Source organism: Takifugu rubripes, chromosome 20 (assembly GCF_901000725.2).
Source record: "Takifugu rubripes chromosome 20, fTakRub1.2, whole genome shotgun sequence".
NCBI classification, from domain to species: domain Eukaryota; kingdom Metazoa; phylum Chordata; class Actinopteri; order Tetraodontiformes; family Tetraodontidae; genus Takifugu; species Takifugu rubripes.
Window position 1 is genome coordinate 7111713 of NC_042304.1, and position 225318 is coordinate 7337030.

At 47.8% G+C, this 225318-nt stretch overlaps 13 protein-coding genes and 2 long non-coding RNA genes across 31 annotated transcripts in view; 4 read left to right on the top strand and 11 right to left on the bottom strand.

Moving 5' to 3' along the window:
* The window catches only part of LOC115247339 (uncharacterized), an 11643-nt gene extending 7429 nt beyond the window's left edge, over window positions 1-4214 (bottom strand). The window contains exon 1 of the long non-coding RNA XR_003886407.1: window positions 4102-4214. This is a non-coding gene — a long non-coding RNA (uncharacterized lncRNA). The remainder of the gene's footprint in view (window positions 1-4101) is intronic.
* On the top strand, window positions 2958-17168 carry onecut3a (one cut homeobox 3a). Of its 2 annotated transcripts, none has more exons than XM_029828774.1 (2): window positions 2958-4576; window positions 15345-17168. In XM_029828774.1, exons 1-2 carry the CDS (start codon window positions 3538-3540, stop codon window positions 15683-15685), a joined length of 1380 nt encoding a protein of 459 aa, XP_029684634.1. In that variant the 5' UTR covers window positions 2958-3537; the 3' UTR covers window positions 15686-17168. The 2 variants fall into 2 exon arrangements, with proteins under 2 accessions (XP_029684634.1, XP_029684635.1); XM_029828775.1 differs by having other exon boundaries at window positions 2963-4576; window positions 15393-17168.
* Window positions 17169-22463: 5295 nt separating this feature from the next.
* Window positions 22464-34397, bottom strand: atp8b3 (ATPase phospholipid transporting 8B3). 2 transcript variants are annotated; one of them, XM_029828869.1, is made up of 28 exons: window positions 34204-34397; window positions 33948-33998; window positions 33613-33704; window positions 33380-33493; window positions 31910-32008; window positions 31244-31305; window positions 30422-30494; window positions 30202-30272; window positions 29579-29670; window positions 29212-29370; window positions 28221-28309; window positions 27959-28149; window positions 27672-27880; window positions 27459-27490; window positions 27166-27322; window positions 26808-26996; window positions 26547-26659; window positions 25753-25920; window positions 25367-25478; window positions 25173-25248; window positions 24970-25093; window positions 24690-24876; window positions 24374-24597; window positions 24194-24277; window positions 23900-24124; window positions 23442-23580; window positions 23164-23294; window positions 22464-22880 (listed from the first exon to the last, which is right to left on the bottom strand). In XM_029828869.1, the coding sequence occupies exons 2-28, from the start codon at window positions 33967-33969 to the stop codon at window positions 22668-22670; spliced, it is 3447 nt and encodes a 1148-aa protein (XP_029684729.1). In that variant the 5' UTR covers window positions 33970-33998; window positions 34204-34397; the 3' UTR covers window positions 22464-22667. The 2 variants fall into 2 exon arrangements, with proteins under 2 accessions (XP_029684729.1, XP_029684728.1); XM_029828868.1 differs by having other exon boundaries at window positions 24194-24597.
* Window positions 34398-38984: 4587 nt separating this feature from the next.
* Window positions 38985-40314, top strand: LOC115247289 (uncharacterized). 2 transcript variants are annotated; one of them, XM_029828501.1, is made up of 2 exons: window positions 38985-39039; window positions 39371-40314. In XM_029828501.1, the coding sequence occupies exon 2, from the start codon at window positions 39380-39382 to the stop codon at window positions 40283-40285; it is 906 nt and encodes a 301-aa protein (XP_029684361.1). In that variant the 5' UTR covers window positions 38985-39039; window positions 39371-39379; the 3' UTR covers window positions 40286-40314. The 2 variants fall into 2 exon arrangements, with proteins under 2 accessions (XP_029684361.1, XP_029684360.1); XM_029828500.1 differs by having other exon boundaries at window positions 39003-39063.
* A 103-nt stretch (window positions 40315-40417) lies between these two features.
* nfil3-4 (nuclear factor, interleukin 3 regulated, member 4) lies at window positions 40418-47451 on the top strand. Its single transcript, XM_011614649.2, has 2 exons — window positions 40418-41896; window positions 44465-47451. The coding sequence occupies exons 1-2, from the start codon at window positions 41779-41781 to the stop codon at window positions 45181-45183; spliced, it is 837 nt and encodes a 278-aa protein (XP_011612951.1). The 5' UTR covers window positions 40418-41778; the 3' UTR covers window positions 45184-47451.
* A 1797-nt stretch (window positions 47452-49248) lies between these two features.
* Window positions 49249-72029, bottom strand: lingo3a (leucine rich repeat and Ig domain containing 3a). 2 transcript variants are annotated; one of them, XM_029828595.1, is made up of 2 exons: window positions 69124-69341; window positions 49249-51631 (listed from the first exon to the last, which is right to left on the bottom strand). In XM_029828595.1, the coding sequence occupies exon 2, from the start codon at window positions 51568-51570 to the stop codon at window positions 49738-49740; it is 1833 nt and encodes a 610-aa protein (XP_029684455.1). In that variant the 5' UTR covers window positions 51571-51631; window positions 69124-69341; the 3' UTR covers window positions 49249-49737. The 2 variants fall into 2 exon arrangements, with proteins under 2 accessions (XP_029684455.1, XP_003974102.1); XM_003974053.3 differs by lacking the exon at window positions 69124-69341 and adding an exon at window positions 71404-72029 and having other exon boundaries at window positions 49251-51631.
* Window positions 72030-85971: 13942 nt separating this feature from the next.
* On the bottom strand, window positions 85972-87283 carry org (oogenesis-related gene). 2 transcript variants are annotated; one of them, XM_011614648.2, is made up of 6 exons: window positions 87110-87283; window positions 86967-87035; window positions 86692-86899; window positions 86362-86534; window positions 86143-86250; window positions 85972-86067 (listed from the first exon to the last, which is right to left on the bottom strand). In XM_011614648.2, exons 1-6 carry the CDS (start codon window positions 87164-87166, stop codon window positions 86056-86058), a joined length of 627 nt encoding a protein of 208 aa, XP_011612950.1. In that variant the 5' UTR covers window positions 87167-87283; the 3' UTR covers window positions 85972-86055. The 2 variants fall into 2 exon arrangements, with proteins under 2 accessions (XP_011612950.1, XP_003974045.1); XM_003973996.3 differs by having other exon boundaries at window positions 86964-87035.
* A 3235-nt stretch (window positions 87284-90518) lies between these two features.
* Window positions 90519-92292, bottom strand: LOC115247342 (uncharacterized). 2 transcript variants are annotated; one of them, XR_003886410.1, is made up of 3 exons: window positions 92162-92292; window positions 91985-92079; window positions 90519-91859 (listed from the first exon to the last, which is right to left on the bottom strand). It is a non-coding gene; the product is annotated as an uncharacterized lncRNA (long non-coding RNA). The 2 variants fall into 2 exon arrangements; XR_003886409.1 differs by having other exon boundaries at window positions 92143-92276.
* Window positions 91961-95079, top strand: peak3 (PEAK family member 3). The gene is made up of 4 exons (XM_003974052.3): window positions 91961-92095; window positions 92270-92427; window positions 92707-93182; window positions 93848-95079. The coding sequence occupies exons 1-4, from the start codon at window positions 92031-92033 to the stop codon at window positions 94814-94816; spliced, it is 1668 nt and encodes a 555-aa protein (XP_003974101.2). The 5' UTR covers window positions 91961-92030; the 3' UTR covers window positions 94817-95079.
* Window positions 94966-98243, bottom strand: oaz1a (ornithine decarboxylase antizyme 1a). The gene is given in 5 exon segments (NM_001308228.2): window positions 94966-95587; window positions 95671-95756; window positions 95843-96018; window positions 96145-96290; window positions 98008-98243. Coding segments are annotated over 5 exon segments (657 nt in total). The 5' UTR covers window positions 98127-98243; the 3' UTR covers window positions 94966-95456.
* A 2627-nt stretch (window positions 98244-100870) lies between these two features.
* amh (anti-Mullerian hormone) lies at window positions 100871-103717 on the bottom strand. 2 transcript variants are annotated; one of them, XM_029828783.1, is made up of 7 exons: window positions 102947-103717; window positions 102634-102867; window positions 102398-102567; window positions 102217-102319; window positions 102037-102136; window positions 101562-101962; window positions 100871-101335 (listed from the first exon to the last, which is right to left on the bottom strand). In XM_029828783.1, the coding sequence occupies exons 1-7, from the start codon at window positions 103023-103025 to the stop codon at window positions 100908-100910; spliced, it is 1515 nt and encodes a 504-aa protein (XP_029684643.1). In that variant the 5' UTR covers window positions 103026-103717; the 3' UTR covers window positions 100871-100907. The 2 variants fall into 2 exon arrangements, with proteins under 2 accessions (XP_029684643.1, XP_029684642.1); XM_029828782.1 differs by having other exon boundaries at window positions 102634-102870.
* A 2833-nt stretch (window positions 103718-106550) lies between these two features.
* Window positions 106551-121311, bottom strand: dot1l (DOT1-like histone H3K79 methyltransferase). Of its 5 annotated transcripts, XR_965370.2 has the most exons (30): window positions 120911-121311; window positions 117939-117982; window positions 117771-117845; window positions 117522-117585; window positions 117134-117362; window positions 116952-117046; window positions 116759-116821; window positions 116631-116686; window positions 116374-116453; window positions 115895-115963; window positions 115696-115802; window positions 115219-115260; window positions 115054-115149; window positions 114739-114961; window positions 114535-114648; window positions 114254-114345; window positions 114076-114177; window positions 113660-113797; window positions 113116-113241; window positions 112425-112861; window positions 112203-112299; window positions 111979-112125; window positions 111753-111795; window positions 111454-111660; window positions 111062-111369; window positions 110685-110884; window positions 110446-110519; window positions 109718-110368; window positions 108103-108921; window positions 106551-107254 (listed from the first exon to the last, which is right to left on the bottom strand). XR_965370.2 is itself a non-coding variant. In XM_029828781.1 (29 exons), exons 1-29 carry the CDS (start codon window positions 120989-120991, stop codon window positions 108272-108274), a joined length of 4707 nt encoding a protein of 1568 aa, XP_029684641.1. In that variant the 5' UTR covers window positions 120992-121311; the 3' UTR covers window positions 106551-108271. The 5 variants fall into 5 exon arrangements, 4 of the variants coding, with proteins under 4 accessions (XP_029684641.1, XP_029684639.1, XP_011612947.2 ...); XM_029828781.1 differs by having other exon boundaries at window positions 106551-108921; window positions 114739-114958; XM_029828779.1 differs by having other exon boundaries at window positions 106551-108921; window positions 111062-111366.
* A 2183-nt stretch (window positions 121312-123494) lies between these two features.
* Window positions 123495-139121, bottom strand: ell (elongation factor RNA polymerase II). Its single transcript, XM_003974049.3, has 12 exons — window positions 138825-139121; window positions 133491-133535; window positions 131726-131847; window positions 130753-130916; window positions 130324-130574; window positions 130099-130223; window positions 128708-128774; window positions 126890-127460; window positions 126467-126536; window positions 125972-126143; window positions 125828-125872; window positions 123495-125750 (listed from the first exon to the last, which is right to left on the bottom strand). Exons 1-12 carry the CDS (start codon window positions 138957-138959, stop codon window positions 125640-125642), a joined length of 1878 nt encoding a protein of 625 aa, XP_003974098.1. The 5' UTR covers window positions 138960-139121; the 3' UTR covers window positions 123495-125639.
* Window positions 139122-139566: 445 nt separating this feature from the next.
* Window positions 139567-145533, bottom strand: fkbp8 (FKBP prolyl isomerase 8). Its single transcript, XM_003974048.3, has 9 exons — window positions 145439-145533; window positions 144556-144807; window positions 144319-144488; window positions 144122-144210; window positions 143471-143691; window positions 143145-143317; window positions 142996-143073; window positions 140663-140794; window positions 139567-140578 (listed from the first exon to the last, which is right to left on the bottom strand). Exons 2-9 carry the CDS (start codon window positions 144782-144784, stop codon window positions 140468-140470), a joined length of 1203 nt encoding a protein of 400 aa, XP_003974097.1. The 5' UTR covers window positions 144785-144807; window positions 145439-145533; the 3' UTR covers window positions 139567-140467.
* A 957-nt stretch (window positions 145534-146490) lies between these two features.
* Window positions 146491-201234, bottom strand: ssbp4 (single stranded DNA binding protein 4). 6 transcript variants are annotated; one of them, XM_029828274.1, is made up of 18 exons: window positions 201050-201234; window positions 193185-193257; window positions 190515-190576; window positions 186127-186211; window positions 160948-161037; window positions 154464-154547; window positions 152990-153116; window positions 152837-152904; window positions 151882-151946; window positions 151750-151795; window positions 151637-151672; window positions 151445-151499; window positions 150413-150483; window positions 150231-150309; window positions 149665-149693; window positions 149466-149567; window positions 148838-148859; window positions 146491-148675 (listed from the first exon to the last, which is right to left on the bottom strand). In XM_029828274.1, exons 1-18 carry the CDS (start codon window positions 201103-201105, stop codon window positions 148614-148616), a joined length of 1212 nt encoding a protein of 403 aa, XP_029684134.1. In that variant the 5' UTR covers window positions 201106-201234; the 3' UTR covers window positions 146491-148613. The 6 variants fall into 6 exon arrangements, with proteins under 6 accessions (XP_029684134.1, XP_029684133.1, XP_029684135.1 ...); XM_029828273.1 differs by having other exon boundaries at window positions 146491-148678; XM_029828275.1 differs by lacking the exon at window positions 148838-148859.
* Window positions 201235-225318: the final 24084 nt, after the last annotated feature.

Genomic DNA, 225318 nt, shown 5'->3' on the forward strand with positions numbered 1-225318 from the left:
CAGGTACGACAGAAAATAAAAACCAATAACTAAGCAATGTTTAATGACGCTAATTCATAATTAATCCACACACACACACACACACACACACACACACACACACACACACACACACACACACACACACACACACACACACACACACACAAGCGATCTGTTACTTAAAAGTAAAGCCATAGGCAAACAAGGCAACTGTGGCGACTTTCACCAAACAAAAGATCTGTGTTCGCGCGTGTGTGTGTGTGCGTGTGGATATGAAACCGTCCTGACTTGCTCAGAGGCCTTGATCAATGCGACATTACTTAACACAGCTACTTAACTTTTGCCAATAGGCAGATTCAGGTAAATATACTTTAGAATACATTAAGCGTGATGCATCAGCCGCGGAGTCATTCAAGAAGTCATGAAAAGATTAAAGTGTCTCCATTCGGTCACGTCAGGGTGCACAAGCTTCAAATACCGACGGCTTCTACACGGAAATAACAAGGAAAACAAGTGTGAGCAGATAATAATAATAATAATAATAATAATAATAATAATAATAATAATAATAATAATAATAATAATAATAATAATAATAATAGAAATCTACACAATGTAATTGTTGGACTTTGTGCTCTTTTCCTGTAATGAAACGGCTTGTTCAAAGAGGTCAAACACATAACGGGAGCATTTTAACAAAATGCCTTCTTGGCCCTGTATCGATCCTTCAGAAATGCATCGAGCGATGCTCCGGGTTCACCATTGATTAGGTGATCAGCAAACGACAGCAGAACATCGAGATAAAAAACAAAATGCTGGGTTCCCCCAATATTTTAAAGGCGCCTTGCTGTTAGTTCTATAATGTATATAATGGCTTGTATATCCTAAGAGTATTTTATGGAATTTAGTACAATAAAATATAAGAAATTAAATAAGAAAAAAACGTCTTCTGCGGCTGCTGTGTGTGTGTGTGTGTGTGTGTGTGTGTGTGTGTGTGTGTGTGTGTGTGTGTGTGTGTGTGTGTGTGTAAAGTCGATGCCAACGTGGCCTCACCCGCTGTTATTAATAAGAAATAAATCAGAGGGTCTCTGCGGCGTCGCCCCAACACCGCAGATATCGACACAGTTAATATTTCATATTGTACTTGCCACATCTCGTGCCCATTTAGGTATTCAAAAACAGTACATTAAAATACAAATTAAAACCAGGCTCCAGGTAGATGAATGGATTTTTTTTGGGGTGTGGGGGCAAACCTTTACTTTGCATTCTAATTTTCTGTGGGCTTGCTGAGTTAACAGTTTCAGCAAGTTATAGAAGAAAAGGGGTCCCTCAGCTCGCGGTGGCCCCGCTCTTTTATGACACGGAGCAGAGAAAATATTAAAAGAAAACGAGGGAAGGTGTTGATTAAAAAAAGTTTAGAAGAAACTTTTTAGCGCGCTGCTTTGAGTTGTAAACCCTGGTGAATTAGGAGCAAGGACCCGGCAATGAAAGTTAACATCCATCACCACCGCGACCAATAAGCTGCTCTGGCCGGCTGGCTGAGCACAGATGACGGATTCGCTGCTGTGCGGGCTTCGGTAATTCATTTTCGATAGCGGTGGTTGCTGAGATCAATACGGGGACATTAACCCAAGCGGACACTGCTGTTCTCCTGATGGCACAAGCCAAAAGCCACCATCCCCCGTTGGCAATCAGCGAAGACACCGTGTTTTTAAAGTCATTATTTTGGGGCGGAGAGGAGCCGGGTGCCAGGGCCACTGATATCCCAATTCATCAGTGGAGCTGTGGATGAGCTTGACCACCTCGCCGCTGGTAAACACTGCTCACTGGAATTATCCTTATGCAATTTGCAAATGATAAGTGATGCTACTTCCGGAGTGTTGGGGCTGTGTTTCCACAGCACCGAGTCCAAAGCATTAATGGCCCCATTTTACATAAGATTGGAATAACTGCCAGGATTTAACACACACACACACACACACACACACACACACACACACACACACACACACACACACACGCACACACACGCACACACACACACACACGTTTCCTTTAAAATTTTAAATAGCTACACAACGTTAAATATTACAACAAATGATACGTTAAATCGGTGCAGTGTCACATATGACACTGCTGTATGTCCAAACCTGTATTAAACCAACACATTCTTATACTGAACGTTCGCGAAGGACCAAAATTTCACAAATTCTGGTTTCACCAAGCATTAATAATGGACCTAAACACTCGGGACAGTCTATTAAACTGGGGTTTATAGCTTTATACATTTCAATGCCTTAAATATCTTAAACATTGTCGGGGAATAAATATAGAGCCTGCTAGATGTCAAACTTTAGACGACTTAGTGCTCCATTCCCAGCTGCAACAATCCTCATCTCAGCCCGTTTCTGAATCACATCCATATTGCGGGCTACTGCAACCAATGTCGATGCATCTGCTGATCCATACATACTGACATTGATGGATTGCTGACCTGGGTTGACGTCAGAACTCTCATACAGAACTTTGTGAAGCGCGAAAAAGAAAAAAAAATGTATATATGTGAGAGATTTTGAGAGAAAGTTTGATTTTCATGGCCTGAATACGAGGAGCAAAGATACTAGAGGGGTCAAAGCCTGGCGGCAACGATGGAGTGAAAATCCAATGAAGAATTAGAAAGTATAAGAACTTGAGCAAAAGTTTAACGATAAACGCGCTGAATCTTTCTCGAGTCTGAGATGTGCACGGAGTTAAATGGGAAGTTTATTGTGCAACAGGTCAACACTGGATGGATGAAACGCGTTTTATAGTCCAGTGATGTGACAATAATGATAAACTCTAATGTTAAATATATGAAGAAAAAAGACCTCCACGCACAAAAAAACGGCATTTTGTTTTTATCTGACCCGTCAATTAATATTTAACCTTCGGGAGAGGCATCACATGCGCAGTCAAACGTAATTATCAGAGAAAACAAGGCGCGCGTCCTCCTTATCCATCTGAGAGCAAATGTTGCTCAGTGCAGAGGTTTGCGCTTCTGGCTTTTATCTTAACAAGTTCCTAATGCAATCTTTTTCTTTGGAATTTGAGGTCCAGCGTGCAACGCGAACAACCCATGACACCGGGCCCAGTGACGTCAGGTTGGCCCCAGACAGAGTGCGCGAGTGCGAGGATACGCCGCGGGTGCGCGCACATGCGCACAGCCTCGCTCTCCACTTAACATGAGCGTAGGCGCGTCAATATACACACAGCGAGCCGAGCAGCGCTTTGGGTATAGTGGAAGGTGCTCTATATCGAGAGAAACACAGACAGGCGCACCTCCACACGCACCGAGCAGACGTTTTCAGGCGCTGTCTGTGTGGCGGACGGGACCCGATCTTTTAAAACCATGCTGGATTGACTGCAGAGAGGCAACTACAATCAATGGCTTGGCTTTGAAATCGTTCAAAATTTATTGGAACGGAGCGTGAGACAGAGCGACAGCGAGAGGGGGAGAGCGGCGAAGGAGAGAGCGAGAGAGTGGCGAGAGGGGTGGAAATAAAGATCCTTTCAGCGATGGAGCTTACAATGGAGAACATTGGAAACCTGCACGGCGTATCTCACTCACATCAAACGAGCGACTTAATGAACTCTCCACATGCGCGCCAGTCGTCGGCGTCGCATCGGAACTTGGTGTCGCACGGACGGTCAGCCATGGTGTCCAGCATGGCCTCGATACTGGAGGGAGCCGGGGACTACCGCACAGACCACGCTTTGTCTGGCCCCCTGCATCCGGCCATGACCATGTCCTGCGACTCCGGCATGAGCCTGAGTAGCACCTACACTACGCTGACGCCGCTGCAGCACCTGCCCCCCATATCCACAGTGTCGGAGAAATTTCACCATCCGCACCCGCATGCTCACCACCACCCGGCGCACCAACGACTGGCAGCCGGGAACGTTAGCGGCAGTTTCACCCTGATGAGGGACGACAGAAGTCTCGCCTCCATGGGCAACATCTATGGCCACTACCCTAAAGACATGTCCGGCATGGGACAGCCTCTGTCCCCTCTGTCCAACGGGCTCGGGTCTTTGCACAGTTCTCAGCAGACTCTCAGCGCTTACGGTCCCGGAGCTCACCTCTCCAACGACAAAATCATCTCCTCTGGGGGATTTGAGTCCCACGCAGCGATGTTGTCCCGGGGCGAGGAGCACCTGGCCCGCGGTCTCGGTGGTCATGGCGCCGGGCTAATGGCATCTTTAAATGGCATACACCATCACAGCCATCCGCACTCACAGGCAAACGGATCCATGCTGTCCGACCGTGACAGGCAGACGGTGGTGGGTGGCGGCCAGGGAGCTGGATCGGGGCAGGTGGAGGAGATAAACACCAAAGAGGTGGCACAGCGAATAACGGCGGAACTCAAGCGCTACAGCATCCCCCAGGCCATCTTTGCTCAGAGGATCTTGTGCCGGTCCCAGGGAACTCTGTCTGACCTACTGCGGAATCCTAAACCGTGGAGTAAACTCAAGTCCGGCCGGGAGACGTTCCGGAGGATGTGGAAGTGGCTCCAGGAGCCCGAGTTCCAGCGGATGTCGGCGCTCAGGCTTGCAGGTGAGTGAGGAGACAGCTCCCAACCTGAGTGATGTGGAGGGATCAATTAGAAGTCAATGTGGCGAGACTGTCAATAGCTGCTCAAACAGACATTACTAGAAGTTATTAGTCAATTATATCGAGTAAAACTTCATCATGACAGTTGGGGTGTTAAATGTTGGGCAAATCTATATTTTGATTGATGCTACAATCCCAGATGTTACAAACAGACGCTGTGCAACGGGCAAAGTGGTGTAAACAAAAGAGAGGCCGCGTTTCTTGAAAACGCTGAGAACACGGGATTGCTTTTACGCACAATCGGACCTTTTACGCACGAGTTAGGAGCCAAAGACGAGCAACCAAGGTATGAAAAATAAATAAAAATAATACATTAAGAACCACCCCAATGTAACCTATATTTTAAAAGATACAGAATAGATTTCAAGCCGCTGCTTTTGTTTCTTCAAGTGTTGCTGCTCGTAAAGCTGCCTCCTGTCTATATCAAATAAGAGCGTTGTGGCAAACAAGGACCTTCTGAGGCCTGGCCAACGAGTCGGGGGAGCATGACCTCTTAAAGATCAATATTTTAGGTCCAGGCGTCCTCTTTCTGAGCAACACTCTGATAAATGATCGATTTGGACCTAAAGGACAGAGACAAAAACAGATGCGTCTTTCTATGCGCTGTGTCTGGTGAGGATATCTTGTCTCCAAAGTTGGCTTAAGGCCTGTTACATCAGATGAGGCGTTTATCGCGTCCTGCGCGACTCTTTCTTCTAACATCTGATTGCCTCAGCTGTAACTCGCAAACACACTCCCGACATCTTGGAGCAGGTCAACCCTCATCGCCTGATAAAGACTTGCACACGTGTCAGCGGCCAGAGACGGGAGCTACGAGAGAGATCCCGTCTCGTCGACGCGACGTGCAGGCCCAGCTCAGATGTTCCGCGCTCCCAAACGTCAATCAGCGCGTCTGCCTCGTATTTCAGAGAACAGTTCAATTAAGCAGATATAGTGGCATATTTTAGTTCCAGTCGATGCCCTATTGAAAGCGCTTAATGACATGTAAATTGTTCCTTTGCGCATTTAGAGGAGTTCTGGTAAATAAAGATTTAAACACTCCACAACTGTCTCTTTAAGCGCCGCTGCTGTTAAAGCTAATTGGGCTGTGGGGTTTTATATCTTCCACACCCAGCAGCAGGGAAAACTGCCCCCACACCACCACCCCCGCCATTCAATTGACATGTTGGAGTGGCACGGTCCACAGTACACGCGCCCTGCATATTTAAATGAGAGCTGCTTGTAGATATGAGTGTGTGCGCGTGCGTTCGTGCGTGTGTGTTACGAAAAAGGATATCACTGTTTACAATGCACATAAATTCATGTGTTTATTCCTCCTCCTGGTTACATTCAAAGCGCGCGTTATGTGCTTTAAGCGCGCTGTCACGATCACGGGAAAATCCAGTCGGACAAAATGACGAATGGCTTCTATGTAAATGCACAGGGCAGTATTGTACTTATTGTATTTAAAATCACCATTACCCTCGCTGGGTTGGGAGTGGGAGTTGAGGGGGGGTGGGGGTGCTGAAAGTGAGGCTGGGCCCATAGTCGCTCGGCCACATCAATCAATAAATTCAAATTACTATTCCAAATTCATCACAGTCACACAAATCAATGCTGCTGCCCTGCTTAGCTAATGTGAAAATGCCAGTGTCTGCACACACACACACACACACACACACACACACACACACACACACACACACACACACACACACACACACACACACACACTCGGCTGTTATCCCCTGGAAGGAAAACACAACAGAGACAGGCCCGTTTGGATGGGTGGAGTGGGGGCAGTGCGTGTCCTTCACGCTTAACATCTCTCCGTGCAGCGAGGGCAAAGACCTAAAGGCTTTTGTGTTTTGGTGTGATTTTCCCCCCTCACGCGTTCCTAAAAAACCCCGTAACGTCGTGCAGCGCCGCCGAATCATTATCAGCTTCACTGTAATGACCCGCAACCGAGAAAGACGCCGGTGGAGTGGGGTTTGGGGGCGGCAGTTAAAGATCGCATTAACGATGAAAACAATTCGTCTCTGCATCTGTGTTGAATTCAACACTCCATCTCAATGTATTTGGTCGGGTCAATACGGCCCTGATCGATAAGGATAGCCAGTGCATCTATCAATTATCCCGCCTCAGCACTCTCTCCCATTGGTCTCTCCCCTGGAGCAGAGGGGGTGGGTGTGGGTGGGCCGGAAAAGCAGGGAAATAGGACAGCTGTTATTTTTAAAAAGCGCCTTTGCACACCTTTCCCCCCCTCATCCTCTTCTGTAATCATGTTCTGGCTGTTGCGAGCAGTGCGCGCTCCTGCTCTCCTGCCCTGTGGGGCGCTGCGGTCCTGCAAAGAGTCACGCGTGACAACACACGCGCGCACGCGCGTAATCATTTATATCGTGTAGCGTCCCATCGCGCTCATTTTTTGCCTTCATTCTTTATGAGATGTCATGGCATCTCTTTTATTTAAAAAGAGGGGGGAAGTTGGCTTATTACCATTTGAATAACCCGAGCACGTGCGGGTCAGGACCCACAGGACGCGGGAGGGAAAACATTGTTGGGAATGAGGGTGAGTGGCCTCTCTTCATCTTTCAATGGACTGCGCGCGGTTTACACAGGCCTAATCCTGGAACAATACACCCCCAGACACGCACCCTCCCATTCCCGTGACCCCCCAGTATTGCTCTTCCTCGGTACATGTCCATATCTCCTTCCCGAATCCAAACATTAACGCCTGGTTTGCACCGAATCAACCCGCTGCGCTCATGCTCTGTCTCCGTGCGTCATTCTCTGACCAGAGTGCTGAAATATGCGTCCCCAGCTGCACGCGTGAAGGCCCCCGCAACCCACCGTCTCCCCCAGCCCCCGTCCTGCAACACAGAGTCGCTACTTAGGTTTAATCTTCGAGGATGCTCGCTAAAATATCCCAGCGCGTAACGGCCAAGAACCGCACTTCTTTGCGGTCATTTTCGCTCCCCAAAAATACATTAAACTGTGATTGATGTATGGTAATCTTAAACATTTTCTGCGTGTGAGAGATGTCTTGATGTTCGCCTGCGAAAGGATCGATTGCTACTTTAATAATTGATGCGCGAGGGGAAGATAGGGGGGTAAACAGGGCAGCTGCGGTTTCAGAGACTCGTTGTTCGTTAAGCACAGCAACAGCGTGCGGTGCAAGCACGGACACACGCGTGTACACGCATCGCCTCAGATCTGGTGAGAGAGAGAGCAACAGTCATTTTCTGAGGCTCTACCCCGAGGCTGTTTTGTTTCCACCCCGGGATCGGTGTAGTGCCTCCCGCATAAAATGACACCTCACGGCGGGCATCATTATCGCTCAGCCCAGCGACGAACGCGCCAACGTCGATTCGTTCCTTACATAATTGCATAAATTACTGGTGATTATTAAAATGTGCGAGATTTAAATACTTGAAGCAGAGGAGTGCACGAGTCCAAGCCTGCTAATTCGCGTCGCCTACTCGCTCCTTGTCTCTTGCGTGTGTGATCAGGATGTAGAGCGTCTGCGCCACATTGTTAAGGCCGATCTGGCGAGTCCTGAATCTGTATCGATTTCTATTCCCCGGCCTCTGCTTTCCATCTCTGGAGCTGCGCCATGCAGCCGTGCAACCCCCTCCATCTTCACCACGCAACACCATTTCTCTCATTAACGGCTCACCCCTCAAAACGCAGTAATAAAAACGCCGACAAACGCGCGTCCCGCGGCCGGAGGCGCGCACACCTCCCCGCGCATTCTGGTATAAAAAGTCGAATGTGGAATCCACGCAGGTTCTGTTGTTGTTGTTGTTGTTTGTATGACCGTCGTTTCTGTGATAGAGGAGGATTATAGCAGCATGAGACGACTGAAAGTTCACAGACGGTTAACCTCCATCTCGTCATTATGCATCCCACACCCACACCGGGCCGCAGCGCGCACACTGCTCTGACCAAGTCGACCTTATTATTCAAAATAATGAAATTTTAATAGAAATCAAATTAGCGACAGAGCAGCAGCAGCGAGGAGCGCGTACACCACACGCACACACATGCGCTCGTGCGCGCGCGCACACATGCGATTCACACGGGGGGCGTGTTTAGCAATTATAAATGCAGCAGAGGTCTGGACTCTGTACAGTTTCGAATACCGTCTCCTCTATTTTAGATGATCAATTCCTACGCTACTCCGTCGCCCCCTCGCCAAACCGGATCGATAAGAGAGAATGACCTTTAAATCAAATTGCTGGCACAGTCGACTGAATGCACGCGGCTAGCGTCAAAGGGTTACCCCCCCCCCCCCCCCCCCCCCCCCCCCCCAACCACAATACAGGCGAAGAAACGCAAGCACACAAACACACATGCACACAAAGGTGGTGGGGTGGTGTGTGTGTGTGTGGGGGGGTGTGTTTGTGTGTGTGTGTGTGTGTGGGGGGGGTGTCTAAATATGAGATGATCAGAATTAAGATTCGTTATTGGCCCGCCGGCTCTGGAGTCAAAGGACAGCCGAGGACGATGATAAACACATCACGGTCCGGTCCGGTGGGCAGCGGCTGACATCACAGCTCCAAAGAGCAGACACGTGAAATTCAAAGGTTGGAAGGAGCGGACTCGCGTTATGTAACGGGGGGGGGGGGGGGGGGGGGGGGGGGGGGGGGGCATGCAGAGAATACTTCAGTAATTCTAAAGTGAACGGTAGAGGTGGTTTACCGGTTACCCCGAATCTGACGATTCCTCCTGTCTCAGATTTTGAAGGTAACCGATGACTTTTCTGGCGCGCGGTTACAAATCCGCCACTATCAGACTGGAATTTAAAGGGCGATAATGGTTTGTTTAATGTGCAGTTTAAGAGAACAAGGCAGGGACATTGTGCACGCCATTAAAGAGAAGGAACCAATCGAAAGGCAACCGTAATCCGAGTCATTTAATCTGTCAACGCGGGATCTCTTAAATCCAAAGATAGCTGCTCAAATTAGGGAGAAATAACCCCTAATGGGAGGCCTTTTGGAAGCGTTTGTTCTTTCATAACTGAGGCCACACCATATTAACAAACAAGGAGGTAAAACCCCCCAAAATATAGTTTTAATTTGATAAATTTTGCATTTGGCGTTTGTTTTTTGGGGGGGTTTAATGATTCATTGTTTCGTGTCTAGGGTTAATAATACCATCAGGCCTTTTGGGGACGAGAACCTACAGATGGTTTCAAAACCCCTGTAAGTCTGTCTGCAAGGTCGATCACAACAAAACCGCAACACACACACACACACACCCACGCACACACACACACACACACACACACACACACACACACACACACACACACACACACAGCCTGAAACTCCGGTTGGGCAACCCCACATAGATCAACAAAGGAACAAAACGACTGTGAAATCAATTGATGAATGAATCGATGTGAGCGCGCGTAGACTTCATATTACACGTTATTAAATACGAACAGGCTGCGATTTATTCCACAATTAATAATTTCCATAATTTGTTGCGTTAGTGAGCCAATATGAAAGCGATGACTGTTTCCAGTTACTCAGGATTTCCTGATACACAAAATGTGTGTGTGTGTGTGTGTCTGTGTCTGTCTGTACATGTGCGTGTAGGGAGGAATTAGAAAAAAATATATATCGAATTTTATTTCACCAACAAACAAAATTTAAGACAAACATGAACGATTATCGATTGTTTTTAAAATGTTTGAAATCCGTATAAATAAATACCGTAACTAAATGTTAATAAATAAATAAATAAAAAAATACCCCTAACACACACACACACGCGCGCGCGCACACACACACACACACACACACACACACACACACACACACACACACACACACACGCTGCAATTAGGTCATCGCATCACCCCAATAAAGGCTGAATCTGAGATTCTTTTGACTTATTTTGATGTGAACATTCCTGCAGTGAAGAATCATTTGGGTTTCGCCGCAGAGAGCAAAACATCAGCCCGCAGAACAGCTGGGAAATTAAAATGTAACCTTTCATTTGGATTTACATCGATATCAACCACATAAATGCAGAAAAAACAAACAGTTGCTCCTTATATTTGCATCATGATGGGTTTTCTTGTTTTTTTTTTCTAGTTTTCAGCTGTTCCGTGATTCAGTTTACAGTTAACAGTTACGTTTTACCTTTTCTTTAAATAAAATAAATTATTAATGAAAAAAAACACCAAACCCATGATAATAAATCAGGCGAGAGATGTCTGGGAGAACGTGTCAGAGCAGCAAGGGCGACTGTATTGAGAAGTTTTTACAGAAAGTCCTGATTAATCCGTAAATGACGCGTTCAATGACCAGACCTGTTGTGGGGATAAAATGACACGTTGTGCCCGCCCGCCTCGTCAAAATAAAGCGTCATTACCGTCACCACGGATAACTGGTGCGCGCAATTATGAGTAAAATCGATGATAATCACAGAAAAAAAGTATCAGTTCAACAAAGGCGGCACATGCAAACGGAGGCTGTTATTAAAATAGCTAAAAAGGCGCTAAAATTCATACGGTCCCTCAATGGATCAGCGCGTTTAATTATCTAAAACCTCATCAGGAGCGTGATTATCACACGCGGCAGCCTTTACTGATTATTGATTTTCTTTTTTAGCATTATATATGCGATTTATTGGTTTTACCTCCGAGTTGCTATAACTTTTTTTTTTTTAAAGGCTGCTGTGCGTCTTCCTCTGAGATTGCATCAAATTATCCAAGGAAAAAAGAGTTTAGTTCTGATGGGGCAAATGTGAGACCAACGCAGTGTTGCAGCCGGATTGAGCCGAGGTGTGATGTGCTGTGACGTGGACGCAGAGTTCCGAGTGTGACTGAGTTCAGAGCTGAGTGTTATTGAAGGGCTGCTGCAGAAATGCCTCGCAGGAGACGGCAAACAAACAAATCGCGTCGCTTTATCAGTTTATTAACACCAATTCTCACTCATTACATTAAGGAGTATCGAGCTGCATTTTTTTTGGCCAGGGAGAAAGAGAGGGAGGGAGGGAGAGAAATTGGCATTACCCTGCAGCCAGAAAGAAAGGAATAAATGCCACGGACCTCCGCGGGCCGCGCCTATCAATCTTTAGGGCAACAGTGCGTGAGAAACAACTTCATAACGTCACCTCGGCGCAACGTGAGCAACATCTGAAGGAACGTGAAGCCAAAAAGGCCCCGCTTGTGTTCTCAGAGGGACTCGGGCAGTGGACTCCATCCAGGGCGGACACATTGACCGCAAAACGGTTTGACTGCGGGACCGCTGACCTCGGCTCCGTTTACGAACCGGTTCGGCGGGGTTCACTTCGCCTGGGCCGCGGGTTTGGGATGACTTCAGACGCGCGGACGGTGGTTTCATAAACCACTTCAGGCGCAATATCAGACAGTTTGACTTTCTCATTATGAGCAGGAAGGGCAGTGATGATCAATAAATGATTAATGCTCATACGGACCCCCGTCTGCAGGGACGGGAGAGGCCTGACACCGAGCGGGCCACCACTCGCTCCCTCTCCTCTTTGGAAAACAAGACAAAACCAAAGGAAAGTCGCCCAAACCCCGGAATGCGTATAATCCCGCTCCTTCCTCCCTGCTTTCATGAACCGCCTTCCCCCTCCGAGGCGTAATTAATTGTACGAACTGAATTTCACACACGAATTATTCACGAATCTATCGATCGATATTGAACACCCAGGGCCTTTCTCTTAACCTCGCTTGGTTTGTCGCGAAGCAAAGAATATTAATGTCATCAGCGGATGAGAAATAGGCCCCACTCCAGCTGAAGAGAGAGGAAAAATTCTGCGGGGGGTGGGGGCAATAATTACAGAATTGGATCTTTTGGGCGGCTTCCGATCAGCTGACGTCCGTGTTTGCTGAAGTTTATTACACGTGAAATGCAAAACAACGAAGCCCAACGTAAGTCTGTCTTCGCGTGTTTGTGAAAAGAGATCCAATCAAGGCAGATGAGGCGCGCATCTGTGCGCGCTGCGGCGTGGTGTGCACGCCACAAAGCCCTCCTCGTGTATTCAGGATTTCTGCTCTTTGTGCATGACTTTATGTTCGTCTCTCTGCTCGGTGCCTACTGTAGCTCTAAAAGCTGCAATGATCGATTTTTTTTCTTTTCTACGCTGAGCTTGGTTCAGTAATCAGGGCCCCCTTCCTCACCGATCGATCGATATTGATTACTAAATCCAGCGCCTGTAGCAAAGGCAGCGCACTATGGCGCCCTACGCGGCCGGGCCGCGACGAGAGCGACGCCTGCTGACCGAAATGGCACAAAGCAGGCGGTCGATGAGGCGCGTGGAGCGAGTGGTGGAGGGTTGTTGCGGGGCCCAGACACCTTTTGTGTGTGGGGGTGCGCGCGTGCGCGTGCGTTCCACAAGTAGAGGCAGAACTTATCGACGTGCAGTCAGATTTTGTTGGATTTAAAGAGAATGAAGTCTTAAAATGTAACTAAAGCAGTGGTTAGTTTCCCAAGCATTCACCCTTCGGCTGCTTCAAAACAAATCCATTCATAGATTTTAGGAAATCCTTAACTAGACAGATTTGTTGAGCTGCCTGAAAATACGCGTAATCACAGCCAGATTGTTCGTGAAAGTGTTGTACGTACACAAAGGCTGGCCAAAAAAGAAAAAAAGTTGCACCCTTTAAAGCTACCAAAACATTCATGTGGTTACGTACTGGCGTCCGCTGTCCCACGTGCAGGGAGCCTGGAAAATCAAAAGAAATCTATTAAGTTTGGAATGTGGAGCAATAAACAGCATTAATAATTCCACAGGACTGAAGTACAACATTTAAGAAAAGAGGCTGCATGTTGGGGGGTGGGGGTTGGTGGGGGGTGGTGACCGTGGAGGCACGCACGGCCCTCCTCCACCTTCATTTCTGCAGCATGGCTCATCGCCCTGTAGGGAAACAACCCCTCTTCGTCTAAGGTGCAGCTTCCTGTGTGGCGCAGCTCTTAAAGCCAGGTTGCACTCGGGCTGTCAGGCTTGAATATGATTCCAGAACCGAGAGGGCTGCTGGTGTTGTTGCTATGACATCAGGCACATTTCTGTCGGGGTCTCCCTGAAGTTGCAAAGGTTCGGCCTTGTCGTCTGAGGTAAAGCACCGGCGGTAACGACCCTTCCTTCCATTTCTGATAAGGTGCCAGCCTGCAGTTAGGCAGATTTGCGTGTGGGCCCGTGCGGTGTACGTTACATAGCTGCAGTGCTGATGTGAAATATGAATATGATGGATGGCTCCGCGCTCAGGTTAGACGGTTGTAGTAAACAGATTGGACTGCAATGGCTGATCAATGGACTCTGTTCCCCTGTAATTAGACACACAGCGCCACTGCTTGGCTCCAGCCACTTCAGCACAATCGCAGCCTCCCTCCCCCAAAAGACCCACATCCACACGCCGGTACACGTACAAGTCGAACATACAGTCCTTAAATGCATAGGAGGGCACACATACACACACACACACACACACACACACACACGCAGCGTGAGTGAGACATTATTGAAGGCGAGTATGAAAAACAATACCAGCAGCAGGTGGAGACCCCACAGGGATGGCATCTCTCTCCCTCCAATTTGCTCCCTTTTTATTGAGACAGTAGGGAAGCTGAGAGGGACACACAGTCTGTTCTGACAGGATTTCGATCCCCAGCCAGCAGGGAAACATGTGGCTGCAGAGGTGCTGCCTTAAGCCCCCTGAATGAACACACACACACACACACACACACACACACACACACACACACACACACACACACACACACACACACCTTTTCTTTCTAAACCGCAACCGTGTCTTACCAATACCCAGAGTTCCAACACGCTTACCCACAATACAACATTCTATTAAATATTAACTTCTGTGTTTGCTGCCGGCCCCCCTCCCCCCCCAAAAAATGTAGAAGACAAGAATGGTGTGTTTTCTTTTGAAAATGGCTCCACGTATGGGAAAGTGCTCGTAGCAGCCGGTGTTTGCACCTCTTGAGTGTTTGTGTTTGGGATGGGGGGGGGGGGGGGGGGGGGTACTGGGTTATAAATACCCTCTCAGAGCTCAATAGAGTGGGCTCCAGTGGGTTATGTTTGAAGTAGCAGACTGTAGACCTGCTGGGGGGGATTCTGACCTCAGTCCCAGCAGAGAACCCCCCAATTCCTACAGCAAAGTCGGTCAATATCTCTCTTTCTCCGCCTCTCCCCTCCCTCCTCTGCTGCACATGCACGGTCGTGCACGCACACAACTGCAAGCGCTTTGTCTAGGTCCACCTCCGTTCCCCGTATCCATCCGCCCTCGCACGTGCGCTCGCAAAACGCTCACTTTTGTGAAACAGTCGCTCGGTCCCCCATTGTGACTCCAACTGCATTAATATTGAATCAAACAATAGTGTCTTCGGCTAGTAGGCAACAGCCGGTCCCACCCCCCCACCGCTGCTCCTCCTCCTCCTCGCCCCATCGTTCTCTCACCGCAGGCAGGCTCCCTGTCTGCACTCTACAGGATGGAAGAGATATTCCCACTGGGCAGGAGGCATGGATTAGCTTTAAATCAACTTTAATATGGCAATAGAGATGGAGCTGTAGAATCTCTGCTGGTGTATAAACTTGATTTTATGTGTTTAAATATGAGCTAATGGTAGATTCAGTTACTTTTACAACCCTCCACTTTCACTCTTTGTTGTTTCATCAAATAAGGGTGTCACTCCTGTATATTTACCCTGCTTTGTGTTCTCTTTCTCCCTTTTTGCCTCTCACTCTAACCCCCATCCCTCCCACTGCTGTCATCCAAACCAAGCCTGCAAGCGCAAAGAGCAGGAGCAACACAAGGACCGCAACACGGCCCCCAAGAAGCAGCGCCTGGTCTTCACCGACCTGCAGCGCCGCACCCTCATCGCCATCTTCAAGGAGAACAAACGTCCTTCCAAGGAAATGCAGATCACCATCTCCCAGCAGCTCGGCCTGGAGCTCAGCACCGTCAGCAACTTCTTCATGAACGCGCGCCGCCGCTGCGTGGACCGCTGGCACGACGACCACAGCGCCAGCCCCGGGCAGCCGGGCACGTCCGCCACCACCTTCTCCAAGGCCTGAGAGGAGGAGAGGACCGTCAGGGGGGCCGGGGGAACCGGGCTGGAGCAACAGGCGATGTGGGGTAGCGGTCTTGATGCCTGGTTATAGCGTCGCCGGCCTGGCCCGGACCGTCTGAACGTGTCCTCTCCCTGAGAAAAAGAAAAAGAAAAAATCCTTTTGTGCCATGCAATCATCTTTAACGTCAGTCAGAATTTCAAGCGCTCACCTGCAAGAAGCATAATCTCAAAGGTGACGCGAGAAGTCAGGTCCACTCTGCATCACTCACACAAGGACAATCACTGATCCTGTCTTTTTTGAAAGAAAATGCTTTTAACATCCGACCAAGGAAAGAGACACCAAAGATTAGAGTTTGTTTTTTTCCTCTGTTTTTTTTTTCTTTCTGGTTGGGATCAGATGTTCACGCCGGCCTCCTTCAATCACCGAGTAGCCACCGAATCTCTTTTTTGCTCCCAACTCACCTTTTTTTGTGTCGCCTCCTCAGTCCATCTCTCCCTCTCTCCTCTCCTCCATGTTGGCACACGGCAGCAACAAGGGCAAGAAGAACCGCAATAAATCTGACAACAGAACAGCACAGACAGCCTTACTATCCACACCCCATTCCTGCACACACAAGGCCGTCATCAAGAAGAAGAACAACAGCCTGTGAGAAACAGCGACGACAACGAAAACAACCCCGAAGGCTTTCCGACTCTCCGCCTCTACCTCTCCCTTCTCCCGGAGTCTCCTTCATTCCTCGGCCGAAGGAATTCCCTGATGGCCAGCCATTTCAGAGAGCAGCTCAGCCCGATCATACGGCAAACTAATGAATTGAAAAATGAATCGATGCAGACAGAGAGAGCGGGGCCTTGACCCCCTCCTGAAGGTGAAACTCAAGATGCTCTGCAGTAGATACTCAGGTCTTCCAGGCCAGGCCGATTCTTCTTCTTCTTATTATTATTATTAGACCTTTTTTTTTGTAAGGCCTGTAAGGAGACATGTCATTTTGACTTTCAGCCTGAGCCTCGAGTCTGTGATTCTCTGACCAACAGGAGAGGCGGGTGAGATGTCTGGACATGCTCTTTGTTCTGCTGGGAGCTTTTCCTCTGATCAATAACTGAGAAGCAAGCGACAACAACATGCTCGGGCATCCAGCCAAATACAATACAGCTGCATATGAAAAGCAGAATGCAAGAGGAGCACATGTAACCCTGGAGATGGGGATACAAAGGCCTTGTGACAGCGGGAGCATCATCATCGTCATCATCATCATCCTGCCTGTCCCTCCCTGCTCCTGTGTGTGCTGGCGGGGCAACGGCGCCCCCTGTCGACGGCGGAAGCGCAAGGCAACGGGGCTCGGTGCAGGAGGGGAAGGGAAGAGCCACTAAATGCTGAGGAGAAGTCATGGCACAACACATTCGGGCCCTCGCAGCTCTTTGAAGGCAGATCAATAGCTGACCATTATCCTATTGTTGTTCCTCATCCAACCAGCACCAGTGAAGCCGTGGGGGGGGGGGGGGGGGGGGGGGGGGGGGATGGTTAAACTGAATGCTGAGAACGCAGGGATTTAGCAAGGGCAGGGATTTATTTAGCAATCGGAATCTAGAATCCAGAAAATGCGGATATGACACACACAATAGTTCAACAGAGAGAAAAGGTACGAGAGAGGCTGACACATCGGAGGTGCAGTGGAGGTTGAATTTATTTTGGGAGACATTTTTAGGTTTCCAACCTTCCGTCCCATCTGCCGGCTCTCACGCGTTTCAGCGCAAGGGTTTTCATTTCCAGTAGCTAATCCAAAGCTAACACCACACTTTGTTGTCAAAATGCTACAATAATTAGTGCCAATGCTAACTGCCTTAATGCTAATCAAAGAATATGGTACTAGGGTTCACACACAGCTACAGTGCGCCCCACTGATGACGGGCGGTGTGTGCCAAAGCAACCAACAATCAGCTTCTAACTGAACTAAAATCTACTTTTTTATTAAAACAATGGGGGGAGGGGAGAATCTGACTTTAAGGCATACAATAACCAAACCTCATACGACGCTATCACACATACAATATGTGTTACAACAAGTACAAAAGAAAATGTCTCCAACACATACCTGGACACATTTTTGGAAAAAGAAAAAAAAATCTTTCATTCTCTCTTTGGTTCTCTACCTCCTCTATCCCTCTACGCCCCCCTCCCTTTCTCTCTCTATAGATGCGGGTATTTAATTAGTACCAGAGACACAAAGTTTCTATTTCTTATTACGATTGTGCTGTGTTGTGCAAAAGTGAGGCACCTTGTTGATGAATCAAAAACAAAACGGAAGGACTTTTTCAAAGGGAAAACAGAGGGATGCAAGGACAGAGGCCAACGAAGGAGGTTCTGTTTTTTTTAGCATTCTGTGTGAATAAAGACTCTGATGAGACGTTTGACTGCATGAAAGAGGAAAAGCAGGGAGCTGCTGAAGAGAAGAACTGAAGCTCTCTCTGTTGGCGCCTCATGTCAGAACAGTGGCGCTCTCTTCAGGATGAGCTCCGAGAACGGCTGAACCAGACGGGAGGGAGTTGGGGGGGGGAACAAAACGTGACCTCCAAACACCCTGCCTGATCACATGTTTCTCATTGGAGGGAGAGTTCCGGGTAGAGCTTGGGCGGGGGGGGGGGGGGGCTCGGCGGTGATCTGTGCGGCCTCAAGATGCAACTGTAGCATTTTCCAACAATGTAGTCAGATTATCGGTGCAGATTAGGTGAGAGACGGCCGTTGTGGGCCGGCTGATTGAGAGGCGCCGGCTAACTTCACGTTGCTGTAAGCAGTGAATTCACGTCGCCGAAGGGACGGTGAGCTTCAACCGGTTTGTGGTGAAACGGTTCAGTGGGCGTGGGTGGATGGCTAGATTCAGCTCTAGACGTTAGGCTGAAAAAAGGACATTTGTTTGTAGTGAGAACCAATGTGGCTACCTCACTAAGCTGAGTGGTTTGTGAAACCGCCACTAATACCAAAGATACTGCAGCCTACCGGTCCAAAACTGCCTAGGGGGACACGTCCACAAACAGCCAAAAGAGACACAGACACACACAGGACCAGACACGAGGACAACATTACACACTTATGCACACATTTGTACTAACAGCGCAGTCAGGCTGCGCGGTGCCACGCAGGAGGAGGTGGCGCCCTGCAGACAGAGTTGAGTGCCTTTTCCCTTCAACCACGGGTGGGACTGCACTGCACGCACACATGGACACACACATGCAAAGCAGGTGCATGCACACTGACGCACACCCTTCCACAGACATACACTCACGTTCAGACAATGCACCTATAATTGGATGGACAGAAGGATGGGGGGGGGGGGGTCGGAGAGAGGGACGCAGGTTGGGGGCTGTGTCAGCGTTTTCTCCCATATTGACTTTCCATCTTGATACCCTAGAATGCAAGCACTTTATCATGTAGAAAGTCTATAAAACATTTTCTATACACTATTTATTTGAAGCAAAATTATATGTTACTCCTCAATCTGTCGGTCTTTGTTACTGTATCGCAGATCTTCTGGTAGCTCACAGCCCCTTTGTGCTGGTGTGTTTGTTTCTCTTCTCCCTCCCCGCCCGGCGCCGTCGGACCCTCGGCCTGTGTACCTCTCCCACATCAGAGATATTTTTGTGTAACAGAGAAAAGGAGGGGTGGAGAGGCCGAGGCCCCGAGCGCTCGGAGGGCTGCGCTTGTAAAAAAAACAACAAAAAAAACCTAAACAACAATCCCAACAAAACGCGTCTCATCCTCGCTCGTCTGGGGCGTGCGAGCGCAGACGCCGCGCCCCAGAAGTGTGGACGTCTCACTGACACTGTCTCATCTTCTCCCCCCTCCACCCTGTCCATCCAGCCCCCCCCCCCCCCCCCACGCTCCCCCTGGCTAGTGCTAAGACTCGGTAGGCGTGTTGACAATTATTCTGAAATACCTCAAAAACCTTTCATGTAAACTTTATGTAATTTAGACTGAAAATAATACTGCTAATGATAACAATGATTAAGAAACTATGATACTATGATAGTTAGTTTTGGAACTTGTGACTTGAAGCTTTATACTGTTAAATTCCTTTTATTTGTTTGCTCTTTGATTTTCCTCTGGTACGTTGGTTTGTTTGTTTGTTTGTTTTTTTGCGACGGCATGTACTTACTGTTTTCGTAAAGGAAAAGACATTGTGAATGTTTCTGTGGAGAGTTACCTGAGAAAACACCAGAGCGAAGGGAAGGCTAGAGAGTGAGGGGGGGGAAAGAGCTGCTCACTTCAGATGTTTGGTTCAAGGCTCTCTCCCAGGATGAGAAAACCAAAAAGGGTTATACAAAAAAGAAAAAAAAAAAGGATTTGGGCAGAAATCTAAACCAAAAAAATGCAACGGTGAACCTAAAGGAGGAATAATCGATTCATAATTCATTGTTAGCTTTCTTCTGCCTTTTACGTTGTCTTTTCTCTTTAAAAAAATGACAAAAAAAAAACAAAACAAAGAAAAAAAACTGTTACTTTTGAAGATTCCTGGGTGTGTTCAAGTGCTCCTGATGTTCTTAGAATATTAAAAGTCCAGCACCTCCTACTGAAAACAAGGTGCACTTTTTTCTTTTCTTTTGTGCATGGATATTGTATAACTGTATAGAAACCAACAGGAATGACCTGTGATTTAGTGGGGGAGAGGAGGAGGATGAAAAGACTCGGGAGAGGGTGGAGAAGGGGTGGGACATATTTTGGTTATAGAAAACAAACTCACTCACACACACACACACACACACACACACATACACAAGAAATGGGGGAGGGAGGATTTGGGTTTTAGGCGTTGGAGGGGTCCTCGTTTTTAGACTTTCCGTCACTGTTGGATTCACTGGTTGTGTGCATGTGTTGTTGCAACCCTTCCCCTTTTCCCCCATGTTTCTTTGATGTATATAAACCCAGACAGTAGGGGGCAGTGTGTGCTGGGGGAGGTCAAACTCCTCTCCTCCCAATCGATAACATTCAATGTTCATTCCTCAGCTTGGGTGCTCGCTCGGGCTCTGAAATGTGTCTTGCTTTTCCAAAGACGGGACGTTTATTTGGAGTTAATCAGAGGGACGCAGACAGGCCCGAGCGGCCTTGAATATACCCGTATGTCTGTCTACATGCTTTCCTTCATCGCGTGATCATTTGTACCTATCTGGAAGACAAAGTGATTTTTTTTTTTTAATTCCAATGGGTTGTAATATTCTCTCATGCAAAAAAAAAAAGAAAAAAAAGAAACTGGAACCATTTCTTACTGACTGGCTGACCAACCGAGAGCAGCACCGTTCGGTAACTGTTAATCCAACCTGAAATGGCGTCAACATTTCCTGTCAAACAGCACGTGTGTGTGTGCCGTTTCAGCGTGGGGTCAAAGGTTGCTGATGGGGCTGATGTAGACACCCCCAGTCACACTGTGCTCTCCCTCTTCTGTTACCTGTTAATCAATCAGAACCAAGTGTCTTTGTGATGGTAGAAGACAATCAGTTTCAAAACGAGAAAAGAGGTAGAGAGAGGGCAGGCCAGTGGGGAGGACCAGGGAGGAGGAGGAGGAGGAAGAACAAAACCAAGGGAAAAGAGGCTTTCCGAGTTCAGAACCAGTGCCTGCCGCCCTCACGGTCTCCGGAATGTTCAATTCCCATCTCATCTCCGACCTGCACCGCAACACCCTCGTCTGACGTTACACAAACTATCTTAACCTTCCCCAGCTGTGTTAACCCCCCCAGACGTTTGTACTGCCACCACATATCCCACTGCGGGATGAGAACACAAGACCCCCAGCGCACGACATCACCCGCTTCAGTCCCCCTGCTAATCTCATGATGATGTAACCAGCCGCGAGGAATGAACATGGCTCCGGTTGGTGGCTTTTGCACAGAGAACTATGCAAACACCTGACCCCCCCAATCTTAATCGTTGCTGCTGGGTCAGAGTGTACAACCCTCGACCTTTCCTGCCACTCCTCCGCATTTACCCTGCCCCCCCCCCCCCCCCGCAGTTGCTCTGGGTACAGCAGAGAGCGGCTGCAGCTCAACACCCCTCCGCCCCCCCATGTTTCACCACACTTATGTTGTACAGCTTTACACAAACACCCCAAACTGCCACTGATCAAAATGGAGTCCATGTTGTTGTACTGCAGCGCCGCTCCTCCCCGCTCATGGCTCCATTCTGCTGCAATGTTGGGCTGTCTTTGTCCCCAGCGCCAAGGAAGGGCCACAATCAATGCAGAGACGCCCACATTGTATTTCCTTACGTTTACAGAGTTGTCTGGAGATGGTGGCTTATATTGCACTTGTACAGACAGACAGACACACAAACAGACACAGGCACATGCTGGAGAGATCGAGTCTGCCTTTTGAGAGTGTTTGCTGAAACCAAAGATTAAAAAAAAAAAAATCAGAGGTATGACAATCTGGCTACCAAACCTAGAAGACAATGTTCAACTCTCTGAGCTGCTCTACGGGTCCTGTGATCCACCGGCCATGTGGACATTCCACCTATTGCACTTGAACATACGCATTCGTACACGCAGCCTGGTGTAAACGGCCGTCCGTCCACGCTGAAGCGCTCGTGGCGTCCGCTCAGAAAGCCTCTTTTCCCTCCTCCCACTGCAGAAGCCGGAGAGCCTGTGAAGGACTTTTAGTTTCACTCTAGTTGAGACTTTGGAGATGGAAAAAAAATCTGAGTAATAACTGTTACAGAAAAATAAAAACTTAAAGGATAATATGGGTAAAATTGCGTGTTTTGAAATAAATTAACAAATAAAACAACTGCAAAACAACGTGGTGTTGCCGCTTTATTTGGTCTGTTTTGATTTGTAAATAAGAATGATGACATAAATAGAATGTATACATTAATTTAAAAAGTAGATGCTTTGTTCTTTATAGATGCTTTGCCTTGATGAAACATTACAGCTACATATCACTGCCCATAAAACTTGCAGCAGTTGGTTTTATGGAGTGATCAGTCAAACTTCCTTGTTTTATCGCTACTGTCCGTGTGAATTTAGACTTCTGGCACTGAAGTTACGGCCCTTGGTCGCCTTCGCAACTAGTGCTGTGGTGCCGTGGCTGTCGATCCCTGAAGTGAAGAGGTACCTGGGCCCGGCTTCCTGAGAGAGGGCGTAAGAGGAACGGCGGGGAGTGACTCCCCTTCGCAGAGCTGACTTCAGCTCCACTGGCCGGTGGGGAACACTGTGAATCTGCATCACACACAGAATCACATCAGTGACCCGACCGCTGAGGCTTTAGCGCGCTAATGCTACATCCAAGAGGCGCGTGACCAGAGAACTGATGCTCGCTTGTAACCTTCGCAAAATGCGACACGTCTTGAACCAATTATGGAAAAAATACAGACATGGATAGACAAAAGCTTCCCCGCTGGGTCCAAACATTGTTGCGTTCTAACGTCCAGACAAGTCTGGTTTTCTTCCTAAGTGGTTTGCAGACTGATAATGCCTCCAATTCCACCTTCGCCTGTCTCACCTTGTGTTTATCATGAACCCGGAGGATGACAGAGAGAGCCCGCGCAGTCACCGAGGGTAACACAGCCATCCACGTAGACAGCAGAGCCGTGAGCCACACCACCGGGCTGGCGAAAGCATTTTCAAACACGCCTGAGGAAAAACAAACAGGTATCACCAAAATGTTTCATTACTCTGCAGTTCTGCTCATGTGATATCACAATTCGCTCTAAGGCAGCAGTTCCCTTAGTGGTGGAGGTCGAAAATATGCAGCAATCAACCACTTGAGTGGAACCATACCAACAAACGGATAATCGAGGGGTGACTTCCGAAAAAGGAAATGACTCTGCGTGATCCTGTTAACGAGGAAGAACAGTATCACAGAGACAATCACAGATGCCACGTTGAACTTGGTCCAGTACTGGGTGAGCAGCCCGATCTGAAAGACAAATAAAAAAAACCCTAAGTCACTCTTTTATGGACTAAAGTGATAAATACTACTGTAACACTGTTTTTAACCACACTGGATCAGTCTCTGTGTCTCAAATCAAAGTTCAGATGTGCTTCAATGTACAGCTGAGGCTGTGTGAGGGGACGGCTGATAGAAACATTAACAACCCAGTTAAATGTTAAATGTCCCTGGAGCACACCATAGACAGGTCAACGGTCCATCACAGGACACACACACACACTCACACATGCAGAAGAACTATGAAGTCTCTCTGCATGTTTTTGGACTGAACTATTACAGTTCTGACCTCAGTGGTGGCAGTAAACATGGCTGACATGGCGACGGTGACTGCCATGGTCTGGTAGTCGAAGGCTGTGTTGTGGAAAACTCCGCACGGGATGAAGAAATAAACAACCGACGCATAGACGGCATGCAGGAGGGACATGGACAGGGTGAAGGGGGTGGTGAGCTCCCGTCTCAGACCGGGTCTGTACAGCTCCGGCCAGCTCAGACTGCTCTCTGCACTCACATCCTACAACACAAAGAATGCAGACTCAGGAGAACTGAAATAACTCCTTATGAAAATGAATAAATATCTCACCTGCTCAAAATAGGCCATGAGCATGACGGGGACCGATGTGTAGAAGACAGTGTAGAAAGCGATATTCCACATCTCATACAAGGACTGCAAAACAGGCAGGCGTTTATGGTCTTTATTGATTATTTGTCTGTGTTTATACTCTGAGTCTGTGGCACTGAATTTCATCAGGTGGAGTCTCACCTGAGCGCTGTAGCCATTGTAAAAAGCAAACCATATGTGCACGAGAGCAAAGCTGACGGTCTTAAACAGGAAGAAGTGCAAGAAGAGGGAAGTGCGTCTATAGGACCAGCGCCCGTGGACCAGCAACAGCCTCTGCAAGAATCTGAACTGGGAGAGCGCAAAATCTGCATTCTGCACCGCCTGACCTCCTTCCACTCCTGCTATTCCCACACCAACATGAGCCGCTGGGGTTGGAGAAGAACCGGAGACGGATGTGAGAATGCAGGGGCAGGAGGGACACTAGAATATCGATTAAACTTGGCTTGGCCTGACTTACTCTTGATCATGTTTACGTCATTGGCTCCGTCCCCGATGGACATGGTCACAGAGTCGGTGTGTTTCCTGACCAGAGTGACGATGTCGGCCTTTTGTCCCGGGGTCACGCGGCAGCACAGCACTGACTGACACTGTTTGGCCAGGCTCATGAATGTGGCCCCCCACTCTGGTCTCTGATTGAACTCTGCCTAATGGTGATATGTTTTTGCAATGTGTTAGTGCGATGCACATTTCTACTATTTGTTCCTAGAATAATCCACCCGATGCAGAATGATGTTTACCAATTCAGGTCCAGTCAGGACCACGGCAGTCTTTGTGCCAGAACTGTCCTTTTCCACAGCCCAGACCTCTGTGTGCCTGGCCTTTAAGAAAGTGGCCCCTGGGTCTGGAGACTGCAGTATCTGCCTGCATGGACAAAACAAAGAGCAGCCATGCGGCCTGACTGTGTTTCTGTCTGTCTTTGTGTATTTTTATCATTGCTTACCTCAGCTCCTGCCATTCCAGTAATCTGGTATCAGCATCCAACAGTTTGCAAGAGTATCCAATATTCACTGCAGTCTCTAGGATGGAGAACAGGGACAGGGGGGGGGGCCTCAGGGAGAGTTTGATTTCGCACAGCTACCGCTCAGCATCGAAGATGGTGCCATTCTCACGACCCTGTGCTCAGGGGCGGAATACCTTTCTTGTCCCCGGTCAGTACCCACACTTTAAGCCCAGCCTGCTGGAGAAGGGCAATTGTCTCAGGAACTCCCTCCTGGAGCCGGTCCTCTATAGCCGTCACACCTAGAAGCTGGAAAACATCATGGATTTTACCATTCCGGCAAAATATTGGAAATATCAGCACGACTACAACAATGAGACAAAGAGATGATATAAGTCCTGTTTCACCTCCAGACACAAAACAATACATAGGATTGATTCACGAAGAGCAGAAACCATTAAGCCCAAGGTTTATTCAGACAGTTATCTGTATTGATCACACTTCGTCAATGCTCACCACTGAGGACTGACAAATAAAATATATGTACCAAGAAAAAAAAAAATCAAACCGAGGAAGAGCCCACCTGCAGCTCTCTTTCCATCTGATCATACAGCTTTTCCAGCAGCGCGTCACGGTCACAGGTCGCCATAGTAGCAGACCGAGCCAGAGTGTTACTCCAGTGCTCCCATGATGCCTCAGGAACAGATCGAACCGCAACACACAAAGTCCTCAGACATGCCTGTGCAAACAACTGCAGGAAAACAAGTTAATGTGCTATTCTACAAGCTGCAGATGAATTATTAGCTGGTTGTTTGTCTAAACTTCCTGCTGAGTGTGTGCAGCTAGAGCTCTAGTAAAAAACTCTTTTAGCAAAATGTCCATGTGGTCAGAGTTTGTATATGATCGCTAAAGATGGTGCTTTGTTCAGAAATGTCAACAATATGAGACAAATGGCCTCTAGGTTTGTTCAGCAGGTTCTGCAAATGAATGAAAGGTGTTGACTTGGGCTTTAAGAGCATATTGTCATTGGTCATTTTTTTGTGTATTTTTTAGTACTGGCAGTGAGGCGTTCTTTTGTCATAATGAATTAAAACATTTAATATGACTTCAAATGATGATTTTTCATTACATCTGCTAAATCATCAAATCCCTGAAAAACACAGATGTGAGTGACACGAGGACATTGCAAAGTTGGTAATTACACTTGGTTTCAAAGGTCGACACAGAAAGTGAGCCGAACACCGCCTGTCAACTGAGGTTGAAAAAAACCCCACACGTGATCTTAAACGGCACTATATAGACATGAGAAACGACATCAGGGAGTCATATAAATTGTATAGTGCACCCAAGACTGGTTCAATAGCAATTTCAGCTCACCTCCAAGGCGCCTTCAATCCTCTCCTGATATGGAAAGTCCTTCTGCAATCGCTCCAGAATTACTATGTCTGCTCCTTTACAGTAAAGTTTTATCCCCCCCTCTGGCTCCCGCACTAAAAGAAAAACACAACCAAACTTGCTGGTTTATTCAGAAAAATTACAACAGAAGCAAAAACGTTACTAGCACAAAAGAGATTGTGATGTATTAAATATGAGTAAATCTGCTCATTTATACAGGCTGTGTGTATGGTATACTCTCACCCAGCACAGACATGCGCCTCCTTTGGCTGGTGAAGTCCAGCAGAGCCAGTAGCTGATACTGGCGGGCAACACCCAGCTCGGAGACAGTGACGAAGTCTCTTGTCCTGGAAAGAAATACCCAGCCGAGCTCCCTGGCTGCTCCAACTAGAGCTTCCTCATCTGGGGATGCAGCCTGGTAAACCAGAGTCTCTGGAGGAACGCAGATAGAAGCAAAGCAGGTAAACATGCCAATCACCTCTCTGCTCGCACCACATGTCAGATCCAGGCCCAGACCAGTGGTTTAGTAACATATCCTTCCATGTACTGGACAACTTATCAAAGAGTCATCAGAACAGCAATAAACAATAACATGAACAACCTTTGTCCCACTGAGCCATGACAGTGTGACACAGAGACAGAGCTCTGAGGAACTGTAGGCTGAGTGGACACTCCTGCCTTCTCAGCTTGTCCACCAGGCTGGGAGCTGACAGGAAGAGACCGCCGCAGGAGAAGGGATTCCAGCTCAAGTCCATGGGCTGCTTAGACATGGGGAGAAAGGTGGAACGCTGCAGGTAACAAATATTCTCTAGTCTATATGCTTTAGGCAGGATTGTGGGCATCCAAATGGGCACATGGACGCATGAAAGGATTCACCAAGAAGAGAGGAATTACCTGAGTGTCCTCCACCCTGACTGACACATCACCTGTGGGTAAAAGTAAAGGAAATTATTTGACTATAGTGGTTTGAAATGTGGACGGTCGATCACATATCGGGCATATTGATGGGAATCAGATTTTATTTACTCTGGATATATATATAAAAAAAACCTCTGTCTCTGTTCTGATTAAAGCCAGAGCCAGACAGTTAGTTTCAGATGTAAATACCATAAATCTCCCCGGCGATGCAGCACTGTCTGAAGAGCAGCCGGTTTTGGGTCAACGTCCCCGTTTTGTCACTCAACAGGTATCCTACTTGGCCGAGCTCCTCACTCAGCGAGGTATTCCGCACCTGTGCCGGCCTGTCATCCTTCTCCCAGTACATCTCCAAATCCCAGCCGATGAACCTGCTGTGCACCGTATGGATGATCTCAAATCTGCAGACGCACAGAGACAGTCAGGCGCCACACAGATGGACATTTTCCCTTCGGAGGGGTGCGACGTCGTGGACTAACGTGATGTAGAGCGTTATGGGCATGGCAGGACTGAGTAAGATGATGTAGCTCCAGGAAAGGAGGAAGCCCGTGTAGGCGGGGCTGTCGTTCACCACCGTGGCGGAAAGGAACGGATGGCTCATGGCCCAGCTTGAAAACACGCCACAGCCGACACCAAGGAGCAGAGCCACCAGCAGAATGCAGAGGACTATCTACAGATCCAGACACAGATTTTAGTGCCACTCTGGGCGTGAACTCAACCCCCTACACTCAACCCACTCACCCCAATCACCACTTTGTTGAAAACTTTTTCAGTTTTGGTTCTCTTTACTCGCAGCTTCCCGCAGTTCCTCAGGATCTTAGTGTCTGCGCCTGGCACGGAAAATAGAACTATAAACACACCCGGCCAAACAAAGAGTCCATCCTGCAGCCAGAGGGTGAAAGTTCAAGCCCTCGTGTCAGGAAGTATCTGCTGTTGTGCCCTTAAGCGATATGCTGAATTCCTATAAGTTCCAGGGTTGTTTGACCCCGCTGCCAGGAGGTCAGAGGGATGGGAGAATTTGCAGGGATCAATAAAGTATTGCATTATGTTTTGAAGGAATGTGTACTTTTCACATAAACCGCCAAAGGACTTGAGGAGAAATGACAAAAGACTGCGACCAATCTTGAAACTGCCCACAGAGGGAAACTCGGTCTGACCCAGCCCGGCTGCAACAGCGTGTCGACCTTGATCTGCGGGTTTCGGAACAAGTCGCATCAAGTGTGTGCGTGCAGATATAGTTAGAATCCGGCTGAACTGAGGTCAAGCCAATAGACAGGCACTGATGAACGGTATAAAACCCATCTCCAGAAGAATTTGATCTATTGATCTTCTTTACCAGAACTGAAAGGGTCAGAGTGGTGAGATCCATGACACCTCCGCCTGGCCCAGTAATATCCGATCAATGATCACTTAAAGACAGGAGGAGCCAGACTTTAACAGACCCGCAGCAGCAGGAGTTAAGTACTGTCCATAATTAGGAGTATAATGTATTCCGCCTAATAAAACGTGTCATTGACAAAAGCAGAGGAGCAGGAGAAGGTGAAATACAGATAGGTGGATGGAAAAGCGGTCCAGCGCAGGTTTTCCTGTGGAATTGTCAACTTTTCTGAATGGCTGATTCATAAATCAAGTTTCCTCACCAACCACGTGATGAACAAATCATCGGAAAGTCATAAAATTTCCAGCAAATCACTCATATCCCAGTTTATGGATTGTGAAAGTCTACAAGTACCGGCATATATTGTCAGGCCGTAGGCGAACTGAGTGTTGCGTAGGATTGTTCCCCTCAGGAGGATGTGCTGATGGTCCAGCAGGAGACACTCTTCCCTCCAGTGCAGCTGTCCTCTGAAACTGTATAGGCGATTGTTTGGCTCCTCACACAACACCACACCTGTACATGTTGCACAAGCGCTTACAGTCAAACTATAAATATATGTAAGCTAACATACAGTATGTATAGCATATGCTAGCTTACATTTAAGTGACAGCTATTTGTTAAGCCCAAAAATATCCTCATAGACCATCAAAATAAGATAAAAATCAGACTAGCGAGTCATTCAAGCTTCTGTATTCGAAGACTGGGGTCAAATTGCACTTACCATCGAAAGCTGCAAGGACTTCCTGTGAGGGGTCAGAGGTCAGGGCATTGTGAGTAGCACCGAGTGCTTGTCGGTATTTGAGGTTAGTCTCCCTGCATATAGAAAAATAGCAGATGGTTTTAAAGCTCTTACTTTTTGTTCCATTGTTCCAATCAGTAAAACTGTGGGCACCGTAAAGAGTTTGATAGTTTTGGGGAAAAAAGCAATTAAAAAAACTTCTGGTGTAGCAATGCTGTTTGGATTTGATTTCTCCACTTGTTTTTTCCTGTTATTCCAGGCCATGTTTGTCACACACCCTTTAATACTATCATCTAGGGCTGTAAAGCTGCTCCTGCCAGCTGACCTCATTGTCAAATAGCAGCACGCCTGCCTCATTTATAGCCATTCACTTTGTGGCTCCCTTGTTTGCTATTGCCTTTAAATTCCTGTTTTATCAGCCTCCCCAGCCCCAGTCAGACAGTCTTCCAGGCTTCACCACAACACTGTTGACCCTTCAGGGGAGGCTTTATTCCTACTACATCTTCTATTACAATAAATTGTATCTACACTTTTTGATTATTTTTTTCCACTGCCTTCAATCGTCATGAGTCCTTTACTCGGCAGAACCAGATGGTGTTTCTTACCCATCGATGTCCGCTGTCTCCACATAACACAGACTGTGAGGCTCTGAACTAGACAAAAGGAGGAGGTCCGCCTAGATGGAAAAATGACACAACGACCATCCCAAGTGTGAACTGATCCTTGCTGCTGTCTCCAAATGTTGCAGTTAATGAAAACATTTTCATACGATCGATGCATTTGTCTGAACAGTCCTGTCAGTATCTGTTTTTATACATGTCTCACAGGGATGACTTGGTCTTTGTGGATCCGCAGCAGATCTCCCACAATGATATCCTTCCACTGCACTGTGCTGAAACTGAGACACACCACGGTCAGTTAAATGTTTCACATAACATGATGTTTATCAGTTTGGTTCTCGCCAACACTGAGAAAATAGCAACTGTGTTCTGGAATGCTTTAGAGGCGAAAAGTCAATGTTGGACAGTATAAATCTTGACCCTGAACTGTTACTTAAAACGCTGCGTGGAGAATCAGCCACACAGCGTTTGAATCCGAAGGGATTGTTTCTTTTGTTTTGTTGATTCTGTTTTAAATCTTGTTTCATGTTGTTTTCTTCTTTCATGAGCAGAGCTGTAACTGTGCAGCATTTTGTCTGGCTTGTTTGGCCGTTTAATGGTGTTTGAGAATTCGGTTTGGAAGGAAGAGGTTCGATTTTAAGCTTATTATTATTTTTAATTCCTTTCGCCTCCTAAAACATGTTACAAAAATGCTTATTTATTTCCTGCTTCCCTCTAAATGCTGTTTATTAGAAAGGGAACGTGAGAATCAGGAATCCAAAATAGAGTCAGAGTAAATTTTATAAACAAAATATTTACAAAAACTCCATCTTTGCACTTGTCTGCACAACAAGCTTAAACTGAGGTGCCTCTGATGCCTGCAGAAGTTATACCGTCTATTTCTATGCTCTCTGTACCATCTCTAATACACAGAGGGACCATCGAGTGATTCACTCATTCACACTTCATTAGGGCTTCATTAGAGGGTTGTTGCTAACTGGAACCAACACTGAGTCCACAGAGAATAACCCACAGTCTTTGTCCTCACCTCTTAGAGATGAGAACATCGCAGGGTTGCGAGTTAACCTGGGAGTCACTGCGTCTCCTTGCCTAAAGCAGACGCACAGAGCCAGATCAAAAAGAGAGAGAGAGAGAGAGAACAGGTTTAAAATGTGTGCCAGTGATGGAGAAAGAGACTGTTGGACAGTCAACATGTGAGATGGAGCGAGGGTGGCCGTGGAAGGTTGAACAGGAGAAGGAAGAGGCACCGGTACAGGGCTCTGCAGTGACACCAGCTGGGAGATTTACACCCTCCACTAAATGATTAGTCAATAGAGAGGGGTCAAGCAAGCGTTTCACCCAGAGCTGTTAACGACCGTAACTCAGCAATGCACTTAACCAGAGAATTCTCCATGCAAAACATCATGCCTGCATTTAAAAGGAAATGCTTCACTGGTAGGAGAGGGGAAATTAATGCCACTGGGATGATTGGTTTTGTCAGTGAGTGGAGGACAAAGAGTCAATGAGGACAATGAAGGGGAGAAAGGAGTGCACTCGTGCTTAGGTGAAGGATGCGCAGCTTCACGCTCCAAGCTGCACAAATATTTGTGTACGGGCTCGTCTGTGCGAGTGGATCCGCTCTCCTCTACGGGATGTTTCTACCCTGTGCAACACCAACACTGAGACGGGGGTTCGGAGCAGCCGCAGTCCTCACCATGTCTCCGATGATGTCTTTCATGCCTCTGACAGTGAGCACCATGACCAGGGGGATCATGCTGATGTACCACGGTACAGAGGAGATGGCCGGGACACACTGCAAGCAGGCAAACACACATGCACACACGCACGCACGTTACACAGCACTCGGGAAATCACAAAGGCAGTAATGACGCAGCAAGGCCGGGCTTTCCTATGGAGTTTTGAAAGCTTATGTGAACTGCTGCTTAACAGCATTGGTTAACAATAAACAGTATGTTTATTTTTCCCCTCCATGTTCACCCGAGGATCCAGGCGAACTTGAAAGGCTTCGTTTGTTTTTCTAACAAAGCGCATGTAGAAGAGAAAGAAGGCAATTAAACACGGCGAAAGAGGGGGCACAGATAAGGAGGGGAAATTAAATATGTAACTGTGCTAATAAACTAAACCAAGCCATATCTGCTACCTAAGAAAGTCCAACAAGACAAACGGATACATGATGAAAATAATTTAGGATTCAAGCAACTGCGTCATGCAAATATTCTGATATTTGCAAGAGAAGCGAGCGTAAAATTGGAATGCAAATGTCCTCCAAAGGTTTTAGTAGGTGTTGGCTGGACAGATGGCCCTGGAGGATCCAGATACACCACATCTACATCACTGTCTCTGGGATAAATGAAATGGCTGAAAGGACCCAAATAAATGAAATGGTAGAAAAATCAGGAGAAGCCCTGAGAAACTGGTTAGACAGGAAACTCTTACTTGGGAACAGTAAATCACAAAAACAGACAAAAGGGCTAACGTACACAAAGGAGAGGCAGAAACAAGGAGGCACAGATGAGGGACAACAGGAGAGAGACGGAATAGTGGGACAGGCTGGCACAGGAGACACCCAGGAAAGGACATACAGAGACATACAAATAATAAATACAGATTTAAAGCACAACACAGAAACTCATTTAGAGAGAGAAGAAGAAACCAGCTGCTGGTGGATTTGATCAAAAATAATGTTGCATTTGGACCCTGGTGAGCAAATCAAACCTCTGTAGGCTCCCAGAGCCTGACTGAAACTGTTGTTTTAATATTTGCTGTGTTTGTTTAAATAATGGAGTAACAGGAAAGCGTTCAGTTGAAGTTAGAAGCAATTTCCCTTTGATATGTCTAAATATGAAAAACATAAATGGTCAATGTCCCGTTGTGAACGCTGATTAAATGAATCAATCAAAAGAAAAGGTTGTTTCAGTGATTCTGAGCAAAAACAGGACAATTTTAAAACAGTACAGAAGCGTTTTTCTCCACCTTTTTTCACCAGCTTGACACATCACTGGTGCGGAACCCAACTCCTGCCCTCTGATTGCTTCACTACAATGTATGTATGTTGCTCAGAGCTGTTATGGACAGGAATATATTTGTGTTGGGCATATATGGACCGACTGTATAGATCTATAGATGATGCGATATGAAGATGTGAGCGTGAGGAGCAACTGACCTGCAACACTACCATGAGGAGGAAGTAGAGGTTGGCCACTCGCTGGAATTGCTCAAACAGCGTCATGGGCAGGAAAGTCAGGGGGGAGTACTTGTAGCTGCGCACCAAATTGTCCTGGCAACCAACACAGAGCGATGCTCAAACGCACTTTTAATGTGCAGGGTGTCAACAGGTGTCAACAGGTGTCCGAGCACAGAGGCGGGCGGAGAAGGGAGTCCCGGCATGTGTCTTACCGACTGTCGTCCCCAGCGGAAGCACAAGAGGGACTTCTTCTGCTTGTTTTCGTGGTACTGACGGCTGTTGGCTCGCACCTCCCATGTGAATCCTGTGAAGAACGCGTAAGGATGGCTGTTGGCACCGCCACACCGGTAGACACAAGGCTTCATCAGACACATCCACAGACAAACCACAGACACGCTGGTGTCTTTGTGTCAACACCCATCCACAAAATACCCCAGATCAACCCATGGAGAAGAAAAATGACCACTTAGATATCTCTGATTCACCGTCAGTTAAGCCACAGCTAATGAGAGGCAGAAAAAAAGGACAGAATCTGAGGGAGACATACCAGACTCAACATCTTGAGCCATGGTGCTCAGGCGTCCAGCTGCTGGCTATCCTGCACGAAAAGAAGACGGCAAAGACCCGAATCATTTATGAGACCTGTAACTTATTAATCCGCGTTATTGTCCTGATTTACAAAGCAGCATGCAAGTTGGCCCATTATATTGGTCCAAAACAACAACGCCTCCATCTCTGCTTTTAGCAGCAGGCTACAACAACAAAATAATGACTATGGAAATTTTAGTCAAATCTGAACTTGCCACTATGATGAATGAGGTCCTCTTCTGGTCTCAACTGGAACCTCATGAGCAAGCCTGGTCCAGGAATTCAACCAGCAGCATCAAACCGGCAAGAGTTAGTGATGCGTGTGCTATAGTCTCACCTGTTACTAAGTAATTAATATCTGTGCTACAAGTGTCAGCAAAACACTGAACACAGAGATTGTCAGCAGTTGTTACAGACTGGTGTAAACCTGTCAGTAACGAGGGAAAAGGTCGTTTACCTGAACCAGTCCTGTGGCTGTACTGCAGTCCTACTGAGCGTGGCTCTTTTTTTATGGTTTTCACAACATTTCTCTCAGGGTTTTTCCTTACACAAGCCTCTTTCTCCCTTTGTGTACGGCAGCATTATGCTGCAGCCCCGCCTTCCTCTCTCCCAGGTGAAGGGTTCAGTGTCACCGGCTCTACTTCCTGTGCACCTTACCTGCAAGAAAGAGATGGAAGGAGGGGGGATACTGAGGGAGTGGCGGCAGGGTAATTCACTTCTATTTGAGAAACAGTAGGATAATTGGTGTTTTGGGATAAAATAAATTAGAAATTAAATGTGACACTACAGTAATGTAATATAATTGCACTGTATCACTACTGTCCACATGTAAACGTACGTTGTCAGGCTGGTGTTTGAGCCAAACACACCCTCCCTGAGATATTTAGATTGACATTTTTTATTAAAAACCCTTCAGAGCAGCTCTGCTGTTTATCTTTCACCAACCTGAAAAAACAGAAAACGCTGAAAAGACAATTATTAGTGCTGAATCTGAAAAATATTCCAGAAAAACACCCGAGCATCATTTTTCACCTGGCTGAAGCTCATTTTCTTTTCATGAATTTACCGCCACCTCGTGGGGACACACGTTCACTGCAGTTTAAAGGTCAGAAAGGGCAACATATACAAGACGGGCTCAGCCAGCGTCAGTGAAGTCTACCGCTTTTGGTCGCACATGTCATTGTCTTGTATTCTTTATAGGTGGGTGAGGACTTGCCACAAATGCCACATGTCAACAGTTGAAGTAGCTCGCATACGAGGACGGGAGCATGCATGTGTGTGTAGGAGACTCTTTCCTATCTGCCCTGTGCAGAGTGGTTGGAAGGATGGTGCGGTGGCGCGGTGTGTGTTCTTGGTCCATCGTGAACAACAGAGAGTTGATGTGCAGGCAGCTTAGACCACAGTTTAACTGTTGCCAACTGAATTGAGTAGGTTTGAGCCTGGGGGTTCTGCTTCTGTTTTTCTCAGACTCTTTTACACTTCTGCTCTACACGAGGGGAGTTTCAGACATTTCATTACTGGTTTGTATGTTTCTTGATAAATCAAGTGTCTATCTAACCTTCACATCCTCTCACTGCCACAAGTCTCTCAGCATCCTTCTACAGGTAGAGTAAATTCCCACTTCATGCCCAGTCTCTGGTTTCATCTTCAGCACATTGCGGGTGTGATGAACTCATTCCTGATCCCAACCAGATCCCCAACATCATCATCTCTTCCTGTCTTTCCCTCAGTGCCACTGTCTCTGAACCACACATGAGCGCTCGTCCTGGCACTGTCTTCTCTAACTTTCCTGTATTTATTCTGTCACGTGATGCTTCTGCGTAAGTTTCAAACATCATTTTCTCTGTAGCGCCATGAATTCACCATGTTAACAGTGTTGCTGGCCCCTGAGTCGATGTCGCAGGTTAAATTTAAACTAAAATCAATTTGGGATCAGTTGACTCAGTATATGAACCACTATTAATACAGTTTCACAACCGGCATCGTAATACTGAACCACAGTTGTGCAGCTGGCTCTCAAAAATAAAAGCCAATGCATGTTTTAATATTAGCATTTGTGTTTTCATCCTGTTCCGAGTCAGATCAGAGTTACCCCCCCCCCACTGCATCAACTCTAAGAGTGTCCTTAGCTGCGGCAGGGGCCCAACTTCCCGTATTGAGTGGTTGACAGTTCAGTCCTGAGGTCAGGAGTGGGAATCAGGTCAGGTGGTGTGAAACCTAAAACATTCAAACCAGTAGAACCAAAAACTTTGATATACGCTCCAGCTTGAAACTACAACATGAGGGGTTCAACAGAAGACCGTAGTACAGAGGGATGGAAAAGTTCCCCTTTGACTCAACAGCAGTTTGTTTGAATGAAGCCGTTAAAACAATCTGTGTCCTCAAAAGGAACAAAGGTGCAAAATTGAAAGTACTCAAGTGTTTCCTGTGGAAACACACACTTGTGTGTCAGCGCGGTGGTGGTTGTGGTGGTGGTACGGCTCCCTTTTAACAGCTCCTGCTAGTAAGGACTATTAGTGAGGAATAGTGTTGTCAGGAACCCAACTGACAACACTCATCATTAACTGGATTGACCTGATTCAATGAGTCCATGTCATGCATCCTACTTGAAGCTTTAGATTTGACCTTTTTACATTTGTTTGAATTAAAATAGAAGAAAAAGCACATAAACCTGCAAAGACGAAAACACGATCATCACCCGAATAAGAGAGGTTTTCGTTTGTGATTATTCCCATATTGTGGTAATTGAATCATATCATGATTAGTTGATTCAACTACCAGAATTACCACGACGCTGATGACTGAAAACCTTCACAGACGATTCCCATAACTCTTGTTTTAACCAGGAAGTTTCAAACCACAATGAAGCCCCACCCCCCACCCCCCAAACAAAAAATAAATGACCCAATCTGCAGGTTAAGAACAGAAAGGCACCGCTGCGACCTGCAGACGTTTCTGAGCAGCGATGCTACAAATGCCACAAAGAGGAAAGTAGTGGTTGGTCCAGCAGGTTTGGAGACAACCGTTAGTCCTTTAGTGCCAGACATGGAAGGAGGGCACGTGATGACATAAACCTGCCTGTGAAACCCAGAATGAGAATGAACGAGCTCAGCTCTCCCCGACGCAGCATCCGCTTCAACCTGCGAGCTGCACCGATTGGCTGGTCAGCTTTAGTGCAGCTGCAGACCGACGCGGGCCACAAACGTGCCTCAGCCTCCCCGACTGGTGACGCGCCACCATGAAGCTCGCGAGATTGATCATCCGCGCGCAGAAGCCTCAGGTGCATCATGTCATCAGGATGTGGGTGACGCCACAAAAATATGACAGTCAACAACAAACAATTGGAGTCAGAAAGTTTTCCCCCATGTTTCATATTTACTTTAATGTTCCAATGATAAGGTGTTATTTTTTTTTTTAATCAATTACTAGCCTAGATGCTTCTACCACCACGCAGGTGGTCAAGGAAGTCTAGTTTCATCCAAAGGCTTAAAAAATAGAGATCAAACTGTTTTGTTAATGTTTTTCTTGACATCTGAGAATCCAAAACAGTGCAATTTTCTAAAATTCTGCGTCTAATTTGTCAGCCTGACGTTCTGAGCGTAGCTTAATGGGAGAATATTTGATTTTTATTCTGTCTAAAACTTTCTGGCGGTGCTGTATATTCAGAATCAGCAGCTCGGTGAAATGCAGACCAATGAATATCCGCATTAAGGATTCCGAGTGACATTATTTGGTGTAGAAGCCCTGCAGTCCTTGTTTGTGTGGAAATGACATTGAAACCATCAGCGATGACTAAAAGCGGATATGTTGCAAACTCATTAAAGATCCAAAGACCCACTTTTAACTGTTAAAAAGTGGTTGAATGTGGCTTCTGTGGCTTCACTGACTCAGATTTTGAAAAAAATCAGAGTTTTCTGCAAACACCAGTGCCAGTGCACCAAGCATGTTCCCCTCCTGAGCTGGGTCGGCCCCACACTCAGAGGTATAGTAGCGGTTAAGATGGATGAGGTTTTTGTTGCCAGGGTCTTCAGCAGCACAGATATTTCTGTTGTTCTCAGGACAAGTGAAACGTGCAACTCTTGCACGACATACTGTTGTGGCACACATAGCTGTTAGACCACGTCCCCAATGTGACCACAGGAGGCTTAGGAAAGAGACGACCCAGAACAGCGCGTCCCACACCAGAGTTCCTCCATATCAGGGTTGTCAAACAGGCTTCAGTGCATTTTTAACATGAAGAATCACCACAACGGCCACATTTTCTGAAGTGTTTCGCAATCTCTCCCTGAAGGTCTGCAACTGGAAACACTTTGATTTGCTCTGTCAGACATTAGCGTTGACATTTCCCCCCACCCGTACTGGACGCGCAAGTTATTTTACATACAAAGTTGATCCGTTATTTAATAAAAGCCACATGTTATCACCCTGTTCAGGACGTAATTCAAGGTCTCGGATAGTTCAATAAACACGTCAATCCGTCGTTCTTGTTCAACAAGACAGTTTGATAAAAGACACCCTTTAGGCACTGTCCACTGGGTGCGACAAATGTAATATTTTCTGGAGTCTAACTTTGAACATTTGTTCTTTTGCGCACAACCTCTGAGAAATTAGCAAATAAATATCTTTATTTTCAATATTGCTAGAATTTCAATATTGCTGGATGCTTTAGAACGTATACCCCTTGTAAAGTTCTCACTGGATCCGTTTCAATAAACACCCGTGAACGCGCACTTTTGCGCGTATTTTTGACCAGAACTATAAGTGACTAGTTCCAGTGTCACCTGGTGCTGAAAACACGAACCAGCATCATGTATTAAACTCGCGCACCGCCCCGGAATTGCGGCCGCAGCTCCGATCACTTTCCAAAAATCACAAACGATTGGCTGCGTGGATCGATGCGTGCGCCGCCCAGCAGCGCCGCGCAGCATCACGCCCGAGCGCTCTCTCTGCTGGAAACTCTCTCCAACTTTGACCAAGTCGATCTGCGAGCGTCACATGCGCCAAAGTTAATCCTGTCCTGCGGATCACAGGTGACAGCGCCTTATCAAGAGGTCAGTGCCGCGCACTTCCACCAGGTTTGAATACGCACTTTTGAAATAATGAGCACACGATTGTTAACAATTATGATGCGCATTTTCACTCCATCTCCCTATTTAAATAAAAGAATTACTCTTATGCTGACGCTAAAATTACTAATTCATAAAATGACACAATTCACACGTTAATAGTGGGGGGTTCATTGCAAATTTGACTGCCTGAGCCAAAATTAGAATTGTGTTTTTCTCAATAAAATGGGATAATTAATTTACTGAAGTCCTTATTTTAATATAGCGTTATCCATGTTTGTGTTGAAGGAATAATTATTGTCTTAAACGCTAACAGAGCTCAACCATGTCCACACTGAGGAACCCTAACCTTCCTGAGCACCCTGCTGCGTACGCCTCCCCCTCCCTGGTGAACAGGCGTGAGTACGTGGACCTTGGTCACAGCAGCTCTGTGCTCCCGGTCGTACGATCTTCCCTGCAGGCTCAGCGTCTCCTGGGATTACGCGCCGTTACGCGCCGCAAGAGAGAGATGGTTCCACCCGAGAAGAAAGATGCTGCCTATATGTCCAAGCGACTTAAGAACAACGAGGCTGCCAAGAGGTCCAGGGAAAAACGGAGGCTGAAGGACCTCCTGCTGGGGGGTCAGCTGCTTGCTCTGAGTGATGAGAACGCACGGTTGCGGGATCAAGTCTTCAGGGTGCAGTATCTCAGCATGTGCGCAGGAAGGGTTGAAGAGGCTCCCAGGAGGGATTTGTGTCCAGTTTACAGCCCAGCCGTCTCAAAATCACTGGTCTGGGGGGAGACCTGGAGAAATCCTCACGGGAGCATCCCCCCTTTTAGCTGGAATCGAGGTTTTGAGTCACCTTTTCAAAGCAGCGGTCTGATCCCCTTCTCTGGGCCTCGTCCCCTGGCAGGGACGGAGAGGACGAGAGCAGACGCGGATGCCAACCGGCAGGTCGCCTTCAGCGCTCAGATTAAAGCCGACACCGCTTCATTTCAAGCCTTTCTGCCCAGGCCTGATGTGCTCCATCCTGCCCCCATGTTGCCATACCCTCCCCCCACCTGGCTGGTGCCCAGCCCAGCAGTGAGCAGTAATTTTGTTCTGCCATGGTTGTCTCCCTATCTGGCTCCTACTCCCCTCCACCCGAGCCTGCCTCTCTGCAAGCAGGAGATGCAAGGCCAAGGCCTGGGGGAAGACGCTCACATGGCATTCAAGGGCTGCTTCAGTGGTGCACTGGCACCTCATTTCTGAGTGTGTGTGTGTGTGTGTGTGTGTGTGTGTGTGTGTGTGTGTGTGTGTGTGTGTGCGTGTGTGTGTGTGTGTTTAGATAGATAGATAGATAGATAGATAGATAGATAGATAGATAGATAGATAGATAGATAATACACATATGATTATTGCAAACTATGGCATAAGGAGTGCATTATATTGATTTTAGGTGACCCAGCCACCGAAAGTTGTTTTTTGATGACTCGGTATTTCCCTTTAATTTCCCCTTCACGTGATTTCTCAGCAGAGTCGGGGCAACCGCAAAATTCCCGGGTAAGAAAATCGGTTAATCGTGATTTTTAGGTGCTCTTGACACCAACCTGCATTTAACGACATACCTGTGTCAGTTACATGCCGGATAAGTTGTTCAATAGCTGGGACTGCTTGGCGATTGGGGCAGTACAAAGAATATTTGCAAAATAATCACGTGGTGGCGCAACTATGAAAGTTTAAAAAGTTTAGAACTAAAATCGGGGAGGGGGGGTAGAATCTCGATGTAAATAGGACGAGAAGGATAATTGCATACATCATTGTTCATCCTATTGGTTGTGTTCGTTTGTTGTAAATTTGATCCGAGTTGCGGGAGGGGAAAAAATAACTTTACCTGAAATTATCCACGATTATAGATAATTAACCATTGAAGATGTCGCTTCGCAGCATACATTTTAAAACTATCTGCACGTTCACATGAAGATAATTCTGGGGTTGGCAGCTGTATTTTTATTGGAGTTAATCAGCAATAAATGTTATTTGAAATCCTGCTGGCTCGGCCCTCATGAGAGGATTCTGAATGTAGCCAGCAGAGGGCGCAAGAGCACAACACTGGGGGCTTCTACCTGTCAGGACGCTTCTGCACCCGATTCACCCCGAAATAACATGTCGACTGGAAGCTGAACTCTTCAACTTACAATAAACGACAAAAAGACTTTGTACATGCGTGGTACATCTTGAAAATAATATACCATTCTCTGCCCAAATGTCTTAACCCTGAACAGTGTAGAATTATAAGAGAAAATCAATTTTAAAAAATACTTTATGACATTGAACACACGGCTCTACATGATAAATAGCAGAACACAGATAAGAAAACCGTATCTAACCATGCCAATTAACAACAAACTTCAAATACTGTCCCAAATGGGATGAGCAAAAAGATTTTTTCATGGAAAAATATAATTTCCACTTCTACTCCTCTGCTATGTTTTTGTCTTTCGAGCCGGTACATGAAGGAGGCCGCCACATGAAGGTAGCTTCGGTTCAGAGTCCTGAAAGATAGTGAATGTCACTCGAGAGAGAACGCCGCGTGGGTAAGCCACCATCACCACAAGAGTGTAATGACGTTGGGGAGGCAGCCAGACGACAGCAGGAGTGGACAGGCCAGGTAGAGACGCTGACAGACAGAAAAAGAGGAGGAGGGTGTGAGGGTAGGACCGAAACATCATCAGTCCACCTCTGCTGCTCTCTGCATCAATCCCATGACGCAGCCTCGAGGCAGAGCTGCTCTGTTGTCTTATTTCAGTGGGCAACAGCGACGCCTCGCCACAGAGACGCTGGCACCTCTGGCGTCGTGGACCCCCCCTGCAGCAGTTGAAGGTAAGGCCTCCAAATCGGTCTCAGACTTCAGAAGGTGAACCCGGGTTCGTTGTTGTGTGTGTAGTTATGGCGGTGGTGATTTCTGACCCCAGTACCGGTAAATAAGCCTCACGGGCTGATAATGGAACTGAAGCCAACAGATGTTGATCACGCGTCAACCTGAGCTTCTTAACTCAGGTTTAGTTTTGAAAAACTAAATTAGACTTAAAAAACCTCAATATAACCATTAATAGAAAAGCATACATGTGTGGAAAGGCTGCCTCCCTAGAACTGCGACTGGAACTAAACATAACGACCTCATTTCACCCAAACGAAGACGGTGTTCACACAGGAGACAAACATTTTCCTATTATTATCTAAAAGGAATGAACGTTTCACACATTCGAAACACTGAGAGGTGCAACATTATTCCACATTATCTCACATCTGCACGACTCTGTATCATTTGTTATCAACCCCAAAAATAGCCCCGATACAGATTTGTATCCAAAATCACGTATGATGTCAGAGGTTTCGAACTAGCACACGTCTGTGATATAGGTGTACCTGTGTTGAACCCCACACAGAGTAACTCAAGTTGATTCTACTTTTGCCTGTACTGTTCCAAATTATATACCATGCAACGCGTTGCAGCCTGGACAACCATAAATCCATGGCTGTTTGTGCCAATGGTCAACGTACAGGCGACGAAGTTCCCTCATATTGACTTGCGTTTTCTAAGTTTGTGTTCGCAACAGACATGAGAGCAGATGGCCGGATTATTTTGCCGTATTTATCTTCAAGGAATGGATGCGTTAACAGACTGCTCACGACTGCTGCAGAAGCCCCTTTCCCCCCTTTTCAGCGGCGGTTTGCAGGACCCATGCATTGAGCATGTACACTGAGGTTAAAAGCCACAAGGTCTGACCGATTTCTTCCCATATATGAAGTTATTTAAGCTGCTTTAACAGTGGTGGCAGCAGATGGCTGCGCATGAGAGTGCAGATAGAGACGAAAAAGAAGAAGTTTGACGGTTCCTTAATAAAAGCAGGTGGCTATAATTAGCCAATAAGAAACAGGTGCAGCAGCAGCGAGCAGGCTCAGCCTCGAGAGAGATTTCACTCAGGAACCCCCTGCACGATTATGTCTTCTCTCTTCCTGCTGTAGCTTTTTTGGGGTAGGTGCTTGCTAGCGTGTAGCATCTAACGCCTAACCTTTGAGACACATGCACGCAAGCAGGTGTGCACGACCCCATATGCATAAAAAACCCCAACAAACGAGGGCCTGGCCTCCACGCTCGCGCTGGGCACAGCTTTCAGTATTTTTAACCCGTCACCGCACGAAGGGTGAAAAGGCCCATTTGAAAGTGGTGCTTGAAGCCACGCACGGCGTTGACCCTCAGGCATCACGCCGGGACGTTGGTCTTTGCCTTGATGCTCGTAGAAAAACAGCAACACGTGTGCAGAAATCACTGGACGGTCGGTTCTGAGATGGCAACCTGTGAAATTTGTGCTTCAGTTCCTCATGTAGCAAACTAACCTGCAGCTCACTTTGAGACCACAGGAGTAAAACACCAAACAGTGTCTGTTGGGAGGTCTGTGCGTGCGTGTGTGCGTGCGTGTGTGCGTGCGTGTGTGTGTGTGTGGGGGAAGGCAGGGGGTCTATGTGTGACTAGATGCAAAAAACAAAGTCGAGGTGAGTGTGGTTTCAACATAATGTTCATTCTAACTGCGCAGCTTCCCGTGAAACTACCCACACGCTCATGCGATTGAAACTGTATTAAAAACGGCCCTGCTGCTGCCTCTCAGACAGAGCTAAAATCACATTCTGCCACAGATAAAATGGATAATGCCCCCCCCCCCAGGTCCAATACAAGAAGCCCAGCCAACAGATGAAAGAACTAGCGGCCGAAGACGAGGTCACTGAAGCTGGGGGAAAAAATTAAGTGTTTGAGTGCGCAAAAAGGAAATCTTTTCACCTGCGCTGAATTCCTCCAGCTTGATTTTGCAAAAAAAACCAAAAAACAATAAGCTAATGAAACGGACCATCGTGGCAGCGAGTGCCTGAAAACATCAAAGTCAACCAAGTGGGTTGAAACAGCAGTCGAGCTCTTATAGGGAGGATATCTTCGCATTCTTGTGCGTCTACGTGACGCTTCCCCCATCACTTCTGATCACATCGGGCGGCCCGCAGGGTCGGGAGGTTTGGGTGGTGTGAGACAGCAGCAGGAACACACAGATAAGTTAATATGCTTCGCACACGTGGGCTTCAATTTATTACAAGGTAAGTGGACATCTGTCAGGGTTCCTTATTGACCGTTGTCTTAAACTAAGAAGGTAAACAGATACGATGAGGAACCAAGTGCAGCAGGAAGCTGACAGCTATCGCATGTCTGAGCTTTTGTAAATAGCCTGTCAGTCGTATGTTGACAGCTATTCAGAAATAGAACCGCACGCGATAAAAATCAGTGACTGCATAAAACTATTTGCAGGCAATACCGAAAGGAGATAATTCTCTCACATGAGAATGTCTTCTGGGGACACAGCGTGGCTGAACCCTTCAAAATAAAACGCCCTCTATTGCTTTCAGGTATTTTTGCTCTTATGGAGTCGCCGACGTCGCCATCTCGCTCCGGCCCAGAGAGCCGAGAGCCGTACAAGGACGACCTGGAGTGTAAGGGGCGGCGGCGCAAGCGGGAGTTCATACCCGAGGATAAAAAGGACGATCTCTACTGGGAGAAGCGCCGCAAGAACAACGAAGCCGCCAAGCGATCCCGGGAGAAGAGGAAGATGAACGACCACGTCCTGGAGAATCATTTTGAGGCCCTAAAGGAAGAAAATGCCAGGCTTAGCGCTGAATTAATGGCTATTAAGGTACATTTCGGCCTTGTTTACCCACTGACCTACCCTCAGCCTAATCCCCTGCAACACTACGCCCGCAGTAGTGCTCCCACGAACACACACCACCAGCTCTTCCAGAGGGATCACTACTGGAGCGGAAAAGACCCTGCAGCTGTTTCCAGCTACCCACAGTCCCTTTTCTTCCCTACGTACGCCCTCCATTCTTACTTCAATACACCCAACACCACCGCCTACGGCCTCCTTAATCCTCTCGTCCTCCCTCAACATCTCATGGCCGCCCACCCTTCAGCTCCCCTGCTGAAGCCTGTTCCTTCGAGAGCGACGGAGGAGGACGAGCAGCAGGTCCCGAGGCCGTTTTCCCTTCCCTGCTCTGTTCCAGCCATCGCCGCTAACCCCAGAGGAGACAAAAAGTGCTCTTACATGACCAACGGTGAATTCAGAAAATGATCAGCTCCTTTACTGTGACCGTGTTCAGGCGTCACCGCAGCTCCTGGGTTTGTTCTGCAGCATGGACGAACCCACCAGGAGCATTTCTGAATATCGCCTGCTCTGCATCACAACCATTGAAAACACGAAATTCTGCCGCCTATATGGATCAATACCAAATAAATATGGTGGACAGGTCCCCCGAGAAAATAGTAGTACTGTAGTTGAAATTTTGATGTAGAGTTTGGCAGTAGCAAACAGGAAGTGGAGCCAGAATAATGACTTTCAGGTTAAATCCGTCGAGCCAATGGTGGTTTCACAAATGATTTATATATTCCTTTTTTTAATACTATGCTTGGGGATGGTGAGCTTACTGACAAGCAGACTGGTTTTGCTTTTTATTTTCCTTAATAAACCACTGATTGAATGGAACCAAAATGTATTTCTTTACAAAGAAAAAGCTCTTGTTGTAAAATGTTCTCTGTCAATTGTTCTATAACTGACGTCCGATATGTGCTGGTGAAACCTAAGCAAATTAGTCAAAACACCGCAACTATTTTGGCAACAAACAAGTGTTTTCCTTGAAAAACAGTTAATGTGAAATCCACAAACTGTGTAGGGGGAAATAACTCTGAGTGCATCAACGTCGTAAGTTACGATGGAGGAAAACCTGCTAACTCACGCCAATCACGGCGCCGCCATCTTCATCCCCCTGCAGTTGACTAATTGGTCGATAGGTGTCACCAATGACACCTAAAGGCTGATCAAGTACAACAAAAAACAAAATATTATCACGATTTCTGTTGCTGTTATTTTCCAGAAGCATTAAATTGACATCAAAATGTTTTTGTACAGTATGAAAAAATAAATCTAATCAGAGTTGTGTCGAAAAGTGGCGGGGAAAGCTGAGTTTATAGAGCATTATTAATAACAACTGATCTGCCACAAACCTTTCTTGATGAACTAATGCACTCAAGCTCTTTGCAGGATAGTTTTCAGTTCCAACCACAATTGCATTTGTGGTTTTAAAATTCACACTAAACGTGTGATTACTGCGATCAGTAAAAAACAAGGTCATTACAGATGAGTGGTGTGAATGACAGCTTCGGTCTGTTCCTGCTGATGGGGGCTTATTGGCATTCACCTTAACAGAAACTGTATTTACATAATTAGCATCCCCCATAATGTGATTGACATATGGTCAGAAATAGCTTTCTTGAAAGGGAAGTAAGCAAAAGAAGGAAGAAGATAGAAGGGAGAGACGGTCTCTCTTCTTATTTTATTGCTGAATTAGATCAATGGGTAAATGTAAACGAAAAACAGTATCTTCCCCTTTTCATATTGGTGGTTTTGACACAGCTTCTGACAAATTTCCTTTGAAATGATGATGTGTGGTGTTCATCACCGCCTCTGCATGCGTCAATGGTGAACTTTTCTTGGGGCGCGACAGGATTTTCAGGTGTAATACTTGAAAGGGTACGTATCAAGCACGAAAAACAAATCACCGAGAGGGGTTTCTTTAAAGAGAAATTAACTCCTCTCTTCATTTTTTAGCAGTATAACATGAAGTTTGATCTGCCTGAGGAAATGATAACGCGCGTATCAGGACCGTATATTATGATAATGTCAACCCAATCTGACCTGTATTTGTTGTGAGTAATTGTTTAAAGTGGAAATTGAGAGTTGCAAATATTGTTTTGGAAAAAGAAGGTTGAATAAAGACTCCTAAATAATAACTATGGACTATCAATGTATGTGTGTGTGTATACATGGATGTATATTCTTTCTGTACTGTGTACAGTTATTTCTATTTTCTGAACTGACCCCTTCTCCCACATGTTCATACACCCTCGATTATTTCCCACTATTTAACAACAAAAAAAAAGCTTTCTCTTTGTGAGACAATGAAAGGTTTATCTTATCTAATCTTATCTTGTGCTTCACGACACTGTTGTGTAACAAGTCATCGCCATAAAGGCCCGGATGAGACATTTTCGCACTTTGTGACTCATTACAAAATCAGACACCTGATGTGAGAAAAGTGAGGTGTCAAACCCAGGTTACAGGTTGGAGAAGTGTTGTATGCGGGTGAGTCATCGGCTTTAGACAGAAAAGTTTGATGAGACACATCAATGCAACGGCAGCCAATTTAATAGCGAATGTGCCACAAGGTTTTATTGCAGACTCACATTAGGGTTGAGGGCTCAGAGGACTCCTATAAAAATAGGCCAGGCAACGGGACAAATTTGCAGCATGCTTTACAAACAGTGTGCTTCATTTTTAAAAAACAACACGATACAAAACAGTCTAGCACATTTTTCAAGACACAAATGCAACATGAGCTCTGTATTTACAGAATGAAATCAGTAGACTTTTGGAAAAAGACAACCACAGAATGAATTCACACAGGTTTTTTTTTTTTTCTTTTGTCTCAGTTAAGGGGGTGGCTGATGTCTCAAGTTTAACTAGAACTCTGTGGCTTATTTGCATTTGGGGAAGGTGAGTTGTTTACCATCACCCACAAGAGTTGAATTTCCATCTGTCTGGCGAGTGTATTTTAGCGTCGTCCTGCCAGCAGGGGGCAGCAGAGAAACACGGGGAGACGACAGACGTCTGAAGCTGACCTCTGAACTGAGGGGTTCCAAGGACATTGAAGCAATATTGATTCTATAGGATGTATGTCTTATTATGCATTAAAGATTTATGATGGAAACCAAATATCTTTTTGTCAATTAATTTTTCAAAGTCATCTTTCTTCGATTGAGACGGCAGCTGAAAAAAGAGATTCCGTCGGTTATTCATCTATTTTTCAAAGTGACACTTGCCCATTGGTTTTAAGCGTGCGTTGCTGCTTTGCAGACACTAATCAGAAGGATCTGTGGTATAATGGAAATGCTGTACATAGCAATCCATAAAACATTTACAGAGTTTCTTGTGCTGGGTGCCAGAATGACAGATGTTGTCTAATGCAGACAAGCATCTTACAGCTTACATCAGTTCACCGTGCCTCAGTAGCAGTAAACAAGGCAAGATGCCCGATCATTAGGCTGCTCTGCAGAGCGCCCACTCTGCTTGTTAGCCAAAAATCTTGCATCCCTTCCTGTAAATGAGTTGAGTCTTGTGCAGCTTGTACCTGTTGTTCAGGTGCTGTCCTGCATAAATCCTATTGTATTAGCAAACAGCACTATTGGAACATGCCTTTTTTTTTTGCATTTTTAAGTTAATGGAACGCAACAATAGGCTCATGTTGGTTAAAGAACTGGATGCAAACTTTCATGGCATCCGTCTCAACTGCGCCGTAGCCTTAGCGATGCTAGCTCGCTCAGGCAGCTGTTAAAATGTGTGAATCTATCTGCATGTTTGGGCTAAAATAAAATAATTCCTGAAAAATGTGGAGGTATTTATGACCAGCATCTCCAGGACTGGCCTCGATGTTTTAGAACATCCAGCCTGCTCTTCCTCCTCATATCAGTTATATTATGACCTTTCTTCCAGACGTTTGTCTTTTCTCCCCATGTGTCTCAGACAGATTGTCCTGTCCTGATGAAAACCCACTTAACTGGTACCCCCTGCTACCACCCACCCCCCCACGGTTGGAAAATCAGACGAGTGAATCTAAGCCTAATGATAATGCCCTTCATCATTTGCTGCCTGTTCATTTCATGAGGGGAGCCTCTAAAGTTCACTGATCTGCAAAAAAGACGACAGCACATTTATAATAAAACATAAAGAAATATAACACCCAGCAGGACATTTACAACAATTTCAGTGTCAGTGACTATAAACGATATGTTTAGACATTATAGTACTTATGCAATCGAATATCTCGGAAATAAATCTTGTACACTGACAAAATGTATAAATAATACACGTTTTCTAAAGAATGAAAAACCTTTGCACGTGCTTTGTTCATTTATATACATCCCTATCAGGTCTCCATGGTTACATTTCCCCACCATTGGTCACCACCTAAAATGTGCATCAAAACAATCTACAGTCTCCTTTGAGTTAGAAAACCGATTTGGACAGTTTCTAGCGGCGTTCTGCGAGAGGTAACAGTGTCGCGGGGAGCGCTCTCACCCCCCCCACCCCCACCCCCGGGTGTATTTTCCGCTACTCTGGGTTACAAACTTCGGGGCCTTGGCATTCTTTGAGCACCACTCTGCTTTAATGTATTCATGAGTGCGGAGAATGTGAGCTGGGATCGGCTCAGAGGGAACAGGGAGGTGAAATCTTTAATGGTGACGCCAAAGATTTGCGTGTAGAGAGGGAGAGCAGAGCTGTCGAAGGCTTTGTAGAGGTTAAAGACTGGTGACACTGAGCGCGGCTGTTTGGTCTGGTATTAATGTAAGACTTACCGTAGCTTTTGTATCCCCCAGGTGCTCTGCACACGCTTAAGAAGACACAACAAAGCGTTAGAAATGTTATCAAATCCTCACTGATTTCATGTTTGTCATATACACGTATCTACAGTTTTAAGGGTCTTACTAAAAGGTCTTAAAAATAACAGTATTTCACATTTTGCAGGCAAAAAATGTCCCCGTCCTGGCGGCTGCTCGCACACAGCCCGAGCGCTCAGATCATTTTCATGTTGAACTTGCGCGCCCCACCCTGTCCGCCGCTGGCTGCAGGCCCGTCCACCTTTCTGAAGGAGTACTCCACCGAGAAGTTGTTCTTGTGCTGCCCCCTGCCCCGACTCCACACGAAGAGCAGAATGAAGCAGAACAGCACCACCCCGAGGAACATGATGCAGCCCATCGCCGTGGATATGAGGATGGTCTTCAGGTCCAGAGTGAACTTCAAGAAGACTCTGGTGTCATTTAGATTAGTGTCGTTGAGATCGCCGGCGTAGTAGGTGCGGTTGGCCATCAGGGCTGCGTCGAGCGGAAGCCCGCTGACTGTGAGTGTAGCGAAATAAGTGTCGTTCCCGCCGGCGTTGCTGGCGATGCAGATGTAGGTCCCGCTGTCCATCACCTGCGCGTAGCGTATTTCTAAAGTGCCCTCTGGCAACACAGTTAAACGTCCGTTGCTCTTTGTGGTGATGCGGCGGCGTTGAGGAGAGATCCAGAATATCACCGGCGCCGGCTCGCCTTCCGCTCGGCAAACGAACGACACCACCTGGCCCTCGCGAGCCGATATCTGCTGCAGCTTCCTGTTGCGAATTTTCGGCTTCTGACACGTAAAGTGGTCGAAGAGCGCCGAGTCAGAAAAGGCGTTGAGGGCCCGCCCCTGCACCTCCACGGGCGCCGTGCACACCGGCGGCGCGCCTTCAAAATCGAGAGTTTTCCTACGCTGGAGGATCCAAAGCAAACGGCAGTCGCAGGCCAGCGGGTTCCCGTCTAAGCGCAGGGTCTCCAGAGTGTTGACGGACTGGAAGGCTCCCTCTTCCAAGGTGACCAGGTTGTTCATGGAGAGATTGAGAAGGCGGATCTGCCTCAGACCGCCTAGTGCATATGGTTGCACTAGGACCAGGTTTGTGCTGACCAGATGCAGCTCTTTCAGTCTAACAAGGTCCCTGAGAGCCCAGGACTCCAACACAGAAATGGGGTTATAGGAGAGATTGAGGCTGGTGAGGTGAGCCAGGCTGCGCAGGGCAGAGGTCGGCACGGTGGTGATGTTGGTGTGCGTAATGGACAGCCAGGACAGGTTCAGACCCTGCAGGCTGTGAGGGGAAACGTACTCTAAGAAGGGCCAGTGGTCGATCTCGAGGCCCCGCAGGTTTCCCAGCTTACGAAAATTCTGGTCCTCTAAGGCAGAAATGCTGAGGTAGCGGAGTCGCAGTGTCACCAGGTTCTGCAGGTAAGACAAGGACTGGCTGGACACAGAGGTCAAATTGCACCTCTCAATGGTCAGCTCCCTCAGACCCACCAATCCTAAAAAGGCCTTGTTGGAAATATAAACCAAGTCGTTGTCACCCACTTCCAGCGTTTTCAGGCTTCTCAGGTCCTGGAAAGTAAAGTCCAAAAGAATCACAATCTTATTCTCACTGAGGTCCAAAGAGGTTAGGTTGGACAAGCGCGAGAACGCCCCCATGGGGACAAGTTTCAGCTGGTTGCCTCTCAGCGACAGAAATTGTAGGTTCTGGAGGGAGGAAAAAGCATTGGGTTCCAGCACGCTAATGGTGTTGTCGCTCAGATCCAGCTTTTCGAGCCGATGATACGGGAGCAGATCGCCGTGCTCCACCCAGCGGAGCTTATTCGCGCTTAGGTCCAGGATCTTGGTGTCCACCGGAATGCCGTCGGGGAACGTGGACATGCGTTTACCGAAGCAGGACACGGCCTTGAGTTTGGCGATGCACTCGCAACGTTGGGGACACGTTTGGCCCTGGGTGACGCTCACGGTGTTGATGAGTGACAGGAAGAGGAATGTGAGGCGCCAGCTCACGTCCAGACGCAGGCTCAACCCCATGGCCTTCGCTTTTGTTCTGCCGCCTCTCGCTCCTGCCTTGGAGATCGATCACTGATCGCACCTGAGGAAAGGGGGGAGGAAAAGAAGGAGAGAGACAAGGAGGCAAATTAATTAAACTGAATTCACCCACAAAAGCAGCGACCAAGCACTTTTAAAGAGAGGAATTAGAGGATTCCCAAGACTAATTGACCCGGTGCACGAGTGAAATTAACGACAGAGCTCCAGGGAAATACCCAAAGGACCGGATCTGTAATCAGGTGGAACAGTTCACTTTGCAATTACCACCTGCTTTTCGAGCCAGAAGGTTCCTCAGCTGTGAGCAAATGTTAATGTTAAAATACTTGAACCCGTCTGCGAGCACAGAGGACAGAGGTCAGAGGTCAGAGGGATACGAGTCACACGCATCACAATAACTCAGGCCGTCATGACATGTGAGGGTTTATGAGAGGTGCCGAGCCCGTGCGGGGGCTTCATATGACACCCGCGCACCAGCGCCGCTGCCCCTCCATCTGCTATAGGATGTCGGCAGCAGGACGGTAATCCCTTTATAAACCCGTTGTGAAATGCCAGCAAACAGGACGGACAACAACACCGGAAAACATAATCCGTGACATCATCGTAACTGAGGTTTGCTGGGTGGGAAAACATATTGAGAGGCCACGACTGACTGACGGTAAAAAGATAAAAGTACGCACATTTGATGCCTGGGAGGTATTATCAGTACTTAGCTGATGTAGTAAACTACAGGAAAGTTTACAGTGAACAAAAAGGGAAAAAAGAACAGACACAAAGGCCATCAGCAGTATGATTAAATGGTCATAAAAGGCAATATGGTGAATGTAGGCTGGCAAAATGCCACAGACAGCAAAAAACATCTAGAAAAGCCAAATTTAAAAAAGTTTCCATGTATTTTTTAAATACATGTGAAATGTTTGCAAGGCTTATTTATTTTTACAACCTTTGATGTGGTACATTTTACTTGCAAATATCTAATTTTACACTAATCTAGTATCTGGATCTGTTTGGATAGGAAGAGGGGATGTGACACTATGTTAACAAAGTTGCAGTTAACAAGGTAACTTTAACCACAGAACATTTGATAACACTTGAATCAAGGCAAAATCAATTGTAGATGTTGTGAAATGCTTTTAGGCGTCTACTGCTGTGACTTTAAAAGACTTCTTTTATGGTTAATTGTTTATGAATCCTTGGCGTTGTTTTGTTCTTTCTTTGAAACAGCAACTCACCTGCCTCTGCCAAGGTTTTAAACCTTTTCCCCGACGCATAAAGACAGGTGGCCTGAGCCTGAAATAGAAGGCCACAAACATCCTGCTCCCACAACATTTCAAAATGTCAGTCACATGGCCGTCACATGGCCGGCCCCTGAAACCCATATCTGCTGGCAGTCCCTCTCCATTAAGCCCAGAGGCCCTGGCCGGCTAATGCAGCGCAGGTTAGCAGCAGATTTATGGAGCGGCGCGCCGCACCGCAGACGGCATGTTAATACTGACTCCACGCAGAGCCGCCGACTGGCTACTGTTACCGGCTGGAAAGCTTCGCTCAGAAATAACCGCTGTGGTATAAATAAGAAACAGAGGGAGCAGCTTAACAAAAAAATCCACTGGACCGGTTCTGATGGCAAGCAGTGCTGCGAAGTTACCTTCTTCCTGACCTTCAGCTCCCAGAGGTCACCAAGGTCAAAGCATCAGTGTCTCGGAGGCAGAGTCGATATTCCGCTCTGATACGGTAGAATAAGTAACGTAGGGACCAGTTTCAAAATGGACAATAGCGTAGGTGTGTATCGTTGTCATGGCAACGCCCGCATCATCTTCCCCTGACGAGCCCTCCTCCACCTGCACCTCACTGCTCCCGATTTTCCGCACCTGTCCTCCCACCGAACTCCCCCCAGACGCAACGCTCGCGTGCTCATTAGCGATTTGGTAATTATGGAGCCTGGTGATGTCATCGACTGCACGATACCCATAAATTTCAGCATAATTCACAATCATCTGTTGTATAGCAGTCAGAAAACACTGACCCCCCCATCCCGAGCTGCAGTCGGGAAGAGGGCAGACATCTTGCTATGAAAATATCACAAAATCTGTTTGTGTGTTGCTCAGAGGAGCGTTAGATCCAGGCACCTGGCAGCCTGCAGGAGGGGGGCGGGCTGGGGGCCAGAGGGTTCCTAGTTGAAAACCTGGATCAAAGACTGGAACAGTGGAACCAGGACAGTGGACCAGGACAAATGACCCTTGAGATGCCCCCAAATGCTCAGCGTGCCTGAGGGTAGCTCACCCTGACGTGACACCTCTCTCTTAGCTGGAGGACCTGGAGAAAACCAAGTGGAGTCGATAGTTTGGTGTTTATCTGAAGGGATTGTACGCTTTGGTGTTGGGTCCTCCACAAAACAGCCGGGACAGAGACTCAGTCTGACACCATGACAGTGAAAATCGGAGCACAAACGAAAGGCGATGTTGGAAACTGCAGCTGACACTGTGACACAAATCTGAGGTGACGCACAACTCTGCGAGAATTCAAACGCAAACAGCACTTTTCTGCGGCCGTCATCCCATTTAAAATGGAGGCGTTATTTTATTGAACTCGCCTGGCATTTGTTCCATTAATAAGTTAGTCAGATTAAAATATTCAGCGCGTCAGGGACAGACAGTTGCACACAGATGAGAGTGATCCATTCAGAGGCGAATGGAAAAAACTGGGAGTGGGATGTGATTAAAATTTAATTAAAGAGACTTTGCCAGAGGATTTGCTGTTGATTCTTTCCCTTTCAAGATCTTTTGCACAACTCGCATGGGAGCTGATGCAAACAGGGGTGCTGATTGGTGGAGAGAGTTGCTGGACCTACGTTTTGTCCCTGCACACCAGTTTTTTCTCGGCTAATATGGCGAAAAGTCCACATTCCCAAGCAAAAGAGAAACTGGTTGATGATTGATTTTAATGCCTGGTTGATCGCAGCATAAAGCACTGCATTATTGTCTTTTGTTTTATGGAGTTCCTTAGCTAGCCTAGCTTCTGTTCATGTGCTTTCTGAAGCAGAATTTCCAACGAACTGCAGACTGAAATGAACCAGAAAAGGAGCCGATCACCAGTGACGTTCAAGACAAAGAAAAGCGGAATTTCAATGACAGCGGAGCCATATTTAGACGGTGGAGTGGGCAGGAGAGCTGCAGGGGCATCGGGGCACAACGAGATGTTCCGACACCTCTTCCACTCATCACCTCTTCTGCTCAAACTGTTACATCATTTAGTGCTGGCCCCAACATTACCTAATCCACAAGCTATTTTAGTTCAAACAGAAGCTGTTAGGGCTGGTGGCTAATGTGCCTCGTGCAAACGCTGCCCTTTTTGTCATGTGAAACCATTGGATCAGAGGGCGTTTGTGTCTCCACGTGCGTCATCATGAGGACTTTAACACATGATTGGAAAGACTTCACAGATGATGTCCAGGAAAACCACACAAATCAATGCCCAGGACACGCACAAATGTTTCCCCACTCAATGCGTCTGTGTCTCTGAGGATGTGAAGACCGGGGAATCGGAGGGGGTGCACAATCAAAGCTGCTTATGTTACAGCTCACATCAGGAAAAAAAAAATCCAATTAAAACAACACAACAATGTATTCGTCTGTCTCGCTCCTTCATCCACGAGTGGTACCATTTGCATCACCGGAGGAGGAAAAAACAGGTCATTGTTGTATAATTAGAAGAGAATTAAACCCAGATGAAGTTTTCAACAAAAAGAAATGTGGTGAAATAACACAGATTGTTCCAAAAAAAACTGGGAAAGAAAAAACCACAGCAACCTAGAACCAGTGAAAGGGTAGCGGTGTGTTTTTGTGGTCTTATCCAGGTCTGTGGTGCCAAAATGGACAGGAGGCACTTGAGCGCCTAAGGAAGAAAAATAGCACATCAGTGGTTTTTCCTTCAGCATCATGCAAAAAATAGTACATTGTCTGCAGTAAGACGGGAGCCGCCAGAGAACGGAGGCTGGCGATGATGATACGGCTGCAGGACACGGCTGACGAGCAGCAAGCATGTTTGAGGGTGTGTAGGTGTAGCTGAGTGTTCTCCAGAAAAGGCACACGGGCCAAAGGATAACATCCATAACAGCTCCTCCAATGGCTGTGTTCTCACTCAGATCCACCGTGCCCACTCACTGCACTTTACATAATCGCTGTGTGTGTGTGTGTGTGTGTGTGTGTGTGTGTGTGTGTGTGTGTGTGTGCGTGCATGTGTGTTTGTGTGTGATCGTCCACCAGAAAGTAAACGCATTAGTCATTTAGGGAAGCCATTGTCAGTGTCTATCAATCCGTGCAGGGAGACCCTGGTGCCCACAGCGGTGTGGAGTCCAGACTACCCACACACATTTTCACACAGGCCATTACACACACTTACCTGATGAGAAAAAAAGGGGGGGTAAAGGCAGATTTGCTCGATCCCATTAAAAATGCTTTAGCCTTGCAGTCTTGTGATGGCTCATTATCACTGGCGAGGCCAAGACATGAGTTACTACATCCAGGTCGGATGCATCCATCCTGCAGCGCACCCTTGGCTCTTCACATCCATGCACACACAGACACACACATCCTTCTACTTCAATCTTTGTGAGGACTTTCATAGACTTATTTGCATTCACCAGCCCATTACCCCAATCCTAACCATCCCAACTACCCTGCTAAGCCTGGACCTTAGCCCAGAAATTGAGGAGGAAATGTCCTCACTTTGCTAGTAGAGTGGGTATTTGGTAGCAACTACAAGAACACACACACAATCCTAACACCAGCCTAACCTAAATCCAATCCCAGCCTCAAACTTAAAACCCCATCGTATCCCTCAATGGTGCTTTAAAGTTGTGAGGACCAGCCAAAACGTCCTCACTCTGCTAGTGGAATGAGTATTTTGGCCCTCAACATCTCTAGCACAGTACAAGGACACACACACAGTTTTCAGAGTTAACACACACATTCATGCACCAAAGACACAGCAGTGGGAGCAACTCGGGCGCTGCATGCTGACAGACATGAAATGTTTATGGAGCCCCGAACGGGACTCTAATTATAATAATGGCGTGCATCAAGATTCTTAAATTGCACTTCTGTTCAAAGCAGCAGCAGTGAAAGAGAAGAGCACAATGGAGTGATTAAGATTGTGTCCGACCGTGTGTCATGAATCTTTCATGAGACAGAACCGTTTCGGGGCTTGCGGACGTAAAGGCTTCAATGAGCGGGAGTTAAATAATTGAGGATGTTATGCTGCGTGCCCCACTGACACACAGACTTTGACCCCAACTGGAGGTGCGGCGGACGCACATCCAAGAGGTACAAACCTGCAAACCCGTCATTCTGGACGAGAATAATGAGAGGTTCTTCTGTTGCTGACCTTCCACTGGTGCTGTCAGACAGGCAGATGGACTATGGTGGCATGCAGAATTTTTAACAAAGGCCCGAAAAGTGAAACTGATGTTGAAAACAGAGAGAATTCGAAACAGAAATATGAGAAATGCAAATGAGGTCAAACTGAAGGAGTTGAGAGTGAAAAACTCTTCTGGGATGAAATGGAGTAAAGTTTCCACGCTCACGAATGAACCAGGAAGCAAAATGTAACAAAACTGTTATAAAAGCTTTCCTGGAGAGGGAGGAACCAAAAGGGAGTTTTTTGGGGGGGCGGTCGAACTTTGAAAAGGAAGATGTAAACGGGTCCGTATCTCTGAGCCAGGCTCATGGATGTTCTCTGATGATTGCTCATTTGCATGTTGTTTTGGAAGACTGCATAATCCTGACGGGTAAATTGTGCAAAAAAAGAAACAAAGGGTTTTGCTTCGATTTTGTTTAAATCGGCTTAGATGAGAGCGACACAGACGTCTTAATCTGACTTCCATTTGCAGGTGATGGGACCAACCAGCGGTACATTTCAAGCTCCCTTCTCATTTAGCTTCATCTAATGTCCACCACCGAAAGGTCATTTGGTACCTCAGTCAAAGAGGCAAAACCAAAGGACATAATATTAATGGATTTCTATAAAAATGGTGGACAGCGAAGCCTCACTAACGGCAGATGGGTCCTGTAAGAATGGAGAACCTTTGGAGCATCATAATTTGAATAAATGAAGGTGGCAGTAGTCAAACCAAGCTCCTGCTACACAACAGAAGTGATTTATGCGAGACGCACCGCAGCACTTTCCTGTCTCTCGGCATAAAAACACCAAAACGAAAGAACGCGTTTGAGCAGCAAACAGAAAACGTGGTGTATCTACAAATAAAGCACAGGAATCTTTGTGTGCGAGTGAATAACTTGAGGCACAAATCAATACGCTTCTTTTTTCATGAGGTTTCGTCACCTGGCATAAATCATCCGAGAGAACAGTTGGTCTGCGTAACCTTAGGAACTCATTTGCAATTGTAACAGGATCAATTGTAGGGGCTTTGATTTATGATATTCAGAGGGGAAGTTTAAAGACGCCCAGCCAGAGTGGCTCCGGGTTCACTCAAACGCAGACTCTTACAGGGGCCACAGCCCGTCACTGTAATGGAGGGCGACACGCTCTCCCCTGCTCACACACAAACGCACAAACACACACCATGTGTGTCCTTGTGGATTTGAATTTATTGGATCAATCCGAACGCATTTTTTCCCGAGCAACCTTCTCCTCGGTAATCTATTACTGAAGTGGGATGATTATTGCCATTAATATGTGCATATTTGCAACGTCGACAAAATCAACGTCCCCGACTCTCTGAGTGGAGCCTCGACCAAACTTCTGTTCCAAGTATCTGATGAAATGTTGAGTTTATAATATTTGACAGTAGCTCGTTGTCTTTTTTCTCAACATTCACGTTTGATGGACAGGGTCAGAATGAGACTCCCTCCCTTATTATATCAAATCATATTTAAATGAGCATCATTTCCCAGGACAGACACTCCTGGAACACGTGGCGTCCTCTCCATTGTTTGCTCGTAGACGTTTACACTGGACTAACACTCGTCCATCTGTGTTTCCAGAAAGCTCGCCTCCAGATTATTGCCCCAGGCAGCATCTGCTGTTATGTACATGACAGACTGTCCTCCAACAAATGAGGAAAAGAATAAATCCCAAAGGCTGTTTGTGCAGGCAGCTCGTTGTGACCTACAGCTCCATATTAAAATTGTCATGTGCAAAAAAACCAACTATCTTTTCTGGATTCCAGCTACAGATGTTCAGACAATGCAGGACGTTTCTAACAAAACACAGCTCCAAAAGTCATGTCTGAGCTCTAAGGAGTTCTGTCAGGTTACTGCATGGGTTACTACGTGCATGAGGCGTCCGTGCTGTACCTCCACCTGCCAGTAGGGGCACTAGTCATTTATACAGGATGTGACTGGAATGGAAAACTTAGTCAAATCAACTGAGGAGCAACATATTAGTATATTAATCTATGCTTGGATTTGCTAATATTTCTATTAATATCCCATTGAACTAGCACAATTAGAGTAGAAAGGATTTGTGGCCTTGACTACAGCCTGATTAAATACTAAAGATAATCACTGACACATTCATAGCTTCACAAACGTTGCTTGTCAAATCCCCCACCTCGATGGTTTTATTATGCAGACCCTCTTCAACCTTTTACCATACTGGATACTGTAATACGTTCCCATTATGCCTGTAAGATAGAGAACTGGGGGAAATTTAACACAGACGCTGTTGTTACCCCTCTTCACCAATTAGTGTGACACAGTAGAAACCTCTCTCCCCGTAGGTCTAAATTTGTACTAATAATGCAAATTCATCAGCTGGCCTCGACGCTTTATGCCAGAATTTGCAAGTAGTGAGGAATTTTCATGCGGCTCTCTCATTTAAAGGAGTAATAAATCATAAACATCCAGAGAAAACCCATTGAAGGACTCTTCATGCTGTAATTTCACATTGCTTAACTCAAAGTGCCATCGGAGGTTAGCATGGTCGCCTTTCTTTGACCCCGAAAGTTTGTTTTTTAGAGGGAAAAGGCAGAAAGCCAATGAGAGATGAAGGTGGGTCGTATCTGGCATCTATTTCCTGGCGGGATGATCTGTTTGGCATGCGGCTTTTCATCACTGCCACGCCACTTGGCACTCACGCTCCACGTCCAGAGGAGCCGCGACGCAGCACAGTGGGGCTGGGATCACACTCTGCACGCTTCACCACTTCATCTCAGCAAACACCTGCTCAGTTGTCACAAAACAGACACACAGACAGGCGCCACCTCTCTGCTGATGACTGTTGTGCCTTTAAAATCCAGTGACTTGTTGAGGAGGGGGAGGGCGACCGTCAAATCCTGTTGACAATTATCACCTGAGGATGGGATGCGCCATCTCCTGTCAGGAAATCTGGAAATGATGTCAGCTCTAATTCTTTATGTTCTGTCTCCGTCCTCGTCCTGTTTCTGCCCCTCAAGGTCAAAGCATCACAGGCTTAAATCTGCTGGAGCCGCTCTAATCCTTCTCGGAGCCTGCGAGCTCTCCATGTCCTTCTCATTAGATTCCTTAAAAGGATCACTGTCTTTTCCACTTGGCTCTCACTGCCTGCTGGCTGCCTCATCAGCGGGGCAAATTACAGCCCGTTATCTGCACTTTGAGTGTATCTGAGAGGGGTCCACCGTGTCCTGCACCGTCCTTGACCCCTCCGCAGAAAAGCGAGAAGTGTTATCTGCACCCGAGAGGTGGCAGAAGTCAGACAGAAGGGCGGCAGGAGCGCTGAATCTATGTCAGTGCATTTCACCTCCAATGGGATTTGTTTCTCGAATTGCTGTTTTATAATTGGGGGGCGAATGCTGCCCTGGATGTCCTGTGAGAAGAGCTTGTCGCCGCACAAATAATCCTCAAGTTTTCCATCAGCTGAGCTGGATTCACCACTATCCATAATTCATCTGTGGTGTCCTTAAATGAACTGGAAGGTGACTAAAGGCCATCGTCTGCGGGGTCAAGGTCCTGGTGGACAACACCTTGATATGCAGGGAGGCAGAAGAGGGAAGCGTGTGAGACTGTGCACATTGCTGCATGTGTGACATGACAGCAGTCATGGACTTCTTTGTTTGGAAGTTCAAATGCCTTTTGAACCCCTCCCACGTCTAATGCATTTAGAGTGCTCTATTTGAAGTGGGAGGGGCTTATTTCTCAAACCGAACACTAGAGGGCAGCAAAAGAACTCACTTTTGGTGATGCTAAAATATCTAGTTGATGAAGAGTGAGCTAGTCCACCTCATCCTGCACATCATCCTCCTGGCATTTAATTTCATGTTTTTCAGTCAAATTCCTCGAGAGTCTCATTATCATTAGTCTCCCAAATCGGATTCAGAAAAATTATAGGATATAAAACTGTAGATATTTGATTATTTGCTCGTTAGAACAGAACATTGTTATCTTAGTAATATGTGTCAAACTGTTACTGCAGTGACAAAATTTTAAAAAAGCAACTCGATCGCTGCATTTCAAATCAGATTTGATGAATGAGCAGAACAAAAACTGACAATAGAGCTGACGCACAGGACACGAGAAGACAGCTCATCATTCACGACAACTGATGATGACAGGCCGACAGCTCACGGCCCACAATCGCTCCGCTCAACCACAGCGAATTAAAAGTTTGAGCAAGTTTACGAAAGGAAACAAAGCTCCTGCAGAGGCACATAAACAACCAGACAAAACATTCAAACACACACGTTTGGATGCCAGAATTCATGAAGTTTTCTCAAACTTCCTAATAAATATCACCGTTCAACACTTTATTAAAGGTGCATCTTAAATCTCTGTTATTTTTGATGGTGCAGTCTGTAATGAGCGACCATAAACCCAGACGGTCGGCGCTTTTCCAGTTAATAAGATCTGCTGGGAACACGACAACACCAGTAACTACTGCGTGTGTGTGTGTGTGTGTGTGTGTGTGTGTGTGTGTGGTGGTGAGACTGAGCTGACTGCTGCAAGAGTGAAGGATGGAGTCGGAGAAAAGCAAAGAAAGGGACCTGAAAAGATTAAACAGATGAAGAGCTGCTGGAGCCTCTGCATGCTGGAGACGGCTGTAATCTCATGGGTGCAGCAGGTCCACAGCAGGTAATCTCAGACCTGATTTGCAGTGATTACAGTCAGCAGCTAGAAGAACGCGCGTCAGGTACCTTTCTTTTTCTTTGAATCACTGTTGATTTTAAACAACCGCTGCCAACAAGCACCTCCCAACAAAGAGGTCCTTTTTCGATTGAAACCCAGCAGCTCTCGGCGGTGGCTGCAGTCGGAGCCGACCGACACAGGCCCCCACGTGACTGACGTCAGCTGATTTCTGTCCTCAGAGTGACTTCTCATGTGACCCTCGTCCAAAATGTCACAAAATGTCAGAGCTTTTCTCTAACTGCCAAGTTGGCTGAGCTGAGTTGGACGCTCAAATCTCTGCCTGTGCTCACAGAGACGCTAGCTTAGTGCTAAGCTGTCAATCATTTCCGACCTGTCCTTCATCACTTCTCTTTCTCTGTCTTGTCGTACTCTGATATGCATCTGCGGAGCTTTAACCTGCAGAGCAAAGAATGCCGCGGCTGCGTTCCTCTTTATCCCGTATCCCAATTCAATCCCATCTGAGATCATCTGACAGTGACACGGAGCCCCCATCTGCTCAGATGAGGCTTCGTTAGGTCCATTCCTGCATTCCACCACGTATGTGCAGTGTGCTGTTGCCTGAAGAGCATTTCTAACCGGAACGAACAAGTCAGCTGTTTTCTTCTCTTTTGACTCCTGGAATTATTGTTTGCAGCCACTGCAGAGACAGTTTCTGTTTGCGTCAACAGGAGTTTATTCAATTATTTGATATGAGCACAAATATCCTCCAGCCTTCTTGTTCAAATATCCGATTTTTTTGGCAGGTATAGATGAGACCAGACAGAATCTACTCAGAAAAATATTGGTGCCAATAATTCTAGTCTAGTCGTCACAGCGTGGGATCAACATTGTACAACAGGCTGTTAAAGCCTGTTAAGGTGTTACAAAGACAACTAACAACTTGACAGTCCCTGCTCTTATTATAGTACTATATTGTTGCTCTTTATTCATTTCTGAAATAAAACCTGTCAATGAATGCAGCGCTCTTTAGTTTGATAAGATTTGCTTGTTAATCTCAGGTAAAATAGGCCCATTTGGGGAATTTGCAGGTGTGAGTAGCTAAAATCCACAGGTGTCCTGACCAGAGACCTCAGTCTGACACAGATGCAGCGGCCGGCGCCAGATTACCCCCCCACGCACTGATGAGATGTGCGGAGACACCCATGTTGTGGCCTGTTGTCCATATTTCAGATGAGCCTGTTTGTATGGCCTAATTCGCCATCCCGCCCTCTAATCCTGCGCCTCGGGCCCGCTGCCATGTTGCCCCGTCCGCTTCCTCTCTCTCCACCCCTCCCATTCAGCTTTAATCTCGCCGCGGCCAAGACGGCGAGCCGTGAATCAGGGACACTTGAATGTCACAAACAGCCTGGGCTGAGCTGCGAATGTGTTGCAACAATCCAGCCGGTGGATGAAGTTTAAGATCCTCTGATTTCTGCAACCTTGAAGAAAACAGCAGCATATAAACCAGCACCGGCAACATGGCGGCACACCAGCGCTGGTTACAGGTCTGGATAATAATTACACAACAGTCACATTTGGGATTCCTGCTTAATTATCCAAGAGTGTTAATTACGGGAATATTTCTGATGCAATTAAAGCAACTCGAGCAACGGCACCAGCTGCACGTTGATTCATCATCAATATCCAGACAAGAACTCATTCGGGCTTTAATTTTTTTCCCTCTTTGTTCTGACGGAATGAGGAAAGGAAATCTGTCTGTAGCTACGAGCGAGAAGAAGATGGGCCTGTATCTGTCGCGTGTCGTCTGCGAGATTAGCAGCTCCTTAAGAGAAAGTGAAGACAGGAGGAGAAAAGAGGAATAAAGTGTTGACCATGTGGAAAATAACAGGGGAGGCCACACAAAAAATGGCTTCGAGCGCACAAGGATGGGATTATTAATGGAATTTCAAAATACGAGCAGAATGAGGGTGACAGACGGATGAATTAGAGAAGGTGATGAGGGATTATACCGCTCCGTGATTTAGGAGGAAGAAAGCCGGAGAAATGGATTTGCCCAAAGTGAAGCACTTCAGAGGAACGTGGACTGTGTGCGTCCTGCTGACAGCCACACTCGCCCGTCTTCCAGACATAAATCTCAAGTCTGGAGGGAAATTCTCTCAATGAATGCAGTTCTGCGGGACGAACCCCTGCCTAACAGGGACGCCTCATGCCGGACATGAAGAAGCTCTCAGTGAAATCTGCTGAGGAGCTGCGGACAGGGAAAAGTCAACAATGGGGAAGGACAAAGGTCGTCTTAATGAGGGAAGACAGAAGGTGGAGGAAAGAGGAGCGAGAGTGGATCGAGGGTGACGAGAGGGAAGAGATGTTGACTCAGCCTCACTCCCAGGAGGCCTCCAGCAAAGGGAGCTAACGGGATCAAAACGGAGGGATACTGATGCTCAACTCTTGTTTTTCTGTCTTTTATTAAAGTCAGGAGGCTCAAATAACACTTACGTGATGCTGGGGGAGACGGTGAGCAAGTGTCCTCAGACGGGATCAAGGCACCACGCCATCTGACCAAGCAACTGAGGCGGATCACGGCACTTCCTGTTAGTGGGCATGCACAGGGAGGGGGGGGTGCTTTGGGTGCAGTGTAATTGGACTCTGTGCCATTAAACATACTGCAGATCTGACGTGGCGCACTGGCTGTACTGGGACGAAGCTGCATGCATGCTGGATGAAACCGAGAACCACTGTACCATACAAAAAGGAGAGAAGAGTCCCCACTGTAAACAGACACAACCACAGCCGCTGACGTACAAATTATTCAGAGATGTTCAGAAAATGGGGAACAAAAAAGCAAGAGGCAGCCAGTGGGAGTGATGACTGTTATTTAGGGCCGCAGGAAAGGGAGGCAGGCAGAGTCGTCCCGGAAAATAGAAGATTTGTGTTCTGACAGGGCGGCAACCGCCTGTCATCGGCCATCAGGCTGATGTGTGATTGTGTGACCAGGCTCTTCAAATCATCTTCTAACCATAGATGGACCCGTGGAGTGGAACTCTGCTGCAGTCTCATTACCAGCTCCCATGGTAAAGTTCCCCCGACGTTCCCAGGCAGGGCTTCACTCAGATTGTGGCCAAAGGCGCCGATTTAAAGCCGAGGGAACGCGTCAGGAGGGCACCGAGCCAACGCGTCTGTGTGACAAACAGAAATCTGCACAGACAGGAAGCGCCGCAGATGGTGATCAATAGAGACAAACAACTGTACGCTTCTGAGGCGGCGCCCCCACCTACAAAATGCGGCCCCAGCACGCAGGGCGCGCAGCTCCCATTTTATGAGCCCGCGTAACGCCCGGAACACAACAGAATCTGTCAGTTCAAAGCGAGCATCCGCCGCGGTCTCCTGCTGTCCTGATGCTTCTGACAGGCAAACGGAATATGTGTGCGCCCAGAGACGGATGAAGGCGAGTGTGTTCAGTACAATCTCAAGTCACCCATCTGTCACGGTCATATTTGGGCATGTACAGCTGCAGTTTTATCATTTGAAATGATGTTTTTTTCCCCTCTCTCCAGGCTTTAAAACGCACTGAAATGAGAGACATTCTTTACTGCACATAGAAGGAAAATGGCCATTCCAAACCCTTCCGCCTAGCAGAATGCTATCAAATCGACTGAAAACACTTGTTTCCAGTCAAACTGCAAGGTCGCTAGAAAACAGCACCTCCCGTAGATGAACATCTCTGTGATTAAGAAACGTGTAGCGCTTTTGTCATCAGCCAGATGGTCTTAAGGCTACGAGCTCAAAAAGCACTAATGAAGCCAGCGAACAGCTCGTCTCACCTTGGCGCGACCCCTTATTGGGGGAACGAGATGTAATCCAAAAACCAGTGATCGCAATCTTATGTGGCGGTGAGTGAATGTGTGTGTGTGAGTTTGTGTGTGTGTGTTGTGTGTGGTGACGGGGGGGTATCAGTTAGCTAAATGGCGTTAAAGAGCTCCGCTCAGCTGAGAGCAGCAGAGAGAGAAGATAAGTGGGTTAAGTCCAAACATTTGGAGAAATGGGTTTTATTGTTTTTGAGAAAGATCAGAATTAGCTGTTTGCTGCTGCTTTTAAGCATTATGTCAGATCTAAGCCATCAGGGACGGCACCTTAAAGAGAATCTGACTGATCCTGACACATACTCAAAGAATTAGACTGTAAGGTAATTGGCTACCGACCCCACGCCATCAAACTTGAATCAGTTATAATTAGAAAATTGCACATCTGAACCAGCTGGGCGTTTCAAGGTCCAGGATTAAAGCCTTTAATAATCTGTTGAATATTTCCAATAACCGTGAAATACTAATGGCTGTGTTTGTGCTCAGAGTATTAATGTTGGATCCTATCTTCAGTGCTGGAATGTTGTTTCTCCAAGCTTGTAGTTGATGATGGATAAAGGCATAAATCTACTTTTCCAGTTCAGTGCTGGAAAAACTTGAGGATGCAGGCGTGACAAAGTCCAGCTTTGCCCCTGGTGAACAAATAAGGTCAGTCTTTGGAACTGGACCTTTAAACATTATGAGCGGCTGACGGCTCACACTGGTCCACGAGGGAGGCCACGAGTCTGAAATGAGCCGTCTGTGGCAAAATTGTCTGAGCTTCTAGCACTGCTAGAGCCGCTTGGTCAGCTCGTTAGCATAGCGGTGGGGGCGTGTCTTAACTGCAGGAGCCCCGCCCATAATCAAGCCATTCTTCCCTAGTATGGAAGCAGCAATGTCTTAAATAAACTCAATTCAATCTCTTTCGCTCCATTTTGTCATCTTACTTAAAACATAAAAAAACAATCATGACCAAAAGACAAAGAGAGAAAAAACCAAACCAAAACCGCAAAAACAACCTCAACAGTAAATGTGAGGATGAAGGGATGAGATGCTGGCTGAGCAGTCCTGCCTGGACCAGGAAATTGATTCGATGCGCTGAAACATGATTCATGTTTGATGTCTGAAAAGCGTTGGGGGGGGGGTGGACTCAACGGAAGAGGGGGGAATAAAGAATAAAGAACATGAATCTTTCATCCCCATTTACATCAACAGTTCAAAGTGGGTGCTCACAGTTCCAACCTCTTTCCCGCCCCGGCATCGATCACTGACAAAAACGAAGCCCCTGCGATGGAATTCTCGCCAGTAACGGCGGCCATGTCGATCCCAACACATCATCATCGCGTCGTTAACGCGGCCAGCTGAACGCGTCGGAGCTCAGCTGCAAATTCTTGTAGATGACAGGACCTCGTTGAAGCATGATTAATTAATCTAGGATTTAATTCCCTTATGCTGAGTTAAGTGTGTCTGACCACAAACGCGCCCATGTGTGTGTGTGTGTGTGTGTGTATAGAGGGTGCCACAGGCACCGATTTTTAAATCCAATCCCAACGTTTTAGGGTTGTGGTTGATGAAAATGGAGAAATGTAAACTGATGATCTGGTGTTCGGGATGACATCACTGAAGAGAGGTGATTAGGGAGACGTCTCCCGGGCGGCGTCCACAGAGCGGCCGCGATGGGAGTGGGCCCGCAGGACACAGCTGGTTTTTTACATCCACTCAGAATACTGTAAACTGGGTCTGCCTGGCACAGCTGCCACAAACGTGATTAATCAAACCGAAAGGAGTGACAGCACCGATGGCGTGAAGTGAGCACATTTACACTGCAGCAGAGCATTGTGGGAACTCCACAGCAGCAGGACCGGCCGTGGGAGGAAGGAGTCAGAAACAAGCAGGTGCAGCGTTTCTATTTACAGAAGCGAAGGGAGTGAATGTTGCGTTTAATCCTCTCGCGTCAAGGACTGAGGACAACTTCGTGTTCAAGAGCTGCAACGGGAAGATGAAGAACTGCGGCGGGAGCGAGCGGCGGCGCCAACGCTCTCTGCCCCGCTGACACCGACTAAATGCTCTGGAGGGGACATGTGAGGGACCGTAAAACGTGGAGCCGGAGTTCAGCTTACGCCCGGAAATAGACGCCAGGGTCTCTGTCGGGGGGGTATTTTTAAGCTTCTTGTGCTTTAGCAGGAAGGGAGTTAACGTTTGAGCTCGTGACTAAATCATCTATGGACGTTTTCCGAGTGTGGACGGTGCTGGGTGGGAAGCATTTATATCACTCTGCCACGTTTAGATGGCCTGTTTGACCTCCCAACATTAAATGGGTTTACCTTGTTTTGCTCTCTGTCTGTTGGTCCATCTTTCAGCGCTGCGTCATCTGGAGGCCTCTTGTTTAAATGTTCTTTATGGTATGGATGTGGCCTCCTCTGGAGAGCGCGGGCGGGGGCCTTAACTCTATTTTCTCCAGAAATCTTATTCACGGTGGTCAATCCATACAGGAGAATATTGTTTTATGGTTAGCCGCGCACGGTATAACATTGCTGTTGCTGCCAGCCACAACAGAAATACATAAAATGAAATGAGCCGGGGAGAATGGCGGGGATATAAAGCCCTCAAATAGATTGTGCTGCGGGAGACACTTTTCTGGCTGTCTGACTCAAAGACTTGAAATATCGCATCAGCTCTCGATTTGAATTGTTGATCTTTCAGATTAAGACAGATTAAAGGAGAATCTCCATCACCTGTGGAACAAAATGAAATACTCCGGGAGGTAGAAGCTCTCGTGGAGCCTCTGAATTCCTCTAAAGTGCGTAAGCTCCGCCCACCTGCACTTCAGAGATTCCTTGGCTCCTCTTACTGGGCTTATGTAACGCCGCTGCCATCTCATCACGGATTCTTCTATCCAGAGAAAACATGAAATATGCAGCATCCAAAGAGCAACATCTCTTTTCCTCCCATCTCTTCCCCTCCACAGCGCTGCGGTTTCAGGCGGAGAGTCAAACAACATCGATCAGCGGGTCAAACCGGACAGTTGGGTCCAGAGCTCAGGGCCGGATGATTGAGCAATAATAATAAGCAATGCCAGAGAACGCTGGAAAAACCTGGCACTGATCTGTACGCAGAACCTGAGACCCTCGCACTCATTTTGGATGGTGAACACCAAAAGAAATGACATCATCGAAGCCAAAAATCCCACATTCAGTGAAGACGTATCGACTCTTGCATTGCAGCACCTTTGCAGCATCGCTCTGGGTTAATATATAATTCCTTTAAAAACCAAACACACTCCACTAACGGCTCCATTAGAGTCCAGTACAACCGTCCAACTAATGTGTTTAGACCCAGACTAAGATTTTGACTTAAACGCCTCTAAGTGGAGCAAAAATCTCGCATCACATATCCCAACACAGGGGGGATTGTGGGATGTATGCAGATATACTGTAGATTCTCTTGCACCCCGAAACCTCTTCCAGGTTGCCTTCCTTGTGATTCATTAGCAAACAGGAAGCATCGTCCTGCCCGGAGAACTGCGGCAGCGTTACCACCTGGAGGTTACGTAAGGGTGAGGACTCTGGATCCAGCCGCTGTCATCTGTCCCATGTTTGGCCCCCCTGAAACTGAACCTGATGCAAATCTCAGCTCCTACCTACCGAAGGAGGTCGTCAGGCTGGTGGATAAACGGGGCAGATGCTCTCTTGGCTCCACATGAAGGTCTTTTCTGGAACGTGCCAGCCGGCGAGTGAGAGGACGGCCAGCGCGAGCGGCTACGTTATCGTTTCAGCTGGACATCTCGCCCTCGACAGCTGACATGCCAGCGCTCCCGCAGGTAGCTGACCGCCGCTCAGGGGGCTCGCTCTCCCCTCTCTATCTGCACTCATCTACCACTTCATACTCCCGCCTCCACTCTCGGCTCCGGCCGCCCCTCCGTGCCCTCGTGTTGCTGACAACAGATGCATTTCTGCTTTAGTTACCTCGTAAATCCTCCAGCACTGAGCTGTGGCAGCGCTGCCTGCGTTTCCAGCCCAGGAGGAGAGAAACTCAAAATGAGAAGGTGAGCGTAGGCGTGGTAACGGACAACACTAACTAGACTGATTCAACACTGCGCTCCGAGCTGAGACCGGTCCGCATGCGTTTCATTACTGAGGCATAAATCTGCCACACTGGGGAGTTAAGTGGCACCTCAGGAACCATTCAAGGCTGCCACGTGATCGTGTTGTTAAGTCTTCAGCTGTGACCGACATCAGACCCTATTCACTATTTAGTGAACTAACTAGGGACGAAGTGCACCATGCTAAGTGAGGAGCACCAAAACCTATTTAGTGCACTCTATGTATGAAAAACAACTGATGCTCCCTAACCACACAATACATCCCATCATCCTTTGCGGTTGTATACAACAAGCTAGACCCGATGATAAATTTTACGTAATATTGAAGTTAATGATTAATGATTAAAGTCACCGTGGTAATTTAACAGAAAACAACTGAGTGCGTTATAGTTCTATTTGTGTCAAAAAGCTTTTTTTTTTTATTTAAATCCTGCTCCTTAAACAGTGATTAGGGAATGGTGATGGAGCGTGTGATGTCGGACACAGGTTAGAATGTTAGACCACAAACGCTGCTGTTGCCTTCAGCAGGACTCTACGAGAGAGCAACTCCCTGATTAATACGCTGCCAGTGATGATGAAGATGAACAATTAGGTAACAGCACAACAAAGCACCGCCCACTCTAAAACAGTCTTTCATAGTTTGGAAGATGCCGAGACATTTTCCTGGAGCTGTCACATCCTGGTGGTTTTGGTGGAGCACAGGCAAGAGCTGGAGCTGTAGGATGCATTTAAACACAAGCACCAGATTCAAGCAGGTGCAACAAACTGCAAAAGTGATGGGTTCTACCTGACCTAGCAAAGGTTTTAAAAGCATTAGTGCTATTAGATTAGATTGTTTCCATTATGGCAGCTTGAGCCTCTGCTCCTGTTTATTCTTCAGATTATTAGATAATAAAATCCTGACCTCACCACAGCTGCCAGACAGACCACAGCGATCAATATGAGGGGGAGTTGCTGAAGGGCAACTTATCGTGTTAAGTTTGTGCACTTATTGTATCTTCCCACCTTCGGCTTTCAATAAGAAAATGAGCAGAAGGAGACCAGCTGAGTAAAAAGGTGTGCAAATATTCAAATGCTTGATTCTGCCTCCTGGAAAAGATCGCTGATTAAAACTTTATTTAAAGGTTGCTGAGACACCTGATGCCCACCCCGGCTCCTTTCCTCCCTCTCTGCCTGCTATGCTCTTAATAGTCTAATGTTGCATTTTTAATATCACCAAAGGAAAACTCTGCAAGGCAAAATAAGGATGCTAAAAGATGTCAAATAGAAAAACAGCTGCAATATCGGCTATTTAAATGTTTATGGTACAGCATTAAAAAACACAGGGATCATTATCAGAGAACTGTTATCAGACCTTCGCTGCAAGAGGAGCAGACTTTTGTCACACTGATACCAGGTGCTGATCCACTGAGGCTGCCGATCGATCATTGGGTCCCATCAAATTTCTGCACCCAGCTTCTACCTCCCTGCATAAGAATTGGAGAAACTACCAACAGACTGGCATTTTTTTTAAAAATGCTGTTTTCTTGCGTGTCACACGAACACCATCTCTGGGATCACAACAGAAAATGGTGATAATAATAATTAAAGACCGTTATTGGAGATGAGGACCAGCTTAGTTAGACTGGAGATCATTCAGCTGAGACTGGAGGCATCAACTAGTGCTCCAGAGAGCAAATCACTCATCACTCATCAGGTCATCCATCAGAGGAGCCATGACGAAAACTGCATAAAGGAAAGCAAGTGACAGGAAAGACAGAGGCGTGTGTGTGTGTGTGTGTGTGTGTGTGTGTGTGTGTGTGTGTGTTAAGTTGGAGCTCACCCCGGACGAGAACTTGCACAACGATCCTTCCACATTTGCAAGCCTGGAGGTGATCTAATCACTGCCGGTCGTCAGCTCTGGCTCGGTCTGCACGGGATTCTGTTGCTCCTGAAGCATCTGAAGATCCGGAGCCTCCTCCTCCTCCTCCTCCTCCCCCTCTTTCTCCTCTTTCTCCTCCAGACGCAGGAGCGGCAGCAGCAACAGCAGCTGCTCTACACCGCATTCATTCAACCCCGTTCCCCTCCGCCTCTGCTCTTCTTGGCTCCGCTGCTGAATTATCTTTTCAAAATGAAGTCTGGGACTGTGAACCCCCCCTCACTTGCTCCCCTTCGTGCTGCAACAGCAGCCGAGGTCTCCTCCAGCGAGCTTCAGCGTGTCAGAGAAGCGGCGAGTGCTGCCACCGGCGTCGGCACGCAGCTCGGACTGATGGTGCGCTCGTTTGCTTTTGTGCGTACGTGCATGTGCCCGCGTGCTTGCGCGAGCGTTTGTGTGTGTGTGTGTGTGTGTGTGCGTGTGTGTGTATGTGTGTGTGTGTGTCTGCGTGCGTGCGTGTCGGTGTGTGCGCGTGCGCGTTCACTGGGGCTCATTTGCACTGTTGCCGCTCTCTCTTTTCACTCGCTCGTTCTCGGGCTGTTATTGTGCTGCATTCAAGTCCTGTGGGGGAATCAAAAGACGGGTCCGGGTCACTGGTGGTGAAAACTATTTAAAATACTCTGCAAGTCTGCGGGGACAGAGTGTCTGGTGTCTGGTTTATGACGGTATAAAATGCAAAAGCTTAAAGGGTATTAGAACCAACGCAGAGCACAACGTTGCGTTTCAAAAAATAAATAAATAAGAAATATGCTGTTAAAATATTTTTACGCAGTCTATGGAAACACCTGTGTATACTTGTACCTCATGATGACCAGCTGACAATCTCCAACATTCCTGTTAATATACAGCTTGAGCTGACATCCAGCCTAGACAACAGAGGCGAGTGGTGTCGCCACCACGCTGTTTATGAAGCATTAAAAAAACTGTCGGTGCAGCAAAGAGGCGGCCGACACATGAGCAGCCCTGTCAGCGAGAACGAGGAGGACACAAACTGTTTCCTGCTTTCCTTCCTGGCCCCGGGGCCAAATTCAGAGAGCGACCGCCTCAGATCTACACCAGGCCCAGAGAGGAAGGTCTGAATCCACCCCCGGAGGCCAGAGGAACACGCCTCTATTCATGAAAACTACCACCAATAGTGGGTCAGATATGCACCATAGAAGCCGCCCTGGTGTCATTTATTATTTCACATTTACCGTCACTGGGATTATCCAGTAACTCTCTTTGTCATCACAGAAGCGTTCGTACGTCCCCTCGCACAGATGATCTCATGGCGTTTCCTCTATCATACGCCAGCGTTGCCGAAGATGGATCCACCCACGCCGCATCCAGCCATCCGCTCACGGCCTCCGCTGAGCGACAGCTGCTGAATACGCTGACACCGGAGAGGCCGGTGGAGGTGGAGGCGGCGGGCTGCGCCAGGTGGTTGAAGCCATTATGAAGCGCTGACATGTGGATTGTATTTCATTCCGCGGTGAGCGGCGAGCGATGCCTTTGCCCTTTAGATGGGACTGATGAGCGAAACATAATGTTGTTTTGTATCAGTTTACCGCAGAACCCGCAGCGCACGTCCTTTCAAATGAGCAGTTTTCAACCTTTTTGACCTTTCTATTTCAGTTTCACTTTTCCCAGATTTGATATCAATGTCAGTGTTTTAAAATGGGACCAATACTTCCAATTGTTCCGTAAAACGCTGGGAACTAGATGTGTTTACTTAAATAATCAAAGATCATCAAAGACACTTCAGTTGGTTAGATTGTGCATTTACTCACCACCATAATAATTCTTCTAAACCTAGCAGGAGACCCTCGGGAAAACCAATAATAAGTTAGATGGACTACATTTCCCATATATCCCCAGACCCCCTGGATGTTCTCCCAGAGAAGCTGGAGGAGGTAGCTGGGCTTCCCCAGTGAGCTGGACCTGTATAAGCAGATGAAAATGGAACTCAAACACAGATTAAAATTGAAATTAAAGCTATTCCCTCAGTCGTGACCTTCAGCTAAGGTGTGTCACAGGAGAGCCCTGAATTTCTAAGCAGATAAACGTGTTCAATAACAGTTTTAATCAGAGTCTTCTCCTCATCCCTTCCCTCCTCACGGAACACTACATCATCACGTGTAATGGAAGACAAATATGATTCCTCCAGGCGCCTTCAGACGTCTTTTAAATTCCGCCGCCGCTTTTAAAGGGAGCTCAAATCTGAGCCTGAGGCAGTGCAGGAGTGTCACATCCAGGTGAAACTGGAGTCTGCTCCCAGCTCCTCCATAGTCTGCACTTCCCAGGCTGGAGCATTTTTCCACATGCTCTTGTCTGCTGAAAAACCAAGAACAATCAGGGCCGAAATTTCTCTGGGACTGCGTGCGCACCGACCGTTGTGCCTCTGAAGCCCGCACTGAAAGCGCCTGCAGTCCGATGACCTTCAGGAATCTCATTATCACTTCAGCCAGCTTCACAGCTGGAGCGAAAGTTCCGTAGTGGCTTCATGGTAATACTGCAGTAATGATGGCCATACTCCCCCACCACGCTTCATCCCTGCAGGCTGCTGGGAAGTCCAGCTCGTTTCCAGGCACTTTTCTGGGTGAATATTTTCACAGGTTTCTGTCGAAGTACAGAGGACGTGGGCGTTGATAAATACATCATACATTAAACATGAGGCCAACGTACCTGCCCAGCGTGCAGACCATACATCAACCCTGCGACTCACCCTCGTTTGTCAGGGCAAAGGCGGCGCTTTCCTCCGCTCCCTCCCGTGTGGGTGAGAAAGTGATGGAAAAATAAAAACAGTCCGCAGTCACGGTCACGAGTCCCAAATAGCCTGATGATCAGTCAGAGCAGTCTTACAAACGCTCCGTCCGTCAGTCCTCATTCATTCATTCATTTGTTCAAAAAAAGAGTTGATGAGCGCATCCATTACGCAATGTCCATTATAAAGGTCGGCAGTCACAAGAAATCAAATTGCTAATTGATACCTGGAGGAAAATGTGGCAGAGAAAAGCTCATCTTCAACCCTGCAATTTAATTATGGTTCGCACCATCAGGAGGATAAATTACCATTAGCCCTGTGCTGCAGCTTTGTGAGCTTTAAGCATCCACGACCACAGCTCACCTTGACCTGGAGGGCATTAGTGGAAGCTCACCAGTTCCGTATCCGAGAATCGCCCACCGGGGCAGACAAACACATGCCGAGTTAACGGCCGCGGAGGATTTAAAAGCAGCGCTGCTCATTATTTCACACCCACTCGCCTCAAGAAGAAAAAACGAAAGAGAAAAAAACATTTTCTCTGAATAAGGCGGGAATCAGAGGCACATTATGTGCTACATTCTCTTTCACGAGCTCCAATTCTGCAGCTTCAGAGTGACGGTGTGACCGTAGAGTAGAGAGCGTGAAGTGGCTTTTCAACCTTAGCTGGGGCTTGTTCTGAATCGGGAAAAAACTCCAACCCGATGGTGTTGAATCACGAATCGTGACCTTTAACCCAAAAGGTCACCTAAGTCACATTAGTGCCCAGCCGTGAAATGATGCAGAGCGTCGATGTGCTGCAGCGGCCCTCGCGTGTTCACCGCGGCTCACACTTGCTTTTGGTGCACAGGAGGGTCTCCTGCAGCCCCGCAGCGAGTGGCGTGCTGAGTCCATCTGCCCTTTGGCTGCTGTTGGACCCTTCAAACAGAGTCCGGCTCTGCTGCAGCTGTGAAGGCAGCAGCCGCACGAACAGGCGTGTGTGTGTGTGTGTGTGTGTGTGTGTGTGTGTGTGTGTGTGTGTGTGTGCGACAGCAGACACGCGAGCTCGATGCAGAAGGCTGCATGAGTAATCAGGGCTGCCCAGATAGACTCTCAGTCCTGAACTCAGAGGTGACGCTTGCACTCCGCCGGCACCGCAGATGCACAAATTCGTCACTCTTATGAGCACAACGGAACGCACAGGATCAACAAATGAGGAGGCATAATGCACATCTGTCACCGCCGGTGCACCGAGCTGACGATGCCTCCTCTGGACTTTGTGCTGGGAAATGAGGAGGACGTACAGACGGCAGCGAGCACAGACATGTGACAGGGAATTATGGGGGATTCGAGACACGTCAGTCATTGGAACTCCAGACACGATGCGATCGTATATTTCGCCTGTAATAAATGTGGCAGAAGTGCACGTGGTGGAATTAATTTCATTGGGGAGGCCCCGGACTGGAGGCTGTCATCCATTACACGGCTCCTGGACAGTCGATGAGTATGAGACTTATGATGTGAGGCGCAGAAGTGAGAGCTCTATTGCAGCGCAGCAGCATGAGTCATTTGTTGGTGTTTTCATGCTGTGTGTATGAGTTGTGCACGTCGGAGCACGCGCACGCGTGTTGTCAAGTTGGAGAGTTTGCGCGCCCACAGGCACGGACAAAGGTTAGTGACTCACTAGAGCTCAATCGAAGTAGGAAAGAAAAATGGAACAATATAGAAAACGCGAGAGTGGTTTGAGCGGTGACCGCAGGACGGAGAGAGAGGAGCCGACGGGGAGCGGGCAAGGACGAGGACGGAGGTCTGGGGGGGGGGGCTGAAGGACCCAGGGGGACAAAAGATGAAGTGTGTGTGAAGAAGGATGGTGGGAGCGAGGGGAGGTTGAAGTGGATAAAGAAGGGGCAGACGAAGGCCGTGGGGGGACGGAGAGGAGGAGGACAGGAGGGAGCTGGGAGGAATCACACACACAAACACACACACACAGAGTTGTGTAGTTTTGAGCAAATATGGCTGCATGCTCATATGGGTGCACGTGCGTAGTTACAGTCTGTGCCCTCAGTCAGAACGGTGCTGGAATCAGCCGGATGATCGTGTGAAGAGGGAAACGTCTGAACTCCAGCAGTGTTTTGACCCGTCAAGAGATACTGACACTACTCTGATGAATAAATGCAATTTGACGATAAGCTTTTCAAATTAAAATCTATTTTTGAAGCGTTATAAGAAGTAAGAGAATGAATTAAACATTGTTTCACATCCATAAATTGTGGACTTTAATTAATTATGGGCCTAATGGGACCTAGTACAGATAATTATAGGATACTAAAAGAATAATGTTGACTTAAAGACGAACATTTAGCAACTCTTCAAGTCAGTAAACGATGGCAGCTAATCTATTTTTTACTAAAAAGGTTTCTGAAATCGACTTGAGATAATATATTTTAACAGTTCTCTATGATTATTAATGTAACTGCTGCTACTTAGATTCCACAACAAAAAACAATCCTCAATGTATCGAACACACGTTTCTTCTGGAGCCACACGTGTGACATAAATCCATACGGCTGGAATTGTCCATCACTCCGCTTGTCAAAGAAACATTCGACCCTGCAGGGATGCAAAATAATGATGTCCTCTGAGGTTGGATGAGTCTCTTCGTTCTTCTACATTCAGCACACACCAACGTGCACGAGCACAGCGGGGGGGTGGATGACTGCAGTCTGTTTCTGGGTCAAAGTCAGCCCTGTTGGAGTCAGAGGTTAGTGTCACACTTGAGAGGCGGGCCTTGCCTTTAGTGTTGAGGGTCGGCGCCTCCTCGAAGGGATTCGGTCTGCCTCCCCCGACTCTGAACACATTTGCGCATCTCATGGAAAACCCCAGCGGCTTCCTGCCAACATCGGGGACACACAGGGCATGAAAAGCACCCACAGTGACAGCAGCGACAAGAGCCAAGAAGAGGGACGCGAGGACACATTTGTGATGGGTCTCTGATTAAAAGCAGATTTACTGACATCAAGTTTCTCTATTCACTGCGTAAGAGCTCGAGTCTGTGTGGCTGACAGCAGGATGGTGAGCTGAGCCGCACAGATCCCGAGCCATGCAGGCAGCTTCAATTGATAAATAATTGATTGTTGCCTGGGATTAAGGAAGCTGTGTGTGTGTGTGTGTGCGTTCCTTTAGTTGCTGCATAACAAGTACACACACCAATGTTCATTTTACTAGCAAAGTGAGGTCTATGAAAGCCCTCACAAAGATAGAAGTACAAGGATTGGTGTGTGTGTGTGTGTGTGTGTGTGTGTGTGTGTGTGTGTGTGTGTGTGTGTGTGTGTGTGTGTGTGTGCGTGTGCGCGCTGTTGTGGCTTTAGCTCAGGAAGCGATACGAATCCATTAATTAAGCCTGGGCTTCAGGATGAAACCAAACTCAAAACTAAATGACAGTATGGTCCCCTGCCGGATTAGCTAATTAAATCACAGCAATTATTCATGACGCAGAGCCCAGTCATAAAGTTTAAATCAATGATTCATTTCAAGGCGGAAGAGAGACGAGACGACAGAGGGAAAACAGCGCTGAATGATTGAACACTTGTGTGAAGAGCAGTAAATGAAATAAACAGTTGTGTCTCGAGGAGGCGTTGGAGCGAGATTGTGGCCTGAAATGTGCTGAGGCAGCAAATGCTCCTGTCTGCAGCAGTGCAGCAGATATCCAGGAGGGGTGGTGGTGGTGGTGGTGTGTCACCAGTGAAGGTTAAAATAGGACGTGCAATCATAAATAGCCCCAGTAAATCATCTAATCACTGTCAGATATCATTTGCAGGACTGAGGTGTGTCAGACAACCTTGGCATCAGCAGAGGTTAGCTCGGTCACCACGGCCTCTACAGATGCTTCTGATTCTGCTTAATTCATTCAACGGTGAGGAGAAGCGCGTTTCCGATGAAGTTGGAAATGTACAATATTTATATTTTTATTCATATTTGATGTAAAAACATAAGGCGTCGACCTCTCCGCTGCAACGCCGTGTTCCCACAGCAGCGCAAATAAACACAAAGAGGTTCTTGAATCTGCTCATCTCTGAAAGGCAGTAGCTCTGAGACGAGTGACCCAAAGGGTGTTGGGTTTGTGTTCAACCCTCCAGAGCAGCCTACAAGCCTTAAAATGCAAATGAAAAACAGAAGATCTGTCCTCTTCATTGCACAACACCAACAAAACAAACAAACAACAAGCCCAAAACACCAGGAACTCAACAGCAAATCAGCACTAACGCAGAGGAATTCTCCCATATTTAATTGCTAGTTCCTGATTAACTTTCAACCAACATCTTAATCTTTTGAGACACACATTTGTCTCACTAAAATGGTCTTTTTTTGGTTATTCCATGTGTGGTGTTAACATGATGTGACAGATGGCAGCGCTACCATCGGACCGGTTGTCCTGTAAATCTAACCATAGATGACCTCTGAAGGTTCCTGCTGAAGGACCTTTGCTTCCGCTTCACTGCAGGCCTCCACTCGTATGCTGGGATGGACGTGGTAACGCACCTATTCCGACTGTGCCGGAGCTGAGAACATAGATGCACGTGTGCAGCTTCGGGCCTTGCAGAAGCTCCATTTTCTGTCCGTGAGGTGCTACTGAGGGAGCGAATGATGAAGGTGGGATCAGGGCCAAGAGCTGCTGGCTGCAACATCTTGGAGAGGCAAGTGGAGGCTCAGCCACACCGCCGGGCTGCGCACACGCTCAGGCTGCAGCTTCTGTCAGACTGTGACGACTGCAGCGCCCCAACCGAGACAAACTGTTGTGCATTTAAGTGAGCAAACAAAGAAGAAAGATATTGACTTTCTTTGAGGCTCATGTCTGCGTTTGAATATTCAAAACGCGCTTGTTCAGACGCCGCCATCTGTTCCAGTCTATAGATTTAATGTGTCATCTGCTCCACCTGTCTCCTCCTCTCAGCCCTTCAATATGCACCAAAAAAATGAACTGAATCGAATTAAAACTTCTGAGCTTCTTTGAATGTAGAGATATTTTGTTGTTGTTGTCCTGTGGACACGTCCTCTGTTTCTTCAGGCCATATTTACAGACAGAGCTGGATCACCCGCGTCTCCTCACAGCGTAAAGACGGAACGGTTTGTAAAATGTCACCAAGAAAGCCACACGGGACGTCATTGGTCCATCACTTATCCTAATTCAAGCCACTCAGTCTTTCCTCCATTGGTTTTTACAAATGGACTGTCCAAACGGTGGAGGACGAGCCGGTGTACAGAAGGGAGGGAGAGAAGACTCGGAACAAAACAAAACGTCAGGATCGACCGCCTGATGAATCCCGGGGGGGGAACGGTGCTGCGGATAGACGGGGAAAGAAAGATATCACGCAGGACGGATGGGGAGGCGGGGGGGAACTCGCTTCGGCGCGTGAGGCCGCCGACTCCGAGAGCGAGCGGGGAAACGATGTGGAAAATGTGATCACAGTTTCAATTTGAAGCTGTCAGGAGTAAATCAGGAGTGTGTGGCTGGAAGGGATGGAGGAGAGGATTAGAGATGCCGCGCTCTGCTGCAGCTCATTCCCACCTCTGCTGCAGAAAGAGAAAAACGGGCAAAAAAACTTTAAACCACCTGACGCCAGGAGGAGGGTTGGCGACGGAGGCAACCATCCGAGCCCTGAACGCATCATGGAGACAGCTCTGGCCTTCAGGAAGTCCTGCATCTCCTCCCTTTTCAGGGTTCAGCGACGGTGGACATGATGACACTTCCTGCAACCTCTCTGCCAAGACAAAAATAAGTCCAGAGTAACATGTGCAGCCTGTAGAAAGTGTCGGGGGGATTAGGAGGGCTCTGTTCACAGTGATAAAAAGATGTGTGTTGGGGGGGGGGGGGGGGGGGGGGGGGGTCTGTGCGGGAAGGCCTATTTTTATTACACACTTAAAAAAGAATCATTTTCTCTATTAAATTCTAAGTGAGCTCAAGCATTTTGGTGGGTATGAAGACATCCAGATTATAGAGGTCACTGAGGTCAAGCCTGTGTGCAGCTGGAAGCGAGACCTCAAAGTCTCCTCTGAGCCTTTTTATCACAGCTGCTTATTTTAGAGTGCACCGAAGGAAAAAAAAAAGCACTTCTCCCGAACCAAATAAATCAACATTCATCCAACATTTATCCAGCCTCTGCAAAGCGTTGCTTTGTACATACACTCAAATTAGGATTTGCCCGTTTCCTGGGTCAGCTGAAGAGCGCCTCGGATATTGAAAACTTACCGAGGCTGGTGGAAAAGAATGTAAAGCGGGACAAAATGTTTTCTTTTCCTTGATTACATTTCTGGCAGGCTGATTCCGTGATAAGTTATTATGTTTGCAGCGGTTGCCGCAGTAATTCGCCGCCGCATCGGTTCACACAATAACCTCCCACATGGTATGTAGATTGAGGCAGAGCAGAAAGCGGTGGGTGGATTACAAATCCCCGGGGTCGCGTAACCTTCTCTGCTTTTCCAGTTTGCCGTCAGTCTTGGCTGCTCAGACGACTGCAAACCAAATCTTTGATGTTTATTGTTTTGCTGAGGTATGAGGGAAAAAAACATATTAATCGCTTTCAAATTGGATTTTTTTTTAAAATGCCTTTATGAGAACTAAGAGATTGTATTCATCCCAAGGCCTGTAAATAACTTAAACACAAAAATGTGACATCATTTCAATGATAGACTCACATTTGTCTAAACAGGACACAGTCCAAGTGGCTTCGTCTACGCTGACGGTATCTTCCTTATTGCTGAGGCTCAGTTTTGTGCTTTAAGCTCGTGAGCGCTCAGGCCAGGACGGCAGATTAGGCTGGTCGCCCAGCTGAGTTAAGCCGAGTGCTGCGGCGTGCACGGTGCACATAAACGGTGCTAAGAATGTCAGGCAGCAGCAGCGAGCGTGCGGGGGATTAAAGCGCGGGAAGTCGACCCCTGCTACTCCAGTGTTATGCAGCCGGTGAAGGTGGGGTAGGAGGCGTCGCGGCGGGGCGCCAGAACAAAGCAGGCCCGGTTTGACGAGTCAGCAGGAGCTGACTTTGGCTAAAATTGTTTCCACTGTTATCAAAGCAACATAAATGCCCCGACCTGGATTTTGTATTTTGGGGGGAGGGGGGACTGCGTCGCATTGTCCTCCCACTCACTGCCGACTGGTGCTGGCAGCCGTCAGAGGGATGCTTCCCCTTCCACCGCAGTTCAGCGGCCCCGCTCACGCCTCTGGCTGCAGGCTTCTCATGGGCTTATTTAAAGAGGCAGTCGCCAGGTTCTGCTCCCAAAGCTGCATTTAAAAGCAGACTCTCCCCGGCTGCCTGAGCTTCTCCTCTGTCCTCATTTCAGATTCAACCAGCAGACGTGGCAGCTCGCTCTCCTCCGCAGCTCCATCAGCGTGGGGGGGCACGGCCGAGGAAAAGGCCACATATGCTATTAGCCTCCATGACTTTCAACAGTCGAATCAATGAGACGGCTGAGAAACCTTTGGAGGTTGGGAGCTGTGAAGTCATTCCGGCCAATAACTGGTGGCAGACAGCTAAGGTGAGGAGAAATAAAAACCTATTAAAGGCTGAGGTCTCAAGACGTTGACGTTTCCTGAGAAATGTTTGAGAGAATCAACGTGGAAACGTTATTTTCTCCAGCCCGAGGCTCTTTCAGCTGTCTTACCCTTGAAGTGTCATCGAGGTTGGGAGGCAAAACCTCCCGTTCAATTTCCTGTTTGCCCACTGATCACGGATGTCACCGACAGACAGGAGCCCCCCCCGGGGGGAAGGGAATGAAACACAAACACATATAACCTGAATCCATAACTCACACACACACACGCCGGACTTTAACTCCCTCACCTCACCTCCAACATATCGGCCTCCATCCGCGTGGCTCCAAATCAAAGAATAAACATCCCGTTTCAGCTCTCGATCTTGGGCCAAGAGGGAAATTTAAATTTAAAATGAGCTGAATCACCGAATCCAATAAAATATAGGCAGTTATGCTGTGGGCAGGAAGCACCTTTGCCTCCTGTGTGTGTGTATGTGTGTATGTCCATGAGAACGAGGTGACACCAGACAGAAAACCAAGACATGAACACTGGAAAAGTGGAGCTAATTTCAGCAGAGATTCTGAAGCAGCCTCTGCAGCGGAGGCTTCTGCTGATGCCTCCCCCCCACCAGCAGCGTCCAAGCTTTTAATGTTCCTGCCCTACATTCCGCAGCCAGCCGCAAACACGGCACCGCTGCAAGACAAACGGCTCCGCCGCCGGAAAATGTGCCAAAAAAAATACAGGCTAATTAGACAGCTTGTAACTGGCGAGCGTTTATCTTGTGTCTGCCGCTGATGCGGCACGCGCTGGGAAGGTTTGGGAGGGTTTCAAACCGTTGTTGGACCTAAAAACACATGTCTCCTTCCAAAGATGACAGGAAGGGAGCTGGTGGATTCATAGATAGGCAACGCTCACTGTTTTTACATATCAGGGAGGGGGCGGTGGATAAACAGTGGAGGAGGCCTGTCAGAGGCCCGTCCAAAATCTGCAGCAACAAGTACAACAGAGGCTGTTCAGATCCATTCATCCTTACCTCCTCCTGAGCTTGCATCTTTTACAGCGTGTGAACTATCGAGGGCTCAGATGCATTGATTTTGAAAGGCTGTCGGACCGACTGGAACCTGCAGGTAAAAACAGGCGCGATTAATGAAGGTTACTAAGGATCAGATCCCTTGGCCCCTTTCTGAAAAGCTCTCGTAGGCAAGAAGAATCTGAATTAGTTTCATAGTGAAACGTCTTTGTTTTATATCTCCGTTAAACACCCCTGATGACTGAACAAATGTGCTGAGTGAAGGTTACCCGAATGAGAAATGTGAAATTTTACAGACTTATAATTGAGAGGAATCAACTCGACCTCCACGCCAAGACATTACTGAGGAATATCACGAGCAAACTTCACACAAAGTAAAAGGTCCTGATCAGATTGTATATTTAGATAAATAATGAGGGGACATCAGAGTCAAGGATGCAGAAATTACATAACAGACCGTGTAGTTGAAGGGGCTCGCCGTAACCAGGGTGAAGCTATTTCAGGCTTAATAGGTGCATGAAATGGCCGTACAAGAGCAGAAAAGGTGCAGTTTAAATGCTAATGAAGCAACCGTCAAATAATAAAATCTCTGAGGAGGCGGGTGGATTATGTGTGCAGGGCCGTGAAAACAATATAACTTATATGTAAAAGATGTTTATGTACTAATGCACTGATTGTGTCTGAACTTTCGCAGTGCAAGACTACTGGAACACCATGAAATACGTCGACCTTCACACGCTAAAACTCTTGATGCATCAAACATTGTACTGCAGAGTTGGGTGAAAGTCTGAATACGAAGTCAGAGGCCATGGTCTTCAGATTTGGGATGACTACTTAACACAAAATTGAAATATATACCATGAAATAGGATCAGATCAGACTAAATGTAATATGGGATACGTTATTAAAGCTCCGAGACTGACAGATCTGTTAGAGCTCCTTCCATCACCACACAATCCCACCATTTTAGAAAGGCCACTTCCTGTCCCAGTCACATGACTGTCACCTGATCACCACACCAGGTGGTTTGGTATGTTGCCTCAAGACTTGACTTAAAGTCAAACATTAGTTGGAGCCATACGGGTTAAAAACATCAAACGCGGGAATACTTTTGAAAACCATTTAAGATTTACATATGTCATGTTCAGTTAGCCAGATGCTAATTCTGAATAAAGATTCACAGTCTGTTCTCACTGCTCTCCCTTCTGTCATTGTTCTGGAGCTCTCTGGTCTCCGGGCTGCTTCTCAGAATAGCATCGTACATGTGTGAATGGATTTGTTTCAGTGGGAGGGGGGATCTGAGGACGCTGTTCTGTGGATCGTAACCTTTGGACAGAGAAGTACGATGCCAGGTATCAGAGAGCCTTTACACCCTCTATTGATGGAGCCGCCCAGTGAGATCGGACTCATTACACTGTTGAGTCAAACCAACCTTTCTGAGATCCAATCATGTTTAATCAGAGGACCGAAGGATATGCAGATCACCTGTGTGTCAAACTTGGTCCAACAGGAATTGACTTGATTTGGACTCGCTCTGAAGAGCTGACTCGATGCTGTGAGGCAGTGACCCGAGGTTGGAGCGGCTCATCCACCAACAGCTGGGCCTTCCACTGGCTCCACAGATCAACGTCGGTTACATGAAATATGCAGCTTTTCCTGACTCCGAGCCTTAATTAGATGCCTTGCATTCCTTCGCATCACAGAAGACCAGTAACTAAAGGCTCCGTGCGCCCGCCTCATTTTTCATGCCTCCTTCGCTGCCCCCCCTTCTCTGAAGATGATGGATGCACCCGAAATCTATGGGGACAGCTGGTCATTAGGCTGGAGGTAAAACGAAACTCACTGCATGACTGCCGTGGAGGAGGTTAGAGCGGAACAGTAACAGGCGGGGGCGGTTAGCCGTCACACTCTGGTTGGCTGACGGTGCAGGGTCACATTGTGCTGCGACAGAAGACGGCCTGCAGGACGGAGCGAGGACCCGAGGAGCAGCGGGCACCTGCTGCCACTCACTCAACCTGACGAGAACGGGGGGCGTACGGGGGAGGCCAGGCTGGGAAGTGAGAAGGTTTAGCAGCGCGCCCAGCATCAAGAAAAGGAGCACCTGCTGCCTGCAACATGAACACACCCAGCATCTGAAGCCTCCTCAGCAGCATCCTGACAGATCACAGAATATATCTGAAACTGTATGCGCAGTAATTCAGAGTGGTGTCAGATGCTGCTGTTGAGGTACAGCATAAAAGTGGCCTGCTGGAGGTAAACGTCCACAGCATTTACTGCTGCCTCCAAAGAGCAATCTACCCTTCAAATGTTCAGACAACCAAGAGAAGCCCCAGAGACCAGTGCTTCCTCTTCTGTAGCCCCTCTACACACACAGTATAATTCACAGCAGTGAGCTCTGCTCCTTCAGAGGTGTCAGATGTCTTTGCACCAGAGGTGCAAAGACATCTGACAGGAAAAGAAAAGGGGAAGTTTTCAAGTTTGCTGTGAAAGAGTGTTTTGAGGAATTCATTGAAGGCAGCTGCATCTTCAGTAACGACCAAGTTCGTTACAAATACAGAATTTCACATCCAAAACAAGAACAAAACGGCTTAAGCCATTTGATATTTAGGAAACTGGGGATACATTTATCCACCATTAAGGATGCTGGTTGATGCTTCTGCACCGACATGCTCAGAGCCAGAACCCGACCCGTTTCAGTTAGTTCCTTAATTGGCCCACATCACTTCAACATCGGATGGGTCAGCAGATTCTAGGCTCCTGTTAAGCTAACTGGAAACATGACACATCTGAATGTTAGCCAGTCACCATGACAACTTTTGCCAATGCTTTCTTCCTTAGAGCTTCCCATATATTCAAAGTCGTATGTCCTTGGAGTCCCTTCATTAAACAGGAAACGCAGACCAACATGCAACTCTGTTGTGCCAGACGCTAACTCATTGCAGGATTCAGTTTCAGTCTACTTTGGCTGCAGCATTTTCACAAATGCCATTTCAGAGTTCAGCATTTTGGTTTAGAACAGCGACCATTTACCTGCAGCATGGACTATATGCACTCATGTTGCATCTACATGGTTAACGGGAAGCACATCACAATAGCAATTAACTTAATTAGCAATTTACTCCTGAGCCTGAATTATACCGATAACGGTTCATTTGGTTTCATTTAAGAAGCAATACTGCCATCTAGAGGGAGACAACGTCAACGTCAAGAGACAGTTTTATTGGACAAGTATAAACATACAAAAATACAGTACAACATTTTAAAGACGGCCAGCGTGAACGCTCACGGGTCACCCTATGTAGAGGGGGAAAAAGAGGCATACATTACTGCGTGACTTTCAGTTTTCCCCCAGTGCCTCTGCGATCTTACCGTGTTCACATCTTGAATTACAACCAAGCTTTTCTCCTGAATTTCAATGTCACTTTCCGTGTTGTTGTGCGAGCGGTACTCCTCGCTCTCCGTCTCCACGGTGCTGGGCTAAAGAGAGCAGATGTGCAACCGTATAACCAGAGGCAGGAGCAGCAGAGGGCGTTCAGAAGAACGGTCATCAGGCAGACGAGAGCGTTGACAGCAGCCTTGATCACCAACCTCATAGTCAGGATCCTCCTCAGGGGCGTCATCGTCAGCGAGCTCCTGAGTGAGTGCGTCCACCCAGGTTGGATGCTCTGCTTCCTCATCATAGTCATCTTCATCCTCGTCCAACTCATCCTGCTTTCTCTTGCTGCCTTTCCCACACGGTTTAGTAGGAGATATCCTCATTTCTGCTCCGGAAACAAACTGGTTAAGGCCACACAGGATGTCCTCAAATGCAATTCAGACAGATTTCCATTTTTTGGAATGATGTTTTGATTGCAAAATTAAGCTGGCTTTTGCATGAAACTCCACCTCAAAGGTCCTTTTTAAGTCAACGGGCGATACCTGGGGAGAGGGAGCGTCCGATGGTGCTGGAGACGGGGTACCCCAGGGCGCTCTGCAGCCACTGCGGCAGGACGGCCAGCAGCAGCCGGGTCACCCGGTGAAGACGCTTGCGGCCGGCGAGGTTCTGACGACCGGGGCTGGTGATAACCGTCTCGTCCTGCGGCCCTCGGAAGCCCAACACCCACAAAAACCCGCGGTAAGCGCGTACCTGCGTCAGAGGAGTCGAGTTAGCACTGGAGTCCACATCAACATGCGCAGAACGCTGCTCGTACCACGACGCCGAACGGCCAGAAAAGGCCGCGGAAGACGGAGCTGAAAACGCCGCTTTTCTTCACAACAGTACCCTGGAAACGAGGGAAAGAGGGGTCATTAGCAAAAACACAGCCTGAAGCCGAGTCTCAGCTTTTCTCCTAATTACCTCGTTGCTCGGGGCTTCCTCCTGCTCCGGACCGTTTCTGTGGACTTCTACAGACATCCTGCCTCGAGTCAAGACCTGGTGGACCTGGTGGACCTGCCGGCCTGGAAGGAGAACGACGAGCTCAGCTCTCACTGACAGGAGCGTCGGTGTGAAATGTAGATGTGGACGTTTCACTGCGGCCACTCAACAGGCCCGAAAACACCTGCAGCAATCAGATCCGCACCAATCAACGCGCTCCGCCAATTAACCTGAACAGACACGTGACCAGGCGCCCGGCGGTAATTTATCCTCCTGCTGGGTGCTTTCGCCTTAAAACGCTCCGATCGTGGAAAACTACTGATACAAGGACAGCAAAGAGTAAAGCCCATGAGCGAATCAGTGCTTCACTTATCTGTTGATTTGACTAAAAGGTTTTTCAAGTCTTAAAGTATAACAAAAAGGTTATTTTGGCTTGACTAAAATAAAGAATATAGAAGTTGCAGCTTTGTATTAAGTGAAACGAGCAGCATTTCACGGCTATTTTGAACAACAAGAACAATGATTCGTTCAGTATTAATGAAGACACTTCATTACACATAAAGATGGAGTAGAAGAAGAATCTCATCCACTAGACAGAAGAGGTAGTGAGACGCTGCTTCACTGCCTCGTCTTTAGCATATGAAAAGGTCTGAGCCAGAGGAGAGCCTCCCTAATTGGAACGGATTTCCGCCTCTCGCTTTCATCACATTTACGCATCAACACGTCACGATGCAAATGCTTTTTAGCGAAGTAGAGACGAATAAAAGCTGGCCCTCGTCCTCCCTCACCAGCCAGGACAGCGGGACCCTCAGACAGCGATGGAGAAGAACACGGTCACGCGCACATTCAGCATCGGTGCCATTTCCAGCGGGGTCAGAGCTTCAGACGACGTCTCCGGGGCTCGCCGGCACAGCAGCGCGGGGATCCGTGCCCTGCTGTGGGCCACCAGCAGCGCAAAGTCCTTCGGGAATTCTCAGGGATCGGAAACTCAGACGAGCAGGGAGAACCTTTACCCGAACATACTGACACCGGACAGCATTCCACAGTTCACGATCCCCAGCCTGTCTGTGCAGAGCAGCCTGAGATCCTTGGACCAGGAGGATGTTTCAGAGTCAGAGGAGAGCTCAGGGGGCTCCGGAGCCGATCCAAGTTCCTCACTGTGCACTTCTTCGGCAGGCTCCATGTTCTCCTCATCCTCCTTATCTTCAGGCCTTGGCTTGATTCCGTTGGACCGAAGAGCTGAGCGAAGCATCTCAGACCCTTTCAGCCGAAGATCATTTCCTCACAGGGACGGGTCCCGTCCTTGCTCCTACTCGGACGTCCGGCGCTGCCTGGACCCTGCCAGCAGAGCCGCGTTGTCCTTGCCCCACCTCGCCAAGGTCACCACCCCGTACGGCTTCATCGCCTTGAGTCAGAGCCCGCAGATGGCAAGCGAGGAGGCGCTGCTCTGCCCAGCTGGTCTGAGGCGTTTAAACAAAGGAGACGAGAGGACAGAGAGGACGGTTAGTGTCAAGGGAAAGTCCTCTCCACTGTTAGGAGACAAGATGAAACTGTCTGAGGAACCAACTGACTCACAGAGTGCAGAGGCGGCACTGAGGGGGGGGGGCTCCTGCGGCCCTCCAGGCAGGAACAGTCAGCGCAAGCCCAAAAAGCGTTTTTATGAGATCATTAGGAAACATTTTCAGTTCTCATCGTAGGAACCAACTACAGTGACTGAAGTTCTGCCCGCTGGCTTCAAAATGTGCATTTATTGGTGATAAACAGGTTTTGTCTTTTGTGAGGTCATTAAAATGAAACCATCATAAACGGGCTGATGCAAAATGGTCTTTTTGCGAGGTCGTCATGTACTTTCACCAACTCCAGTCGGTAATTCTTTTTTTTTTAAGCTCTTGGTCACCGTCTGCTCCTCTCTTACGATGATGTCATTGTCCCCACAGTAACAACCCCAGAGCGGGGTGGAAATAGCCGTTTCTACTTGTTTAGCATATGAAGAGTGTCGGTGAAGAGGCCTGTAATGATGGTCCACAGATGCAACCGTGCAGCCTGGGTGCACGACTCTCCCACAGCCTGAACTACAGAGGGCAGCTATGATTGTAGTGCAGAGCACTCTGCTCTGAGTAGGGGGCAGCAGAGCATTCAGGTGGTCCGGATCTAGAACAACGTCCTGTTTTCTCAATGCGAATGACGTAAGTGGTGACGCAACTGCATCGGCGTTTTTAAACTTGCAGTTGAAGGAATTCTCTACGAAACTGAGACATTATTGCAACACGTGCAGTAAAATAAGAAATGAATGCAGGAAACACACAGAAACACACGTGGTTTTCCCCATACAAGTTGCGATGCTAATTTATTGAGTACAATCAAATACCTCTGCATGTACACCACTGTTTGAATCCCTTTTATTCAGATACAGACAACCGATACTGTGTTAAAGTTTACATACACGGCAGCTCTGATGCCACCAAACCCATTATTGATGATCTCTAAAATAAAACAGACTTGGTAGCGACGCTTCAAGCTTTTTTCCTGGGTTTAATTCAGCCAAAACTCACCCGCAGTCTGTCTAACAGACTCTAACTTCACCCTTCAACATTTTCCTGCTCGCTTCAGACTTTTATGATCCGCCAGGTTCGAATCTTCGACCACCGGCGTGCGTCAGATCGCGATATGATGCGACGCGCATGCGCACAAGCTGGCGCCGTGCATACGGAAGTAAACGCGCACGTCAGTGACGGTTACGGTCTCAGTTGGTGGTTGATGTTCAGTGGAAGCTGAAATGATGATGAAGGTCGAGAGAGTGAACCCTTCATCCGGGGTTTTCACAATGAGTTCTTCTAAAAGAAGATTTCGGCGACATCTGTCAGCGCTTCCCTAAACACTTAACTGACCTAAACACTTAACTGACCTAAACACTTAACTGACCTAAAAGGTTCTTTTTAAAAAAAAGGAAAAAAAAAAAAGTGTACATGTCAAAAAAAGAGTTCAGAGTCTGATTCAGAAAAATAATAGATGTGTCTCGACCTCTGCGTCCGGGCTGTGATGGACTGACCCTGTGATGGAACAGAGAGGTTTAAATCCCTCTAAAGGAGGCCTAGGAACGACTGGAGGTTGCTGCTGAGCACAAGGACAAAGCAACATGTTGTAGAGGAAGTTGTTCATTGAAACTTCTGTAAAATCAAACCCAGTGACAGTCTCATTTCATATAAAATACAAGTGTATCTACTGTAATATACGGTAAAAAGTCAGTAGAGTATGTGTTGTACTCACAACTGATGTGAGATGTAAGTTTAGATTGAAAAGAGGGAACATTTTCTGAAAGGAGCTATGATTCTTAACTCAACAGAAATGAATAAATAATGATCATTCTTAGTAATGAATTCATTTAGTTTACTTTAAGAAATCATTCCTTCATTTGTTTTAACATCACAAATGAACACGTACGGAATATTTATTCCAGCATACATTAGTTTTGAATTTGAAAATGGTTACAATAAATGGTGTTCACGTGTAAGCTAATTTACTTAATTTATACTTTGCTCAAGAGGTGAACTCTGACATGTCTGACGCCTCCTGGGCTCCTTATTCTGCTGTTTTACATCACAATATGATTTACACATTGTATCTCAATGCAATTATCATCTTAATACAACAGTGACGCGACGCATCCGTGAGTCACATCTGATATGCTCACATATGAGGTTTATAACGTACCACGAACAACATCTTTCCCAGTTCCTGTGTGAACCTTTTAAGTTGTTCTTGCTGAAAATGTAACTTATAACTATTCTCAAAACGGTTCTAAATATGAATAGTTTTAAAATAACTATGTATTTCATGAGAAGGTGAAAGGTGGACGACGATGATGTTCTCTATCATTTTAATCATTTTATTTTTATTTTTTTTTAATTTAATAAAGGTTCAATAATAACAATTAGGACACAGCAGATGCTACAACTGTGTATTATAGTTGTATGAGGAAATAAATAGACAGAAGCTGAAACAGAACAGAATGTGACAAAATGCACTGTTTAGCAACTGTCGCGCAGGTGTTCCACCACAGTTCGAATCCTTTTTTTTTGACAGAGATTGTATTTCTAACATGTGCGACTGCTTGCATTTCTATTAACAAAACGGTGCCCAGACTGAAGCAGTGGGCCTGGTTTTCCTGCTGAACTCGATAGCAGCAGGCTATGTTAGCGTTTTCTCAAAATAGCTGCCTACAGGATGCAAGATTTTACTGCTGCTGTGGTGAGAATAACAGCCTTCCGGCAGATAAAATCTGGTCATGTGTAAGGAAAGTCATGTGAAATGCAATTTTGAATATTCCAAATATTCACCTTTAGCTTTAATATCACATTTTAAGTGATATTTGTAGCCTCTGGCGTCCAAGTTTTATCATAAAACAAGTCACCGCCTTAAAAATGCAATATATCACAACCAGACAGTGTATTAAATGGCCCTGCCTTGTCCTATTAAACAGGACACATTCATACAAGACATAATGTCCCAATAAATGTCCCAATTCTGAGGGAAAGGTACGGAGTATCGCACATTTATTGGCTGTGCTGCATCACCAGCACTTCAGACTGAAGTTTCAGACTGAGACACGCGAGACTGAAGCCTGGCGACGCTTTGCTGCCGGCGATCTTTCACATTTGTTTCTGCCGTGTTTAGAAAGCAGTCTTGGCCTTAAAAGAGGCGTTGCCGTCCCTCGCAGCCCAGCTCTGCCGATCTGCACAAACGATAACAAGAGCACAATAAAAACCACACCGGCGTGAGAGAATATTTAAATTTTCAGAGGGAGGAACTAATGCAGACAGGAAACCTGTTAGTTCTCCCCTCCCATGAGTTACTCACACGCCGACTCCTGCGGGAGCTGAGGGAGCAGAGGAGGGTGGTCGCCATGGCTTCAGGTCCAGAGAGGGAAGCAGCAGAGCAGCCACCTGTGCTGCCTGTGAAACAGCGCAGGTAAGAACACACAACAGAAAAGGAGCTTGCTCAGGGGTTGAACTTACTCTCCTCATCCTGCATCACCTCTGATCCACGTCCCCACACGGATCACCAGGATCCCGATTCATTCCCTGCAACAGTTTCCTGGGGAATTTGTGCCAATGTTCTGTTGTTCTGTGTTTCCTCGTGCAGGAGCCGCTCCTCGGGGAGCTCCAGTGTGGAGAGCAACTGGCTGATCCCCAACGCCGCTGAGGAGCAGCCTCCCTGCCACTCAAGCAACGACGTCTTCCCCGAGCCGGTGGACTCTATGGACTGCCAGGCAGTGTCCTGCCCCATACATCAGCGCTACGGTGGGTTTAGCATGGAGAACACACCTCGTGCACATGAAAAAAAGAAGCTTGTGGCTTGTGTTTCTGGTGAAAATGACAAAGAGGAAGTAAGCAGCAGAAACTTCTGGGTTCAGTTAGATGAGTCGGGACACGCTGGCTTCACTTTCTGCCACTGTGGACAATAGACGCCGCCTCTGGTGTTGGAAATCAGTGTTTCACAGTTCCAATGTCAACACAGAGGGGCAATAGAGGCATTATTATCATTATCACTCTCCTCTCACACCTTCCTTGCTTGCCCAGGTCCCGCTCGACACCAGGTCAGGTTTTACTCTGATGCGACCCCACCGCCCATTCCAAAGAAAAGACTAGCTCGCACCGTCTCGCTCCCCGACGCTGCCGCGCCGCCGCTTCCTCCTCTGTCGCCACTGCCAAGCAAACCTCCCAAAACCTTCTTCCATGACCAGGATCCTCCCATCCCATCCCTCTCGGAGCTGTCCTTTGACACCCCAGATGAGCACCTGCCCCACCTCTTCAGGAACTTCGAGGACCAGAGGGTGGTTTTCCAGGGAATTCAGCATCGGCAGACACTCTTCCTCCAAAGTGTCGCACGCAGCATTGATGCCGGGATCCTGGTGCAGGAGGGGGCTCCAGAGAGGGACGAGCACCAGTACCTGCCTGAGGATTTCCTGCTACACGAGGGGTCCACGAACATCGGGGGGACGGTCTACTACAGCCTCTGCAGCCCCAAACTTCCAGGGAGGGAGCTGGCTTTGAGGGTAAATACACTTGACTGTATCTTAGAGATTGAGCTGGAGAAATCTTTCTTTGCTTTTCTTTGTGGGTGGAGTTGCAGGAGAGGAGCAGTCAAGCTTCGGTTTCAGATCAGGTTTCTGTGAGGAGTTCGCTGGTTCTCCCGGTCCAAAAAAGCCAAACACCTGGAGTGAGTGAATGGTGTTTGTGTACGTCCTGGTGACCTGTCCAGGGTGGAGGACCTGTCCAGGGTGGAGGACCTGTCCAGGCTCCAGCGTCCTTGACTACCCCAACATGTTACAGAGGGTCTACTACTTTCTATGCTACTTTCCTTTGAGATATTTTAATTCTGTGCAACTTTAAATATTTAAAAACTGAACATTTTTGGTAGACAAGTCGATTTTTCTCCACCACCTTTGATTTTTTTGATCCATCCATCTTCTGTGTCATGCTGGAGCACAAATGTGGCCATTATGAAACCTTTTTCTTTAGTCTTTTTCTAGGCACTGCCACCTGCCATGTGAACATTCTATGTTGGTTTGTGGTGTCAAACACTTCCTCCAAACTGTCACTGGGTGTTAGAACTGGGACAGGAAGGGCAGATAACAAGTTTTTTTTTTGTTTGTTTTTTTTAACACAATTGCAGAGCGGCATTTTAGTTGCATTTTCACGACCGTGTCTTTTTGTACAGGTGCAGAAACAGAGGGACCAAAGACCTCCCACTGACGCCAAACAGCAGCACGTCAATGTGCAACACGCCGTCGCTCACTTCCAACCTCAAGGCGAAGCCAATTTACCCCCGAACTATCTGAATGCAGCCTGCAGTGTCACCAATCGGCCGGTGGGTGGCGGCACCTGCAACCCTGACCACGACGTGCCCTCGGTTCGGGGTTTACTCCTGAGGGGCTACGCGGTGAGTGTTGAGAGGGACCGGCCTCACTTGACCCTGGAGGAATTTGTGGAAAAGAGCCCTTCTGAGCAGAACATTGGTTCTGTGGATCACCACCGGCAGCTGTGTGTCCTGCTGCTGCAGATAATAACGGGCTCACAGCACCTTTACAACACCAGCGGCCGTGCGGCCGAGCTCAGGCCTGCAGAGATCATGCTAGTGTGGCCCCCCAAGGGCCAAGAGAGGGAGGCCGTGCAGAGCCCAAACACCAATCAAAGAAGCAGCAGTCAGTCACCGAGGAGACGCGGCCCCCCTCGTGTCGTGTTGTCCCTGGATTCCTCCTATTGCGGTGGCCCTCACCCCCTCGGCTACATCAAAACCCAAATCGGAGCCCTGATTCAGTACTGCCTGAGCAACCAGGAGAATCTGACGTCCTCATACCAGCACGGGCTCATTCAGCTGGCCTCTGAGCTGCGGACCGCGGGCAGCGGGCTGCAGATGGCGGACGCGGCAGCCACACTTCAGGTGCTCCTCTGGGGGCCGCGCCTGTCGCTCCTCGACCACAGGTTCCCCGTGTCCAGCACGGTGCAGAACTGGCTGACCACGAAGCGCGCCCTGCTGGTGCTGAAGCTGGCGGAGAGGGGCCTGGTCCAGGACGGCTCCGCTCTGGACTGGGAGGACGGCTTGTGTATCAAATACCTGTCGTCCACAGACGGCGAGGTTGTGGTGAGGGCCGTCCTCCGGCTGTGGCCCCCCCTCGACATGGACTGACTTTCTGGGGCGGAACTACACACGAGTTCAAAGCTCAGACAGAATGTTTCCCCTTTGCCAAAAATAAATTCTGCGAGAACATTTCACTGCCGTAATTCTTGCCCCGTTATTGAGCCTCGGACACCATGAAATCGCAGCACCTCCGACTCCAACGTGAGCACTTTTATTTAGTACAGTTACAACATGCAGCTTTCTATCAAGTGAATCAAAACAAATGAAAATCATGCACACATTTCATTAAAAATCCATATAAACAGGAGAATCAAATGACAGTTTCTATGAAACATACCTACTTACACGAGTAAGATGGATCAAAATGAATCATAAATATTCCACTGTGGAAATATGACAGGTGTGAACGGGAACTCGGCACTACACATCATGGAACGTCACGACGGTGAGGACATTTTTTTTTGCCCGAGCATAATATGGGCGTTAACTTCTGATTCCTGGTACATTAACATCTTACCCTAGTGCAAACAACATTGCATGGTAGATCAAATAAAACAATCACAAAAGAAGCTATGAGAACAGACCTTAACCATACTGGGAAAATACTGATTTCCGGGGGGGGGGGGGGAGGGGGGAGAATGTGTAAGCAAGGACTGAAAACAGGAGAATTTTGACCGCTCAGCATAATTTAATCATCATCGGAGGAGTCTCGCTCGATGCTGTAAGCCATGAAGAAAGCGTCAGGGCGAGAGGGGATGAGGGGATGACCCGGTCTCACAATCTCAAAGCCCAGGAAGCTGAATGTGCGCAGGAGGGATGCTGAGGGCAGACAAGGGGGAAATGTGTTGAGCACCGGCCTTCAGGACACACGCGTGCAGTCAGTGGCACGTGTCTGCGCTCACCTCTGTCGTCACGGCTCTTGTGAAAACAGATGAACACGTGGTCAGCCTGCAGGTGTTCTTCCGCAAATTCCAGCAGAAGGGCAAAGCTGAGGAAAGAGAGAAGAAAGAAGGTGTTAGCATGCTTGGGGGGGGGGGGGGGTCGTTTTCCTCTCACTCCTGCCCGCTGACTGACCTGTCTTTGCTGCCCTCGGGCAAACTTCCAGGAGGGATTTCAACATAGAGGTTCCGTCCTTTGAGAGCTGCCCTCCAGGTGCAGATCTTGCACTCGGAGCGACGGGGCTCAAAGTGCAAGAACCGCACTCTGCCATTAGCCGGAGGCGGCTCCTCGAGAACCAGCAACTGAGAATCCTACAGAGGGCCGAGAGAACACGGAAGACAGTGACATCATCGAACAGAAAACTAAAACCCTCCTGTAAATGAGCAATAGGCTCACGGAAGGATCAGAAACCACTTGATATACTGTAATTCACTTACAGAATAGAATAGCTTAGCTGAAAGATTGCGATCCCGTTGATCATTCCCTCGCCCACCTGGGATCTTCAGGGGTGGGAGAGGGGCATCAGGAGCACCACAGAGGCCCTGGACACGGGTTACTGCAACAGCGGGCGCACCTACTGGGACTGGAGAGACCGGGGGACAGAGGAAAGGCAAAGAGGGCGGGGCCACTGTTAGTGAGGGGCTCCCTGCAGGTCTCCATCTAGAATTTTCCCGATTTCAGAACTCTCGGTCCTTGACACTGGGACTCAAAGTGCGGAACTTATTTGCTAAAGTTGAGTTGGTCAACGCCCCATCGGCAACCGTCCCGACTTCACACTCCCTCCCTCAAACACGAAGGACATCCGTCGACGTCTCATGTGACCCGGTTCCTTTGGTGCACCCGAGGCAGAGCAGCGGAAAAGGGGTGCGAGAGCAGCAGTTTCTGTTTACGTTTCAAACCGCCCGCGACGGCTCTGCGTGGACCCAGTCAAACCACTTCACAACAAACAAAACGCAGTTTTGCAGGTCTGTTACTCTGAAGGTCGGGGGCTTACCCGGGGCACACATGGCAACCATTGTTCATTAGAACTGAAATCTCTAACAACAGAGCCCCCCCTCCTCCACCCAATCAGATTAGGTGAAACGATAACACCCGTCATGCAGGTTCCAGTGCACACCTATTCAGAGATCTGCACGTCCACAGCAGCCTGCATTCACAAGGTGAGGACTCTCGAACCGGTGCTTGCGTAACGGCACGTTGGTCGCAGCCAAGAAGTGTTAAAAATTTCCTTAGAATTTACATAATAAAATCCGCAGCCAGCACTGCCTATCGGTCCCACCCCCTCCAAGCAGAAACATGAGCAGGGTGAGCAGGAATGCCTGAGCATATGTCGGCAGCTGCTTGTGTTAATGTTAAAATGTGCCAGTAGACTGAACTCTGATGCGCCCCCCCCCCCCCTCCTCCCCGAGCAGTGGAAATTTCCAGCGGGTCCTTCGCAGCAGCGACGCTGCAGCTAAGCTAACAAACATGTCAGCACACGAATCGACCTCTTAACTAATCTGAGAACCCTCCGATACCAGGGTCACCGAGCCAGGCCGCCGGCCTTTACGGTTAATGATTAGGTTCGACCCGGGCGGAACAGCCGCTAAAACGGCCGCCAGCCTCCGTTAGCTGGTGTAATAATTAGTGTTGTTGTCATTATTTAATCTCCAAGGCGTCTCGAGACGCCACATTTTCTACGGGCACCATAAATCCGATTTTTTTTTATGTAAAAAAAATCGATTCTTACGTGAAATGTACACAACATTCTGCTCCACGAAATGAACAGACCGTTTTCTACCCTAACAAAACGACATAAACCTCTATGGCAGCCTCTCAAATGCGGGTGTTATTGGTGTTTAGAGTCAACAGGGCTGCATTAGCAACTATCTTCGGAGGGAAACGCGTATGTTTGGTCCACGCACGCTAGAACCGTGAGCAACTGGGCCCGTCCTCTGTAACTACAGCAGGCATAAATATCCCAGTTAAACACCACTATGTTGTCCGAGTCCGACAGAGACTCACGTATTTTAAATGTAAATTCTGTCCTTGCATGGGAAACTCGGTAGTATCAGAATTCGGAAGAGCCCCTCGGATGTGGCTGTTCCAACAACAGTCACCAGTCAATAAACCAGTCATTTATTTTGCAAATGTCACCTGAGATCAATAGCCCCGTTTATGTAAACAAGAAAAGCAGGAAATGGGAGCAGCCACTCCGGGAAATACACGGCGTCTGTCCCCTGCCAGGCCGCGGTTAGCAACTTAGCTTAGCAACTTAGCTTAGCTTAGCATCGCTAATTTAGCCAATAGAAGGACGTTACCTTTCACATTCGGGTTTATTACTGGACTGCTCGATCACGGGCATGGCGGCTAAGTTTCTCTCTTTTTCTCTGACAAAACAATGACTATTCAAAATCGTCTGTAGGTTGGATTTAACCATCCGGCCTGCGTCCACAGCAGCCTCTCGTTCTGTCCTCTCCCGACGGTGTGTTTGCCTGGGAGCCGCCGGGCTGCGGTATTATTCGGGGGGAGTGTCCTGCTCTCCGTGACGTGGGGCCGGGAGGAGAGGAACCGGCCCAGGAGGCGATGATTCGGTTTTACTTGCATTAATGTTTAGTCGGAGATCCGGACCAGCTGTTTTAGCTTAACTTGTTTATGAGTCAGCGGTGGGTTTAGAATTTAGAAGAGCTAAAACAAACACGTTCACGGGGAGCTGAAGTCCGCTGATCTGCACGTCTTCAGAATTAATTACGAAAATCCTGCTTTGGCATAATTTGTGATCAGAATAATTACAAATTACGCAACAAGATCGCCAGCCAAGACAAACAAAAGGGCACAGGAGGTTATCCTTAATTGTAAACATTGCTGAATACTGTTCATAGGGGGCCATCCTCTTGACTTTGACCATGACCTTGGCCTGGACTGGATCTCTCAACGGTACTGAACCAAGAGTCATGACCTCTGCCAAAGGTTCTGTGATGCCAGTGTTTATCTGCCTGTTTGCAAAGTGACTCAACATGTTATGAATAGATTTTCGTAAAAATTTCAGAACAAATGAACAATTAGCAAGGAACACATGATTACATCATCTTCCAAAGATCAGGCCCAAAAGGCTTTGATTATAACGCCACCTTTGTTATGTTATGTTGTGTTATGGAACTAAGAATCTAATAAATAAAGAGTAAGAAGCATTCTGGGGTTTGGCTTTTTAATTAAGTGAAAATTACATTATTAAAAGTCTTTGCGTGCCAGTTCAGGGTGCTCCGGGTCAGGCTACAGGGAACTGCCATCTATTGAACAACATGCTGTATTTTTGAGGTTGTGCTATTGTCTAATTTTTGCAACAAAGCAAATAGGAAGTTTCTCTCATCATCAACACCTGGACGTTTAAATTTACCCATTCGTTTCCAAAAAGCAGATAAAAATGTAAGTGTGATTAAGCCATTCTACAGCCAACTTGGTGAAAAACTGTGTTAGTTATGATTGGAGTCCTGTAATAATAGATGGAAAGAGGTAGATTTAATAAATTCAGATATGCCTGAGGGCTGATTGATTAGCCCACTGCCACAATCAGCGGTTTTCTGTTCGTTGTGTTTTTCTATTTACAGTCATGTGTTCTAAAGTGGTGGCGCAAGGTCAAAGGTCAAATCTTGTCTTTTACATTTCCCGTGGTTCTCGTTTTCCTGGAGAACGGCTCGAGTTGCTTCTTTATTCTCCATCAACGAGGAACCGTCACAACAGCGACTGATTCACACGCCACACACATTTATTTCGGCAAGCGTTTGTGGCACCTGAGCTCCGTCTCCCGGGGCTTAGCGTGCTCTGCCTCTTTCCTTTTTTGACCCTTGGCCAGCTGTGCTTGTCAGTCAGGAGGAGCGGAGCACGCTGCAGAGCAGCGCCTGAGGCAGAGCAGAAGCCACCGTCCACACAAACAACCACACTTCAGGTAAGTCCGTGGCTGAAACTGTGTTTCCGGACTCCCTTAAAGCTCTGTAACCTTCTCTCTGTCTCTGTTTTAAAGCACCTGGCTGAAGATTCTGACCTTTGGTGAGCAAGTTGGAGCTCTGACAGGAATCACAGGGCCCAAGTAAGAAAACACGTCTTTTGCTGTAAACTGAGCGTAGAGTTTAGCACGTAGCTGCACGAGGCTGTGTTTGTGTCCACCTGTAGTGTCGTACGATCGGATTCTGTCCATCCAGAGCCTGAGTGACATTCCAAACCCATGGAAGCGGGTCACTATGAACCGCTGCTTGGTTCTGACGCTGACGGTGCTGCTGATGAGTGCAGGGATGAATCAACTGCACTGTGAGTGTTACAGAGAGGAAAAACAAGACGGCTCAAATGTTGACAGACTAACTTTGTCTCTTTTGTGCTTTCTAAATTGGATTTCCAGATGCTGTGGATGCTTTTCTTGAAGAGACCGGAGTCCGGACTTTTGTTGGGAGCGTTCAGGACGGTTCATTTGCTCAGGTAACAGCCTGCACCTGTAAAGCTCGGCTGGTCTTTAATGTCACGGGCGGAGTATTAGCCTGGTTCCCTCAAAGGAACCTGGGAAATGCTTCCTAAAACAGCAGCTCTGGCCGTATTTGACCTTTTAAGAAGACACACTGAAGGTTTGGATTTTGGAGGGGTAATTCTGGGATGTCAAGAGTCATGTCAAGAGCCCCTTTTCCATCAACATCTCCAGTTTCTTTACCTGGGCTAGCATAATTTGGCTATCTGTGTGGTTGTGCAGCAAAGATATGAAAAATTGTCTCAAATCAGCCTGATTGTGGTCGTTGATCAATGCATCAAAGGGTCTACAAAGCCATCATTTTTCACTCCCCAGCTTCCAGATCCTTTCTAATGTGCTTTACACGATGTAAAAATGAAGCAAAAGTTTAATTTTCTAGAAGTAAAACCTTTTATATCCCTTCGCCTGCTTGTAGATTTCTGTTTGGGACAGTCTGACCTGGTGGTGGAGATCCGAAGATGTGGGAGCGCTGAGAAAAAGGAAGAAGCCGATGGCAAACAGAGCGATGCTGAAGCCCAAACCCAAAGAATGATCTGTGTTTTTTTACAGCTGCCGACAGAAAAGGAGGACAAAATGAACTTTCGAACATCGACGTTTAATGTTTTTCCTTTCTACGTAATGTCGGACGGGAAGTGTCTACATTGGTACGGTCCCGTGTAATGAATGTGCACGTGTGAATAAATCCATGTTCAGCATCAGTCCCAGTCTTCACCGGCAGCCACACTCCTTCACCACCACATCCGTTAGAGTCCTGAGCTCGGTCCCAGTCCCAGCCTCGTCCAACAGCACCATGTCCAAGTCCTCGTAGGCCACGGGCACGCAGCAGGGCGCGCGCTGATCCACGGCCTCGTTCGCAGCCCTTTTATTGTCGATGTAGGAGTTGAGCAGCACGGCGTGGTTGGTGGTGTTGGCCATGGGGAAGGAACAGACGCCCTGGCAGTTGTTGATGTCGGCTGTGCTGGGATCGATGGCATGTCTTTCCAGGGACATGGTGAAGCTCCTCAGCCTACAGTGTTTCTGCCTGGCTGGGGTGTCAGCGTTGGCCCTGATGGCCCGCAGGCCCCTCTTCACCGTGTAGGTACGGCTGACGGTCTGAAGGGCCTTCAGCAGCAGGAAGGCCCGGTACTGACTCTGTCCTGGAGACAGGAAACAGAAGAACCAGCTGGACAAAGAAGGAAAAGAACTCCAACTGCCTGGCTGTGCTGGGACAGCAGGACAGAAAGGGTGAATGGGATAATTGTTATAGTGTGACAGAGAATTTAAACGGCTAATTATAGTGGGACATGGACTGGTTACACTGAGGTAAATGTACTGGCAGAAGTTGTGGTCATGTGACCTGGACGTGGGCCCGTCTGGTGTCACCTGTTGCCAGGTCCTTTCTCGGAAAGGCGCTGAGTTCCACGAGCCTCCCCAGCCTCCTAATGGCCTCATCGCCCACCTCCTCCCTGATGACCTCCGTGATGTGAGTGACGGTCTGCTCCAGCTTCTGCCTCAGCTCCTCTGACAGTGGGGGGGGCAGGGCCAGCTCCCCCCGATGCACCTGAGAGGAGGAGCAGCAGCCTCCGAAGGACAGGACGGTGAGGGAGGGGGAGTGGATGAGAGCTGCCAGCGTGGCCTCACTGGTGGACCGGCCGAGCGTCAGAGGAGGGAGCGACTGCAGGGAGCTGAGCTGGAGCAGAGGGGATTCTGGGTGACTGTGGGGCGTGACCCCGGCCAGGAACTGCTTCAGCTCGCAGAGAAAGGAGGACGTCTGCCAAGCAACTCTAGGACGGAGAAGTGAGAAGGCTTCAGGGAGGCTGCAAAACGTCCAAAGGAGAAGTCGGCGTCGATGGAAAACCTTGTATCACTTCCTGTTTCGCCCGAGAAAAGCAGAAGCGGCACCGCGTTGAGGACACTTCCTGGTTTTCCACCAATCAGGAGTTCTTTCAGGCGTTGCTCTGAAACGAGAGGGAACTCATCACAAGAACCCACCACGGGGGAAGAGAAGCGGCTCCGCTTCGCCCGTGTGGCGTCGTACTCATGTCTGGTGCCGCCTCAGCAGAGATCCTCCACGTCCGGTCGGCGTTTGACGTCTTCCCTGACAGAATTACGTACAGCGTTTCTGCTGAAACACACGCAGTCTGGGGGAGAAACGGCGATTACGTAACCGCGGGAATCATCTGGAATTGTTTTGGGGGCCTTGGGATGTTGTTGACAACCTGTTTGTCAGGCTGAAGCGACCGACTGCTGAATGTGACGCGCAGGTTTCCCGCAGCAGGGCGGCTTTCAAAGGCCAAGAGCAGAAGTGGCGTCAGCGCAGGTGAGGCGGACGGTGGCAGGTCAAAGGTCAGCCTGAGTGACCCGCTCTCGGCGTCCTCTGAAACAGGCGCTGGCATTGACAGTAACGACTGTGGTGAAAACGTGTCTTCAAAATACTGAATTTGGAGGGTTTTACCTGCGGTGGGATGCAAAATCTGGAGCTGGTTCCTCTCGCTGGTTTCCTTCACAAACTCCAGCAAAGGCTCTGTGGGATCGCCAGGATCTGCACAGATTCCAAACCGTGTCAGGCTCTGATTTGCGAGTTCTCCGCCTTCGCCCAAGCTTCCACGCAACGCCGCAAGTATGTCGTCAGCGAGACATGGCGAGGGGCGAGGCAGGCGATCTCCGGCCCCTGCGGTTCCGTCACTGTCTCCTTCACACAAAAACACAGAATATATAATCCAGAAATCTAGACGTTGGTCTCACCGATCCACAGGTTTGGTTCTGACCTGAAGTCAGCTGCTGTCCGTCCACACAGATCCGGCAGAACATCAACACCCCACAGAGGCTGATCGTCCCAAACATCATAGCTGCTGTGGCGGCTGGACTCCAACTGAGCAGTTTTCAGTGGTTCCAGTTAAATCCTCCCACACCCTCTTCTCACTATTGGGAGTGCTCGCTGCCAAAATGGGATCCTTCATTTCTTTGTTTTCGCTATAAAAAAAAGGGCCGATTCACCTCGAGACATCTGGTCATTCATGAGGAATTGAAGGGCTTCAGAGAGAAACTGTCTCACAACTCCTGATGATGAATGGATGAATGCTGGCAGATTGAACTAATAACAGACCCCCTCGGGGAGGAATGAAAGGAACGGGTGTCAATTTTCTTATTGTTGTTTCCAGTACATGGTGACTGTTTTACTTTATTACTCTAATTCAACTTGGGGTTGTTTTTGACTTGCTCTCATTTCTCTCTATTTTTAACCATGTTTTCTCTCATATTTAATTAAACTTTGTTAACTAGTTAGTCTCCAGATTAGTGCAACAGCAACACATTTATAAATACTATTTTTTTAATTATTGGTGCTCAATTTGCATGTACAAAAAAATGTCTATTTGTACAGGTCTCAATTATTTGTTGAAATGTCCACTAAATTAAACTCTTGGCTTATAATTTATACAATTAAATATTATAGTGTCAGAAATTCACATGTAAATATTTAAAGAAAACTTTTGTGTCAGAAGATTCATTTACTGTAATAATGTGCTTATAACACCCACATTTGGACAGTCAGTAGCTTTTTAGACTCATCTGAATCTACAACCGACTTTGAAATAAATCAATCAGACATAGTTCAAATAATATATGAAACATTTTTATTAATATTAAAACTGAAAAAAACCCCACATTAATTTCATTTGTTTATAACATCATCAGATAAAAGCACCAACACCAAACAGTAACAATTTTATCATGAAGACCCGGGGCTTTTTGGAAAATAAGTTTGCCGTTATTGCACCTCAAAAACCCGCCCGGGCTGCAAGGGTCAGAGGTCACGGACTAGACACAAACACACGGTCGCGTCTGATGACAGGAAGCATCCCGCCACCTGACGGCAACCTTCAATTTAAGAGACGCAGACCTAAACAGAGGCATTTGTGAGATGAGGAAGATGTTGAGCGTGGAGCCATTTCACAGCTTCTGCGGATCGGCCCGGAAGTGACGTCGCCCTGGAGCATCGACGAGCTCCGGCCTGCGCAGACGCGAGGGTACAACGGCGCTCTGACTAAAACAAGCTGGCTTGTTTCACTGTAAAAAGATGTTGGCTGAGAGCTTAACTGGTCCTGAGTTGGGTTAGAAAGACTTTACGGCGCGAGGCGTTCAATGACATCGCGCCGCGCAGCAGTTTCAAAGGAAAACTCTTTCGTTCATTACAGGACCCCAAGCAGTCTGGGAAGTTCCTGAGTTAAGACCTTTGGCAGATCAAGACTGTATCAGCATGGAGCGCACCGGAGATCAGCCTCCATGGCCCAAATACTCACACACCAAAGGGCTTGAAGAACAGCACCTCACCCATTTCACCGGTTGTATGAGAAAAGTAGGAAAGAAAAAAAGGTGGATGGAATCTGTAATGAACGAGAACTTTCGCTTTCGTCTATTCTCACGCGCGCGCGCATCGCACCGCTCTCCCGGGCCGGGAACACTTCCAGGGGTCCGAATGGACCGTAAGAAAGCTGCCAGAAAAGCTCGTGTTGAGGAGACCCCGAAGTGTCTCACGACCAAACCAGAAAGACCTGCAGCTCGACAGGAAACGGAGGAGGAACTTTCATCAATAGCTGCAATTTCCTTGTTTACAGTGAAGAAGAGCACCGTGTCGACAAGTAGTATTAAAAACCGATTCTGAAGACGCAAAAGTAGAACACGCATTGTAATCGTATCAAACACCGAGCATAAGAAACTCAAAACAGCATCGATAATTACAAAAGACCCCTCAGTGCTGGTAATAAATGGACTCTAATCTAAGTCTAAAATGAATTCATTTTCACTTAAACACTCGCAGGTGAGACATTTGTGTTTAAAGAGTGAGTGCAGACAGGATTTTACAATAAAGCTTTCATTATTAGTCTAGTCGTCTTTAGATACACAAATAAAACAACACACGTACAGACTGAGCGTATTCACACCATCAGGAGGAGAGTGGGCTGCTTTCACCAGAGCGGACGTCGTGCTTCCTAAGGCAGAGACGTCCCAACGCAGACAGCGCTGTGGGGGCTGACGCACAAGGTGCGCGTGCACCGGTGGAGTCTCACTGGTCTTAGCGACAGTTGCTTGGCAACAAAAGCACCATTGATCTAACCCACAGAGTTGGAAGTTTAAAAAGAAAAAGAAAGAAGATAAAAGTGAAGACGGTTCTAGTGCTGGAATCTAGTCGTGTTCAAACCACGGCACCATTGTTTGCATTGAAGAGACACAGCGTGGACTGTGCGCACGTGTGTGTGTGTGTGTGTGTGTATCACAAGGATTCAGGTGCTGCTGTGTCGCTGCGTTGTGAGGCACCATCTGGACTCTCCTTGGCTTCAAGCCTCCTGTTCAACAGGCCCGAGTTTAAGGTCACAACGCAGCACCAAAACACCCTCAATCACATATACTCATATATATATATATCTATATATAGACTGTAAATAGATACATTTCATATACCTTTCTTTTTATGATGAAGAAAAAGTTATGTACAGAAACAGTGTGTCTTGTTCACCAACAGTTGAGCAGCTCACGTCTGAGATCAAAGTGGACTGACGGGTGTTTGTGGAGGACCTACAGGGGGCGTCTAGCATCGCCTGCTTCCCAGGACACGCACGTTAATTATTAGAAAGAAAAGGCCAAAAAGATAAAAGAATAAAATCATAACAAATTCTTACAAGTTCTCCTGTGTACAGCACCAGGTGTTCTGAGATTTCCGCTCCGTCTCTGATATTTTCATATATAATAAATAAGTTCAGGTAAAGTCCAAATGTAGCACCATTGTTTTCAGACTGTGAGTCAAGTACACACGCTGTGGCATTCTACAATGTCAACAGGTTTCAGGATTTCAAACAAACAAAAACACAGTTAGAGCATCACATTCACAGTACAAACATTCCTTACTCAAACAATTACACAGCTTTAGAGCAAACTAAACGCGAGGAGACGGGACCAGTAGTTTGTTGTGGGGGCTGTTCGCCTGTTTGCTCGGCGAGTGAAGGTTTGCGTGCACGTCGCGTCGACGCGCTAGGATTCCGCTTACATGCGAGTCCACGACACTTCCTGAAAGCAGCGGACATAAATAAGGTTAGCTTAAGGGGGGGTTTCTGCTGTCAGGAGGCGTCGGTGGCGGCCACTCACGGTAGTGTGACTTCAAACGTTTCACTTTATTTTCTGTTTCCCACCAGTGCAGCAACCGGGGGGGGGGGGGGGGGGGGGGGGGGGGGGGGGGGGTCGACACCACCTCATTGAATCGAATGTATGGTTGTTAAAAAGGACTGGTTTTGTGGTCGCAGAAAGAACATGGAACGCGTATCAATCGGTTTCGATCTTTAGAAAATGTTAAAAATGTATTGTTTTTGTAAAAAAAAAAAAAAAAATCAAGACAAAGGCTGCAAAAAACGATTTCATAATTGTTTAAACTGTAATCCGCCCTCAGGGCGGCAGTGTGTAAGCTTGAAAAGAGTTTAAAGGGTGTGGGCCTGAGCCAGCACCCCTCGACCCAGGCCTCCGAGCACACGCCTGAGCGAGCGGGTGCACGTGCCTCCGGGGGGGGGGGGGGGGGGGTCTGTTGTACACTGGGGTTGTGGGGCTGATCTCTACTTGCTGGAACTGTGAGTGGCGAACAAACAGACCGAGTCGACCGACAGGACCTCAATTAAGACAAACTTGCATTTTTTTTTTTTTTTTTTTTTAAACCAGTTACTTAAACTCAAGGTTACCATAGCGACGGTCACATGTACATGGCTACATTTATGTAATGCTATCTTCTCCCCATCAGCTTTGAAAGGATTTGCCGATCACTCGCATTCACACACACAGACGGCAGTGATCTACCATGTCAGGTACAGGAGGGGGGTCAAAACTGAGAACCCTGTGGTCAGCTGATGACCTGCTGAGCCGCGGTCGCCCACTGTGGGTGCGTTAGTGTGTCACAAGTCCCAGTAGAGGTGTAGTCTTAGAGGCGGCTGGGTAGTGCAGACGTTCTGGAGCACCAGTGAGTGAGGACAGTGCCGTGTTCCACACCTGGACTGTTGCATAGTTTATTTCACGTTGAGGTAGTTTTCATCAATTACCTGAAATATCAAGCAGGACAGAACGCGACAGCCTTAGAAATCTCTGACAGATGATCAGGATTAACAGGCATCGTGGGTAATCTCTTCACAAGTGGACCGCTGTTTGGGTCAACGCGCCTCTGCTGGGCTTGGAATTTTACTGAAACTCCTGTTTCTTCATCTTTCTAAACAGGAAAATCAGTTTAAACTGTTAGTTGCAGGGAACCGTTCTTGTCCTTAAGGAACCCACATTCACATCACAGGATCACATTATCTCGTTGGTTTAATCAAATTAGATTCCATCAGGGAGTCATTTATTGTTTTGGAATAAAGACGGGACATCTACATGAAAGATTTATGTCACATGTTGGTTATCGTGTGAATTCTGAACAGGATAAATCTACACTGTCACTGAAGGTCAACGGGTCATTTCTCAATATTTGGACTTCTCCGTCCTTGCATTCTCCAGCTCTTGCGAAACCTCAACAATCGCCGCCCAAGTACGGTTCCAATTCCAAGTTTACAACCTGCCAAGTACCCTCCACCTTTGTGTGGACTGTGGACAAGCAGGTATCCCACAATGCATTAGGGCGTCCAGTTTTGAAGTACCGCAGGTCACAAGACCACGTCTGCATGAGTTGGGAAACGGCCAATGATTCCTACCACACCTCTAACCCAACTCGTGACCTTTGGAAGGTAAAATAGACAAATAAAGATCCTCTTTTCCTTTTCGCAAGCCTGATGAGCAGAGCAGCAGCCTCCGGTGGAGGTGTGTTTAGTTGTGTCCACTTGTGACCAGACCCCTCAGATGGATGTTAACCTCCTTACACCACAGTATCTGACATCTCCAAATCTAAGGCCGCACTTACCTTGGTCAATAAGAACCACAGGGCTTGGCCTCACAGGAAAAACATCTGTCCTGTCTTTTTACCCCCCTAGCAGTCTATCTTTTGCCCTCTCTTACACTCCCCCCACCCTGATTGCCACTTGCCCTTCCCCGTTCCCCTATTTCCCTTTTGACCCCCTCACCCCCTCGACCTATCTCGGTCTGGAGCCAGGGAGCTGGGAGATGGTGCTGGTGCCATGCATGCTCTGAGTCCTCCACATGCCCCCAGCAGCGCCTGAGCTGCTGACCGGCAGAGGGGGGGGCAGCCGAGGGGGGTAGTGCACTGCGAATGGGCGAGACGAGGACGGGGTTGACAGAGAGGAAGGGGGGGTTATGGAAGCAGTCGCAGCAGCAGAGACGGAAGCAGAGGAAGCGGAGGTAGAGGAGGAGATGGAGAGAGAGAGGGATGACTGTGCTCGCTGGTGGTGGAGAGAGGAATGTAAGAGGCGAGAGGGGTGGAGCGAATCTGGCCGCGGAGGTGTGTCGGAGTGAGTGGACGCTGGGGAGGTGGAGGGGGCGCTGTGCAGGGGCGGAGGAGGGGGCAAGGTGAGTGCGGGAGAAGAGGGGCTGTGGAGGACGGACTGGATGCGGCCGTGCTGGGTCTGGGACAGAGAAGGGGGGAGGGGGCAGGAGCCAGATGATAAGCGCGTGGAGGCTGGTTGGTGAGTGGTGTGTTGCTGGGCTTGGGAGGAGGTAGAGGAAGTGGAAGAGAGACTGAGCAGGGAGCCGAGGCCTCCAGAGGTGGGCTGCGTGGCCCCAAACTGATGGGAGGACACTGTGGAGACTGCGTGGTGAAAGATACCTGCAAATACATAAAGCAGAAATGGAAGGGGGAAGAGGCCCAGAGAGTGGACACGGGGAGGGGGGGCGATCCATGTGGCGAGGACAACGAAAGGGAGGGGGACAAAGAGAGAAGCGTGGACTGAGCCAGGTTGTGCAGAGCGCCAAGCAACAAGCACACAAAAAGCAAACGGAGTCAGTTCACTGCGATTGAACCGGTTCGGACTAGTTTTACACCAAATTCCCATCTGGGTTCATCAGTGAAGTGACTCCGACCTAAAACAATAGAGACACACCCACAGAAAATGACTATACGAGTAAAACCTGTCAGTAATTCGGGACCAACAGTCCCTCAGACTCAGACTTTTAGGCTTTTTTGTGTTTTCCAATCATTGAGCATCAATGTCAGCAGCAATAAATGTTGTGCAATTCATTTTAAATGGAAAGTAATATAATATTCTTAAAGTAAAATAACAAGACAAACTCAAGGTTGCAGGAAAATAGAAATAAAATAATTTGCAGTGGCTGTGATCTGACTAAATTTCAAAGGATTGCCCAAATTTGTGGGACCGTTTGTGACACTTTCACCATTTTCAGAGGGTGTTTCCAGCTCCAATCCTTAAGTAGCGAGCCCATGTCAAAGCGAGACAGAACGGTCAGTCAGTGCCGGTGTAGCAGACAGCAGCAGCCCTGCACTCACCTGGCTCTGCAGCGGGCCCGTCCCCCTGATTCCCATCTTTATCTACACCACTCCAGAACAACACTATGATCCCAAACCCTGTGGCGACCGTAGTCTGCCAGTGGTAGATGATACTCACCTCCTGCAGCTCCTCCTGCCAGCCCAGGACTGGAGAAGGTCCCCAAGGCAGAGTGTCCGTTGACGAGGCGCGGTGTCCCATTCACTGTAGAACTGCCCGTCTGGGCACCAAACAGGGACTGCAAGACTGAGGGTCCTCCGAGTAGATAAGACCCCACAGATGGCCCCGTGGTTGTGGAAATGGCAACAGGACTCCCTCCTATCTTCCCATTCAGGATACCCCCACCACTGGTGGCAGCAGCCGCTATAAAAAGGTTCTGACTGCTTGTTTTGAGGTCCCAATCCCGAGGGACCTTCTGCTTCTGGAGGGGCTGGCGCTGGTCTATAGCACCCCCTCCCTGGGCCCCACCACTGGCCACGCCACGGGTCGCTGCCTCCGGACTGAGGAAGGGGTTGGCAGTCACGTAGCTGGATGTCTCTCCTTCGCCCCCCTTCCTGACTGGCTGATGCTGTTTGAGGTCAGTGTCAGAGTCGGGTCCCCGGCCCGATGCCATGCCGAATGGAGAACCCCCCTGTCTCAGGTCAGAGCTGGGCGGTTTGGGGTCAGATATGGGTGAAAAGGTGGATTTCCACTTGCCAGTGGAAGACAAAGACGAGGAGGAGGAGGCGTCACTTCCTGTGCTGTTCCCACTGCTGCTCCCTGATTTTCTGACTTTAGAGGGTAAAAAGAAGACACATTTAAATCAGAGTAAAAAGAGGATCAAACAGAAAACATTAAGAAGTTCTTACCTCTTTCAGTCTCACCAAGTCTGCCAGGTCCATCTCTGCTCTCCAAAGATATAGTGGCAATTTTTCTTTCAATTCTGTTTAAAAAAAAACAACAGATTTAACAACACAATAACTGTGAAGAGTAAAAAAGATCTCCTTGATCTTTATTGTAACAATAAAAACATTAAAACTACACCAAGAACAAAATCCCTCAGAAAAATCCAATGCCAGAGTTCAGTTTCTCCACGTGATCATATTACCGTGCGCTGGAGTTATCAGCCGGGTACCCCGAGTCCTCGCCGTCAGAACTGGGGCCTGAGGAGCAACAGCCTGTGCCATTTAACTCCAGGGGGCGCTCCCGCTTCAAGATGGGTGGCTGGTCCAGGTCAGGACCGTTGGGGCTAGACTGTTCTGGTGAAGAAATGGCAGAGATCTCCAGAGGCTGGTTGATGTTGTTCACCTGGCGGGACCAGGAACATGTAAATTATACTAAACTGACAAACAAGCAGAACCTGAGGAACAAGTTCGCTAATGGTCCTCATCAGTATTAACTTCCTGTTGTATAAAACTGCTGATCGCTCCAAATTTAAACCTAACTTTAGGTGGAACCTCAAAGCTCCTACACAGAGGTGCTCACCATTGAGTTAATATTGAGTGGTGATCCTGAGGAAGGGCCGTTGGACCCGAGCCCAGGAAAGGACCTCCTCTTTGGAGAGCTGCAGGCACTGACAGCTGCTGCGGAGGTCCTCTTCCTCCTCCCCCTCTTCCGTCCCTCCTGAGAGCCGAGGCTGTGAGAGACCGATGACGACACATGCGAAGATGGGTGAGTGTGCTGCGTGCTGGGGAACTGATGATGGTGGTTTCCGTGGTTACTGTGGTATCCCTGCTTGGCTAGGTTGTGGTGGTGCAGGCGGGATCCTACGGTCGTGCTGCCTCCAGAACCTGCTGATGAAACACAACACGAGGGTGAAGAAGAGGAGGAAGGAGAAACTATTCACCACGGTTGATGCGGCTCAGTGTCAGATTCACCTCCCTGGTGGTCCTGGCCTTCCTCTGGAAGAATCCTTGGGGGCCCATCAGCATACTGCAGCACCCCACCAGTGCTGCAAGGGGGGCTCTGGATGGGACCACATCGGCCCATTGGTCCTGATAAAAGACTGTTGGTGTGTGAGGGAGGTGAAGAAGCACCATTATGGTCCTCAGCATGGGAACTTCCATTAGTGAGTCCTGAATATCCTAAAGAGAGACACAAACATGGACAGATATAATGGAAAGAACCTGCAATATCACTATACACTATTATATAGTAGTAAAAGGATAATCCTTACCATTTGTATGACCGGCCTGAGACACTGGACTTGGAGTATTTCTCTAAAATTATGAATAAAGAAAAGATATTATAATGATATATGTAAATTATATTCAAAATTTGTTGATAACAGATTTGCCTTATTTCATTTTTAATTCCAAATGTGTTGCTTTGTGTTAAAATAGAGAAATTTTATCTAATTATCTGCCAAAAAACCCCCATTTCTCATAGTTACTGCTACTCACCAGCTTCTCAGCACGACTGGGCAGCACCACACTGGCCAGTGGAATACTGACTGGTAGCTTACTGGGGTGCACAGTGCTCAGAGGGATACTTATGGGAAGGCTTGTAATGTTGTCTCCCTGAACCGAAGGGCTCCTTTCCTTCCCTCCCTGTATTGACAGAAAAGAGAATCTTGTGTAATAACAACAAAGATCAATACGACACAGCAGGAAAGGTGGACTCCTACCCTTTCAAAACTTTTAGGAACATTATGAATATCAGCTGCACTGGGAGAAGCGCAGTTCTGTTTGGCTCCAAGTGGAGAGTTAATGCCACCCATTTCCCTAAAAGCAAAAAGAGGGTAAATTTAAAATAAATATACAGTATATTTAGCGGTTAAAGTCTGTAAAACACCCTTGAAAGGGGTTATTTCTGAAAACATAATGTGCTAATTTTGCTACCAGCTGACCTGTGCGTGGCCGGTCCTGGGCCTCTGAGGTTGGAAGAGGCATTGGGGTCTTGGTTGAGATGCCTCCGCAAGGCAATCTTGGCAGGGGAGAAACGAGTGTAATCTGGAAGCGTGTATGAGGAATTTTGTTGCCGTTGTCGGGTATCAGAGGTGGGGGGTGCAATCTCGTGGTCCGGAGAGATGGGTAGGTATCGAGAGAGAACCTCTCCCTTGGTGGTGGTCCGGTCAAAACATGGTGAACCGGTGCCGTTCACAGAAAGCTCTGGTCCGACACCATTAATGGCTGGGGCTGAGGACAGGCTGAGTTTTGAGTCCATGTCTGTGGAAGAGCGTAACTCCAGGGTCTTTCTGTACGGGGAGCCATCGCAGGGGCTGTAGGACTTCAGCTGAAGCAGCTCCTGCTGCCTTTGACTTTTCTCCAACTCCACGATGCTGATCTGTAATCAGCCAGCAGAGGGAGACATTACAACAGGAAAAAGCCTCAGAAAGGCACACACTTAAAAGCAATAACAAGTACCAATAGCCAAGTTCCAGGAAGATTTATGTTATCGAACATTAAGGTGTGAGATCTTTAGAATAAAGATCTCCAAAGAACCAGAGGGACAGGCAGAAAAGCAGGGGGGACAATAGAGGAAATGAAGTAAAAAAGCAAGCTTTCAAAAAGGGAACTGAAGGGAGTTAAAGTGGGCACCTGCAGCTCCAAGCAGTGTCTCTGCTTTTCAGATATTTGTCTGCGTAGGGCCTGTTTCTCCTTCAACAAACTCTCCAAACACAATGAGCCCCAGTCCAGCCTCAGCTCTTCACATCGAGACTTGAGCTGGAAAACAACAAGCAAGACGCTTATCGAGTGAAACAAAATTCATTTAAAAACTGTGAATGTCCAAAAACCCTCGCCTGCAATACGTGTCTCACTGTGGGATTAAGAAAATGTCGACACATTAAATGACATAATATGCTGCCCATTTGAATAGTGTAAATAGATTATATAAATAGAAATGTTGGATGCGAGCGGCTAATATAAAACAAGCCGATGGCTCCAGCCGAACAGATTATGTCAATAAAGCATATCTTTCATTTTCTGCATGTTTACCATATCCTCCACAACTAACCAGAGTTATGGCTCTTCTCTGACACAGACATGCTGTCATCGTTACCATGAATGGTCACGGCTGTGAGCCACGTTAGTTACTGTAATAGGGGTGGTACCGAGACATAAAGCAACACTAAGGTCTCACCAGTAACAGACTGTGATCTCTCAATAAGGACATGTCTCTCTCGAGCTGCTTCGTCTGCTCTTTGAGCTGACGGTTGTGGGCCGATATCTCCTTCTGAGCCTGCAGCAGGTCCTCCACGGTCAAGGCTTTCACTCCCAGCTGATTGATCACACACAGGCAAAAATAGCACGCTGTCAGCTTTCTGCTTTAACAAAACTATTGGAGGAAAATATCGGCAGGCGTTCCTAAATCTTTTCATCCAAGGCGCGTAAGAACAGTCAGTGCACGTGCGTCACCCGTCATCAACAGAATAATTATAAAAACTCATTTATTTGACTACATTTTAAAAATATTTATAGTCCACGTTGATTTGCTTGACCATTGGTGAACATTGTAGCGAATTCAAGTAAAACATGTAGATGAGAAAAGACCCCCACCTCATCCAGTTTGGTCTGAAAGAGACCTTTGATCTTGTCCTTGTGAGACTGACAGACAGAGTGAAGCTGCTCCACCTGCCCCGACAGGTCCCTGTGCTTTTGCTACAGACGGACGAAGAAAAGACGCCGTTATTCTGAGGATACACAAAAACCGGTGAGGTCTGTCGTCACTGGTTACCTTCTCCTGGTCTAAAAGCTGCTGCAGGTTGGAGCGATACTGAGGAGTCTTCATGTGTGCCATAAACTGAAGGTACTGAACTTTGATGTTATCTGTTCAGACAGACAGGAGAGAACACAGGAACAGGCGTGAATCTAAGTAACCATTCTAACACCAGCTTGTGCGGCTGATTTAAACAGTTTTGCAACAACGGGCTTGGCTGTGTGGTGCTTTAAAAGTTTAAACTCTGCACTTTCCATGACATAAAGGCCAGGAGATGAAACATCTCTTCGTCAGCTCACCTAGCAGTTGTTGGAGAGCAGGTGGAGTTGAGCTCAACAGCAGCTGACTTGAGGGATACTGCTGGACCTTGGGAGGTAGCTGGTAGAAGGGACTCTGAGCTGACCGGTAGGCGTCTGCCAACAACAGTACCACATAATAAGGATGAGGGAGCCATTCGTGGAGAGTCATATGAACATTTTCTGGGGTTACGTGTGTGTTCTGACCCTGAGGGGGGGCTGCAGAAAGGGTCTTAGCATGCAGCAGATCCAAAGCACTCTGGTTCTTCTTGTTTTTCTTCTCTGTCACCAGAGAGGCTTTCTTGGGGCGTCCACGCTTCCTGTTGTTCAGCTTGCGTCCTTTGGGCAGCAGTTTGGCCCTCCTGGGTTTGGCAGAGGCCTTGACCACTGTCACCAATCTGGGACGTTCCTCCTCCCCACAGGAGTCCTGCTGTAACGTTCACACATAAAAATCATTCCATTCGCGATCACAGTGACCAAGAACGACAAAGCTGCTGTACTGAGATGGGAGAAAAGTCTCACCTTGAGCAGTTCTTTAGGTTTGGTGGGGGTGGTGCTATTGCTTTTACAGTCTTTGTTATCTTTCTGCTGACGCCGTCTAGCTGCCTCTTGCTCTTCCTGTAGGGAGACCAGATTTAGCTTCAGGTCTTTATATTAGGGGAGCCAGTGAAGAACTGAGGGACTTACCCTGAGTTTAGGATTTTTGAGACTTGCGAAATAATTTTCAAGCTGGGGAAAAAACGTCAGAATATTAATCTCACTGAATTGACATTAAAGTCCGAGTCATAGTTTCTTTCTTGATTAGGAACACAGTTAATCCTCAAATCTCCCGCAGAGTTCTCCACCCTGCAGACAGACCAGATTTCTGCTGATTTCTGACGCAGAGTTATATATTTAACACTACTTGAGCAGTTGGACAGCTCTCAGTAAGATTTCCATCAGTAATCTGGGATTACTTCATCTAATTATAGATATATACATGATGTCTAGTGACCACAATTTAATCTGTATAACGCCTCTCTACCTTATACCCGGGGCAGCCACATGTTAACAAGATACCATCTCTTCAGACAATTATTGTTTTATGGATCTTTACTTCTTAGGTTCCATCTGATCAAATATTCTAGTCCCAGCACAGCAATTGTTCAGTGCATGAGTGCTTACTATGGTGCGGTCTATGGTGTGCAGGTAGTAGGAAACTGGCTTTCCTGTCCATGACACTGAGCCCCTGAGAGGAGAAAGCTCCACCACACGCATTATGGTGCCAATATCTGCACGACAGGGGAAAAGCACAGGAAGATGGTCGACGTCAAACAAAGATACCTCACATAGAAGCTCCTTTTCACCAACTGACGGTACTCACCACTCAAGTTTCGACTGTTTATTCTAAAATTCAGAGGTGCAAAAGGTTTAGAGGACACAATTTTCCCACCTGGTAAAAAAAAAAAATCCTCAATTAAATATGGTCTCCCAGCTTTATCCTCTCATTCATCATTCTGTCAAGAGCCGAGCGGTACTGTTGCTGCCAGGTGAAAGGTCAAGTGCCAAAAGTTGACTTAATGGAAGCTCACTAATTTTTAAAACCGGCCAAGGAAACATATGAATAAATATTTTTCCGGTGAGAGGAGGCGCCGGTTCCAGTGCTCCCAGCAGATACTTCAGAGGGATTCCAAAAGGCTCTAAAAGAATCATAGCCTGCTATTTTTAAAAGGTTTACGTCACACTCTTTAGGACCTTTTTGGATGTCTTTTTTGAGTCTTAATGGAGGAAGATTGTTGATGCTATTATCCATATTTAGTGAATAAAAATGCAATTTTCATTGATTAGCTGATACCAACTTACCTTCCTTCATGTTAGCAAAGCGCTCTTTGAGCTGATGATCTACTTCTGGTCCAAAGGCAAAGTTATTCACAAAAATAATACTAGAGGAGAAAGAAAGGAAAAAATGGGTTAGTATTACTTCTTCACATCATTTATATGAAGAATCCCCCAAATCCGCAATCGCTTCAGCAACAAAATTACTGCAACGTAATTACTACAAGATTGAATTGTCTTTAAGAATGGTTCCATTTTTCACGCTGCCTAGTTTGTTGTGTCACCTTGTGTTTGCTATTCTTTCCTTCCATTCTTCTGAAAGAAAGTCTCCCCTCTCCAGCTGACAAAGACGATAAAAACGGTTTACACGTTTATATTCAAAAGCTGAGTATATTAGGAACACCACACTTACTGTGTACTCCCCATGTTTCTTCCCATACCATTTCATCCACTTTTTGAACTCCTTGTCCATGGTCTGCAAAAAAAATAAAAGCTCAGTCATTACTGTCAACAGGAGTCATCAAAAAGAGAGTTAATGTAACAAAAATGGTTTGATTAGCTACATCCAGGCTAACAAGGAAGGGAGAAAAGGTTCACATGATTACCTCTGCATAGGTAGCTGGAATGTCTGCTTTCTCCACACCGTAGTAATGCTTACAGTTGGTGGCTGCAGCAACCTGCAGCACCACCTGCCCCACTCCTGCAGGTCAAGCACAACCGATGACCGTCTTACAACAACAGCTGGGACAATATTTAGCACAAATTACGGACGCCTCCATGAACTCACCACTGCCGAGGTCGACAAAGGTATCGTCCTCCCTCATTTCCATCTCATCAATTATCTGAGCCACCAGGTCAAAGGAAGTCTCTCCGTACACTTCTGGTGAGAAGGGCTCATAGTTGTTCAGCTTCTCTGGATCCGTCACGGAGTGGTTATAAACCTGCTGCAGGATGTGTCTCAGAAGCCCGTTGGAAGGGCGCTTGTTCAGCTTCATGGGCTGGGTGGTCCCCTTCCACTGCACACATAATACAGTCAATCAAAGGCCAAGTTGGACCAGACGCCTCCAGCTTATATTACTGCCTGCATCTAAAGAAATGCTGCAACCAACTGTGATGGCAGTCCTGCTCATGTTTGTGTGCACGTGGAACTCACGTGCACTAATGAACCCACTCACCAGCTGGTGAATGCTGTCGATGGCCCTGTTGTACTTATCGCAGAGCCTCTGCATGCTCTCGAAGCTTTGGGACAAAACGAGACGCGAGATTAGTGCCAATAACTTGTAAAAGCCGAACCTTTTTCCAGCTTCGCTCTGAAAACGTCACGATCACAGAGCTGAGCATGTAAAGCTGTTTTTGCTGAAACATTTCAGCAGCCCTCATTGGATACATGGAGCTGCTAGACTCTAGTGGAACCACTGGCTTACCTCTTGGTATCATAGTCGATAAGCACGTAGTTTTCCATTGCCAGTTTGAGGTCTGGGATTTCTTCGCACACCCAACTGAGGAATAGACAAACTCATCATGAGACACAGAACACACTCACTGTGTGTGTGTGTGTGTGTGTGGGAGCCGAGTCAAGAGCCGCCACTCACCGTATGGTCTCGATGATTTCGTGAGCAGCATCGTGGTGTTTGTCCTGAAAACAGGGAGGGAGGCAACGTCAGACCTTTCCCATAACCACTGAAATCAGGACAGTTTATTACACATTTTGAGTCCATATGAATCCCAATCGAAGAAGAGAGAGAAATCACACAAACAGAATAGTGTCTTGAGAATAAACCCCCTCCGGATGACAACAGGCCCGTAGAAGCACGGCCACCTCATTGGTACTGATTTGGTTGATTCTTAAGGTCTTAGAAAGCCACCGAAAATGGTGAAAAAACTGGAAAAGCTGACTAAAGTAAGGGAAGTTAGTAAATGGGAGTATGCTGGGATGTTCTGCAGGGGGAACGGGACTGGCGTTCCACCGTGAGAGCAGCCAGCCTGAGCCAGTTGCCGGAGCTGACCCACTGACCCACTTTCTGTCTCTGGCTCCAGCGCCCTGCCAAGGAGAGCCTCTGCTGGAGGAAAAGAAGGGAAAACAGGAGCGGGCCAGAAATCAGGGGCTGAAAGGGGGAAAAGAAAAGAAGCTGTTGAAAGGACGGGGGCCGGGGAGCGGAGGGAAAGCCTGGAATATTTTAGCTGTTTGAGGCTTGGAACAGCAGCCAACACATCCCGGGTCGGAGCTCCTTAATTCCCCCTCAAAAGTGCCCGCCGGCGCTCGCACATGCGCTCACATATGCACCACAGCACGGGAACTCTCCTGCTATTTCTGCTACAATGTGACCTCGCTGAGGTGGAAATTCTCTTGATGAGGTGTAAGAACAGCTGATTCCACAGGCGCTCCACGCTAAAAGGGGACACCGACGGTGGTCACCTGCCCAGCTCCTGACTGGGGCTGAACCAGGGGCTAAAGAAACCCCCCCCCCCCCCCCCCCCCCCCCCCCCCGTAGGCATCAGCACTGCCCTGTGAAACCACCTTTCCTTCTACAACAGCTCCAAACCAGTCAGAAGATGCCGCACATCCCACACGGACATATGACTAATGCTGGCACCCCCTTCGTTGGTACTTTTGATCAATAATCAGTTCTCTGGGTAAAGGTTGTCATTCCAGTGAGCAACACAGTTCTGTGTGTTTCTGGACCAGCTTTTCCACTGGTGGGTGTGTAACGTGGGTGGGGGGAGGTGGCTGTGTCACCCACATCCACCAGCACCCACAACATCAGAGAGAGAAAGTAGCGCAGTGGCTCACCAACACGATCACTGATGAATAACAGAGAAGAAAAAGTTCTGAGTTACGCTAAACGCTTTATTGACACGGCCCCGGTCAATACCCAGATCACCAGCCAGATGTTCAGAGTACAAGGCCCTTCCAGAGGTGCTCCTCATGTGGAAGCAATAGAAAAAACAACAGATTTCAGGATGAGACGTGAAGCAGAGGGAAGAGAAATGGCATTCTTGTGGCTTTGGATCTGGTTTCCTGCCCCATTACGGTCATGTTGTGCGGCGTTGAGTACACAAACGCTGTGTGGGAAACAATGAACGCCACCAGAACACACCTGAAGAAGCACTACGCTCACACACACACACACACACACACACACCGCTAGTCGCAGTCCCAAAACACACCAATGGCATGTTTTGGGAATTACACATAGCTGAATATCTGCAGCCTGTCTACGCCTGCTCCCTGCCGTTGTAAACATATGGAAGGAAGAGGATGGGAGATAGGAGAGGAAGTATTTCCTCTGTGAGAACAGGAGGGGAGGACTTCTGCCGGATAATTCAATCCAAGACAGGACTGCTATAAACGGCTAAACACATGGGTTGGCGGCGTAAATTCCAGACGCTGCTCTTCTGTTTGATACCGTGACATCAGAAAATAGTCAAGGCAATAAATCCTGGCAGGTGGAACTGGAGCTAAATCTGGTGTGCTGCGTAAAGGATGGTTGATTCTGGCAGCCGGAGCAGAAAAGCGCGGGTCATTACATCATCGACGCGCCCCGACCGGGACCGTTGAAACACTTCTGGTTCATGTTTTGCTGCACGAGAAGAGAAAGTAAGACAACTCAGACTGGGAACATTGTGGGTGGTAGGAAGGCACACCAAAAGACCCGTCTCACATATTCTAAGAAACCCAACTGTTCAGTCAGCAGCGTCTCACCACAATTACTATAAATGACAGACGCTGCAGCAAACTCGATGCATCACTGAAAAAAAACCCACAAAACTTGCAACCGCTTCCCCTTCCGTTTCTCCCCAGCGAATTAATCACTCAAGGGGTTGATGACAGTATATTACGCTGAAATAGACCCAAGGGGAAATTCAAGCTTCAGGTTTTTTTTGGTCTTGAGATGACACACCTGGGATGGAATGGTGCAAACCTCGATCACAGGAATGCCATCAGATAACAAAACACAGAAAGCACTGCCGGAATGTGATGCAGCTCCAAAACTAGTCTAGCACAAAAAGAAGAATCCCCAAAACTCAGCATGCTCGGATGCGCATCTTATTTCCAATGCCTCTCTGATCTCTTATGGGCTCGCTAATTAACATCAAATGACCGATCTGGAAAGTGACCACGACAGACAATAATGTCCAATTTCCACTTGTGCAAAAAGCTCGAAACCAACCGAAAGCGAAACTCTCCACAGAGAGACAAAAAAGATGGGTCCAAATGACATCCCTGTCTTATAGGAGCTCACATTTCAAAACAAATGCTCCCAAATGCCTGATTATTTGGCAGCTGGCTGGGTAGCCTAAAATCCCCGAGCAAACTCGGCGGTTTCAGCCTCACAAACGCTACTTTCTGTGACGAATACTGTTTTAACAGCGACCGTAGGCTCTAACCGCTAGTGTATACTGTTGAAACACTGTCACCATACCGACCGGGATGACCCGACTCTCAGGACGAGCGTGCTGGCTTCTGCTGCTAACCAACGTTAGCAGAGCCCTAGCTAACAAAGACAAAAACACACGCAAAATGTGAGCAAATAGCCGGAGAGTTTTACGCTTTTACACTTACGTATACTGGTAACGGCCACGGGTAGCCAGCAGGTTCTGCTCCAACCGGCGATTTGAGCTTCAACTCCAGTTTTTCTCCCATTCTACACTTCACGGCGGCTTGGCTGTGATCAGATAGCTCGCTAGCACTACTCTCTGTTAGCCAGCTAGTCGGTTAGCGAGCGAGCTACAACATGGACATTTTTCAAAGAAAAAAGAAACGCCGAAACACGCGGAATATAAAAAGAATCTGCCGCTCGGCGCGCGGTAAATACATACGCAGTACAAACAAACGTGTATACGCGGTTGCCCCGGTTTTCAACTGAGACAATAATTCCTGTTTATCTCCACTGGCAATAACGCCTCGTCTTGTACCGCCGCCATATTGCCCGGCATAAATATGGCAGGGGGCCACGGGGAGCAGCGGGGACACGGACGTCACCAACGAGACCGTGATCTCAGCGCGTGGGCCAGCAGCGCTGTGCACGAGCGAGAGCCCGCGCAGCGGCGCGTGACAGCATTCTTGTCGTCAACGTCACGACTCGATTAAAACGTTACAAATAACCGATTAAAGCGGTGTAAAGATGCAATTTGTCAGAATCGATTCAAGCAAACGATTTTGATGGACTCAAGGGTTTAAAATATGAATTTAAAGATAAAAAAAAAGATGGTAGTTTATTGGTTGAGAATTTAATTTTAACTTTCTAAATGGCAACATAAATGCCAAGAACATAATTAGAGCTAGTCTATAATACAAACTAGCGGAATAAAAATCCAACATCAGGATTATCAGCATGACAGAGGAGAAAGTGGATTAACTGGAAGCAGCTTATAAAATGTTTTTCTGAAATCATGTTCTATCGCGTGTAGTCGTTGTGCTTTTGTAAATTAACATGTCCATAATTACATTAGACACATTTAAGTCATTTTCTGGATAAAAAAGACTGCAAATATTATATAGTCGTTAGTTGAACAACAGAATTAATCATTTAAATTGTGGACACTTGACAGCAGGGTAATTGCGGCCCTAATTTGAGTGGGTGGGTGGAATGGACATGTCAGTGGTCCGTTCACAAATGAAAATGGCTGATTGTAAGAGGAAATGGACAAAAGAGCCAGTGCTGTTCAAAATCTTTTGGTCAAATGATAACTCTGGCCCTTCATTAAAATAAACCTAAAATAACAAAGATAAATGTGAACTGGTGGTGGTGCAGTGCAAATGAGAAATAAGTGCAAATAAACAGCCGGAATAGAAGCGCAGCCAGGAACAGATGGATTACACAATCTGCCACTGACAGAAATATCAACAGCTGAAAAACTGATTTCAAAAAAATGAGGTGAAACCCTCTTTGTTAATAATTCCAACACTGTCGTCTTTCTCTGCATTTCTATGGAGAACCTGTACAGATTAAATGCTCACAGTAAAACACCGAAACACACAGGCAGATCTCTCTCGATCTCTCTCTCTCTCTCTCTCTCTCTCTCTCTCTCTCTCTCTCTCTCTCTCTCTCTCTCTCTCTCTCTCTCTCTCTCTCTCTCTCTCTCTCTCTCTCTCTCTCTCTCTCTCCTCTCTCTCTCTCTCTCTCTCTCTCTCTCTCTCTCTCTCCTCTCTCTCTCTCTCTCTCTCTCTCTCTCTCTCTCTCTCTCTCTCTCTCTCTCTCTCTCTCTCTCTCTCTCTCTCTCTCTCTCTCTCTCTCTCTCTCTCTCTCTCTCTCTCTCTCTCTCTCTCTCTCTCTCTCTCTCTCTCTCTCTCTCTCTCTCTCTCTCTCTCTCTCTCTCTCTCTCTCTCTCTCTCTCTCTCTCTCTCTCTCTCTCTCGTGTGTATAAACATGTCAGTGTGTATGGATGCTGCTGTATATCGAAGCGGGGAGAGTGGGCAGCCTGCCACAGCGAACCCACTGACCGGGCCCCCCTCTGGCTCCCTGAGGCCAGCTCTGGGACGGGCTCCAGTAGCAGAGCGGTGGAGGCTCAAGCGTGGCTCACATGGGCCAACTGGAACACAGTTGCTATGTAGATCTGCTGGATCTTTCACAGCGTGTCAGATTACGCACAACCCTGTTCTCACTGGTGCCTCACAGGAGCTTCTTATGCCCACGCTGCCATGCCAGGGGTATTTTACTGCAAGGCAGGAAAACAATACACAAAAGACGCCTGTTACATACAGGGGGGGGGTAACACCAGAAATATGAGATCCATATTTACACGTTATAGGGTTTTTTTCCCCCCTCATGGAGGTGCAAATAATAGAGAGCAGTTTTGGCTTGATTCTGTTTTTTCAAATGAACACATTTCACATGATCTTTTCACAATTCCAGATACATTTGTGTTTTTAGATCGTGTAATGAATGTTGATATTTTTGGACCTTCGGACGGTCCACGAGAAAACCGTCAATGATTAGGGAGTGCTGCCACCTGCTGGCCAAGATTCCCAACAGCCCCGAGAAAAAGCTCCCAAATGTCTATTTTTAGCTGGCGCGCCATTAAAGAAATAGTGAAAAACAAAAACAGGGCTTTTGTTTTTGTCAGAAAGGTGTGAAGAACCAATAAAATGTGAAAGTGGACCCGTCCCATCGCAGACAATAATGGAGAGCAGTTCAGTGTCACAAATAAGGAGTTCAAAGAATTTTATTGAAACAAAGATAAATTTCAGTCCCAGTCCCTTATGGTTTTCAGAAAAAAAAGAAGAAAAGAAACATGCTTTGGGTTTTAGCGCTAACATTCCATGACTTTTCTCCCAAGCCCTCTTTGCTTATACAGCGTCTTGTACATGTAAGAAAAATAATAATAAACCCGACATGACAGGTCATTTTGGCACAATCAAGTCTTACATCAATACTCCTGCGCTGACATATCGTTACTTCTATACTTTTGGCTCTGTCAGAGCAAACGGTTTACTGATGAACCCATTGACAAAGCATCATGTAGTAGAGGTGTAACACGGTAATTAGATCAGAAGGACTCAGAGGACGAGACGCAGTCAGGGCGATGAAAAGTGCCTGTGATCAATCTGGGATAAAGACATTCACCTTCAGGAATTTTAAGCCCCACCCCAGCCCGACTCAGCAGTCTGTGATGGGTTGATGAGCGTAGTGTTTGTGTTAGGACAGTGATCTAATCAAACCTGTTATTACAATGAAACACACAGACCCCCATGATGCAAAAATTCCATCCAGAGCAAAGGAACACAGGCGGGGCAACAATGGACAGTACAGCAGAACAGCATTGTGTTCCTATCCTAACATTTGGTGGATCATTCAGCACCGTCCCACTCAGGAAGCACTTTGGAACATGCTGGTCAGAACTCTGCCACATTTAGCACTGACTAATCAATCGTGTGTAACCCCCCCCCCCCCCCAGCAAAGATACAATGATTCTCCATCGTAACACATTCATAAAGCATGCACTCTGGTAACAGCAGGACCAGGAGGGGGGAAAGTGCTGATTTTTCACCTCCACGTAAAGAAGTCGCTGTGAGAATCTCGTCTGCTGAGGAATCTCGACTCGCTCGGATCGCACGAGGATGTGGAATTTGTGATTCGCCTTCGAGTCTGCCGAAGCAGAGGGATGATCCAGTAAACATATTTTAGGCCGGGGCTCTAAATGTTTGACCTCAGAAAGAGTCGCCTCCTCCGAGTGGCCCCCGCCAGTGAGAAAAATGGATGGCTTCATCAACAGCCGTCTGACGGACTGTCACACGGGTCCGACCACAAACAAGACAACAACTGAGCGCGCGCAGCGATGCCGACCCCCGTTTAATCCGAATTTTCTGTAAGGAACAAAAAAAGACTGCAACATTTCACAATTAAAAGGTTCTTTTGAAACATGAACACAAGTGGCAATAAACTCTTGCTACAGGAACGTCTTAAAGTTGTTGTTACCCAAATGAAGAGATAAATCCGGAGTTACACCGATAAGATAAGGTGAAGCACGACCGAGGACCAGAGCTGGAACTGCTGAACAAGCGCCGGAGCTCTTCTGGAAGGAGTCAGAAGAGGCTTTAAAAAAGGTTTACAGCTCAAGAATGACTGGAAGCCTCCATACATCCCCCCTGCTGAGACGTCAGCCCAGCGCACCGACCTGCGTCAGACACCGTGCAATTAAAGGCATCGTTTAGAATCGAACAACAGTTATCTCTTGCATCGCTTTAGAAGAGGGAGAATAATGCCGACAGATTAAAAAGGCAGCTTCTGAATTATATACTGGCTGATTTATGATGCGAGGACAGAAAATAAGACAGCTCTTATACTGATATTGAGGAGTGTAAAACAGAGCTAATCTCCCCTACTTAAGTGTCCAAAAATAAATAAAAGGGAGAACTGAAGCTCAACGTCGCAACCATTCGATTTAGAGTATTGGAAAATTAATCTCTTTCCTCAAAAACATAACCTGTTGCGTCTGGAGCAGGTCTGTCATTTCATCTCCATGTTGCCGTCTTCCCCAGCGTCACGAGGAGGAAAACGAACAATAATAAAGAAGAAGAAGGTTTCCGTGACGGACTCCTCAGACGCGAGTGCAGGATAGGCAGGGTGGTGACGGCTGCACGGACCAACACCAGGAACAAGCCCATCTTCGGAGACGCAAAAAAGGAAACAGAAAAAGCTGCGTCCTGCTCAGTCCAGATCGGGACGGGGGCTTGTCCCTTCACACCATCGTTCTTGGGAAATGCTCCAGCGCATTCAGAATCCAGAGTTTTCCTTGATCGGCTTGGTTTCCAGCGATAACAGGGAAACAGTATCTCGTGATAATAACAACTACGCTTGTAGTTGCTGTTGATCGTACGTGGCAATAAGTTTCTTTATGTGTGACAGTTTGTTGTGTAGGTATTCACAGCGGTTCTTGTCTTGACTGTAGTTCGGGTTCGTCTGTGAGGGGAAAAAATAACACACGGTCAGAATCCGATGCCGTCCTCGGACACTGCTGCTGCCGGAGTTTAGCTCACCTCTTTTATTTTATGATACTCTTTAATGATCTGATTATTCACCGTCTGAGGAGGCAGAGGCAGAAAGATTCCAAATTAATCTAAAGCAAAACCCTCCAAAACAGGCTTGATGGCGACGGCCTCGCTCACGTGTCGGATGTTTACCTTGTACTTGTCTGTGCCCTGCTGGAGTTGTTTGAGCTCGTTGTCCAGCACAGTGAAATGTCGAGTGATGCACTCTATCCGAGCGTGCAGTCCCCGGTACTCACTGTACTCGGCGTTGAAATCGTTTTTATACCTCTGGCGCTGCTCCGGCGAGCTGATCACCGTATATTTCCTGTTGGGGACATGAAGAGAATGTCAGAGGATTTGGGAATTATCAGAGGTTTTCATGAGACATTTTCCAGCCCAAAGCCTTAGTTAGTTGGACCCAAACTAAGGCTTTGGGCTAAGAGTTAGCTGGACCCTCTCGGGCCTGTGGGACGGTTTATCGTGTTAATGATTAGCACAAGACAAATGAGTGACAGCAAAATAAGGTCTCCAATTTCCTCTGTAAAGTTCAGAAGAAGCTCCCTTCCATTACTGCTACATTTCGATCTTACTGCAGTGTACTACAAAAAAAAAGAGATAAAGTGAGAGCTGAGACGGTTCAATACTCACAATAAATACTCTGCAACCACGGGTGATGAAGAGGAGACCCCTTTTCTGTTGTCACACGTTCCATTCAAACCTGAAACACGATCGATTTGAAAAATGGCATTAATCTCCACAACTGCAACTCCACAGGTGACTTCGATTGACCACGTTCACACATCTCATTCACTGAGCTCAAGTGCATGTCGGATCTGCATGTACGCGTTTGACACTAACTGCAGGGGTCTCCGTTAAAGTGGTGAGTCACAGAGAGGCCACATGAAGCAGCACCCACTCTAAATGATGACTAACCAGTGTCCGTTCGCACACAAAGAGCTTCTATTCAGAAACCGTCCATCCGATGCTGGACCTGTTAAACTATAATGACGTTGGGGTTTTTTTTGTCTTTTACAGAAGCAGAAAATGTCTCCTTTCATGTGTGGCTCTCACCTGTGCTTTCATCTGGAATACTGGTGGCTTTAACATTTCCTGAGCTCAGCTCACAGTCCTCGTGGCTCTTCTTCACCCGTTTCTCCTTCTCTCGGTCTTTGCTTTTCCCTTTCTCTTTATGCTTTTTTGGCTTTTTCCGGGACTTGCTGCTGGATGAAAGACTCGCCTCCTGACGGCCCGCCGGGATCGTGCGACCGGGAGATGATGTACTGCGTGTGGTGAGCACCGCTGAGCTTGAAAACACTGGAGGGGGCTGGCTGAGCCTCTCAGAGGAGGCCATGTCCTGAGAGTCACAGTCTCGCCCGTTATGGCTGGAGTCATTGCTGACGTCCGACAACGCTTCAAATGGCCGAGGGATGTCCAGCACAGGGAGCTGCTGGGAGCTGGACGCCGTGCCGCCATCTGACACAGAAACCGCCACTCCAGCTTGTCCTCCGCCTGCCTCTCCTCTCCCACTGGAAAAACTAAGCTTGCCGTTGACTGGCGGCATCACAGTCTTGCTGGCGAGGTGCGATATCCTGGGCTTTTTGTTGGCGAGGGGGTCGATGAAATCGGTAGCGGGTCGTTTTTGCTAGGAGGGAAAACAGAACAAGAGTTTAGTGGCAGAACGTCAGACGTGGTGTGAAGTATTCATTTCAGCTTTCAATGAGAAACCAGCGGGGAATCTTAGACCTGGCAGACAAATGCAGTCTGCTCAGCGGTGAGCTGGTGTGGCTACAGCAGGGGAATTAGTCCAAGCAGATGGACGGGGAGAGCAAGCCATTGGATGATCTCAGCAGCACCGAGACAATGATGATGACGCCGCCGTCTTTTCACAACACCAGGGGTTACATTACATACGAGCCCTGTTTGACCGAGCACACACTGACGTCTTTGGGAGGGTCTGACTGAGTTACTGTTGGACGGTTGTCCCCACAGAGCACTTCCTAATGTCACAGAAAACCAGTGAGGGACCCGGTGGTCCTGGAAGACTCACTGAAGTGCTGTCAGGAGGCCGCATGTAACCGAGGACTGAACAAGATTCATTTAGGCTCTGGAAATTGAATGCCAGCAAAGGTCTTTGCATTGTTCCAATCCATCCCTTCAGCCCTACGATGTTTACGCGCAGCTTTCTATTTATCTGCAGCTGTGCTCTTCTTGTACCAATGAATTGGGAAAGAAAAGGTCAGAAAGTGTGAGAGTGTGGGTGCCGTTTACTGAAAGAATCCCTAAGAAGGAAATAGCTAGAGTCGGAGAGTAGAAGATTAAGAAAGGAAGTAGTTATTAATAAACTGTTTTTCTTTCTTGTGCATGAGACCGAGGCTAAAAAGGTAAGATGAGGTAAACATGAATGGCTTGGTACACATGGACATAAAAAAGGTTCTGAAACACTCACGACAACCTACATTCAGTAATGCTGTCAGCTGTTCTATGTGCAGAAAAGAGTGTGTGAGGAAAAGGCCACAATCTGAGGAAATGGGAGAAACCACCAGGTTACCTGAGAAGACCGCGAGCAGGCGGCAGTGTTTGCCTGCTGAAAAAGCACAGATCTTTGGCACGACTGCTCTATCAGTTCTACTGAATCAGCTGGAAAAGCTGAAGGCAAACAAGAACCTAGTGAAAGATTAACCAGCCAGAGTCTGCTGCTGCTCTGCTCAATACTGAGCACTTTCAATCTTGGAACTATGGCTAGAAGTTATTTGAGCTATGAAATATGAACAATCCCTTGTATAAGATTATTGCCATTAAGTCACTAATCTGGATGTTTTCACTCATTAAGGATTGATTTTAAAAGTAAAAACAAAGTGATGGTGTTAGAAAGAGTGAGAGGTGGATCACCTGCGGGGAGCTGCTGGCTGGTTCTCTGGCTGGGCTCTCCAGCGGAGGGGCAGAGCTGTTCTGTTTCCTAAAGCGGGGTACACAGAAAAAGAATCTCTGAAAAAGAGGCTTTTTCTGTTGGAGATTGAACAAAATCGAAGAAGAAACACAGCAGAAACCGGAAAATATGACACGAAACACGGAAGAGGACATACGTAAAGAGGGAATGATGAGAAATCCTGAGAACAGAAAACCATAAAACAGAAAAGGACAAAGTGTGAACATTTAATTTATGCCCGATTCCTCGTTCCCCAGTCAGCTCCCTTCTTGATTGGCTACCTTCTGTTCTATATCATGACTTATAATATTTACAATTTTCAGTTATCGCGACAAATTCACCCTTAACACACCTCAGACCACAGGATAATCCAACAGGATAATCGGGTGTTTGACATCCTTGGTCACCAAGGGGGAAACTGACACAAAAACAGCCACATCATCTTTAAGTATAACTTGCTTAAAAGAATAAAGACATGCAACACTGCATCATTTCTGTGCCAAAACTGCTGAACAACACAGGACGGTTCAAGGGACAGAACAGATAAGAGGCTTGCTGCCTAAACTTTGTTAGGATTAGTTTGTTGTTTCTTCTTGGATCTAGGGGGGGGGGGGTCTGAATTGTCACCATAAAGCTGTGTTTGTACCAGAGATACTGTAGGAGCCGAGTGTAGCAGATGGGACTAAACTGGGAGTTCCAAACTGAGTCATTGGCCAGCCCCCTGCAGTAAGGGGGCGTGCATGTGTCTGTGTGAGGGACAGTGATACACAGGAGCAGTGAGTAAGACAGAAGTACAGCCAGGCTGTCTGAACCTTGGACCAGCGCCACCTCACACACAGATCAGCATGTGCTGGAATGCTGTTGCTTCATGTACGTTCCAGTCATGTTGCTGTGCTGCTCCTATGTGACTGTATTAGCTTAAATCTCTGCTGGAGCAGGGAGAGGCTGGAGGTGGTGTTAGGTACCGAGCCTCCCTTTCTAATCAGCTGACCAACTCACAGAACAGAACTCAAAGTACAGCAGAAAGGACAGATTAACAAAATCAGACGCAACTAAATCAGTCAGCCCACTGTTCGACACCAACTGGTTATGTTAAAGTAAGGTTTTGCTTTGGAAAGTAAAAGAATTTCATTCAGAGCATCGCAGTATTATTTACTCAGCCTGAACCAAATTTGGCCACGTCCAAACCTTTTCCACCCATCTCCAGTCGCATCTTGTCTTTATACTTCATTAGCTACACGTATGCCTGTTTACCTAGCATACCACCACCATCGTGACAGACAGGTGGACAGCAGGACATGTCATTATTGTGCAGTTGGACTGTGATCGTCCCCAGCGGATTGAGCTGACATACCTAAACAAAATTCTCTTGAGGAGTTGCTGGTCTCCTTCGGTGTAGCCTGGCCAGTCCTTCTGAATTTCTTTATACAAAAAGTCCTTCAATGTGAAGGTGTTGTCTCTGCCATTTAGGTTTGCCACCTAAGAAACAACAAAAGATTTCTGTGTTGTAACAATCAGGAAGAACAGTCAGACTGTGCGCGTTTTAGATTAATCTACTGGTGCAGAATGTGTGTAGAACCTGTTGCAAGTGGCTATTCAAACAGTCCTTGTCTGATTGCTGGAGGCCATCTTTCTGCAACCTCAGGATCAGCTCAGGCTTCTTGTAAGGCTTGAGCGCCAACAAGTGTAAAAGGCGCTCTCGAAGCGGCCTGTGCTGAGCCGTGTTCTTCTTTAGTGCGCTGCTCGAGATGATTACAGGCCGAGACGACCTCCGCAATGGTGCAATGTCTGTCTGGGCAGGAGCTGGTTTCCGAATTTGAACCTTCTTTCCTGAAAGAAGGACAACTGTTAAAGAACAAACGGAGTCCAAAACAAAACATACATCCGCACAAACCCTAGAATAAATAGCATCCACAATAGTGACTATTTTCTAGCCTTTCTTGCCTGTGCCTTAGAAAATATGTAGCTCACTGGGTAGCCTCCAAGCATTTACACCAAGTCTTCTCACCTACGTATCTCCCCCCAGGCTTGATGACAATGGCGCCCCTGCTGCGAGTCTCCTCCTCGACCTGCGCCATGCTTTCCTTGGCTTTTTGGTAGGAGTCGTCCGTTGCACATACTGTAATCTTGTCCTGGATCCCAGCCAAACAATCCAGCTGAACGCTCCCTTCACTGCCAAAGCAAAGAGGAAGCTGTGAGAGAGAAAGGCAAACTGGAAACAAACCAATATTGTGTTCTAATCTAGAGTCACAGTAAATCATGGCTCTCTGTAATTAATCTGACACTACAACAAACCACACCTTCTTAGCAAGGTGTGCCACATTTAAAATGTCCTAAGGTCATGTAGCATTATTTTTTTTGGGGATCTATTCAACTGTGAGTTCCCACGGCACGACTTATTGCTGGATCAAATCCCTTTCTTTCTGCGTCTCTTTGATTCCTCCCACTTTGATGAGGAGTTGGCAGAAAATGAGACACAATGCTGCAGTTCAGTAGAAGCGGAGCTCTGTCATTTGGGCTCTCAATTGGAAAAAAGCAGATCATTAGGATTCCATGCAGAAATGTGGATGAACTCTACCTGACCCTTTTTAAAAAATAAAAAACGGCAGCGAGCTCGCGATGCTCCCTGCTGCCGTTTTCCTCCATCTGAATATGTGGCTGTACTTAACAGATTAGCATGAGCATTTTTCACATATTTGACGCTGGATGATGGTAGCGAGTTGGTAAGACAGGAAGAACCCGTTTTGCCTTCATCAGGGTAAACGAGAACACGTTTCTACTTCAGAGGCTTTAGCTCAATGCATTTGTTTGTTGAATGAAACATTTCACTAATAACCTCAGGTTCTAAACATACAATCCCCATCCCTCCTGTACAAAAATACTCTTGAGCTTGCAAACAACCTGGGTGATTAAAAAGAGCTCACACACACTGTTTAGTCAAATATGTTGTCTCTCAAATACACAAGCTTAACATTTTTCACCTGGTGATGTACTGCTGGATGCAGTCAAAGCTTCCCTGGGGGTTATCCCTGCCCACATTTGACAGGTAGAAAGTAAAAGTTTGCAGTTGGCTGGATTTTTCTGGTCGCGGTATTGAAATTTTCTGTTGCAGAGAAAGAGCAGAAACACGACAGAGTGAAGCAACAATAAGCGGTGTTTGTTGTAAAAAGAAAAACAAGAGCATCTAGAGCAATTGCTGCAATCCTAAGCTCGAACCCTCAAGCGAATGGATGTACAGGTGCTAAGATAAGAGCAACTTTGTTGGTTTCTGAAGAAATGTACATCTTGCCAAACATCTAAATGACCTTCGCTCCACACAACAGAAGCAAACCACAAAGGAAACTGAGCTCAGCAATTTTTAGCTTTGTAGCCAGTAATTTTCAAATGAAATGTGAATCATAGTGACGCCGACACCATGTTTATACTTAAAAAGTGTTGTTTGCAGAGAAAACAAAATGGCAGCAAGTGCAAATGAAGTGCCACTTAGACGATGACTGGAGAAGTGCTGCTGCGGATCAGAATTTCAAACTGGAAGCAGAAAAATGCTCCGAGCACAAACAGAGGGTTGCGTATCGGGCGGGGCGACCTCCTGCTCCTCTGTTTTCCTGAGTATGTGGTGGGTGGTCATCCAGGCAGACTGTGTGGCAACCATGGCAACAAAAGACACTTGAGGTTACTGAAGAGATGAGTACAGCAGGACAGGTCCTCTAAACCAACAACGCAACTCTTGTAAAGTGAGCTACCCTAGAACAGACCGAGTCTCCCATGACAACAGTGCATCTGACGGTGCAGGTTACAGCCATTTACCAAGAATGTGACACATATGAAACTTTCAAGTATCCAAACATCATGTCAACATCAGCGTGTTGCATTTGACTGTTGTATAAGAGGTTATGGTCTCATCACCCGCTTCACTGGAACACATGGAAACAGGAAGTACGTGCACTTGTGTAAACACCATCAGGAGCGACACAAGCAGTGCTGTGCGACGGGGTTGGGAGGCATGTGAATCTACAGCTCCTCGAATCTTGAAGTCTCGTCCTTCCACGCGAAAAGATCAGACGAGTTGATGTGTGAATCCAGAAATGATTCAGAGGCAGCAGGGGCTGTTTGGGTTGACTCACCCTGTAGACGATGGAACTACCTCCAGCCCAAATGGCTCGAGTTGCAGACATCACAGTTAAAAGCATCAGATTCAATATATTGCTTTAGATATCCCCGAAGCGGAGTCCCTTTGTGATCAATTCATATGGGTCTTTTCCAGTCAAAGTTTTCCAAAACTCACAGGCTCCATCCTCAGCTCTGTTCTGGCTGCAGCTGACCTCATCCTCTCAGCAGGAAGACAATGGCCCTTTTTACGCTTTTGTCACTGGAAGCATCAGACCCACGTTATCTGGTCCTCTCCCCGAGTTCATGGGAGAGATTTCTCATGTGATGATGCCCTAACAACTAAAATCTGAATTCACCATGGCTGAAATCTTTCACCATATCATTGAAAGTTATGAATAAGAAACGCAGATTACATGGCAGATCTGACGCAGTAAACAGGCAGGAAGCCTCTTTCTCAACTGTCCAACTGTTAACTTGGACTTATGAGGTCATCACATGTTGATCCCCTCACCCTGTTCAAGGATCTCTCTGACATCCCCCAGCTTTATTCTCCCATTTTAATAACTTATGTGGTGTAAACAAACACTGATGAGCTGCACAGAAGAACATGAGAGTGAGAGCAAAACAAACTCTTACCCCTTGGTTCCCATTAAACCTGATCAATGGCTCTGATGACAGGACCTAGAAAAGACAAAAAACACTGTTAAACAACTATCGTTACAGACAGGTGGAGAATTTCATTAGCGAGGGCCACGGTTCTGGTGGATTCATGGGTCAAACTTAGCTGACACGCCAAAGTATGACTTGAATGTAACTAGGATTCAGGACCCATTGCTTTTCCACATAAAGGTTCTCCTAACCGTGGTTTGGCCTGCCTCTCAGGCAGGTCGGTCGGGACAAGAGGAGCAGAGTCTTAAATGTTCGTAATAAATCCATACGCACAGACTGCTAATGTCACATTCCTCTCCCCAACACTAGGGTAATTCTCTTCCAGACTGCAAATGAAGGACCACTAAGTGATCTTATACCTCCCGACAATACAAGAGCCCACAAAGCAATACCCCAAGACAGGAAAACAAGGAATCTTTCAGAGACACAGACTGAGATGATTTGGCTGTTCATATTTTATTTCTTTTTTTAATCCTACATTAAAAGGGTGTGTGGACATCATAGTTGTCCTCATATGAAGGAAAATCTGATACAATCAAACACTACGAGATGCTGTAAACATAAATTCAGTATAACATAGCAGTGTTTTTGTCTCTGCCAGTATAGGCCTGAATATATGGCCACATCCTCTAAGTATAGAACTGCCCTAACATTCATGTTGCCAGCGGTCTAATGGTGACCTGAACACTGAGGCCATCCAGGAACACTCGGCCTTTCATGGAGCCTTTCTCCCTGCAGGTTTAACATGGCTCCAGTTTTAGCAGTCCTGCCCTGTGCCCTCCCCTCCCCTCCTCTCCCCTTCCCTCCCCCAGCCCCGCCAACATAGTGCAGCTCTCAGCCTGTTCATTTAAATGGCCTGCTGACATGTCACTATTCTGTGGGACCTGAGCCCAGAATGTTCCACAGAGCTAAGTTTTGGGTACCCACCGTGGAGTGATGTCAAAGTAGCGAATATCCCCACATGTGCCGCACCAGCAGCACCAGTGTGCCCATTAACAAGTTAGAAATCAGACCGGAGGGTCGTGCTGCTTCCTATTTCACTCGGGTCACTACTCTTAAAGGAATAAAAAATAATTTTAGCAGAATTCCCATGTAAATACAGTGGACACAAGGGATTTAGAGAAAAAACAAGGCAAAACATTACAGAGTTGAAATTTATATCCCCCCAAAAAAGTGCGTCGGTACAGCCAAAGCAAATTCTGTAGTATATATTTACAGTAATAAATAACTCATTTCCTAACGTGGACCTCAAACTGCTTTCCAGAGCAGACGACAAATATTGATGCTGTGGAACAGGCAGAACAGGTCAGGGACCCACTCTGTACTGTGACACCAGCCTGACGCGGCGCTGCGCGGCACCACGGGTCAGGGGGAACATGACATTTACAGTCGTGTTTGACTTTAGTAGTTATGGTCATCTCTCGCTGCGTCCCGTGACCTGCTGAAAGCGGGGACTCAGCATTCCTTAAATAAGCGCAGCGGTGCTGTGAGAGTGCTGGCAGGGCCGCGGGCCCGCTCAGAAACTAAATCCTCTTCCAGGCTCAGCTGCTTCAACATCACCACTGGAGAAGGAACAGGACGGGAGCGATAAGTGTTTATCTCCTGATCTGCTCAGAACCTGCATTTAAACCCGCGGAGCTTTAAGATGACCGACTCTAGAGTGAAGACGGATCAGTCGTCCGTTAAAAACAGACACTCCTGTGGTAAATATAGTTTGGCTAAATGATAGCTCAGTGGGCAAGAAAACCAATTTTTTTTAAATAAAAACGACAAAGACAACGCTGCCCGACTGTGTGTATTGTAGAGTTCATTTCTTATGTCCCACATAGTTTCAGTTTCCCGTGAACGGCGGTAAGCAGGTCAACAATGCTCAACTCTGCCACGATTACATAAGAACAGCAAGTGTTCATCCATTCCTGGGCCTTATGCAACATGGCAGTCAGTCAGTTTATCACCTGTCTAATCAGATTCCTTCCAGTTGCTTTTCCTCACAGGTCCGTTAGTTACTGTTATCGGCCCGTTAGGCACTTGCAAAGAGGCCAGGATGCACTAGAGTACGTGTGGTGCAAATGTTGCCTCAGAAACCGAAACATAAACAGCATGTTTACCATTTACTGGGGGCAAAAATGCATTTCCCATGTACAATTGACTCTCTCCAAGACTGAAAGCAGAAGAGAACTATTTATCTGTCAATGTGAATAGAAATACTCAAAATATTGCATTAAAGTTCAGATCGGTGAAATGATAAAACACAATGGGGAAAATGCTTATTGGCTTCATACACAAGCTGTGCTAGATTTCTTCTGAATGGTGGATTTATAAAGGAAGTGATTGCTGGTTTACATGAACAGTTGTTTAAATTGCCTGACGGGAGACATTTGACACACCCGAATATCCCATGATAGAGGGACATAATTCTAAATAATAGCTTCATTTAGTTCAGAGACGCTTGGCAAACCATCGCTGCCACAAACTCCCCTCGTAATTTACGTCCCGATGGTATCGATCGGCGACCTTTCCTCAGCGTTCGGTCCAACAACACAAAGGCAGCCTTAATCATGTGCGAGCCTCTGTCACAGCCATTAAATGAGAGCTGCAGCAGGAGCTGGCTCTGCCCTCAGACTCCCCAACAGAGGAACCAGCTGACAGTCACGGCTCATACAGGAAGAAGCCAATACACTGAACAGTCGTCGTAGACGCGGAAGGAAAGAACAGCGTCAAAGACTACTGTGCAGCCTGCTTCTGTTCTGCATGACATTAGTATTTATGCATTGGTGTGTCCCCCCCCCCCCCCCAAAACTAGGTGGCAAAACACTGGATTCAATCAGTTTGATGTTGCATGGGATCACTCTGATATCAAAGCCCATCAGCACTGAACACTATCACATCCGACAATCACCCTTCTCGTGGCAGTAGCACGCAGAAGCTTTCCACTGACAGAGATACAACATTGATAATAAACCCGGTGGAAGCAATTTGTTTCGACACTAGACAACGGGAGGGGTCACACATTTAATGTAATGGGGGTAAAACGCTTCAAAAAGTAGAAGCAGTCCTTCCAAAAACACTGCAGATCGCAGGAGAATCACATGAGAACAAAACTTCTGCTTTTTCTGGCCTGTTCCCAGCTCTCATTCGTTAGCAGACTATTAGCGAGACCTCTACAATGGCTTGAATCTATTTTTGCCCGTTAGTCACCCGTATGTGCGCGTAGCTCCTCTCCACAGGCACTACCAGCTGTTTTTCCAGATGTGCTCATGCTGGCCTCCTTGGAAAGGCAGAATTTTAGCAAAGAATTTCCCTGTGCCGTTTGCCTTTGCTGGAAAGTCCGACTGAACAGTGAGCAAAACACGTATAACACGTCCTGTTGTTTGCAGACGCGCTGTCTATACCCAGACCAGTGAAGCTTTCTGCACACAACTAATCACAATTCAAGGTGTATGTTGCAACCTGTGATGTGTATCACACACGTTTGTCACCCAATCATGTGATCAGTCACCCAAACGCTCTGTTAGAGAAGCTATGGAGAAACACCTCCACTATGGCCCATGGTTATGTCAGTCGGTGTTCACCATGCAGACAGAATGTGAGCTCAATATCCCTGATCTGGTCAAACTGGGACGCGGCGAGAGAGCCGCATTAGGAAGGAAAACCAGCGTTAGCAGTCTGCAGTGTGCAAGACCGAGCGTGATGCAATTGTCAAGACATGCTTCCGACTTGCCTCTTTTATCATCCACCAGAAAAAACGCTGCAGAAGTAAAATCTCTGACTGATTGGGAAACCAAGAACATGTCGGCCAGGATAGGAAATAGTTATTTGCAAATGCACTTGGACCAATTTTCTTTGCGTAGAAATGTCAGCTACATTTATATTCCCCCATCGCACCGATATATTCTGTACATCGGTGCGGTGAGTTAGACTCTCACATGACATTCCTAACTGCAGTAAATATCAGAAATGTGGCTCCAACATCACGAGAGCGAGCGCTAGTGAAGACGTGTGGCAGCATAAACCTAAAAACTACACTCCTACCAACACAAACTCTTTACAATTGAGCAAGAATAAAGTTTAATCACCAACTGTGGCTCACAATTGCTGCCAATGAACTAAAATCAGCTTCCCAGTCAACAGGGGCGACAGTGTCCAACTGCAATGGAAAGATACTCATAATTCAGCCGACAACCCAGTTAATGTCCAATGTAAAAGTGTGAGAAACAATATCAACCGACCTGTTCTAGTGCAACAGTGCTATTTTCTTCCCAGCAGGACTATTCCCTCAGAAACTGTGTCGTTCGGGCTTATCAGATGCAATCGTGTTACACAAAGCCACTGAATCTGGAGATAAGGCCTTTCACTCTGGAGCTGCCAGGTTGTCCCTGTCAAATATTTATAGAAGCTGAAACGTTATACGGCCACGGCCGGACTGGTGGCCGCGGACACCCGCCGGCAGCAGCGGTGGAGCCCCTCCGCGCACACGCCGTGAAGCGGCCCGCTTCCTAAACTGTTCCGGATCCGTCAAGACGCGGAATTTACCGGTTAAGAACTTTGACGCACTTTGAAATGTAACAAGTGCCCAGTGGTGGGGATAGATGGCCGTGACCGGGCTTCAGTTCCCAGCCGTGTTCGCCCTGGTCTCATCAGAACAAACCGAATTAAACCGAACAAGTCACGCAAATGAGAAGGAAATGGTTAATGCGGAGACACGACGGCTCTGGTGCTCTGCTGTCTGGGATTCTGGCTAGTTTAGCTAACAATGTGGGATTTTTCTCTCTATTGTGACAGCTATATAGAAACTTTCTGGAAACGACGTAATAACGACACACACACACACCTCGACATTTCTATTGAATTTTACACCTCGACGGGGTTGTTCCGGTAGTGTCGCCTGATAGGAAACATTTAGAAACTGTCACCCGCAGACATAAGCAGCACAAAATGCACAACTGTTGTGGGATTTATCCACCAGCGAGGTTATGTGACGGGCTGGAGTTCGACAGAAGTGAACCAGGGTGGAGGTGCGCGAAGCAGCCACCAACCAGCCCATAACCGTCGGCTAGAGCCGATGGAAACTGTCGGGGGGGTGGGTTAAACTAAACAAACTAGAAACAATCGATTTGCCTATTGGCTGTGTATGGCAGGGAAGACCCCCACCATCACCACCACCACCACCACCATCAGCAGCAGCACCACCAGCGGCGGCGGCGGAGTGAGTGGGGACTGGCCAAACTCCGCCTGTCAGAGCCGCCCGGACAGACTTCACAAGGACACCAAAATGTCAGAGTGGCGAGAACAGCCGTTTACCTTGGCGCCCTGGTAGCCCTCGAACGCTCTCAAGGCGCTGTCAGTGAGTTTAACGTGGAAGACGGAGACGTTGCTGCCGTTGCTGACTCTTCCACAGGACAGCCCGTAGCACTGCTCCTCCTTCAGCGCCGCCATCTTGCCACCGTTCCCACCACGCGCACTGTGTCGTAAATCGAGAACTCCCGATGTTTTCAATGAATATTCAGTGAGCGCGCGGGTGATGAAGTCAGCCCGCGATCGCCCGGCCCCGCACGCTCACACGTGTGACACGAGGATGCATTTAAACATGCGCAAAGGCGGCGCAACCCCCCAACTCCACCCGCAACTTCACGGATAGTCGCCGTTATGAACAGTTTATTCCCGCATCTGAGGCCAATTTAGAGACGACACGTGATTTAGAAGGACCGCTGTGTTGTGTAGGGAATTATTTGTTACATGTATGGATTGTATGCTGTAATTATACTTTATCATACCATGTGTCTTACAATATAACCCAGACGACTTAGGTTTACGAACTACATCGTGTTGTGAAGAGCGTTTCCCGTCAGTAATACGTAGGAAATGGGAAACGGGTCATCAGATTACGTCAGTGAAACGTCAACGTCCGAGGGGGAAAAAAAGAGACACCCATTTTGGAATATCCCAACAGATTTATACAGAACTCGAGTCTCGCTGGATCTGAACCAAAAAAGTAACCCCGAATATTTTCTAATGTCAATAGATGTGGTCACACACACACACGCAAATTTTAACACATTTTATTGTGAGGTATTGAAAACAAAAGCAGGAAGTTTTAGGAGCGATTTAGTGTGTCACAAGCCATTGCGTCCTATATAATGAAGCTTTGGGATGATCTAAGTTCAGTGCATTGATATTATATTATTCTAAGGAAGCAACAATCAGATAAAATGGAATTAAAGGAAAATGTCTGCATTTAAAAACAATGCATTGTAACGGGAAAGGCAGTCATCCTGAAACATTTGGTCTTTACTATAGGAAAATTGAGGTATAGCATCTTGAAACTGTAGAATTAAATAAAACAAGCATCAATCCTGGCGACAATACCAGGAATCCACACTTTCCTGCCCATAAGATCAGCGCCTCGATCTCAAAGTAATAAGGACACGTAAGTCCAGCACAGAACAAGTTCCACAGAAATATCGATAAAAGTTAGACTTGTACTGCATTATTCTGGCCACTTTGAGTTAATTCTATAGAACTCATGTATTTCAGCAGTCATCATGTACCAAACCTGAAAGTCAAACCACATTCAGCTCTCATTCTTTGATAGAATATAAAATAATTTACCAAAAAAGGACCAAACAGAAAATAGTTTATAAATAGCATGTATTTAAATTATCGGGTCCAACAATCTAACTCAAACCTAACATTGTCATCAGGGGATTAAAACAATAGCAGGAATGAAAAGGTGTGTGGGCAAGTAACAAATAGATATGCGTGTGTCTACAACTTAATTATGGATTTAACCGTTGTCACATACAGTGAAAGTCTCAGACACAGCAGCGATGAAAGAAAAGACCAAGAGGAAAACCACCAAAGGCTCACAGCGCCATTGTCCGGAGTTCAGAAGGCACTTCCAGACGTGCTCCTGTGTTTCAGCCTCTCTCGCTGTCGCCGAATGGTCACATCATCACAGTGGACTGTGCCGAGTCTCTGGCAGCTATGTAAACAGATAATGCTACGCCACCGATGACCACGGCAGCGGCACCGAACAGCCACTTCCAGCTGAGACCCTGGGGGAGGAGAGACGAGAGGGTGGATGATCCACTAACGGAGACGGAGGACCCGAGATGTCGTCCAAATAAAGATATTCTTACCCATGAATTGGCTTTTTTTCCCTGGTTGCTGTTGCCAGAGGTGTTGCCCAGCATCTTCTTATACATGGCCTGTTCTACTTCTCTGTGGTCTGAATACTTCTTCACCAGTTTAGAGAGCTCAGCGTGGATCATCTGCAGGAAGAAAACAACCTTTTCTGTCAAACCACATATCGATATGACACCTCACGGGCCAACATGAGTTCTCAATTCAACTTTATTGATTCGGCGTCAGTAACCGATTGTTTCGGGGTGATTTACAGAACTAAAAACCTGCTCAAATAAATATCAACAACTTTTACAGGCCTGGAAACAGCTGTTCTACCCAAGTCTGGGAGCAATCTCTGATTGTTTAGACAAAAGGGCTAAAGGTTCACAGTATGCTGGACCCAAGCTGTAGGTGCAGGAAATCTATGGTAGCTATTGTAACTGCTGATGTCACTCAAATCCGCCAATCACTTTAGCTGTTTACCGAGAGATGAGGGCAACGTGATTGCGGCCTAGCCAAAAGTCAGTAAAGATTTTTTTTAAATGTACCGACCACAATATGTTCATTCTCCTGTCAGATACTAAACTGCTGTGTTTCATTTGTGGCAACACAATATTGTTGACTAAATATTAAGTGACACAACCGACCCAACACGAGAGGAAACAAGCTCAGCGAAGAGGAAGAGTTTCTGTTTTGTTCTATTTGCAATGCAAACACCATTCTTTAAAGCTAAATAATATGGGACTCGTTTAGCTACGATAGACCCACGACAGCAAGATCCGATCACAACCCGCTCCTGGTGCACGATGCCCATAGGATTATGCACATCTTTTTTCACTTTTCTGGCTGGAACATAAAGATCATGGTGTGTATTCAGCAGACCTGAGAGGTTAAGAAGCAGTGAGCACTGATGTGCTCATGTTAAACAGATGAAACCAGCAGACACAGAAACAGAGACGATGAACAGATGTGCAGCGATCCAACGGCAGCAGAGAGTGTCTGTGACTGTGGGAGTTTCCTCTGTTTGCTGCCATAATTATACGCACATCTCAGCAACACTCATTATTTTCAGCCATCTACCTGTGTGTGATAGTTGGAAATAATGAGTGTTGGTGAGATGGAACCACAGGTGAGCAACATTCCACACACGCTCTCAAAAACGCGAAAAATGGCACCGTGAACTTGTGCAGAGGAAACATGAGACCAATTTTCTGCAATCATGGCAGATGACAGGCAGGAAATTTTGGGAAATAGCTTCCGTTATTGTCTCAGAAATTCCCGTCAGGCTTTGCTGTTCGTAAAGCTGCTCGCTGACAAATAAACCAATCTTTTCACACGAAGCCAAACATGGCATTAATTTTAGCAGGCGCTCTAAATAAAGACTCAAGAGTACCTCGTATTTAATTCAGATGATAATGAGAACTGGTGTTATCTTGATTAATAGTAAAAATAAATTCCAAATCTTCAGTCTGCCACTGACACGTTTACACGTTTATGCAAAAGGACCTGCCAAAATAAAAATGAACACAGTTTATCATCAGTGCAAGGGGGAAAAAAAAAGGTTAAACAATCATTGGGTGTCCTAAATAGCATTTGCATGCAAAACAGTGTGAGGCAGTTTAAACTGTTATTGTCAGTTCTGCTAAAGATAAGCGGTGCACACAGTTGACCTCATATACCTCATATAAAAAATACACATCGGTGTGTATTGGTGTCAGTGAGGAATTGCTCATCATGGCTTTACTATCACAGAATAGGTTAAAATAAAAGCCAGATTGCAGTATTTGACTCCTCAATAAGGTCTGCACCATGTCCATAAAAACAATCAGATAATGTGCACTTTCTCTGCAGGCCAGGTCAGCATTTCAAATTATTATCCAAGACCAACAACCTAAAAATGAGCCTCTTCTCTTGGGAAATGATAAAAAGGCCCATTAAATTCCACCTATGGTGAACAAGAGCAAAATAAAACAAAGGTTGCTGCACAAACTCGAGTGGCAGCCAGGACGTGTGTTGTACCACAGATTGGTGTAGGAATCAAGCGGGGGACTGTAAGCCCACACACTAAACCTGGTGGTGCTCAGTGACTCAGTGTGGAAACACAGCGAGCACCCAGCTGTAAGCGGGACAAGACGTAGCGGACAGCGACGGACAGAGCTGGAGGCAGAGCGAACCTATTTAAAGCAATAACGTGAAAGCAGATCCTCTTAAACGATGAATCAGCAGTCCAGCTGACCTTGCAAGGCAAAGGCAGTGGAGCGATGTTTTACCCTGTGGCGCCACCCTCTGGCCATAACGGTGAAATGAAGCTTGCGTTTAAAAATGTCGCCAAAGAGGCCAGGAGTACCTTGTTGCTTGGTTCCAGCTTCAGCGCCTTCCTCAGCATCTGAATGGCTTCTCTGTACTCGTTCTGAAAGGCTAGAACCTTACGTAAACAGAAACGGTTAGCTAACCAGTCACGGATGCACAGGGAACGTGGAACAGGCGCCAACATACCTTGCCCATGCGGAAAAGTGCTTTGACGTTGTTGGGGTGCTGTTCCAGTGCCAAGACACAAGATTTCCGTGCAGCATCATAGCGTTCAAGTTTCAGCTGAGAAGCAGCCAGGTTGTTTAAACACTTCACTTTTATATCTATCAGCTCGTTTTCCTCCTCTGGCGTAATGTCAACTACAGCAAAAGGAGACAAAACAATGAACGACCTAATGAACAGACTAAAACATGAAGCATAATGGTGAAATGTTAGATTCAGCCACTAAGCTCTCAGGCTAACGTCTTGAACGTTATTCCCACACACGTCAGACAGCACTTATTTCCTCTCACCTTTAGAACTAGACTCTGTTATCTGCAGGGCGATGCTGTAGGAGTTGACAGCAGCAGCATAGTCGCCGCGATCATAATGCATGTTGCCTTTTTGCCGCGTATTGTTGGCCAGAGCAATCTTTTCTGCAGGTGGCAGCAGCTCCAGGTCCGGTGCATCAGTGGCTTCTAATAATTTGATTTCTAGGTGCAAGTCTGTATTGGGAGGAACCTGAGGTTCAGAACTGAGAAGAAGGAAAAACATGTCTAAATGTTTTAGAATTACAGTCAGGACAACAGGAGGAAAGAATATTTACATGTATTAGTTGATTAAGGGTTAAGTTCAAGATGACAGCTTCTGATCCTTTTCAATAAAAGCAGTCGTTTTTTCCTAAAACAAGTCTAAATGCAGCTTCTTTCAAACCACGCCATGCAATTTCCAGGCTGCTGGGGACATTGGTGTCATTTTGGAAGTTAAAAAGCACAATACAAATGGACAGAATAAATAATAGATTTTGCCTCTTCCCACCAGGCAGCATGGCCTGCAGGCATGACTGGGGCTGGTGCGGTCGTGTGCTTTAGCCCCCCGATAATGCAGCACGAACAAAATGATGTACGACAAAAAAGGAGGTTCATGATCTGTTTAGCTGATTGAGACATGAATTCAATCCTTACCTCCCCAGTTCACCATAGGCATACTTTGCATCAGTTTGGATAGAGGCCTTTTCTCCCATTTCCATGAGCTGCACTGTGAGATCAACAGCCTGAAAACAGGTTTGAGAGCAACGTAAACCATGCGGGGAGAATCTTACGGCTGGTTTCCCTTTATCAGTAGACCGGTAAAACAATTAGTAAAAACGGCTCATTTTTACCTGGATGACGTCTCCGTTCCCCAGTGTGAAACAGAGCTCAGGCTCCTCAGCTACAAGATCTCCGTCCTTTGTGTATGTTTTGAGATCAATTTTGACATTCTGTCCTTTCTGTGGCCTGCTGTCCCGGCCTTCACCGACCTCCAGGACTTTTTTCTTGAGCAGGTTATTTCCTGGACAGAGAGATCCACATTATTTCAAGTCACTATCAACGTAAGGACCTGAGGTTCTGTTGGGTACCTAACACATCCAGCCATTCTTCCAACCGTGGCTGCGAATCTGAATCGGTGTCTGAAGAGATCTTTACAGAATCATCCGTCTTTTCCTCCTTCCCTCCCCCAGTATCTTCCAGAGGAGGAGGTTCGTCGCCAATGTCGTCTTCATTCAAAACCTCAAAGTCTTCTCCACTGTCCAGCAAAGACGTTCGACTATCAGGCAATAGGGTCTCGATGGTATTGCTGGCATCCATTTTATCTGTCAATGTTAGTTAATCTGAGAAAGAAAAGTTGACAGTCAGTATGTCTCAGCAGCAATTTAAATAATTTAAAAATCATTGTAACTGCAAGGGAAATTGGGAATTATATAAGCAGTGTAGCAAAATCAGGCAGTAACATGTAATAACGTCCCAGCTCAAATATTTACCAGGAGATAAATATAGCAATACATGGTAGGATGTGTCACGATGAAATCCCCTTGGCCCTTTGATCATCACCATTATTAACTATGATGATCAAAGGCCAAATCCCACCCGGACTCCGGAACGTCACCTAAATTTAACGACATAATCCACTGCTCATTGTCAACATTTCATTAAAATGTCATCAAAATCCGTTCATGCATTTATGAGTTATTTTGCAAAAAATAAAATAAAAGTGATTTATTATCCAAGCTGGTCACACGTTTCCAGAAGTTTTTGACAAGTGGACTGTTCAGGCGATTAGCAGGCTATTGCTAAAGCGCTAGCCGAGAAGTTAACAATAATAGCTAGCTACAAGCTAGCTGCGATTAAAAGATGTTCTTTTCATCCAGTGGTTCTGTGCTCTCCAACTCATACTTGTTTAAGACAAAATAAGCCACCCAGACAGGGCTGTCTAAAAATTTTCACGAATAAATGACAGCTTACCTTGGAAAGGGAGCAAAGAGGTACAGTCCGGCTAAGCAGCAGTGTTGCCGACTCCTCAATAAGGAAGGTCGCTATTGGCTGTTCAGAAAGGACGCCGTGTGACGTCACCACCCCAGTTGAATAGTTGACCATTTGCAGGTTATTTAAACGGCGGGACGAATAGTGTAAGAGGCAAAATGTGAGCAAAAACAAATGTTTTGAACTATAAATAAACGTTTTTTTTCCTGATTGTTTAAAAAATGTGCCATTCAAATATCTTTATCTGTGCTTCAGACCGGTAAAATGACCCAAAGAAGACACTTTGGAAGTGTTACTTCTGTTTTCAGTAAAGTCCTGTTTTCCATCTTACCTTGCTGTGTTTTGTGTGTCTATATTTGCTAACTGTGGTTACAGTTAATCACTAACAATAGTATAGAAGGCAGCTGTAATACCATGACACGGTGGCAGTATGTTCAGTATGTTATTAAAATCAGAGCTCCTTTGACCTTTGAACCAGAGTAGAGCGCTGTTGCGCATGCGCAGAACGTGTCCGCTCTACTGGAACTGGTGCGGGAGGCCGCTGGGAGCCTGAGCGCTCTGCAACGGGGGAGGGGCTCACGGTAAATTGGCAACACTTGTTCAGCCTTTGCTTCAGTTTGCTGTGAAGGGATTTAGCTGGATGAGAAGCTGTACATGAAGCCCAGGCAGATTTCTCATTGACCAATATCACGCATATTTGTTCCCTCTAACAAATGACTTCTTCATGACCTTGGCCTGATGTGCATCCTGAGGGACTCATGTTCAATACAAAAATGGTTGACATCAGATGTGTGGTTTAAGATATTAACCTTGTTTTCATCAGACGTAACACATCTTCCCACACACTTTAGGCAGACTTTTGCGTTTTGAGCATTCTAGCCGGACAAATCTTTTTTTTGTGTTTGAGAAAAGGTCACCCTACCCCATAGCCCAAACATTTTTACATGGCCATTTTACATCCCCTAACCACGAATATGGATTTATATACCCACTCTGCACGGTAGCGTGTAAAAGAATTCAAACAACAGGAGAGAAAAAATCAAATGACATTTATTGTTGATGCATTGTTTCTTTTTTGATAAGCAAATTATCTGTTTTTCTTTCAGTCTAAAGAAACTTTACAATATAAAGAAACATACAAAGAACATCTTTATTACCTACACAAGACACCTAAGTCCCTAAGACAAGATTCTGAACTATCCTACCATGTAAATACAAAGCAAACCCAAGAGACAGACTGCTTCATATTGAATACTGCCGTGTCATCAGAAAGGACCCCCCCAATTCAATACAACCACCCCCACCCCCACCAGCAAGTCCCTCTAATGATACAGTATTATACATCACAATAGAAGTACAGAGATGGCTGACAATCGATATACACAGAGGACTGAGAGAGGATCAGTGAGCGCTTCGATCTATACACCTCTACAACAGGAGCAGATAGCAAAGGACACATCTATTCTTAAATTTAAGCCTGTTTCACCTTTTTGAAAGTTTTCCTAAATTGATAGAAATCCTTCATATGAATAACTGCGATAAGAGGTCACATGTTTGTTTGTTGTTTTTTTTTGAGGGAAGATTTTAATATTGAAATCCAATATCAAGATTTAAGTGAAACACAAGGGGCCAAGGACAGAGCGGGGAGGCCGGAGCCCGCTCCCATCTGTCCCGTCCTCCCGTCCAGAGTCTGTGTCCTACTGTATTCTGTACACATTCTATGGAAATTTAGCCACAGGAGCCAAATCCTCAGTGCATCATCTCTATGAAAAACATGGACAGATTTATTTATAATTTACTTTCAGCTGTATTCATTGGTAGTGGTTGACATATCAAAACATGTCAATGATATCAAAATGCATTATACAGTATTTACATGAAAAAAATAACTCATAGGGAAGGAGGAGTGGGGGAGTTCAATGGAGGAAATGGAGGAGGTGTGTGTTCCTTGGGCTAGAGATGCCCCCCCCCAAGGTCAGTGCTCACCTGTACAGGCTGATGTCAGGAAATGGTATTTAACCATCACCTGTAGAAATGACAACTTTGTCACGGTTGTGCTGCTGCGAGAGACAGATCGAGTCCGTTAGAACAAGAGATCTTAAACACAGAAAGAGACTAATTAAATAGTGTGATATGTGTGTGCAGATTCTCTGGGCAGGACAATACAGAAAGAAAACAGTCCATCAAACGCATCCTGTGGTCCACCCCCCCCCAATGATGTGGCGGTGTGGACTGGTGGCAACCAAGAAGGTCATCGCTCTTCCATCATCGTTGTTGTCGCCGGATTTACTGTCCAAGCGAGCAAAGGCAGCTCCAACGAGTCACTTAGTCCATCCGGTCTTGGTGAGGAGACGTGACCCGCGAGTGACATGTGACCACAAGCGATCCAGGAGGTGATCCTGGAGGTCCGCGATCAGGTGGAAACCAAAGGGATGGAGGGGAAGTGGCCACGATTTCAGGATTCACAGACAGGTAAAGAACAAATGATAAAACAACCACAATACAAGCTAAATATGCTGTATTTACAGACAGAACAAAGCCCAGAGAAGACGGACTCTCTGTCTGCCGGGGAACCGACAGCTGTCCCGGATTCCATCATTAAGACGGACAGAGCAAACACAGCGACGCCTCGCCAGCCATTAATTCTCCCCATTCACCGAGCGACGTTTGCAAAGGGAGCGACGATTTAGGCGGTAAATGCTCGACTTTTCAGGAAATTAACTGTCAGAAAGAAAAAAAAACCCTACGAAATTATCATGTAAACAGAAAATCATTGTGCATCTTTTCTGATGTGTGTGTGCTTAATTCTGTTGATGCTACCGCTGAAATAAAATGTGCCCTTTACAGGTAAATTACAGCTACATTAATAATAATATCCATTTTGAAAACCAAAACAATCATTTAGACATCAACGACAACAACAAAAAAAAAAATTACAAACATTTATTGAAAACCATACATTAGCAGTTCGTCTCTTTCATCCCACGGCAGGAGCAGAGTTTTAGAATTTTCCATCCTTTCCGGTGGAGGCGTGGGCGATTCAGCTGGACTTGAACGCACCACGAGGGCAGGTTTCAGGTTCCGGAGAGACTTTTCGGGCTGTCCGAACGCTCGTTTCAGGGAGAGTTCCGGCTTGTTTCATGTTCTCACGACCATCTTACAGGCGTTGGGATGGGGGACCTTGAGGGTGGTCCTGCTGTCCAGGGGCATCCCAAGGGGCTGCTGGGGCACAGCACACCATCCACGAGGAGGAGGAGGAAGAGGAGGACGGGGAGGAAGGAGGAAGATAATGCAAGACGCACCAGGTGGATGGGAGAGGAAGAAGGGGAGATGAAAAAGAAATAAAATAAAATATAAAATAAAATAAAAAAAATCACACACTCATCGTCATGTTGGGTGAATACTGCAAAGAGAGATAAAAAAAGAGAGGGAGAGAAGAAAAGATAAGCCAAAACTAGATTAATCTTATTTCACTGCCCAGTTTAAGATGAAAGCATCACACGTCACCAAGTTAAAGGCCGCGTTATTCTGCCGCAGACATCACTGTTAACGACAAACCCTCCTGAACATCCGTCTACGACGGCGAACCAGCAGCAAGCAAAGCAGGAACCAGCCCGCGCTCCTTTGTTTCATGCTTCTTTCCATGCGCGTGTGTGTTTGCATGCTGGGTTTTTGTGCACATGTCGGACAAAGGTGTGTGTGGTGGTGGGAGGGGTGTTACTGAGGACTAGTCTTTAAACTTTTGGTCAGGAAACTGCTGACCGGTGACGGCGTGTCAGTGTGTTAACGGCGACGTGATGCAAGAAATCAGAAGGACCATGAAAGCAGAGAGGACTTCATCAATGGAGGCGGTTTCATACTCAGCAGACACAGATTTGAGGTTTAAATGACCTGTAACAGAGTGCCGGAGCAGAAGGGCGATCCTCTCGCCGCTGCGTCCTTTTATATTTACACGCGTCTATCTGCAAATCCGAATCTGATTTCCAATCCCAATCGTCTGAGTACTCACACTTTCACTTTGGAATGGGTTTAAAAAGTTGCCTGCCATCTCGCCGTCGTCTCGTGGAGTGCCCGGAGGATTGTTCATGCCTGCCATGTTGTTAGGAGAGTTCTACAACACACACACACGCACACACACACACACATACAGTGAGCTCACAGAACACACAGACAGAGGGACGGACAGGTGATCTCCTGTTGACTCTTACCTTTGGCAACCCGTCCATGTCACCGGACCCTGCAAGCGGAAATGGTGAAAGAATAAATAAATCAATTCTTTAGGATTGATTCAGCCTGATTGACCCACTGAGCCCTCGGTGGGGCCCTGAAGAGCAGGAGGAGCGCTTCCATTAAAGGCCACAAGAGGTCAGGCTCCCCCCGCGTTGGACCTGAACTCGTTGGATTTAGTTTCTCGTTCCGGAACAACGGAAGCTGCTCATGCTGGCAACACTCAAGTGCTTTAATGACGCGCCGCTTGATTCAATATTCAATATTCTAAATAATTTCATTATCATGTAACAGAATTCAGTCTTGTTTTCACTGGAGTAATTTGCACGATAAAACAGTTTATTTCATAACGGCCTTTTCTTTCATTATGCAAGTTTAATGAGATTCCAGTAAATAAATCCAACACAGAATTCCAGGACGGTTTTTGAGAGCTGTCCTGTTATTCGTTTATTTTAAAATAAATCTGTGTCAGAGCTACAGCTTAGAGAGGGCACAACCAGTGAGACTCCTGACACAAATGCGTCTGCGTGCATCATTTAACACTCACCTAGCGATCCATTCATATGGTGCTGCTCCATTCCACCCATTCCACCCATGGGCCCATCAGGACCTGGTCCCATTGGGAACTGAGAAACCAAAAAAGCAAATGAAAGAATTCCATTAAAATGACCAGGTTTGTTCTTTTGGGCAACAAAACATGGTCGTTTTTAGACGATAAGCAGAGCTCACATTGGGTCTGTTTCCACCGGGGCCTATGGGGTTCATCATCGTGTAGATGTTTTCACTTGAATTCGTTGAATCTGTCAACAAATGTTTTTCAAACCAGGTTAACAAAGAGACCAGCTAGCAACAGACTCCTCGAATCCTTGCCTGTCTCGAGCTACAGCTAGTTCATCTCCATAATCTTCCAGCATAATAAAGAGTGAGCGAACATCTGGTAAATATTCCAATCATTTAGTTCTACACTATACCAAAAGGGGCCCTTTGTGGCTTCTTCCTGCTCGCAGGAGTTTTTCAAAGAAAAAAACTGACAACTTTGCAACAACCAGTACATGCTGTGTTGCTCTCTGTGTGTATTTTCAAAGGATTCGAGAGTATGAGGTGACCTTGATCTGACATTAGCGGAATAAGAAAAACAGGAGGAAAATAAGAACAACTGAAAGGAAGACAGATTCAGAGGTGGAGAAATCTTGTGTCCCTGAATCTGGCTCGAGCAGTCGTGACTGAGGAGGTGGGCAGCGCTGAGTGGGAGGTGTGCATTTTTGTGGGAGGCTTGTGTGTGTTGCGCCCGTGTGCGTGTGCGCGCGCGCGCTGTCTTGGCGACAGCGGTGGAAATATGCTTTCCCTCCCTGTGTACGTGTGAGTGGGAGCGTTCTGTGCACAGGGTTGCCCTGGCAACGAATCACAATAGAGGTATGTACATAAATAATAAATAGTGGACACAAAAAAGAAGGCCTCAACAGGCCGGCGAAGGCGGAACGGGGTTTTGTTCTCCGTTAGTGTTCCACTCACACCGAACAGATCACCAGACGAATCCAGGCTTTGATGACAACAATCTTTAAAGCGTGACAAGACTGGCGGGAAACGCCGATGACATGTACGATAAATTCCCAGTTTAGGGGGGATTTAAGCTGAATTTCTCTTTATAGTACCGCCTGTCTCTGCAGCGTTATCACGCTGTCACCGTTCTGATGCATCTCACAAAGAGCGAAAGCTGGATGAAAGCAGAAATCAGACGAGAATCTGAAGTGCACAACTCACCTCCAGGGCTAGGCATGATGGGAGTTCCTGGAGGGCCGCCTCCTCCAGGAGGGCCCTGCAGGGAGGAATGAGAGACAGACGGAAAGACAAATGAGCGCCGAGTGCCTCTAGATGGCGGAGCGCCAGTTTGAGACGGCGCCGCGTGTCAGGCGCTTTATAACCAGGAGCTGATGTCCACCGTGAGAGACTTACCACATAGTTGCCTGGAGATGAAGACGAATATGCTATCTGTGGACGGAAACGGAGGCGAATGTGAGACGCAAGTTACAATGAAACGCTCTACGGAGCAAGAGAACGTCACTCACCGAGTTGGTGTTGGGGTTTGGCCAAGGACCTCTTCCACCGGGACCCCTGAGAACCGGAGGAGACGTTTAAACAGATGCTAGGAGTGAAGTAAAAACTTACCGAAGCTAAAGAACCACCAGAGAACTACTGACATGTTCATGCCGGGCATCCCTGGACCCATGGAGTTTGGAGGAGGCCTCATCCCACCGCCGTAGTTCTGCCCAGAGAGAGAGAGAGATAGTCAGCATAAAGAGCTTAAAGTTAGCATTCTTAACGAAGGGGGACGTGGTGAGGAGGGATTAATCGCGAGGCGCGTCAGCCGCGTGTCTCCACTGTGGATGGTTCTTTGTATGCTCCCCTCTGCGTGTTTGCATGGCTGCCCAGCGGGACAAGTTTGGCTGGCTCGCCGTGTGTTTAAGGAGAGAGAGAGGGCGAGAGAGAGGGCGAGAGAGAGGGGTTACAGAGAGCTGCTCCACTCAGAGGAAGAGTTTTGTTCAGCAGACGATTACACTTGTCGAGCAGATGCCGCACCAGCTGCCGGTGTGCTGGCCGCCAAAGTCACTAAGCCAGGGTGGCGCAGACAGAGAGCGAAGGGCACGGGGAGAGCGCACGAGCGCGCGCGCCTGTCTTTGTGTGAGGCGAGGCTGCAGCAGGAGGTGTTTGGGGTGTAAAATGAAGCAGCTGTGTCGTAATGCTCATTCAAAAGGACACTGGTGATGCTTCTTCTGCACTACTCTGTCCCGTCTCCCGAAAGACATTACAAGTGATGTTCTTTTTTTAAATAAAAAGGATTTTAGACTGTGTCAGAATTAGCGGCGGCTTTGGCGAACACGTGTCAGTGGCAGCTCTTTGAGTGTTCCGGCTCCATCCGCTTCCCTGGGTAGAGTCGGCGACGAGCACTTTTAATGTGACGCCGGTGTGTGAGGTGCAGTTGGAACCAAGCTAACCATCGGAGAGGTTCTGACATCTAAAGCTCAGCTTCTGGTGCAGGCTGAAGCCGCTGAAGCACGTCTCTCTTCAGATGAGACGATTCTCCAGATGCAGGGCTGATGTGAACCCACCATAAACAACACTGTGATTCTGCGGTGGAGCAAAACCAGCACCCACCTGTGGGCCCATGCCTCCCATGCCTCTGGGGGGATTCATTCGCATCGGACCGCCCATGTTTGGATGTCCTGAGGTGAAACGAGAGGAGTGCAGCTCGTTAGAACTGGCCCACGTGTGAGGCGGTAAGCACCACAGCGTGTCTGCGGTCAGTACCTTGGGGCCTGGTGGGGTCCAGGCTGTTTGGCAAAAGAGGCTGTGACCCAGGGATGCTCCCCGGGGGCTGGTTTGGCATACGGAGGGAGGGTCTTGGCCCACCTGGGTACCGCGGAGACATGAATGGCTGTGGGAAGGAAACAAGAACAATCACAGGCTTGTTTTCCATTGTGACATTAAAATATCAGAGCAAAGATGCTTAAATTTAGCTCGACAATACAACTGAATTCCAGGATTGTGGTCTGGGGCACATTAAGTTACAGCAACAATAAGGGTTGACAGACAGGGTTATTTCATGAAATCAGCAGGTCATTTAACTTAGATTGTGGACTACTTTAATTCTGATACTTGATTTATTTCAATTAGCAAATCTGATCCCTAAGACAGACAAAACTTTTAAAAAAAACCCACGCACAAACATCTCTACCACTGACAACAATTCTGTTGTGTTTGGCAATATCGTTATGCGCCGACAGGGGGCGCTAACTCAATAAAGAATAATGTGCCGCGGCGGTTTGTGATGCATTTCCAAGAAGGGTTTTGTCCTGAAGTTTTTGGAAATGACTAAGACCCCGGGGCGGTTAAAAACCAGTAGAACAGAGCTAAAAAGGACAGACAGGGACAAAACCATGCAGGAAACAGCCTGTAAGAACAATGACGTGCTGCATCATAACGCTTGCCCCTTTTTGCACAGCTTCCCACGAACGGCTTGTTTTCTGACTGCGTCAGAAGACGCCGGCGCTATGTGAAATGCTGCCTGGATGGTGTGAATTCAAAGCCGAAACAGGAACACGCGATCCGGCGCGGAGGTTGCAGCGGAGCGGGGGAAAGTACTCGCAGCACGCAGCTGGTGAATAATGTAAAACACCCCAGACGGGCGGGTTTTCAGAATTACCTGAGAGAGTACTCTGCTGCAGCTACAAACACTCACATCCAGGGAGCCACATTTTCTGTGTCAGTTGATAAGAATTAATTTGAAACTCAACCCAACAGTGTGATCATTGGGGGTGGGGGGGGTGGGGGGTCTGATTTAAATGCAGATCAGATAAGAGTTTTGTGTTTCGGTCACAGAGCATGAACAGAAGAATCCTGTTCACATCATCATCCCGACATCGAGATAAGCAGAGGCGACACAGATGCAACAGGCGGCCAAACGTAGAGGCAATTGTGCAGTTTATCTACTACATGTTGATCAGCCTTCCAATACGACTTCCTTTTCCTGTATATTTTGTTCTTCCTCTCCCCTCAGGACCGCGTGTGCATGAATAGCCGCGCCATGTCAGGCTCTGTTGCAATATTAATGGCCTATTGATGGACTATGGGATGGTGAGTGCGAGACGCGAGCCTCCAGATGCACCTCCACCTCATACAGCTGGGCCAAACCAGCTAAATTATTCATCCCGTGTACCACTGGCCTCGCACAAGCCAGAACCGCGGCTTTCTGTCCGTACGGCGGCGAGCGAGCGGGGCTTACCTGTCCGTGAGGTCCCATCATGGGATTACTGGGGTTGTGGGGAGGTGGCTGCGTGTGAGGGGAGGGCTGAGACCCGGGAGGACCCTGGGGACGAGAGCAAGGAGGGTGTCAGTAGCATGCTAGGCTCAGAGAAATTCAAACAGCACCAACGATCACACTCTGTGCTGTCATACGTTCGCCAGCATTCAACCCTGCTCTAATGGAATGTGATTAAAAGACTTATTATAGTATGCATGAGAAATAGTTCCCCGTTACCAGTTTTCACAACTTCCCAGAAACCAACAATTAGCGGATGATTATGATGTACATTCGCATGCGTTGCTCGCTTTAATTAGGCGCTCGAGTGTGTCCCCGACATTATACAGTCGCTATAATCATATCACTGCGTGTTAATTCAAGTGGTTGTGATAATTGTTGATAATTGCTGGGATGGCGGCACATGGCATCATGCTGAAAACCAGCCCCGCACTGGAGCCATCAGCTGCCTTTTGATTGGCTGCGCAACAATGTGTTTTCCAACAAAACCACCGATGGCGAGCCGCGCACGTGCGAGGTGTGTGTGCGCGGTAAAATCCCGACCGGCGACGGCGAAAGCCTCCGCCGCTGCGCCCCTCTGCCCCCGTACACGCAGAGGAGGCGACACGACGGTGCGTAATTACACCCTGTCCAATTAAATCCTGTGTAATTACAGCGTAACAATCGAATCTTTTCTGCCGCATCAAATGCAAATGCTCAGAGCGAGATTTGGCGGTGACATTTGCAAAGTTCCAAACCACTTTTAATATACTTAAGAATTGTTAATTAGTGGAACGAGGTGGGGTCAATTCGGGAGGTGGAGGGATCCGTTATATCGCCAGGTGGTTGATTCAGAGCGTTGGTTTTTCCGAGGCGCCGTCAAGGGCAAAACCAAATCTAATTCCGGGGCTCACTTTCACTCAGCAGACAAGCGCCAAGCATCATCCTGCCAAAACTGAGGAAGAACGGTCCCGGGCGGAGCGTAAGTGTCTCCTAAATCCACCCTGGATTGACAGCTCAATCCGCAGCCTGAATGGACTCCTCATCAAGTTAATCACAGGACCCAGCGCGCTGAAGTGGGCGCTTTGTAAACTCTGACCTTGTTGTCTCCTCCTGCTCATCATCTGAGAGGACGGCTGGGTGCCCTCGCACAGGTGAGACCAGGAGCCCCCCCTCAGCTGTGAGCAACTCACTTCAAATCCACTCTGTTTAGTAGCAGAGCTTGTCTAGGCTGCAAAATACACAGTTGAAATGTCTCCCAGCCCCCAGCTCCTGCCCCCCCCCTGGCTTTCCCACACTGCCCACTGAGCCACCCTCCCTGTGTGAGAGTCTGCTGGCACGGCCGGCGTGGTGCTGCTCCAGCAGAGCTGAGCATCAGGAAGCCGCGGATGCTGCCGCGCTGCTGGGAAAATAAACATTCCTGCTGGACGGCGTGAAGCATGTGCGGCCCCACAGGTGCAGATGTGCTGCCTCTGCACCGCCGGCTGCACTACGGTGTGCGTGTGAAATAACAAGTGAGCAGGACCCAAAAAGGATTTTTGGAATCTCCTGACTGGTGCTTCCTGTCTGTTGTGGCAGGGGAAATGTCTCCTCTTGTCATGTCTTCAATGAAGACTGTAGTTAGCCAACAGTCAGTCAGTAATCTGGCGGCACATGGCATCATGCTTCAATCTGGATGGTTAGCGGCACAGCTAATCTACTGTCATGACATTTCCATCCACACTACTATAGCAGTTCCCCCACTCTGTGTGTGTGTGTGTGTGTGTGTGTGTGATTTTGTTGGTTAACACCAGCTGTACTAGCTCACTCTGTCTCAGCAGGTTCAAATTGGAGCTAAAACAGTGCTAGTTCTGTCTGACCTCAGTTATAACTGTGTGTGTGTGTGTGTGGGTATGAGTGTGTGTGTGGGTATGAGTGTGTGTGTGTGTATGAGAGAACACTCGTTGGATCTGTAGCATTTGTGGGATCCTCCTTGCATTTTCCTTGGCTCTCTCTTGTTTAATCCTAATTTTAATCTCATTTTTAGTGTTGTTCTGATTGGATTGGATCAGTATCAGCAACGGTGTTTATTTAATATCGTGAGCAAAAACACGATATCCTGGCAACCCTACTCATTTTTTTAACGTTTCATCCTCAAACTGAAATTCACAGACAGAATTGTGGGGCCCAAAACTTCTTCTCTGGTGATCTTTGCCAAAACATTAACCTACTGCAAGTAAATCCCTGAACACCAGTAGTAGATCAGCAATTACGTTGCACGTGCACACACATACGCACTCTCACACACGCACTGCTCCTCCTCTCTGGTTCCTCTTCATAATGTGCCATAATGGGGCTGAGCTCCTCTGGCTGGGCCTCTCTGGGCCTTCCTGCTATTACATGTGAATGGGCCAACATATGGCCTTTATGACCGTCCTGTTCTCTCCACAGGTCCCCACAGAGCCGGGCCGAGAGCGCTGTCGTGGAGGTGTACGCGGGGCGCATTTGAAAAGTAGCTCTGCTGGGCGGTGTGTGAGTGTCTTCGCCTGGTGTTGTTTGTGTATATGTGTAGGAGAGGCGGAGAGGGAGGGGCAGATGGGGAGCGTTAAATGAAGCAATTAATAAAATCATTTTCTACCCGGCTAAGGAGATAACAGCTTGGCACAGTACCACAAGCCCATCAAGACAACTCCCCAGCATTCCCCACCACTCATCTCAGCTTAAGGAAGACCCACACCAGTGCCCCTGATGGCCCACAAACAGAGGCGGGGGAGAGGGACCGAGGTGGAGGAGCGCCTTCTGCCACTAGAGGGCAGTGTGTATCTGCAGCCAAATCACTGGTCATAGCAGAGAGCAAGAACACAAAGCAGCCTGCATCAGTGAACACAACAAACAAAAGCCAGGAGGAATAGCAACACACACACACACACGCATGCACGCACACATGCACGCACACAAGCACGCACGCACGCACACATCCCCTGTAAAACCCCAGATAGAGAGGCAGCAGTGGCGGCTCTGCTGTTAGCTCATGCTTTAGAGCCTAGCAACACAACAGCTCCGGTATGGGAGCTCTGCATCAGGGCTGATGTCTCCCAGAGGACGGCAGCAGAAAAAACGCTGACAGACATTTGAACTCTGCGCCTGTCATCTCACTCCTACAGCCCAGAGGAAGGTCCTCCAACGTTCTCTCTATCTGGAACATCCTACCGATGGGATGCATCGCAGGCGCTGATTAACGAGTCAACAGCAGCAATAAGGAGAGGACAGATTCAAGATGAGTTGAGGATGTCCAGCTCTCACTGAAGACAGGCCGTGGTCGGTTGATGAATAAAATTATAATGTTCGATTCTTCAAAGGATTTGCTGGGGGTCCAACAGCGCCAACTGTAAACACAGGATACCAGCCTGACTGGCGTCCAGGAACTCCCTCCATCCTTCGTGGATGGACCACCAGATCTGTCATCTGACTCTGGCGGGCGAGAATCCACACCTGAACCACCGCTGCAGGATTCACCGGCTCACATCTGAGAACACTTCACCTCATTTATCTGCGACTCTGTAGAGCAGCTGACCGGACTGAACCACTGTGATCAGCCTCACCTTTGATAAATAAATTACCCAGAGCAGATGTCTCCGTAATTCGCCGCGTGTCGGCTTTGAACGGCTTCTTAAAATTCGTCTTTGATACCTGGCTTGCTCGTTCTTAAATGTGTAATCAAACCTAATCCGCTTGTTGTGCTGTTTTTTCTTTTTTTCTTCCTCTGTTTTCCCTGAAGAGCTGCAATTACCTGCAGTAAAACACGCTGCCCTTGACTTCAGATGCCTTTTTTTTGGCTCGGGGAGCCATTCCTGTTGTGCTGAAAGTGGCCGCCCCACCCAAACTGGTTGACGGACTTAATGGAGCGCATTAAGGTTTGGAGTACCTGACGTTCCACGTGGAGACGGGAGAACCAGGTCAACAAAGAGGATTTGTGCACCGTTGTTTGACAGATGGACCTTATAAATCTCTAAAGAGCACGTTTGATCTAATTTGCTTCTTTCTTTTTTTTTCATGAAAAGAAAGCTAATGCTTCTGTTTATAGCGCTTTCTTCCAAACGCCGCCACCTTTTCTCATTATTCGGTGTGATGATCTATAACACCGCTCTGTGTTTCCATACTTTCTCCAAGTGTGGAGTGAATCTTAATGCCGTCCTGATGTGATTTTGTCTACACACGCGGCAGAAATGAATCCATCATCTGTCATCGGGTGTCACATCTCTCAGGTCCAATAAAGCACTTTTTTTGGAGACGTTTTTCCGTCTCACTTTCATTAACTCGCCAAGTCTCCTGTCTTGCTCGGACCACCGCGTCTCTGAGCTGATCAGAAGTCCAGCTTTCCCTGACATCAGCCCCGAACCGACGGAGCTTGGATGTGTTGTCCATTAGCACGTTAGCATTACATGTTAAGGATCAAATAGGGCAACTTTTCGTGGGATTTTTTTATTAGGAAACTCTTTTCTCTCCACTACCCGAAGCTTGTCTCACATGGCCTGCAGCCACAGTTCAGCTCTTTCCTCTCCTCTGACCTCCACCGCCCCTCTTCTGCCCCAGACCCTTCTCTCCCAGGGCCACGGCCAATAACAGCCGAGGTCGCCCGTGTTAATTACCCCGTTAGCGCGGGAGCACTTCAACAACAAACACTCAGCGCACAAGAACAGTGAAATGAACAGAGCAAGAGGAGGATAGAGGAGCGGACGAAGGCAGCGAGGAAGTTAGGACCCCAAATTAAAACTAACTGGAGCCCAAAGGACGCCATGTCAGGACCCATTCACAAAAAACACACGTGAGTTTGGAGCAATCCCACGTGAACCAGAACCCAGTACAACAGTATGGGAGGGAGGGATGAAGACCACAAAACGCTGCTTCCGCTGAACTGGAATGAATAAACTGAGGGCAGAATATGCAGCCGCCCGCACACTGAAGGTGAACGGCAGCCATGGGATCAGAGGGAGCGACGGTCGGCCACCTGAGCGCCGTGTGTGGCTGAGGCGGGCATGCCGCGGCGTGTTTAATAATTACGCTGCTGCTTTGGCAACACCTGATTTGGATGTGAGGTTTGTGGCCGAGCAACACTCTGCAGGTTTTATGTTTACTGTGTTTCCTACGTTTGTCTGCTTTTCTGCTTGTCCGTCCGTCCGTCCGTCCGTCTGTCACGCACACACAAGGCCTATTTATAGAAAGCAACGTCACTCATTCAATGCCACGAGATAGCTTGCTGCTGCTCCCAGCTCATACATCATTGACGCCCTCGCATGCAGACACACACACACACACACACACACACACACACACACACACGTGCGTGCTGCCCTGTCAGCTACAGCGAGAGCTCAGTAAACGGCTATAGAGTTCCTGTATGCTGGAATTCAAACCTTCATCAGGAACACAGCGCGCAAACCAAAAAACACAGGATTATAATGTCCATGAAAGACGAGCGGTTTGCAGCAAACGTGCAGCCATGTTGGATAGAAGACTTTACATTAAATAAATGGTTAAATAGGAAATGGATGAAAAAAAAAAACTGGGAATATTAGTGAGTAACCATTTCAAATGAAATGAAGAGTCACTCACAGGTTACAGTCCTGCTCAAGGACACAGAGACACAAACGGCTGTTGAAACATTTAGTTTTGAGCAATTTTTTATTTTATTTTTTTAAACTGCTCCAACAGAAGAGTCAGATTTATTCCCATAATTTATAAAGTGATTCAGGTCCAAAGCTTTAAGTGGTGATAATACGATGCGGAAGAGAAATCCAATATTAGCAGATTGAATTTTAATATGCAACTAATGTTCCGCTATAACATTTGTCTGCAAGAAAAGTAAGTCACCTCCTCCCGGTCAGAGTGTGCAGATACTTTAAGTGTCGCTGGTTTAATATGTGTCAAAGGCTTGCGTGCCTGCGTGTCTGCACATGAGCGTGAAGGGAGAGAGTGATGGAAACGGGATGAGAGTGTGTGTGTGACCTCGTCAGCCTCAGAGGCAGCCTTCAGAGGACGGCGATGACAGCAGGAATTAGTGAAGCAACACAAACCAGGAGAGAAAAAAGCCTCTTCTTTCCTCCTCCACCCCCCCCAAAAAAGTCGAGCAGAGCACTGGTTTTATATATATATATATATATATACACTGTATATATATATATATATATATTAGCATGGACACGACATGTCGGAAAAACTGTTTAGAAGCCACTCAGAGCATCGGGAGTTAACATTCAGTGTGGACATGTGGGATGGAGGAAGACAGACAGAAAAGGGAACACATCTGGACAGGGATTAGGACAGCTAAAGAGGCTAAAAAAGGAGGAGGAGACAGAAGGATAGGCTTAGTAGCGGCTCTGGGAGGGGCAGAGAAGCTGTGATGGATGAAAGGTTGGGTGGGTGACGGACGGACAGACGGACGGAGGCGGCGAGGGTGAGGGCGAGGGTGAGGGCGAGCCCTCCTTCTTACTTGAAAGAAGCCCGGGGGCATGGGTCCACCTGGCATGCCGTCGTTGGGCGGCATGTTGCCCATCACTGGACTGGGAGCAGCGGCCGCGCTCTGGGGAGAAACACAAGACACGGCAGGTTTTAGCATCCACGTCTGAACCATCGGGGAAAAGGGACTCCAGCCCTGATTGTACTCCCACGAGATACGCACGCACGTGACCTGTGGGTGCTGCAATCTACAGGCAGGCGAATCGCTCACAGATTTAAGAGCTCAACATGAAAGCGCGGCAGGTTTCCTTACACAGGTAGATTCACACAGATTTTTATGTTCCGCTGTAAACACCCACCCGTCTCCGGGCAACAGGTCCAAATTTAAGGCCTCCCTGTTGTGCCGACACGTGCGCTTCAGTACTCGACTGTAAACTGAACAAAGAGCATTTGAATTCAGAGTAGGTGTGGACAGATGTCGAGCACTGATCCCGATTCACGCCTCACCACATCTCATCAGAGAGGTCTTCTCCGTCTCTCTAAACCTTGAAATGTTTTTTTATGTCAACGTAGTTTTTTTTATTTCATCAAAATGATGATGTGCAGGAGACACATTGAGGGATGAGGGGAAAAGCCTGAGGTGCCAGCTTCTGCTCCGGTCACTCGCTGTTTGTTCAGACATCAACAGGACAACGACAACAACAACCACGGTGGATGGAACAACACATTTTCACTCAAAATGGACCTCGGTGCGTTAGGGAACTAATCTGGGATGCACCGCGGAGGCGGGCGTTTGGACATTTGCGGACATTTTTGTTAATTGCCGCCACAATAGCTGGAAAATCCACCTCTGTAACTGCAGCTTTATTGACTTCAAGAGCAAACAATTCCCTCATCCCCCGGCTGACCCGCGCCACCCAGGCGCCAACGCCAGCACAACCCCAGGGCCGCCAGGCAGGGCATGGACAGAAACGGTGTGAATCTGGAGGATGTAACAGAGGGATGACGGAGGTGGTCAGCGACCTACAGACAGTGGGTGGGGAGAGGTCAGACAGCAGCGAGGGTCTGATTCATCAATGTAATAATGACACAAATGAATGGGAAAAGGCTTTTTGTTTCAGATGGAACTGAAGCGTGGATCCGCTCTGACTGTCCACACAGTCTTTGTGGACTGTCAGGTCAAGGGTCGGGTCGCGCCTTCCCACAAAACCAATCTGCGAAACCACACAGTGCCAACGCTTGAACATATGAATCCTGAATGCAAACACAAGCGACGGCTCATGACCATCAGGAGGCGGTCGTCTCTGCCACGGGCGCGTCAACGTGCAGACCCACGACGGCTCCGACCGGAGCTGAAAACAACGGTAACATTTCATCAGCCAGCAACGGCGAAGCTTCCTTTGTTGCCTTTTCTCGCCGTAGTAAAGCCCCCGTTTGAAATCGCTGCCATTTTATTTCGGGCAACTCGGTAACGCGGCGGAATGACATTTTCAGAAGGTCGCAGCCAGTGACCTCCGACTCGGAATCCTTTCCAAGCGCAGTCACTGGTTTGGCCTGTCTTTAACAAATTCCACATATTTCCCTCCCGCGCGCGGCGTTCTAACAATGGCCGCTGTCTGTGATTGTGAACGCTTATCAATGACGTGACAACAAAAGGGGGGGTGGGTAAAAAAAAAGGTTAATGTTTTACAGGATGTGATACAGGCGCACAGACATTAACCAACATGTGACAGATGTTGTTATCTCTGAAGAAAGAAAGAGGGAGAGCAGATGGAGGGAAGAGAGGAGGGCAGAGGAGGCAGGATAGCGGCACATCTCAGGGAGAGGAGTGAATGGAAGTGTTGGTGCTGCTGGTGTGTGCGTGCGCGCGCGCGTGCGTGCGAGCGTGTAAGCCAGCCAACGAGGCTCCACAGTACTCAGGTGAAGCAGCAGCAAAAGGCCCCTTCTCCTAGTTGCCATGACAACCCCGACCTCAGCTCCTGCTCTCCAGTGCCCATTAAAACCCTCAGGCCGTCAATCATCAGCATGGCCAGGGAGCAGAGTGAGAGTGAGGCAGAGAGAACAGAGATGGAGTTTAAAGCAGCCTGTGGCTTTTGATAGCTGCTCTGTCACCATCCACCCCCCCCACCCCCCCACCCCCCCCTGCCTCGGCACACAAACAACCCTGACACACCAGCACCTGAGCATTGTTAACTCTTCGGATGCACGCACGCTCCGCACCCGTCTCACTCTCTCACACCTCTGTGAAAACCGCTGGAGCCATTTTCCGTGGCGTTTTCTTTGCTTACAGTCGTTTCACAGGAGCTTCCTGCGTTCGGCGCCGCAGCCAGTCTGCCTCCCTCCAGCCACACCTCCCCCTCCTCCGTACTGGAGAGGAGATCAATATTCACTCGCAACAGAACCAGAAACTTGCTGCTAATTCACTTTTTTTATGCACGGAACTGACTTTACATCTTTGCCGTTTCGAGGTAATATGAACAAAAATATCAGCACGTATCTCCACGCGGGGGTCCTGGCCGCTGGCAACCGCAGCCGATCCGACACGTATGAAAGCGCGGATGGAGGTTGATCGACCAAGGAAATTTGAACTAAAATCGCTCAATCTCCAAGTAAACGGCAGCTAAGAAACAGGATAGGCAATGTGGAAAAGGAAGACTCCATTTCTTTCCCAATTGCATGAATGTTGCACATAAGAATCTTTCTGACTGGTGCCAGTGGCCAGAATACAGCCGAACACTCTGGTTTGTGTCCTGGTGTTACTGGTTTTTATGTTTCAGACGTATGTTACAGGACTAAAAGAGTCCTTGTGACTCCTGGGGGGTGGGTTTGATCGTTTACTTGGATCAGAAGGGGGCTGCCCTGCTTTTCTACCCCTGGTTGTGATCCTCTTTGGCTGAATGGACACCGATTGAGATCCTCTATCTGTTTGATGATCAGACCTGAGCTTCCGGAGTGGGGGGGGGATGTGCTGTTATCTGGGTCCAGACAAGCAGGCCAGCACGCAGCGACCTGCCGGCCACCGCAGCGCTGACGCCGACACTGACTGTTCATGGTACGTGTGCGACATCGTGTCCGTCCCTTCCACCAGGTTGGTTTATTTGAGGGTTCTGTGCAGGTCCCTGGTTTCATGGCAGCTGTTTTCTCATCCGTCCCTCTCTGATCCGCAGCTTCACAAAGACCACAGACCGTTATGTGGTTCAAACAGCGGCCAAACGGGAAAAACAGCTTCGGAGGATGGAAGACGGTGCAGGAAGCTTGGGCTGCGTCTGCACGCAAACTCGTGCTCGTCTCTTCCCCTCTGAAGGACCTCCCCTCCTCTCGCTGCCTCCACCCTCTTTCATTTGTCCTCCTGTCACAGCCAGCCTCCCCCGTCTCTCCCCGCAGCTCCGAGTGCTCCGATAACTCTGTCAGCGGAGTCGACTCTTTAAAGATTCGAGGGGATGCGGGAGCGTGTATGTGGCGCTGCCGGCCAACAGGCGCTCCTAATCGATGGGAGACGGTGAGGGCTGCCGGGAACCTTGCTGCCGATGCCGGGGTGTGAAGAAGCCCGTGATGGGAAGAGCCGCTGCGCAGCCAAATATGCTGACTGCCACATACACACATGTGCCACAGCCTTCCCATCGCTCTGGCAGCTGTTGTGTCAATCAGGTGAATTAATTATGGGTAAACAAATCTGCTTCCCCCTCCCGACACACACACAAAGAGCTCCTGGCCCTATCCAAAGCCTCTGTCTCCAGCATCACGGCCCCCCAGGAGCCCGGAGCTGCCTCCAGGCTACCAGGCGCCGCTCAGAGGCAGAAGCCCAGAGGGAAGCGCCACGGCAGGTGGATGCCATCACGGCTCTCCTCCTGCTGCCCCGGAGCACCTGCCTTTACTCCCGCTGCTTCCTCCCAGCCTCACCAATCAACCTATGATAATTCACAGATGCCACCTCACAGGAAACAAACACGACTGCAGAGCCCGGATCAAAAAAAAAACAAGAAGGGGGGAGGATGAAGCCCAAGTGAGAGGAGTCAGATATGAAAACAGTCTATTATATGTGTGATTTCCTGTCTCCCAGGTGGATATGCAGACTCCCCGTGACTGGCTGACACATTTGAGGACAAATAACTTTTCGAAAACTTTTATTTGTAAGGAAAAGAGAAGATGACGCACGACTGATCAAACTCTGACATCCGCTAGTTACGTCTGACCTGTTCCAGCTTCACCGGCCTTTGACCAACCAACAGCAAGCTCATTTTTATTTTTGGAGCATCGACCCCTCAGTTTTTTCTCTGGATGCTCGGCCACAAGTCCAGAGTTAAGAAGCAGAAATTACTGCCTCCTTTTTGATATCAGTTGCTTCAAAAGCTGAATGAAAAAAAGGGGCAAATCAAAATGTAATTACAGCTTTTGTAATGGGAGCATTTTCCTGTTTTCCCTTAATGGAAATGGGAAAACCACCTGCTTTTTCAAAAAAAGAGAGAGAAAAAAGCTTTACAAAAGCTCGCGAGCACCGAGAGATTGCACAATTGTGATGACATGTGACTCAAAGACTTAATCGATCAGTCAAAACTCATCTGTTTGTTAATCGGCAAAGAAATTTGTGTTTGTGGGATTTTTTTAAAATCGTGCCTCGTCCATTCATGCTACAGTACAGATATCCTTAAACAACATATGAAGCACACACACACACACACCCTTCTTCAGGTGCTCTTTCAGTCCCTCATTAGGCAGTCAGTCCTGAGTAGAACACCATCAGAACACTGTGTCACGATGACGTCCCACACGCACACACAGAAAGAGGCAGAACTCACACACGCCCTCAAAGTCAGACCTTCAGCCGATTCCCATTAATGCTGCTACTCAGGAATTAACAGAATATTTGGAAGCTCGGAGACGGAAGTACAGAGCTCAGCTGAAGCGTCTATGTGAGAGAGAGAGAGACAGAATGGGCGAGACAGAAGGGGAAGATAAGGAAATGATTTTATCATGCTCCATCTCCCTCCTGTCAGTGTCACGGCTCTGATTCACCCGTCCAGATGCAATCTCCAGCAAGGCTCCGCTAACCCTGAAGGTCAGCGATGTCCACGGATCAGACGAGGGAGGTAGATCATCTCCTGCTGTGTTAAAAACTGATCTCAGTACTGTCTATTCTCCTCTTGGAACAACTGTAAACATTCACCGCTGCCAATCAGACGAGCTGCTCCCTGCAGCCTCGGCACTGCGGCTACACACCGCTGTGTTTCTGGGGATCTTGCTGCCGTTTTTACACTCTGGGCTCAAGTTTCAAAAGGTTTCCAAAGTATTTCCCAATCCCAAAGCCGTCCTAGCAATGACTCATGTGATGTGGTCGGGAGGAGATCATACTTGCACGTTTAACCACGTGCAACATGCTCCCACGAAGGATCTTCGACTGTAAATGACACCTCCAGGTCTGCTGAACTTGCCATTAACAGACATTTACAGCCGACAACAGTGGAACAAGCCGATGCGATACACACAGAAAAATACCTACATGCGGATTCAATCTAAAACTTTGGCGCCTTTTGTGCAGTTAAATACAATAAAGCCAAGCATCCCTGACAATAACAACATTAAAGGTTAACAACACACACTCTGCACCGCCTAAACACACACGCATCATCACACTCCCGCGGTGTGAAGTACACACACTGACATTTAGCTGCACCAGTGATATTTACATATCTGCAAGTATTCATTGCCGACACCCTCAGACATCAGTGGTTATGTTCTCCCAGCTGTAGAGTCCTCTGCAGCTAAATGCAGAGTTGTGTGCCGTAAATGCAACACAAAAAACTCTAGCTCCTCAGGATGCGTCGCTCTGTCCTCATCTTATCAAATGGAAACTTGCACTTCGGTCCACTTTAAAGGCGCTCTAGTGTCTCATACTGACTGTATAGATTATCTAACCTACAGACTCACTTTCACACTTGTTACTGTTGGAATTTGTTGCAGCTCAAACTTTGCCAAGATTTAATAATATAACATAACACTTTATCAGCCAGACCTCCTACGGGACTATTAAAAATGAAAAGAGTCTCTGGAAACCTTGTTAACAATATCTGCCTCCTTCTTATTCATTGGCATTCTTTCATATTTTCCTGCTCGCCTCCTCCCTCTCTCCCTCCCTCTACTGGTTTTTATGTTTCTGCAGAACTGGGAAGGTGTGAGATGAAAAAGAAAGAGAAGTGGTGGTAAAGTACGGCGTGAATGCAGAAAGCGCAAAGAGGGAGAGACGGAGAGGGAGGTAAAGTCAATCTGTGCACATTCCACAGTGCCTAAAGCAACACGGTGGACCCGGGGAGCCGCCGGCAGACTTCTTTAGCTTGAAATTAAAAAAGAATTACCATATACAGTATTATGCTGCGTAATGTGGTGGCAAAATGATCCCAGTAAACACTGAGGAGACGGAATGAGACTGTTCTACTGCCAGCGGTCTCACCACACGTGTTACAGAGTTAGCGTTAGCATGTGTGTGTGTGTGCGTGTCAGACAAGACAGGAAGAGGCGTTCCCATAGAAGCAGCCCTCCTGTGCACCAGACACAGTGTGTGTGTGTGTGTGTGTGTGTGTGTGCATGTCATTACACACATGCAGATATGTAGCTGAGGGCGCACACACGTCCCTACACCTTCGCTCGAGTCACCACCGCCATCAAGAGGCACCGTCTTTGTGAAGGAATGTTTTACCAACAGATGCAGGATGGCGAGGCTATGGCTCTGTTAGCCAGCTGCGTGTGACCAACTCATGATGGAGGGGAGGCTGATATCCTGCTTTAACAGCTGTCGTTAGCGTTTTCCTCCCCTCGAGCCCACCTTTAGACCAATGACATCAGCATCCTTTGCAGGTACGAAGGTCAAAAGAGGTCAGATGTACTGGTAATGCAAGTGTGTTTCTTGGAACCCACCCAGAAGTGTGGAGAACATGCTAACGCCACATAGGAAGACCTGAAATGGAATTGAACCATAACTGTCCAACTATGAGTTGCTAAAGCTGTCCTCCGATTTTCACCACGTCAAGTTCAGCCGGATGAGCTGTTCCGCTCCAAATCTGTCGGGTTCCAGACTTTGAACGCAGCGGCCTTGAGGACCCGGGAGCCAACCACCACCCAATCGCCCCAGACAGGAGCAGAAGGTGGAGGTGAGACAATGGACGGTCTGTGTGACCTGTTGAAACTCCGGAGGGCCTTGGGGCACGTTTAAGGAATGAGGGAGCGTTAAGACGGAAAGCAGGACAGACGAGGGCAGTAACAGGAGAGGAAAGAGAAAATAACAGGGAGATGAGGTGAAGAATGGCCAAGTGAGGGGGGCATAAGAGAGGAATGCTGGTGTAGAGGTAAAGGTGGGATGGGGGTGGGTGCTTTTCACAAGATGGTTTGAAAAATAAAACTGGACATGAGAACTCTGGAACTGACAAATGTACAACACTCAAAGCCCAGTAGCTGCGTGAGGAAAATCCTTAACATCAACCTTTCCCTCCTCCGTTAAAGAGCCCTCCTGCCCCCCTACCTTCACTGCAGACCACGGAAAACACTGAGGAAAGCTTTAATTAGTAGGAAAAAATGAAGATTTTCAGAGGATTCGGTAAGGTCACAGCGCTGCTCAGTTTATCCTTGACAAACGTCTGTGCTTGGGCCTGCTGACCCCTGGACACCAGTTGAGAGGCACCCAGAGCTGAGCAGGACCGGACACACAAGGAGAGCTGACGTTAATGCGCTCTATTTGCATTCCTGCTTCCAGGAAGTCTCAGTTGCCAGGCAGCGCGGCTCCCAGCCCGTTGTCAGAGACAGCGGCGTCAGGTAGGAGCTCTTCCAGGGACCATTTTAACCCCCGTTTCACCAGGCGCTCGTCCCCGGACGGCTGTTGGGAGGTCAGAGAGCCAGCACCTCCTGGGTCGGCCCCAGGCGCCATTATTAGGAGGAAGGCGGACAAATATTTACTCGGGAGTGGGTTTGGAGGGGAGAAGATGGAGAAGAAGAGGGGGGAAAACATTTGCAGAGAACACCTTGCTTTCCCTGAACAGGAGCGCGCGTGTAGGCAGGCAAACTCTCACCAACATCGCCATCAATAAATAAATAGAGAGTGACAGAAATATCCCCAGCAGTGTAGAACAGCACTGGCACGCAGAGGGGAGACACACACACACACACACACACACACACACACACACACACACACACAGACGCACACACACACACAGAGTGAGTGAGTGAGATGGCAACAGAGAGACCAAAAAGGAGGAAGACAGCAAATTGAAACGACAGAATAAAAGCAGAGGAGAAGATATTTAAAGGAGGCGAAACACCTCGACGCTGGGAACCAGTTGGGGGTCAAACACACTCACTGGTCACTTCTGCGTGCAGGAAAAGGGCTGTGTTCTCTCTGTGCCCCTCCCATCGCAGAACTTCCACGCTCCAGCACACCAATTCAGCAGACTGAGCTGTGTACTGGTGCAACAGCTCTCTCTCACACACACACACACACACACACACACGCACACACACACACACACACACACGTTCCCCCCATCTGAGCCCCTGCTCTGAATGTGAGTCTCAAACTTCTGGTTCTGATTTAGAAACGACTTCCTCCAGCGCGCCGCTCTTCCCTTCTCTTCCACTCATTATTCTGTGTGTGTGCTGAAAGAATGAAAGAGTACGTGTTATTTAGAGTAAAACGCACACACACGCACGCACCCCCCCGACACGCACGCACAGATTATGCTCATAGATACGCAGGCCCCTCCCTCTGCCGTGATAATTGTTTAAATATACCGATCTCTCTCTCTCTCTCTCTCTCTCTCTCTCTCTCTCCCTCTCCCTCTCTCTCCCTCTCTCTCACATGCACACACTTTTACCACCTCCCCTCCGAGCCGACCGCCAACCGGTCCGTGAAGGCGGCGCGCTTCGTGTCTTTCTGCAGGTACAGTAATGCAAACACCGGGAAACGTTTGAAGCGCATCAGCGGCTCATCTGCTCTCGGTCTGATGCTTTTGCCATCAGATGAAGGCAGAGAGACGTAAAAACCGCTGGTGTTTATTACGAGTCCTTCTGGTCCACATTACAGGACTGAGCCCGACTGCACTTGACTACAAATGTGAAAAATATGTCCATGTTTTTCAATTAAAGGCGACACCGGTAGCGTGAGCAGTCTGCTGCCTCATGAATTAAACATGTCGTCGGCCATTGTTTTTCATGTGGCGAGCTCGGCGCTGGCAGGCTCTCGCTCTAATCTTGGGAGAAGTTCCCTGACGGCTGCTTCAGCTTCTCTGACCACTCGATTGTCTCAAAGTTTGCACCTTTTGTGGCGTAAGGTGCTCCTCCCCACTCCGATTCACTGCCCTCCTTCCCACCTCCTTGTCCTTTCTTCCTCCTCTGTTTCATCCCTTCAAAACTGAAACCCACACATGGACGTTAACGGGCCGTAGTTTGGTCATTTGTTGGCGTTATCTCCGTTTCTCTACCCTGAACACACCAGCAGACACAGATTCCTTTTTTCTTTCTACTCTTTGCTGAACTTAGCTTCTCCCTCCCTCTCTTCTCCCTATCTTTCTCTCTCTCTCCGCTTCCCCCCCTCCCCCAACAGCCCTTAGCCAATAGAGTCTGGGTGTCAGGCAGCTCGGAGAAGCTGTTGTCATGGTGACGGGTCTTCTGTCTGTGCTCTGTCCCTCAGGCATCCCAGATCCAGAAAGCAGCAGCATTGTATTTACGTGAGGAGGAGAGAGGAGAGGAGGAGAGGAGGGAAGAGAGAAGGAAACACTGGTGGGCATAAAGTGATGGACAGAGAGGAAGAGGAGGAGGAAGAGGTGGGGGCTGGACAGGGAGGGAGGGGGAAAACTGCCCCACTTTGACCGGCTTTTGTTCTGTTATTTCTTTTGGTTTGAAGGCATTGCACACACGTACACACACAAGTACACATCCGTGTGTTCATGTGTGTGTACACGTATTATCTTTGTGTGTGTGGGTGCGTGTGTGTGTGCGTGTGTGTGTGTGTGTGTGAGGGTGGATCACATGGCCCTGTAGACACCCAGGCATCTCACACCCCTATTCCTGGCACCTCCACCCAATGTCTGACCTTTCTTAAACACCCACGCACACACACACACACACACACACACACATCCGAGATCATGTAACCAGCCCAAAACACTTGCACCTGGTGTGGCCTAAAATAAGGTCCAGAGTCAGACATGTCACAGGGTGGTGTGATGTTGACAGCATCTCAGGGGGTCTCTCTCTCTCTCTTTCTCTTTCTCTTTTTCTCACACACACACACACACACACACACACACACACACACACACACACACACACATACACACATCACTTATGAATCAGCGAGGATGCGCTGTTGATTGGACGATGTACCCTGACCAGTGTGGGGCAATAGCGTGTTTTACTGGGCAGACACGTGCAGGTGTTGACCAGTACCACAGTTCTCTGTGTGCTGGACCCTGCTGGTCCGATCCTGTCTGGCTCAATGGCATCTGGGCATTTTCCTCCTTTGCCCTGGACAATCCAGCACATTAATTACAAGGTAAACAACCAAGGTGAAGCGTCGGTCCCACAGGAGCACCGCTGGGCTCCTCCATCCCTCCCACTTCCTCTACTGGTCTTCGCTGAGGCAGGCTTGGTTGAGCCCCCCCCCCTAGTTTTTTTTTAGAATCTGAATCTGGACAAGAACCAGTTGGAGGCTAATCCGGCTCGCTGACTGGACCCCTCCTTCAAAACGGCACAGCGGGGGCGCGCTGATGAAAGGGAGGCTGATATGAGGGACATGAAAGGCATCTAGAGGCAAACAGAGTCGCAGACGCAGCCGCCTCCGAGCCCCACGTGGCGTCGGCGCTGTACAACAAGCCGCTTGGTCCGCTGAAAGAACACAAGCTCGTCCGACCCGTTCTGTCTGGGCTGGACGATGACGTCCAACTGTCCCCATTTTGACTTTGCCACCACTTGATGCACTGCTGAAACGCTTAAATCAACGTTCTCACTTTGACAAGGACAAACTCCCAGACTGGACCATCGAGGTGGACGAGCGTCATCAGGTGGTTGTGATACGTAAAGAAGCAAGTACGAGGAGTTTACGCCCTAAAAGGTGCCACCATTCATCTGTACCTTCACGACACCACGCTGGAGGAAATATTTTCTCATTTTGTTGAAGAACTTCATGTGCCGCCACCCCCAGCAGAAGCTAAACCCCTGCGCCTCCCTACTGTTAATCAGCATTAGCCACGCTCCTCACGTTCAACATTTCAAGAGATTAAAAATAGCAAAAAAAAAAAAACCAAAAAACAAGACAAACAAAAATGACCTACAGCCAAAAGAGACAGAGACTGGTGCGACGCTCGGCGAACTGATAAATCTGCTGAGGTTACCGTCTGGGCGTCAGAGCTGCCGGAGTTAGAACGACTTTGACAGGACGGAGCAAAAATCAGGAGTTTAATGTTTTTACAATAAAGGAAAAAAGGCAAATCGAGCCAAGGACGTTTTTGTGTTTTGCCTTTGAAACGCGGAACAGACTAATTGTCTGTTAATATCTGAAGACGTCTATTCATAGACTTAGACAGGCGCACGCACACACAGACACACACAGACACACACACACACACACACAGAGCATGAGTTGGTGACAGATGGAAAGAAATTAGAAGCAAAGTAGCATTAATATTCTGTCTTTTAATAATGAGCAGGACCCATCCCCCACCTATCACACACACACACACACACACACACACACACACACAGAAATATACACATGTGTGTGTGTGTGTGTGTGTGTGTGTACAGTCCAATCCTAGAGAGCATTCTGCTTTAGCCTGAGACACAGGGGCACAGATCCCCAAATTTCCACCACTCCCATCTTCCTCGTGCTCCTACCTTTTTTCTGCCCCCCCCCCCCCCCCTCTCCCCCTCACCCACACAACCTGGTCTCACCACCCCCCCCCCCCCCACCCACAGAGCCCCACTGCCCTCCAGTCCTCCGGCCTCGCAGCAAAGTAGAGAGCAATCCCTCGGTGGGTCAGCCAGATTAAACTGCCACTGTAATCCGCTTGGCTTTCACCTCCTTGTCCTCAGCCGGAGAGGGAGAGAGAGCGAGGGATGGAGAGGAGGGGAAGGAGGGCGGTGTGGAGTTAAAGGGCAGAAGGATGGAGAGAGAAAAATACGATCAGCCAAACGCAGGAGGACCAGGGGAGTGGGAGGAAAGAGAGGTGGAGGGAACGGGTGAGGCAGAGCTCGGGGAGGTGATGAACTGACAACAAGAGGATGAGAAGTGAAAAACAAGGGGGAAGGAAAAAACAGGCAGCTGGAGAGTGAACAACAAAAGAGAAAGAGAAGCAGGACGGAGCCGAATTAAGGAAGTATTAAGGGACGATAATGGATGAATCTCATAAACGAAGAGATAAATAAAGTGCTACAGGAGGGAGATCCTGCGGCGAAAATAATGAGCTAAACTGCAAACTGGTGAAGTGAACCCTCGTGTTCACGTCACGATTAAATCCGCTTTGGATGAAACTCGGAGAAATCGGAAATGGCGCCGCCGCACTTGATGCCAAAAGGAAGCAGATTCCTCCGGTGGACTCTTCTGCTGACCAGGAACGGCAAATACAGAGGTGGAAAATCTGTCCCAGAGATCAAACGTGATGGGGAAAATGATCCAGTGAATTAGCGTTGTTAGCGAGGACGCAGCAGAGAGGCTCCTGTTGAACGCTAACAGATAAGCAGCACGCAGGCGTTCTTTCTAGAAAACATTTATCTTTTAACGGCCAAACAAGTGGAACAAACTCGACTTAGGAGCGTAAATCCAACCCGTGTTTACACAGACATCAGTTTGTTTGGCAAATTTGTTAGCATGGGCTGCTAAAGTTGACAGCTGGCAGTTCAAGAGCAACATCAGGATTCATTAATGCGACAGCCTCATAAACTGTTGAGTCAAGATAGTCGCAGGTTTACACAGGCCAAGGGCACAACGTGTACCGCACACAATGTTACGGTGCACAAACAAGGTGGCCGAAACCACCAACATGCTCCGCGCCTTTATTATCTCTCTGCTAGAGCTAACGTGAAAAGTGAGGAACGTCACACACCTACAACCGCTGAGCAGGGAGGAAAAAAGAGCGAGGAGGAAAAAAACCCAGCTCATCAACTCCATACCCTTCAGCCAACAATATGTGATATAATCAGCGTGATATACGGTCCTCCGCGGACCATATATTAATAAGCGCCTCCTCACTGCTGCCCACCAGACACGTCCGACTGTTTCTGCCTCTGCTGGGCTGCTTCTTTACATCCCTGCTGCTGTTGCACTGCATTTGCATGACAGGAGGTGATCGCAGGGGTGCAGGTCGTTCCGCGCCGGGGTTCACCTGCACCAGAGCCGGGATGAGTCCAGCGACCTATTGAATACGCCACCAGTGCAGCAAAGTTCGGTTGGGCTGCACTTAAAGGTGAAGCTTAATGTTTAGTCAAATGCTGACATTTTCATCCAGCAGCCGAACCAAAATGTCACAATTTGAACGCCGACCAGTGAGGCTCAATATCCAAGGAATCAAGTAATTAATTCTACTTCCTGGTTGTCGAAGTGCCATTTTAATGCTCCCTTTACCACACGCATGAGTCAGTAAATCTTAAAAAACCTTTTTATTCTGTAGTAAAACAACACAAAGGTGAACGACGCTGAGGATGAGGCCGAGAGTTAAAGCCTGGAAGAGTTAACGGGTGTTAGCTTCCTCCTCCCCCACAGCTGAGGGAGAAAGAGCGAGAGGCAGGAAAAGGGAGGATATCCTGGCAAGGAAGCACCATGATATATGAGGAGGCCGCTTCAAACAAGCGAGCAGAGGTGGGGGGGGGCAGCCCTGCTCCAGTAAAACCAGGGGAGTCCAGGGGAGGGAATCTTCCGAGGGAGAGACGCAGGTTTAGAGGAGGGAAGAGGAAGAGTTGGTGGGAAGCTGCTTCCAGATGTGCAGCGCTGCCATAATGAAACCCCAGTAAAACCACCTTCTCAGGACTTCCAGGTGCCCCTTTAATAGTAAAGACCAGCTGATCTGGTTCAAATCTGTACATCCAGGATTTGGACCTCTTCAGCAATACCAGCAGCAAACTATTGATCACACTGATGGACGACCAGAGCTGGTTAAAACCAGCGTTTAACTACCCTCCATCACTTATCTCACCCCTTCTCCACTAGAACACCTTGATGATGTTAGTTAGCGATGACGACCACGCTTGAGATGTTAGTTAGTGATGACGACCACGCTTGAGATGTTAGTTAGTGATGACGACCACGCTTGAGATGTTAGTTAGTGATGACGATCACGCTTGAGACGTTAGTTAGTGATGACGACCACGCTTGAGATGTTAGTTAGTGATGACGACCACACTTGAGATGTTAGTTAGTGATGACCACCACGCTTGAGATGTTAGTTAGTGATGACGACCACACTTGAGATGTTAGTTAGTGATGACCACCACGCTTGAGATGTTAGTTAGTGATGACCACCACGCTTGAGATGTTAGTTAGTGATAACGACCACACTTGAGATGTTAGTTAGTGATGACCACCACGCTTGAGATGTTAGTTAGTGATGACGACCACACTTGAGATGTTAGTTAGTGATGACCACCACGCTTGAGATGTTAGTTAGTGATGACCACCACGCTTGAGATGTTAGTTAGTGATGATGACCACGCTTGAGATGTTAGTTAGTGATGATGACCACACTTGAGATGTTAGTTAGTGATGACCACCACGCTTGAGATGTTAGTTAGTGATGATGACCACGCTTGAGATGTTAGTTCGTGATGATGACCACGCTCGAGATGTTAGTTAGTGATGATGACCATGCTCAAGATGTTAGTTAGTGATGACGATCACACTCGAGATGTTAGTTAGTGATGACGATCATGCTTGAGATGTTAGTTAGTGACGATGACCTCGCTCAACCCTGCTGGAAAAGCACTCGTTCTCCTTTCTGAACTGGTGCCTCTCTGTTGAAGCATCCAAGAACTGGCGCTTAAACCGGCTTTAAATAATGACCAAACTCAAAGAACACACCACACACACACACACACGCCACACACACACACACACACACACGCACACACACACACACACACACACACACACACACACACATCCGTGCCCCACAAGCAGTGATTGATGATTTCAGGAAGGGGCTCTTGGTCACAGGAAGTCCAGTCTGGGTCAGACTTCATCAACACATCTCAGCTTGAGCACATCTGCATGCACTCAAGAGTGCCCCCACCCTCCCCCCCACGTGAACACACACACACGCACACGCACACACACCTCTCACCCCCCACCCTCACTAAAGACTCATTTCTCCACGTTCTCCATGCGTTTCCCTTCCTCTCACGCTGTTCCCCGTGCAGCGCCTCCCCTGCAGCGGCTCCGTCAGACAGGAGGCGGCGGGGCCTGAGCGAGGGCGGGCACAGCCAAGGCGAGCAGGCACGGCGGGCTCAGTGTGCGCTGGCGTTTTTAGGCTTCCTGTTCCATTACGGGCCAGCGTGAGGCTGTTTTTGACAGGAGCCATTACAATAAATAATTGAACAACAAATGAAGACAAATGATATGATGGCGGAGCGTGTCCCAGCAGTCAATCCGCTATCTAGGTGGCTCCCATTCAACGCCATTGATCAGCTTTACAACCTAAGTAGCTGGCCAGGAAACTAAATGGTGGCGATCGATGCTATTTAACAGATTATTGACTGCTAACTGGTCGAGATCAGAAAAGAGACGGAGGGATGAAAAAAAAGCACAGAGAGGAATGGAGGGAAAAACGTGAAATGAGAGTCAGATCCTCAGCTTCGCTGGTTGAAGATGGGAAGGAAAAACACCGAGGCAGCAAAAAGGGGGGGGGGGGCGACTTTCTGTGTGCGCCGCTTAACAGTAACAACGGACGCAAGGCAAGAAGAGGTTCGAAGAAAGGATGACGGAACGAAGGAGCAGAGAGGGGGCTCTTTGCTGGTGACCGCCAGGTGAGCAGGTTGAGGTCAAGGTGGGCGTCGCTGTTCGCCGTCAGATGGGGTCTCCAGGAACCATGAATGTAAAGTCGTCGCTGCATGCGAGCAAAAGAGCGGCTAGCTTTAACCGATTAGCGGCGGAGATTTAAACGTGCTGGGATCGAGCATATGTGCCACGTCTTGACGGATCTTTACGGGATTTTCACGATCTGTTGCAAAGACGTCGGACAGGAGGGGAAAACCTCCTGGACGATGCGCGCCGTCACGTCTGACGGGAGGCCGCTGGCGTCTTTGTTGCAGCCCAGATTACAACCGGAGAGTTTTCCGATTGTGGAGTGGCGAGCGCAGGCCCTCGTGTCAATCGCTGCGGTTTAACGTGGTCATGTGACCCAGGTGGAGGCACTTTGAAATGTCGGTCTGCTGCAGTCGGGGCTGCTGCCCACCTACCTTTCCTTCTAGCTTAAGACTAAATGTAAGAGACAGTGAACATGTGTGAATATGAATATGGACTTGAAGGTGGTAGATATGAGCCTGCGAGGATGTGTATGTGTGCCTGCCTGCCTGCATCTGTGTGTGTGTGTGTGTGTGTGTATGTGTGTATGTGTGTACACTCCCTCTGCCTTTTCTCAGCTCAGCAGAACCTCATTAATTCAGCAGGAATGGAAATCATTTCTGCACAGAGTGCACAGGAGACAGAAAGAGATGGAAGATGTGTGTATGGGTGGGGGTGGAGGGGCCACAATGAATCCTCAAATTTCCATATTTTCCTTTACAGAGAATCATTCAATTAAAAAATAATAATAATAATAATTTGATGGTCTGGATAAGAAGAATGAGTGAATCTGTAGCGTTGGGAATTCTCCTCTTAACAAATCACAATTATCTTCCGCTGCAAACGACAGATCTCGACTCTGGAGAATAGGAAATTTATTTAATCCCTCTAAAATATCAAAAGCAAACAATAAACAGCGCAGGCGGCCAAATGCGACGACGGATAGGTTAATAAAAAAGTAATCTGGCTCATGTAGCGACAAATCAGAGCCTCCTCCGTCCCGCCCAGCCGCCCCTCCTCCTGCCAGCGCCGTCCTGCAGCCCTCCGCCACCATCATGGAGCGGGCGCTAATCTGGCCGCGCTGAGGAGATTACAGCATCCGAGACAGCGGCTCGCTTCAGCGGAGAGGAGGCGATGGGCCGAACCCGGACGACACAAAGCGGGGATCGATTTTACATCCAGGCGGAGGAGGAACCCGAAGCGCCTCCCGCTCGGCCGGGGCCGGCGGCGCTCTCCTCTTCACCGAGGGCTGACCTTTTCGGAGGGGAGCCAGGCGGCGCTGTGACGCTCTCCCCTCCAAATGTCAGTTTTTGCAATAAAGATCTGATGAGGTAAAAACACATCGGACGGCTCCTCGAAGGGACGCGGAGGAGGAGCACGTGTTCGGGAGCGTGCGTGCGCCTTTTACACGCTGGCGCCCCAACATTTAATAAATGAGGCAACAGATGTGCCGTCCTGTTTATCTATTGAGCTTAATCATGGCAGATATAAACAACTGATCTGAGGGCTTACATGCACGCCACATGCTCCGGACTGCAGTTCACACTTGTGTCTGAGTGCACGATGTGGATTTGGGGGATTTTCGGACGCGCTCAGGGCAACAGCTAACGCTGCCGCGACCTTACGGCCGGCCGACGCCTCGCTGATGTGCACGCGGAAGTGAGGCGGCGGCACAAGGAGACACAAATATCCACACAGTTGGAAACAGGTTTGAGGAATAAGAGCCAGCAAAAGGTGGAGACCAGGCGACTCCGGGGCCTCGAGGGCCCTACAGGTAGATTCACCTGTTCCCACTTGCTGTTTATCACCTGGGAGGAGAGAAATCCCGGCTGCCCCAGAGGACTGGGTTCCCTCCTCAGGAAAGAAAACATTTCTGCGTTTTGAGATGCTGTCAGATAAGGCTTTAAAGTACCAAAAGCCCAATTTTTTAAGAAATCTGATAACTTAATTATGTTTAAATCAAGTGCTGAACGGGATTTGACACATTTCCCATACGGGGCCGTTCGGTTTGGGTCGTGGAAGGGCCGCTCTCACGGGACCGATGAACACCAACCTCCAGTCATCCCTCCCTTCTGGGTAACAATATGTGGTTACCAGGGCAACTGTGAACATGGCATCGTTATGTCTGGAATCCCAACCCTCCGCTCGCTCACCTGAAATCAATCGCCAAGAAAAATCTGCCTAAACATCACGCAAACGCACCATCATCCGATAAAATGAGCACGTTGGCGGACGTGGAGGCGCAAGGGGTCCCCGGTGACCTTCCACCCCCCCCCCGGCGAAGGTGTCGTCTGTGAGGATCAAAGGATCCGAAGGTGCAACCGCGGAGGGAGGAGGGCTAAAGGAGGCAGGTGTGGCGGCAGCCACAGAGGTAATCAGTGGGCCGATGGGGAGCCATTCCACTCAGAGGGAACAGGCTGGCGAAGTACCTGAGATAAAAATAATCATTACGCTGCATTAAAGTGACTGACTGTAAATACACCCTCGGCAGCAGTAACGCACGCCCGCCGCGGCCCCGCCGCCGGGAAACACGGGCGCACGCGCCGATGTGTAAATACACGCCGATGCAAATTAAAATGAAATGCAAATATACCTTAGGATGCTCGCGCCGCTCTCTGCAGAGGTAAAACTCAGCGACTCCCCTGCTGATTCCGCGCTTTCACCCCGACGCCGCGGAGACGAGACGACTTTTAACAGAAACAAACTGTTTTCCCAGCGTAGCGCGAGCAGCTCAGAGCACGTTCATTATCTCCGCCATATAACTTATGAGCGTTGTTTTAGCACCAGCAACCCCGGCAGAGGCCTCAGCCGGCTCTCCTGCTCACATTTATTCTGCCTTTCAGTACGGCTGCTTTTGGAAAATGGGGATTAAGTCGGCATTTAAGGGAATCTGAATTGCAAATACGGATTTGTAATTGTTTTAGTCTTTAATCCTGACAGGGAGGCCAAGCTGAGACGTTCGGCATTCGTCCGAGGTGAGACTCTCTTTGCTTCGCCACTCTCTTCATTGAAACTTAATAAGCGGACTGTCCCATCGCCGCCGTGCGTGCGTGCGCGAGCCCGTGCGCGCGCCAGCCCGTGCACACGCCAGCGTTATTCACACACGTGCCCGTCCTCGGGTGATAGAGAGGCCAGTTTATTTTGGTTTGCCAGTTCTGGTGACCAGCTGGTATTTGAGACTGGCAGTGCTGTGCAGCAGACAGCACACACACACACACACACACACACACACATGCGCACACACACACACATGGGTGCAGGACAAAGTGTGTAACTGAGAAGGAAAAGCAGTTAAAGATGGGAGGATGAGGCCTGGAAAATATGGTTGTTATTGTCTTCAAAGGAGCGACGCGGGGAGAGGAAGGAGTTCTCATATCCAGAAGGAAATGAAGTTACTTAATTATTAATGAGAACATGATTTATTTCATTTCCAAAGCCATCCAGGTCTGTTGTGTTTGTGGGCGAACTGGCTGCATCAGGAAACGGCCGCCTGAGCTGCAGGAGCGAGATGGAGCGTTGGAGGAGCCGTCAAGGCTCCGTAAGTGCTGGATGTGAGAGGATGGATGGAGCGTGGTCCCAGCAGCGGGGAAACTGCTCACTTTCAGTCAGGCGGAACGTCTCCGGGTCTGAAGCCAACCGTGACAAAACCAACAGCGCTGACGGCGGCGGCACCGATCTACCTGCTATCGCTGGGATTATCAGAGGACTTCAGTCCCTGATGACCTTTTACCCAACACAAACCTGATGAATGACGTGCAGAGCTTTCATCAACGCCCATTTCATTAAAACATCTCAAAGAGCTCGCAAATCCTCCCCTCACACCTCCCAAAAAAAAAGAGGCAACAATCGAGAATTGAAATCCTCGTAACTCGTCTCACATTATGTCCACCGCAGCAACTCCAGGGCGAGTTAATTTAAGGACTTGGCACAAAAGACGGAACCTGCTCCACGATGTTGTGAGTTCACCAGCAGGGGAGGACTGTACTGCAGCCCAGCCGGGTTCCACGGCCAGAGCAAATGCTCTGGACCTGCTGAGGGGGAGGGATGGTGAGCGGCTCTGAGAAGCAGGAAACATGCGTTCTTTCAAGAAAACGGGAAATGAAGATGGTAAATTGTGAAAATATGTGTTTTTTGCAGCAATAACTGCTATGGATCCTTTCACCAGGTAACAGGAACCTTTGGAGGAACTCTGTCTTTTCTAAATTTAGACAGGGAGGATTTTTCAGGACCCCCCCCCCCCCCCCCCCCCACAAACATTTCTGAGTGGCCATTCGCCCATTTTTGCTGCAATCTGCAGCTGAAATATCTGCTTGTATCTCTGGTTTTCCTGCTGATTCAGGCTCAGTTGTTCTTCACAACAGACAAAACCTGCACACAGTTGGACGATGGGGTCAGTCAGTGTGTATGAGGGCAGCAAAGCTAACGATACCAGCACACCTCCATAAAGTGTCCGTAAGGTTAGCGGTGGTCACCAAGAAAGAACTGGTAAACACACAAACACAGAAATGTTTCCTGAAGTTCATATTAGTTAACTCATCGTGTCAACATGTGATCAGCTTCACACACTTGGATTTCCTCCAATATTCAGTCTTTACACTCTTTATTCTGATTCACTTCATAAAGGCCAAAACAAACTACAAAACCCCAGAGTAGGTTAAAATCAGCGTGTAATACGCAGGTCAATTAGCTCCCGTATTAGCACAGCTAAAGCTAAGACAGTTGGCATCATCAAGTTCAACAAGACAGGCGCAGATATTTTGGAAATTGCAGGAGGTTTGAGTCAGCTCAAGAGGTCAACCAGCGTTTTTCAATCATCAAACTTCTGAAGTTCATATAAATGCCTCAGATCCAATGATTATAATGACCTGATTAATTCCAGCTATTGGATTATTCTGCTCATGTTTTACAAACTCTTCCCTGGACTTTAGGGTGCAAGCACAGGAAAAAAAATCAGCGCTTTTGGTTGGGTGGTAGAAAAGTAAATATCCCTGTGTTTGGTTTTTACAAGTTTATTTGAACAGATTTATAATGTTTTCTGCTGTTCTGGCTAGCAAAACACACAGCTAGCGCCAAAACTTGGATAAACTCTGAAAAGCGCTGGCTTCTAAGAGCTCCCAGTGTCTTCAGACGTCTCTTTTTTCCCCCTGCACGCCGATACATCTCTCCTCCTTTCCCCTGTCACCCATCTTCCCGTCCCTGTCCTTGGCTTGTTGTCTCTCCATGTCTTTCTTCATGTCTGTCTCTTGTCAAAAACAGATCCGGGGATTCGGAGCTCGCAGCGTCGAGATCAAACGCTAAAGCGCGCCACATTTTTAAAGCCTGCCTGGAATGAACCTGCGAGGGAGCGAATCATAAACAATATTTGATCATCTGCTTCTGTCGCTTCCAGACCTCCAGCGGAACACACACACAGCTTGAGGGCAGCACTTTCGGTCTTTGTAGCCTCCCTCGGATCAGGAGAGGTATACACAGACCGAGGAGCCAACTGGCCCTTTTTTGTTCACACGCTAACGGAGGTAAATAACGACACACAAAGACGGCGTCCCCCTCGCTCAGCGCCAGTCTGCACTCCATGTTATTTACGTGTTCCACATAAAAGAAAAAGGCACAGGTGCAAAATCGGTGGAGGTAAAGAGGGTAAAGGAGGAACGATGGAAATGGAGACACAATGTGGTGGAATGCTACACGTGTTCAGGCTAAATTTAACCCCACACCAGCCAGAAGACAATCCCTCCATCCGTACTTATTCCGCCTATATTAAAGACATTAGTATCCCTGTGTGTTATAATGCTGCCCCCCCCCCCCGCCCCCCTTCCCGCCTTCCCCTGAGCGGGAGAGGGAGAGTGGGCACTGCTGGCAACCGGCCAGATTACCCAATCAATCTCCTCTGAGGGGAGAGATGGGGGAGGAATAGGAACGAGTGCAGGCACAGAGAGGACGGGGGGAAAAAGGAACTAAAGAGGGAGGAAAATCGCCGGCGCTGGACGGGTGAATTCTGGCGCCAAAATGGAGAAAAAAAAGAAAAGGCAAAGGGGGAGCGAAGGGTGTTGGTGGATGAGAATTAGCGAGCACCTGGTGACCTGAGAGAGATGTGGAGGCAGAAAACACACAGGAAACGACAGGCAGGCTCCAGACAAAGGCCCGGCCATCAACGGCTGTTTGCAGAGAGCGGCTCCTCCTCCTGAGCCACCTGTTACAGCCGACCGGCCTGGCAGATGTTTAACCCTCTCCAAGGATCCCCCGGCAACAGCCAACAGCGCGCCACCATCCACCCGCATGGAAACGCACACCGACTGCGGTTGCTAGCGGCTCTTCCTGCTGACTTTAGCTAACCAGAAAATCTGCAAACGTCAAATCCAAGGACTCATCGCCCCAGAAGTTGATCAGACTCAGCTGTCGTCGGTTCCCCTCATTACACCGCGAGTTGCACAAGTGATGTGAGTGACGCACTCGCGCTAAATCACTGGCACCCCCCCAGGCCGGGAGCCCAAGCTGACACGGATCGCAGATGCCCGAGGTCGCGACCTCTGGCCGGGGCGAAGCAAGAAGGCTGCAACAACGAGGCTAACTGTACCGCCCGCAGGACTTCCTATGTTTCCTTTCCAGTGAGGGAGAAGTGCCAGCGCTCATCTATATATCCTTTAATCATCCGCGCAGAGTTACTGAGAGATGTCGTGTTCTCGTAATCAAACGCGTTTCCACAACAAAGTGCCTGTTTGAGCTTCATCCAAATTCCAGCAGAAAAGTGGACGGTAAGGCTGTCGGCGGCTGCCTGTCAGGAAATAAACACGATTATGAGCAGACGCCACTTCAACAATTAAGACGACAAGAGGGATCATTTGAAATGACTTTAGCGGGGAACAAAGCTTCGGTTCTGCTCCAGCTCCCTGTGATAGAGACGCGTCTGACGCTCCCGTTTGCACGAGTGAAAGTGCGCCGCTGGCATGTGTGAGTGCGCGGACGCCTAAGCTGAAGCACCACAACAACAAAAAAAAAAACACTATCCAGGGGTGATGCCAACCAGCAATCCAGCTAGTCAGAGGCCGCCAATTCTGGGAGCGAGGCCAAAGGCTCCAATCCAGCCACATTCCCCTGGATTAGCTGTCAACCACTCCCCAGATCTGGGGATTAGCACGTTCTTTTCCATTATCTTCCCCAAACTGGAGAGTCCACAATGTCTCCAACACTGTTGGCGATGCGGGCCGGAGCTGGGCGAGGGGAGCCTTCAAATTGGACCAAATTGGGCCAAACTGATCCGAACCCAAACCAAATCTGTAACTAAGACTCTGCTCTGGCTCAGCGTTGCCTGGCAACCGCTAATAATCAAGCTGCCCATGTGGGGGAAAAAAAGGACAATTTTAGAGCCTTTATAGACGTTGGAATTTTTCTGCTTGTTATTTGCTGACAATTGACCCAAATTTGCAACTAATTTCTCAAACATGCATTTGAAAGAAACGTTTATTTGCACAGCTTCTTTCAATATTTCAACCCAACAACACAGGTGTGTGTGTGTGTGCTCGTGCATGTGTGTGTGTGTGTGTGAGACACTCCTGGGGGCTGTGTTGTTTTTCTCTCTGGGATCCAGGGGGAATGAGGGAGCTGTTATCAGCAAGGGGCCATGATGGAGCCTTGATCAGGCTGTTGGTCTGTGGGGACCAAGGAGCCAGAGTTAATCAGAGGCAGACAGACCCTTCATCACCCAGGGGATTCACACTCTCCCTGCCTCCCTCTGTCACACACCGGGGGACACGCACGGCAACAGTTGCAGCGGAACATAAGCTCACACGCGGTGGTGTCAGATCCACGGTGTCGTCACGTCCGACAGCTGGCGGTCACTTCCTTCATCCTAAACCTGATCCGAGTGATTCTGCTGATACGTGTGAGCCACAAAAAAAGCCAACCGATTTAAATTTCCATCCAAGGAGCTGAAGGACGGATAGAATGTCTCCGGGCCGCGTGAATGAAACGAGAAACGAGTTGTTTCTCGCCAAACGCGCTGCTAAAAATCGACCAGACGCCGAGCCGACCTCCTCGATTTGAGCCGGGTCAAAGGTCAAACAACGCCGTCTGAATCCCTGAGCTAAAAACGCATTTCCGCATCAAAAAAGAGAACGGATAAGAGCTCGCGCGACCTCTTCGCGGCTCCAGTCGCTTCATCGAAAACCAAATCTGCAGCCGCTTTAGCCTGAACGCTGTGACGTGCACGCGCTGACCGGGGGTGTCGACGCTCCTAAAGAGCTGACGCGCAGGCATCCAGCTGCTCTACCTCTGGAGAAAGGTGTAGGAAATTATATTGCATTTAGATTAATTAGACACAGTTGTCAGATTTAATTAACTACTAGGTTTAATTAACCATGTAATTAATCTTATGGTGGTCTAATGTGCACACACAACGGCAGACGGACACGCACACACGCACACACACACACACACACACACACAACAAAGGTAATCGGTTCAGGGCGAGAGCTCGCACTTTAACCACCAAACCGCACGACCGAGCTGAACGGGCGACACCAGCCCAGAATAAGTCTCCGGCCCTCAGCTGGGACCGGCTGTCCCGCGGTCAACGTCCTCGTGCCGTCCTGACTGGGAGACGTCTGCGGCGAGCGACTGAAGCCGCTCTTCAAAAACAAAGGCAGGTGAGGTGCTGCAGGCTGCTGATGGACGGGGACGGTGGGGGGGGGGGGGTTGGAGGGCGCGGTCACCGACCTTTTCCTCGCCCCGATCATCGCCTGCAGCCACAACAACCGGGAGCCTGCGCGGCTCTAAATGCGTCCCCTGCGCCGCCTGTGAACGCGCGCTAATGCGCTAGTGCGCCCGGCCAGCTGCTTTATGCTCTGTGACCTTTACCCGAGCCTCCGGTCCACCAATAAAGAGCCGGGCAGTGCCGTGCCCTTTGACCCCGGCATTCGAGGAAGTGCAGCCAGCAGATGAGCTGCGATTGTCAGAGCGCTGAGGCAGATGTTAGAAAACTGATACCTAATCAACGGCAAGCATGAGTAGCGGCGGCGCGAAGGCTCGCCATTAGACTCCCACGTCTGACGTTCCCGGGAAGTGTAACTGTTCTTGAGGGCTTTGGCAGATACACGGGGGTAGAACCAGCAGCGTTACGACACAGGCACACACGCCCCTGACAGCCAACATGCACATCAACACATAAATAACTGGTTCACTTACGTAGTCATGGAACGCCTTGGCCTCGCTGGAATGTTCACATGTCTCCCTCCGGTCCGGAGCGGCGCAGTACAGGTCCCAGAATACACTGCACACAGGACGAGACAGCAGTCAGACACCCCGATACCACGCTGGTTTGGTCACGAGGCGCGCACGATGGAAGGCTGCGCACGACTTAACGAAGCAGATCCATACGTGAACTCCGGAGGAGGACAGGTCACCGCTCAGGCCGCCCTGACCTGGGAACGACCCGCCGATCGGCTGAGATTATGTCGCTCAATCAACCCCACTCGTATGAGTTCATTAGACCAACCCCAGGCTGCACAGGTCCCACTCCAAATGGACCCTTAATTACCACCCGGGAATGAAGCGAAGCACCGAACGTTGGATGGTGCGGGGGCTTAAATTCAGCGCCGCTGATGTGGGGAGCAGCCATGACGCCTGATGTGACAGACTGCGAAATGGAGCAGAAAATATAAGCTGATCATCCAGAACATTCGGAGAATCGCTCACCAGCACCCTGTCACATGTTGTCATTTTTCATTGAACAAGACGTTTGACTCCCGTGGCTTCTGCTTTTACAACACGGCTGATCTCAGACCTGCCTCTCATTATTCTCTCCTAAATCTGAGGTCATCGGGGGGGGGGGGGGGGGGGGGGGGGGCAACAGGTGCCCCGCCGCACGTTTAAACCAAACCGGCTGTGGAGAGGCGCATCATCGTATGTGTCGTTTGGGTGTTTCAGACATCGCTTCTGTCAGGGACGGAAAAGGGACGCGACCAAATCCAATCAGGTCTTTGGGAAAATGAGAGAAGCCGGCGGGTACGGGCGGAGGGAACGGCCGAGCGCCATCGATCCGAGTCGGGCGGAGGAATCTCATTCTGCATAATCTGAAGGCAGATCGCTGCGAGGCGAGACCCGACACAGAACCCGAGACATCCGCCACTGGTTGCTATAGGAGACGCTCCTCCACGTTAGAGGGAAGACACAGGCGGAATGCATCAGAAGATCTCCAACGCCGCGCTAATCCTATTATTGCTAAGGTAGAAAGCTACAAGTCTCCGTCTGCGGGGCTGGTGGGACGCGTCTCGGCTCTCGCCCACATTTAACGGAGGAAGCCCGACTCGTAGTTGTTGTCGCTTCCTTTTCAGAGACACTAATCTTTATAAATGATCTGGGAAGTCAACATTTGCAGTTAATTAGCACCAGCATTCTGCGCGAAATCTTGTACGCCGCACACCCTTGTGCTGGAACATTTTCTATCCAATTATCTAATCATTTCAATCTAATCATCTCATCATGGGAAGCTCTTTATGGCGTAATGGGGAGCAACAGCACAAGTCTTCCAAGAGTCGGCGCAGGGACTCCACTTCAAGCCGAGGGTCACGAAAACACTGGAAAAAATAAAAATAAAATAAGGCCTGAAAAAAAGGAATGTCTTGCACTTTGGATCCAGGAGAGCAGGAGGAGGGGACGCCAACCAGCCGTCCAGAAGGAGACAATTGCTAAAATGAAATGCCATCCTGATAATTATTTTCAATTAACTGTGGTCGGACAAAGCTGATGGTTACGATGTGGCTCCTCGCTATAATAAGGAGGGTAAACAAAGACGCACAGTCGGCCTACATGATAATCGCGTGTTTAACCAGTCGGTCAGGAGAAGGCACACAGAAACGGAGACAGAGATGGAGACAGATGGCAATAAGCAGGCGGGAAAATAGAGCCACGCAGGGGCGACGCACTGCTCTTATCAGAACAGGCCCTTCTTAACGGGACAGGAACAAACCCTGCGGCCGCCTTTATTACCTCAACCCCGGTCCGAGCACCGCCGCGCGTGCATCGAGCCGCCGCGTTTGGACCGTGGCCGATAATCACAGCCGCCGTCGTGAGAAGGAGACATGCGGAAGCAATAAATAAAGTTGTGTGGGTGCTGCTGGCGGTGCTGTTGGTGCACACGCTCCCGCTCGGTGACACAGCAGAGCCGCCGCTAGGAATTAGCTGGTGCTGCTGGATTTAAGGAAAAATGAAGAGTTTGGGGTAAAGCTGGGATGGCACAGGGACACAGAAGACTGTGTGATAGGTCTGTTTATAAAGAGTCCAGACAGACTGTGGGAAGGGAGGGGGGTAGAAGATGGCTGAACACTTGCTGCCTTCACTGCCCCTCACAAACAAGAATTTCAGCTCCAGACGACCACAGAGTGATCCTCTACAGTCTGTAGTGTTAACACTGTGTGTGTGTGTGTGTGTGTGTGTGTGTGTGTGTGTGTGTGTGTGTGTGTGTGTGTGTGTGTGTGTGTGTGTGTGTGTGAGTGTTGTGTGGAATCAGTGGCCATCCCGTGAAAACTGGTAAAAGCGATCGATTTTGAGATAAGGAGGAGACGACTAGCAGCAGCAAACAGTGAGGGAGCTAATGACACAATCAACACCTGCACCTTCGCTGAGCCTTTTCTTTATCCTCCCACCCACAACAACAGATGTGGATGAATGACCCCCGCCAACAGCGTCCCCCTTCCTCCCCCGACATGGTCCAGCCACGGCGGTGGCGTCAGAGGCAGAGAAAACCACCGTGAGGTGCTGAGGAGAGGATGGCGGGGGGAAGGGGGGGGGCTGCAGGGTCAGGGTCTTAGATTTGGCTGTTTAACACAAAGAGGTTGGAATGCAAAGAGTTAATCCGTTCGGGGGTCTCTCTTCCGCAAACAAAGGGACAGGCCTCCAGACAAAGGTTGAGGGAGGGGGAGCGAAGGGTGAGGGATGAGGGAGACTGGTGGCTTTCCTACCATCTGGAGCTTTTGTTTTGAGGGAAGCTGGAGGTTGGGGGGGGGGGGGTTGCTGGGTGGCGCAGGGATGGACAGAGGAGACCCACCCACCCCCCTGCAGTCGAACCCCCGGACCCACCCCACCCCCAGAGAGTCTCGGTGTCCACGTGCTGCCTGGCCCAGACAAATGCCCCTTAGCTAGGTCATACAGGGCTGGAGGCTTGCCCCGCTCATCCGGGCTAATCATCACCTCCTCCTCTCTCTCTCTCTCCTCTCTCTCTCCTCTCTCTCTCTCTCTCTCACTCACACACACACACACACACACACACACAGTTCTCCCCTTGAGCCCTCTTATTGGTTTGGGCAGAGGTGAAAGCAAACTTGAGCGCTGCCGTGTGTTGGTGTAAGTCATTGTGTCGGTGGTGCTGCTGCCCGTCCAGTCCAGAGGCGTCACTGTGAGAAAAGTCCGACTCTTTGGGCTCCGTTATGAACTGTGCCAACGGGCCGCACGATTACGACACACACTGGGCCCAGACAGGAGGAATGAATCAAGCGGCGACCAGGGTTTAATACGCAGGGTCGGCCGGGGCCGGGGGGGAACTCTGAGGACGAGCGTGGACGACAAACAAAGCGCGCCCTGTCGCACCTCTCGTTTCTCCCGAGGGTTCAGCATTTTCATTTAGAGCCCCCCCCCCCTTCCCCATGGCCACATGCTCCCCATTTTCCAGAAAGTTTGGAGGCTTTGACAGCTTCAATCAAAGCTGAATCAGCTCCTACGTCAAAAACGGCGTCCACTCTTCAGCAGGGACAAAAAGACATGTTATAGATCACTGACAGGGACACATCAGTGACAATCAGGTCCCTTCTGTCCCAGACTGAAATCCACCTCAGAGGCATGCACACAAACAGATGTCAGTCGCTCTTTTACTGTGAACAGTCCAGTTAGCATCGCTGCTACGTCAGAAGGTCCCTGATTGTTGGTGTACAACGTAGAGGTATCACAGACAGGACACAGAGCGAGCCTAATGTCCCCCGTTAATCCCTTTTTGTCCACTTGGTGCAGTAAATGACTGCATCACTCAGGTAAGAGTGGTAACTTTAAATGACAGGTGAAGGTTAGCGCTGTTGTCTCTACCGATGAGGAGATTAAAGGGGCAACAAAGGCAGTCGCAGCGCTGCAAACACGAGCCCACGGCGGCTGGATTTCCCCAACGGTCCGAGCAAAACAAGGAAAATGTGCCTGGAACGACTCCCAAACCTGGTATTTTCTACAAACTTTTTCACGCTGTCAGTCAAAGCTGCCGACCGGCTGCTCCGTGTGTAACCCACACCATCCCTCAGAGAACCGCGGCAACATTATACTTCCTGTTCACATCCCACAGAGCGTGCGCGCTCTCTCCCACTCAAGCTAAAGGACGCCGGCGTTGCAAACGTGAACGTAAATCACGGTGCGAGTTAGATCGCTTGTCAATCAGAGGTGCCCAGAACTACACTACTTAAAGACCCACAGGGCGCTCCCTGCAATTACTGTCCCCCCCCCCCGCACATTCTTCCAGACTGTCGGCGTGCATGTGAGCTGATGAAAACATATATGAACAGAGCGTGTGTGGGGGGAAAACAATGATGTGTACATACCACCACCATGAATGTAGAAATCCTGGAGGTTCCCCCAGCGTTATGTTCTTCTCCCATCGGATCTGTGGGGGGGGGTGTGGAAAAAATTAGACAAAGTCTTAAGCATAACGTAAACATTGAGCATTAAGTTCTGAGTTCAGCTGGACAGAGCAGGAAGACCAGGCCAGCCGCCACACAGGGAGGGGTTTGTGGATCCCAGAACGCGTTCTGCCTCTCCACTGGCCTCGCTTAGACCGGCAGAAGACCCGCATCCTCACCCTACACAACTTATAGTCTGGGAGGCAGCGGCGTGTTTGGAGATTTCATTTTTTACTATATATCTGCATTTTCCCCAGATTTCCCCAGAGTTGTTTATCGTGATGTGATGAGCCGCGTGTGGGCGGGGCCTTTTGATTTAACGCTGCTGAGAGCAGAGGAGCTAAGTCCTCACAGGATGGTACCCTATGTGTCTGTCTGTCTGTCTGTGTGTGTGTGTGTGTGTGTGTGTGTGGTTCTCATTGAAGAACAGAAGCTAATTGAGGCAGGAAAATCCAGGTGAAATGGCTCTCATTAAACGGCACCAAGCAGCCAACCACAAGGTGTGTGTGTGTGTGTGTGTGTGTGTGTGTGTGTGTGTGTGTGTGTGTGCGTGTGTGTGTGTGTGTGTGTGTGTGTGTGTGCACGCGCGCTCACTTGTTCTCCGGCTGTGCGCGCTGGTATAAAACGTCCCCCCAAATGTCTGCAGTAATCTGACAGGATCCTTAAACCCCTCGTTTAGCCTCGGTCACAACTAAACTACAATCAGACTTTAACGGTAAATCTGTGCAAGTTGAGCTGTTTTTTAAATTTTCCAATGAAATATGAATTTTAAAATAGCCCCTTTAGGGTTTACACAAATAGAAAAAAATCGATGAGGAGACCATAACCCTCTAGAAATGTTCTTTTTTTTCTAGTCGTTTTTGATTACAGTATTAGCAGCAGTCTTTCTATAATGGGACACGCATGTTGAAATGGACATTTGCTGGTGTCTTTCAATTCGAAACAAGAAAAACAAGAAAGAAAACTGGAGGAACAGAGGAGAAAGAGGATTTACAGCTCAGCTAAAGCACAAAATAGAACAGAATTGTGACTGGGAAAAAAGAATGCAGCTCTGTTTTTTACCCGTATTAAAGCCTGTGGACGACCCTGGATGAGGACTAACACAATTAAACACTTAGCGGAGCAGATCGATACGCATCATAAGGACTCACGAGTTGCTCTCAAACTACCGCAGCAACATTCACAGGAGATGTGAAAGGTCACGATGCTGCTCAGATATGTACGTGCGATCCAGACACGCCGACTCTTGCTAAATACAAACAACGCTCTTGTTGGAATAAGCTAAATCATTTGGCAACATACTGTTGCAGGCACAACTGAGACAACTGGCATCAAATTGATTTAGCGTTGTTAGCGTGCTTGCCTCATGGACATGAGTGTTGGCTGTTTTAATCCCCGTCTGTGTACACGTTGGTTTAATTCTTGTCCCAGGGCGTGTTGGGGTGCGGATCTATATGTCGGCTTCTGGTTGCCGGAGACCCAGAATTTCACCTCTTCCTCCAGCGACTCACCAATAAAGCTCAAAGTCTGGGAGGATTCAGCCACTGTTGTTCTGAAAACCAGCGATTCTTGGCGCAGCGTGGCCGCTTAATCTCTCCCTGCTGCTCCCTCAACTTTGTGTCATATTTTAGACGTCCGCTGGTGGTTGTTGGCAGCTGGGTCAGCCTCCGGCGGCCCCGCCTGCCCTTCTGTCCGCCCGTCTGCACACCACAAGCAGAGGCTGCGGAGATCTGTCTGACTGAGGCTGATAAATTCACGTCTCTGCAACGACTACAAACTCTGCAGTACCACAGGAAACCATGGGTGGCAGCACTGGGCCCTGAGAGAAGCTGGACATAGGCTGGACACAAGAGACGCACAGATGTTTGCTCGAGCCTACGGGCCATAGAATGGCTGGTGGTAGATGCTTAACATCAAGTCCAGGGCATAACAGCTGTCATGCTGCTGCCAGATGTTATACTAAGCTAACTAGGAGCTGGACAAACTGTCCCTGAACTCCAGCCTCACTTTGACAGTACAGAACTGAATTGAATGCTTGAAACTCTCCTGTCTTTGAGCCTGCTGCCAGCGCTTGTGGAGGTGGTGCAGCTGAACTACAGCTGAACTCTGCAGAAACCGCCTCATGCCTGCGTGATGTATGTCAGAATTAAAGTTGAAGGACAGAGACCCGTCTCCAGCAGAGGCCTCTCCGGGGGGACTGGGGCATGAGTTAGTGGAGCTGAATAAAGCCGTGGGCAAGAAAGGTGTTGTAGAGGGGTCGTTCCGCACGCTAGACCATTAGCGGGAGGGATATCCGCTATGGACGCGACACATTACAGACTTAACCAGACGTCCAGGCTTTTAAATAAGACCAGTCAGTCAAACAGACCTGTTTGAGTGGTTTGAAATATTAACTAAGCTGAAGGAAAAATCGTCCGTTCCCAGCAACACATGCTCAAATATGTCAAACTTCTCAGATATACTGTGGTGATGGCCGGGAATGATTTAAACCAAAGTGTTGAATCATCAGTTTTTTGAGGCCTTTTTTGATGGTCGTCCCAGACAGAAGCACGTTCAGCATTTATAAGCCACAAAGAGCGAAGAGCGTCTTACCTCTGACAGGAAGGTCTGTGCTGATTTCTGTGCGCCGACATGCAGCAAATACTCATACACATATAAAGCTAACCTGCAGAGACAAAGAGACAAGGAGACAGGGGTCAGAGCTGAGGGCCACATTAAACCAGCGGCGTCTTCATAACTTTGCATTTCATTCTCAAACGTGCAGCTATTTTCAAGAAAGATTATTTCAATAGGACAGGCTCCCACTCCCTCCTGTCCTGTTTCACTCCAAATGGCAAATCACACCAAATGGAATCTGACTTATTGTGACAGAACGATCTTTTATTCATGCCGTGTTCGGTGGCGTTGGCCGACTTTCTTATTCACTCTCCGACTTTCTTAGTTACGGCAATCACGAGAAGAGGCAATCAAAGCCACGCCACTGACTTTGGTGGGGGGGGGGGACTCACTTTTCTGTATGCAAATCATCAAAACTGTGTTCACAGTGTTCAGAAAAGCTTTTCTTTGGCGATAAACGGCACGGGCGCGCACGGTGAATGTGCCACATGAGGTCTACAGAGCGTCTGTGCACACACCCGGAGACACGCGGACAGGACAGATAAGAACATCGCAGATGTCGACAACCTGCTCCGGGTGCACGCCCATGTTTATGCGTCAGACTAAAGGTCAGAAAATGTTTACAGTGCACAATGGCCTTGAAATATGGTTTATCAGCCATTATAGGCTGTTCAAAACACAATCAGCAGACAGGAGACATCTCATTCAATCGTGTTCAGCCACACAGTTCAAACATGGAGTTGGAAGTCGACCATATGCGCGGCAGCAGCTGCTGACTGTCAAACACCTGTGCATCACGAAGCGCCGTGCACAGAACTTCTTTGTAACATGGAGATCTTGTCATCAACCGCTTATGATGAAAGACAAAGGTCTTAAATGAAGAGGCACACAGGCTGAACGTTATCTGCATGCTGATCCTATTAGCGACTAAATATACATAAATAATCCTCAACAAGATGTCCTGACAAGTCTGACTAACCGTGCGTGGTAGGTCCACGTGAATTTATGCCAAACTGTCCCAGAATCAGTGGATGCAGCAATCGAATCAAGTCAAACGGTTGTCCCACCCAGCGCGAGCAAATTTGTTGGTCCAAAAAACTTTCCCTGAGTGTGAACGATTGTTCTGTCGCTCTTGCTAAGAAAGATGAAGTGTGAGATTAAGTAACGCGGTACTGCCACATATATACCTGTAAATACCTGTAGATGTGCCACCATCACTTGTTTCTTTACAATTTGTGTTATTTTGAGCATCACGCTAGAGTTTGGCATATATTAACAGCTCAAATGCGAAGTAAATTTAGTTTATATGTGGAGATTAATTCTGATAAATAAAACATCCTTACATTTTTTTTTAAAAAAGGTTCTCATTTTCATGCATTATCCTCTATTGTTTTAAAGGATAATCAGGATTTTTGATTCAACTCGTGCTCTTTTTTAAACGGTCACACAGTTCTTATGTCTTTGGGCTTCGTTCCGACTGTCAGCAAAACAGATGTCTGCACAGAAATAAAATAAAAAAATCTCATTTTCGCCACAAATTTGATTCACATCGTATTTGGAGGTTGTTTGAAAAGCGACTCCAATTAGATTTTTCCCTCCGGTGCCTCAAATCACATTTCAAACTGTCACCCTTGAATCACACGACGGACGATTACGTCCAACTCTGGAGGAACGCGCTCGTTTTTAAGTGGTCTGGGATTTTCCATGTGAAATCCAGGATATCGGGGGGGGGGGGGGGGGTGCTTCTCCTGTATCGTCCCTGCGTCACATCTGGACGCACAGATCTCACTTTAAGGACGACTTCTGCAGCAGAATCATCATGAGTCATCATCTGTCCTCATCATCTGTGGACGTCCTGCGAGGAAACTCTGGGATTTAAGTGCAGAGCGACAAGGTGCCAGCATCTGTATGCAGCTGCGTCCAGGTCTGACTGAAGCCGAGCTGCCAGGCTTTTCTGGGCAACTATTTTTATGCCGCTGGCATGCGGCCGGGTCAGAGCAGACGCGGTTCACGCTACGCCTGAACATCCTCCCTTTTTATCTTCTCAGAGACCCTCCGCAACGTCACAGCCGTCCCGTCAATCTGCTGCGGCAGAGACGTCAGAAGCCTCCATACACCTGTGTCAGCGCCGCTGCTGCTGCCGCCCGGATCACCTGATCACAGCAGAACGGCACAAAACGCCGCCGGCGGGCCTGCAAAAGGGCGCTCTCTGCAAGCTTTGGAAACCACACAGTTGCCCACTGAGGTGCTGAACTCTGACCTCCCCAGTCACTTAATGACATCCTCAGCATAACCAAAGTCTTTGCTTGTATCACCAGGAGGGTCCCACCATATGAGCTTGGTCCTGCTCAAGGTTTTCCCCTGTTAAAAGGGAGTTTATCCACGTAGCTTTGTCAGGGCTCCGGCTCTGAGCTTTTGAATGTAACACACAATATAAATAAAGGTAAATTGAATAGAATTTCATGTTGGGTCAAAGATTTTGTTAGTTTTCTTAAATCTGGCTGGTATCATGTGTAAAACTGCCGACGTACAGGTGGTGGTACAGGTGTTTCCCGTTCCACATTTCTGCACGAGGGTGTGTTTCTGTTTAGAATTCTCCCCTTTTACATTTCCATCCTTTCGCCTGATGCACCCATATTGTATCTAATTCTGCGCCTGAGCTTTTCTTTAGAAAACCATTATGTTCGCTGCATCCAAGCCTTTTGCCTCACTTCCTGTCTACTCTGATGTCCGTTGAGGAAAGCCACACCACAAACGGATGTCACGAGGATCAGCCACCATCCCGGTGAACCGGGATTCAGGGACTCGTCACATGACTTTAGATCCTTCTTATCTGAGCTGAGGAGCAGAGATTGTGTCACATGCAGAAAGGACGACACAACTGCGGTTTCAAGTATCCGAGGAACGCGTTCTGTCTCCCAGCTTTAGGTAAAGGCGAGGAAAGACGGGCCACATAGCAAGGCCGCGTGTGATCTGAGGGGTGTGGTGCCCGGGCGGTGGGCACCTGCTCTGGCTCCAATGCATTATTTAAAAACCGTCCAGCCCCCAGGGGGGAAGGGGGGCACCTTTTGTTGCCCTGTCAGAAGCGCTAAGTGTAACTCATCCGGGGAGGAGATTTCCAGGCTAGCCGCAGCAGCGCGGTCTGGCGAGGATGGCAGTGGATGAGGAAGAAAGGGGGGGGGGGGGCGGCAACTCATATTAGGAGGACTTAAAGCTGAATTTGCTCCTGCTTCAGTTACACGTGTTGCTCAGGAATAAAAGATGAGACACCGGTGAGCCAAACCACAATCAACTTCACTCCTGTTTCACTTCCTCCCCTGCAGAAGGCAGCAATAATCAATCATCTGTATTGATCTGACAACACGGACCTCATGATATCAACCTGGCCTTTAGAAATTCCACCGCAGCGACACCAATAATGCCTTTCTCCATGAAACCCAACCTTCCAAGCACTCCGCGTCTGCACGTGGAGCGCTCCCCTCCCGCCACATCTGCGGCAAACACACCTGACATTTTTGCCCCAGGCTGCCCCGTCCCACCTTCTCAACCCTCCTCTGCTGGCCTCCAGAGATGAGGGCAGCGCATTTAGGCAGCAAAGCACTGACAGTTAGCAAATTAACTTCCGTGTCCTTGTTTCAATAATTCAGCAGCGAGAGCAGGAGGCGGCGCGAGGTGAGGCGAGTGAGGCGGGAAGGATCCAGCCGCAACTGCATCCATCATCCCCGCTGTGAGGAGAGTCTTCCAGAGGCACGTCGGAACAAAACTGGGTATAAACAGCTCTTATTGCCCCCACGACTGTTGCATAGAGACGTGACGGCGGTGCAGATCTGAGGCCGTGGCGGCGAGCAGGTATGAGCGGCGCCTCGTAGCACATGAAGGTGAGTGAGAGATCAATACGACACATCTGTGCGGCTGTAAAGCTGTTTCACCGCAGCTCCTTTCCCCCTGCACAGCCTGTTTACGTCTGCCCGCCTTTGTTATGGCAGCGCCTTTGTCACAGCAGATCAGAGTCGATATGCATGTGAGCACACGTGACGGTAGCCGGGATCACACACACACGCACCCACACACACCCCGAGCTGGACTCTGGGAAACTTTATTCTTGACTTCGCTGGTCAGAGGAGCAGACAGGCGGATTTATAACGAGGAGTGACAGAAGTTTTGTGCTCTTTCTCCTTCCGCACCGACAGGGATGAAACGCCGCGACGTCGCTCCTAAAAGTGTTCCGGGGAACGGCTTGTTGGGAACGCCGGCCTCGGAGGCAGGGGGCCTCAACGTTGCCACCACTATCGTCTTTTTCAGGGGGGGAAGATTTGTGCAGATGCGACAGAAGCCGCAGAGCAACGGCGACATTAATCGGCTGTTGTGAATGGGAGCACGGCGAGCCGGAGGGGGCCGGGGGTAATTCAGGGGTTGGGTTCCTCTTACTGCCTGTTTTCGCTGATGTCAGTGAGCGGCTCTTTATGCGCCTTTCAAAAGGCCCCGATGCAGACGGCGGAGCCATCTGTGTAGAATCAAAACCGTGCATTCAGACATAAGGATCCCCATTAGACTGCATGTAAATATGTGGGCGGGGCCAGAGGAGGGGTGGAGGATGTAAAGACCCCCCCCCCCATCCCTCCCGTTCAAAACAAACTGATTAACTCGAAGTTCTTGAAGCTGGATTCCAAAACAAACCCAGCAACACTTCAAACTGAAGGGAAGGAGAGTCTGTAAACAAACTCTGTGATTAGGGAACAGCTCAGGGAACAAATCCTTTAGAAAAAAAAACGTTCCGAAGCATCAAATGTGAACAAGCAGTTGCTAAATAATATATTATTATTAATAATAATAATAGCGTTTTCGGATCAGCGGGTTTGTCAAGGAAACTGTTTCATTGCCCCCTCACATCTGATCCCTGCCACCTCTCCGGGGCGGCGTGGACGAGTCCACATAAAGGTTAAATGTCGGCATTTACATCTCTCAGAGTTATGTTTGCATCTGTGGAAAAACTGTTTGGACTCACAAGACTGGTTTCACAAGCCTTAAAGGAAATTAAAGCATGTTGTCCACACATGTCTTTCTCTCTCTCTCACACACACACACACGCACACACGCACACACGCACACACACACACACACGCACATCAGTTCATACTTGAGCTTGTAAATTTGACCATATTTCCACCCAAAGACTAGATGATGAAAGCGACAGGGACACTTTTGCTCAGTTTTGCTCCTTGATAGATTTATTTCCCAGGTTTGCAGTTAAGACGTGAACCTTCATGTTTTGGTCCCCGTCCTCTCAGTGGACAGTCGGGACTTTACCTCGTTCCTAAAAAGCTCATCTAGGGGAAGTGAGTTATCAGTTCTCCAGCTTTTACGGACTCCAGATAGAATAAACTTGCTTTAAACTGAAAGATCGCATAGCTGGTCCATTTAGACGACCAGTTTTGTACGTGTTTTCCTTTGTGATGCTATTTTTAATCCACTCGCTGCCAGAAAAAACAGCCTGGGATCGGACAGAAAGGTCAAAACGTCATCGCTAACGCCGCGCTAGCTCCACACACTTGTGGAGGGTTAGATGTAACGTCTCTGACCCCAGCACTTGTATTCACAGACAGGATCAGATTGCGGAACTAATTGGCCATATGTGTGAGGGGGGGGGGGGGTTTACAGGTCACAGACGGGCTGGACGCCACCGGGCTGGGTCGAAAATCAGTCCCAGGCTAAAATGCACCTGAACGCATCACAACTGTCCGCGCACGCTAGTGTTAAATAAATAAAAAGGCAAAGCCAATCCCATCAGATTTACCCCCAAATACCTGCCGAGCCTAACAACAACGGCACATCATAGGGTGGAAGAAAACATTATGACCCAGCATATCCCAGAATCCTCTGCAGCGCCTCCTATAAATGAAAAGCACACTCATCCATCAATATTCATGGCTGCAACTTCTTCCATGTAGCAACTCGCGTGCCCTGCCCACACTCGTGTATCATCTGTTTCCTCTCAGTGATGCAGGAAAATCACCACACGCACAAACGTTTGCTGCCCCCCCCCCCCCCACTGTCACAACCTGAGCTCTGCTCTCAGCACTGGAACCGTCCAGGAAGGGAGAAGGGACCCGTAAATATCCAATCACTGCTGATCACACGTGCTCAAACAGCTGACTCCACTGATCTCAGCCCCCGCACACAGGCCATATCACTCATTTGGGGGGGGGTGTTCATCAAGGGTGACGTGACGGTCAGTCCTGGGGGAAGGTGAAGCGCTGAAGCTGTGCAGCCCTGTCCGGCTGCACCAAAGTGGGCTGGGGACGATGGCGGTGACCCTGACGTACAGAAACATGGCGCACGTTGCAGCGACCTGGAGGCAGAAGCCCCGGTCTCACACACTAATCCTGCTCCTGTGGTGTGAAACGCACGCTGCCTCTGCACTGATTTCGCTCCCAGGGACACGCGGAACACAAGCCAGAACACAAATTCACCGCGCCGAATAAGCCGGCGAGCACAAGCAGCTCCAAAAGCAGCCCCACATCTGCTTATGCTTCATGTGCAATATTAAATCATCGCGCGAGGGTTCAAAGGTCACGCTGCCGGGGCTGCACATAAAACCACATGGGACTGTTTTCTCTTAAGGACCGCTCCCAGGCGCTCGCGGAGCCGGCGCCGTTTTCCAAGAATCGGAGGGGGGAGAGTCGGAGAGCTGGTGGCACCACGGCTGCAGGATGGAGCTGGCGTCATCGCGCCACGTTTCCAATTGAGCCCGATCCACTGACGGTGACACATGGGGGGGGGGGGGGGGGGAATGAGAGGAATTCTGCGCCTGCTTTCACATGCAAAGGTCCTCTCAGCACTTGACTGTGTTTGCAGATAACAATTGCACAGCAGGGATCCCCACCACCACCACCAGCCCACCACCCCCTCCCTGCTGTAACTCCAGACTGTCCCTTGCTTAAAAATAGCTAATGATGATAAAACACAACACTGAGCTGGGATGAAATGAATTTTTTGAATGATTCCTCCACCGCCACCACCACCCCACCTCCTCTTGCTGGGCAGCGTGGAAAGAAGAAGCAGGCATGAGAGGTGAGGCGTCCAATCCAGCATTTCAAAGTTGTATAGAAACGAAAACACAAACGGTGAGAGTGAAACAAGGCAGGGAGGTGGGGTAAATTCGGCATCGGATCACAGGGGGGTTGTTTGTTTGTTTGGTTGGTTTATTTTACAGCATTTGCGGACACAATAGCCATCAGGAATCCCGAAAGTCTGCATCTGCACGAACGAGAGCGTCATGTTCGAGTGGATGCTGAAAAGTTTCCCGGCGCTGCGGGGCCGCTGGACGGGACAAAACTTTTCCTCCAGCCGCCAAAATTTTCGCCGGCTTCGAGCCCAGAAGACGCGTCTAAAAAAGAAGCCACCGGCTTGAAAAAGGCGAATCATTCAACCCTGACGCCCGACGTCCCAAAAGTTTGAGAAGCGGCGAGCGAGCAGCCCCGGTGCGTAACCGGGACGGGCGCGGAGAGCCCATCCAGAGGCGCGTTTCAGCGGGGGAGCGGGATCAAAAGCAGACCTTGCTCCGGTTCTGCTGCACAGAGCTGCTCTAAATGAAACTGTTGCTCTGCGAACAGGCTCCGCGGGGAGGACAGGCGAACGTGAGGCGGGGGGTTTAAAAATCCAAACTTTCGCAGACGCGCCTCGGCGGCGGCCGGAGGAGCGCTCTCTCCTCCAGCCGCGCTCCTTCCAAATCCGACTACTTTTACAAAGTTGGACTCCCCTCCTCTGTCTCCCCACCCCCCCAACCTCGCACGATAAACAGGTAAACTCTCACACGCGCGCTCGCGCCGCGATCCACTTACTTTTCTCTCGCTTGGCTGTCGGAGGGGACCACGGCTCCTTTACCTTTGGCGTACATGCTGGATTCTGTTTTAAGACTTTTGCCCCACTCAACACCTGTCAAAGAAAGCAGCCAGGAAAACGCTCCATCTCCATAGCTACCCCTTTAGTGTTTTTTCCTCCCCCCTTCTCCTCCTCCTTCTTCTCCCCCCTCCTCCTCCCCTCCCTCTCCCTCCTCTCCCTCCCTCTCTCTCTCTTTTTTTACATCTCCAACATTGGCCACAAATCAGGCACAGTTTCTGCTGGGGGGACTTGAAACCGTCCGCTGTTGGATTTTTTTTTCTCTCTCCCCTCCTCAGCCGCTGTTCCGCAGACCTCCTTCTCCTCCCTCCGTTGTGCGCACGGTGGGGGCTCCTTAAAGGGAAACGCACACTTCTTGTTTACTGACCTCAGAAACATGAGGAGGGAAGGAGGAGGTGGGGGAGCATGCCGGGCACAGAATCCCTACATTACGATGTATTCCAGCTCCTGCTGGGAGTAGCGTACAGAAATGACGCATTGTGGAGCCGTGGTTGAAAAATATTTCCAAAGCTGATCATCAGGTCGGAAATTGATTTAATAATGACGGCCCAACCCCAGTGACGGCCTTAGCTTTGGTTAAAGCTCAGAATGCAGAGAGCGGTTGGTCCAGGGTGGTGTTTTGCTGCAAATCATTGTCAATATTTGTAAACTCTGTGGAATAAACCTACACATTTTCAACTCTTTTCCATTTTCATTTTATGGTCTGATTGGGGGCAGTAGTTCGCAGCAGTAGGAAGGTGCTGGGTTCAAGTCCGTCTGGAGCCAGGGCCTTTTCTGTGCCTTCATATGTTTCCCCCTTGTCTGAATGGTTCTCTCCTGCTACTCCCTCTTCCTCCCACAGTCCAAAAACATGTATTGGCAAATAGCTGAACTTGTGGCTTAAGGTGTGAATGGGAGTTGGAACGGGTGTCTATCTCTATATTTTAGCCCTGCGATGACCTGTCCAGGGTGTACTCAGATAGGCAGGTTTTGTCGTACCTGTAGAACCGGTACACCAGTTTAAACCAGTCACCTTTCTCCTTTATCTCCTGTAAAACTGATGATTATGAGCTTGTTATCATGTTGCTAGTTTAGCATGTGGAGAGGAAACACCACCAAGGAAGGCTGTAAAGTGATCAGTGCTAACCAGTGCAGCGCCCTGACATCCCCTGGGTAGTGACGGCTTCACATAAACACAGTACCTCAAATTAAATCCACGAACACACAGTTTGTGGGCGTAAATATGAAAAGTAAGGTAACGCGATGAGCTGGATCAGGACTGAAGCGCAGGGGGAGTGGCGAGTTCAGATGGTAACTTAAAATCGATGGAGACCTCCGGGTGTAAACATGTGTGTTCAGGTGTGTTACAACTGCGATTCAATCATAGAAATTCGCCCATTTTCGCATTTCTCAGAGCGCAGCTGTCAATCATGGCATTCACCCCATTACGGGGGCCATTGGATAACTAATAAAAACCAAAGTGATCAGATAATGAACACTTGACATTGGCATAATGAGAACTACCTGAAACAACATCCTTGGTATGGAGATGGAGGTCCCGGCGCCGCACACGTGCAGCTACCTCCTCCAGCTGTGCAGAAATCAGGAGGGAGTTTCCGCAGTTTTCTTGAAATTCTAGTGGTGAAATACTAGAGGTATGAAAAGTTGGGCTTTCTTACCTCACCTGCTCATCACTCATGTGTCCACATTAGTATGCTCACAGAACCTGTGTTGTTAATAGGATCAGCCAACCAGACAATAATGGTTTAAGCCCTGTGTTGATGTAGAAAGGGGGGAAACAGGCCTTTTCTATAGCCTAAAACCCCACAGAAGTGGGCATTGAACCCACAACCTTCTTGCTCTTTTAAGCTGTTTCAGTGGTTTGTGTAAGACAACGTGAACCCACGGACAGACAGCTGCAGACATGGTGGAGGTATATGTGCATTTCTATTTATACTGGATGTCTGAGGGCCGCGTTCCACACATGCCAACTGTGTTCTGTGGTTTGTCGTTTCGTAATGAAGAGCTACAACGGTTCAATGAACACACACCTTCGGCTGACCACATTTACGTAATGCAGACCCCCAGAACGCGAGGGAGATAGACCAAGTCTGATGGTGGTATTTTAGATTTGACATGTTTTTGCCCGTGGCGTCAATGGAGGACAGATTTGGGATCTCCAGCTTCCTCCAGTGGTTCCATCCATCAATCAGTATCAGTCAGGGCAGAGAGCAATGATGGCAAGACAGAGAACAGCTCAAGTGTCTTGCTCAGCTGAGCATATCAATGAGCCTTCAACTTTATTTGCTTTAAAGGATTCAGATCCAAGAGAGCCCCACAAAACAGTGATTATTTTAAACATTGTGTTAGCATATTAGCAATGATAAGTCCCGTCTTCAGTACCTGTTACTGTCTGGCACCCAGTGATCGCTGGGAGGCTCCTGGACCCCAGTGAATTAGAAATACGGTGGTCTGTGCAGGGCCGCAGAAGGGGGCTGTCGTATATTTGCCATGTGTGAAGGCACATCGCAAATCTCATTTCCATAATCTTGTTAAGATGTGTATGATAAATCCATGCTCCCTTTGGATTAATTCCCACTCATTCATTTAATATGTTTAGCTCAAGGTGATCATAACGGGTCTGAAAGCTCTAACGACGTGAGTTCAACACCCGGCTGGATGGACCCCATCATTCATGCTCTGCCTCACTGTAAGGCAACAATTCTGCTTGATTCGGCTTTATCTTCATCCTCCTGCCACCTTATTCCTCTTCCTCTTTAACAATTAGCACAGTTCATCATATTAGCGCGATACCATCGGCACCTCGACAGGCCCTTTAAACCCTGAGAACACACACTGTCAGGCTCCATCCAGCCTCGCTCAGCTCTTGTGCGGTTATAATAAGTGTCACTGAGCTTTCTTCTAGGTCAACATTCACTTAAACCTCTGTGTCATCAATGCTTTGCAGAGGTGCAGCACGACGCTGATCCCGATGTGAATCACCTGTGGGTCACTGGACACAAAGGGAACGAATCAATTACGAGGATCAACAGACTATATAGTATAGAAAGAGGACCCAGTCTTTAAACCAGTCAAGCTCATTTATTGATTATTACCTATATCTCTATACTGACTTTGTAAGTCTGAAATGTAATCAGTCATACACAAATTGCTTACATGCTGAGTGTAACCACAGTGTTAATGGTGCTATATGACTCAAGTAGCTATAGTGGTATGGGTCTGTCGGTGTTGATCACCTGTATGTGTAATGCATGCTGTCTCAGACAAGACCAACTCCTGACATTTTAAAGCAAGAACAAGTTTCTGTTGTTTTCTGTCACCGCCTGTAATGTCCTCTACATGTTCCGCCTGGCAGAGCCCGATTAAATCTTTAACTCATTTCATGTGGGCTGACGGCGCGTTAGTTATTATTCCTCCTTCCCATCTCTGGTACCCCTCCGACCCCAGGGCAACCCCCCGTCCCCTGGCACTGGTACACCTCTGACTCCAATTAGCCAGCAGCTGTAGGGAGGTGGCACGACGTTCTTCTATTAAACCCGATGTGACCAGCTGTAGCATTTGATTAGCTGGTGGATCTTTAATAGAGAACATCTTTATGGTGTTTGTCAAAAAGGCCTGAAGACAGGGCGGTGACCTGATCCTCACCTTCCATCGTCCACCAAACTCCCCTGCTTATCAGAATGTGTTCTCTGGGAAGAAAGGCCAGAGGTGTCATCATTTACCGTGTGGCAGGAAAGGAAAACCAGGGAAAACGTCCCAGCGTTCAGCGGCTGAACGTCTCCCTTCGTGTCTGCAGAGCGGAGTCTTCCCCCGCTGAAGGTTTTCACGTTACGCAACCGCACCGGTGAGGGCCTGCGTCAGACGTGCAGGCATCCAGCGCTCCCGTTAGCTGCGTGCTCCGCCCTGACATCAGCCTGCACGGGAAGCAAAAACACAATAAGCTGCACTCCGGAGCGGAGCGGAGCGGCGCAGGAATTCCCCCAGCCCGTGCCGCTAGGCCAGACTCTAATGAATCGCAGGCTGAATAATTCAACACGGCGCAAACGCACACCTTATCCCGCACCTGCTGCGGGGGGCGTCCCGGCAGCGTACCTGCTTTTGTGTGAGCGATTGTAAGAGAAGCTTCTTAATTATAAAAGAGAAACTCGCAGCTTTGAACCGTCTGACCAGGAGAAAGCAGCCAAAGCTCCGCCCCTCGGTCCCTGAGAGTCAGCCCAGCGACCTCTTGAGCTGACGCTTCTGCTGCCGTTTCATCTTTCCTCTCTTCGTCACTTGCTGATTGGAAATGGCCATTTATTAAATCCTGGATTACTAAAAAAAAAAGAAAAAAAGAAAGAGGTTACTTCAGTGCAAATAAATCGTTTACCCTCTGTGAGTCACTGATGGGATCAACAACAGGAAGTCGACATGTTTGTGTATCTCCGCCCACGCCGACGATGCATATTCACTCCAGTGTTTTTCTTATCTCAGGACAAGAAGCTCCAACTTTAGTGCTGACCATGAGAAGGGTCAACAGCACCAATCGTTCGTTACCAAGGTTGCGTTTTGATGAAGTTGCTCTTTCAGTGTGAACTCTGAGACACCTGTCCTGATGCCCGGTCGACGCCCTTCCCTTCAGCTCTCCTGCCAAATTCCCGTCTCTGCCTCTGACTTTGAGCGGGAAAACCCCTAAAGGATCCCGCCGTTCCATGCGTGGGAGACCGGATGAGCTGAGTGGGTCACTGGCACCGTCTCACGGTAGCAACCATAGAAGCAGAGAATCTAGACTCTTAAGAAGATGAGAAAAGATCAACTCTTTTTGGCTGTTCTTAAGACAGATCTGTGATTAATTCACAGTTGCTGCTTCATTAGATTTCTCTCAGCCTGTTGGTGGAATAGTATGTGTGTAACACAAGCTTTAGGCCCCCTTCTTTAAGGAACCATTGATGGTTGCATCTTATGGCAGTAATAATGGAAAATTTCATACTGCTCCTCCTATTTACAAGTTTTGCTAATAAAACATGTTTAAATCTAGCGTTGCGTGGCCATGTTACATGTGTAATTGTTTGTGTTACTCATTGGGAATAGCTGACATGTCCCGTCTATCTAATCTAACCTGCAGTCTATACTGCTGTGGATGTCTGAGGGTCAGTGGGGGTCTTTACAATCCAACACTGTAAATACATCTCAGCAAACACTACAACAGCACTGAACACAGGACAGGGAGTGTAAATAACACACAGCCTTGACAAACAGCCGGCAGATTTCTCAAGCTTCCAGCCCCTGCTTACATAACTCCGAGCCCTCAGTTATCCCAAATATGACTGTCTGTCTCCTCCTCTGACTGTCTGTCTGCGTGCCTACCTACCAGCTGCCTCGTCTGTCAGCCCGACTCCCCGTTGGACCGTCTGTTTTGATTTACGTCACTCCTCTTGGTCACCAAGTTCACAGGTGCCGTTCCCACCGCGGCGCCCTTCCCCGCGTCCTCCATCTGACACCCAGATACCGCAGGTCTTTGCTGCGATGGCAGCAAACTGCCCATGCGTGCATAAAATGTGACGCAAAACCGAAAGATTCATGTTACTGCGTCATTCCTCAGATTTCCCTGTCGATTAACCTCTACTGAAGCTCACAAACGATCTTAAACACATCCTTGAGAATGAGGTCAAAGGCTAAAACTGCTCCATTGTTCATGTTGAAAATCACCCCCTCCACCTTAATATGTAACGGATATCACCGAGAGACATATAGGGAGACGTGCATATAAAATATTCATTGTTACTTTGGTATTTTCAGTTATTCATTTTCAGTTATCTGTTACTAAAGAGAGTTTAGTTTTTAAAAAGTGCTTGGAGTTTTTTTTCACTCAAGTAAATCAATTCCTGGTAATGTATGTGGTAAGCTTTCTCACGGCGCCTCAATTCTCCAGAACACTTATTGAAATCAGGCTGATGACGGATGGAGGAGTAGACAGTGCTTGGACCTGGACCCATCACAGTTGTCTGGTAGTCTTTACCCCGGTATTTATTTAGTTTTTCAACTTTTCATGAATTAAATCAAGTGGACGTCCCACATTTAGTTCTGCCGGCCTGAAATTTTGATGGAAATTTGCAGAAGTTTTTTTTTTTTTTAAAACCCAGGTCAATGATTGACATTCCCCAGGTATTTTTCACTATTTTTTGTTTGTGTGGGTTTCCTCAAAGAGCCACTGATGAAAAATAAGCCCCAAATGAAACTGGATGGATGGATGGATGGATGGATGGATGATGGATGGATGGATGATGGACGGACGGACGGATGAATACATGGATGATGGATGGATGGATGGATGGATGGATGGATGGATGGATGGATGGATGGATGGATGGATGGATGGATGGATGGATGGATGATGGATGATGGATGGATGGATGGATGGATGGATGGTGGATGGATGGATGATGGACAGACGGACGGATGAATGCATGGATGATGGATGGATTTAGCCGCCCTTCCATCTTGCTGCTCCGCCCCCCCCACCTGCCAACAGCTGGTCCCCCCCTGCTGGATGCAGGTAATCCTTTAAATCAGGCTGGAGCTGAAGGGAAACAGATGCTTCGGCAGCGCTGCGTCTGGATGTGACGTCGGATTACGTCAACGATGACACTGTCGCTTTGTGAAGTACGAGCAACAGACGGCGGCCCCATAATCCATCAGACCACATTCAGGAACATAAAGAAGAGACGGCCGACATTCCCCAGCAGATCAGAGTCACTGTTTTGTGTCACTTTGTGAATCATGAATACATCTGTGTGTCTTACAGGACTCCTGCTGTGTTTAGCCCCGCCCCTCATGAATAGGCATCAAAAAATCATGTCATAACATGTGAAAACCGAAATATAATTAATGCCCTGTCTGTGTCTGCTTTCATTGTTATTCTACACTTGATGACTACGTCCCTGTCCCTTTAAGAACGAGGAAAGGGGAGGAGGGGGTGACAGAGAGCAAGTAGAAATGCAGTGGAATAAGTGGGGGGGTGGGGCAGTGCAGTCCACCACTGGATGAACATGTGGAACATGTGCATGTGTGTGCCGACACATGTGAAGGCAGTGTATAATTTTATGTGTGGGTGAGGGTCTCTGCTGTCCAGAGGGAGCCGTGAAGAAGAAAGAGACAGCACGGGTAGTGAGTGAGACATATGGACAAGAGGACAGGTGTGGAGAAGAACATGGAATGGTGAGTTTGGGGGCAGCCTCAGGGCCACCGGAGGAGCCCCCAACCACCGATTCTAATCAGCTATGGCAACAATGTCAACACCAACTGATTTCTTTTTTTCAAGACTGACAACAAGAACTTCTGTGGCCCTTCGGCCCAGTTGGTGTTTGACTGGAGCAACAGACAGACCCACCCCATTATCCACCACCAGGGGGGGTGTAGGGGGTCCACACCTCCCACCCAACACCTTGTCCCTGACAATCCAGGCTGGTTGTCGTGTCTCATGAAGTCCACAGTCAACAAGTCACTCCAAGATGACCAGTGTGTTCTATTTGTACACTGAAGTAGGAATTCCCGAGTTCTGAATCGGAAAACTCAATTGGAACGCTGCCACCCGAGATTAGATTTACTGCTCGGAAAGTCGGATGATCCTCAAAACCCCTGAGTTTCCTTTCAAAGTTGGCCGCCTCCATGTGGGAACAATGTAATATTCTGTTTATTAGAGCTTTTGACTAGATTTTGTCACCATAAATCAGTGGTATACCTAGTATTGGTTGGTGTGTATGTATGGAAATGCTCTAATACTGTAATTAACATAGTATGTGCAAACGACGCGCAGCCATGTGCTATCTAAGGCTAACAACAACAACGGCCATCTTGTTTTCCGACTTTGTAACTGGAACAATGACAACTGGATTGTGATGTCATTACCAGCCCTGACTTCCAACCTCTGAGGTAAATGGAACGCGGATTAGACTGGTCCAGCGGTGACGCAGGAACAGTACAGCCGTCACAGTTGGCTGGGAGGTGTGGAAACGCCATCATCGCTCTCAGCTGGCACCACACCTCCATGGAACCCGCCAAAACCCTTGGTGCCAAGTCACCTTCCTCCTCCTTCCCTATACATCTCCTCTCATCCTTCAACAAGCCCTCGTTCTTCCAGGACCCCCCCCCCCCCCTCTATTTTTTTTGTTTCAGAACATGCACACAAACGCACTTGCCAGCATGCGTGCCCACGCCGGCACATGCAGACACGGTATGTCTCTGCTGTGTGTCTCCCACGCGCCTTCATGCACCACTACTGCTGCCAGCACGCTGCACTGTGACCTCCCACTGCCCCAAGGGCTGACTGTGTGTGTGTGTGTGTGTGTGTGTGTGTGTGTGTGTGTGTGCATCACAATGGGGGATGGGGTTTTAGCAGACGGGTAATGGGGGTTGTCACACCAGGGAGTCAGGGACAGTCGTCTGCTCTTCTGCGCCCTATAAGAGACAACTGGTGCTATTACAAACATTATTCACTCTGAGCTTAATGACACGCGTGCTGATGGAGCAAAGCGAAATCTGCAACTTTGGCAACCAATTACCGTCCGGTTTTAATGGGCGTTGATGGCATGGGAATCAGGGGAAACATGGGAGACATGTAGCCGCACTGCCAAAGCAAATGTGAAACAGCAGTACAGTGGATGCTCCAGAGAACCTGCAAATAAAGCTTTATTATTTCAAATTAGACATTTGAAATTGGCCTGTTCGGCACGTGCACCAGTCAATCGCACTAAATGACCACTGAGGGTATTTATGGAGAAGCAGTTTTGGGTTTACAGAGACAATGGTGTGAGACTAATGCGTTGTCAGCTGCGTTTTGTTCCACTGGACTTGTCAGCTGCCTGCACGTTCGGCTAAGTTGGCCCAAGTGCGCGTGATGCAAAGACAGGGTCACCAGCGGGGCAAAGTCGCTGACACGAGAGCCAGAGGTGTGCGTCGTGCGAGAGTGGGCGGAGTCACGGGAGGGAAGGGTGGGAGGGGGGTGTATTGTGATCCCACCGCCGTGTGGAGAAAGGCGGGGGGGGGGGGAGGGCTCGATGATATGAATAATACCACACAGACGGCAAACAGGAATTGGTTTTTTTTTTTAGGAAACATTTTAACACCTACACCAGCTGAGTAGCAGACAGAGATGGTGGGAGGGACACAGACAGAAGTAAAGACAAAGGAGATCAGCAGGCACTTCTGTGTGAATTTTCCCTAATCTTTTTAGGTTCCAAAAATAGCCACGGTGGGCTGATGAATTTAAATCTGCCAGTGTTGTCAGGAAGGCAGAGTGAAGGGTGAAGGTATTGTTCACGTCTCCTCTCCTCCCCCCGCTAAACACCTCAGCAGAGGAGACCCGCAGGAGTCTGTCTCCAGCATGAACCTCACTCCCACTTAAACACTGTAGTAAAAAAAGAGAGAGAGAGAGAAAAAGGTCTGTCTTGAGACAGCGGTGACGGCAGAACTGAAGCTTTTGTCTCAGCCTGCACAAATATGTGGAGTAAAATCAAAACCGAGCCGACGCAACAGGGGAACGCCGATTGTGCAGATTTATATTTTATTTTTTTGTGGGGGGGCAGCTCCACCTGAGAAAATCTTTAAATAGGCTCTTAAATGGCTGCGTTGCTTCAGTTTCAAGGGGGAGACACAAAGCAACACAATTTGAATGTAGTATGATATTATCGCTGTTGCAGGTGAATAACGTAGAATCATTTACTTCAAGTATCTCACTTGACCTCATTACCTGCTCACCTGTCTCGCTGTCTCTGTCTCTCTGGTCCTTCTCTCGTCCCCTGCTACTTTGTCCTTCTTCCATCTGATGTGCACATTCCGTGAGCGAGTCCATCTACAAAACTGTGCAATAAATATATATAATTCTGAGTAATTAGCAACATAAATAATTATTACGTTGGCTTGTCCTGTCCCAGCATTTTACAGGGCGTCTCAGTGACCTGTGACATTAAGATATTGTCCTCAAACGAGACAAAAATGAGGTCTTTCAAATGGAAATCTTAAGGAGGATAACTGTGTGTCGTCTTCCACTTTTTGCCACCCATTGTAACCATGACAACAAATGCGCCTGTTTACCAATAAAATCTAGCTAACTGGCTACTTTGCATTAGGTACAGCTCAGACAGAGCATCGAAGAAAGTAGGAACATTATTGGATTGGTGAGTGGTAGCACCACAACTACTACCACCATGATAGGCAGAATACCCCCCCCCCAGGAATACTTTCGCCCAAGCAAGTGCCCAACCAGGAGTGTTAGTAGGACCCTCTTTACCACTCCAGGGGGGCCTAGAAAAACATCTTATTTTCCCCAGTAAATAGAAACTATATACCAAATTGTGGTGTTTTTAAGTCTTAAAATTCATTTTCAATCATTAAGACATGTTATTGGGGGGTGGGGGGGTTTGTCTGGTTTAGATTATTCTGTGGGTTGCAACCCCCCCTCCCCCCACATCCTCCCCCCCACATCCTCCCCCATAAATTACGCTTGCACAAGCTGAGGTAGGGGCTCAGCAAGATGCTCACTAGGGCTTCTGGGCTATGTGACAAAGGCAATCTGAAGTGTGTGTGTGTGTGTGTGTGTGTGTGTGTGTGTGCGTGCGTGCGTGCGTGCGTGCGTGTGTGGCCTCCATCCCGAAGTGACTTAAACCAAAACCGGGTGTTTGAAAATGTACGATTTTTTTTTTCATTTTAAGTGACTGTACGCACGTGCGTAGGTGTGTTTCACGTGCACATGTATTTTGTATGTGAACTTGTGTCACGTGCGTGTCAGGGAGAGTGTATGTTACAGTAAAGGGGGTGTCGGCCTAACAGAAAATAGGTTGACGTGACCTACATATCCATGTGGCTTCTTATTAGCATACAACCATATTTCACACACACAGGCGCACGCACGCACGCACGCACACACGCACAGAGAAGATAACAGTGAGGTCAAGGAGAAGGCTATTTACATTATTTGCATTCTGTCCTTTGTTTGTCTTTAACTGTCTCACCACCAGAGCAGATGGTTTCCCAACACACACGTGCACACACGTGCACAGGAGTTGAACAGTAGTGAACGTGTGCACGGCCCCCGGTGCCCCAGTGTGGCCATCTTCATTTCCAGGAGGTGCGACTTGCAGCCTACACGATGACGCTCACACACAATTCTCCTGGAACGACACCATCAGGACCAAGAGATCCGGCACTGGGAGACGAAGGTGAACCGGAGGTCAAACCAATATACTTAAAATATTTATAAATTAAGTAAGAAGAAAGAGCCCCCTCCTCACTGGAAAGGTCTGATGTGTGTTCAAACGTGCTGTTGTCATGTGTTTACCTCAGTCTTGCTTCATTTTAGTGTTACATTATAGTTAAAACCACCCCCCCAGAAAAAAGTTTTATAATTTTATGATAGCTTTTAGAATTATTATGTTTATTATTGCTGTGTTGTATATATGCAGATGCCGTTTAATTAGTTAATCTATCATTTATAGATCAATCTAATATTTCTAATAATAGCAAATAATAAATAAAAACCAATTGGGAGTATTTCTGTTGACACCTGGTCGCGTGGCTGCAGAGGATTGAACCAGCTACTCAAAGTCGCTGTCGCCACTTCCTTCTTCACCAAAACTCCTGGAACAGGAGACATTTTAGGAATCTCTGGGATCCCGTTTCTGTTCTGCTGTCTGCTGTATGGAACGTTTCCTCTCTCCCTTTCTTTTCTCCTTATACTTCCACTGCTGCCCCCCTCGCCACCCCCACCTTCTCTTTGCAGAGCAGCCATCCCCAGGACAACTATTAATCAGAGGCAGAAATGATAGATGTTTTGCTCACCAGCATTGCCATCTATTTCGCCTAAGTGCAAACAGTAGATGTGCTGTGCATATTTATTTCAGAGGACGGAGGGGATCGAAAAAACACACACGTGTGCGCACGTTTAAAAAAAAAAGGGGGGAAAAAAGGGACACACGCAAACACACAAGCAAATCTCTTTCTTGTCCCCTGCAAGCAGCTTCCACAACAGTGACGCAGGATCCAGATTTAAATGTAACAGATTTAGCTCCGCTGGTGTTCGAGTGTCTGCATCTTATTGTGTCTGAAGGGCATCGTGTGGTTTCGCGCCAACAATTAAGGGGAAAAAAAATCACAGTCGTCACTGTGTGCATGAGATTTCTTTAAGAATCTGATGGTCGGTCGGGGGTCCAGAGCGCTGGGTTATAAATATTCCGTTCCACATGATTTGGACTCGATAACATGAATCAGTCAATGTCGCAAATCTAATGCTGTCTGTTTCTCAGCTGGTCCAGGTGCAACAATGCTACACGATGATGCATTAAGCCAACGTAAATCACAAAACCATACCCTTTATTCTCCTGTGGGATTTCTTAATTAACCAACCCAGCAGAAAATCACACCAAAATCACGCTCGTCTGACATCAACACGTCGAGTAAATATGGAAAGGCTCCTTAAAACCGCATCGAGTCGGCTAGACGTTCTTCCTTCAGAACCTCCATCCTCCTTAATGCCGTGCAACCAGTGCAAAGACTATGAAGCCTCGGCTCTAGTGCATAACTCAACCTGACAAACTTTGTTGTCTGTTGACAGTTGAGCAGTTTTAATCATTCCGGCATTTAAAGTTTTAAAAGTTGCTAAGAAGGGAGGGAAATCACTAATTTTCCAAAAGTGGAAAAGGGGGGAGAATACTTGTGTATCCCAGATGTAGATGATGCTCATGATAATTGCTCATGTTTTTGTGAACATACCACCTTTGCGTATGGTTCCCAAAGGGCTGCCTGCAGCGGGGGAGCTGACAACCTTCCGGCTTCCACCGCTGCATCTGAATGGTAAATGCTTCACAGGAGGTGGGAATTTGGAGGGGTTTGGATCCATTTGGGTGTTTGTGTGTGTCAATTTGGCACGGATAATGAGGATTTAGTTGGAACAAAGAGGCATATCAGAGACACCGCGTTGGCTTTGAGGGTGCGCAGTCATCGCCACCAAAAACACGCGCGCCAGCGACTGGCCGAGGCAACACAGCCTGGTCCTGGAGAACGCTTCCTTGCTGGCTGGCTGCCTCACAGACTGACTGGATGAGTAGCTGCCTGCCTGGGAATTAATTGAACGGGCCGCACCATGTGCAAGAATATAACACACACTCGACTTGTCAAACAGTGTCAATTAACTGTTGGGGGGCAGCAGAGTGGAGGAAGACGATGGTCTGTCGTAGCCCGAATCCTGTGGGGCAGTTAAGAGCACGGGCAGGACTTTCAGTGGGTGTGGCGCCGCCGACGGTACCTTTAGTCACAGCCGCGTTAATCATGTTGCATTCACTGCGTGCCCACTCTATACCGTGTAAAATGCTTACACACACAATTCTAATGGTTTATCGTCGTTATGCATGAATATGCATGGACGAGCCTTAAATATGTAAATTGGAAACTCATTTGCGTGACTGAAAAGCAGCTGGAGCTGACAAACTGGAAACTTAACGTCACATTTTGCCTTTGCTCAGTGGATCCTTAGAAGAGCTGTCCCCCCCAATCAGACATCAATAACCCTTTTCAGTATATCTGGCCTCTGTGTTTACCTACTTCCATTAACAGTCCACAGAATGAGTTTGTCATCATATCGGATCTGCAGCAGACAATTATGTCGACTTCAAAGACAAAATCAGGCCGGCCTGTCCTTTAATGACTCACTCACCCATGAACTAATTTGCATGACCAAAACGCGAGCTTCTCGACCCCCCCAACACACACACACATACACGCCCTACCCCAAAAAAAACAAACTGGATGTCTTGACAAAGCCCGAAGTGAGCCAAGAATATGGCGGCGAGTATCGATAATGAGGACACAAGCCTTGGCTAGACTATGGAGCACCGCTCAACATGCCAGGATTTGTCTATGTAGATAAATCAGAAATAATTGCCCAGTTCCCCTACAGTTCATGGCCACCCTGAATAAAAATGAGGAATAACAACACAGCAGAGTCAGACATCAGTCATGTCTCAGCCTTCACGGGTCAACGGTTCAAACAGGAGGGAACGTAGGGTAATTGTTTGCCAAGATTTTTGGACAAAGACAACGATTTCGAGGATTTTTTAAAAGATTCTCCTAATCCAGTTGAAAACCCTGGGAGGTAGAGCTCTTCATCATACTTGTCTTTCTTTCTTAGCAGCTAATATAACTTCAGATGCTAGCTAGGGATGTTTCATCCTGGTGACATTAAACAGCTGAAACAGATAACCCGTTTGGTCCAAAAACTGTTTCCGTAGTCTTTTTTAAATGTCACATGAAGGTGGATGGTTAGCAATGACATCTGGACAAGATTGAAACGGGGACCCTGTCTCTGTGGCTCAGAGTGATGGAACACGTGGGGTGGGTTCAGTCTGACAGAGGCAGCAGGACAGGAAAGAGATTTGTTTCAGTATATAAAGGAATGTGAAGGATTGTGATCCCAATGAATATTTCCAATGCAGTAAATCGTAGCCTGACCCCCCCCCCCATCCTCCCCAGAGTGGCCCTTTATGGTGGTAAAAGTCTCACTTTTATAATCTGTGTGAAGAGACTCTGATCGAAAGCACAAAGTTGGAATTGTCATCAATCAAATCTCAATTTTTCATTTTTTAACATTTTTATCTTATTTGTGTACTTTGATGTTCTTAAGATGTTCGGATATCAAACACACACCTGCCAAAGACGTTCAACTTCTAAAACTGAAATGATCTAACGTGAACGTGAAAAAGGTTGAATTAAATCCTGGAAAAATTACACCATTGTCAATTTGCTGTCAGAATATAATGAATTCATGCCTGACAGCATGTTTCAGAAGAGCTCCATATCATCAGCTAATATGGCCAATTCTTGGGATTATAGTCCAGCGTCATCAGCATAAAAATGATTTTTCAAGTATTTAAATTCTCCCCCAGATGCAGCAAATATAGAGACAAGAACATGGGTTCAAAGATCAGACCCTGGGGGACACCGAGCAGAGGTGTGTAGATACTGGTGATGATAATCAAGCTGCAGTTCTTTTAGTGGCTTTTTAAAAATACCCTCCAAATGATTATGGTTCATACCACATGTTGTCCAGAACAATTAAAGGCAAACATTTCATGTTTCATGTGGGGACAAAAGGTTTTTTAGAGGAAATTCTATATTTGTAACTGGGAGGAAGGTCCTGCCAGGATCAGTGGTGATGGTCCAGGTGTGTTGGATGTTTCCACATTTATTTTTGTTTTAAACTGCATCTCAGGTGTGTCTCCCGTGACCATTTCCCTGATTAACCCACTTAAGGGTTTACACTAAATTTATTTAAATTATAAATTTATGTTTTATTTGTAAAATAAGTCTCATGTTATCTATGCTGCTGCCGTCTGCAAACATTAAAGTAAATTGATTTATTTTCTGTCTTTTTCGTTTTAATGACGCCAAACCCTTGACCAGGACGAGACGTCATGCATGTTTATGGAAAATTCATGCAAAATCAAAAAGGTGGTGGTTGCACTAATAGTGTGTTTGACCTCATAAATATACATGTGGGCACAGAGAACGTCATTATTTTCCAGCCTCGCGAACCTCTGCCGGTGCCTCCTGTTAGATTCGCTGACTCGGCTCGTTGCGTTCCCTCCTGTGTCATTTGTTGATAAGTTGTCTTTCTTTGACTTTGTTCATTTTGATGAGTGTGTCACTCAGCCTGACAGATGAATAGATGATTCCTACTTGTGATCTCCAGTCATTCATGGTTACAACTCAGCACACACACACACACACACACACACACACACACACACACACACACACACACACACACACACACACACAGACAAGGAGATCCCATTGCTTTGACATTCATTTTCCTTTGCCCTCATCCTGGTAAAAACTAAACGAATATTTGGAGTCTGGGTCTGCTTCTGTTGTTTCCATTACCGTATCCAACCACCAGAGGTGCTAGTTTAAACCGAAGACGGGAGATACCAGGAAACGCTACAGCTGTGGCCGAGTTTTCCAGGTTTGGTCATAAACTAAAACATGGCGTACTGTAAATAAAGTGATGTACAGGGGAAAGCTAATGGAACAGATATAATTCACAACACTGGAGACAACTCAGGAAGAATAATGAATAAATCATCTTTACACTAACTCCCTTTCACTTCCTGATATATTTCATTTCGGATCAATGGCTGACGAGCGAATGTGTCTCCGTTTATTAAACGTTACACAACAGCGTGCCGCTTTCTTCAGGCGGTAGCGGATTTCGTCTCGGCTCTTTTGGCGCTTCATCCGGTTTTTAGGTGCGCTGATAATGAGAATGGCTTCGCCGCTGATTGATGACATTTCTGAAAATTAGAAAATCATTTGTTTTTGTTGCCCGTGGTGGAAACGTTGGAGGAGTGTGGGCAGCTGTTTAACACACTCAGACGCTCCATTAACATTTCTGAATCCGCAGCTCACACTAGCTATTGCCACCTCTGGCGGCTCGTTAGCGCAAGAGCTAATTACTTATACTTAATGGCGTCGGTGGTGATGGTAGGCTGCAGCGTATGAGGGGAGGAGCCAGGTTAATGAAGGATTAGACAGAGGCTGCTACCCTGTTTTCATTTGATGGGATTACCTTGGGGCATATGATGGTCGTTCTGGTGTCACTGGAAACAACAGCGGCTCTTAAAGTGGCCGCGGGTGCAAGAGGGGGAGAGAGGAGGAGAGAGGGTATCAATGGCGAGGGCGTGAGGGGGGGTTAAATGTGCCCTCCCCTGCGTCACGGATGCTCCTCTGCAGAGCGTTCCAGGGAGGTTACCTCCAAAACACTGCATACCAACGTTCAAACGTAAAAACCAAAGAAATCCAAACATGTGATGAGAAAAAAAGATCCCCTGGTCGTCATGGTAGCTCGGTTCTCATCGATATACAGGCAAATCATTTCCCGAAGAGGATGAGTCACGCCTTTGTCGGAGATGATTAGTCGGGACTTGAGGCTGAATTCATCTGCATTCGGGGGACGTCATTGAGCCCTGAGGCCCCGTTGGTGACTGCAATGATTCATAAATCAACAATAAACATCCACCAATCGATATTATCTGCTGACTCACTGTTTGCATCTGCGCTATTGATAGTAGAGTAAACACACCAGGAATCCTCACCTGTCTGGTCACATTCAACACATGTTTAACATGCACAGCGGGATTTCTGTCTTTGCTTGGATTTTTCCATTGCTTTAACTTGGTAAGACGGCCATGGCCAACGAAGGCTGACAACAGTTTTTAAGTGGCAATAGTTGCCATGCAACCAGCGTCACTTACCGTGACAAACAAGTGTTTGATAGAGAGTTAAAGTGTGACGCAGTCCTGCATGAAATGCAGGCTGTTGGAAGACTGAAATGGACAACTTGTTGAACCCACACAGGCTTTTTTTTATTCTTTGAAATTAGCCATTCTAGGGGGAGGGGAGTTGCAGTTCCTGTGATCGGACCAGCCTCGGTCATCAGAACGCCATCTGTTAGCTGAGGAGTTCAGTCGGCGTGATTTGTGCGAGCGGAGGTGAACAATTCAGTTTACAAACAATGAGCATGAATATTTTATGACGCTGCTTCCCATCTCCGCCAGCTCGGTCCAGACTGGCTCCTGCTAACAGGACACACTCGTCTACTCCATGTTTGGGTGGACGTGTGGACACCCGGGGACCCGATATTAACTAAAACAAGTGTTCAGTTTGGTCTGTTCAGTCAAACCAGGTGTGTGGATCATGATGCAGGCAAATCTGATCTACACTAATATGGATTAAGATGGGTAAACATATATAACAATAAACAAGATTAATGTGGCTTTATACACAAAAGACCACAAGAAGTTAAAAAGGGCAAAATAATGATGGACGTCACTGGTGAATATTTCGGGAAGAAATTCTTTCTCATGGTTTTATACTCTCTCTCTCTCCCTCTATTTCTCTCTCTCTCCCTCTATTTCTCTGACTCCAATTCCCCCTCCACTCCAACTTCCTCTTCTCCCCCCCCCACCATCTCATCGACTCAACCAGGGAGTAGATTTTCCCTCTTTGTTTTGTTTTGGGAAGCTTTAATTCTGCTGCTGTTGGAAAATTACCCATAATTGTAGCTTGCAAATGCTCATCCCTCCTTTTCTGTCCTCTGTAGTTCAGCCAACACCCACTGTATGCGTGCGTGTGCACACACACACACACGCGCGCACTCACACGCACGTCTGCCGATGGTTGCCGAAGGATGAACCTGCAATTTCAATTTCTGACTTGGACACGCGTGTACTCGTGTCCAACGTGGAGTCTGATAATGAGACCAGGGGAATGTGATTAATGCAATCGTGGCACAATCTAATTGATTTGATTAATCTGATTCTTTCTCGGGTAATTAAATTAGCAGGAAAGATTAGAGGATATTTGGGTACAAATGTGGCTGTGTGATGTGTGCGGGTTCTGCTCGTGGTTCTGGGGAGCTGTGATCAATTGTATCCTGCTCAGTCGTCAGTGTCCCTTAATAAAGACACTCCTCATTATGTAATCATTGCTTTTTTTAAAGTAACACCACTAGAATGAAAGTAACAGTCTTACTTAGACAATAGGTTTCCCCCATCAATGCCAGTTCTTTATGGTTGTGCTGGTGTTATTTTTACTGGTTTCTTAAAAACAGACAAAAACTCCAGTTATGTTGAGGAGAAAGAGGCTGTCTCTTTATTTCCCTGCATCAAACCGATGTCTGGATCCTGAATCAGGGCTCTGCGTAACAATTTAATCACCTTTTTGCAAATGACAGTCTGACCTTTACCTCCGTTCTGTCATTGTCCAAGGCTGTTCAGCCAAGAAAGGTGGATCAAAGCTTTTCTCTGGGTTTAGAAACGCTGCAACTTGTCGAATAAAGTCTGTTGAAGTGTTAATATTTATACATAATACGGTTTTATAATCCTCCATTTCTCCATAACAAACACTGTGAAGAAGAACCTGCTGGTCCACTCACTGGGTACGAATAGAAGACGGCGGGGGGGGGGGGGGGGGGGGGTGAAGTTATACATTTAGTCTGGTGTAAATGGTCATTTAGGATCCATATATTTGTTGTTGTGCTGTTCCTCTCCTCTCTCCATCCCATATTGTGTACCTGGATGACCGTCAGCTTGATGAGCCTGGTCCCGCTCAAGGTTTCATCCTGTTAGGGTTTCTGTGGAGCACCCACAGACCATCTCCACTGTAACAGACTGTATAAAATAAGTAAATCTTCTGTTCACAGCGAAATATCCCAAACCCACCTGCAGCAGTGAAAGAGGAGCCTTTAATAATCATACAGTCGTCACCGACTGTCAAACTTACTGAGACATTTCTGAGGGAAACGACTCCACATTTTAACATTTGGTGGGACGCGGCGCACTCCTACATGGCTGCTTTTGCCGTCGGCACTATTGTTTCTCTTATTTATCTGGTCTCTGCATCGTTTTCATCACTCGCTCTTTTTGGTAGCTGGAAGTCATCCATGCTCCGATGGCTTCAGACGCAGTTACGAACGGCCTCTTTGCTGCATTAAAAAAACGATGTTATTGCGAGAGCGGAAGCTTCGGCACAGAAAATGGAAATTAAATTGTATGTGTGAGGAGGGGAAAAACCAAGAACAGATGGAGAAAAGGCAAAGAGGTAAAGCATATACAAGGACTGTGGGCCTTGTGAAGTTTAGAGGTAAAGTGGGACCCCATAAAGTGGGAAAAGGAGTGTGAAGATACAGCACATAAAAGAGAGAAGGGGATAAGGAAGATTGAAAAAGAGAGCAAAGCCAAACAGAAGACGGGTTTGGAGGAAGAAGGGACAAGAAAGGACTGAGACGGGAGCAGGGCGGCAAAGGAAAGAGCGGAGAGAAAAGTGCAGAGAGAGAGGAGAAGAGGGGCGAGAGTAAAGAGGTCATGAAGTGGTTATGAAACCAGCTCTGACCTAATCTGACATGTTTATGACTCTGTGTTTTTCTCTTTTTTCCAGGCACTAAGATGCAGAGTGGAATTAGACTGGGTGGTGGCTTATGATGAGCTCAGGGACACATTTGTTCTGTCCTTTTAAACAGAAATACAGCTCGCTGGGTGGGTGACTGTGTGTGTGCGTGTGTGTGTGTGTGCGTGTGTGTGTGTGTGTGTGTGTGTGTGAGAGGGTTGAGCTGGGGGGCGGGCACAGTTTCAGAAGCTCACCTGAAGCACCGGTGCAGAGCTCCTACAGGGAGACACCTATAAAGAACAATACTACACGATTCTCTAAATCTGTAATATTCTCTGAACTCAACCGCTGCGCCGCTGTTTCAGATGTGGCTCGAGCCTTAAACGCTATTTGGCTACATTTGCATTCAGTCGAGTACGGTGCAAAGTGCTTTTACCCCTTGAAAGAAGTCTCATGAAGACTGATGGGGAAATGAATGTCCAGAACTTTTTGTGCAAACACTCTGGTTATTATTTCAAGTCAAAAACCTTGTTGACATTTACAACCATTAATCTTCAGAGGAAAGGCGTTCATATTTGAGGACAGTCACATCTGAAGGACTCCGGGGACGTCGGTCTGTGGTCCTGCCTCTGCAATCTGCAGCAGCTTTTGGAATGTCATGTGACCTGATTTCTTTAGGTCATGTGACCCACCAATGCAAAAAAAAACCACCCTACAGCGACTGTATTTTCTTTTCAGTCTGCAGATTCTCTATTATTAGTTTCATTTTCCACCGTCAAAAACGAATGAAGAGCGCTACGGACACAAAATTTGTTTCAAGAATCCTAATCTCCCAAGTAACAATGTCAGCATTTGTTCTGCTTTCAGATTTCTGTATCAATTGACTGGTAAGAAAAAGCACAGAGGTAGTAAAGGTTGTTTCCCTTGCGCTCTTCTGCGATGTTTCGATCATTTCTGGATTGTAAATATGGAGGCCCAGCTGTGATTTGTTGTGTGAAGAAGTGCAGCAGCCGGATATTTACAGCACCTCGTCCTGATTGTGGTCCACCTTTGTGAAACATATTAATGGAAATGGACAACAGAGATTGGAATTTAAACGGTTATTTGGGCCTTTTGGGGAGGTTTTATCTGACCGATTTTACTTCCCGTCTGTTTTCCAAAACTTTCAGGGTTATACCTGGTCATCCTTGTTTCAAATAAATGGAGGATTTGGAGTTCCAAGCACAAAAACATTTTGATCTAATGCACCTTCAGTCCCTTTTCAGCGGGCAGAGGACACACTGAGAGTAAAAGGCGCAGCACTGGTGGCATCATAGAGGTTTAAAATCCCTTCCCGATCAACATTCTGTGTTTTTCTAAAGTAATTATATTAATTTGACCTTTTAATAAACTCCATAATGGCATTCTGAGGAGAGTCTATCCTCTCTCTCCTGCTTCTTCCTATTGTCTACAGCTCTCATTTAAAGCTCTGGACCTGCATTATGCTGAATTATAGATTTGACATTATATTGCAGTTGACCTGCGATCACCCCACTCGACTGCTGGCAGCATTTTCTCGTCTGTTGTATCGTCGGCGTATTTTGGCATAAAGCGTCTGAGCCTCTTTTCCTGAGAACAAAAACGCTTGTCTCTTCTTATCTGATTACACTTAATCAGATTATCTTTTTTTTTTTTTTTTTGGCTTGCTTGTGTGTGTCCAGAACGTGCTGTTGTTGGCATTTTTCTCCTGGTTCTGATGATCTGCTTCCTCAATTTTGTGTCTTTGGAGATTTCCTCACAGTTCTGCCGCGTCACCTGTCGAGCTGCCGTCAGATAAACAACCCAAGTGAAATTGGTACGTTTCATAACCAGCAAATCATCCATTTCTATCTCCAGTATTCCCGGGATGTTGCCGTGGCTGATGATAAAAACTGTAATTGTATTTGCTGGGTGGCGGCACATAAACAATATGCAGGCTTTAGTCCTGCTTGGCTCCTTGCAGCTGAATGTATCCGACACACAGGTGAAAAAATGAGGTGAAGTTTGGTGTCATTTAGTTTAAGGTTAATTGTGTATGATTGTGATGTTCCGGTCAGGCAAACATGGTAGTTACAGGACGGTTTTACTCCATAGTTTAGCTGGTTCTGCCAGGGTAAGAAGGAAGGGTGAGACTTCTCACTTTAAAGGGTCACAGAGAGGAAGAGTGACCACTGCTGAAAACTAGGGATAAATGCCCACAAGAAACTGAATGATGAAAAAAAGACAGTTAAATTTCCACAGTGTAGTGACACAAAACACTCACTCAACACAAAAAAAGGCTCGTGTCTGAGTTTTGGGGTGGCGAGTCTTCCTTGTTCGCATAACAATTAGCATCATATAGGAGCTGCACTGGTTTAAACCGCGCACGGCAGTGGGACTGCGCATGTGTGTGTGCAGCAGTGCGGTGGTTCACCGAGTCTGCAGACTGTCTGGGAAAAAGGCAGGGGCAGAAGTGTTTTAATGCTTTCTCCTATCATGTTCTGCCCGCACACGACAGTAAAAACAGCAGTGTAGCGCGTCTGCTGCACGTATTAGCCTGAGATTCATTACGCTTTTAGCAACGCCGTCGCGCTGGACGTATTTTTTCACACGGACTTCACAATGGGTTGGCTCGAATTTGTGGGTATGATGTGATGCTTCCTGCAGGGAAAAGGCCAGCTAACTACCTTCAGGTTTTCTGTCTTCTCCCTTACAGGGCCTCTTCATCCCCCTCCCCCTATTCTAACACACAGGCACACTAAATCTCTCTCTCTTTTTTTTTAACTCCCTCTCTCAAACGCCCGCACACACAGACACACACACACACACACATTCCTACCCTCTCGACTGAAACGGTATGCGAACAAACCACAGGCGGGGAGAGGAAGAGAGGGCCTTCAGTCTTAGCGACTCGCACCGCGGCAGCAGAGGGCAGACGATGGGGCCGCCAGCTCCTCTCACAATGACCTGGTCACACTTTTCCAGCTCACGCACCCCTTACGCACAAACACACACAGAAAGAAGAGGCAAAGCTCCTGCTATGCTACACAAAGTCGGCTAAAACACACCTGCTGCATCACAAATAATATCAGTATAGAAGACGTATGTCCCCTGCCACCCTGAGAGGCAGCCTTTCATGTTTTTACTCTTCTAATTCTTTCACATTCACTCTGGCTCCCAATTGTTTTCCACACCTCTTAATCCCCTGTTCCGACACCTCTGTGTCTATGGAGTCGTGCTCGTACACCTCCTGGTGTAACCCTCATACCATCTATTTACCATAACTTCCTGCCACACAGAGAGAAGAATGTCACAGTAGTATGGGAGGAGTTTGCTAAAATTACAATTTCAGCTATTGCAGCCTCTAAATTGGAAGGTAATTAGATCAGGATCTGGGTGAGGCCATGACAGTAACTACCAGGGACAAATGTGCACGTTATTTGGCCAACGGCCTCTTTCACAAGAAAGGAAGTGCGTTTATGCAAACCCTTTAATAATAGGAAAATAAGTTCATTCCAACAATTCTGACAGTCATGGAATTTGGTCTCTCTGCTGCATCACTTCAGACAGTTTCATGCCAGAAAAAACAGTAGAAACGATGTTCGAGCGCTGCTTGAATGGAGACGGAGGAAGTGTTTGGCTCAGATGGCAGATAGTGTTGGTGTGATGGTGGTTACAGCGTCCATCGTCACTGGAAAAGGGTGACAGATTCCACCATCAGTCTGGATGTCCCATTCCCACCACTACATTCCCACAGTCGATAGAATCCAGGTCTATCGGAGGGCCATTTGACCTGTGGTGAACATTGTCTTTCCCACCAACTAAAAAACCAGTTATTAGTTATCAATTTAGTTGGCGTGTTCTTGGAACTGATGCCAAAGATCATTATTAAGAGGAAAACTTCAAAAAAGTTCAAGAATGCTGGTTTTACTGGCAGATGGCATCACCATTGGGCCAGTTTATGTCACTTTATAGTTCCTGCTAGCAAACATAAGCAGGAAAACAGCCTCGCTGAAGAGAGATTCCCAAGTGCGTCATTCCTGTAACGGCGCGAGAGCCTCGACAGAACGACGTTGTGCCGCAGCACCTTTTATAAAGACTGTAACGTTATTACAATAAAAACATCTCTGGAACATGTAGGTTATTAAACTGGAAAACGCTGATTTATGTTTATTGTAAGGGATGATCCAGGTTGAGCCCCCAGGGGGCAGATATCCAGGAGCAACATCAGCGGGGGGGCCACGACAGCCAATCACGCAGCTGAAGGGAGCAGGAAGACAAGAGCAGGCAGAGAGGGAGAGAA

What these genes read in the sequence shown, in the direction of transcription:
- onecut3a (XM_029828774.1), top strand. Translation starts at nt 3,538, where the DNA reads ATGGAGCTTACAATGGAGAACATTGGAAACCTGCACGGCGTATCTCAC. An exon ending in GTCGGCGCTCAGGCTTGCAG is followed by an intron (nt 4,577 to 15,344) that starts GTGAGTGAGGAG and finishes TCTCCCTTTTTG; the next exon opens with CCTCTCACTCTAACCCCCAT.
- atp8b3 (XM_029828868.1), bottom strand. Translation starts at nt 33,969, where the DNA reads ATGGCTCAAGATGTTGAGTCTG. An exon ending in AAGACATCATCGGAGACATG is followed by an intron (nt 31,306 to 31,909) that starts GTGAGGACTGCG and finishes CGTCTGCTTTAG; the next exon opens with GCAAGGAGACGCAGTGACTC. An exon ending in CATGGCTCAGTGGGACAAAG is followed by an intron (nt 26,997 to 27,165) that starts GTTGTTCATGTT and finishes GCGTTCCTCCAG; the next exon opens with AGACTCTGGTTTACCAGGCT.
- LOC115247289 (XM_029828501.1), top strand. Translation starts at nt 39,380, where the DNA reads ATGTCCACACTGAGGAACCCTAACCTTCCTGAGCACCCTGCTGCGTAC.
- nfil3-4 (XM_011614649.2), top strand. Translation starts at nt 41,779, where the DNA reads ATGACGCAGCCTCGAGGCAGAGCTGCTCTGTTGTCTTATTTCAGTGGG. An exon ending in CCCCCCTGCAGCAGTTGAAG is followed by an intron (nt 41,897 to 44,464) that starts GTAAGGCCTCCA and finishes TATTGCTTTCAG; the next exon opens with GTATTTTTGCTCTTATGGAG.
- lingo3a (XM_029828595.1), bottom strand. Translation starts at nt 51,570, where the DNA reads ATGGGGTTGAGCCTGCGTCTGGACGTGAGCTGGCGCCTCACATTCCTC.
- org (XM_003973996.3), bottom strand. Translation starts at nt 87,166, where the DNA reads ATGTCTGTAGAAGTCCACAGAAACGGTCCGGAGCAGGAGGAAGCCCCG. An exon ending in TCTGGCCGTTCGGCGTCGTG is followed by an intron (nt 86,900 to 86,963) that starts GTACGAGCAGCG and finishes CCTCTGACGCAG; the next exon opens with GTACGCGCTTACCGCGGGTT. An exon ending in CGGACGCTCCCTCTCCCCAG is followed by an intron (nt 86,535 to 86,691) that starts GTATCGCCCGTT and finishes TTTCCGGAGCAG; the next exon opens with AAATGAGGATATCTCCTACT.
- peak3 (XM_003974052.3), top strand. Translation starts at nt 92,031, where the DNA reads ATGGCTTCAGGTCCAGAGAGGGAAGCAGCAGAGCAGCCACCTGTGCTG. An exon ending in CCCCATACATCAGCGCTACG is followed by an intron (nt 92,428 to 92,706) that starts GTGGGTTTAGCA and finishes TTGCTTGCCCAG; the next exon opens with GTCCCGCTCGACACCAGGTC. An exon ending in GGAGGGAGCTGGCTTTGAGG is followed by an intron (nt 93,183 to 93,847) that starts GTAAATACACTT and finishes CTTTTTGTACAG; the next exon opens with GTGCAGAAACAGAGGGACCA.
- amh (XM_029828782.1), bottom strand. Translation starts at nt 103,025, where the DNA reads ATGATGTTTGGGACGATCAGCCTCTGTGGGGTGTTGATGTTCTGCCGG. An exon ending in CGCTTCAGCCTGACAAACAG is followed by an intron (nt 102,320 to 102,397) that starts GTTGTCAACAAC and finishes TTTCTCCCCCAG; the next exon opens with ACTGCGTGTGTTTCAGCAGA. An exon ending in GAAACAGGAAGTGATACAAG is followed by an intron (nt 101,963 to 102,036) that starts GTTTTCCATCGA and finishes TCTCCGTCCTAG; the next exon opens with AGTTGCTTGGCAGACGTCCT.
- dot1l (XM_011614645.2), bottom strand. Translation starts at nt 120,991, where the DNA reads ATGGGAGAAAAACTGGAGTTGAAGCTCAAATCGCCGGTTGGAGCAGAA. An exon ending in GAAATCATCGAGACCATACG is followed by an intron (nt 117,846 to 117,938) that starts GTGAGTGGCGGC and finishes TCTATTCCTCAG; the next exon opens with TTGGGTGTGCGAAGAAATCC. An exon ending in TTCCAGCTACCTATGCAGAG is followed by an intron (nt 116,822 to 116,951) that starts GTAATCATGTGA and finishes TTTTTTTTGCAG; the next exon opens with ACCATGGACAAGGAGTTCAA.
- ell (XM_003974049.3), bottom strand. Translation starts at nt 138,959, where the DNA reads ATGGCGGCGCTGAAGGAGGAGCAGTGCTACGGGCTGTCCTGTGGAAGA. An exon ending in ATCCAGCAGTACATCACCAG is followed by an intron (nt 130,917 to 131,725) that starts GTGAAAAATGTT and finishes TTGCTTTGGCAG; the next exon opens with TGAAGGGAGCGTTCAGCTGG. An exon ending in CAGCCAGCAGCTCCCCGCAG is followed by an intron (nt 127,461 to 128,707) that starts GTGATCCACCTC and finishes TTTCCCTCCTAG; the next exon opens with CAAAAACGACCCGCTACCGA.
- fkbp8 (XM_003974048.3), bottom strand. Translation starts at nt 144,784, where the DNA reads ATGGATGCCAGCAATACCATCGAGACCCTATTGCCTGATAGTCGAACG. An exon ending in AGAATGGCTGGATGTGTTAG is followed by an intron (nt 144,489 to 144,555) that starts GTACCCAACAGA and finishes CTCTCTGTCCAG; the next exon opens with GAAATAACCTGCTCAAGAAA. An exon ending in GCCTATGGTGAACTGGGGAG is followed by an intron (nt 143,692 to 144,121) that starts GTAAGGATTGAA and finishes CCTTCTTCTCAG; the next exon opens with TTCTGAACCTCAGGTTCCTC.
- ssbp4 (XM_029828273.1), bottom strand. Translation starts at nt 201,105, where the DNA reads ATGTACGCCAAAGGTAAAGGAGCCGTGGTCCCCTCCGACAGCCAAGCG. An exon ending in TGCCCCCGGGCTTCTTTCAA is followed by an intron (nt 154,548 to 160,947) that starts GTAAGAAGGAGG and finishes TCTCGTCCCCAG; the next exon opens with GGTCCTCCCGGGTCTCAGCC. An exon ending in CATCTCCAGGCAACTATGTG is followed by an intron (nt 151,500 to 151,636) that starts GTAAGTCTCTCA and finishes TCCTCCCTGCAG; the next exon opens with GGCCCTCCTGGAGGAGGCGG.